The sequence below is a fragment of the Biomphalaria glabrata genome, chromosome 9, assembly GCF_947242115.1.
Source record: "Biomphalaria glabrata chromosome 9, xgBioGlab47.1, whole genome shotgun sequence".
Taxonomy (NCBI): Eukaryota; Metazoa; Mollusca; class Gastropoda; family Planorbidae; genus Biomphalaria; species Biomphalaria glabrata.
Genome location: NC_074719.1, coordinates 4318881 through 4552901, shown reverse-complemented (window position 1 = coordinate 4552901; position 234021 = coordinate 4318881). Strand labels below are relative to the sequence as shown.

At 34.3% G+C, this 234021-nt stretch overlaps 9 protein-coding genes and 3 long non-coding RNA genes across 34 annotated transcripts; 5 read left to right on the top strand and 7 right to left on the bottom strand.

The window, feature by feature from the left end:
* Positions 1-4360: 4360 nt before the first annotated feature.
* LOC106059127 (zinc finger protein 227-like) lies at positions 4361-22593 on the bottom strand. Of its 8 annotated transcripts, none has more exons than XM_056040394.1 (4): positions 18259-18368; positions 14767-15041; positions 12209-12355; positions 4361-6067 (listed from the first exon to the last, which is right to left on the bottom strand). In XM_056040394.1, the coding sequence occupies exons 2-4, from the start codon at positions 15007-15009 to the stop codon at positions 5411-5413; spliced, it is 1047 nt and encodes a 348-aa protein (XP_055896369.1). In that variant the 5' UTR covers positions 15010-15041; positions 18259-18368; the 3' UTR covers positions 4361-5410. The 8 variants fall into 8 exon arrangements, with proteins under 8 accessions (XP_055896369.1, XP_055896368.1, XP_055896367.1 ...); XM_056040393.1 differs by having other exon boundaries at positions 12200-12355; positions 18259-18366; XM_056040392.1 differs by lacking the exon at positions 4361-6067 and adding an exon at positions 6076-9815 and having other exon boundaries at positions 18259-18369.
* Positions 22594-25691: 3098 nt separating this feature from the next.
* Positions 25692-67584, bottom strand: LOC106059128 (zinc finger protein 234-like). Of its 5 annotated transcripts, XM_056040407.1 has the most exons (6): positions 67346-67584; positions 66819-66913; positions 31162-31418; positions 29812-29994; positions 27328-27642; positions 25692-26919 (listed from the first exon to the last, which is right to left on the bottom strand). In XM_056040407.1, the coding sequence occupies exons 3-6, from the start codon at positions 31372-31374 to the stop codon at positions 26053-26055; spliced, it is 1578 nt and encodes a 525-aa protein (XP_055896382.1). In that variant the 5' UTR covers positions 31375-31418; positions 66819-66913; positions 67346-67584; the 3' UTR covers positions 25692-26052. The 5 variants fall into 5 exon arrangements, with proteins under 5 accessions (XP_055896382.1, XP_055896383.1, XP_055896384.1 ...); XM_056040408.1 differs by lacking the exons at positions 66819-66913; positions 67346-67584 and adding an exon at positions 39556-39667; XM_056040409.1 differs by lacking the exons at positions 66819-66913; positions 67346-67584 and adding an exon at positions 34250-34848.
* On the top strand, positions 35061-37805 carry LOC129928070 (piggyBac transposable element-derived protein 3-like). The gene is made up of 3 exons (XM_056040397.1): positions 35061-35255; positions 35682-35890; positions 35993-37805. Coding segments are annotated over exons 1-3 (1797 nt in total). The 5' UTR covers positions 35061-35253; the 3' UTR covers positions 37579-37805.
* LOC106075741 (zinc finger protein 665-like) lies at positions 42767-53606 on the bottom strand. Of its 2 annotated transcripts, none has more exons than XM_056040384.1 (5): positions 53200-53606; positions 51985-52167; positions 47981-48565; positions 46475-46789; positions 42767-45775 (listed from the first exon to the last, which is right to left on the bottom strand). In XM_056040384.1, exons 1-5 carry the CDS (start codon positions 53410-53412, stop codon positions 45047-45049), a joined length of 2025 nt encoding a protein of 674 aa, XP_055896359.1. In that variant the 5' UTR covers positions 53413-53606; the 3' UTR covers positions 42767-45046. The 2 variants fall into 2 exon arrangements, with proteins under 2 accessions (XP_055896359.1, XP_055896358.1); XM_056040383.1 differs by having other exon boundaries at positions 47981-48568; positions 53200-53603.
* Positions 59285-80920, bottom strand: LOC106051252 (zinc finger protein 420-like). The gene is made up of 8 exons (XM_056041118.1): positions 80842-80920; positions 75838-76084; positions 74758-74910; positions 72700-73503; positions 65408-65626; positions 63314-63496; positions 61828-62133; positions 59285-60929 (listed from the first exon to the last, which is right to left on the bottom strand). Exons 2-8 carry the CDS (start codon positions 76042-76044, stop codon positions 60015-60017), a joined length of 2787 nt encoding a protein of 928 aa, XP_055897093.1. The 5' UTR covers positions 76045-76084; positions 80842-80920; the 3' UTR covers positions 59285-60014.
* A 2317-nt stretch (positions 80921-83237) lies between these two features.
* Positions 83238-93323, top strand: LOC106051254 (uncharacterized). Of its 3 annotated transcripts, none has more exons than XR_008779677.1 (4): positions 83238-84045; positions 86978-87077; positions 87700-87934; positions 91120-93323. It is a non-coding gene; the product is annotated as an uncharacterized LOC106051254 (long non-coding RNA). The 3 variants fall into 3 exon arrangements; XR_008779676.1 differs by lacking the exon at positions 83238-84045 and adding an exon at positions 85373-85695; XR_008779675.1 differs by lacking the exon at positions 83238-84045 and adding an exon at positions 85373-85699.
* Positions 93324-96093: 2770 nt separating this feature from the next.
* On the bottom strand, positions 96094-119562 carry LOC129928075 (uncharacterized). 2 transcript variants are annotated; one of them, XR_008779678.1, is made up of 9 exons: positions 119462-119562; positions 119036-119184; positions 118362-118551; positions 117885-117976; positions 113533-113709; positions 100148-100284; positions 99716-100019; positions 97941-98244; positions 96094-97815 (listed from the first exon to the last, which is right to left on the bottom strand). It is a non-coding gene; the product is annotated as an uncharacterized LOC129928075 (long non-coding RNA). The 2 variants fall into 2 exon arrangements; XR_008779679.1 differs by having other exon boundaries at positions 99716-99996.
* Positions 119563-138108: 18546 nt separating this feature from the next.
* On the bottom strand, positions 138109-142274 carry LOC106079562 (microsomal glutathione S-transferase 1-like). The gene is made up of 3 exons (XM_013240742.2): positions 142036-142274; positions 141024-141109; positions 138109-140206 (listed from the first exon to the last, which is right to left on the bottom strand). Exons 1-3 carry the CDS (start codon positions 142168-142170, stop codon positions 139963-139965), a joined length of 465 nt encoding a protein of 154 aa, XP_013096196.2. The 5' UTR covers positions 142171-142274; the 3' UTR covers positions 138109-139962.
* A 2222-nt stretch (positions 142275-144496) lies between these two features.
* LOC106079561 (zinc finger protein OZF-like) lies at positions 144497-152992 on the top strand. 6 transcript variants are annotated; one of them, XR_008779667.1, is made up of 4 exons: positions 144661-144790; positions 147543-147814; positions 150097-151677; positions 151714-152992. XR_008779667.1 is itself a non-coding variant. In XM_056040406.1 (3 exons), the coding sequence occupies exons 1-3, from the start codon at positions 144715-144717 to the stop codon at positions 152607-152609; spliced, it is 354 nt and encodes a 117-aa protein (XP_055896381.1). In that variant the 5' UTR covers positions 144497-144714; the 3' UTR covers positions 152610-152992. The 6 variants fall into 6 exon arrangements, 4 of the variants coding, with proteins under 4 accessions (XP_055896381.1, XP_055896378.1, XP_055896379.1 ...); XR_008779666.1 differs by having other exon boundaries at positions 150097-152441; positions 152604-152992; XM_056040406.1 differs by lacking the exon at positions 150097-151677 and having other exon boundaries at positions 144497-144790; positions 152604-152992.
* A 3087-nt stretch (positions 152993-156079) lies between these two features.
* On the bottom strand, positions 156080-190050 carry LOC106079560 (centrosomal protein of 290 kDa-like). Of its 2 annotated transcripts, none has more exons than XM_056040433.1 (7): positions 189855-190050; positions 163424-163557; positions 162444-162551; positions 162027-162117; positions 160567-160663; positions 159836-159933; positions 156080-159124 (listed from the first exon to the last, which is right to left on the bottom strand). In XM_056040433.1, the coding sequence occupies exons 1-7, from the start codon at positions 189891-189893 to the stop codon at positions 158969-158971; spliced, it is 723 nt and encodes a 240-aa protein (XP_055896408.1). In that variant the 5' UTR covers positions 189894-190050; the 3' UTR covers positions 156080-158968. The 2 variants fall into 2 exon arrangements, with proteins under 2 accessions (XP_055896408.1, XP_055896409.1); XM_056040434.1 differs by lacking the exon at positions 189855-190050 and adding an exon at positions 163796-168093.
* Positions 184212-186500, top strand: LOC129928077 (uncharacterized). Of its 2 annotated transcripts, none has more exons than XR_008779683.1 (3): positions 184212-184542; positions 185114-185712; positions 185819-186500. It is a non-coding gene; the product is annotated as an uncharacterized LOC129928077 (long non-coding RNA). The 2 variants fall into 2 exon arrangements; XR_008779682.1 differs by lacking the exon at positions 184212-184542 and having other exon boundaries at positions 184846-185229; positions 185589-185712; positions 185819-186497.
* Positions 190051-197374: 7324 nt separating the features above from the next.
* On the top strand, positions 197375-212727 carry LOC106050899 (uncharacterized). Its single transcript, XM_056041117.1, has 8 exons — positions 197375-197476; positions 200343-200458; positions 202401-202532; positions 204365-204654; positions 207512-207616; positions 208706-208864; positions 209699-209948; positions 212717-212727. Coding segments are annotated over exons 1-8 (1065 nt in total). The 5' UTR covers positions 197375-197474.
* Positions 212728-234021: the final 21294 nt, after the last annotated feature.

The following is a 234021-nucleotide window of genomic DNA, read 5'->3' as shown; positions in this document are numbered from 1 at the left end:
GATGCAGAATGAAATGGATTTATTATGTAAGGCACTGCATTTCTTTTGCAAGGACTTTCATTTTCATTTAGATGATGATTGATATAGATCTATATGCCTAGCTCTCATCGAGTGTTCAGTGCTGTCAAATAATTGAAATTGAAATATATCTATGGATCTATAATAGAATCTAGATCTACCGTATCCTTAGAATCCTATACTTAGACTAGACCTACTAGTACCGGTATATTTCTATAACTAGATCTATATTCTATATGGATCTGGACAAATGCAACAGTGGGTATAGGATTGTCTATGGGAGAAAATCATACCCTTTCAAATTACACATCTTTTAAGGACTTCTATCATGCTGCCAGCGACGTATGATTTATTATGATACCGGGTAGATCTAGTTCTACATACAGAATTCAGAATGTAGTATGGTATAAATGTGCAGTATGGCGTATCATCAATCAAATCCCACCAACTCATTTGCATGATTTGTCGACTTAAAATTGGTACAACAACAAATGCTTAAATTTTTCATAAGTTTTAAAATATAAATAAGTTGAAATTGTAGCCAGTGGCATAGCTGGGTGGGGGGGGGGGGGGGAGCTTTGAAAATCTCACGGGCTCCAACTTGAGGGGGGCCCCAAATGAATGTTTTTTTAAATTAAATATTAAATACCAGTATTACGCAAAATGCAGGGGCCCCCCAAATGATGGCTAATTCCTAGCTACGCCCCTGATTGTAGCAGACGCATCTCAAGAAAACTTTAATAAAATACTCTGAAAGACACAAAGATAAAGGCACATTCCTCGTCCCATATGCTAGGACAAATTTGTACAAATACTCCTTCTTCCCTAGTGCTATTAGAGCATGGAATGGGTTGCCTGAGCTAGCCAGGAAAACCAGTGACTTGACAGAATTTAAGTCATTGGTTAATATGCATGACTAAATGCATGACGCGTAGGACGTAATCATCTTCTTTTTTGAAGTAACGTCTGTATTATATAAGATATATAAGATAAGAAGATATATATAAACTGGACATTGTTTTAAATGTCCAACTCGGAAGATGAAACACTTCTCTTAGGCCTACTAACTCCTAAACATTTAAATTCTGTTTTGTTGTTCTTTTTCTTTGTAACTACAATGAAATTGTCCCTTGAAGAGTAAATTATTTGGACTCGCAGGTGATTGCGTACCTCATGGAAGGATATCACAAACTCCTGCTTTTTTTTTTTTTGGATATCTCACACCCCTGCAGTTTGAGAAATGCTTCTTTACAGTCAAATTTTATCTATGTCAGGGGTGGGCAACCCTTTTGTATGGAGAGCCGCATAAAAATGAGTTTTTCTTTGTTTTTTTATGACGGTCTGTGTATATATAGGCCTATATAAATAGTATATATGTGTGTGTGTGTGTGTGTGTGTGCGCGCGCCTGCATGTAGATATGTGTGTGTATCTGAAAGTTCAGTTTCCGAATCCGTAAGTAGTCCTCTGAACTGCATGTGGTTTAAACTTAAGACCTAGCCCTAATAAAGTTGATCACTGTGACAATCGGGTCAATGACATGTTTGATATTCAATGCAGTTTTGCACTAACTTTCTTGAAGAATGACACATTGAAAAGAGAAAAGTGTATTGCTCTTTAATTTCATTTTTTGTCAACTACAACTAACCTAGCTCTTCTCTTCAGCATCTTGTAGCCTAGCACCAAATTAACTTCTTTTGGAGCATCTTTTAATGATGATTGTTTAATGTTTCGTCAATTTTTTAAATAAACTCCTATGGCTTTTTTTTTCTTTCTTTATTTGTGAGATTGCATCCAAAAACAAGATATGCTTTGTTTGGTTGTTTGAAATTGTACCTTAAAAACCGCGATTGGTTCACAACTCAGAAAGCGCAAGCTGCTTTACCAAGAAGGCTTGTAAAAATACTTAATGGTGCATTCATCGTTAAAAACACGACATTCATTTTCTTTTTTTTTAAAGCATTCATAATGTTTATTTCCAATCCAACAATACTTAAATATTCAAATATTACTCTTTTTTTGACACAACTTTGAAACAATGCAAAGATAACTACAGAATTTGCAAAAAAAACGCTGTTTGAGTCTAATCCTGAATGCTTCGACATATTGCCAGTGAGAATAATTCCGAAAAAAAATATTTTAGAATTATAAATAATATTTTCTTTAGCTTCTTCTTTCAGATTTAATTATTTTGTAGAAAGAAGTTTAAAAAATTATGAAGATATTTGAAATTATCCATTTAAAAAATATATGCATTTTTATAGATATAATCTGTGGACGCATGGAATTTCTATAGGTGTTCGCGAGCCACATTAAATGCTCTGGTGGGCCGCATGTGGCCCGCGTCTCATAATTTGCCCACCCCTGTACTAAATGATTAGTATTCTAGTAAACTTAAGGCTGACAAGTCTTAGTAAATCATTAGTGTGTTATAACTTTTAATTTAAAAAAAATAATCATCTAAAATTACTCTAACCACTAAAAGCTACCAGAGTTATAGAGGCATATTTATAAGGTATGATTTTTTGATTTGAGGCACATCGGCACAATTTAGGCCATGTCGTGCCTGCAGTCCCTTAAGGACTACTCTCTCTAAACAACAAGGGCCAGATTCTATACAGTCATATCATTAAAATCAAGGTCTATTCACAGTTAAAATAGTAAAGGTAGTAAAAATGTAAATATTTGGTAAAAATCTAATGTAAATAGTGCATGTTCACAAATTCATAAGTCAGATCTTCGTAGATAGCCCCACTTCCCGGATAAAGCCCAGTACCTTCCCAGGGTCGACATTATCAAATAGTGTTTTTAAATTAGTGGCTCTAAAATATTTCTCCCTGACATCCTGGTATCTGGGGCAATCAACGAGGATATGTTCCACGGTGAGGCGAGAGTCACAGTACTCACAAAGTGGGGGCTCATCTCTCTTCAGTACAAAAGAGTGCGTGATGTATAAGGTATGACTAGGTCCCCTCCTTGGACATTCACCTCTTAGTAGAAGAACAATTTTAGAGTTAGGCCTACATAGAACCTCTTAATAGAAGCAGAATCTATAAAGACCAAACTTATCTTAATACCCCCCCCCCTTTTTTTAGTCAATTTAGATCTAAAGCTATTTCTTGTATGAGTTGTGTATGTGAGTTGTGTGTTACAATCCACACACTGTTCCTCAAGGTTTACACCCGCACATCTAATGTGCTACCAGGTACAGAGAAGGATCGTATGCTCAGTTTTTTTCGGATCACCGCTAGCCCAAGTGTGGATATAGGCCATCGGAAAACAGGGATGTGACAAATGCATATCTCTTTCTCCAGGAGCCTACTGGTACAAAAAAAAAAGTGTCCCATTAGCCTAAACAGCGTTGAAGGTTTTGGTTTCATTTCAAGTGTAGACTATTCACTTCTTCAGCGTTTGTACTTTTACAGTTTATCAATAGAAAATGAATTGGAATATGTACATTTCCTCAGTATCAGGGAAAGACTAAGTTAACCCTGAGGACAAATCAGGAGCCGATGACCGTTAGGCAATTAGCAGCTATGCGACTCCGCTGATCCCAAACTGTATCGGCACTTGCTGCTTCTTTGGCTAGGCCTACACCAGTTGCACGGAGAAGGAAGAACTCTTGCCCAGGCATTCACCTCATTTCCATGAGATGATCCATAGTCGCTTAGCAACTGAAGGAGGCCATACTTATTATTGATCTGGAGTTAACCAATCTCCTGGTTTTGCATATATAGGCCCTATGTAATTAGATTTAGTAGACCTTTTCTTTACTTTCTTTTCCTGATACATCTCACTTGACAAGCACTTATCCTAGATCCCTCATATTTAGCATAATTTAACAAATTAAACACGCGACAAGAATATAAACAGTATGTTACTATTTACTATCCAGTGAATGATTTGTTAGTGACCAATTTGTAGCAAAAAACTTTTGTCGGATGAACGAATTATCTTGTTCCCGGTTGATATGTCAGGCACGCCACTGGTTCAATAAAAGGTTGAAGTGTATGTTAACCTGAAGCTTTTAAATCTCACATTGATTGTATTAAAACTATCTTTTAAAGCCTCAATACTCAAAAGTAAAGAAAGTTCCCCTTTCAGACCTTGTGGTCTATAGGGCAGGTGACGTAAAGGTCATCTGTTACTGCCCAGTTAGCGAGGGTGTCATGTGGCCAGCCCAATGAGCAACCGCCTTTACTTTTCCCCAACTAATGTCAGGTACCTATTAGAGCTGAGTCGCCCAAAGATCCTAAATTAAAAATCCCAGTCTTCACCAGGATTTGAATCCAGAATCTCCAGTTCGGACTGCGCCTCCCTTAATACTTATAAAACAGCTTAAAATTTGTAATCATTTTATTCAGAACTTTATTATCAAGATCCTGCTTAATAAAAAACAAATGGCACAAAAAAATCACATGAATCTCATTGTATCTTCTTTAAAATAAGCCAAGTTAAAAAGTCTTTGCATTAGCGTAGGATACAGACTCCTATCTTAAAAGAATTCCACAACAAATTTCCATGACAAAAAACATACTTCTTTTGTCACATTTTTTCACCAAATAGCAAAAGAGTTATTAATTTCTTTTGAGTCTTAAATATTTATAGGAAGAGCTGGTGAGTGGTTAATTGTGTGGGTCACTACAGCACTTGGGCTTATTTAGTGGAAGTCCTTGGTATTTGGAGTTTTGACAAATTTGAACATTATAAATATATCTGATGACATGTTTGAAATTATAATAGATTATCACCAGATTAAATCAGCAGTTGTTTGCTAAATATCAAAATTTGTTTTTCTTAGAAATGGTCTTTTAGGAGCCAAATCTTGAAAAACTTGACATTATTTGAATAGATTTCCCTAATATAGAAAATACTTTGAACACCTTCACATTTAAAAGGCTTATCACTACCGGTTTTGTAGATTAGTTAGTGTCTTTTTTAACATGAAGATTTTTAAAACGTATTTTAAACATACCGGGTATTTAATTAAACATTTAAATGTTTTATCCCCAATATGAATTTCTCAATATGGGATAAATCCATGCTGACAAATGCAGAATTTAAATGTTTTTTTCAAACGCATGACTGAGCTGGTTAAACTCCATGAGAACATGTGACACTGAAACAGTGTTTCAACAGTTGGTTTCATTTATCCGTCTTTAGACAAACATCCATGCTGCCTATTTAACATTTGAATCATTTTTTTCCCAGTGTGAATTTTCAACATCGAGAGAAGCCTTTATAACACATGTAACATTTTAATGTTTTTTCATCAATACAAAATTAGCTGGTGTCTCATTGAATACAAAGATCTAGAAAGCCTTTCAACATTTCTTTGTTTCATCAGAATTAACCAAATGTTGATTTTTTTTAGAATAGAAGTATATTTGATATTTATGAGGTTTCTTCCCTTGTGTGAATCTGTTGGTGAACTTTCAAGTAGGAAGAGCCAGAGAAAGATTTAAGACAAGTTGGACATTTAAAAGGTTTTTCACCTGAATGACTCAGCTGGTGACGTTTCAAATGCGAAGATCGAGTGAAGCTTTTATGACATGTTTGACAAGGAAACGGTTTTTCACCTGTGTGAGTCAGCTGGTGGCGTTTCAAGTGTGAAGAGCAAGTAAAAGCTTCGTGACATGTTGAGCATTCATACGGTTTTTCTCCAGTATGAATTCGCAGATGACGATTCACATGTGAAGGACAGGAAAACGCTTTATGACATATTGAACACTTAAATGGTTTTTCCCCTGTATGAACCAGTTGGTGGTTTTTCAAATATGTACGGTGAGAAAAGCCTTTATGACACGTTGGACAAATAAATGGTTTTTCTCCAGAATGAGCCAACAGGTGTGTTTTTAATATTGAGCTTCTGGAAAATTGTTTAAGACAGAGAGGGCATTGATTATTGATAGTTGGCTGGCAAGAAGCAAATTTAACTTCTTTTCCGAAAACAGTTCCAATAGGATGGTTTTCTTCTATTTTTTCTTGTAGTCTACTAGAAAACACACCCATTTCTATTAGTGTTTCTTTTCCTTGTTTAAAGTTCTGTACCTGTTTGAAAATAATTAAACAAAGTAGATGAATATTAACTTCTCATAAATATAAGGGTAATTAACATAAAAGAATTGAACAATTTGAGTGTGTTATTTATTAAAGCCTTGTAAGCAATGTCAAATGTCAGCATTTTTTTTTAGCATTATGTAATGTGTGTTCATCTGTCATATTAAGTTTTCAAGAACTGTATGAAAAAGATTTCACTATAACTGCTCAAAATAGCTGCAAATTCCTCTGTTCTTCAGAAAGAACACCTTTTGCTTTCAATGTTAATATTGTATACTGTATTTTTTCTTAAACAAAAAAAAACATTTTAAAACCAAGATTTAAAATTCCTACATAGCTTTACTGCTAAACAGTACTCGCAGGTACATATATCAAGAAGACAACAACCTCAACAAGCATCATATTTTGCCCCAGATTTGTCTTTTATACAAGATTTGTTAAAAAGACTTTACGTTTGAAATAATGAAAAAGCCTGTACCTGTATACATACTAAGTGATTAACAAATAAGATAAGGCATATAGTTCACATAGACATATGCATACAACAGCGTGAATATATTCGGATGAATCAATACATTAGCAACCTTTAGATAATGATTCTAAGGACAGGTACAACTGGATTCTCATCAAATATATGTTACACTATTTGTGGGCCAGGTTGTATGGTAATGCCAGGGCCAATTTTGACACCCAGTTCACCCCTGCTCTGAAGTGTACCGGTACATCATGTAATAGAGTCTAGAACAGGGGTTCTCAACCTGTGGGTCACGACCCCCTTGTGGGTCGATTGACGACTGGCCAGGGGTCGCCTAAGACCATCGAAAATGTGGATTGTTATTATCTACTCTTCTATTGCTCTGTGTGTGTGTGTGGGGGGGGGGGGGGTCGCGGCAGAGTGGTGGATTGTAAAAAGGGGTCGCCAAGTTTAAAAGGTTGAGAACCGCTGGTCTAGAGCTTTAAGGACATTTCATAGCCATCATGACTTGTGAGGTTTTTACTACTAGCAACAAAAGAAGCAGAAAACTTAAATGTTATCTTTTAAATTTGTGTGCAATAAAATAGATACAATATCAGATAGTAATATATATGGATATACTGAAAAAAGAAAAAAAAAGAAAAGAAAATTATGGCTTTAATTATTTTATTAATAATCATTACATTTTTTTAAAAAGGGGTGGGGGTGTCAAACTGCAAAGTATTTGATAGAATTATTGTTTAAAATTCATTATCTTTTAAATTTATGTGCAATAAAATAGATACAATATCAGATAGTAATATATATGTATATACTGAAAAAAAAAAAAAAGAAAATTATAGCTTTAATTATTTTATTAATAATCATTACATTTTTTTAAAAAGGGGTGGGGTGTCAAACTGCAAAGTATTTGATAGAATTATTGTTTAAAATTCATTTTTATTTAAAAAAAATAATTTTAGCTATTATATCACACTACTTTCATACTTATGGCATGTTCAGAGTGCTATAGTCCATTCAGAACAGTTTGCAACTCTTTATATATATATATATGTATATGGCTGCCTGGTCATGCGATATGCGAGTTGGACTGTCATTCAGACTTCTTGACATTTTCATAATTAACTATAGGAACCCCAAGAAATTATGGAAGACAAGAAAAAAGTCATATTTATGTACCGAATAACATAAAGCATTAAAAATTCTTTGTAAACAACTACACTTTGTTAAATACTTAAAAAAAATAAAAAAGCTTTATAAATAAATTATCTCTAGAGGTTATAAAAAGAATTAATAGAATACACATTTTAATTTAAATTATTTAACTGAAGATGCCAATGTAGTGCACATACAAAAGCCAATTACAGATAAATATATGGGTGAGCTAAGTGTTACAGAATAGATTTATAAAAAAAAAGAGTTTGGACCAAACTAAGTTTGATATGTTTCCTTATTTTTTTAACCTAAAGATTGAAACAATTATTTTCAACCTATTTTGCATAGAAAAAGGCTACAAGAATTTAATGGTGCTTTCATATGTAAAGATCAAGAAAATCTATTCTGACATAATCAGCATTTGAAGTGATTTTCACAAGAATTAATCTAAAGGTGTATCTTCAAATATGAAGTTGAACATCCCTTTAGCCAGATTAGACATTTGAATTGTTATTTTGACCTATATAAAACAAACTGGTGATTGAATAGCTGAGAAAATCCTATGCAACATGTTTGAATTTTAAATGATTGCTGATAGCTTTTCATAATTGAAGATGCAGAAAATACTTTTAGACAAATTTGACATTACAATAATGTTTCACTAGTATGAATCAAATTGTGTCTTGCCAAATGGTAATTGGATGAAAAACTCTTTAGACATATTTCACATTTGAATAGTTTTTCACTCATATGAATCAAAGTGTGTCTTTTCAGATGTGAAGTTGAAGCGAATCCTTTAAGGCATATATTACATTTAAATGGTTTTTCACCAGTATGGATCAAGCAGTGTCTTTTCAGATGTGAAGAAGAAGCAAATCCTTTGAGACATGTTTCACATTTAAATGGTTTATCTCCAGTATGAATATAACTGTGTGTTTTCAAATGTGAACTCTGAGAAAATTCTTTTGAACAAATTTCACATTTAAACCGTTTACTATTATGAACTCGCTGGTGATATTTCAAATTTGCAGATGTAGAAAATTTATGTTGACAAATTTCACATTTAAATGGTTTTTCATTGATATGAGTTGGCTGAAGATTTTTCAAAACTGAATCTTTAGAATTTTTTTTTAGAGATATTTGACGATTGATTTTTTTTTTATTGGCATGAATTGAGGTGTGTCTTTTCAAATGTGAGGATGAAGCAAATCCTTTGAGACATATTTGACATTTAAAAGGTTTCTCACCAGTATGAATGAACTGATGCCTATTCAAATGTGAAGTCTTAGAAAATCCTTTTAAACATATTTGACATTTGTATGGTTTTTGACTGGTATGAATTTGTTGATGATGTTTCAAAACTAAAGCTGTAGAGCATTCCTTCTGACATACTTGACATTTGAATTTTTTTCTGTCGTGAATCAAATGGTGTCTTTTCAAACGGGAAGCAGAAGAGAATTCTTCATTGCATTTTTTACATTTAAATGTTTTTTTAACATCATGAATTCTTTGATGATGTTTTAAAATTAAGGATGTGGAGAATATCTTCAGACATACTTGACATTTGAATTCTTTTCTGGTGTGAATCAAATGGTGTCTTTTCAAATGGGAAGAAGAATAAAATTCTTTTCGACATATTTGACATTTGAATGGTTTTTCCCCGGTATGAATCAAATGATGTCTTTTTAAATGTGATGAGGAAGAAAATCCTTTAAGGCATATTTGGCATTTAAAAGGTTTTTCACCAGTATGAATGTAAGTATGAGTTTTTAAATGTGAAGTTTGAGAAAATCCTTTTGAACATATTTCACACTGAAATGGCTTTTCACTGCTGCGAATAGGCTTGCGATTTCTCAAAATGAAAGATTTAGAAAATCTTTGTTGACATCTTTTACCACCAGTATGTCTTTTTAAATGTGAAAGTTTAGAAAATTGTTTTAGACATTTTTGACATTGATGATTTTTCTTAGCTGGAGAATAAGTGGAACTTTTAATATTTTGTCCAAATAAATGTCCATTCCGTCGTTTTTCTTCTATCTTATCTTGTAAGCTATTGCAAAAAAAGCTCTTTCCTGATGCCACTTCTTTCTCTTGTTTAATAACCTGCACCTATTTAAAAATAATTAAATGTAGTAGTTGTAAAAATGTATGATAGTAAATAGTGATAACTATAACAAATGGTTAGGTTGTCTAACTTTGCTAATCATAAAGAATGTTAGAGTGTTTAAAATTATTCTTCAGAAATAAAATTGTAGCAGTTTGTTTCTATAATAAGATAAAATACATTTTCAGCAACAATTTGTAACATTATGTAACTATAGTAGGATAGGTTAGAAGAGCCTCAGTATTTAAACACATCTTAAATGTTCAACTTTCCTGGGATAGTCTTCACTGTGAATTGGTAATCCATTAGTTTTAAACTCATTTTCAGTTCTTTGAAAATTTCTTTCATGCTACAGATGTTTTTTTTCCATGATTTATGAAATACTCAAATATTGTCCATGCATGAGATTGTGTGCTTTCAATGTCTGAGCAATCAAGGAATAGCTCTTTTGAAAGTACTAATTGCAATTACTAATCCAAAGGTCATATAGCTGACTGGAAAACTCAAATCGCCTTAGTGAATGCTGTCAATGGATGGTTCCTGCTCTTTTCTCCATATATACCATATACCATACTGTGAGTCAACTGATTTGATTAAACAAAATTGTTGTCAAGTGATTTAGATATTACTGGGTCTGTGACATAAAGTTAGTTTTACCCAACGGAGTTGTATCCCTTTATGAACATGACTAGAGGTTAAATCTTACAGCAGCGTCAATACTTTCATGAAGGTGAGGACCGACACAGAAGACTTGTGCATAGATAGGTGACTACAGGCTTTTGTCTCTTTAGTAATGTCTTGACTTTTCAAAATGTATTTTAACACTCGAGGTCTTACAGCACAGTGTTAATGCCTTCATGAAGATGATGGCTAGTTACATAATGGCTTGCACAAGTAATTCATTTTGATGCTCATAACATTACATGGAAAGAATAAGAAGCTAGAAAGTATTGGCTTAGTGAGGGAGAATAGGGAGCAATAAAATCTGTAAATGGCACAATCAAATTTCTAGATTGTGAAGTAAAATCTCTTTACTTGACCATTATAATTCTTAACTGTTTAAAATTAAAGGTGAAAGCATTTGTCCCATCATTTTTGACAATATTTTAAAAATTTCTTTGCCACAATCCCTCTCCTTTTTCCAAGAGGAAAAAAATGGAAACATGAGATGAAATTAAGAACCTAATTCGCTGATTATCATTTTACCACATTAGAGTGGTTTTATTTAAATTGTCTTAATAGCTTATAAATAAAATTAATGACTCCATGAGAGAATCGGTAAAACAAGAGAGTAGCCAAAGGTAATTGTGGAGAAAACTTAAAGATCAGAAAGCAAAAGTAAGAAAATGTTTGTAAAAGTGACTCCATTACTTAAACAAGCAAATAAAAACAAAGCTTGTCTAAGGGAAAATACTCTGCACTTCCAACTATATCTCTCAATAATATAGAAGTCATTTCCCTTATTTAATATCAAACAAAATAATTGATTACCAGTAATTAACTAGTTGGTTAATTATTTTTTGTATGATTCATGCCTTGTCTATGCCAATGAACTATTGTGCAAGGTTTCAATTTGTTCCAAGAATGGGTGTGGAAGAAATAATGTGCACAGACTGACTTGAATTAAGCTTTGTAAAAATGAAATGAATATTTAGCAGGAAAAAGGAATGGTCTGCTGCCTAAAGAGCTTGGGATATGTGGAAGTAAATAGTCCTATCACTAAAAGAAGTATGTTTTATGGTTTTATTTCAAAAAGACACATGTTCCAATTGCTTTGAAAGATTGTGTAAAAGTAAGATAATCAGTGCTTCTTTGCTAGTTTGTATCAGGGCTGAGTTGTCACAATGGAGCCAATAATAGAATATGCATCCTCTGTTCGGGACTCAACTCAGGAAAACATTAAGAAACTGGAACAGACACAAAATAGAGCAGTGAGATTCATAACAAATGAATATTCACATTTGACCAGAGTAACACCTTTAGTAAAATCACTAAATTTAGATATAGAAGACTCAAAAAGTAAAGTAGCAATTATACATACAACATTGAACTATAATCTTCAAATACAAAATCTAATAAAATACTCAGAATGACACAAGGATAATGGCACATTCCTCGTTCCATATGCTAGGACAAATTTGTAAAAATGCTTCTTCTTCCCTAGTGCTATTAGAGCAGCCAGGAAAACCAGTGACTTAGCAGAATTTAAGTCATTGGTTAACATGTATGACTAGATGTATTGTATAAGAAAAGATAAGAGCAACCTACACTCTACACTAAGAAGCATGAATTCTTGTTTCTAGTCTAGTAACTACTATGTATTTTAGAAGTAGTATTATTTCAAATTCCCAGGACTAGTTTTTCATTTCGGTTGATAATATTTATTTACCTCACTCACAGGCACTCCGAAGACAGGGGAGTGTCCAGCCATAAAGATAGCTACAGGAAAAGGACTGTCATCTGCCTTCGCTGTCCCAGCTAAGGACCATGGATTATTACAGTCAGTAAAATTAGTCATTTGTATCTCTTGCGTAATGGGGCATTCCTGTAAAAAAAATAAAATGTACCGGTACTTAAAAAATATTAACTGAACCTAAATTTGTGTCAATTTAAAATAACTATACTAATGGAGACAGACTATGAGTGCTAGTTTGAACCTCACCGCGAACAAAAGAAACAAAGTGGCCTTAGTCAAGAGAAAGAAAAAGAAAGCTGCCCTATTAGCTAGCCCTAAAAAATTGCTTATATATGCAAGAACTGTGGAAAACTCTGATGCTCCAGAATTGGCTTGATTAGTCACACCAGATTCTGCCCAGTCTCAAGACGAAGCCAAAGCCAGTGACTCATCTGGGCGCATCCATTGTCTTCCGAGACATAAGGTGCCAAATATATATACTTCTAATGTATATTTCACTTACAAGTTTTCTTCACATCCTACAACTGGTATGAACATTTATTTCCTATAATCTCATTCTAATGGTTTGTTATGTGTAATGCACCAATTCTAAGACTGATTTCCAGGAGGATAATAAAATGTTATTATATGCAAAATCTATTTTAAATAGCTCATTATTTTGAAATTAAAGCTATGTTTAAACCTAAGCAAAAAAAAAACCCAAATCTTTTTGCTTCCTTGACCTAGATCTATTGAACTGGTGATCAGTTAGACCACTTGGACCTAAAAGGGACAAAACTTGAGTGGCTCTTTTTTACTACTATTTCACTATCAATGTTTCTTACATTGGATGATCGGCTTAATAGAATTAGAAATAATACTGAAAAAAAAAAGCAAAAAAATTATACACACTCAATACTAACACTCGGCTATTTTACAACAAGGCTTTGTCTTCCAAAGATCAGTGCAGTATTTCAGAAGACTACACAGACCCAGATGGGACCTGCATATTTAGTCACATCTTATATTAACAAAGCTGTTGTGCTCCAAGCATCTATCTAAGTTTTCTTTCTGTCATCTGCACATATCTTCAGCAAGGTCTTTTTTTTAGGTGACCTTTGTTATGCAGCGGTCTCTACATCCGCCATCTGCTGCCAGATACATCCCTTTACACTAGTGAGGGCTAAAATGTTGCCTGAGTTGATCTTTATGGTGCTTCCAGGGCATCTCTGTTACATAGTCCTCTTTAACTGAAGCTCCCTAACAAAGATCAACTTTGCTTGTGATCTTCCAGAATATGAACTAAGTGTTTGACCCAGCGCAACTGTAGTGCCTCTACACCAGTGTTTTCCTAACTTTTTCCTTAACGGAACACTTCGCTAATTCTGAGTATTTACTGGAACACTTTATTAATTTTAAAGAGGGGTTAATTCATGGGTGACCTTCTAGTTAATCATTCCAATAGTCTATATGGCAGATGATGTAAAGGTCATTTACTCCTGTGTCTATTAAAACTTGATATTTTTTTGGGAAGGTTATTAAAAAAGGAATTCATGATATTTCACACACACACACAAAAGTATTGTATCCCATGCAATTCTGGCACAAGATGGATGACCACTGACCAGCAACTGATTGACCCTTTCTCACTAAAGAGTTTTAAATGAAGGTCATGTTCATCTATCTAATGTAATGGTGTTGAATACATTTTTGGGTCGCCATTATCACTCAACAATTGTATCTTTTTTTTGGGGGGTACAAAGTTTGCTATTATGCTCTCCTGGGCCCCTGATAACCCTGGTCAGTCAGAGGTGTTCATATAGCAGATGATAAAGCTGTTCAAGAGAATAAAACAACTATACTAGTCCATTTATTAAACTGACATCAATTCAATGAAATCACGCTATAACTATTTTTATCCAATATACCACAAAATCCTTGTTTCTACAGTTGAACTTTTAGTAAAGTCCATCTTTCTAGATGATATAGATTTTTTGTTTGTTCTAACCACAATGGTATTGTGATGTTCTTAGATATGTTGTGAAGAGAAAATACATCTCTTAAATCGAAAAAAAAATAAAACATTGAAAAAAAAAAACAACAAACAACAACACTGCCCAAGAAAGTTATTGCAAAAAAAAACAACAAAAAATTCATGTCGACACAGTGAAAAAAAAAGGTTAAACACAACTGAAATACCCTCCTGTTGGAGAACTTTTAAACTTTGTTGACTACAATTAAGTTATTGCCCTTGTTAAAATGTTCACTACAACTTTAAACGAAATGGATTCCACTATGTAAATCTCTTACAACTGGAATATCAATGGCACTGTTGCAGAATGTCAGAAAAACTAGATTAGAAAAATTCGATCATATTAACAACAAAGCCAGACAGTCATAACAATTAACATAAGAGAATCGATCATTCAATATGAGTTATACTCATTTTACTGCATGTGTTTCTTCTAAATAAAGTTTTTTTTTTTTTTTTCATAAAACATGTTTACTTTTTAGCTCTATCCATTATAGATTATGTTACATTTTATGCATAAATGGAATACCTGATGTCCAAGATTCACATTAGAAGTTTCTGATTGCTGTGTATCCAAGTCTGATTCATCTTCATCTGTCATCTCAATTTTGATCACTTGAAAGTCTATTTCTTCACTTGGCTCTGTTTCTTCTATTTCTCCACATGGTTCTGTTACTTCTATTTCTTCACTTGGCTCTGTTATTTCTACCTTCACATGTTGTAAAACATGGTTCAGATCAAACGTAAAGTCATGCCCTGTATCAGCCATCATGGACAGGTCTAAATTTTAGAGAAGTTTTACATCTGAAAAAAAAAATTGTTTTTTAAAATTCAAATTTAAGATCTAGATCAACTTCTTTTTATAATGTCAGCACTGGTTTACCTTCTATATTATTATAGTATTAGTTATTTGTATCTATCTAGTCTTTAGATTCTACTTATAGATAAGAGGTTAGATTTTATAGTTTTTAGATAGATCTAGATCGATAATAGATCTAGATCTAAATGTCAAGAGTTTAAATCTAGAAAGAGAGAATAGATAGATCATCAAAGACTCTAGAGATAGTCTAGATCTTCCAGCCAGTGAAGTGAAAAGTGAAGATGATCTTGTATTAGTATAGTATAGTTATATAGATCTAGATCATGGGCGTAGCCAGGAATTTTTTCTCCCCCCTCGCGCAAAAAAAAATTAATATGTGTGTGTATGCGTGTGTGTGTATAATTCATCCATTCATTCTTGCGGAAGACATTTATTGTAACCTAGAATAGGTTCTTTCTGGAGTTAGTGGAAAAATTGTAGACTTCCCGCCAGCAAGGAGGTCTAGAGGAGCGTCGTTAGCTGCCCAGCGCGGGGCAGACCCCCGCCACCAAGCACTATTTCCGGTATTAAAAGCCAACAAAATGCATATTGGGAGGTATCTACAGTGCATTATCCTGCTATTAAAAAGTTTTATTTTTAGCTGTTTTCAACCTCAAAACTCTCTGTATGAGGGTATTTAAACTCAAAACCATCAGGAGGGGGTTTAAACTTTAAAAAAGCCCTCTGGAGGAGGGGGTTTAAACTCAAACCCCCCTTGGCTTGGCTATGCTTATAGTTATAGAATTATAAAAGTGTGTAATTTGCTTTTTTTTTTATTCAAGAGGTATTTTTTTTTAGCTTCAAACCCTGCTGGAGGGGGTTTAAACTCAAAACCCCTTATGGCTACAATCATAGAATTTTGAGAGTGTAATTTGCTTTTTATATTGAAGAGGTGGTTTTAGCTATTAGATAAACCCCACTGAAGTGGGGTTTTAAACACAAACCCCTCTTGGCTACGCTCATAGAATCTGGTGACTGATGTATAAAATAAATAGTCATATATTGAAGAGGGGGTTTTAATGTAAATTTTGGAGGAGGTTTTAAAATCAAAATTTTCCTTGCTATGCTCTTACTCTTAGTTAGTCTTGGAATTTGCTATTTGGGGATTGTCTTTTATTTACAAATACATTCTTTTTGGGGGTTTTGTTTTATAGAAGAGTGGGATTTGACTGCAAAACCCCCTGGTAGGGGGTTTTAAACTCAAAACCCCCTTGGCTGTGCTTGTTCAAGTGACAGTTAGTCCTTCTAATCATAATGTCTCTAGATCTAGAATTCTAGATCTAGGGCTAGTTGAATATTAAAATCTCACCAAAAATACAAAATAAATAATAAATTATTAAATAGAATCAAAGCAAAAATTCAGTCACTAAATTACGATCCCCCCCCCCCTGATCTAGATTATAGATCTATTAAATTGGGGTATTAGTTTAAAGTTTTATTACAAGTAATGATGCAGATTAATCTAGACAGAGAAAAAGTGAAAAGATACCTAGACCGGTCGCCATCTTGTTGACAAGCATATTAATCTCCCTTTACTAGATCTATATTAAACTTTTTTTTTGTGAGAGTTTTTTGTTCTAATGTTGTCGACTATGATGATTTTTACGTTTATTTGCTGAAATGAATGTCTACAGAACACATGCAAATTAAAAAAAAAAAGAAATAAAATGTTAACAGAATATATGGTTTACAATTAGATCTATAATGATCTATTTTGCCACTATATAAAGCGAAATTATGATAAAATAAAAAAAAAGGCACGAATAAAATAAAACACGCATACCTTCAAAAAATTCAAGTTTAATTATTTTTCTTTTGAACAATATGCATTATGTCTTAATGATCTATATAGACTACAGAGCAATGACAATAAATGACAATAGTAAGGGGCATGTATTACTATAATATAGTCCGCATGCCAGACAATCGCCTTCTCAAACGACTTCGGTACCGGAAGCTGTGTGCAGGAAAACGCTCCCTTGGGGGGGGGGGGGGGGGGTCAAAACAAGCGCAATAAAGACACGCTTAAGAGCTCCTTCAAGGAGTGTAATATTGACATTCACGGCAGAGAAGCACTAGCTCTTCTGTCGGCAAGCAGGGCTGGAATTACATAATTTGAGGCCCTAGACGAAGTGAATAGGGAGGCTCTATCGAAGTGAATAGGGTGGCCTCAAATAAAATAGAAAAACAAAAAATATGTAATGATTTAGGGCATTTTTGGCCTATAAACTGTCCTGTATCACCTGTATCTATATAAAAATCAACAAACTCACATAGCGCAAATAGCACTTTATAATGTGCTTTATGGACGATTCTGTCGATTCATGATCACCAGGATAGAAATAAAGTTTCACCATTCGATCACCATAAGGAAGAAACATATGTAGTATAACAAGTAGGCCTACATCAAAACATTCGTGAATAAACTTTGAATTATTGTAGAGAACTAGAGGATATCTGGAAATTTAGGCACTGGAAAGTTAGGCACCAGTAAATTGGGTACTTTTTGACAAGGCGGAAAATTAGGCACTCTTTAATAACGACCTTAATTTTGAACATAATTATACAATTTTAACATACAATTTATCCTTAGGCTTTGGGCTGTTGGTGGCTTATCAAAAATACAAACTAAGACGATTTCTAACTTCATTTTCGTGAGATAAAAGAAAAGCTGACAAAACGGGGAAACGGGGGGAAAGGACAATCATGAGAATATGGGGGGAAAGGGCTCCGGATTAAGAGTCATTTTATAATAAAGACATAAGTAAAAAAAAAAAAAAAAAGGTATAGTTCCCCTTTCTGATCTTGATATGAGATCTATAGGACATGATGTAAATTATGCTGAATTAGTAGATAGTAAATTTATTTTTTCCCCTATTTATTTACTATAACTGCATTTTCTGACCTTCCGAGTAGCAATTTCAGAAATAAGTGTATATATTTCAATACTGTTTTCGCACTCAACGGACAGAACAGCAAGTGAATGCATAATTTAACTTTTTTTTTTTTTTTCCGCAGAACTTCTTTATTATTTTGTTCTCTGTCGCAAATTTGAAAATGAATGCTCCCTTCAAAACAAACTCTTTCTGGTGAAGAAAGAAATAGCATGCATACATTTATCCCCCCCCCCCCTATATATTTACTATAATTGCATTTTCTGACCTTCTCATTCAAATGACAGAACAGCAAGTGAATCCATAATCTAACCTTTGGCGTAGAATTTCATTAGTTTTTGTTTCTTTGGCCAATTTGAAAATAATCGTTGCCTTAAAAAAATATTGCTGGTGAAGAAAGAAATAGCCACAGACATATATGCATATAATATATATGTCTATGGACATAGCATACATGCAGCACGCTATAGATATATAATGTTTGGAAAATCAGTGATATAAAACATTATAAAGTAAAAGTGTATATTTAAAAAAAAAAAAGCTGAATCTTCTACTCAGTCTTAATATTGTGCGTCTATACGAAAGGCTTCTTGGCAGATTGCATTTCTGAACAGTATTTTACGGCAATATCATATGAGTAAGAGGAAATTTGAATTGCTTGAGATGTAGTGCTAATAGAGCATGGAATGGGTTGCCTGAATCAGACATGAAAACCAACGACTTGGCAGAGTTTAAGTCTTTCATTAACATGCATCACTAGATTGACATGTGAGATGCGTAGGACGTAATTATCTTCTCTTTTGAAGTAAACGTCTGCATTTGATAAGATAAGTGGATAGAAGCATAATGGATATTATATAACTCTTTAGCGCTTGCATTTAAAACTGGTCATTCACGAATGAAACATGATAATTTTGTAGGTTAATGAAATCACTTACGTGACTAAGAAACATCGATTTCAGTAGTTTGGTAAAAAATACGTTATCGAGATTTTTTTTCCCATCTTAAGACTAAGACTGCTTTATTGATTCTTATGAAAATTTGTTGTGATTAAAAGGACTCTTTTCTCATATCTTATCTTATCTTATATAATACAGACGTTACTTCAAAAAATAAGATGATTACGTCCTACGCGTCATGCATTTAGTCACGCATATTAACCAATGGCTTAAATTCTGCCAAGTCACTGGTTTTCCTGGCTAGCTCAGGCAACCCATTCCATGCTCTAATAGCACAAGGGAAGAAGGAGCACTTATACAAATGTGTCCTAGCATATGGGACGAGGAATGTGCCTTTATCTTTGTGTCTTTCAGAGTATTTTATTAAATTTTGTTTTTGTATTTGAAGATTATGGTTCAGTGTTTTATGCATAATTGCTACTTTACTTTTGAGTCTTCTGTCCTGAAGGCTTTCTAAATTTAGTGATTTTACTAAAGGTGTTACTTTAGTCAAATGTGAATATTCGTTAGTTATAAATCTCACTGCTCTATTTTGTGTCTGTTCCAGTTTCTTAATGTTATCTTGAGTTGAGGGGTCCCAAACAGCTGGATGCATATTCTATTATTGGCCTAACCAAGGTTAAATAACATTTTAGTTTTATGTTCTTATTTGATTTATAGAAATGTTCTTTTAATAAAAAATATACAGACAACACAACAATTGACACATAAATAGAACAGACACAACATAAAAAGTTCATTCAGCGACTACACACAGGCATCTTGGTACTTTTCATGTTTCTTGATCAACGAGTGGCGTTGATATAGTCTGACCGAGTGAGGTACGAACGAGTTTTTGTACCGCTCTGTTCTTATCTTGATTGACAGAAGTCGCCCACTTCGCGACGACTTGACGCAGTTATGATGGAAGACAACAACCACTGTTGTCTTCCAAGATTTTTGCGATTTTTTCTTAGACGTTTCTGCTCATAAAGTTCCTTTAAATATGGTAATGTTGTGCGTGTGATTTTTTATGCCCTTTTTATAATGTTTTCTAGGCGCAACTGTTTAGATGAAGCGTTGCCTTGCCAACAAGTTATTCTGTATTTTAGCAGATTTTGTATAGTCGCGCCGTAAAAATTATCTAGGATCTGCTTATTTAGTTTAAAGCTGAATTTTTTTCTTCAAAGTGTTTCCTAACTTCTGCACTCGTGTAAAGCACTGCCTACACACCCCAGGATCGAGCCACTACTTCTGTTATCTACATTTTGGCACGTGTAAAGTCATATCTCAAATAATTGACTTCCGTTTTAATCTTTTTCGCAAAAATCGTAAATATTTACACTTGACAAACGATCGTCCCGCGTACATTGTAGCAACAAAATTCAGTCGGCGAGAAAAGGAAAAAGCCTGGGTGTAGTGGAGGGGGGGGACGTTTACAAAGCTTATGTCAACTCACTCTGTCTGTCTGTCTGGTAAAAAGTGTGTACACGTTATTTCCCTCAAACCCATTCTGGGATCAAGTTGAAACTTCGCACAATTTTTCATTGACATAGACATGAATCAATAAAACAAAAAGTAACCAATTAGTCAATTAATTACTGGTAATTAATCATTTTATTTGGGATCAACTAGGGAAACTAATCCTTCAGTTTTCACAGATATGGCTTAATTTGTTGGGTTTAGTCCCCTTAAATAATTGTTAACGCTATTTCTCCCTCACGCATTATCCGATCAAGTTGAACTTAAAAAAATTATTTATTTTACCTAACAAAACATGAATCAATAAACATAATACCCAATCAGTCAATTAATCATTGGTAATTAATTATTTTGTTTGCTATCGAATAAGGGAAATAACTTGTACATTGTATTGATAGATAGGCCTATAGTTTTAAGGGCGGAGTTCGAATATTTCGAATAGACTACTGCATTTGTGAAGATGCGACACTGCACGACAGCGAAGAACTGATGTGGTAGCTTTAGTAGGAAAACGACATAAAAACGTAAGAAGATGATCAGAAGAATATTGAGAACGAATTTAAAATAAATAAATAGACACAATAAACAAAGTCGAGAACCGCCGTATTGAGAGATCGCAGTTGGCAAATCAATACAAATGAATATGTAGGCCTACTACAAGCGAAAGTACTTAGAAATCCGAGTCTACAGAGCTGGAAAGTGCACATAAAGTATTTTTTTTTAATAATGCGCTTTCCTCTTTCTCTACTAATTGACGAAATCGGCGTTGATTTCACTCCAATAAACTAAATTTTTGGATTTATAAACTTTAATTTGTGTTATGTAAAGGGAGCATGCATTCTCCTATAATTCAATACCAACTAAAACATTTTCTGATAACAAACAAAAAAGGTATTGAAGTTTAATCATAACAGGATAGTGGAATACAAATGAGCAAAACGAATAATAGGCCTACTATCGGAACGAGGAAAATAATTACGGAGAGAAGGAGTTAAAATGATCGATACTTACGTACTCTTTGTTCACGGGATAGGCCTACACCAAAAGCTTATTTATAGATAAGCCTCGATCTATGAAAATCGCTAACAGAATAACTTTAAAACACACTGCATATTCAAACAGAACTCTAGCAAAACAATATACTAGTTTTGCTAACTTAAATAAAAAAAAACTAATTACAGCACTAGCTGTGCAATCTCAAAACAATTGTTGGCAAACCTTTCTCTACAATTTCTTGATAGTAAAATGATCTCCGAAGCCTCATTAACTCCCATAACATTTCAACTGAGACTAATGAAAGCCGACTAGTAGTTCTAGAATCTTTCTCTCGAAACTAATGACCCAGATGTAAATTACAGATCTAAATTTAGCTTTTAACTTAACTAGCATTTACTTTTGTACTTCTTGCTTTGTGTATTTTCAATGATTAAAAAACATTTCTAATAGGAAAATTCCAGGTTTTCTTTTTTATTTTCAAGGGAAAATGTGACTTTTCCTATGATTTCGAGGTATATTTTGGCTAAAACAAATTTCCCGTGTTTTTTTTTTTGTTTAGATTTTCGTGTTATGTGGCCACCATGTGTTTCAAGATATAATATATATTAAGCACTTAATACATCGAATTTCCAATCAATTTATTTCATTATGTTATGGTCCCATACTTTAGGTGAAGTGGGTTAGCTTAATAGCCTATATCCGTGCATTTCAACTGTAAACAAGGGCAGGAAAGTGCGTGTAAGTAAGACAATAACGTAACGTCTATTAACTCTTTATCTCCGTTATTATTTTTTCCACGTACATTCTGCACATTACTAATTCACTACCCTGTTATGATAAAGATTTAATAGCGTTTGTTTGTTATCAGAAAATGTTGTATTTGGGATAGAATTAAAGGAAAATGCATGCCCTTTCTATATAACACAGAGACATGTTTATAAAATTAAACATTTTTTTAAATTTTAATGAGGTCAAATCAACGATGGTATCGTCGATTAGGAGAGAAAGAGTTAATAACGTAACACATAGGTCTACCGTGTTTCCCTGTTCAGCTAAAGGGCTATTGTAGCCGAATGTTACAGCTAGTAGGCTACGTTCAAGTCCCCGAATACCTGGCACTAGAATCCACGTGCTTTATATTCCACGGCGCTACTCCATAAAAATCCGAGACACAATTCTGTTATGCTGTGGGGGACAGAGTTTGTCTAAAAATAACAGTAAAAATATCGCGATAATTTCCAGTACCGTAATGAAGAATTCTGCTTCCCTGTCCAGGCACTTATGACTATGACTTAAACAGACTTGCTTAGAGCAGGATGTGATTAAGAAAAAAAAAAAGCCTAACCATACGATAAACTAACCCTAACCTGCTTACTTGTCAGCCGTGAGATTTATGTTAAGCAAATATTCACATTTGACTATAGTAACACCATAAGAAAATATCCTTAAACTTAGTTACACTTGAGGACAGAAGAATAAAAAGGACACACAACTCTGAACCACAACTTACAAATATCAAAACACAACCTGATAAAATACCCAGAAAGATACAAAGATAAAGACAAATTTCTTATTCCCTTTGCAAAGACAAATTCGTACAAGTGCTCATTTTCCCAGGTGCCAATAAAGCATGGAATGAGTTGTCTGGAAAATCAATGACTTATCAAGGTTTAAGTTTTTTAATTATCATGCACATGGACACGAGAAGAACATTATAAATATCTATCTTCTGAAGAATTGTTTGTAATTAATATATATATATATATCTGTGGCATTTTACGTCTCGAGAGACGATCTTTTCCCTTTGCAACTTCTTATATGGCTAAAGAGACCAAACCTTAATACACAGCTGCGGTCACAGGTTGGGCAAATGTAATCACCAGGCGCAGTTGCATTTTAACCCTTCTGCTGCTGTTGTGTATAGCATCTGCAATCCGAAACCCTTCCTTTATGCTCTCTCTCCATGTGGATATATATATATATATATATATATATATATTGTTATAACCTTGCCATGCACACGGCCATCCAAAACAGTGCAGAAGGTGTGCACTATTAGAGACTAGACTGAGAAAGATGTTGACATTAGAAGAAAGAACGAGTTCCGCCCAAGTCTAGAGCTGATGAAGATGCTGTGCTCAAGGCAGACGTTGGTTTATGTACGTGTGATGTCCTCGTGTAAATAAACATTTGTCTCGTTAAGTTCCCTCCCTTCAATTTTTTTCAATATATACATATATACACATACAAACTGTATTAGTCGTTTTAAAAAAAAACAACTAACGAAATTGACATATCTAGGTACTTTGATAAAAATTTCAACTTTAATGAATCTAAATGAAACTAGTATAGTTAGATAGATCTTTTTGAATGGAGTTCATTGATACCTCATTTATGCTTCTAGGTTAATTAGAACATAAGTTATGACCATTTTAGTGTCGGAAAATTAGCCTAAAATACCCAAAAAATTGTGACCGAAAGGAGGAGCTTATACATTTAAATTGCTATAACTTTTTAACGCTTAAAGATAATGTAATAAAATTTTCCATAGAAATGCGCAATTATGTTCTGATAATTATGACAATTTTAAATCTGGGATATCTATTAACACTTTTTTGTGTTACGCCCTTGATGTAGGGGTAGGTGTTGAAAAACGACAGAAACAGAATACATATTCACACATAAATGGTCATAACTTTTAAACCAATAGAGATAATTGAATGAAATGTTCAACAGAAATGCATGATTATGTGTTATTTATTTCACAGAATTGTTTAAAAATTTTTTTTTTTTTAATCTTTAACTGGTGTATTTTTTATAAAACAAGAAAAAAAAAACTACTTTAAAAAACAACAACAAAAAAAAGCTTATAATTAATCGCAGTAGAATCAGTTAGTTTGGATCAGTCTTTGTATTTCGATTTGTAATAGATTTAGACTAACAACAATAAATCTGCGCGATTGCAAGTATTTTTACTAACTGTTTTTGTTTAGCTTAATTTTTTATGCTTTCTCAATGCGCTATGCTCAATGCTTATCTAGACCAGTTGGTAAGGGGGTAGGAAGAGAAAGCAGGGGGTATCTGAGTGATCGCTTTTCAAATGCTTTAAAAAAAAAAAAAAGTGAACGACCTGAATTCAAACTCGAGGGGTAAGGGCACCTCAAGCCAATACACTACCGGTATCTATTCTGCCAGAGAATCCCTTATGAAAATAGGTTTTAAGTTATCTATTGTTAGCTTCAAACTTTAAAGGGTGACCTACAGAGTAAAAAAGGGGTTAATTCAACTTACACTAACACACCAGTCAAGTACAATTTATTTCCCTTGTTCAAGATAATAAACTACATAATATATTACCATTAGTTATTTAACTAATTGGTTAATTTTTTAAAATTGTTATTGATTCTTCTTTTAGTAGGTAAAGAAAAAATAATTGGGCAAAATTTCAGATTGATCCGAGATAGGATGTGTGAGAAATAACGTATAAGGTGTACAGACAGACAAACAGACTGACATATTTGACATTAAAATGTTTTTTCATCAGGGATGTTTTTTCAAATATAAAAGATTCAAAAATATTTTAAAACATATTTGACATTTCAATGCTTCTTTATCAGTATGCAACAACTGGTGTTTTTTTCAAATCTGAAGTATGTGAATATATTTTAAAACATTCCTGACATTTGAAAGCTTCTCTATTAGTAGGTAACAACTAATGTTTTTTATACTCCGGTACATAAAACATTTTTTGACATATCTGACATTTAAATGTTTTTTCATCAGTATGAATATGACGATGCATTTTCAAATGTGCAGATGTAGAATTTTAAAATATTTTTTATTTGCATATTTGACATTTGAATGTTGTTTTTTTTATTAATAACTGGTGAGTTTTCAAATTTGAGGAATCACAAAATTTTTTCAGATATATTTGACACATAAATGTTTTTTCACCAGTATGTATCATCTGGTATTTTTTCCAAAGAAGAGGTATATGAAAACAGTTTAAAGCATGTTTGACATTGTGATGCTTCCGTATGAGTATGCAACAGCTGGTGTTTTTTCATATACAAGGAATCAACAAAACCTTTTTCACATAATTGACATTTGAATGTTTTTTTTTTGGCCAGTGAGTGCTAGATGTGATGACGTCTTGATATGAGATTGTGCTGATCAGACAATGTGTTTGTGAAGTTATACTATACTTTTAAACAATCACTGAACACTCAAACAATGTTGTGATGCTGGAGATTCAAATGTAAACTATCAATTCAAAACAACAACAATAAATACAAAGCTTTAATTCTGGAACTAGGAATCAAATAAAATACACACTGTACAATACAATTTAATGTAACAAATTTACTGTCATCATTCAAGCCCCCAACTGAATATTTCCATCCTTTAAATACTTTTACCATCTACCTCATTCTGCATTTACAAACAATCATTCTCCTTTTCACTGCATTAAATTTCTGCACCAATTTTTTTAGTCTGGAATTAGCTTACCACAGTGATGCAAATATTCAATCAATAAAAGCATTAATAATGGATTTGTAAGCTTCTGTTGAGTGAAACACGTCAACAAAATAACTATGACCTTGTGCTACAGAAATCAAAAAAATAAACTTAATGCAACAGCTGCTTTATGCTACGGGACAGTCAGTATGAATCAGGTGATGAATTTTCAAATATGAAGCGCTAGAAAATTTTTTTGGACATATTCTACATTTGAATGTTTTTTCACCAGTATGAATCATCTGGTGACGCTTTAAATCTGCTTTTCTCCAAAAAGGTTTTTGACATGTTTGACATTTTAATTTTTTTTCATCAGTATGAATCATCTGGTGAGTTTTCAAACTTGAAAATTGAGAAAATTCACTTCGACATATTAGACATTTGAATGTTCCTTCACAAGTACCAGTATGTCTCAGCATGTGACTTTTTAAAGTTCTAGAATATGAAAATTCACATAGACATATTTGACATTCAAATGCTTTTTCACAAGTAGCTGTATGTCTCCTCAGATGAGCTTTCAAATATGTAGAACAAGAAAATTCTCTTTGACATATGTGACATTTAAATGTTTTTTCATCAGTATGAATCATCTTGTGACTTTTTAATTCTGATTTTTGACAATTTTGACATTTGAATTTGTTGTCATCGGTATGAATCATCTGGTGAGATTTTAAACTTGATGATGCAGAATACTCTTTGAGACAAATTTGACATTTGAATGTGTTTTTTTTAAGAGTATGTCTCAACAGGTGATTTTCAAAATTTTTAGGTTGCCATATGTGAAATTTCAATGATTTTTTACTAGTATGAATCCTCTGGTGACATTTTAAATTTGCTTTTCTCCAAAAACGTTTTTGACATGTCTGACATTTGAATTTTTTTTCATCAGTATGAATCATCTGGTGAGTTTTCAAACTTGAAAATTGATCTTGCATGTTATCAGTCATTACAGACTTTCTTAAAGTCATTTCTTTTTCTTCCTCCCTGAACTGCACCTGAGATCAAAACAAAAAAGGAAACATGAACTCAAAAGTCAAATTATTCTTACTTTAATAATAAGTGTCCTCAAAAATTTTTTTTTAATGGGCACATACATTTTTTGTTGTTCCATGACATCTTTCTATCCTAGATGTCACTGTCTCAGGGGAAAGAGTGACTCCATATTGTGATTATTTATCATTAGTGTAAAAAATAATATGACACGAATAAAGTAATGAATTTTTAAAGTAATTCTGATGCTGGAGTCCTGCTTGTTAATAAATGTTGGATGCCCCTTGCGTATGGTTACAAAGAAAGTGTATCAAGTGATGTTTACTGGTTTTAAAACACTCCTTGGGTCTGGTTAACTAGAAATTGTATAAGTGACATGTACTGATTTTAAAACACCCCTTGGATCTGGTTACCTTAGTAAGATTATCATTTTCTTCCCCAATATCACCCAACTTGTGTCTTTTTAATTCTGAAGATGTTGAGAATCCACGCTGGCATATTAACATTTTAATGTTTTGTAAACCAGTATGAGTCAGCTGGTGATTTTTCAAATGTGAAAATTGAGAAAATTCTTTCAGACAGATCTGACATTGAAATGATTTTTGAAAATCAATTTCTTTTCTTAAAACTTGTTCACTATGATGGTATTCTTCTAATTGATCTTGCATGTTTTCAGCCAGTTCATAGTTTTCAGAAGTTATTTCATCATCTTCCTCAATAAACTGCACCTGTTGGGAAGAAAAACAACATTCAACTCATTGTCAAATTATCCATTATTAGATAGCATTTTTAAACATAAATACAAATAGAGATTTAAAAAAATATAAATTTTTGCAAGATAAAAAGTATTCTGTAAGATGTTACTGTCATTCAAAGAAATGATGTTTTATAAATATAAACTATATTTATTTACATTTTATTTTTCCAAGGGTTGTAAAAGACAAAAGATCTCCCTGCAGCTCTGGAAGCATTTCAATAACCTTTTTAAACATTTGTTCAAAGGCATATGGCATTTTAGCTTGGAAAATAATATTGTCTTCTTTCAAACCTTATGATCTGAAGGGCAGATGAAGTTAAGATTTGGCCAATGGTTAACAAGCACATGGCTTGGCCAGCACAATGTCCAACCGCCTTTACTTTCCCCAATTAAAGTCAGCTACTCAATTCAAAATCCCAGTCTTCAATGAGATTTGAATCCAAGACCCCAGGTTCGGAAGCCAAGCACTCAACCTCTCAGCCACAACACCCCTTCTATATTATTTACATATTTTACTTTTATCCACAATGGCAAATTAACATTTTAATACTTTTTAAACCAGTATGAATCTGCTGTTGATTTCTCATGTGTGAAGATTTTGAAATTTTTTTTTAGACAAATCTGACATTAAAATGTTTTTCAATGGTGTAAATTTGCCTTTTTTTCTGAATTGGTGTTTTCTCATTTCTGAAGATGTAGTGAATCTTTTACCACATATTTCACATATGAATTGTTTTTCACCAGTATGAATCATCTAGTGACATTTCAAATTTTCAGAATCAGAGAAACCTTTTGGACATGTTTGACATTTAAATGGTTTTTCACCAGTATGAGTCAGCAGGTGACATTTTAATTGATAAGGTGTTGATAATTGTTTAAGACATATCTGACACCGGTTTTGTTTAGTTTGATGGCAAGTTTCTGTACTCATAACTGTTTCATTAGGTCTATATCAGTGATGCCCAAACTACGGCCCGCGGGCCATATCCGGCCCGCGACGTGGCTCCATCCGGCCCGCCTAAACATCGGTATAAAGTGAAGACAATTTTTAAAAAGGTTGAAAAATGTATTTTTGATACGTTAGGACTTTTTCTTGGATGGATTTCTTTCTAATCTAATGTATTCTAATATTCATATTTTTTTTAATGAACACGACTTTTATTTTGTTCGGTGACAAGTGTTGACAGTTGTTTTAGGTTCTTGGATAATTCCGCTGCCGTCTTGAGCTAGTCGTGCTCTAAACATGTTGTGTGTAACACAGGGCATCAATTCGGTATCAATTTTGGTAACGTTCTTTTGATATCAAAGAGAATAATACGTACCATTTAATATTTGTGCGTTAATGAAATGGTAGAGCCGTAGGAACAAAAACTTGATTATGAATGTAGATTGTTGGTTTGAGCCGCAAAGAAAAAAAATCGCTAACTTACGCCTAGTTGAGTGAGTTGAGCGAGTGACGAGAAAACAGAGATAAGATTTGTGCCCACGGTAAGGACAAACTACAGAGTTGTTTTAACTTATGAGAAATGAAGCGTAAAAAAATGTTTTTAGCAGTGATGAAAGAATTTGTCCTGGGGAGAAAAACAGGTAAAGCATTGCAAACGATCGGACGATATTGGTACAAATTTCCATTCAAAACTAAACGACAGTGCTGCAGATTTTGAAATGTTTTCTGTTGCCACTGAGGACTGCTCCGACAGATCTGCAAATGGAGCTGATTGACTTACACAGCCAGACATTCCTGTTTGAGAAATTTAGAGCGATGCAGACAAGACATTTCTTCACCAATTTGTATGAATTTCCGAAATCAAGTGTTACGGACATTCAGACAATCCCAATGTTTACAAGCACTTCATTGATTAGACAAACTTTTCATTGATAAAACGGATGAAGCCGATCTTACATAATCGCCTAGCACTGCTACGGGTTTGTAATTATAGTTTGTAATAAAACTATTTAAAATGGTTTATTCGCTATTTCATTTTGTTAATGTATTCCATGATGTGGCCCGCGACACGAGTGTCGAAAATTAAAATGGCCCGCCGGCAGAAAAAGGTTGGGCATCACTGGTCTATATGGTTCTAACTGATCTTGTATGTTATTAGCCAATACCGGTACAGCTAGTCAAATGTATTCTTACCTGACTTAAAGACACTTCTGGAACTGGGAGGTCTCTTAGGGTTTCATATTTTGGCATAATGATAGGTACACAATGACTGTTGTTAGCCTTCTCTGACATAGCCAGAAGTCTTGAAGCTAAGGACAGTGATTTATTCATATCTGTAAAATGAGTCATTTCTTCCTCTTGTTTTAAAGTATTTTTCTGTAAACCAAAAAAAAAAAATAAAAAATTCTTCATTAACTCCATATTCATAGAACAAAAGGGTACAGATAAATAAAGTGTCAATACTTCTAATTCTCTCTCTCAACAAGTCATCTTTTTCTTAATAACTTTTTAGTAAAAAAAACAACAACAATAAGCCCCCCTTCCAACTAAACTTGATCTAGTGCATCTGACATTAGCAGAGCCCATAACTCATACATTGCTTTTTTTTTTTTTTTTTAGAATTGTTTCTTCCCCTTCCTCCCCAGCTCCTTAGTATCCCTGCCCCCCCCTCCTAATTTTTTTCCCAGTTGTTATTTGCAGTTTCACACACAGATCTAGCCAATCTCGTGATCATTTAAACTTAGAAGTGATACACCTGATGTGCAATACGTTACATTTTAACTTTTAATTTAGACTGACTTCATTTCAAGAGTCAATTTGAATTATTAATAACAACTTTTAAAAAATGTTTTAAATTGAAACCATGTTTGTTATCAGTAAAATAAAAAAGAAAGAAATGCTCCCCTTTTAGATCAAGCATTCTATAGGGCAGATGATGTAATTTAAGTCACCTGTTTCAGTGGCCTATGGTTAACAGCACAATGACCAACCGCCTTTACTTTTCCCCAACTTAAGTCAGGTCCTCATTAGAGCTGGGTGGACTCAAATGAGCCCTGAAGATACCGAAATTTAAAATCCCAGTTTTCACCAGAAATTCAAACCCAAGAGCCCCGGTTCAGAAGCCAAGCAATTTACCAATCAATGTTTTTGACTTGATTATATGAGAGAGCAAGCACTGAATTTAAGGTGATAAGACTTTGTTGTCTATGCTTCAACAATGATGGAATGCACAGAATTGATTTGATATTTTCTGCAGAGATGCCTGTGCTTCACAAACTCATTTCTTTAGATATTTCTCAGTTTTAAATTAAAAATCTATGGCCCTCTTTGGTTGGAGGGTTTGGAAATCATTCATTATGAAGCTTAGACAAACAATTTTACTTCACCACCCTGATAATTTACTATGAATAGTCAGTAATTATTATTTTGTATTCATTTTCAATTAAGTCAAAATATTTTATGCATGTAAATTAGGTGAATTCTATTTTGGACTGGTTATGTTATTTTAAGGCCATAGGTTTACAGTATATGCTCTATAAATACCAGATCTCTGAAATTTTCAGCAAAGTTTTCTGATTGCTGTGAATGTAATTCTGAATTATCTCCATCTGCCTTCTCAATTTTTATCATTGACACTTTGAAGTCTTGTTCTTCAGATGGTTGTGTTAACAAATCTGTTCCTTCCACTTCCTTTTTCACATACTTTAAGACATGGTTCAGATCAAAAGTAAAGTCATGCTTTGTATCAGACATCATGGACAGTTAATATATCCAAATTTTTGCTACCTTATAAATTATACCTGTTGTAAAAAAAAAAAAAAAGCTATTTTAATTGATTTTTTTTTATTTCACAAAAACATGGCACAAACATTTGAAAGAAAATGTGTGTAAATATCTGGAAACTGGCCTGAACAGTTTGTACAATTGGTGAAAGTGCTGTAGTGTTAATATAAAAAGTCAAAATGTACATTTAAAACATGAAAAGAGATTCTAGAATTGATCTAGCCATTGAGATTTCAAAGTAAAAATAAAATATATTTTAGCATTCATCACCTGCGCAGATTTTTGTTGTTGTCAAGACTTTGGAGCTAGACAAAAGGGTTATTTAAAAGGGGGACATTGCTGATAGATCTACCCACTGCCAATTATTTATGTCATAATTGGATAGAGATATTTCTACAAATCTAGACTTAAGAATCATTATTATTATAGCTTTTATATAGCGCTATTTTCATTATAGGGGTATCTAGGAGTTGGTTTTCCATGCTGCCATGCTTTAGGCGCTCAGTAAACACAACTCTGCCCGAGTCGGGTGTCGACCACGCTTCCCACATTTACACCTTAGATCTAAATCTAAGCCTAAGATATATTGATGATACAGTAACAATACCAGATTTGTCTCCCTTGTCTAATTGAACTGTTATTTATTTTTTTTTACTTTAAGAGAGAAAATTCATATGCCAGTTTATGTGTTTTTATGTTTATTTTGCACTTTCAAGTAAAAACTTTAGACTCGTAACACTAAATCCTAAGTTCTTTTTTTTTTAAAGTTAATAAGAATACAATACCTATTAAAGGAAAAAAAAATATATATTGTCAGAGCTGAGAAGAAATAACATATATGAATTGTATAGAGTTAATCCTGACAATAATCATCTAGATATCAATCATCTAGAAAACCGGTACATACTGAGCTGACTGAAAAGTGCGTCTTCCAATGTGCATAGACTGTAAAGAGACTGATGTAACTGTCGACACTCCTACAGTGATACAGGCCCAGGCAAAAAGTGTTAGAAGGCTCTAAGCACTTCGTCTTGAGAATCTGCAGCAGAGCTATCAGTCCTCACTCAGGACTCTGAGGAATTCCAGTCAACCATGCTGCCACTTAAGGGAGAGAAGAACTAGACTAAACTCACTGTACTCTAGTGTATCAGTCTTCAATAAACACTCAGGACTCTGAGGAATTCCAGTCAACCATGCTGCCACTTAAGGGAGAGTAAGAACTAGACATTGGGCGGCAAGCTGTCTCCATAATGATCTGTCACTGGCAAAGGCTTCAGACATTGCCAGTGACAGATCATTATGGAGACAGCTTGCCGCCCAATGCGCCGAACGGCGCGGGAGGACCTAAGTAAGTAAGTAAGTAAGAACTAGACTAAACTCACTGTACTCTAGTGTATCAGTCTTCAATAAGCACTCAGGACTCTGAGGAATTCCAGTCAACCATGCTGCCACTTAAGGGAGAGTAAGTGTACTTAGTGTAGAAATGTTTATTAGTACTTCAGAGAGCGAGCACGAAGATAGGGTCATTCAAAGAAAAGCTGGCTAGACAATAAAAGCACGGGCTGGCCTCTCTCCTGATATCCTGCTAAGAACAGCTGCTGACCAGGAAAAGTGGAGGGATTCGGTTATGCGAACTGTCACAGCACCCTTATAACTAGATTTAATCATAAGTCAAGTGACCAGTCAAAGATCATAGATTAGAGATGTACAGAGACTCAGACAACTCATTAGACTAGTATGAATGACGAGTTAGCTTGTTGTGTGATTTAATTTCATGTTAGGAGAGGTAATTGTGGCGAAATTATTTATCAATATTTTTGTATGTGCACAAATTGGCTAAAAGGGTAGTACCGAGTACTTGACAGTTGACTCTCTATTCATATTCATAAAAATATATTAATTTGATGTCACTGTGTCACTAGTGACTTAGGGATGTTACAAAATTTTGACAATTTTTTTTTTAAATTAACAAATATTTCATCCAAGCACTTGATAAGAGCTTCTAATGATATATAAATTATTTTTGTAGGACCTACGGTTAAAAAATATGATTTTTTAAAACGAGTTTTGTCATAACATTAAGGTCAATGGAATGTTGTGATAAAAATGATAAGAAAAGCAAAAATGTGCACAATAATGCAAGTTTTCTACTTATAGACAAACATAATATATCAAATTAAAGCATAGAGTGTGCATAAAATTTATATTTATTTATTGTAAGTAAATCCTTCTATGTTTTAATTATTTTTTTAAATAACTCTCTCTTCAATCAAACACTTTTTAGACTTGAATACTATTAAATAGAGCTTGTTTTCCAATTTAAAAAAAAAACAAAAAACAAATTATGTTTTTATTTCAAATAGAAGAGAAGTTATGATTTTTTGTTTAAATTGATATTTTGTTCTTCTTTATCTTTGTATTTTTGGTTCCCGAATTTGACATTCTGTTATTAAAGCATGCAAATCTTTCTTACTATTTAATATTTTAAATTCTAATTTTAAGACATTTTGTCACATTTTAAACATGTTCTTTATAGCATGATATGATGTCAATCTTTCATTTTAAACTATTTTTATTACTGTTAGAATCAGAATTTTAGTGCATGAACAAATTTTTTTTTCTTAGTTTAAATAAGGCAGTCATTACTTTGATGTTTGATAACACCCAATAATTAAAAAAGTGCCAATAATTACATGTAAACATTATTAGTTGGAATGAAGAGGGCAAAATAACGTTTCAAAATTTAAATGTAACCTTGGCACATTTTCATAAATAAAATGATAGTTTTATAAACTTGAAATTGAGATATATGGCACTGGTAATATTTCAGTATTTTTAAAGTACTTACAAGTATTTACATTTAAGACATTATTAGGTCTTTAAAAAGAACATCACATGCTAGTGAGAGTTTTGAAATATAGCATAGTCTTCTGCTAAGTTGTCATCATCTTCCTCCTTCCAATAAGCCACAACATATTTTTCAGGATCATTTTTTTCAAGCGATCTATCCTTCTTAAGTAAATGACAGGTTCATTGTCATACCATGCATGACATATACGTCTGCCAGATGCCAGCAAGTAAATCATATATTTGGTCTACAGACCTATCAATCATCTCAGGAAATGTTGCTTTGATTACGTGTTTATGTTTAAGTTTCTCAACATTTTCTTGACATCCTTCCTTTTTTTGGTTTCTTTTGTTTTGACCTACGTTACATTTCCTGTATATGTTCTGAATTCTTTAAGCTGTTTCCTTTCCTCTTGCTATGTACAGCCCCAATGCCCAGGATATAAAGCTATATCTGTATGGATTAGTGAGTGAATATAAGTAGTGCATTGTTGTTGTTTCTTTTAGCACAAATTTTTGATGAAATAAAGTATAATGTGGCATTAGGAGATTTTGCCTTTGCTGCACTAAACATTACCATCAATTCCTCACTATCCATATTGTTTGATTTTCAATTTGGGATATGAAATAAATTGATGTTTTTCAATAACATCTGCCCCTGCAGGTAGACACAATTTCAACATTTTTTCAAGCTCCTCATCTTTAGGGGAGAACAAAATTAAGGAATTCCAAACAGGATATTCAGCAACTAGATAGTATTGTTAAAAAAGTCTTGCTTCATTAACCCATATCCTACTTTGTACACTGGGAGTGTACGTTTCTAAAAAAAATATATTAAATTAAGGAAGAGAGTTTTTTTAACTTTTTGTTTCGTTTCTGTTCAGGTACATATTTTTATACATTTTTAAACTGCTCTTTACTTCTTGCAGCCATTTATTATTATTTTATCGCTTTTCAAAGTGACCACATTGCAAAAAATTGAAAAAAACAATTACCTTCTTAAAAATGTAAGTATTTACATAATTCTGTGATATAAAACAAATAAAGATACTTTATTTATATACATTTGCTATCCTATTTTCATAAAAAAATAATAGATTTAATATTTGTCGTTTACTTTTTTTTTAATTAATTTTTTTGTTACGTACACTGTGAGTGTACATAGCAGGATATGCCACTGTACGATTCAGACCACCACTTCAATAACAAACATAGTATTACAAATGTAGATGTAGATCTAGATAAAAATAAATGTATACATCTGTATATTTATATATTTATTTGCTCTTTACTTAATGCCTAGAAGGTTTTAATCAATTTATTTTGCAATTTTATAATATTTATTTACAATAATTGATCTAGATCTAGTGGTCTAGATCTAGACTACATACATTATGATTATGATTAATTTTAACTTAAAATATTTTTTTTAGGTCTAAAAGAGCCTTTACAGCTCATGAAGTAATCAGCATGATTGAGGATGAGGACCTTGATTTTATTTCTGCTGATGTATTCATTATGCCTCCCGACGATGGCCAAAATTCAGACGAAGACAGTGGAGATGAGGATGGTGGCCAGCCAGATAACTTGTGCCCTTCTCAACTGAATAGTCAGGCAGAGTTTATCTTGCATGGTTTACAAAGTAAGCTTAATTAAAATATGCACTTCAACTTCATTCTTTTTTTTATTTGATAGTTTAATGTTGATAACTTATTTAATTATTTTTTTAATTATATTTTTTTAGGTACGACATCTGAAGATGGAGCTGCAGATAACATCATTGGTAATGATGAACCAAGTATGCCTCAAACTTCTGCAAGTAGAAAAAGGAAAATCGAAAGAAAGAAGAGGCTATGGATTAAATCGCAGGTGGACGGAATTGAACAAATGCCGTGGTGTGATGGCGTTAGAGCCAACGAAGAACATGAGGTGGATTATCTCACACCCGTGCATTTTTTTGAACAGTTCTTTGACTCAGAAATGTTAGATTTCATAGTTTTGAATACTGAAAAGTATGCCAGAGAGATTAAAGGAAAACACCAGTTTTCAACGAGTGCCTCCGAAATTAAAGCCTGTATAGCTACTCTTTTGTTGTCAGGCTATTCTATTTTTCCCAGACGAGAGATGTACTGGGAACGCAGTGAGGATTGTGGTATTAAGGCAGTTTATAATGCCATGAGCCGAAACAGATTCAATGAACTCTTGAGATACATTCATCTTTCAGACAACAACAATCTGGATTCAACAGACAAGCTAAGCAAAGTGAGGCAATATTTAAATCTTATAAATGAAAGGTGCTTAAGAAATTTCTCATCAGTTCAAAATCTAAGCATCGATGAGACCATGGTACCATATTTCGGCAGACATTCTGCCAAGCAATTTATAAAAAATAAACCTGTAAGGTTTGGCTACAAAGTATGGAGTTTAGCCACCCCATCAGGCTATGTCGCTCAGTTTGATCCTTATGTTGGTGCCTCAGCAACAATCGATAGACATGAACTTGGGCTAGGCCCTGGCGTTGTGCTGAATCTTATAGCCTGCCTTCCTCCAAAACCCTACAGACTATATTTTGATAATTACTTCACAACTCTAGCACTGATGGACAGATTATCAGAAAAGGGAATTGGAGCTACAGGCACTATCAGAGCCAACAGGCTTGAACAATGTCCACTGTTGCCTGGGACTGAAATGAAGAAAAAAGAAAGAGGATTTTATGACTACAGATCTGATAAACATAGCAATTTAATTATTTTACAGTGGAATGACAACAGTGTGGTTTCTATTGCTTCCAACTTTGCTGGTGACATGCCATTGAAAGCAGTTCAGCGATGGTCAAAAAAGGAAAAAAAATTTATTCAGGTTACACAGCCAAACATCATTTCACTTTACAACCAAAATATGGGAGGAGTTGATAGAGCTGACCAAAATGTAGCCAAATACAGGATCTCTATCAGAACCAAAAAGTGGTGGTGGCCCTTTTTTGCCTGGCCAATCGATTTATGTGTACAAAATGCTTGGCTACTTTATCGTCAGTCTGAGTTGTTCACATCACAGCCTCTGGACTTGTTGGCTTTCAGAAGACATGTTGTGAACTCTTGGTTTCTGCAGTGGGACACCCAAAAAAGTAGAAGCACCACTCCTTCAAAGTCTACAATTTGCAAAAGAGTGCCATTGGAAATGAGGTTGTGGGAAGCCAAACATATGAGAATTGACCTCAGCACAACCAGACGATGTGCGATTTGCAAAAAGACATGCAATAAAGGATGCTCAGTGTGCCCTGTTGGGCTACATTTTAAATGTTTTAATCTTTTTCATGGCCATACAATGTAAATAATTCTGGTTTTGGTTTCATTGTTTTCTTTGTACAAAAATGTACTTTCTAAAAAAAAAAAAAAAAATGTTTTTTCTACTGAATCTTCATATAATTTTTGTTAATAAAAATTAAAATTTAACTTTAAATGAACATATTTTTTTATTAATTTTTGTTTTTAAATGTTACAAATAATTTACTTTAAATATAAATAGCAAAAAAAAAAAAAAAAAAAAAAGTTATATAATATTCCTCACGGGGCCACTTCCTGCTATGTACACTGGCAGTGTACGTCTTGTAAAATCTATACTAGGTGGAATTTTTCAAAAATTTTTTTTGCAATGTCTTAGTTAGACCAATAGAGATTGATAAACACTAAAATGAATATGTTTACACCAATAATAAAGTTTTGGCTGTTAATGGGTTAAAAATAAGAACAAGAGGATTTGCAACAGACTTCTTAATACGATCCAGGGCATCTTTGATGATTGCTTTAAAATAAGCCATCCTTTCTATTTTTTGGATGTAAAATAGCTTTAACCATGGGGCTGTTAGAAGTTTACCTACCATCCCTAAGGCACACATTTGTTTGTTTGCTGTCTCATCACAAAAATCTTTCTCTATAACTGATTGTAATCCTCCACAGGTGAGACTATCATTTCTTTAAAAATCTAACAGGATAGTGTCATGGTGTATTATACTGTATACATATTCCAAAAATGTGAAACAAAATGTGCAATCTATTGCCTCTATAGCGAGGTATAAGACCTTTAACTTTAGGTAAAATATTTTTAATTACAAAACAGACAAAATCCTTTTGGGTCACCTTTACTGTTGATGAAACGCAGTTTACTAATTTGTAATAAATTATACTATATTTGCTGCTATACATTCGTTTGCCATATATATAAATATCCTTTCTTGGTCTTGGTCTCCATAGTTTTTAGTTCAGTTTTGCATATACTTGCAATAGTGTCCAGGGGGAGAAGATTACATTTCAGCTGGTTCAAAGGTTTTTGCCATATATCACACACTCTTGTTATTGTTGCATGGTTGACCGCTGCACGATCACTCATTGTGTTAGAGATAGATGTTTTTAATAATTGTCTCTCTACATGATTCATAATGATAATCTAGCTTCTTGTAGTCAGCATAGAGGTGTGCTAAATGATCAATTGAGGAAGTAATATGCTACTCATAATCTTCTGCCAACTCACCACTTAACGAATCCAGTGCAAAAACATAACAATCATTTTTGGTAGTAATTATTAGTAATGTGTATAGCATTGCCATGAACATCTTCTTCTTCCTGATCCTGTGTAGTGCCATCAAATCCAAGAGTTAAATTTTGTGTTGACATTGCTACTTCTGCTACCTGATATTCAATATTGTGCAATCACACCTATTATTAGATTATAGATCTAGTAGAGTCTAGATCTAGATCCAATTCCCTCTCCATTTCCTCCACAGAACACCTCTTGGCTCTAGTCTCTGGCATGATGTAGATCTAGAATCTAGGGTCTAGGATCTATATAATCAAATGATATTGATATGATAATCTAGATAAGAGTAAGTTCAGTAAGAGGACTAGAGTCTTAGTCTAGCCTAGTCTAGGAGTCAAGACTAAAGTGTCACTTAGAAGTTAGAGCCAGCTGTCAGTAAGTTCAGTATGAGTAACTGAGTAAGTTACTTGACTCGAGTAATACAGATCATTATCATTATATGCTAGGACAAATTTGTACAAATACTCCTTCTTCCCTAGTGCTATTAGAGCATGGAATGGGTTGCCTGAGCTAGCCAGGAAAACCAGTGACTTGGCAGAATTTAAGTCATTGGTTAATATGCATGACTAGATCTAAATCATGTAAATGCATGACGCGTAGGACGTAATCATCTTCTTTTTTGAAGTAACGTCTGTATTATATAAGATAAGATAAGAAGATCTAGCCTCAAATCCAGATTTACTCATTGGGTAGGCAATCTAACTATTTACTAACTTCATATAGATCTAGAGTCAGACTCTCCCTTTAGAGTTAAGATCTATGCCGAGGATGGACTCTAGTCTAGTCAGTATCACTCATTCGCTGGGACGCTGGTCATAGAGTCTAGATCTATTCTAGTAGTTACAAATAATGTTATCAGAATATATTTCCGGTTTTGAATTAGATTCACACCACAGACCTATATATATGCTCAGTAGATCTATTTGAGAATGGACAAGGTTTAGATTACGATGCAGGTCTCTTTGGCAACGCCGTTTTGGCGACTGGAAGTCTTGGTGCTGTGAATATTGTAGACATAAAATGTACATTGATTTTCTTCTTCTTCTTCTAGCCAGCTTTATTACTGCTGAGCTGTGAGCTTTTTTGCAGACTGTGCCAAGGAAAAAAAGTTGTTCAATATATATACTGCCGTACAGGGTGTTGGTATACATTGAAAAAACATTTTGTATTGTGTATGTGTATTTCTGTTACAATTATGTGCATAGGTAAAAGAGGTAATTTCCACTTTATTTTTTTCCTTTATATTTAAAACTTTTTCTTATTTGTTAAAAGTGAAAACTTTTTTGTTCTTTTTAAATAGGTCCCTAAAATAGATTTATGTTATTACAAAATGTTGAATGGTTTCTAAAACTCCTGGCGCTTAAACGGCCGTCGTCAAAACGGCGGCGCCAAAAAAGTCTCGTAGCACTTAGATCTAGATCTGGGGCGGACTGGGAGTCTAAATTGTCCTGGTACCAGGATCATAGCCAACATTGCGGAAAGGGGTTCTTTGCACTTAGACCCGTGACCATTAAGGTAGATAGGAGCCCACATGATCCCTTGGAAAAAAATGTTGACTGTAATATTTTAAATGTATCAAATTTATATCTTGTAGCCCAGTGATGGCCAAAATACGGCCCGCGGGCCGGACGTGCTTCCATCCGGCCCGCTGAAACGTCAACACAAAATATAGAAAATCCCCCCCCCCCCCAAAAAAAAAAAAAGTTCAAAATGTATCTTTACCTACGTTAGGGCTCTCAATTTTTTCTTATGGATTACTACCAAGGCATTTAACATTTGTGCGTTAATGAAATAGGACTATAGAATCTATAGTAGGAAAAGTGAACGAATCTTTACTTTTTGTAGAACATGATAGCATTACTGGCCAACATGTTTGTTTTTAAAAAGAAAGTGTGGCTGTTTCTTTAAAAAAAAAAACAAAAAAAAAAAACCAAGAATAAAATATAAACAGAACCTACGCCATTTTAGAACTGTAAAGAGAAAATTCAAATAACTCAATAATTCAATGTACTAGATCCCTGGGTTTGAAATAAAATAGTTTCAGGTCAATTTCATTAAGTTTTTTTTTTTGTATCTTTTCCATCATAATATGTGGCCCGCGACACTAGTGTTAGAAATTAAAATGGCCCTCAGATTGAAATAGGTTGGGCATCACTGTTGTAGCCTATTTCTTGTTAGTAATCGTTAGGCCTATAAAAACATTACTACTTGTAGGACGTCTAATCATACGCATAGTGGGGGGGGGGGCAAGGGTGCATGATGCACTGGGCGCCACTCTCAAAGGAACGCCAAAAGATTTTTAAAACAAATAAATGTATGGAAATTGTAAAAAATATTATTTAAACTAATAAAATTTTTCACATAGCACAAATTACTTACTGCAATACATGATCTGTCTGATAAATTATCGTTATGTTTAGTTTAATTCTACAAGAGAATTCCACTTGGATTATATCTGATGTTTCACCGTGTTGGATACAATGCGCTGTGTTTATGACAATTTGTCAATAAGGCATGCATCTACCTAGTATAAGATTAAGGCACATTCCTCGTTCTATATGCTAGGGCAAATTTGTACAAATGCTCATTCTTCCCTAATGCTATTAGAGCATGAAATGAGTTGCCTGAGCCAGCCAGGACAATCAATGACTTGGCAGAATTTAAGTCATTGGTTAACATACATGACAAGATGCATGACGCGTAGGATGTAATCATCTTTTTTTGAAGGAACGTCTGTATTATAAGATAAGAATTGCGTTTGCAATGAAAAATCTTTTACTTATATCAAATCCAATTATCGATTAATATAGTGTTGTGTTCCTTCATTGTAGGCCTAGCCTACTCTCGTAGTTTGTTCAATAGTTTTATAGGCACTCCCAAATCCCCGTACGTGTCACAAGATCTTTATAACAATACAATGTCTCCAAAACACAATCTTGACAATAACCTATTGTATGATAAATGATTACCAGACGTCTAATAAGAGAATGACATGTTCTGATTTTTTGAGGTCGCGTCCGACGTGCTTGAACCTAAAGCTGGCTATGCTACATTTGCAAGAAATATGACTGTTTAGTTTTTCTTATTTTCGACAAACTCCTTCGTGAAGATTGGAGTTTGTTTATTTGAGGCTGTTCATAGGATTTTTTTTTTTTACTCTGAGCATCTCGGGATATGTGAACTTTCTATTTTTAAAAGCGTTTTTGCAGATCAAAGAAACTCTATTTTTACTATCTTCTTTTGGCGTAATGCTGGGTCAAACGAGGCAGCGATTGCATGAAGGCATCTACGTCAGGTATCGCTCAGACGGTAATGTGTTCAATCTTTGACGTCTAATGTCCCATACAAAAAACAAAAAAACAGAGCCGGTGTTTGCGCCCTGCTAGCTTACAATGAACATGATCTCCAGATCGTGGTCAACGAATTTTCAAACGCTGCCGCCTCTTTCGGTTTATCTATAAACCTCGGGAAAACAGAAATCATGTTCCAGAAGTCACCCAATGAAACCTACTCAGCCCCAAAAATCACCGTAAATGGACAGCCCCTTAACGTTGTAAACCACTTTACATATCTAGGAAGCATAGTATCAAATTACGCATCGCTTTCAAGGAAGTTGATAACCGTCTGGCCAGGGCCTTTAAAGGGTGACCCACAAAGTAAAAAGGGGGCTAATTCACCAGTTACGTAGAATTTCTTTCCCTTGTTCAAGATATCTGGTACCAAACAAAATAATTAATTAGCAATAGTTAATTTACTAATTGGTTAATTTTTTAAAACTGATTCTTGTTTAGTCAGGTAAAAGAAACAATTGTGCTAAATATCAGCTAGATCCGAGATTGAGCCTTTAACTATATAGAAAAAAAAAACACTTCATAATCTCAAAACCAACTCAATAGGGTTGCCTAAATTATGTTTAAAAAAAAAAAAAAAGAACTAACAATTAAAACAAACAGGTTGTTGAGCTTTAAGATCTCAATATATGCAAATCTATTTAGAACTATCAATCTTAAGCACTTTACAAAAAGGAGCAGGATATACACATTATTTGTTAAGAAAGCATCAACAATATTCAACAATATTCAATGAAAAAACAACAACAACAACATTAAAACAGAGACAAACAAGAAAAGATTATACATTTTGATATCCAGTTAATGGTAGTGAAAAAAAAAAGTAACAGTTCATTTCTTGAAATGTGTCATTTGTACTAGAGCTCTGTTGTGGCATTATCATGTTAGAGGATGCTTCAAGGAGGGTGGGTCAGAGTGGATAACTGAGTGGCATTATTATGGTACCTCTGGGACAGCAGGAGTCTCAGGTGGAACATTTAAAGATTACACCTCTGGGACTGCAGGAGTCTCAGGTGGAACATTCAATGAGAATGCTTCTTGCAGGCAGAGGTCTCAAATGCTGCAGGTTTCTGTGTCATATTCAGTGGGCCTCACAATAGAACAATAAAACTCATAAATGGAAGCAGAAGCAAATCTAAGAGTATATCAGTAAAACAGACAAATTTGCTTTATGGAAGAGAGGTTCCCATCAGGCCAAATCTGGTGGTAATTTGTAACTCATCTTAAAGATAATAGTGGAATCTACACACAGTCTAGACCATTTACAATTCTGTTTCAATAGAGCTCATAAACTGTTTCTAAACCATTAGGGTTGAAACTTATCAATTATATATGCTTTTAGAATAAACAAACATTTTTCTAAGAATATCACATTGAAATTGTTTGATCACAGCATTCATAACTTATAATTATAACTTTTATATAGCTCTACTTTCATGCTTATAACATGCTCAGAGCACTATGGTCCACTCTCATTTGTGGACCAGTGGGGGGAGGGGGTATCTATGAGAAGCTTTTACTGCGCTGCCTTTAGGTGCTCAGTAAACACAACTTTGCTCGAGTTGGGTGTCAAGCCCCCTTCATAGGTAGCCAAGTTCAAGTGTACATAGCCTCTCGACCACGCTTCCCGCAGTCTCAAGTGGAATATTCAATGAGAATATGTTTAACAAAATAGTCTGAATTAACAATCACATTCATACTACTCATCTCTCATCTTTGCCTGTGGTCCCGTCTGGGACATATGCCACCAACCAGCTTCCTCCAGGCATCTCTTGCCCATCTGTTTGTCATGTGGTTCCAAATCCGCATGCCTGGGTGGTCCCCTCTTCCTCTTTCCTTGGGGTTCCAGGTGAGGGGTTGCCTAGATATGTTGGATGCAGGCTTGCAAAGGTTGTGACCTATCCCTTCCATCTCCAGCGTCTCTGAAGATATCTACATCACCTTCAATCACTTTTTATTCACAACTTAGGTAATTTGTTTAACAAAATGGTCCTAATGTACAATCATATCCATAGTACAATTAGCATCAATTAATTGTATTTCATCCTGATAGAATAATTTACACATGTTAAAAAGAGATATGAGCCAAAGGGGTGTTTTTTTTTTTCCTTCTATATATCTCAGAAATCTAAGAAATTAGTAGTTTAATCTTTTATAAATCAGTATGAATCAGCTGGTGTCTTTTCAAATCTGAAGACAGGGAAAATTCTTTCAGACATAACTGACATTTGTATTGTTTTTCACGAGTATGTAACAACTGGTGAGTTTTCAAACTTGAAGATTAGGAAAATTCTTTTTGACATACATTTAAATGTTTTTTCACCAGTTTGAACCACGTCATGCTTTTTCAAATATGAAAGCTGGTGTTTTCTCAAATCTGAAGAATGTGAAAATATTTTAAAACATACCTGACATTTGAATGCTTCTTTATTAGTATGTAACAACAGGTGTTTTTTCATATATGAAGGATTAATAAAACCTTTTTGACATATTTGACATTTGAATGTTTTTTCACCAGTATGAATAAGATGGTGAATTTTCAAATATGCAGATGTAGAAAATTTTTTGTGGCACATTTGACATTTGAATGGTTTTTTATTACCATGTAACAACTGGTGAGTTATCAAATTTGAGGAATAACAAAATTCTTTCATTTGACATTTGAACGGTTTTTCACCAGTATGTATTATCTGGTATTTTTTCAAAGAAGAGGTATATGAAAACAGTTTAAAGCATGTTTGATATTGTGATGCTTCCTTATGAGTATGCAACAGCTGGTGCTTTTTCATATACAAGGAATCAACAAAACCTTTTTCACATATTTGACATTTGAATGTTTTTTCGCCAGTATGAATCTATGAATCAGCTGATGAATTTTCAAATATGAAGATCGAAAATTTTTGAAGGCATACTTGACATTTGAATGGCTTTTTATTATCAGTATGCAACAACTGGTGAGTTTTCAAACTTGATGAATAAGAAAATTCTTTTAGACATATTTGACACTGGTATGGTTTTTTTTTATCAATATGTAAAAAATCATGGGTTTTCAAACTTGAAGACCCAGAAAATTGTTTTAGACATATTTTACATTTGAATGGTTTTTCCACAGTATGAATCATCTTGTGGCGTTTTAATTCTGATTTTCTCAAAAAACATTTTTGACATGTTTGACATTTGAAATTTTTTTGTTTATCAGTATGAATCATCTGGTGAGTTTTCAAACTTGATGATGAGGAAAATTCTTTTAGACAAATTTGACATTTGATTGTTTTTTCACAAGTATGTCTCAGCAGGTGATTTTTGAAACTTTTAGAATAAGAAAATTCATGTTGACATATGTGGCATTTAAATGGTTTTTCACCAGTAAGAATTGGCTGGTGAGTTTTTAAATGAAAAGGTCTAGTGAACTCTTTTAGACCTATTTGATGCTGGTTTCTATTAGTTTCATGAGAAGAAACAAAATCCACTTCTTTACTTAAAACTGTTTCATTAGGTCTGTATTGTTCTTGTTGATCTTGCATGTTATCAGTCTGTACACACTTTCCCAAAGTCATTTCTTTTTCTTCCTCACTGAACTGCACCTGAGATCAAAACAAAAAAGGAAACATGAACTCAAAAGTCAAATTATTCTTACTTTGATGATTAGTGTCATGCACCAGGGTATTTTTGTGTTTCTATTTGCTTAAAGAGCCAAAAGTATGTTTGTTAGCAGCGTATATAAATTAAACTGTTATTTAAATTAAATAGAGATCAAACAAGTAAAAAAAGGATTCAGTAAGATGTTACTGTAATTAAGGTAGATGATGTTTCATTAATTTTAAACTATATTTGTTGACATTTTTTTTTTCAAAATATTTGAAGATGGTGGTAAGAGTAAAAAAAACATCAAAATGCAACTTTGACACCATAAAATCAATTTAAAATTTGCACCTAGTTATATATTTTTAACTTAGAAATTTATGCTAGCTGTTTTCCTTTCTTAATAATGAAAGTTTTTATTTCATTACGTACATTAAATTATTTTTTTTTAGGCAACACTGCATGACATCTTTCTTTCCTAGATGTTACTGTCTCAGGGGGAATGAATTACTCTGTATTGTGATTATTTATCATTAGTGTAAAAAAATAATCAGATATAATTAAAGAAATGAATTTTTGGAAGTATTTGTAGTGCTGGAATCCTTCTTGCTAATAATGTTGGGTGTGACCCTTGGGTCTGGTTACCTAGAAAGTATTCCAAGTGACGTACTGGTTTTAAAACACCCCTTGGGTCTGGTTACCTTAGAAAGATTATCATTTTCTTCACCAGTATAAGCCAACTTGTGTCTTTTCATTTCTGAAGATGTTGAAAATCCACGTTGACATATTAACATTTTAATGTTTTTTAAAACAGTATGACTAAGCTGGTGATTTTTCAAATGTGAAGATTGAGAAAATTCTTTCAGGCAGATCTGACATTGAAATGATTTTTGAAAATTAATTTCTTTTCTTAAAACTTGTTCCCTATGATGGTATTCTTCTAATTGATCTTGCATGTTTTCAGCCAGTTCATAGTTTTCAGAAGTCATTACCTCGTCTTTTTCAATAAACTGCACCTGTTGAAAAGATAAACAATGAAAACAACTCAAATATCAACCATTCTTCAATTCTTAGAATTTTTTAAGCACTAAAACCGAGATTATCATTAACCCATTAGCTCCTTCTGCAGTTGGAAATGTTTTCCCGTTTTTGCCTAAACCTTTTCTAAAACCCCCTATTCAATATACTTGATTTAAACTTTTTAAATAGAAGATTTCTTCTAGTCTCGTTGCAAGCGTGATTACAAATCATTTTGGAGATTACTGATTCTATTTTTTATAAAATCGGTAAGGTTTTTATTTTTTAAATAATTTTTCAAACGAACAGGCCCATTGCCCCAGCGTATAAGCCCCCACATGGGAAAATGGGTATTTTTGAAGTTTTTTATATTTTAGTGATATTAAATGTATATATTTTTAAAAACTAGACATATAGTTCTATTTTTAAAGCTGTTTGTTTGTTTATATGTATTAGATATTCAATTTGATTATTTTTTTCAAAATACATATTTTTTAGGATTTTTTAAATACTGAGTTATCCCTCCTTGCTTAGGACTTTGGAAGGGGTTTTTTGAACCGGAAATAGGAGCTATTGGGTTAAAATAAAAGTAAATTTTTACAAGAAAAAAAAAAGTAAAAGTATTCTGTAAGATGTTACTGTCATTTACATTTGTGTCAACATATTTTTGGAAGGCTTGTAAGAGACAAAAAGAGTATCTACCTGTAGCTCTAGAAGTATTCCATAAACTCTTTTCAACATTTGCACCAAGGCATACAGCATTTTAACTTAGAAATAGTATTAGCTGTTTTCCTTTATTGTAAGATAAGATAAGATAATTTTATTGATCCAATCAAATGGAAATTCAGTTTGACTACAATTGACAACCTCATCTAATGAATGGAAGTTTTTTTATTACTAAAAAAAAAAAGTAAAGTTCCCCTTTCAGAACTTGCAATCTATAGGGCAGATGATGTTAAGGTCATCAGTTTCTTTGACTAACAAGTAACGTGCAGGATGTCATGTGGCCAGCACAACGACCAACTGCTTTTACTTTCCTCCAGCTACTCAAATTGAGTGGAGTAAACTCAGGGGTGCCCAAACAATCCCAAAGTACCAGTCTTTACCAAGATTTGAACCCAAGACCCCAGGTTTGGAAGGCAAGCCCTTAACCACTCACTCAATGTTGGAAGACCGTTCGGTCTGGTTACCTCGCTAAGATTCTCGTGGTTTTCAACATTAAGAACAGTCTGGTGTCTTTCTAAATCTGAGGAATCTGAAAATCCACGTTGACAAATTAACATTTTAATGTTTTTTAAACCTGTATGAATCTGCTGATGATTTCTCAAGTGTGAAGATTGAGAAAATTCTTTTAGACAAATCTGACATTTAAATGTTTTTTCAGTGGTATGGATTTGCCTGTGTTTTCTGAATTGGTGTTTTCTCAATTGTGAAGATGTAGCAAATCCTTTAAGGCAAATTTCACATATGAATGGCTTTTCACCAGTATGAGTCATCTGGTGACATTTCAAATTATGAGGATTAGAAAAACCTTTTTGACATGTACGACATTTAAAGGGCTTCTCTCCAGTATGAGTCAGCAGGTGACGTCTTAAATGAAAAGGTGTTGATAATTGTTTAAGACATATCTGACACAGATTTTGTTTAGTTTGATGACAAGTTTCTGTACTTATAACTGTTTCATTAGGTCTACATGGTTCTAATTGATCTCGTATGTTATTAGCCAGAAAACATTTTTCTGAAGTCATATCTTGGTCTTCCTCAATTAGCTTCTCCTGCTGAGAAAAAAAAAATTGAACTCAATCTTAAGTTTTTCTTACTTTGATTCTTAGTATTTTTATTTAATTAAATAAAGATCAATTAAGCAAATTCTTAAACGAGCAAAAAAAAATTATTTTTTTTCAAAATAAAGTTTATATAAGAAAAAGACCTGCACAAATACTGCCATATGTTTCAACATCTGCAACTGACCAAACCTACCCATGCCACGTATGCGGCCGGCTTTTTAAAGCGAGGATTGGACTTTAGTCATCTTCGAGTCCATAGGAAATGAGAAATGTGCTCATCTTCGACAACGAAGGATATATATATATATATTGGAATTTTATTACGCTTTTTCTATATAAAACACAATTGTTTAATTTCAAATGATTGATTAATGAATTGGTTTATTTTTTATTGATTTGTGTGATTTTAGTCTACAATGAATGATTGTGCAAAGTTTCAACTTTATCTGAGAATGGGAAGTAGGAAAAATAATGTGTTAGAGATTTGTACCACACAGAGTGAGTTGATAGAAGCATTGTAAAAAACAAAAATTTCGGAAGATCAATTATGGGAGTCTGTGTTTCAAAAATAAAAACTATACGTCTTTACAGATATTTTTTCAAGACATTCTAATAAGGTTTGTAAGAGACAAAAATAACATCAACCTGCAGCTCTGGAGACATTCTTAATCTTTTAAAATTTGCACCGAGGCATACAGAATATAACTTAGAAAATAGCATTAGATTTTTTCCCCCATTTCTATATGTTGACAAAATAGCTAAGCTGCAACGTATACAGGACAATGACGCACGAATAGTACTTAGAAAAACAAAACAAGATTCTGCTACTACGCTCTTGCGCACGCTCCATTGGCTTCCTGTGGAAGCGAGAATCGATTACAAGGCCGCCACACTTTGTTATCAGTGTATATATAATGAGATGCTCTTGTACCTTAGCAAACTGATTACTCCATATGTCCCCCAGAGAGCCCTGTGCTCAATGGACTCAACACTTTTAGTGGAGCAACGTTTCTCCCTCAAAAGCTACAGTTTGCAGGCTTTTTCAGTGCACGGACCAAAGGTTTGGAACTCACTCCCCATTGATTTCAGACAGACAACATGCTACACCACTTTTAAGAAGAACATTAAGACCTACTTGTTAAAAATTTTTTAGATTAGTTCTTGAATGTTGCTGCCGTGTTTGTGTTTGTAATGTTATTACAGCGCCTTGAGCCTACATTTTGTTTGTTAACAGCGCTTTATAAATAAAATTATTATTATTATTATTATTATGTTTCTTAGTTTGAATGGCTACTTGGAGAACATATAGTAGATGATAACAGCCATTCTAAGAATGTATATTAGAGAGATAACAGTCATTCTGAGAATGTATAGTAGAGAGGTAACAGCCACTCTGAGAACATATAGTAAAGAGATAACAGCCACTATGAGAATGTATAGTAAAGAGATAACAGCCACCCTGAGAAAGTATAGTAAAGAGATAACAGCCACTATGAGAATGTATAGTAAAGAGGTAACAGCCGCTATGAGAATGTATAGTAGAGAGATAACAGCCACTCTGAGAATGTATAGTAGAGAGATAACAGCGACTATGAGAATGTATAGTAAAGAGATAACAGCCACTATGAGAATGTATAGTAAAGAGGTAACAGCCGCTATGAGAATGTATAGTAGAGAGATAACAGCCACTCTGAGAATGTATAGTAGAGAGATAACAGCGACTATGAGAATGTATAGTAAAGAGATAACAGCCACTATGAGAATGTATAGTAAAGAGATAACAGCCACCCTGAGAAAGTATAGTAAAGAGATAACAGCCACTATGAGAATGTATAGTAAAGAGGTAACAGCCGCTATGAGAATGTATAGTAGAGAGATAACAGCCACTCTGAGAATGTATAGTAAAGAGATAACAGCCACTCTGAGAATGTATAGTAAAGAGATAACAACCACTCTGAGAATGTATAGTAAAGAGATAACAGCCACTATGAGAATGTATAGGAGAGAGATTACTTTTTGTCTTAAACATTTTTGTTTTGCAAGAAAATATCCCTAGCTGTTCCTGTGATATTAGAAATTAAAAGTTTATAAACAGCAAGATTATAGAAAGATTTTTCACTGTGATAATTTATCAATTATTATGATGAGTGAAAAAAGAAGTGATTGTGTCATTATCAGATCACATTACTGGAAAGTGGCAAATGTATATATTTGAAGTTAGTCTCTATTAAATATTCAAAGTAGGATTTAGGCCTAAGTATAGAAAGAAGCAAGTGAAGTTTTGTTAAGCGGTACTAAAAAGATACTAATGCATGTTCAATACTAGGTCATATCTATATTTCTTTCTGTATTCTGAATTATGCTGTTCTGATTATCACCACATTTTATTATGTAATAAAGTTATCTCCCTCTGCCTTGATAGACAATGGATGCAAATGAATGAGTTACTGGTGTCACATGCTTCACCATAAGTTCACCATAAGTTGGGGAGAATCTTTTCAACTAAAACATTTTTTTCCTTCTTCAATTGAAAGACCTTTAACCCACTAATTAGGACTCTGCATGCACACTTCTTTGACCCGTTAGATGTAGTTCTGAAGGAAAAAAATTTGCACTCTCAAAGAGCCCACATTGTAATGCTCTCTCTGCACTAAAGACAAATGATTACTTTATTCTTCAATGAAACAACCCTATCTACCCCAGAAACGCTCTTTGATATCTGAAGGTCCTTTACAACACATTAAACAGCAGAGTTTAGGCCTCTAGCATTATAATCATGATTATGAATATAGGTCTCAGCATTATAATCATGATTATGAATATAGGTCTCTAGCATTATAATCATGATTATGAATATAGGTCTCTAGCATTATAATCATGATTATGAATAAGATGTCATTATTTTCTCTTTTGGGGGAACGTCTGTAAATTATAAGATATAGAATGTTCCCTACATTCCTGCTTGTATCAGTTGCTAGTCTTGGTGTTAATCAAGTTTCTTTAACATAATTAACTCTTTCTCTCCTGACAATGCCAATGTTGATTTAACCTCCATTAAACTAAAAGGAGTTTTTGGGCTTATAAACTTTAATTTGTGTTGTGTAAAAAGAGCATGCTTTCTCCTACAATTTAATACCAAATATAACATTTTCTGATAACAAACAAAAAAGTTGAGTATAACAGGATGGTGAAATACAAATGATCAAAATGAATAAAACTATCGAAACGAAAATAATTATGGAGAAAAAGAGTTAATCAATAGGTGGGAAAAAAAAAAGGGGGGGGGGAGTTTAAAGTAGGAAAGTCGACAACTTTTTTAAAAAGAGTCTGGTAACACTTAAACATTTTCAAAAGTGTGCTACAGTGACTTTGTTTTATTTAAAAGATCTAGTCAAATGTATATTTACCTGATTCAAAGGCACTTCTGGAACTGGGGTCTGTCTAAGGGATTCATATTTTGGCATAATGATAGGTACACAATGACTGTTGTTAGCCTTCTCTGACATCACCAGAAGTCTTGAAGCTAAGGACAGTGATTTATTTGTATCAGTAAAATGAGTAATTTCCACCTCTTGTTTAAAAGTACTTTTCTGTAAGAGAAAAAAAGTTACTTTCATTAATTACTTATAATATGAAACTAATATTCAAATACAAAAAAGGACAGATAAATATATAACAATATAGATGCAAACATGAACAACATTCACATACCTTACATACACACACACACTAATTTGTAAACTCTCAAACCTTCACTACAAAGGACACCAAAGGACAAAATTATTAAAATAGAGTAAATTCAGAAAAGTTCTACCCAGCTCACCTCCCTAAACTTTGGTTTTCTGAAAGGGCACAGAATTGATTTGATATTATGTTCTAACACTTCACTGGTTCTCTTGAGAGGGCAAGCACTGAATATAAGGTGACAAGACTTTGTTCTCAATGCTTCAACAATGATGGAATGCACACAATTGATTTGATACTATGTTCTGCAGAGATACATTTACACCACAAACTCATTTCTTCTGTTATTTCTCTGTTTCATATTATAAATCTATGGCCTTCTTAGGTTGAAGCGTTCGGAACTGACTCATTATGAGGCTCAGACAAACAAAATTACTTCCCATCGTGATAATTTATTATGAATAGTCAGTAATTATTATTTTGTATTTTGTTATGACATGATTAGGATTTAGTATTTGTTTCTGGAATAAGGGGAAAGTTTTACTTAGGGACAAGTGACGTGACAGATCTTTAAAAATAAAAATGCTCTAGGATTTGATAGAGACAAGATACTTTTCCTATCACGGCAAGAATAAGAAGTAGTTTACGGACATAGTTGACATCGGACGATTCCCTTCTTGATCATTAAACATATTTGTTGACCAACATCAGCGTCGACTACATATCTTGATTGTTTTGGCCTTTCGCCGGTGTTACTGAATTAGTTTGAAAGTTACCTCCTGATCATTTCATTGATTACATTCAACACCGCAGAAGAGCCACAACAATTTATATTCTATTAAGTCAAAATATTTTATGCATGTAAATTAGGTGAATTCTGTTTTGCACTGGTTATGTTAATTTAAGGCCAAGGGTTCACGGTATGTGCTCTAAAATACCTGATCTCCAAAATTTTCAGCAAAGTTTTCGGATTGTTGTGAATGCAATTCTGAATTATCTTCATCTGCCTTCTCAATTTTTATCATAGACACATTGAAGTCTTGTTCTTCACATGGTTGTGTTAATGAATCTGTTTCTTCCACTTCCTCCTTCATATACTTTAAGACATGGTTCAGGTCAAAAGTAAAGTCATGCTTTGTATCAGACATCATAGACTTTTTTAATTTTTGCTACCTTACAAATTATACCTGTTGTAAAAAAAAAAAAAAGCTTTTTTAATTGATTTTTTTTTATTTAAAAAAAATGGCACAAACATTTAAAAGAAAATGTGTGTAAAATTCTGGAATCTGGCCTCAACAGTTTGTACAATTGGTGAAAGTCCTGCGGCATTAGTTTAAAAAGTCAAAACGTAGTAAATTTAAAACTTGAAAAGAGATTCCTAGAACTGTGCTAAGCCTTGATCTAGCCATTGAGATTTAAAGTATAACTAAAAAATTGTTAGCATTAATCACCTGGACAGATTTTTTTTTCATCTAGGCTTTGGATCTGGACAAAAGGGATTTTCAAAGGGGGACATTGCTGATAGATCTATAAAGTTATATTACCCACTGCCAATTGTTTATGTCATAATTGGATAGAGATATTTCTACAAATCTAAACTAAAGAATAATATTCCTTTTAGATATAAATCTAAGCCTAAGCCTTATACATAGTAATACGTACATGCATATATGTATGTTTGGAAAAGGCAAGTACTGACTTCTTTTTACTCTATTGTCAGTATTGAGTCTATTTAAACAGATAAAAAAATAGAATTAGTAATCTAGAATCTCTATATTTATATTATAGATCTCATATAATTGTAGATCTAGATTATTCTAGATTCTAGATAAAATATATAGATTTAGAATATTGCAGATCATCAGATTAAATCTAGCCTCACATCCAGATTTACTTATTAGTTAGTTAGGTAGGCAATCTAACTAGTTACTAACTTATTAAATTATATATATAACGTCAGACGACTCTCTCTAGGCTAGTCAGTATCACTAGTAGATCAAGACAAGATGATAGATATACATATTACATAGATCTAGGTCAGGATATTGAGGATTGAGTCAACATTGACAATAGAGATCTCCTACTATTGAATTTTGAATCTTATGACTCTATTGACTAAATAGATCTAGATCTAAGTATATTTTATTAATATTAATTCTAGACTAAGATTTGGATCTGTAACACTCTGTGTATATTAATATTTTGTCTTATACTTTATTTACATATAGTATATAACAGACGTTACTTCAAAAAAGAAGATGATTATGTCCTACGCGTCATGCATGTACGACTTAAATTCTACCAAGTCATTGGTTTTCCTGGTTGGCTCAGGCAACCAATTCCATGCTCTGATTCTAATAGCACTAGGCGTGACTAGGGAAGAAAGAGCATTTGTACCCCAGCATTAAATAAGCATATCAGGCCATATTGTCATGTGGAACAAGGAATGTGGTTTTATCTTTGTTTTTTTTTTTGTGTGTCTTTCTAAGTATTTTATTAATCTAGGTTTGGTTTTGTATTTGAAGATTATGATTACTGTTCAGTGTTTTATGTATAATTGCTAGACTTTACTTTTGAGTCTTCTCTCCTGAAGGCTTTCTAAATTTAATGATTTTATTAAAGTAAAGGCAAGGTGAAGGTGTTACTCTACTCTACTCAGTACTGTGACTGTCTTAGTCTTAGTGAACTTTTTTTTTTAGTGTTTAGTCTCTAATAGCTCTAACTTAGTCTAAGTCCTAAGTCTAGTAAAGTCACAAAGTGACTTAAAGTTGAAGTCTAGTTCAAATTCAAATGTAAATTTAATAATCATTATGAAAATGATATTGACATTATTGATGATATGATCATGATGAATGATGTCCCAATGATGATATTCATATTGATATTTATTGATAATCGTTAGTTAAGAATCTCACTCTCACTCACTGACTCAGTGTGACTCAGTTGACTCAGACCGACTCAAGTCCTCACTCAAGACAAGTCACTGACTCTATTATTAAAAATAATAATACGGCTCGAGTCCAGTTATAGCTGCGATCTAGACCTAGATCTACATATTTCGCCCTAAGACGGATGTGAACAAGAGACTCTAGAATCTAGTGTCTCTAAGATCTAGACGTAGATCTAGATCTAGCTTTTATTTCGGAATTTGTATCAGAATTTGTTTACAAATATTGTCATTAGAATCTATTTCCGGTTTTAAATTAGATCCACACCACAGACCTATATATATTATAATATATGCTCGCTAGAAAGACGTTTTGGCGACGCCGTTTTGACGACGTGGTCATTTTGCCGATGCCTAAACGGCCGTCGACAAAACGGCGGTGCCAAAACATCGCGTACCACTTAGATCTGGGGCGGACTGGGAGTCAAAAAATCGTTCTGGCTTCAGTATCGTAGCAAACATTACGCACAGGGGTTCTTTACACTTGGACCCATGAACATTAGGGCCACACGATTCCTTGAAAAAAATGTTGACTGAAAAAGTTTAAATATATCGAATTTATTTCTTGTATTACTTGTAAGCAATCGCTATATAGACCTATAATGATATTATTACTTGTAAGACGTAATAGCAATGCCTGAATTAGAAAATACTTTATAGGCCTATATGTAGCCTATATAGGAGCTTACTGATTTACCGGACGGCATGTGATGAGCCGATTTGGTTTTTTATTCCACTCAACCTAAAGGAATGGAGTCCAATTAATAGGCCTATTCTTGAACCCATGCTCTTTGATACTCATAATTTATGCACAATGTAGACCTAATAAGAAAATCTTAATCGACCACCTGCGGACAATGGTTATGCTTGCCCCAAATGTGGCAAAATATGTAGGTCACAGCTGGGGCTGCGCAGCCAGGGGAAATACTGCATTCCTCACTAATCTTCGAACTCGAAGACAAGCCTTATTAAAAATGCACTGAAAACCAAGCAACATAGCAGACTCTTTCAGATAACTTTGATTGGCACAAACATGATGTAGGGCCAAGGTAGAAAATTGTAGAAGCTACTATCCGTATTCGAGAGAAATCTTTGTACAGTTATATTTAAGTAGCGGACAGCTAACTATTAGAGCCGCTATAGGCCAACTGTTGTTGGTCATTGTTCGCAGTCGTTGTTTACTAATTCTAATAGCCATTGTCACAAGTATTCTGAATGGGATTATTATTGATATTCTGTGATAGACTATTAATGATCTGTACCTGTGTTTTATTTCAACTATAAACTCTATTTAAGTTCTCTTTGCAAATGGATTTATACTTTAAATGATACAGTTTGTTGCGATGAGTTTGAAAGCATTAAAGTTAAGGAAAATGTATTCAGTGCGGCGTCCTTCATTGTAGCAACTCCCCTCAACTCAAGAAAACATTAAGAAACTGGAACAGACACAAAATAGAGCAGTGAGATTCATAACAAACGATTATTCACATTTGACTAGAGTAACACCTTTAGTAAAATCACTAAATTTAGAAAGCCTTCAGGACAGAAGGCTCAAAAGTAAAGTAGCAATCATACATAAAACACTGAACCATAATCTTCAAATACAAAAACAAAATTTAATAAAATATTCTGAAAGACACAAAGATAAAGGCACATTTCTCGTACCATATGCTAGGACAAATTTGTACAAATACTCCTTCTTCCCTAGCGCTATTAGAGCATGGAAGGGGTTGCCTGAGCTAGCCAGGAAAACCAGTGACTTGGCAGAATTTAAGTCATTGGTTAATATGCATGACTAAAAAATGCATGACGCGTAGGACGTAATCATCTTCTTTTTTGAAGTAACGTCTGTATTATATAAGATAAGAAGCCTACTCTCGTAGTTTGTTGAATAGATTCACCGGCACTTCCGAATCCGCGTATGTCATAAGAGATCTTTGTAACAATACAATTTCTCCAAAACACAATCGTGAACTAACGTATTGTATTTCTATATGATAAATGATTACCAGACGTCAGACAAGAGGACATAGTCTGCTCTTTTGAGGCTGCGTCCAACATGCTTCTGCCTATACATTTGCAAGAAAGATGACAGTTGTTTTTTTTTTATTTTCGACTCTTCGTGGAGAGTGGAATTTGTTTATTTGAGGCTGTTCATAGGACATTTTTTTTTACTCAGAGCATCTCGGGATAGACTATGTGAACTTTTTTTTTTTTAAATGCGTTTTCGCAGATCAAAAAAAATATTTCTGCACAGAGAATGCAATAGGAAATGTGTATAATATGCTGCAAAAAAAAAAAAAAAAAAAAAAGTCGCTTTATTCTAGAAATATGATACCGGTAGGCCTGCTTCCTTTAGTTGTCTCACTAACATGAAAGCCTAAGATTTTTAGTGGAACATGATAATTTCGTATGTTAATGAAATCGCCTACGTGACTGAGAAACATCGATTTCGGTAGTTTTGGAACCAAATAGATTATTTTCCCAACATCTTGAATTTTCTCTTCAAAGTGTTTATAACTTCCCCAATCAATAAAACCTTTTTCACATAATTGACATTTGAATGGTTTGTATCGATATTAATATTTGAGTGCTAGATGGGATGCTGTCTTGGTGTTCCGATGAGATTGTGTTGATCAGACAATGCATTTTTCATGCTTTAATTTATGATAGATTTCTTTTAAACAATTACTCAACACTCAAACAACATGGTGATGCTGGAGATTCAAATGAAAACTATCAATTCAAAACAACTGAGATTCCTTCAACAATAAATACAAAGCTTTAATTTTGGAACTAGGAATCACTTTAATAATATACACACTGTACAATACAATTTCATGAAACAAATTTACTGTCATTATTCGAGCCCCCAACTGAATATATCCATCCTTTAAATACTTTTTACCACTTTCTCATTTGCAAAAAATCATTCTTTTCACTGCACTCAATTTCTCCGCAACTTCTTTTATAGTCTGGAATTAACTTATCACCGTAGTGGAATTAATAATAATATAATAATTTTATTTATAAAGCGCTGTTAACAAACAAATGTAGGCTCAAGGTGCTGTAATAGCATTACAAACAAAAACACGACAGCTAAAATGACAAGCTAATCCAAAAAAGTTTTAAACAGGTAGGTCTTGATGTTTTTCTTGAAAAAGGTGTAGCATGTTGTCTGTCTGAGATCAGTGGAGAGTGAGTTCTAAACCTCTATCTGTACACTGAAAAAGCACGCAGACCGTAGCTTTTGAGGGAGAAACGTGGTACCACTAAAAGCGTTGAGTCCATTGAGCGCAGGGCTCTCTGAGGGACATATGGAGTGATCAAATCTCTAAGGTACAAGGGCATTTCTTTGTTGTAGATACACTGATGACAAAGTGTCGCCACCTTGTAGTCAATTCTCGCATTCACAGGAAGCCAATGGAGCATGTGCAGGAGCGTAATAGCAGAATCTCATTTTGTTATACGTACGGCGTTGTTCTGAAAACGTTGCAGCTTGGCTATTTTGTCATTAGGTATACTTACTAGCACGGCGTTGCAGTAGTCGAGGCAGGAGAGTATGAATGCCAAAGCTAGCTTTTCGTTGACTACGTTGTTAAATATGGTTGGATCTGGCCTAATCTGCGCACAACATGGACATAAGGAACCTGGCAATTCGTGATAAAAAGAGAATATGTGCTCTCAATTTTTGAGACATTGTTCAGAGTGCTGATCTTAATTATTTCTGTCTTGTCTTCGTTCATCTTGAGCTTATTCTCAACCATCCAATTGCTCACCCTTGCAACGGTACTACTGATTTTCTCTGCAAGATGCAACACCTCTGAGGGTAACGAGGAATCGTATATAACTGTGAGTCATCTGAGTGGTATAAGATGCTAGTTGGCTGTATGACACCGCTGAGTGGGTATGTATACATAGTGAACAGTACTGGGCCTAGAACTGATCCGTGGTGTACTCCGTACTTCAAGAGTAAGATTGTTGATTCTGTCCAGTAAATAATGACACTTTGGGCGCGTTCAGTCAGGTAGGATTCAAGCCACTTTAGCATGATTCCAGCTAAAGTGGTAGAGAATCTGGCCATCTTAATTTTTAATTTTAGCATATCAAAGGCTGTGGACAAGTCCAGTATGGAAAGTATATGTAGCCTGTGTCGGAATTGTGAAGTAAGTCATTTAGTACCCTGACTACTCTGTTTCTGTGCTACAGCACTTCTTATATGTAGATTGAAATTCTTCCAAGAGACAGTACTGTTCAAGATGAGAAAGAATTTGGGCTGACATGATGCGCTCCAGAATCTTTGACAGGAAGGGAAGATTAGACACCGGGCGATAGTTTTTTTTAGTTTTTTAGACATTCTGGGTCAAGACATGATTTCTTTAATACAAGTGCATGCTGTGGTACAATGCCTGTGCCTGTGAAGAGTTCACAATGTTAGTAATTGTAGGTACAAGCTCATCTAAACATTCAAGAAGCAAGGAAGTTGGAATAGGATCAAGGTCACATGACTTATTTGGCATCTTTAAAATAATACTCTTTACAAATTCTTCAGAGACACGATGAAACTCGTCAAAAGGAGAATTTTGAAAGATTGGAGAGTGGTCAAGCTATGATGAGAGGGATAGCATGTCATTTCTTATCTTGCCAATGAAGAATCTATTGAAGGAATCAGGGAGTTCAGATACTGGGATAGATTATGACAAATGTTCGTTATTTGCTCCCCCTTACATTTCAGTGGTGATCCTAAATAGCTCCTTGGAAGAATCAGAAGGTTTCATTAATTGACAAATATGACTATTATTATTTTTAATCAGTATGTGAAAACTGATGGGTTTTCAAACTTGTAGAGCTAGAAAATTTTTTTGGACATATCTTACACTTGAATGGTTTTTCACCAGTATGAATCATCTGGTGACGTTTTAAATCTGCTTTTCTCCAAAAACGTTTTTGACATGTTTGACATTTGAATTTTTTTTCATCAGTATGAATCATCTGGTGAGTTTTCAAACTTGAAAATCGAGAAAATTCACTTCGACATATTAGACATTTGAATGTTTTTTCACAAGTTCCGGTATGTCTCCTCAGGTGAGTTTTTAAATTTCTTGAATAAGAAAATTCACTAAGACATATTTGACATTTAAATGCTTTTTCACAAGTAGCTGTATGTCTCCTCAGGTGAGCTTTTAAATTTCTAGAATAAGAAAATTCTCTTTGACATATGTGACATTTAAATGTTTTTTCATTACTATGAATCATCTGGTGACTTTTTAATTCTGATTTTCTCCAAAAACTTTTTTGACATTTTTGACATTTAAATTTTTTTTCATCAGTATGAATCATCTGGTGAGATTTCAAACTTGAAGATGCAGAATATTCTTTGAGACAAATTTGACATTTGAATGTTTTTTTGATTTTTTTACGATTATGTCTCAGCAGGTGATTTTTAAAACTTCTAGAATAAGAAAATTCTCGTCGACATATGTGACATTTAAATGGTTTTTCCCCAGTATGAATTGGCTGATGACTTTTTAAATGTAAAGGTCTAGTTAACTCTGTTAGACCTATTTGATGCTGGTTTCTATTAGTTTCATGAGAAGAAACTAAATTTACTTCTTTACTTAAAACTGTTTCATTAGGTCTGTATTGTTCTTGATCTTGCATGTTATCAGTCTGTACATTCTTAACCAAAGTCATTTCTTTTTCTTCCTCACTGAACTGCACCTGAGATAAAAACAAAAAAGGAAACATGAACTCAAAAGTCAAATTATTCTTACTCTGATGATTAGTGTCCTGTGCCAGCAGACATTTTTTGTCTCTTAATTTTGTGCATTTATGTGTTTCTCTTTGCTATAAGCGTTTAAGCCTACATTATGTAATACCGCTATATAAATAAAATTATTATTTAAATTAAATAAAGATCAATCAATTTAAAAAGGATTCAGTAAGATGTTACTGTAATTAAGGTAGATGATGTTTCACAAATTTTAAAGTAAATTTGTTGATATGTTGTTTTTTTTCAAAATATTTGAAAATGGTGGTAAGAGTCAAAAGAACATCCAAATGTAGCTCTGACACCACTCCAAAAAATCCATTTAAAATTTGCAACTAACTATTTAGCATTTTAACTTGGACTTAGAAATTCACACTAGCTGTTTTTTTCTTTCTTAATAACAAAAGTTTTTTTTTATATCAATACATTATTAAAGCTTTAAGGGAACATCTTGTCATGTTTGACATAGATCTAAATGTAATGCACTAGATGAGTGATACACAAACTAAGGCCTGTGGGCTGCAGATCATATCTGGACAGTCACATGTTAACTTTTTTTAGGCATCACTGAAAAAGTTTTTTTTTTAACAAACATTTTTTGTTGTTGTTGCATGACATTTTTCTTTCCTTTATGTCACTGTCTCAGGAGAAAAGAGTGATTTGTGATTCTTCTTTATCATAAGTGTAAAAAACAATACGATACGAATCAAGAAATGAATTTTTAAAAGTATTTGTGATGCTAGAGTCCTGCTTGTTAATAAATGTTGGATGCCCTTTGAGTCTGGTTACCAAAGAAAGAGTATCAAGTGATGTTTACTGGTTTAAAAAAAACTCAATGGGTCTGGTTACCTTCGTAAGATTATCATTTTCTTCACCAATATCACCCAACTTGTGTCTTTTTAATTCTGAAGATGTTGAGAATCCACGTTGGCATATTAACATTTTAATGTTTTGTAAACCAGTATGAGTCAGCTGGTGATTTTTCAAATGTGAAGCTTGAGAAAACTCTTTCAGACAGATCTGACATTGAAATGATTTTTGAAAATCAATTTCTTTTTCACTATGATGGTATTCTTCTAATTGATCTTGCATGTTTTCAGCCAGTTCATAGTTTTCAGAAGTCATTGCTTTGTCTTCCTCAATAAACTGCAACTGCTAAGAAAAAAACAACAAAAAACATTAAACTCTATGTCAAATCTTTTAAGATTTATTTCACATATGAATGGTTTTTCACCAGTATGAATCATCTGGTTACATTTCAAATTATGAGAATTAAAAAACCTTTTTGACATTGAAATGGTTTTTCACCAGTATGAGTCAGCAGGTGACGAAACGATAAGGTGTTGATAATTGTACAACATTTCTGACACAAATTTTGTTTAGTTTAGCAGCATGCATGCGAAATTGCCAAAGAAAGACGCTTTGCATAAAGCAATTTAGCGGAGAAGAAATGAAATGGAAGGAGCTCCTCAACAGCCTGAACATAGGTCAATTTTGACTATTCCATTAGAATACCAGAACTATATAGTTTCACCTGAGCTGAACGAAAAGGACAATAGAGAATCAAATGGCAGTTGGAGCAGTCAAATGAAAAAGCTTTACATGGATGGGACATTCAAAATCTCCCCTTCTATATTTTAACAGATCAACGTTATTATGGTAAATGCAGAAAGAGGTGGTTTTATGCTGCCTGTCCTAAATGCTCTACTGCATTATACCCCCCCCCCCCAAAATGTTTTAATAACTTTGACTATTTCATGCATCCTTACTGTGAAGTATGCATTGCTGCCTGGTCTTGTGTAATGTTAGTGATTTAACAATAATTAAATAACAAACAAATACCAAAAATAACGGACACAAATATTTCTTGTTCTGTACATGAAAAATATGCCTTAACACAAACACTCATAGGAAACATAGATATGAATCAATCTTTTAAAAAAAATAATACAATAAACGTAAATAATGTGACCAAAACAGTTCACGTCAAAACGACCTTCGTTCCAAAATGGCTGCGCCAAAATGTCCTGCTTCGAGATATATTTCACACATGAATCATCTAGTGACATTTCAAATTATGAGAATCAGAGAAACCTTTTAGACATATTTGACATTTAAATAGTTTTTCACCAGTATGAGTCAGCAGGCGACGTCTTAAATGATAATGATCAATAAAGCAGTCTTAGACATATCTGACACTGGTTTTGTTTAATTTGATGACAAGTTTCTGTACTTATAACTGTTTCATTAGGTCTATATGGTTCTAATTGAACATGTATGATATTAGCCAGTACACATTTTCTGAAATCAAAGATCTAGTCAAATGTATTCTTACCTGACTTAAAGACACTTCTGGAACTGGGGTCTGTCTAAGGGATTCATATTTTGGCATAATGATAGGTACACAATGACTGTTGTTAGCCTTCTCTGACATAGCCAGAAGTCTTGAAGCTAAGGACAGGGATTTATTCAAATCTGTACCATGAGTCATTTCTACCTCTTGTTTTAAAGTACTTTTCTGTAAGAGAAAAATAAATTAACTTCACTTATAATATGAACAAAATACTCAAAGAACAAAAGGGACAGATAAATAAAGTGTCAATACTTCTAATTTCTCTCTATGGATTTCTTCTTTTTCATTCTCTCTGGATATGAATGTGAATATATCATTTTAAGCAACAATTCATCTTTTTCTTAATAACGTTTTAGTAAAAAAACAACAACAATAAGCCCCCCTCCCAACTAAACTTGATCTAGTGCATCTGACATTAGCAGAGCCCATAACTCATACATTACTTTTTTTTTTTATAGAATTGTTTCCTCCCAAACTCCTTCTTTTTCCCTATCCCCCTATAAATTATATAAAAAAAAAAGTCAGGTACCCATTGCAGCTGGCTGCACTAAAGATCCCAAAATTTAAACTCCCAGTCTTCACCAGGATTCAAACCAGGGACCCCGGTTGGGAAGCCAAGCACTTTAACACTCAGCCACTGTGCCTCCATGTTTGTTATACTTATGTTTGTTGTTATGCGCACTTACTAGTTTCTCAAAAACAGATCTATCCAAGCTCATGATCATTTAAAAAGTCTTGTTAAAAGTTTTTAAAAAGTTGCCCTTTTAGACCATGCAGTCTATGGGACAGGTGATGTAAAGGTCATATTTTTCTGTGGCCCATGGTTAACAAGGGTGTCATATGGCCAGCACAATGACCAACTGCCTTTACTATTCCCCAACTAATGTCGAGTACTCATTAGAGCTGGATAGACTCAAATTTGCTCTAAAAATCCCTGTCTTCACCAGGATTCAAACCCGGGACCCCAGGTTCAGAAGCCAAGCACTTTACCACTCAGTTACGGCGCCTCCATGTTTGTTACACTTATATTTAAATATGTTTTTGACTTGATATCACATCCAGCAGAATCTATTTGGGTTTTAATGGTTCATGACCACAACTGCCAGGTCTTATTATCCATACAGGGTGACAGTGGGATGTGTAGATGAGTGGTATAAACCACTTGGATACTTATCAAGGGGGGCTTGAATTCAAATCCTGACTCAAGCAGAGCTGTGTTTACAAAGCACCTAAAGGCAAGACAGAAACCTTCTCTAGAACACCCCCCCTCCCAACCGGTCCACAAAAGAGATTGGACCATAGCCCATGAGCATACTATAGCAGGAAACATGTGCAGCGCAAAAGTAATATTTTTAAAAATTTTAAATTATCTTTAGATGCACATACACATCTAAGATAAGATAAGATGAGATATGATTTTATTGGTCCAAGGTAATGGAAATTCATTTTGACTACATTTGTCCACCTCAGCATAACATAACAATATAGATGCAAACATGAACAACATTCACATATGTAACACACACAGTAATTTGTAAACTCTCAAACCTTCACTACAAAGGACACCAAAGGACAAAATTATTAAGTAGAGTAAATTCAGAAATGTTCTGCCCACCTCATCTCCCTACACTTTGGTTTTCTGAAAGGGCACAGAATTTATTTGATATTATGTTCTATCACTTCACTGGTCATATATGACGGCAAGCACTGAATGTAAGGTGACAAGACTATTGTCAGTGCTTCAACAATGATGGAATGCACAGAATAGATTTGATATTATTTTCTGCAGAGATAACTGTGCTTCACAAACTCATTTCTTTAGTTATTTCTCTTTTAAATTAAAAATCTATAATGGCCTTCTTTGGTTGGAGGGTTTGGAACTCATTCATTATGAAGCTTAGACAAACAATTTTACTTCACCACCCTGATAATTTACTATGAATAGTCAGTAATTATCATTTTGTATCCATCTTCAATTAAGTCAAAATATTTTATGCATGTAAATTAGGTGAATTCTGTTTTGCACTGGTTATGTTAATTTAAGGCCAAGGGTTTACAGTATATGCTCTAAAATACCTGATCTCCAAAATTTTCAGCAAAGTTTTCTGATTGCTGTGAATGCAATTCTGAATTATCTCCATCTGCCTTCTCAGTTTTTATCATTGACACTTTGAAGTCTTGTTCTTCACATGGTTGTGTTAATGAATCTGTTTCTTCCATTTCCTTTTTCACAACATACTTTAAGACATGGTTCAGATCAAAAGTAAAGTCATGCTTTGTATCAGCCATCATGGACAGTTAATATATCCAAATTTTTGCTACCGGTACCTTATAAATTATACCTGTTGTAAAAAAAAAAAAAAGCCTTTTTAATTTCACCAAAATATGGCACAAAACATTTAAAAGAAAAATGTGTGTAAAATTCTGGAATCTGGTGTCAACAGTTTGTACAATTGGTGAAAGTGCTGTGGCATTAGTTTAAAAAGTCAAAAACCACGTAAATTTAAAACTTGAAAAGAAATTCCTAGAATTGTGCTAAGCCTTGACCTGCCATTGAGATTTCAAAGTATAACTAACAATTTTTTAGCATTAATCACCTGGACAGATTTTTGGTTTGTCTAGGCTTTGGAATTGGACAATATGATTTTTCAAAGGGGGACATTGCTTATAGATCTATATATTTATATTACCCACTGTTTATGTGAGGTAGTCATAATCAAACAGCTCAGATCTATATTTCTACAAATCTAGAATCAAGAACCATTTATCTAAATCTAAGCCATTTATTTATATATATATATATATATATATATATATATATATATATATATATATATATATATATATATGAAATGAACTTGCTCTTGACAAAGTAACAACAGCGGATTTGTCTCCCTTGTCTAATTGTCCTGTTATTTACTATTTTTTAGAGAGAAAATTCAAAATTCATATGATGCCAGCTTATGTGTTTTTATGTTTATTTTGCCTTTTCAAGTAAAAACGTTAGACTCTTACCCTTTTTTTTTTTTTTACAATACTGACAATACCAACTAAAGTCTCAGTAAAAAAAAACAACCTATTGTCAATGATAAGAAATGACATACGAATTGTAATCTGCATTTATTAAAATAATAATTCTTACATTAGAATGAAAATATAATTTAAGGTATCTTCAATTTCAATGTAAACTAATACTTAAAAAAATAACAAACAGTAGCCTTAGTAAGTAGTGTTAATACTGACAATAATCATTTAGATCTAAGATTTCTAGATTATCATTATTCTAGATCATCTAGATTGACTGTGTCACAAGATTTAGATAGATCTCTAGAATATTCTAGAACTAGATTAGAAGACTCTTGATCAACTAGACTGGGTTGACTGAAAAGTGTGTCCTCCAAAAAAAAACAAAAAACAATACTGACAATAATCATCTTCATCATATGATCATCTAAATCTAGAACAGAGTCTATCTAGTATTACCAACCTACTGATGAGTTGACTGAAAGTGTGTCTTTCAATGAGCAGACACTGAAGTAACTATTGTAACTGTCAACACTCCAATCTCTACAGTAGTCAACACTGATAAAGACAATATTAATTTAGATCTAGATAATTATTCTATCTATTTCTAAGACTAAAGTGTCTGTCACTAAAGTAAAGCCTTTTACTTTTACTAAAACTTACTTGTTTTAGTAAAAAGGCTCAGGGAAAAAAACTGACTGTTGATGAGTGTTAGTGTCACTGTTAGAAGTAGACTCAAAGACTAGTCTGAGTAGTCACTAGATAGGTCTAGATCCTAGTAGATCTACTTGAGGTACTTGTCTAATAAATTATAGTCTAACAGAAGACTCTAATAACTACTCTAAGTAAGCACTTCATCTTGAGAATCTGCAGTGAGAAGACTCAACAAAGAGTCAATCAAGTCAAGAGATTCAAGAGTCATCACTAAACTTACTATTATTAGACTTAGCTAGATCTATTAAATTAGTTATTTAGTATTAGGTAAATTACCCTATTCGGTTCTAGAACTAGATTCTATAGGACTCAATAGGAGTATAGCCTAGTTAGCCTAGTAGAGTCTAGATCTATAGGCAGGAGCCAGGCTAGTCGGTATCACTGTTCATAAAATAGTAACAAATGTTGTCATAGAATCTGTTTCCGGTTTTGAATTAATTCAAACCACAGACCTATGTATATCTATATCTTTATATGCTCAGATCTATTTTGAGATTGTGGACAAGGTTTTACCGTTTAGATTTAGATGCAGGTCGCTTTGGCAACGCCGTTTTTGCGACAGGGCGTTTTTGTGCTAAATATTGTAGACATAGATTGTACATTGATTTAAATAGTCTTTCAAAAAAATATTTTTTGTTGTGTATGTGTAACTCTGTTAAAGTCTTTAGGTAAAAAGATTGCACCATGCGCAAAAATGATGCGCGACGGCACTTCGACTCTCTTTGGCTTTGTAAAAAACTCGAAGCTGGTGTTCCATTAGTATAGTTCCATGGGTAGGCTATAAGTTTCTCTATATTGTATCATTAAATATTAAAACTTTTTCTTATTTGTTCAAGTGAAAATATTTTTGTACTTTTGAAACATTCGTCTTTTTTTTTCGTATATAGGTCCCCTAAAATAAATCTGTTATTAAAAAATGTTGAATGTTTTCTGGCATCGACAAAACGGCGGCGCCAAAACGTCGCGTAGGTAGGTCTACTAGGGCGGATTGGGAGTCAAAATTGTCCAGACATCAGGATCGTAGCAACCATTGCGGAAAGGGGTTCTATACACTTGGACTCGAGATCATGACCATTTGGGCAGTTATGCGCCCACGTGATTCCTAAAAAAAAAATGTTGACTGTAACATTTTAAATGTATCAAATTTATATCTTGTACTTGTTAGCAATCGTTACTACTTGTAGGACCTAATCATAGACGTAGTGGGTGGTGCCAGTCTAAGAGGAGCGCAAAAAACTTTTAAAATCAAATCTGATTTTCTGGTAATTTTAATTCTTTAAAAAATTATTTTAAATAACAAAAATGTTCACATAGAACTAATTACTTATAAATTATCGTTATGTTTAGTTTAATTCTACAAGAGAATTCAACTCGGGTTAAATCTGATGTATTCACCGTGTTGGATACAATACGCTGTTTTTATTACAATTTGTCAATAGGCATCTACAATTATAATTGCGTTTTCAATTAATTTTTTTTTTTACTTATAACAAATATGATTATCGATTAATAAAGTGTTGTGTTCCTTCATTGTAGCCCACTCTCGTAGTTTCTTGAATAGATTTAGACTATAGGCACTTCCAAATCCCCGTATATGTCACAAGATCTTTATAACAATACAATGTCTCCAAAACAATTTCGACAGTAACTTATTGTATTTCTGCATGTTGAACGATTATTAGACGTTCAACAAGAAAAGGACATGTTCTGCTTTTTGGAGGTAACGTCCGACATGCTTCGGCCTAAAGTTGGTTTAGGCTATGTAACATTTGCAAGAAAGATGACAGTTTTTTTTTTTTTCGACAAACACCTTCGTGAAGAGTGGAGTTTGTTTATTTGAGGCTGTTCATATGATATTTTGTTTTTACTCTGAGCATTTCGGGATATGTGAAGCTTTTTTTTTTTTTAAAGTGTTTTCGCACATCAACGAAAAATTCAGCACGCTGGATGCAATAGAAAATGTGACCCAGTGTGATATACTTTTTTTTTCTGGCAAAGTACACTCGAAAATAGTGTTACACTTGTAGGATATGATTTTCTTTTGGTCTCACATGTGTATTTTGTGAATGACATCCAGCTGTCTCTTTCTGAGGCCTCATGCAACCAGGTTCTCTCTTCTAGGTCGGCTAAGGAATGTTAGCGCCTAAGCTGGTCTTTAAAGCGTTTCCGTGTGACACCTCTGTTACGTCGACCACTTTTAGTTCACAAAAAAAAAAAAAAGACTGCCTTTGTCATTGGCCCTACTTTCGTGTCCAATACGAGATACGTGCCCTGCCCAGCGTAATTGTCGGACCATAAGAAGTCCCTCTATGCTGTCCATACCGGCGTTCCTTAGTGTCACGTCCCTAGTGACACCTCATTGTTTACAAATGAGGACATTGTACCTATCTCAAATCAGGTCAGCGTACCCACGCTTAAATGCCAGAAATATTAAAACTTAGCTCAAGACTACAGCAGGGAAACAAAATTAGCATAGCTTAAGTTACAAACACAGTTCCTAGTGACACCTCATTGTTCACAAAATGAGGACATTGTACCTATTTCAAATCAGGTCAGCGCACTCACGCTTTAATGCCAGAAAGACGCCGATTAAAGCTTAGTTCAAGGCTACAGCAGGGAAACATAATTAACGTAATTACAAAAACAATTAAAAGGAAAATTAAATGTAAACGGGTCAAGGAGTCAAGGATGGGTATTGAATTGTCACTGTTCTTTATCCTAAAGAAAGATATAAAAGGCGGACTGTTAGCTTGAGACGGGAGAGAGCGCTAGAAAGTTAGACTGAGTAGTCGCTAGTTTTTAAAGTAAATATTTACTCATTGATTATTTTCACTGAATCCTGTATCTGTTATATATATCTTTGTACATACATTTATTGTTTCAAGTTCAAGTTTTAAATAATTAAAACTAAAGAAAACATATCAGCACTTTGTTACTTCATTACTTGTTAAAGTGTTTGAACTATAATCAAGGCACCTCCGAACCCGCATATGTCACAAGTTTATAGCATCAAGATCTGCCAGTTAAATAAACATAATAAACACGTGACACTTAGGACATCGCAGTTTGTAATGCGGTCTTGCCACCGTATTTCCATGATGGAGCGTTTTTTTTAAAGAAATATTTACTATAATCAAGGCACCTCCGAACCCGCATATGTCACAAGTTTATAGCATCAAGATCTGCCAGTTAAATAAACATAATAAACACGTGACACTTAGGACATCGCAGTTTGTAATGCGGTCTTGCCACCGTATTTCCATGATGGAGCGTTTTTTTTAAAGAAATATTTACTATTTAGACTATTTGAATGGCTGGCTCTCTGTGTTCAATTGTTTACACACTACAATAAGCTCCAAAGGATAAGGTAGGCATAAGAAAAGGAAAAAAAGGGTGGCAGTTTTTATTTTTGCAATCAGGCGACCATAGCCCTCGCAGATCCCTGCTGCCACCCCCAATCATGCAGGATATTTGTAACAAAGTAAAGTTCCCCATTCCGACCTTGCAATCTATACGGCAGATAATGTAAAGGTCATCTGATTCTGTGGCCCAGCACAACAATCAACCGCCATTACTTTCCCCCCAACAAATGTCAGGTACCCTAAAGATCCCAAATTAAAAATCAACCAGGATTAAAACCTGGGAGCCCCAGTTCAGAAGCCAAGCGCTTTACCACTCAGCCACCATGGAAGGAAGTATTGGACCAGGACAAAGTAGTCAAAAAAATAAAATAAAAACTAAAGCAGTTTCTTTGAAGCAGGATACTTATTTGTTCAACAAAGTGATTCTTTTTTTTATTAAAAATCAATATCACTTTAGTATCCTAACTGGCAAACTCTACCACCTGTCAGTAATGAGACACATCCAATCTCATGGACATAATCTATGCTCGTGGTTTAATAAAAAAGCTAGGACAAAGTTGTACAAAAGCTCCTTCTTCCCTAGTGCTCGGAGCATGGAATGGGTTGCCTGGGCTAGCCAGGAAAACCAGTGACTTAGCAGAATTTAGGTCATTGGTTAATATGCATGACTAGATGCACGACAGGTAGGATTTAATCATCTACTTTTTTTGAAGTAACGTCTGTATTATATAAGATATAAGCTGGCATTCAACAATCTATCAAAAATATATGATTAGGACCTTCCAGATTCATCTAATAAGGTATAACACAATCTTATTTCACATTTTTAGTAGTAGAAAATTGTATATATATGAATAAAGACATTTTTTTATGTTTAAGTTTGGTACGATATACAATTAATCAAAGTAAACATACAAAGTGATTGTATAAAAATAAAAATAACTGATATACCGGTACTCCAAGAACAATAACCAACATACTAAGTACTCTCTCTCTCTCTGCATTAAGCATAAAGATAATTATTATAAGGCTCAGATGTCTATCTTGCCTTTATTCTACACTTTTCAAATTTATTAAGCCAATTAATTAATTTCAATGAAATAAATAAGTATGTAACACATGGCTCCTTGATCTCAAGAAACAATGAATGCTCCCTAATAATCTACTACAGTTGATTTCTTCAGCTGAGAAAGGGGAGAATTTATTGTTAAACTTAACAGACTAGTTCTAATACAGTTGAATTTAAAAATAAAGTAAAGTTCTCCTTTCAGACCATGTGGTCTATAGGGCAGATGATGTAAAGGTCATCTGTTTCTGTGGCCCATGGTTATTGAGGATGTCATGTGGCCAGCACAATGACCAACTGCCTTTACTTTTCCCCAACTAATGTCAGGTATCCATTAGAGCTGGGTGGACTACCCTAAGGATTCCTAAATTTTGAATCTGGGACCTCCGGGTTGGAAGCCAAGCGCTTTACCACTAAGCCACTGTGTCTGTATTCAATTTACATACATATTGAATTTACATACATATTGAATTTACATGCATATTGAATTTTCATACTCTTGAATTTAGCATGAAAATATTTATTTTAAAACTATCCAATGGGGAAGCTTTCTTTCTCTTGCTGTCTCAACTCTTAGACACTCTGCTAAGGTCATATTGGCACACACAATCTCTCTCCAAGCAGCACATTTACGGGGTGGATATGTTCTCTAAATTCAGTGACCTCTTTGGTGTTGAGGGCCTTCTTTCAGACATCTCTGTAAGTAAATGCTGGATGCCCTATGGGCCTGGTTATCTTTTTGGCAATATTCTGAATATGAGCCATTTAGAGTATTTTTAATGCTACAGATCCAAATCCACATTGACATATTAGCACTTTAATGTTGTTGTTTTTTAAAACCTTTATGAATCAGTCATTTTTTCTTTAATGTAGTTAAGAAAATATTTCCAGACATATTTGACATTTGAATGTTTTGTCGTCAGAAGTTTTTTTCCCCATCATATACTAAGTATGGCTAAAACCTTTTTGACAAGTTTAACATTTAAATTATCTGGTGAATTTTCAGATCCTCCGACCTCTATGACATTTGAATGGTTTTTCATGTTTTTACTAGGATGAAATGAATCATGTCTTTTCAAATTTGAAGAATGAGTGAAGCTTCTTTTACAAATGTGATTGTGATATTTAAATGGGTTATCACTAGTATGAACTATCTTGTGACGTTTTCATTCCAAATTTCTCCAAAAGCATTTTTAACATTAGATTTTTTTTTCATCAGTATGAATTAGCTGGTGATTTTTTAAAAGAGCAGATTGAGAAAACTCTTTGAAACATATTTGACATCTGAATGGTTTTTCACCAGTATGAACCCGCAGGTGAACTTTCAATTGTGAAGATTTGTAAAATTCCTTTAGACATATTTCACATTTGAATTTTTTTTCACCAGTATGAATCAGCTGGTGAGTTTTTAAATATGAAGAGCGGGAAAATTCTTTAAGACATATTTGACATTTGAATGGTACTTTAACAGTATGAATCAGCTGATGAGTTTTTAAACACGAAGAATGAGAAAATTCTTTTAGACATATTTGGCATTTGAATGATTTTTCACCAGTATGAATCAGCTGATGTTTTTTTAAATGTCCAGATTGGAAAAATTCTTTATGACAAATTTGACATCTAAATGGTTTTTCACCAGTATGAGTCAGCTGGTGATTTTTTAAATGTGTAGACTGAATAAATTCTTTTTGGCATATTTCACATTTAAATGGTCTTTCTTCAGAATGAGCAATCTGGTGTCTTTTTAAATAGGAAGAGCGGGAGAATTCTTTTTGACATGTTTGACACTGAAATGGTTTTTCACTCGTATGAATCAACTGGTGATATTTTAAGCGTGAAGGACTTGTAAATGCTTTTTGACATATTTGACACTGGTTTCTTTTAGTTTGAGAACTAGATACCAAGTCAGTTTCTTTTCTTAAAAGTGTTTCATTTTTTTGAATGCTATCATCTAGTTCATATTTTTCCGAAGTCCTTTCTTTTTCTTCTTTAATGAACTGCACCTGCTAAGAAAAAAAATAAACCTGATGTATGATTTGTTCACATTCACTGGAACTTCATTGTTCAACCCTATCAAAAGCGTTATATTATCATGCTGCATGTATACAAGCTTTGTTTATCAATAGATTTGGAGATATAACTGTTCCTGATTCATTGATTAACAATCAGGGGCTGACTGGGTGCCAAATTTGGCCCTGGTATTAACATTTAATGTGGGCAATAAATTGTAGGTCTTACGATAAGCATTCATTTGTACCTTTCCACATATGTAAATTGTAGGTCTTATGATGAGCATTCATTTGTATCGGTCCACATATGTAAAGTTTGATAACGCATCGAAATTGAACACTTACATCAATGGCCGAAACATTTATATGTCATAGTACAATGCAATTCATTAATAATATTGTAATAAACCTGGTGGTGGCACAGATGGGGGTAGTGGTGTGTGTTTACAGCTGACACAAATTGCCCCAGGCCACTGCTAGATGAGCGGTCAACCGTGACAAGTTGCGACGGTCAGCCATAACGGTTCGGGAAGGATCTGTTGTGTGAATAGTGCTCAGGAGCGTCACGAGTGATGTGGTCATGTGTTTAACCAGAAGGGTTGAGCAATGTTTTGTCCGGTTCTAGAAGGCCAGTTAAAGAGCAAATGTGTCAGTCAAGTCGCTTTACCTCGCAATTTCACAAGCATGAATCAAAGTCGGAGTCAAGAACCGGTGTGTGAAGTCAGTCCTAAACAGTTGAACCTGGTGCAAGCCCGGAACGAGACAGAGAGGTCAGTGCAAGAGTTGATACGGTTGTTCACGAAGAAATATTTGTACAGACTGTGTTACATGTGGCCAATTGTACAGTATTGGCTGTGATTTATTGGACATTAAACCATTACATTATTTTGGAGCCCTGAATTGACAAGTTCTTTAAGTTGGTAGTGTCGTGTTGTGCAGTTTGCATAGAGCCTGGACAGTGAGATTCGTTACAATACTTAGATCTGCACACCTTGCCATTTCATACATTACTCTCTGTAACCTATTGTATTATATGGTAGGTTATTCCATGAACGTGTTAGGTTAGTAATTAACTTTAAATCTATATTTTAAAACACTATTTAAAATTTTAGGTTAGTGTCAAGTGAACTATCCTGACTGATGTGTAACTGCAGTTTATAATACACTGTGTATGCTTGTTGTTGTGTCTGGTGTGAATGATGGATGATTTCCAGGTATATTCTTTCACTTAGATAAATCATAACTGTTTACCTTATTCAAAGACACTTCTGTTTCAGGAATGTGTCCAGCCATAATGGTTGGTGTGTGACAAAGACTGTTGTTTGCCTTCTTTGAAACTAAAGACCATGGTTTATTACTATCTGTAAAATCAATCAATTCTTTCTCTTGCCTAATAGTACACTCCTGCAGGACAAAGAAATGAAATAATATTTAAAGAAAAAAAAATATACATGTCAATCAACTGACTATATTTAATTAATACAATCTAATCAATTTATACAAATATGTCTATTGAGCAATAAATAATTTTATCTGATATTGGCTAAAACACATAACTTAACAGATTTAAAAAAAATTTAAGTGCTTTTTTAAAATATTAAAACACAGAGCTCTTCAAATGGTAATCAGCAGTCCTCGTCAAAGTGTCCAAAAAGGTTTGAGATAAATCCCTTTTATGAATCTTGGACTCAGGAAGGGATTTTATCATGTATCATTTATCATTCATTAGACAATCCTTTAGTGTCATAGGTTCCTCCTCCTATGTGGAGGCCAGAGGCAAAGCCCAAAGAGGGGAACTCTCCTTGTTCCTATAATGTACTGAAGCAAACTGTGGGAGGACCATCACCACGCATATGGCTAGTCTGGTTCAGAAAGCCTTTCTTCCATCCTCAACACATGCATGTACATTCAATGATCATACTGTGGTAGCCCACTGGAGGTGATGTTAGTTCTCTTTCTTAGCCCATCCCCTTCCCCTGAGGCACCATGCTTTAAACCATCTGCCCTATAAGTTGAAAGGTCTGAAAGAGGTGCCTCTGATCTAACTTACGGTCAACTCAGGTTAATCTCAGAACATCTGGAAAAAATAATATTGGTCCTAATAACCGAGTCCGGTTGAACAGATTTAACTGTATAATAGGATTTGTTTCTATACTTTAGGATTTGGTCCAAATACACAGCTAGTTCAATTAACTGTATTTTAAACACTATAGATGTAAAGCATCAACAAAACCATAATAGCTTTGAAAAGAAATTCATACAAAGTGATGTTAAAATTAGTGGATTTTCTACAGAATATGATAATATAATGTTTTGTGAATAACGGAATACCTGATGTCCAATGTGGATACTAGAAGATTGAGCATAGTTTTCTGATTGATGCATATACAGGTCTGATTTATCTTCTTCAATCTTCTCAATTTTTACCCAGGGAACTTCTTTACATGGTGGTGTTAACCCATTTGTTTCCTCCATTTCCTGCTTCACATGTTTACTCAGCTCAAGAGTATAGTCATGCTCCAAATCAGCATCAGCCATAATGAATAGGTGTAAATGTTAGTGAATTTATAAACTATTTCTGTTAAAAAAAAAAAGAGAACTAGATTATAAAAAAAAATTAATATACACAATTTTTTTTCTTGCAAAAAAGTTAATTAATTAATTAAAAAATCCCAATTAATAGTAAAATTATGAAATCTGCTAGATTCTAGATCTATATATAATTGTGCAATGAACATTAGAACATCCGAGATGCCAATATTCCATTGGAAATGTGTATTCCCAGATCTGGAAATGTGTATTTTGATGGGCTAATGTGCATTTTCCTAAATGTACTCCCAATAGACTGAAATCCATAAAATCATTCAAGCATGTAACATACATGAAATGCAGCAATCCAGAAAATGAACACAGCATAAAGTTATAAGACATTCTGTAAACTGTTTTCAAAACATATGTATAGCATATACAAATTTAGAGTGTCATAGATTTTTCTGGAATTAGTCAGAATGATGCCATTCTTTGTCAGTAGCACCCCCATTGAAGAGATGAAAGCTGAGCTGGTTTGGTCATTTTGTAAGACATGACTCACTGTCAAAGTCATCCTTAAAGACACAGTGGTGTATAAACTGTCAAAGCACCCTATGACAAATGTCAAAGGACAGATAACAATGATTCCCAGTCATAGAGACACTATTAGAAACAACTAGTGTTATTATTTTTTGTTTTGTTTTTGAGCAGTAAACTAAATACACAAAATATCATATCTTATAAAATACAGACCTTCCTTCAAAAAAGATTATTACATCTTATGCATGTTCCTAGGTCAATGTAGTTAAGCATGTTTACCAATGAATTAAATTGGTAGTAGTAATAGGCAGTGGCATAGCATCATTAACATATATGTATACATGTTTACAAAAAAAAAAAAAACATCTACATCTACTATGACTAGAAGACTGGAATTTTGAATTTCAGGATTTTTAGAGTGTGTCAGAGTCCACCCAACTCTAAAAGGTACCTGACTTGAGTTGGGGACTCTAAAAGGTACCTGACTTGAGTTGGGGAAAGTAAAGTGATTGGACATTGTTCTGATTCTGGCCACAAGACACCTTGCTTGTTAACGAAACAAATGACCTCAACATCAAAGAAACAGATAACCTTAACATCATTAGCCTTATAGGTCTGAAAGGGGAACTTTACTTATACACTCGATTACTATTACACTATTCTTTAGTAACGTCTGGTTGTACATCTAATCTAGATCTAGTAGAATCTACTTAATCTAGATCTAAACTTTGACAAATTATTTGTCTTAAACTTAAAGATGTGTGAATTCTATCTAGATTCTAGATAGAAGACATCAGAAAACAATTAATGGATGGGCCTGTCAATGTCAATCATTGGAACAGATTTATTAAGGCTAAATGAAAATATTACAAATTCATTCATTGAAAATAGATACTAAGATAGATAATAGATCTAGATATCTACATTATTCTAGATCTAGATGATACTTTTACTTTTGAGAGTAGATCTACTTAGAATTAGATCTACTATCTTATCTTATCTTATATAATACAGAAGTTACTTCAAAAAAGAAGATGATTACGTCCTACGCGTCATGCATTTAGTCATGCATATTAACCAATGACTTAAATTCTGCCAAGTCACTGGTTTTCCTGGCTAGCTCAGGCAACCCATTCCATGCTCTAATAGCACTAGGGAAGAAGGAGTATTTGTACAAATTTGTCCTAGCATATGGGACAAGGAATGTGCCTTTATCTTTGTGTCTTTCAGAGTATTTTATTAAATTTTGTATTTGAAGATTATGATTCAGTGTTTTATGTATGATTGCTACTTTACTTTTGAGCCTTCTGTCCTGAAGGCTTTCTAAATTTAGTGATTTTACTAAAGGTGTTACTCTAGTCAAATGTGAATATTCGTTTGTTATGAATCTCACTGCTCTATTTTGTGTCTGTTCCAGTTTTTTAATGTTTTCTTGAGTTGAGGGGTCCCAAACGGAGGATGCATATTCTATTCTATTATTGGCCTAACCAAGGTTAAATAACATTTTAGTTTTATGTTCTTATTTGATTTATAGAAATTTCTTTTAATGCTTTGTTTGATTTTTTTGTAGTTTCATCAGTATGTGGATTCCATGACAGTTTTTCATTTATTATAACACCTAGGTATTTTGCGTTTTTAGTCTGTGTTACTGGTTTGCCATGAATAAGATAAGTGGAATTAATTTGTTTTAGTTTTTTTGTTACTCTTAACAACTGACATTTTTCTGGGTGGAAAGACATGCTCCAATTTGATTCCCATTTCTGTAATTCATCTAATTCTCTTTGTAAAATATCTTTTTCTTGTGTTGTTTTTATTGTTCTATATATTATGCAATCGTCTGCAAATAATCTGACTTTTGTTCCTGAAGTAATGCAATTTGGTAAATTATTTATGTAAATTAAAAATAGTAGTGGACCCAAGACTGTTCCTTGAGGTACACCTGAGTTTACAGTTATCGGTGTTGATTTAGAGCCATTTATTATTACAGTTTGTTCTCTCTCTATCAGAAAATCTTTAATCCACTGATGCAGTGGACCATTAATGCCGAAATATTTTAATTTTTTAAGCAAACTATGGTAGTGAACTTTGTCAAAAGCCTTAGAAAAATCTAGTAAGATAGCATCTATTTGTTCACTATTATCTAAACCTTTTGAAAAATCATCAATTAGTCCTATTAGTTGTGTTTCACATGATATTTCCTAAAGCCATGTTGGTATGGCGTGAGGACATTATGTTTGTCCAAGTGGTTTATGATGTTGCTACATATTATGTGTTCTAGGATTTTACATATGATGCTGGTAAGTGATACTGGTCTGTAGTTTCCTGGGTCAGATTTTTTTTTTCCTTTTTTAAATAGGGGGGTGACATTAGCTTCTTTCCAGTCCTTTGGTACTCTGCCCTGGTTAAGTGAAGCCTGAAAGAGTATTTTGAACAGTAGCTCATTGCTTAGTTCTTTGAGTAATCTAGCTGGAATACCATCAGGTCCAGAAGCTTTATTTGGTTTGGTGTTGACTAATAGTTTTTGAATTCCATTTTCTTGTACTACTATATCTTCTATGATGTTTACTTGGTTCAAAATCAGTAATATGTCTTTGTCTCCTGGTGCTGAGAATGCTGATGCAAAGTATTTGTTTAGGATGTTTGCTTTAGTTTCATTATCATTATGTATTATGTTATGTTCATCTTTTAATGGCGCTATGCCTGTTGTTTCCATTTTCTTAGACTTAATGTATGACCATAGGTTTTTGTTGTTATCTTTAGATATTACATTGTTAATGTATTTATTCTGCAGCTGTCTGCTTACTTTTTGGGTTAAGTGTTTAATTTTTATATACTTTTTGTAAACTCTTTCTGCATTAGTTTCTTTAAATTTTCTATATAGATTTTCCTTCTGTTTACAAAGCTTCTTTAGTCTATTATTAAACCAGCATTTATTTATTTTGTTTGATGTGTATTTAGTTGGTATATGATTTTCTATAATGCTTTTAAGATGGTTTTTAATGAAATTCCAGAGGTCATCGACTGGTTGGTTAATGTCTTTTTCTAATAAGAATGTTTGTTGAAAGTTTAATGCAGCTTGGTGTAGTTGTGTTAGGTTACATTTATTCCAGAGTAAGATTTTTCTTTTGGGTTTTGTATTGGCTACTGCTTTTATCTGACTGTGTATTTTAATGATCTCATGGTCTGATAGACCAGGGATAATGTCATAATCAACTACTAATCCAGGTCTGTTGGTTAAGATGAGATCTAATGTGTTGTTTAATCTAGTTGGCTTTTTAATGATTTGATCTAAACTTAGGTTGTGTAAAGTTTCTATGAAAAGCTCATTTATGTCCTTAAGGTTTTGGTGTTTATCTATGGTTAGTGTTTTCCAATTTATATCAGGTAGGTTGAAATCACCCATAATCCAAAAAACTGCATTTTTATTTGTCTCTTTAAGTGTAGTAATCTGATTACATAGTTCCTGCATGTATTCTAAACTAGAATTTGGTGGTCTGTAAATGCTGCCTATTATTAGGGATGTTGAGGTGGTATTAATTTTACAAAATGTTGATTCTATATTTTTTGAGTTAGGTAAGGTAATTTCTTCTGCTATAAGAGTGTTTTTTATTGCTAAAAGAACTCCTCCTACTAACTTAATAACTGTACTGTGAATATACTTATGATATAGACTTAAATTTAAAAGACTGTCCAAAAGTGACTCAGAGTGACTGAGACTTACTCTGAGTGTCACTGAGTCTCAGTCAATACTTTATTATTTATAATAACAAATAATATATTTAATAATATACTTTAATATTAAAAATATAGATCTAGAGTCTAGATTTATATAAAATAATAATAATTTAAAAATATAGAGATTAGAGAGTAATAGACTATGACTATAATCGTATAATGTAAAGTAGGCCTATGTAGTTGTAGTTACAGTTTACAGTAGTATGATCTATGATCAATGATGTCACTAGAACTAGACTAGACTATAGTATACTATAGTAATAGTTAATAGTATAGACTATATATCACTATATTAGTATATAATTATGACTAGACTTCTATGTCATGTGAGTCGTATGTCACTCACTTCACTATGTGAATGTGACTGTCTGTGTGAAGTGTGTGAGGAATGGAGAAAGACGGTCGACAGATTTGAGATTAAAATTATCTATGTGGTGTCCTAACGGTTCGGTATAGTTGAAGGTATGTGATCTGTCTAGGTCTAACTAGAATAGAAAACAAAAAAAAAGTATTCATCGAAATTTGACATACTTCTACATACTCAGCACAGAAATTCACAGATGAGATCTACAAGAACCGACGGACATATTGTTGACAAAAGTTACAAATAAAGAAGATTGATCTCCCTTGTTTCTGATACCAAATGCAAACTAGGCAGCAGCTCGGTGGAGGCCTCGTTGTTGTTGAAAAAAAAAACAACATGGATCAAATCTCAAACATAGCAGAGCTCTATGGCTCTGTCTAATAGTCAAGATCTAATTCTCTACTATAATTAAAGGTTTATTCGCGAATGTTTAGACCTATAGCCTACCTGTTAGACCAGCGATGCCCAAAATACGGCCCGCGGGCCAGATCCGGCCCGCGACGTGTTTTTATCCGGCCCGCTGAGATGTCGGCATAAGGTATAGACATCCCCTCCAAAAAAAAAAGGTCAAATAAGGTTGGGCCTCACTTGTGAACAACGTGTGGCTGTTTAAATTTTTAAACACCATTATGTAACAAATATGTGACGGCATTCTTGGTTTGAGCCGCGAATAAAAAGATTGTTAAACTACGTCGCCTACAGAGTGGAGGATCGATGCAAATATTTAGCCAAATAGGCGACAAGACAATTAGTTGGTGGTGAAGCTAGCTACAATGTTGCTTTGATTTTAAGTAGGGGGAGGCGTGGTCGAGAGGATAAGTACCAATGAAGGGGGCTCGAGGTTCGACACCGACCTCGAGCAGAGTTGTGTTTACTGGCAGCACGGAAAACCTACTCCCAGATACCCCCTCCCCCACTGGTCAACAAATGAGATTGGACCAATGCGCTCTGAGCATGCTATAAGCATGAAAGTAGCGCTATATAAAAACCATAATTTTCTGACGCGTGAAAAAATCACTTCAGATATCCAATTTCTTAATGTAAGTACTAGATCTAATCAAATCGTCTCAAATTCAGGTAAATTTCATTTCGTTTGTGTGTGTGTGTGTGTGTGCACCTTGTGCACTGGTGTCAGAAATTAAAATGGCCCGCAGGTCGAATTAGATTGGGCATCACTGAGTTAGACATATAGGCCTAGCGCCGATAGCACAAATGTGCTTCATGGATGATTCGTGATCACCAGACTAGAAACAAAGTTTCGACATTTCACAAAAAGAAAAAAAACAACTTTTAACATATGTAGTCTAACCATGGTCTAACACAGTGATGCCCAACCTATTTCGACCTGCGGGCCATTTTTATTTCCGACACTCGTGTCGCGGGCCACATGAGCAAAGGTTAGGACTACAAAAAACGATATTGACCTGAAACCAGTGCTTCATTAATTAATGGGATATTTGAAATGTATCTATCCCCGCGTCAGAAGATGGCTTCATTTCTCTACTTAAAATATCAGTAAGATTGGGCTTCATTTCTGTGCTTAGAATAGCCTATGAGCAACATTGTAGCTAGCTTTACAACCGAGACATTTTCCTGTCTCTTTATGGTAAATATTCCCATCAATCCTCCAATTTCTAGGCTTAGTTTAACAATTTTTTATTTGCGCCTCAAACCAAGAATGCCGTCATATTTGTTTCATAATGTCGTTTATATGATGTTGTTTTTTTAAAAATATCTACACTTTCCTTATAAAACAAATATTTTGGCTTATTATCATCTTCCACAAAAAATTTAAGAACCGTGTCACTTTTCCTGGTAGAAAACATACATTCTACACTCAGATATCTATTTCATAAACGCACAAATGTGTGTTAAATGTCATGGAACTTATCATCAGGAGAAAAATTGAGGGCCCTAAGACCCTAACGTAAGTAAAGATACATTTTCACATTTTTTTTTTGGAAAAGGTGGGGAATTTCCTACACTTTGTGCCGACATTTCAGCGGGCCGGATGGACTCACGTCGCGGGCCGGATCTGGCCCGCGGGCCGTACTTTGGGAATCACTATATTAGAGGATTTTTCTTCTTGGCTAGTGCCAAGAATGATTCTGATGTTTCCATTGCTTACTAATAGGGACGATTTAGTCACTTAATAGCAAAAGGCTGTTTTCTTTTTTTTTTTTGTAGACTATTTTCAACTTATTGCATTGAAATAAAGTTTGATATTGGAATATTAAAAGACATAATGAAGAATTCATCTAGATTTGAAAAAAAAGTTGAGATCAACGTTATCTCTTAAAATGTCTAGAAAAGGTTGCGCTAGAATGTATACGTGGAGCTTAAAGATATGAAAATGCAGCTTCATTGTCTGGAACCTTGTAGGAGTACAGGAAATTGATTAACATCCATATAGAAGAGCTATTTACTAGATGTGTATAACTTTCACTCAATCTATGTGGTTAACATTCTTTTTAAAGAAATTAGCCTTTTGCCTCATTCTTTTTAAAGAAATTAGCCTTTTGCCTCATTCTTTTTAAAGAAATTAGCCTTTTGCCTCATTCTTTTTAAAGAAATTAGCCTTTTGCCTAGCATTTTTGAATAAGATTGAAATTCTTTTTTTTTCGTTCTGAAATTATTGCTGACCAGACTCTCACAATTAGCGAAAAAGACTGGACTTCTAATCAACAAAAAGAAAACACAAGTTATGAGGATCAACAACAGACAAGAGAACCCAATCATGCTACAGGGAGAGAACATCCTTGATTCGGGCCACGTCACTTATCTGGGAAGTAGAGTTGGTAAAGACGGCGGAGCTGATGATTATATACTAATTCGGATCAATAAAGCTAGGTTTGCCTTTTCAACTCTTCAAACTATCTGGCGCTCTAAGGCATTATCTCTACACAACAAGATACGAATCTATAATACAAACGTTAAGTCTGTCCTTCTATACGGTTCAGAAACTTGGAGAGTCACTAAAACAAATATGGAAAAGCTCCAGACCTTTGTTAACAGATGCCTGCGCCGGATATTAGGAATTAGGTGGCCAGAAAAGATAACTACTATCGATTTGTGGGAGAGAACTAGACAAAAGCCCATAGCCCAAAACATCACAAAACGAAAATGGAGCTGGATAGGACACACCCTGCGAAAACCATCTACCAATGTTGCAAGGCAAGCACTTGACTGGAACCCACAAGGAAAGAGGAAAGTGGGCAGACCCAAGCAAACTTGGAAGAAGTCAGTCATCAGTGAAGCTGAGGGTACTGGAATGACATGGGAGCAGATGAAGAAAGCTGTTCAGAACCGAGTTCGGTGAAGAGGTGTGGTTGCGGCCCTATGCTCCCCTGGGAGTGCACAGGATTAAGTAAGTAAGTAAGTAAGTAAGAGTCGCAGCTTAAGGTCTTTTATTTTACCTATCTTTACTTTTTTTTTTTTTGGGGGGGGGGGGAGATGTACTAGAAGGCCAAAAATACACAGAATATTGTTAAAATGGTGACTAATTAAACCTTTTCTTTGACAAATACCTAACTCTTTAGTGCAAAGTGTTATTAAAAAAAGGCTCTTCTAAAAAAAAAAAAAACGCTGTGATTCAGAAAACAAAAAATTAAACAAGAAGAAAATTCAGGCGAGAGATCACAAGATGCCGGACTCACTATTTAAGAAGAGAAAAAGAGGTTCATTGATCGTTTTTTTAACTCTGAGCTACTTCCTACTGGAAGCAATCATTGATGTAGCAGATATATTTGGAGCAATCCAACCGAAAAATTCTTTAGTTGAACAACCAACGAAGTATTGTAGATGTCAGTTTCAAAATATTGGCGTATATGTTGATTATTCAGAAAGTGACATCCAAACAGAAATACCACGTCTGAGAAGGGTCTAAAGGCAACAAAAGTTGTTATCCTTGAAGAAAAAAAAGTTGACAGTGCATGATTCATATGCCACTAAGACCTTAAAAACTATCTCTAAATCATTTAACAAAGCCCTCAACCGTTTCTTACCATCTGCATATCTATGGCGTCAGGTGAAAAAAAAGATTTTTAAAATTAAAATTAAGAACGTTTTGAGACAAATGAACAAACAAACACTTTCGCAAAGGGGAATTTTATTAAAAATGAGAACGCCAAAGACATTAACTTTGATCAACTTAATGATACGTTTTCAAGTTTGAAATCCAGAAAGAAACCCAGTGTAATTTACTTATGGTTGCGTTGTTGTAAAAACTGAACTATAGACTAATGGCAATGTCTTTGATTCCAAAGATTCAGAATTTAACATGACTACACAAATCCAATAAACTATAGATAAATTGTAATCGACAACTGAATTTTAAAATTTAATAGACACTCATTTTTTAGTTGTTGAACAATCAAATAACGTAGGTAGTTATAAACTATAGGCCTATGTATTACGTCGCAACAAACAAACAAAAAAAACTTTTTTTTAAAGAAGGGGGGGGTGACACCATGAGCTGACCGCACCGGGTGACACCCACCCTATAATAGTGACGCCACTGATGCCTAGGATCCTTCAGTAGCATCCCAATTCCATTGCTAGGATACTCTTCTCTAACTCTGCAATCAGCATCCTAGACTCACAAGCATATAAAAATGTGGCCATTACCAAGTTTTAGTATGTTATATATAGGTTATGCTATTAAGTATATAAGAGTAATGTCCCTTGTTGACTGTTGTTATCAACCAGGATGGCGTAAACTTAAACAGCTGTTAATTTGACCTCATTAAATTAAATTTATGTTTAATTTTCAACATTTTAGTTTGTCAGTTAGAACCTAGCTTAAGAATTATTTGCTTAATCGTTTAATGATATTAACACCAGGGAGCGCATCAGTCTGATTTTGGTGCCAAGCGCTATGCCTTGTCTTTTCATAATATTTTAAAGTTTTGAAACGGATGATCATGCTGTGGTCAGTGGATTTGAGTGGATAGTGCGGGCGTGCGATTCGGGCCAGCAGTTCAGGTTTCGTTACCGCCTCTAAGCAGCTCCACTCAGTCCAAGTAGGTTAGTAGGTATTTGAAACTACTGACACTAGTCAGCTTTTCATCCTCAATACTGATGCCCCTTTTAAAGCCCTATTGGCTATTATATTGGTCATAATTTTTTACTTTACTAAAACTTCTAATAAATGAACAATATTCACTTCTGTGATATTAACCAAAAAGTGGAGGGAAAGAAAGGAAGAATCTTGTTACATGTCAGAGTCTAGTACTAGACTAGTAGCACTGTCTACTACTACTGCAGACCTGCTTTATCATACACATTTCTTAGTGCACACTATTAAGGAACACTGCTTTTGAATTTTCCTTTCTCAAATTTGGATGCTGGCAGCTGCCATGGAATGATTATGATCTCATTTTTTATAATAATATTTTTTTAAATATCCTTAAAGGAAATTTGTTTGACAAATAGTAGTGCATTAGACATAAATGATTACAATGCTGAAAATAAAATATAACGAAATGAAATATAGATTTTTACAATGGTGTTCCTCTATTTTCTAGTACATATAAATGGCTGCGAAAATTTTAGGACATCTTCATAATTGTCTAGAATCTCTTGAAACTTGAGGCTCAAGGAAATTATAATAAGAATTACAATATTAGAGCAAAGGTTCATTTTGGCCTTACATTTCTGTGGCCTATGGTTAGCTAAAGTCATGTGACGCACTTTTCCCCAACTCATGTCAGGTACCCATTAGAGCTGGGTAGACTAAGAGGTGCCTTAAAGTAAAATCCCAGTCTTCTAGGATTCAAACCTGGGACTTGGGTTCAAAAGCCAAGTGCTTTACCACTCCCACTGTACCTCTCATATTATTAGTTTGGCATTAAACATTTTTTTATTGGAACTGAAAACTTGCTGATTCAAAGATATAATTAGACTTGTTGAATTATTTCATTAAATTTTGTAAATTTCACTTTGTTAATCATCATCTGTAGATTATTCATTATTGGGTAGGTCTATTTAGGAAAAAAATCCACTAGATTCAACCATTGAAGTTGGAGATGTACACAATGTAGCCTATCATTACATACACTATAAGCTACTATACAAATCAACTTACTTGCACCTGGTTAGAAACAGAAGTAGTCCACCAAATTTCTTTATATTGCATGAAGGGTTGAGGATTCTTTGCCAAGGCGCAATATTGTAATCATGGTGATATGAAGGATTTAAACTCAAGTCATTATTATAATAACAACTTTAGTGTAAGTAAATCTTACTCTAGCCAACTTTATGAGATAATGCGATAAGTATCTTAACCTAGTTATTATTCCACAGGATGTTGGCAAGTTTATCTTCATCTATTTCACAGTCGTGATTGCCTTTAGATGTGGAATAATAAGCTTCTACAGTATTTCCAAGAATGAGAATTTTGCAGGTAGAGTCATTTTATTTTCACTTACCTTACATGGTGAAGGTATTTTATATTTAATCCATGGATGTTTTTTTGCAAGGCAAAATAATTTCAGGCTGTATAGACATACTCAAAAGAAAAATTAAAATTTAATTTCTTAATTTTAAAGGTTACTTCTATTAAATTTTTACACAAACTTTTCTATTGTATACACCAGGAGTGGGCAACCTTTTTGAATTGAGTGCCACATTAAGAAAAATTTGGGAATGGTGGGCCACATATAAATATATTTATGTATTTAGTTTCGAACTTTGAAAATATGCTAGCTAACTGTGTATAATGTCTTTTAGTTCATATTTATACTGTATTAAAATACACTTATTATTTTTTCACACTCCCATTTGATGAATAACAACAAGAGTTAGCAATTTCTGAAATCAATTATAAGATTTTTTTTTGAAAATTTAAAAATTGCTATAGCTAGTGTTTAAAGTTAATGCTGATCACTAGTGAAGATGTTTAAGTTTAGTAGATGATATATTAAATTTGCTAGATGATATTAAATTGACTAGATTTGACAGGAATTAATTTATTCCCAAATGTTTTAAAGAAAATTTTATTTGCTAACCAAAGACTTTTTATTCAGCCTCTTAGAGACCACTGGGACATTGTTCTGGGCTGCCTTTGGTATCGGGAACTCTCAGGCACCAGCTATTAAAGAAGAAACAAATAGCTGTTAGGATAATGGTGACTCAGAGATAACAGTGTGCTGCTGAAAGTCATTGAGGTGGTTGGCTACATTTTGTATGGATTATCTTTCTTGATGCTGTCGTGGTCTTGATCAACATGTTCATTGCTATGATGAATTTGAAGACATTCAGGTTTGTTTCATGTTATGTTAATCATTAAGTTAAAGTCAGGAATTTTCAAATATTCTTTAGCTATCAATTCATCTGAGAGGACCTTTTGTTAATTTGTTTTACAGGGTGACAGGGGGCAGGGTTTGAACATAACATTACGACAGTATAGAGTGAATGCTACATGGATAGATAATCCAAAGTTGTGGGGTAAAAGTCTCGGGTGATTAAACAGAACATCATCTATCTAATAAAAATAAAGTTTCCCCTTTCAGACCTTGTGGGGCAGATGATGTTAAGGTCATCTGTTTCTTTGGCCAACGGTTAATGAGCAGGGTGTTATGTGGCCAGCACAACAACCAACAGCCTTTACTTTCCCCAACTAAAATCAGGTACCCATTAGTGTTGGGTGGACTCTGGGCTGCCCTAAGAATCCAGAAATTCAAAAATACCAGTCTTCACCAGGATTCAAACCCAGGACCTCAGCTTCAGAAGGCAAGAGCTTAACCATTTGACCACCATGCCCCCTATCATCTATCTAGTTCCTTTGGAATTGTTAAGTGCATTTGTGAAGGAAAAGTGAAGCCAATCTTTATAATCCTTTTCTATTTTCAAATTAAATAGTTAAAGATTTTTTTTAAGAAAAAAAAAATTGATCTCTGAACCTTCGGTAGAAATCTTGGCTAGCTTGAACATGTTTATAGAATGGCAAAGGGTGGCTTCCTCAAGACATTTTGTATGGTGGTCTATTAGAAGCCAGAAGAGCCGCTGGTCACTCACTGTTATGTATACTGATGAATGCAAAAGCCACAGTGAAGCTCTTCAAAATCGGCACAAACAGTTGGGGAAAAAGGTACTGAATAGACCCAAATGGAGATGACCATAGCTGTGACCATAGCTGTTTATCAAGGATTGACTTCTTAAGTCACATGAGAAGCTGCATAGGGAAAAGATTGTTTCTTGAGACATAAAATACCACCGCCTAACTATCTCAACATTTCAGCACTACTTCTCAACATCTCAACATCTCAGCACTACCTCTAACTATTTCAACATCTCAGCACTACTTCTATCTACTATTTCTACATCCCAGCTTGGATGAAGGAATAATTCCTTAACAAGGCTTATTTGTTACAAAGCAATATATAAAAATCCAAACCTATCAAAGTGGTAATCAAAACTATGGCTTATGAAGCAAATAATAATAAAGGCAATGTCATTGCTATATCAGCATAGAAATTCAACACAGGCAAAACAAAGAATGTGATTCCAGAATTGATATGTCATTCTTAGCTTTGTTCTAAGGCTGTTAGCCACTTGATAAACAAAAATAATATTGTGTCCCACTGTTTGACACTTTATCCAATGATTATGGAATATTTGCTGTTGGGACTGTAATGACAAACAGAAAACTCTACTTCAAAGAACTGACAAAGTTGAAGAAAATGCAGAGAAGTCGATCTGAATTGATCTATCATAGCAATAGTGTATGCCTTATTTGGATGGAGCAAAGAACCATTCATTTCATCTGTTCACACCACATACCAGGCAATATAATATTCTTATTACATATGCTAGGCCAAAGTCCTCCTTGTTCCCTAGTTTAAATATAGAATGGAATGGGCTGCCTGAATCAGCCAGGAAAACCAATGACTTAGTGGAGTTTAATTCACTGATTAACATGCATGACTAGATTGACACATGAAATGCATAGAAAATTATTATCTTTTTTTTTTGAAGCAACATCTGTAATAAGAGACCTTGTTAGGATGGACCAAGGAGCCATTCATTGTATTTTTTATCCAACACAAATGGGCACCCTAAAAAAAATTATTAAAAAAATGGAATAAATGTGGATGTGCTAAGACTCTAAGACCACTGCTCTGTATCGACTACACCAAATAGCCTACATGGTTGTGATGTCAACAACCAGGTTTGTCATCTAAGCTAAGCATGGCTCTTTCATCCTTTTCAAAAGTAAAAAGATAGACTGGGAACTTTATTTTTATATAAACAACTCTCTGACAAAAAATTGAATATTTGGAGAATTGGTAAGCCATTGATTTTTTTTTCACTTGGACACATTGCCAAGCCATTGTGGATAGATGATTTTCTATTAAGAACTAGAAAATTGCAACTTGGCAGAGAGGGCACTGGACTGTGAGAATAGTCATAGACAGTTTTTGAGGATTCTCAAAACTTAATGACTTTATTATTGGACCAAAAAAAAAGTTTTATCATGCTGGAAAGGTTCATCGAAGATGTTCTCAGTATTTTGATGAGCGGAGAAAGAATTGTGAACAAGACAAAAGGGGAGTCAAGAGAAAAGGAGTAGAGATGATGCAGTGATGCAACTGAATAATAGATTACATGTCCTCGATTTGGGAACCCTCAACTCAAGAAAACACTAAGAATGTAGAATACACAAAATAGAGCAGTGAGATTCATTAACATTCACTAACAAATATTCACATTTGATTATAGTTAGACCTTTAGTAAAATTATTAAATTTAGAGATCCTTCAGGATAGAAGACTTTAAAGTAGAGTAGCAATTATACATAAAACATTAAACTATAAACTCCAAATACAAAAACAAAAGTTTAAAAAATACTTAGGCACAAAGATAGTGTGTTGAGGAGATGGAGTGTTGAGATAGTGGGTTGAGGAGATGAAGTGTTGAGGAGATGGAGTGTTGAGATAGTGGGTTGAGGAGATGAAGTGTTGAGGAGATGGAGTGTTGAGGAGATGGAGTGTTGAGATAGTGGGTTGAGATGGAGTGTTGAGGAGATGGAGTGTTGAGATAGTGGGTTGAGATGGAGTGTTGAGGAGATGGAGTGTTGAGGAGATGGAGTGTTTAAGGAAAGTTGTTCTATTCTAGAGCCTTTACATTCATTTTGTTTGGTTTTTTAATTATTTTTTTTCTTTTGTTAAAAAAATAATAAATTTTAACAGAATTTTTTTAAAGACTCATTTTACTTTGTTTGGGAATCAAAGATCAAATTTATTAACCAGAATATAGGCTAATTGATTAATACTGTTCGTTATCTATCTTGAAATTCTGCTTTCCTCTGCTATGCTTTTTTTTTTCCATCTTTTCTTTTTATGAGATGATTTTATCTTATTTGAGATATCTCTTAGCTTTTGCAAATAGAATTTCAAGAGATGATGATATTTATATTAAACCCTTCTTGCATTTATTTTCTTCTAGAATGTCCAAAAGATTGGTCAGCTAAGAATCCTAAAATGTTGGCCTGTTTACAAATATAAGATCTTCCTTGACTACACAAGTACCTTACAGAAGAAGGGTACTCACTTGTGTTTGGATATGCCTGCTAGATCAAGGCTTTCTTAGACTGGATATTAATATAGCCTTATATTATGTTAATGATAGTTATCTAAGTATGTCCTGTACAAGCATCAATGACTGTAAGATAATTAAAGATATTCATGATTATAAGAGAAGTAGAATGGAATGAAAAAGTTGGCAGCTGTTTTGGTAATAAATCAAGTGTTGTTTTTCTAATATCTGTAATATTTGTAGATTCTTAAGTTAGAAAATGTTTGTTTTTTTTGCCAGTCAATTCTGTTTAGGTTTTATTCTTTCTTTTTTTGTATATAGTCCCTATGGCCCTAAGTCATGGTCAAGCACAACAGATATTATTCTAAGCAACTTTATTTTACTGGGAAATATTCAACCATATAAGCTGTGAGGGAGATCTGAAAGCCATTGCTTACTTGTCTAGAAGAGTGGTAAAAGATTTAGATTAATTTTATACACCACATAACATATTTTTATGCTCAAGACAATACTGTTCATGAATGGTTTAGTTTTTTTTATGCTGAGAGTGTCCAAGAAAGATAAGGTTAAGGTCAATGGTTAATTAGAGTTGTTGTTTTTTTTAATGCTGTGATGCTGTTAAATTTTCCTTGTGTTTTTGTAAGAGTTTAAAGACATTACCCATTTTATTTGTTTTACAAATGTAGGACAAACAAGTTAATAAGTAAGTCTTACATTGTTGTTGTTTTTTATTTACCAGGTATTCATTTACTTTGACTGTTGACTTTAAGTTAGAAATTAAACAAAGATTTCTTTAAGCTATATTTGTCCATGACCATAGGCATTAAAGAAAGTTGACACAGCTAATTGTACTTTTTAACAAGATATGTCAAGAAATTAAGAGGTTTTGATGGAATTCTGTGGTTGAATAATCACATGTAAAATGAATCACAGGATTCCATCAAAAATGTAAAATGTTAAAGAAATTTTAAAAGAATAAAATATAATCCATGAGAACGGATACCAGTACAGGTGTTGAGACCTAAGAAGCAATGATAACTGGATATGTTTTTATTTGAAACCACTGGCATGTATTTTACTTGTTACTAATAACTTAATTTACTTTTTAATATTTGCATTATCAACTGTAGTTTTCTTTTTAAGAGTTCTTTATGAAAATGTTACCACTGAATACTTCTGTATTACTAGACTTTATTCAACTATGCTTTGTAAATGAAATGGCATATTCTTTGAATTACATAATTAAGTTCTTTATAGATATATGATAATAACATCTTAAATTTAATGTAGTTTCTGCACTGAATAATTTTTTAAAATGTTTTAAAAATTTTGGATTATTTATATTAAGTTTGTTTTGTTTGTATATATATAGAATACATTTATCATATTAAAAGAATGTATTTTCTTTTATTGTAGTTTTTATAGTCATTTTTAGAGTTGAGTGTAGATTCATTTACATTTAACCTTGTTGGTAGTGTCAATGTTATTAAGTTTACATCAAAGTATTTAAGAATAGTCCTGGGTGTTACCCACATTGTTCATGTTGTAAAGATCCGGCAGAGTTTTATGCCACGTGAACCAGTAGATCAGTATGTCGATTAGCTTTTAAAATATAGTTTTGACGGAATGAACATCTGTTGTAAGAGGTTTAGGGTACACAACTCTAGCAATATCGTTAAAAATAAAATATTCTGATCAAGTTTATATTTTTGGGACAGAATATGCTAATGTGTTAAATGTACATCTTTTTTAATTTTAAGAATAACAACTGATATTATGTTTAATTCCTCTGTATATTTCTACATTAGAGGCATTGTTATATTAATTTGTTAAATTTCTATGAAGTGTAACTTCTAATCGAATTGTCTCCATTTTAAAATCAAATGTCTGAATGAAACAAGTTTTTGTGATTCTATCTAAAAGTACTATCAGGACTACCAATGCACCTTTGTTTGGAACTAAACATTTATTTATGCAGCAGAGTTTCAGTTTTATTGTGACATTCCAAAACGTTGTTAACTTTCAATAAGCAGTGCCTCTTATACATTGAATTGTGATTAACTCATTTTGATATTTATGTATACATTGTAATAAAAGTGGCATTCATTTTACAATATCATTTTTTTTTTATCGTAACTGTAAAGTAAAGTAAAGTTCCCCTTTCAGACCTAGAGGTCTATAGGGCAAATGATGTAAAGGTCATCTGTTTCTGTGGCCTACGGTTAACAAGAGTGTCATGTGGCCAGCACAACGACCAACCGCCTTTACTTTTCCCTAACTAATGTCAGATACCCATTAGAGCTGGGTGGACTCAGAGGCGTCCGAAGATCCCAAAATAAAAAATCCCAGTCTTCACAAGGATTCGAACCCCAGTCCCAGGTTCGGAAGCCAAGCGCTTTACCGCTCAGCCACAGCGCCTCTATTGTAACTGGTCTGTGCTAATTTTTTTTTTCAAATTACTTTGGTATTGCCTCTATGGGGAAATGGTATTTCTGGCCTTTCTTTGCTCAGCAAAAACAAATCAGTCAGGATTTGAACTCAAGCTCCCTTGACAGTGGTTTATGTCAGATATCCAGCATTTCATGCATTTTGCAGGCCAAATTTGAAACTCACAGTGCCCCAGTGCATGTAGAAAGAGGAAACCTTGCCTCATTAATGTTTGCTGCTCCAGACTTGCTTCTCTCTATCTCAACCGATCTAAGTAGCACTACAGCTGGGTTTCAGTCGACTGCATTGGCTAGAGAGGATTTCAGTCTCCCCCACTCAAATGAAGTCGATGTGATTTTGTTCTTAAAAAGTTGCATGGATGTCTTTAAGCTATATAACTTATCATAGTCCAATGGGTGGATTGACACAATTAACTGGTACTGGTACTAAAAAAATTGCCACTTTACACTCCCCCACCCCCTTCAGCAACCCTTAGATCTAGTTTTTCTAAAATTCTAGTAGTTTCAATCATCCTTTTCCATATGTCAGTAAAAAGTTCTTACAAACAGGTTCGTTTCGATAATTGCTTCATAACAATATTTGTTTTTGAGCAAGTTTCTGTCTAAAACTATCAGCAAATCTAAAACTTTGATCTAATTCTATGGCCTTCTTCAGGCACAGAGCTGCTATAGATCATCTCATTTCCCAGGCTTTAGCTATGAATTATCTCATTTTCCTGACATTTGCTGTGGTTGCAATATTGTATATTGCAACTTTATGGAACAAGTCTAATTAGATAAAACACATATTGAAATTTGATGAATTGACTATATTGTAGTACTACATGACTGCAGCTTCACAAAGAAAACTTAAATCTTAACTTTGTCCTAATACAATAATAAGCTGCTTATAAAATTAATATTTGAATGAAAAACTGCAAAAACTACTATCATCAAGGTTTGGTCTGCATATATATGTTACTGAATTCATATTTTGAGACAACTATTAATGCATTTGAAAGTGAATGGTAAAGGGAAGTAACTGCAGCAGGTCATTGTGCTGGCCTCACTACACCTTGAAATGTACAGTAATTACTTCAACCAACATAATGAATTTTAATCAGCGATGAAATAGAAAATTACCAAAAAAGATATGATAGGTATGGCTATTAAGATTGAGTCAGTGATTACCCTCTACAAACTCTTAGTCAGCTAGTCTAATTTGACCTCAATATTCAATCATTATCAAAAAGAAAACATTTAAAGACAAAGTGAATGATAAATCAAAAAATGGGAGAAGCTTTTTGATGTTAAAAAATATATTCAAGGGGATTGTTTAAAGTAAAAAAAAATAAAAAAATTTCCCTTTTCAGACTTCGCAATCTGTAGGGCAGATGATATAAAGCTCATCTGTTTCTATGTCCCATGGTCAATGAGTGTGTCAGGTGGCCAGCACAATGACCAACAATCTTTACTTTTCCCAAACAAATATCAGGATCCCATTAGAGTTCAGAGGACTCAAAGGTGCCTACCTTTACCTATCCCTTAGTCTGTTGAACCATTGGGGCACCAAGCAAGACTTTTCAGCTTTCTTTCTCCATTCCTCCCTGTCTTTTGCCTTGTTTAAAACCTCTTTCAAGGGTAGGCCTGTCCATTCTTTTATGATGTCCTCCTTTGCCTCTTCTTTTTCCTGGTACTGTTCCCTGGAGGAAAGTCTTTGCAAGCCCCGTAGATCTTGTAATATGGCAATAGATTTTAAGCTTGCATTTTTTTTTACAATAGTTAGCAGGTCATCATGGGGTCCGATCACTGCAGTAACCATGTCTCTACTCTCCTGGTTAGTGATGCGATCTTTGAATGTGATGCCTAGGATCCTTTTGTAGCTTCTCAGTTCCATTGCTAGGATCCTCTTCTCTAGCTCTGCAGTCAGTGTCCAAGACTCGCAAGCATATAAAAATGTGGCCATGACCAGGGAGTGCATCAGTTTGATTTTGGTGTCGAGGGCTAAGCCCTTGTCTTTCCAAGACCAAATACCACAGCAGCCCTTTCAAAACTTAAAATATGTAAAGGTGCCTAATAGTTCTAAAATTAAAAATCCCAGTCTTCAACCCTGGACCCTTGTTTGGAAGCTAACTACTTTACCGCTCAGCCACCACACCTCCAAGTGATTTCTATAGAAGCTTTTAACTGTTTGCTCAACTTTCTTTCTACAACTAAAGCAAGGTAATTATGTATTGTTAGGGAGAGGGGTGGTCTCTATACTGTCTGGAATGATTCAAGAGAATATTAGTATAATGTTAGCATGGCAGGGCCCAAGGTCATGTCTAGCCTGGGCTAATAAGAAGTTACAGTTGCCAGATGGTAATCCTACTGGGTTAGGCTGTATCTGTGGACCTTAGTCTGTGACCAAGGGGCTGGATAAAAGAAATCAAGAAACAGAGAAGAAATACAAAAAATGAGACTTTAATTTCAATGACTAAAGCAGCAGTTAAAAAACACTGCAGATAAAAATACAAAAACATAAGGACAAGATCTAGTACATAAACATTAGAAGTGGCCATCATTTTAAAACAAACTTTAAAAAACTAACCGCCAATTATTTTGACAATTAGAAAAACAATATATAACTAAAATTGAAGGTAGGTTTACATGTAGAAAAATTATTTTTTTAAATTCTGAAACATACAGGCAGCTCTAAGTAGAGAATAATTAAAACTGACACACAGACCACTGGTCAACAGTACAGGAAACAGCTTCGCCCTAACCCATATAATAATATGCTAAGTATTAGTATACAGCTTAGCATTAGTCTACAAAAATAGTAAAAATAAGCATACATAAAAATAGCTCTGGGAGAGCCAGTTCAATTATAAAAAAATGTTTGTAGGACCTGTTAATAAAGTCTAGGTCTACTGTTTGTTTTGTTGGTTTTACATGTGTTCCATCAGAAATAGAGATTACATCCTAGCCCTAACCTCCACCAGGACAGTGAGTGTTCATACTAGACACTATGGAGATGACAGCCCAAAGTGAATACCCCATGATCACTATTAGATAAGACAAAGTGAATTAGTATTTGAAAGTTTTAAATAGACTAAGGAGATGAACTCAATGCTTTAGTGAAGTCTGACAATACCAAATAGTAAATATTAATCTACTCTTTATTTATGGAACAATTTCTCATCTATGATTTCGGACTAAAACTCAAAAAACACATTCATAGCAACACAGGAAAACATTCATATTAATAACAGTGCAGAAAATGTTAACAGTTTTATTTTAACTACAATGACATAATATAACATACTATAATTGATCTAAATAATGTCAAGTCACTATTTACACTATAAAAAGCATAGAACAAATTGTTCATGGATGTGACACTAATGAACATTAATATGATAGCACACCAAAGCAGGGGAGATAATAAATTGAATTAAAAGCATAATGTAGCAAGGCTTTGGTGTTGTGACTCCAATAATAATAATAATTTTATACCACAGCCACTCCTTCCTCCAAAAACAAAAAAGATAAAAACATTTCACTGAAACAACAAGAAGATTGAGGGGGAAAAAAAGGAATATTAAAAAAATAAATGAACAAATGACTGGACTGATTGTCAAGATATACCTAAATATAGAACAAGATACAAGTCAATTATGGTGATTCCACCAAATTAGTTCTTACAAAGTACATCACTTGAGTACTTGTACCTGTATTAGAAATGATTGTTCTATTCATTGTATCTGTTAGGCTTTCTGACTTCGCAACCACTTCTCGTAATGTAACCATGTTGTGAGGTTGGGTTACAGGGTTCAGGATGTCTAACTGTGGGTGTAGGAGAAATATGTGTCGCCACTCTAGTAGGTGAGCAGGGGTACTCGACATGAGGCTGGGAGGATTCTTCATTGTTTCCTACTGGGTCCTGTATTGCAGCTTGGTCACTAAGATTATCTTGAGAAGTTCTAGTTTCAAAGTAGCATTAGGGAAATGTTAATTTCTTTCACATGCAGTAGGAATGTATAAACATCAACGCCAATTAGCAATCAAAAGATAATGGCAGGTTCCCTTAGAGCACAAAGAAGGCTCTAAATGATGGTAGAAAAGGAAACACTCTCTAATGTATCTACTGTGTCTGTGCCTTCGCCTCTAGGAATTGTTTTCCCTCTCAAGATGTTCACTGTAAAGAGAACAAAAATCAATATCAAAACATTTTCATAGTCAGTGAAACACAAAACTTGGCAAAGCTTTACTTAGGGGTTTAGTATAAAGAAAATATAAATTGATATACACAGCATTGCTTACCGTTTTATTCTCTACATCTCTTTTGATCAATATTTTGGTTTACATTTCATCATCATGTAGGTCTTCATCTTCATCATGTTGGTCTACATCTTCATCATGCTGGTCTACATCTTCATCATGCTGGTCTATATTTTCATCATGCTGGTCTACATCTTCATCATGCTGGTCTACATCTTCATCATGCTGGTCTACATCTTCATTGTGCTTGTCTAAATCTACATCATGCAGGTCTTCATCTTCATCATGTCTGTCTACATCTTCATGCTGGTCTAGATCTTCATGTCTACCTTTTCATCATGTTGGTCTAAAAAGGAAAAAAAAAATCTTCTGTTGCTTTTCTTTTCATGTTAAATACAACTATTATGATGATGCAGCTTTGACTATGTTTTAACTTAGTATGTTATGAATAAACTTTAAAGAAAAAAAAATGTACCCAAGACATCTAATTCAGCAGCAAATAATAACTACCCAAATTAAGTGAAAAAAAAATTGCAAGGTTTATTAAGCCATTAAAGTCTAAGGAACTTATTGGAGATTTTCAATTATGCCAGAAAACTAGAAATAACTAGCTAGTTAGTGGATCTGGTGTACAGAATACAGAAAGCTTGAATATTTAGAGTGAAAATTCTGCTCTAAAGTTTGTGTATTTCTAGAAAAATTGAATCCCAACTTTCTAAGCTCTTCAGCTTGTAGTCCAAACTCATTGGTTTTGAGTTGGCAACAGCAATCTTTCCAAAGAGCTGCAGAGACTTTTGAGATTGTTTCAAAATCTCTCTACACATATTCTTTTTACAACACCTTTATTCAGTTCACTCGTTCATGGAACGACTAACGATTTTCCTATAAATTTAACACTTGAGAAAAGAATTATTAGCTCGTTGGCCACATGGGGAAAAACTGTAAATTTGAATTTAGCAGGAGATCTATATCTAGGATTCTAGATATAACATTGATTTTGAAATAATGGTGTACAGGAATTTCTAATGTAAGGCATTATTGATTCAAGAGTTGAATAAATTAATGTTTTTAATTGAAGATTACTCTAAAATTGAAGCTCCATGGAACATACTATAAAATGTATTAGATCTAAACATTCACTTGACCAGGATTCTTTCTCTGGGAGAAGGAGGGAGAGGCAGGTTCAGAAAATATTCCATTAATTTTTCAATCCAGCATTTATTAATATTAAGCGAAAAAATTAATTGGTCAATAAGCTGCATAATGGAGTTATTGTCTTTTCATAAAGGCTTTTTTATGTTCTTCTTGATACTTTTTTAAAAATTTGATTTCAGTTTCTTTATATGGCTCCAGCCAGTCTCCATATTGTTTGCTCTTCTTTTTCTATTCTTATGTATTGTATTTCTTTAAGAATGTACTTTAAAAAAATGAAAATGTAAGCAATGATCAGATTACCAAGTTTAAAATGCCCACTAGATAAGATTAAAAAATATGGAAATTCAGTTTGATTACCATTCTCCTCAGGATTACTGCTATAGCAATGATAATATAGAAGTAAACAGGAACAACAGTCACACACACAACACACAGTCATACACAACCACTGGTTAATAAACTAAGCTTCTTAGTGATGTGACAAATGACCATAAAACACACTGACAGAAAGTGGAGTAAAAGAGTTATAAACTCTTTCTGTTCTAGCCTTAATGAAGAGGGAGGCGATCACTTTGTCCAGATTTGATGTAACTGATTTAGTGGCTGCAGATTGTCTTCAAGAATGCATAAATGAGATCAGATAATGTTTCAACATTACTTACATGTACACTGCACTTGCTTGATATTCTTGTCCAATGTTTGACATGTTTTGAATGTTCCTTGAGAGTTGAAGAGAAGCTACTTCCTTGACCAAACGTCCAGCAGAGTAAATGGCATCAGGCAAGATATGAGCATCAAGATGACCACACACAGTCCAGCGCACATACCACATGACCAGGCAGCCATCCATTCTTATGAGAAGACAAAGTCTTAGTGTAGTGACCTCTCTCACTTGAATTTGTTCTTGTAACTTGTTGCACAAAATAATTGAGAACTGAAATGACTTCAGGAAAAAATGATGAAAATCTAGGAGAAAAAAATGCAAATTTCAGGAAAAGTTACAATTAGAATACACATTTTGTTAAAGTTTTATGTCAGTTCTCTGCAATTCTATAGAATTTGAGGAGTTTAGCATGATTTAGATAATAACTCACCTCTCCCATTTCAAGTTAGTTGTTAGTAACAACAGGTTAGTAGCAACAAAATGATGTAGAAATTGACATGGCTTTATTTAATTTAGTCATGTTGTTGACTGTCGTTGACTTGTAGCACCAAACTGCTGGTAGACAAACTGTTGAAGGCATAATAGATCTGAGCTAATAAAACTTCACAATAACTTGAACTACTTCCTTGTGAACAAAACTAAATAGAACATTTATAATACTTGTGATCACAGGAAATAACTGTAGTAGACTTAAGTCATACAATTTCTTACAATCTAACTCACTACAATAACACAACCTTTCAGTCTGACATTCTGGAGTTGTCTCCCCTAACTAAGACCAGGTGACGACAATGCCACTTTTGCATCATTCACATCCAATCGCTAACCTTTTTCCACAGTCACCAAAGAAACACACACACTCCATAACACTTCTGCTTGTCCAACATTCTTTCACTGAATCAAACACCAAGCATCCTACTTGTCCCTATGTTAGATTTTGCAATCACCATAAATATATATATATATATATATATATATATACACATGTGTATGTGTGTGTATATATATATATATATATATATATATATATATATATATATATATATGTGTGTGTGTGTGTATATATATATTATATATATATATATGTGTGTGTGTGTGTGTGTGTGTGTATATATATAATATTATATATATATATATGTGTGTGTGTGTATATATATAATATTATATATATATATATATATATATATATATATATATATATATATATATATATATTTTATTATATATATATATATGTGTATATATATTATATATATATATATATGTGTGTATATATATACATATAGATAGATATATGTGTGTGTATATATAATATTACATATATGTGTGTGTATATATATATAATATTATATACATGTGTATGTATATATATAATATAATATACATGTGTGTGTGTGTATATAATATTATATACATGGACGTGTGTATATAATATTATATACATGTGTGTGTATATAATATTATATACATGTGTGTGTATATAATATATACATGTGTATGTATATATAATATTATATACATGTGTGTTATATAATATTATATACATGTGTGTGTGTGTATATATATAATATTATATACATGTGTGTGTGTATATAATATTATATACATGTGTGTGTGTGTATATATAATATATATAAATCTCTCTCTCTCTCTATGTGCCTAACAATTGTCAGAACACTTGGAGTGCCCCAAAAATAAGATTATTGAGGTACCCAACAGTTGTTAGGATAAATGAGATGCCCCAACAAATGATAGGACATTTGAAGTGCTTCAACAATAGATACGATACCTAAGGTGCCTCAACAGTTAAAAGGATATTTGAGGTGCCCAAACAATCGTTAGGACACTTGTGGTGCCCCAATAGCTGACAGGACACACTTGAGGTGCCCAACAGTTGGTATGAGGAATGAAGTATTCCAACAATTGATCACCATATAGATGCCCAACAGTTGGAAGGTATTGATATTTTGGATTTTTGGCACATCAGCACAATTAAGACCATGTTGTGCCCTAAATCCCTCAAGGGTTATTCCCCCTTCAAAGCTCAAGAGCTAAATTTTATAAAGTTGGGTCATTAAAGACAAGATTCATTCACAGCTCAGATGGTGCAAATAGTAAAAATGTACATAAATTAATAAAAATCCATTTTAAATATTATATTTTCACAATTGCTTTGCCCTATCATAAATCAAACACTCATAGACAGTTGAAAGTGCAGCAACAATTAATATGACTATAACAGAAAGATATTATTGTCAAATTATTATAAATTATTGACTTATTATATGTATTTTATCTAATTGTAATAATTTATATTTGAAAAAGATTCTAAGTAGGTAACACGAGTTAATGGTAAGAATAATGTTGGGTCTTGGGTTTTGAGAATACTGTTGGTGTGAACAGTACAAACAATATATGAACTTGTATGTGCTCAAGAATATAGGCATACTCAAGCTATGAAAGTAATGTTTTAACTGTGAGGCTGGTCATTGTAGTTTGTGTAATCAACCAACTCATGTGACACAGGCCTGTATTCTTAAAAAAGACATGTAAACAATCCCCAAGTAGGTCAATGGTGATATGGTTAGCTGACTTTGGACTGTTTTTTAACAAAGTTGGGTCAAGCCAGGCCGACACAGTAGAGGCCAGCAGAGTTAAGGTGAGAACCAGATTGAAGTACAAGTTGTGTAAAGCTGTGATATTCAGATATTGACTGCTGCTAATTGTTACGTTTTTAATTGTTTATTTCTCATCATTGATTACACTCATTAAAATGTTTTGGAGCCCAAGTTTTCAATTTAGCCATATTATTCTGTAACAATAAGAACTGTAATTGTACATTTTCAGACAGGATAATAGTAAATTTGTGTCAATATATATTATATCTCTCATAATGTAAAGTCAGTAATTTTGTGCAGTTGAACTGTAATTGTAAATTTTGACACAGGCAGACAGTAAAATTGTGTATATTATATATCTCATCAAATAATAGTAATTTTGTGCAGTACAAGTATATATATTGTATTAAAGTTGGACAGTTATTAAAAATTTTGACACAGGCAGTAATTTTGTGCTGATGTATATTATATTTCTCAAGTAACAGTCAGTAATTTTGTGCAGTAAAAGTATATATATTTATATATACATTCTATTGAAGTTGGACAGTGAAAAGATTAAGAAGCACTCTTCAAAGTAATGAGCTATATCAGTGCTAGTATTCAATGACATTACAGGAAGATCATCAGTATTGAAATATATTACTGATAATTTTTATTTTCATTTTTAATTTGTATATGTTCTATATTAAGAAAGCTGGTGACAGTAGTGTTCTTGTCAAAATTTGGTATCACTGATATTGTGTCCTTGTTAAATTTTTTTTTTTTCAATGTGTTATATATAAATGATCAGAAATTAAGGTTTTAGAGGTCACAGACTTAACACTAGTAGATTTTTGTGTTTAGACTATTGCTTTGTTTAATGTTTACATTGTATTAACATTGTGCACAATTTCTTGGGGTCTTTAAGTCATTGTTATTGATATTTGTAAGTATATGTAGTATTTCTTGAAAATTTTCTCTGTCTTTTTCCTGCTGTGCTGGTTTGTTTTTATATGTAGACCAAATCTTGCAATTGGAACAGGATGTACTTTAGGGTAAGAGAGTGAGGTCAATGTGTTGCTTGAATCCTCCTCAATTTAATCAAAGTTTTCAGTGCAAGGACACTGAGTCATCATCATATCATCATTTATGTAATTGTAACATTTTGGTATACATTTTGTTACATTTTTTTAAATTATAATATTTTATTAATTTTGTTTTCTCCTTGTTAGGACAATTATATGAAAAAATAATATATTGTAAAAACATAATTGATTGTGACATTGATTATTAGATTGTTGACAATGGAGTGTGTTATGTTAATCACGATAGTATTGGCTTGATAATATTGTCAGTGATTGTAAACTATAAAAGATGATAGATATCATAATTATCTATAAAAGAGTACAGAATGCATTGGGACATTTGATAAGTATTAATAGATACATGGCTGGATATATTGAACTAAAGAAAGTAACTGACTTGTTTGGTCTTAAAGATGAAGAAAACGATGTTTTGAAATAAATGGAAAGAAAAGAAAGCTGATATTGAAAGGAGTTGGCGAGACCACAAAGAGAAGAGAGAAATGCAACTAGATGCTGAAAGAAATTAAAAGGAAGCAAAACCAGACAAAGAATCAGAAGTTAAAAAAAAAAGAAACTGAAAAATAAAAGCTGCAAGTCAAAACAAGGGAGACAAAACAGAAACTACCAAGCGTGAACACAAAGAGACTATCTATAGGGACTTTAAAGAAACTGATGACATACATAGTTATTTTCAGACTATCTGTAAAACTTGCAATTACAATAAAGATACTTGTTCTAATATATTCATCTGTAAACTGAGTGTCAAGACTTTGAGTGTTATAAACTCATTAATAGAAGAACAAAGAAAGAAAAGCAATATTATTGGAATCTAGATCACCAAAGAGAAATTTATTATCAACATCAAAGACAAGAATCTTATTCTCCAAAAATATAATGTACCAAGAAATAGATAAGGAATCGGAAATCAGAATAGGTAACAAAGTAATAATGTTAATACAAATGAAGTTCAAGCTACAGTATATAATAGTGAAGTAGAACTGGAATTTTTTCCAGCATATGTTAATGGTGTATTAGTGAAATAGACCACAGTCATTACAAATGATAAACATGTTACACAAGATACTAAACTAAAAAAAATATGACAGGCTTAACTAATATAATATAACATGTAAAACTAAGAAAATATGTAATGTAATACTATGAAAATATGACAGGTAAAACTAAGAAATTATGACAGGTAAAACTATGAAAATATGACAGGTAAAACTAAGAAATTATGACAGGTAAAACTAAGAAATTATGACAGGTAAAACTATGAAAATATGACAGATAAAACTAAAAGAAATATGACAGGCTTAACTAATATAATAATGTAAAACTAAGAAAATATGTAATGTAATACTATGAAAATATGACAGGTAAAACTAAGAAATTATGACAGGTAAAACTATGAAAATATGACAGGTAAAACTAAGAAATTATGACAGGTAAAACTATGAAAATATGACAGGTAAAACTAATTATGTCACAACTATTATTTAACTAAACTGAAAGAACCGGTTATTTTACAAACTCTTTCTTCTATGAGTTTTTTTAATGCCTTTTAACATTCCAAGTTATGATGATGCTTTGTCCAAGGCATTGTAGCACGTGAAAAAAAGCAAAACAAGAAAAAGGATGTGCACTGCTGGTTTGTCTACAAATGCACAGCCATAACCAACTATTTCGTCTTGGATCAACAATTCAATTGATGACTATATTACTACATCTAGTCCTCAGCTAAAAATCCTCAATTTTTCAAAAATTAATACAATATCCTTTCCTATAATAATGAAGATGGTCATGGAGACCGATCTTCTTTGAAAAAAAGTCCTCAACTACATCCTTTAAACATGAAGATGGCTAAGGAGCCCAGTCTTCACTTTTAAAATTCCTCCGTTAATCATTCCTATAAACACGAAGATGGCTAAGGAGCCCAGTCTTCGCTTTTAAAATTCCTCCATTAATCATTCCTATAAACACGAAGATGGCTAAGGAGCCCAGTCTTCGCTTTTAAAAGTCCTCCTTTAATCATTCCTATAAACACGAAGATGGCTAAAGAGTCCGGTCTTCGCTTTTGGAAAGTCCTAAGCTATACTTAGTAAAGTCATCAATTAAATGTGTTTTCTCCGCAACTATTTGGTTGGTCTGCAAGTGCAAATGTTGAGTAGTGTGAGTTGCATCACGAGCGGCGATATTTCCTTTGATGGACACGTTCATATGTTCATTGAGTGTGACTTAATTATTGTTACAAACGTTCAATCGGAATATAAATAAAGACGTCTAACACAGTTATACATCTGTACGAATTTCTTTTTTAAGCACTCAAAGAATGATTTCACTGGAAATTGCAAATACATTTTGATCACCACATTAAGTGCAGAGGTCAAAGACCTGCTGATTATCACACATTTGTACACAAATGTTTGTAGATTACAATTCAATAAAGTTGTTACAAAACCTCACTAGTTACATCACTTCACAGTGTCTCAATGGATAAGAGATAAGCGTGATACAAACGACAATCCCAACTGTTCCTGCACAATCATCATATATCTGATAGCTTATATTTTCATCCTTTTTTTTAACTTTTGTTTTGCAAACGTGCATCAGTTGAATAGCTGGAGCCCAAAAAAAGTTTCATGCTCGCCTTTTTCACTGACAACCATCGCACTTGTTGACCGACCAATCATCAAGGTATACGGAGCATAACGGGACCACACGAAGGCATCAGGTTCAAACTAGTATTTGAAGGTGGTCTAACAAGTAGCCCGTTTGAGGGCTTTATCAGCCTCACAAACTTCGGCTCCAACTAATGTTGGAGGCTGAATCAGCTGCCGACTGACTCCTGTTTGGCCACTTGTTGACCACTCGTTCATCAAGCTGTGAACTGAGCGTAGCGTGCTTTCAACGAATACGTCGCGCTTTACTGTATTTGAAGGTGGTCTACAAGTGAAATATTTGAGGGCTAAATCAGCCTCAAAAACTTCGGCCTCAACTAATGTTGAGAGGTTGACAGCATCAAAGCTTGCACTCAACTAATTATGTCCCAACTATTATTCAACTGAACCAAAAGAACCGGTTATTTTACAAACTCATTCTTCTATGAGTTTTTTTTTAATGCCTTTTAACATTCCAAGTTATGATGATGCTTTGTCCAAGGCATTGTAGCACGTGAAAAAAAGCAAAACAAGAAAAAGGATGTGCACTGCTGGGTTGTCTACAAATGCACAGCCATAACCAACTATTTCGTCTTGGATCAACAATTCAATTGATGACTATATTACTACATCTAGTCCTCAGCTAAAAATCCTCAATTTTTCAAAAATTAATACAATATCCTTTCCTATAATAATGAAGATGGTCATGGAGACCGATCTTCTTTGAAAAAAAGTCCTCAACTACATCCTTTAAACATGAAGATGGCTAAGGAGCCCAGTCTTCACTTTTAAAATTCCTCCATTAATCATTCCTATAAACACGAAGATGGCTAAGGAGCCCAGTCTTCGCTTTTAAAAGTCCTCCTTTAATCATTCCTATAAACACGAAGATGGCTAAGGAGCCCAGTCTTCGCTTTTAAAAGTCCTCCTTTAATCATTCCTATAAACACGAAGATGGCTAAGGAGCCCAGTCTTCGCTTTTAAAAGTCCTCCTTTAATCATTCCTATAAACACGAAGATGGCTAAAGAGTCCGGTCTTCGCTTTTGGAAAGTCCTAAGCTATACTTAGTAAAGTCATCAATTAAATGTGTTTTCTCCGCAACTATTTGGTTGGTCTGCAAGTGCAAATGTTGAGTAGTGTGAGTTGCATCACGAGCGGCGATATTTCCTTTGATGGACACGTTCATATGTTCATTGAGTGTGACTTAATTATTGTTACAAACGTTCAATCGGAATATAAATAAAGACGTCTAACACAGTTATACATCTGTACGAATTTCTTTTTTAAGCACTCAAAGAATGATTTCACTGGAAATTGCAAATACATTTTGATCACCACATTAAGTGCAGAGGTCAAAGACCTGCTGATTATCACACATTTGTACACAAATGTTTGTAGATTACAATTCAATAAAGTTGTTACAAAACCTCACTAGTTACATCACTTCACAGTGTCTCAATGGATAAGAGATAAGCGTGATACAAACGACAATCCCAACTGTTCCTGCACAATCATCATATATCTGATAGCTTATATTTTCATCCTTTTTTTTAACTTTTGTTTTGCAAACGTGCATCAGTTGAATAGCTGGAGCCCAAAAAAAGTTTCATGCTCGCCTTTTTCACTGACAACCATCGCACTTGTTGACCGACCAATCATCAAGCTACACGGAGCATAACGGGACCACACGAAGGCATCAGGTTCAAACTAGTATTTGAAGGTGGTCTAACAAGTAGCCCGTTTGAGGGCTTTATCAGCCTCACAAACTTCGGCTCCAACTAATGTTGGAGGCTGAATCAGCTGCCGACTGACTCCTGTTTGGCCACTTGTTGACCACTCGTTCATCAAGCTGTGAACTGAGCGTAGCGTGCTTTCAACGAATACGTCGCGCTTTACTGTATTTGAAGGTGGTCTACAAGTGAAATATTTGAGGGCTAAATCAGCCTCAAAAACTTCGGCCTCAACTAATGTTGAGAGGTTGACAGCATCAAAGCTTGCACTCAACTAATTATGTCCCAACTATTATTCAACTGAACCAAAAGAACCGGTTATTTTACAAACTCATTCTTCTATGAGTTTTTTTTTAATGCCTTTTAACATTCCAAGTTATGATGATGCTTTGTCCAAGGCATTGTAGCACGTGAAAAAAAGCAAAACAAGAAAAAGGATGTGCACTGCTGGGTTGTCTACAAATGCACAGCCATAACCAACTATTTCGTCTTGGATCAACAATTCAATTGATGACTATATTACTACATCTAGTCCTCAGCTAAAAATCCTCAATTTTTCAAAAATTAATACAATATCCTTTCCTATAATAATGAAGATGGTCATGGAGACCGATCTTCTTTGAAAAAAAGTCCTCAACTACATCCTTTAAACATGAAGATGGCTAAGGAGCCCAGTCTTCACTTTTAAAATTCCTCCATTAATCATTCCTATAAACACGAAGATGGCTAAGGAGCCCAGTCTTCGCTTTTAAAATTCCTCCATTAATCATTCCTATAAACACGAAGATGGCTAAGGAGCCCAGTCTTCGCTTTTAAAAGTCCTCCTTTAATCATTCCTATAAACACGAAGATGGCTAAGGAGCCCAGTCTTCGCTTTTAAAAGTCCTCCTTTAATCATTCCTATAAACACGAAGATGGCTAAGGAGCCCAGTCTTCGCTTTTAAAAGTCCTCCTTTAATCATTCCTATAAACACGAAGATGGCTAAAGAGTCCGGTCTTCGCTTTTGGAAAGTCCTAAGCTATACTTAGTAAAGTCATCAATTAAATGTGTTTTCTCCGCAACTATTTGGTTGGTCTGCAAGTGCAAATGTTGAGTAGTGTGAGTTGCATCACGAGCGGCGATATTTCCTTTGATGGACACGTTCATATGTTCATTGAGTGTGACTTAATTATTGTTACAAACGTTCAATCGGAATATAAATAAAGACGTCTAACACAGTTATACATCTGTACGAATTTCTTTTTTAAGCACTCAAAGAATGATTTCACTGGAAATTGCAAATACATTTTGATCACCACATTAAGTGCAGAGGTCAAAGACCTGCTGATTATCACACATTTGTACACAAATGTTTGTAGATTACAATTCAATAAAGTTGTTACAAAACCTCACTAGTTACATCACTTCACAGTGTCTCAATGGATAAGAGATAAGCGTGATACAAACGACAATCCCAACTGTTCCTGCACAATCATCATATATCTGATAGCTTATATTTTCATCCTTTTTTTTAACTTTTGTTTTGCAAACGTGCATCAGTTGAATAGCTGGAGCCCAAAAAAAGTTTCATGCTCGCCTTTTTCACTGACAACCATCGCACTTGTTGACCGACCAATCATCAAGCTACACGGAGCATAACGGGACCACACGAAGGCATCAGGTTCAAACTAGTATTTGAAGGTGGTCTAACAAGTAGCCCGTTTGAGGGCTTTATCAGCCTCACAAACTTCGGCTCCAACTAATGTTGGAGGCTGAATCAGCTGCCGACTGACTCCTGTTTGGCCACTTGTTGACCACTCGTTCATCAAGCTGTGAACTGAGCGTAGCGTGCTTTCAACGAATACGTCGCGCTTTACTGTATTTGAAGGTGGTCTACAAGTGAAATATTTGAGGGCTAAATCAGCCTCAAAAACTTCGGCCTCAACTAATGTTGAGAGGTTGACAGCATCAAAGCTTGCACTCAACTAATTATGTCCCAACTATTATTCAACTGAACCAAAAGAACCGGTTATTTTACAAACTCATTCTTCTATGAGTTTTTTTTTAATGCCTTTTAACATTCCAAGTTATGATGATGCTTTGTCCAAGGCATTGTAGCACGTGAAAAAAAGCAAAACAAGAAAAAGGATGTGCACTGCTGGGTTGTCTACAAATGCACAGCCATAACCAACTATTTCGTCTTGGATCAACAATTCAATTGATGACTATATTACTACATCTAGTCCTCAGCTAAAAATCCTCAATTTTTCAAAAATTAATACAATATCCTTTCCTATAATAATGAAGATGGTCATGGAGACCGATCTTCTTTGAAAAAAAGTCCTCAACTACATCCTTTAAACATGAAGATGGCTAAGGAGCCCAGTCTTCACTTTTAAAATTCCTCCGTTAATCATTCCTATAAACACGAAGATGGCTAAGGAGCCCAGTCTTCGCTTTTAAAATTCCTCCATTAATCATTCCTATAAACACGAAGATGGCTAAGGAGCCCAGTCTTCGCTTTTAAAAGTCCTCCTTTAATCATTCCTATAAACACGAAGATGGCTAAGGAGCCCAGTCTTCGCTTTTAAAAGTCCTCCTTTAATCATTCCTATAAACACGAAGATGGCTAAGGAGCCCAGTCTTCGCTTTTAAAAGTCCTCCTTTAATCATTCCTATAAACACGAAGATGGCTAAAGAGTCCGGTCTTCGCTTTTGGAAAGTCCTAAGCTATACTTAGTAAAGTCATCAATTAAATGTGTTTTCTCCGCAACTATTTGGTTGGTCTGCAAGTGCAAATGTTGAGTAGTGTGAGTTGCATCACGAGCGGCGATATTTCCTTTGATGGACACGTTCATATGTTCATTGAGTGTGACTTAATTATTGTTACAAACGTTCAATCGGAATATAAATAAAGACGTCTAACACAGTTATACATCTGTACGAATTTCTTTTTTAAGCACTAAAAGAATGATTTCACTGGGAATTGCAAATACATTTTGATCACCAAACTAAGTGCAGAGTCGCAATGAATGAGATGTGATACAAATGACAATCCCAACTGTACTTGCACATGGATTAAATCTTATTTTTTGGGGGCAAATGTGCATCAGTTGAATATCTGGAGCCCAATAAATAGAAGAAATAAGGAATGCACTCAAACAAATGAAGACAGGTAAAGCGGCTGGAATTGACAACTTATCATCCAAAGTTCTTAAAGAAGGAGGAAGTGAAATAGTTGACCAAATGCACAAACTATTCAACAAAATTTGGTTAACAGAAACACCTCCAGGTGAGTGGAAAAAGGGCTTGCTAATAAAAATACCAAAGAGTGGAGATCTATCACAATGTGAGAAATGGTGAGGCATCACTTTGTTGTCAGTACCAAGCAAGATTTTCAGCAGAATCCTACTAAACAGAAACACCTCCGGGTGAGTGGAAAAAGGGCTTGCAAATAAAAATACCAAAGAGTGGAGATCTATCACAATGTGAGAAATGGCGAGGCATCACTTTGCTGTCAGTACCAAGCAAGATTTTCAGCAGAATCCTACTAAACAGAAAAAAGGGAGCATGCAATGAACACCTAAGCGAAGAACAGGCCGGATACAGAAAAGGGAGATCTTGTGCTGACCAAATAGCAACACTCAGGATAATTGTTGAACAATGTGTCGAATGGCGATCTCCTCTCTATGCAACTTTTGTTGACTTTGAAAAAGCTTTTGACAGTGTCGACAGAGAATATATCTGGACTGTAATGAGACATTATGGGATCCCCAATAAAATAATATCCATAATCAAGAACCTTTATGATGGTTTCACCTGCCAAGTAACCCACTGTGGCAAGCTGTCAAAGGAATTTCCAGTCACAACAGGAGTCAAACAGGGATGTCTTCTTTCACCACTCCTGTTCCTTCTAGCATTGGATTGGGTCACAAAAGAAGCCTTCTCTAACGCAGAAAAAGAAATCCTATAGACTCTCACACAAAAACTGGAAGATCTGGAATTCGCTGATGACATAGCCCCATTATCACACAGGCTACAGGATATGCAAGAAAAGGTCACAGCTTTAAGCAAAGTAGGAAAAAGAGTAGGCGTTAAAATAAACCACAAAAAAACTAAAGTACTTAAAGTAAACAAACAAATTGGAGACAGTACTGGATTCTCAGACAATAGACCAAGTAGAAAATTTTATATACCTTGGGAGTGTAGTCAGTATATCAGGTGGAACAGATGAAGACATTAAACGCCGATAAATCTACGTATAAATCTAGCGCATCAGACATTTACACAGCTAAAACCAACCTGGAAATCTCCTCACATCTCAAACAAGACTAAACTTAGAATCTTTAACTCAAATGTCAAGGCTGTATGGTTCTGAAACATGGAGAACAACTGAAGCCACAACATAAAAAAATACTGACCTTCATCAACAGATGCCTGAGAAATATCCTAAAAATACACTGGTATGACAAAGTAGAAAACACCAAACTGTGAGAGATGAGTGGACAGAAAAATATAGAAGTGTAGAACTTAGAGTGGAAGTGGAGATGGATTGGTCACACACTTAGAAAAGATACCACTCAGCAACAGAGCTAGGCAGGCCTTAGACTGGAACCCCCAGGGAACAAGATGCAGAGGAAGACCAAAAAGAACATGGCGACGCAGTGTACTTGCGCAGTGTACTTGAAGAAGCAGAGAGACCGGGAAGAGCTGGGAAACCATAAAAAAACTAGCAAGAGACCGTGGAGAGTGGCGTGTTTTTGTAGAGGCCCTATGTTCCATGAGGAACTCAAAGAAGTGATGATGAATAAATAGATGCACCTTTGGTGGAATTGTTTATGATTGTTCATTGAGTGTGTTAGGGTTAGGACCTTTTTGCATGTAATTGTATATCCAAACACTTGAAATAGATTTTTTTGGCTCACATTAACTCCCCAACATGAAAATATAATGCGCATTTTAACACACCTTAGAAATGAAACAGTTTATAGAGTATTCAAGTCAATTTAATATGCAATTATATTGCACATAATCACAAGAAATAATTACTTTTTTGTCACACTATCACACACTGAAGAATTGAAACAGTTTATGTAGTTGAAGATCTTAATATATGAATTCAAGTCAACTTGTTTATGTAATAGTACATCATATCAATGCGAATTGTAGATCCTTTTTTTTTTTTTGGTCCAATTAAGTATTGGGATGACAAGACCATATATATTATCACATACTTGCATTTCTAAATAATGTTTAGCTACAATAGTAACTTGAATCATCCCAATCTCCAAGTGGCAAAGAGAAAGTTGATTAACTTTTTCATTTTTGTGTTTAAATTCCATATTTATAAGACATTACTATTGAATTCCAAATGACAAAGAATTCAATTCTATTATTTGTTGAAATATATTTACAATTGTAAAGTTAGAATATTTCAGAGCTATTCAGTTTTTCTGCAAAAATTAATAGTAGCATCCGCATATATTAACTGAAATGAAAATAGTATATCACTTAGTTTAACAAATGAAAATTTAGTTTACTATCATAACTAGAAACTATTAAAACAAATACAATACAAATTTCTTTAACTAGACAGGTGAACTTACAAAGTTGTGTATGAAGTTGTTATGTGTTTGTGAAGTAATTACTGACATCATAATATACTAAACAAATACAGGAACCATGCATATACCACATACAACTAATGCAGGATCATAGCTTTACAAAAAATAAATGCTGTGAAGAGTAAGAATATTTCTTACCTTATTCTGACTAAGGCTCCATTTGAAGAAACGGCAGATGAACTTCAGATAAAACATGTTGACCAGTTGTAGATCGATAGAATCTTTTTACAGAGAGAGAGACGTTTAATGTTCCTCCTGTAGCCTTGAAATGTTCCTCCTTTTTCCTTGACATCAATGTTTAATTGACCATTTCATCTACAAGTGAGTTGAGAAAAATGCACTGTTAAACAAATATATCACATTTAAATGCATTACATATAATGCAGTATTGATAAAATTAGTGCATTTTAATATGTGGCAGTTTCTACATTTTTCATTCAAGAAAAGCTTTTTCTGTCTCAAGACTTAATGTTTAATGAGAATGTGTTTTTTGTGATGGTCATTTTTTTTTCGAATAATAAAGGGTTTCTGCACCAAAGTCAATATGAAATCCAGGAGTTTTCTAGGACTTTTCCAGGAGAAATTTTTAAATTCCAGGACATAAAATTTGCGCCAAAATATTAAGTTGATTAATGTAGGTTTCATAATTAAATTAAATTACCATACATGCCATCACTGACCAGAGTTTAGAAAATTCAGTGTTCACAATCTGGCTAAAGAAAGTATTCAGTCTATCAGAGGTGACACTGAAGAACTGGGAGGCAGCAGAACTTGTGTTTAAAATGGAAATGTGCAATTGCGTAAATTCAGATTTAATACTATCACGGTCATCTGCACTGATACGGCCAAGCAGAACCAAGATGCTCAAAGTGGCATATAAATCATTTAAGGAGCTACCAAAATCTTGCAATGGGTATTTGGGCAAATAGCATTCTTCAATGGAGATTTTTCAACAAGCTTGAGAGCTGTTGTCAGCAGAAACTTTCTGCTTTCCATCTAGAAATTTAAAACATCACGAGTTTTTGTTTTTTTTTAATTTAGAAGATTGTTGGTGCATGTAAAATCTACAATAAACAGTGTTGCAACAGAAGTACATTCTTTGAAAACAGCTGGTGTTTTTAAGTCTTTGCTAAAATGACTGAAGCATGCTCAAGAGGTCTTGGGCCATAAAGCCTTAAAGGGCAACCAACAATAGTGCATCTGATTGATATTTTTTTAGAAAAGGTTGCAAAACATTTGTAATTGAGATGAAGCTTTCAATTTTGGCAAACAGCCTTTGAAGTGCTCAAAAGACTTTGTGTTGATTGCCTTCTTAGCAGTAATATAAAACTATGAATGGATTAGCTGTCGGTGTAGGACAAGGGACAGTCACTGAGACTGACAGTCCTTATGACAAATAAGGCAGCCAACTGAGTTACCAGACTCGCTTGTGTTTATCGGATTTCAGATGCGATTTAAGTGCTGCTTAACCAATGATTGAAATGATAATTTTGTTTGTTTTTATAATGTCAACAAAAAAGCTTTAGTGTCACTGACGGACGATTTCTGAAGCCAAGATTTGTAGATCTAGAAATCTAGATAGATCTAGATCTACATCTTTTTCAAGCCACAGTCTGGCACAGTGACCCACTGTGCATTAAACGATGTTTCGCATTTAAGCATTTTAATACAAACTAGGCTATAGAATAGTGATCAATAGTGAATAGATGGCATTTTAATACAAACTAGGCTATAGATAGAATAGTGATCAATAGTGAATAGATGGCATTTTAATACAAACTAGGCTATAGATAGAATAGTGATCAATAGTGAATAGATGGCATTTTAATACAAACTAGGCTATAGAATAGTGATCAATAGTGAATAGATGGCATTTTAATACAAACTAGGCTATAGAATAGTGATCAATAGTGAATAGATTGGTAGATCTAATACGTTTTTTCTTCTGCATATTCTTAAAAATATAAGAAATTTGAACTAATACCCTAGATTAGATATACAATTCTTGTATAAGACTAGATACTAGATCTAGATCTAGCTTAAAATTATACTTAGATTGAACACAGTGCCACACACAATAAGAAACTACGATTATATCTAGACTACATTGACTAGATCTAGATCTAAATCTAGGACACAGGTCACACAGATCTAGGTCACTGGACAAAACCTATTTATTAAATTGCCAGGACAAGACCTATTTATTAAATTGCCAGTGCACAGAAGTAATATGATCTAATAATGTAGCCTGATGAAAATATAAGCAGTGATGGGAACAGTCTTTGAAAAAATTTTTTGAACTGGTCTGTCGCGGCGACTTAAAAAAGATGTTGCTGAATTTTTTTAATCGTGTAAAATCAATTAATATTTTCTTTAAATAATGTATTACATAATAATTACACTGCATTGGCTTTACTGCACACAAAAATGCATGCAAGGCACTATTGTTTGTTCATATTGATGAGAGGAGAAAGCTATTAGCAGATGCCTATTATATCTTGGTCCAGGCAGTCTGAGCATTCTGCTATAATAGATAAATGCTTTACTGGTATTGTAAAAACTTCTCTCTCAAACAACTAGTGTATAAAGAATTAACGTGTTTGAAAATCAAAACATGCTTCAGTTTTGGAAATACTAAAAAGTAGGAGCTACACTTCTGATGAATCTCTGCTGAGTTCTTAAGCAAGACAAGCAAGAACAACCAGATGAGCAATGCTTAGAGGAAGAGAATGTTTAAAACTTCATATTGAGACTTCCTAATGTGACTCATTTTCATGCTGATACAAATTGTTTACAAAAAGTATGCTTTTAAAGCATTAATAATGATTGGTTATTAGTTTAATAGAAAAAACTTTAATATATATTTCTCACTATAGATCTAGAAATCTAGATCTATTTATAGTATTATAATCTAGATCTACTTAAATCTAATAACCTGGATCTAAATCTCTAGACACTCTAGATCCAATATATTACTATTATTATCTATTTTTTATCAACATGTATTATATTCTATCAGACTTAGACTCAGTAACTCATTATGTTACCTATGTATACATAATACATCCATATCACCTTATGGCTTATCATATAAGGCCTTATGACTTATGTCTATAACTATAATACTAGATCTAGATCTTATAATAGATCTAGATGTCTAAATCTAATTCCATTTGAACTCATGGAAGCCGGCAGGCAGGGTTCAAATTTTAAAAAATCTAGGGGCCATCGTAACAACAGCGCAAAAGGCGGCCGGGCATTATGATCAATAATGATGCTCTCAACTCTTGATACTTTCCAAAAGCTGGCAAGCAGCCATTGAGCCCATTGAAGTTTAGATGCTCTAGATTTAGATAATCTAGCTCAAAAGTATTCAAATTAAAGAAACTAATCTAGAATACATCTATCTAGACTGATTCAAACCACTCTAGACCTAAATAATTGATCTAGATCTAAGACAATACAATAACACGAGAATTTTTAAAAATAGAACTTTAACTTGTGTCAAAAGACCGGATGTGGGCATGCCCAAAACAAGTCAAATCTTATTTCACATTCTTCCAAAAATGGGAAAATGAAAAATTCCGATTTTTTTTCATAAAAAAAAAAATGAAAAAAAAATGTCGGGCAAATTTCAGAATTTTTTGTTAGAAAATCGGATCAGAAGAAATTTTCGGAATTCCCATCACTGTATAAGAACACAAAATGAAACAATAAAAATTAGGTCTAAAAAGATACGTAATGTAGTTCCTATTTGGATGAAAATCAACGTGTTCAGGGAAAAATGGATCCGATAACAATACTAATCATTAAGTAGATTAGATTTATCTATTGTCAAGGAGCAGTTAACATATTCTGCGCTAATTTTGAATTTATTTCCGCCCCACGGCCCATCCGCTGGTGCCGAATTTTTATTTTTTTTTTCGATCGTCGAAATTCCAGGACATATAAGGAAATATTTTAAAATTCCAGGAGATTTCCAGGACTTTTTGAGTTTTTTTTTTAATGAAATTCCAGGAGATTCCAGGACATCCTGGAATTTCAGGAGGCCGCCGACACCCTGATAATATCTCACTGTGTGATGGAAAAATAGAAAGATTTATGAGACTCCATGGTATTTTAAAGTCATTTTTTTCCCATTATCTCTCTTTCATTATCTCTCTTTGTCTTTGCTAGGAGGTATAGTGGCTGAGCGGTAAAGCATTTAGCTTCCGGTGTGGAAGTCCCAGGTTCAAATCATGGTATTTTAAATTTTGGGACCTTTAGACTCCTCTTAGTCCAACCAGCTCTAATGGGTACCTGACATTAGTTGGGGAAAGTAAAGGCAGTTGGTCATTGTGCTGGCCACAGGACACCCTTGTTAACTGTAGGCCACAAAAACAGATGACCTTTACATGAAGAGCATTTTTTTAAATAAGAATCACTTTCAACTTTTCATTTGGCTATATATAAAAATGTACCATGAAGAATGGAGAAAATTGCTTACTTACTTTAATTTTCTAGGAAGTAATGCAGCCTAATGTGAGTTCATTTATTTGTTTTCAACCCAACAGCTCCAACTTTTAGGTTTTGAAATGCTATCCTATTAAAGAAAAGGAGATTAACTAATTTAAAAAAAAAATAATAACCAATTTAAAAAAATGTAAATCTAACACAAACAAATAGATTTTTTAAAAAAGTTAAATAGAAAAACATAAGTACAAGTTTAAATTTCCTAATTTCCCAAATAGACTTTATAAGCTACCTATCTGGACTTATGTTTACAAAAAGTTTTAGAGAGAAAAAGAAGAGACTACAGATCTGGCTTCAGTTTTGTGTTTTCATTCTAAACTAGCTCTTATTGTCTGAAAGTTTAAGAAACTATTACTAGGGTCCTGAAGCATACAATAGAATTAGGCACCTAGTGTAAAAACAATGTATCCTAAAGCAGAAGCTCTTGGGTTATAGAGTGAAAAAATATTTATTACCTTGATTTGTAGATCAGTAGATAAACTTATGGCAATCAAGTCGTCAGTGGAGAATCAAGTCGTCAGTGGAGAACCAAGGCATCAGTGGAGTATCAAGCCATCAGTGGAGTATCAAGCCATCAGTGGAGTATCAAGCCATCAGTGGAGTATCAAGGCACCAGTGGAAAATCAGTGCTCAATGATTGAGCCGCTAACCCGCAGATCAGTAACAAAAAAAAAACAGAAATGTTGAAACAAATTTACAAATTGAAAGAAAAATGTCAATAATCTAAAAAAAAAAAGGAAACAAAGTAGTAACAATAAAATGTGAACCTTACAAGCCAGAGGGAAAGTTATGAAAATGTATGCACTATTCAAACCTTCTTACAGTAAATGTGAAGCAGCTGTTGTGATTAAGTACACCACCTTATAAAAAGTTAACATCTTAGTACTAATTGATTAACCTTAGAAGAAAACATATCTTATAAACCTAAAACTAGAGCAGTATCTAAAAAAATTGCTGGCCAAACAACCCATGGTTAACCTTTGGCCATAGAAATAGTTGAGCTTGACACTATCTGACATGGAAACAGGTACTCTAAAACTAACATTTTATGTTTTTATAACAGATTTGTTTTGCTTTTTTTTTCACTTTGCTATAAGATATTTGACTGGTACACTAGAATTCAACTCACCTATTGTTCTTAGAGAATTACCAAAGTAACCTTGGACACAAACTTGATCTCCTTGGGCTGACATTTCCAGACTCTTGACATTGAAGAACAGTAAAGCGGGTCACTTTTTGGCAATGAAGCTCTTGGGTTCACTGCTTATAGCTGATACCCTGAAAACAGTTTGGTTTCACATAATCTTATTTGATTGACCTAAATTTTAAACTAATAAATGCCTTTTAACATTATATTAGTTATGAGGATGTCCAAGGCTTAGTAATGCATCAAATAAACTTGATATGTAGTACAGAATTATGCTAAGCAAATCTGAAGATAGACCAAAACACAGAAAAATGGTAGAGAGAAAAGTATGAAAAGTTATTATTTTTAAAATGCAATGGTAAATTGTTTTAGAATTAGCAGTTAAAGAAATAAAAAATGAAGTCTCACTTTGGCCTTGAAAGCTTTAACTCATAAAAATGCCAAAGAGAAAACTGTCATCATCTGATAGAAGATTACCAAAGAATATTTGTTGCTTGGATGACAATTCATACTGTTGGCAGAAGAGAATGTGCACTTGTTAAGCTGATGAAATATGGAAACTTGAACAAGAATATCTCTTAAATACACCATCTCATGATATTTAAAATAACATTGTTTCTATGAAAACAATAGTTAAGCCTATAAGTATTGCATAGTTTGACTATGTTAAACAAGATATGAAGGAAAAATACTTGCCCTATAATAAGACTTCCCATGATGTTTACTTCTAGTTTCAATTTCTTCATTCATATTTACCTGGCCTGTCTGTTTACAGGTTTGGCTTTTATCTTCCAGGCTAGTAGTTGATTAGTAATTAATACTCTACATCTTGAACTGATAAAAAAACAAAAAACTACAAGCTAAATAAATAATTTTATAATTACACATTAAGAGGCAATTATTATCATTTGAATTCAACCAGATATCAAGTAGCTGAGCATTTAAAAAAATAAATTGCATCTAAAAAAATTGCTTAAAAGTAACCACTATACTTGTAAGGCAATATATGTTGTTTCATAGTTTTGAAATATTTGTGCTTTAATTAGGATGTTTTATTGAGAATAAACTTTGCCTTGACCTCAGAAAAAAAAAAGCCTTTAACATTTAGATGAACTACTTGCCTTATAAGCTCAATAGATAGATGAATGGAAAAGTAGGTTGAAACTGGTCCAGAATTCTTAATGGCTAGAGAACCACAGGAATGGAATAGGCTTGACTAAAAAACTTTTGGATAAGCTTGCTACACTGCTTTTTCCTGTTCCTCATAACTTGTCGTTCTTTTCATTGTCTACATCTGAGGAGAACTAAGCTCTACTCAGCATCTTAACCTGAAAGTTGTAATAAAATGTGTACAGGCTGATAAATCAAATACAAGTCTTAGTGAAGATTGTGGGTTTTGACTAACTTCATAATGGGATAATCCCCAATTGGATCTAGTTCTCTAAATTTTAAAGTGAAGAAAATAAGTTTAATTGTTATGTATACATTTGAAACTAATTACCATAAGGCTAAGAGATAACAGAAAACATGTATTCTTAAATTGTTAGGAAAATATTTAAAACATTTTCAATTAGCATGCAATAAAAAAAAAGCAATTAAAATATACAAATACATAGAAAAAAATATACTTGCTTCGATAGATCTGTAGTAAGAAACTGGTTCTTATTTAACATAAATGAAAAGAAACAAATTAAATTTAAAGAAGTTAAATGTAACATTAGAAAGGACCACTTGCCTTAAGAAAAATTTGGTACAAGCTTGCTACAGTTCTGATTATATGCGCATTTGATTTCTTAGATGTCTCTTAGTCATAGTTCTCATAATCTGTATACATGCTACATTACTTGATCACTCGGCTGTAAACTGTATTTGGAACTGAAAAGGTTATAAAATATAAGAATATGGATAGAATGTTATCCCTGCAAAAAAGAGTTTATTTTGAAAATATTGTCTTTATTATTAAATTAATAAGGCTAAACCTGAGTTTACCTATCTCAATAAATAATACATCAATCATAATGAGGCTTTTTAATATGCATATATTTAAAACTAGTTTCCAAAAACGAAGATAACAGAAAAGTATATACGAAGTGTTATGTTAATATTAAAAACAGGTTTAATTAGCATGCAGTTACAATACAAAGTAAAAAGAAAACTATACTATTGAAAGCTTACTTGCTGTGCTGCTCTATATCGATATATACCAATTGCCTGCCTATTCTTTATTAAACAAGCATCAAAGGAAACTTAAGTCTAAATTATAAAAATCATAGCATTTGAAGTGATACTTGTCTTTGAAAAAAAAAAAATGATCATCTAATCTTGACTACTTTCCATCACATAAATATAAACATTGAAAATATATTCTCAAATTGCATGCAAAAAAAAAAACACAAAAAAAAACAAAAAAACTGAATCTTAAAAAAAAAAAAAAACTACATGCCTTGCTAGATCAGTAGTTCCACAGCTTTGCTGTTCTTAATTAGCATACATCAAAAGAAACAATAAAATTAAATTTAAAATGCCTAAATCCTATTGAATAGATTACTTGCCTTAAATAACACTTTGTGGCATAGCACTTTACACATGTTTCAACTTCTGACCAGTTCCTCATCACAAGTGATGACTCTAATCATCTGATAACTAGACGATCTGAAAATGTTGTTCCAAAATATAATTATGATAATGAGTACATAAAACATTTGTCTATGAAATCATCAGAGTTGTTGAGTTTAAGTCTTTTGAGGATAAAATTTCAACTCACATACTAAAACATTTTTTTTAACTAGACCTATAAACACTTTATGAAGCAAAATGAGTAATTATTCTTAAATAATTTTATTAAAAACATGCTTAATTTGCATGCAATAACACAAAAAAAGAATGAAACTTGTAAAGATACTTGCTTAGCTAGATCAGTGGTTTCATTGCTTGCCCTTACTTATTTAAGAAAATTGTTAAGACACAATGACATTAAATTCAAAATAGTTAAATTCTAGATTTATGAATGACTACTTGCCTTAAAGAATGCTGGCATCCTTGATACACCAATTTTATTTCTTGTCTGTTTCTCAAAGGTAATTTCTAGTGATCTGTATGATGTTCCCTTTTTATATTACAAAGAAGAGATCTGTGTTTTGATCTGTAAAAAAATAAAAAATCTGCAAGTTAAAAACTAATTATTAAAACACTCCTGTTTAAAATATAATTGGTTGTTAAATTTTGTTTAAGAACTAGATTGAAGTTATATTTCTAGCTTAACAAGGCACCATCTTTATACAAAGGACTGTGAAGATTATGGATAAGTAGACAGTCTTTAATACAAAGGTTATGGATGAGTAGGCACCATCTTTAATACAAAGATTATGGATGAGTGACACCATCTTTAATACTAGGTTATGGGTGAGTGACACCATCTTTAATATGAAGGTTATGGATGAGTGACACCATCTTTAATATGAATGTTATGGATGAGTGACACCATCTTTAATATGAATGTTATGGATGAGTGACACCATCTTTAATATGAAGGTTATGGATGAGTGACACCATCTTTAATATGAATGTTATGGATGAGTGACACCATCTTTAATATGAATGTTATGGGTGAGTGACACCATCTTTAATATGAATGTTATGGGTGAGTGACACCATCTTTAATATGAAGGTTATGGATGAGTGACACCATTTTTAATATGAAGGTTATGGATGAGTAACACCATCTTTAATATGAATGTTATGGGTGAGTGACACCATCTTTAATATGAATGTTATGGGTGAGTGACACCATCTTTAATATGAAGGTTATGGATGAGTGACACCATCTTTAATATGAAGGTTATGGATGAGTGACACCATTTTTAATACAAAGATTATGGATGAGTGACACCATCTTTAATACTAGGTTATGGGTGAGTGACACCATCTTTAATATGAAGGTTATGGATGAGTGACACCATCTTTAATATGAATGTTATGGATGAGTGACACCATCTTTAATATAAAGGTTATGGATGAGTGACACCATCTTTAATATGAATGTTATGGATGAGTGACACCATCTTTAATATAAAGGTTATGGGTGAGTGACACCATCTTTAATATGTAGGTTATGGGTGAGTGACACCATCTTTAATACTGGGTTATGGGTGAGTGACACCATCTTTAATACTAGGTTATGGGTGAGTGACACCATCTTTAATATGAAGGTTATGGGTGAGTGACACCATCTTTAATACTAGGTTATGGGTGAGTGACACCATCTTTAATACTGGGTTATGGGCGAGTGACACCATCTTTAATATGAAGGTTATGGGTGAGTGACACCATCTTTAATATGAAGGTTATGGGTGAGTGACACCATCTTTAATACTGGGTTATGGGCGATTGACACCATCTTTAATACTGGGTTATGGGCGAGTGACACCATCTTTAATACTAGGTTATGGGCAAGTGACACCATCTTTAATACTAGGTTATGGGTGAGTGACACCATCTTTAATACTGGGTTATGGGCGAGTGACACCATCTTTAATATGAAGGTTATGGATGAGTGACACCATCTTTAATATGAAGGTTATGGGCGAGTGACACCATCTTTAATATGAAGGTTATGGATGAGTGACACCATCTTTAATATGAAGGTTATGGGCGAGTGACACCATCTTTAATATAAAGGTTATGGATGAGTGACACCATCTTTAATATGAATGTTATGGATGAGTGACACCATTTTTAATATAAAGGTTATGGATGAGTGACACCATCTTTAATACTAGGTTATGGGTGAGTGACACCATCTTCAATATGAAGGTTATGGATGAGTGACACCATTTTTAATATAAAGGTTATGGATGAGTGACACCATCTTTAATACCAGGTTATGGGTGAGTGACACCATCTTTAATACTGGGTTATGGGCGAGTGACACCATCTTTAATATGAAGGTTATGGGTGAGTGACACCATCTTTAATATGAAGGTTATGGGTGAGTGACACCATCTTTAATACTGGGTTATGGGCGAGTGACACCATCTTTAATACTAGGTTATGGGTGGGTGACACCATCTTTAATACAAAGGTTATGGGCAAGTGACACCATCTTTAATACTAGGTTATGGGTGAGTGACACCATCTTTAATACTGGGTTATGGGCGAGTGACACCATCTTTAATATGAAGGTTATGGATGAGTGACACCATCTTTAATATGAAGGTTATGGGTGAGTGACACCATCTTTAATATGTAGGTTATGGATGAGTGACACCATCTTTAATATGAAGGTTATGGATGAGTGACACCATCTTTAATATGAAGATTATGGGTGAGTGACACCATCTTTAATATGAAGGTTATAGATGAGTGACACCATCTTTAATATGAAGGTTATGGATGAGTGACACCATCTTTAATATGAAGGTTATGGATGAGTGACACCATCTTTAATATGAAGGTTATGGGCGAGTGACACCATCTTTAATACTAGGTTATGGGTGAGTGACACCATCTTTAATACTGGGTTATGGGCGAGTGACACCATCTTTAATATGAAGGTTATGGATGAGTGACACCATCTTTAATATGAAGGTTTTGGATGAGTGACACCATCTTTAATATGAAGGTTATGGATGAGTGACACCATCTTTAATATGAAGGTTATGGATGAGTGACACCATCTTTAATATGAAGGTTATGGGTGAGAGACACCATCTTTAATATGAAGATTATGGGTGAGTGACACCATCTTTAATACTAGGTTATGGGTGAGTGACACCATCTTTAATATGAAGGTTATGGGTGAGAGACACCATCTTTAATATGAAGATTATGGGTGAGTGACACCATCTTTAATACTAGGTTATGGGTTGAGTGACACCATCTTTAATATGAAGGTTATGGATGAGTGACACCATCTTTAATATGAAGGTTATGGGTGAGAGACACCATCTTTAATATGAAGATTATGGGTGAGTGACACCATCTTTAATACATATGTTATGGGTGAGTGACACCATCTTTAAGGCGTAGGTTATGGGTGAGTGACACCATCTTTAATACATATGTTATGGGTGAGTGACACCATCTTTAAGGCGTAGGTTATGGGTGAGTGACACCATCTTTAATACATATGTTTTGGGTGAGTGACACCATCTTTAATACTGGGTTATGGATGAGTGACACCATCTTTAATACATAGGTTTTGGGTGAGTGACACCATCTTTAATTCTAGGTTATGGATGAGTGACACCATCTTTAAGGCGTAGGTTATGGGTGATTGACACCATCTTTAATACTAGGTTATGGATAAGTGACACCATCTTTTATACAAATGTTATGGATGTGTAGGCCTACAGTATTTCACACGACTATGTAGACTATGTAGACCAAGTTGCGTAATGCATATTTCGACACAAATGAACAACTTAGGACCTAAAATCTAAACTAAGTAACTTTCTAGTTGTGCTATTAATGCAGCATTTTTCTTTTCACAAATAGTCACAAATAAGCTTTATAATAATTTACAGTATCTTTTTTTTTTGTTTACACATTTATCATTAAGATCTAGATGTTGCAAGCCATATAGGATCTCAAGATCTCGATAGACTAGATCTAATAGAAATAAAAAAAAAATCTACAAGTCAACAAGCCTAACAGTAACAAGGAATAATAAATAATTTCAAGTTTTGCATTATCTCTGAGCTGGTTTAAGCACAAAAGCTGATTAGTAACAAAGCCTTCAAAGGATAACATTTTTGATGAGTTGTTAATTTGTGCAGACAGCTATTTTTAGATCTAAAAATCTAAGCCATTCTGATTCTCATCTAGTCTTAAATCTTGATGATTAATATAATAGAATTATAGATCTAGATAGATGATTAGATCTAAACAAGATTCTAATGCAGAGACGTCCTATGTAGTCAGATAAATCTATAGTCTAGAGTTAGACTAGATCCAGGATCTAGATCTAGATCTTATATTAAATTAATTTAAATTACCATAAAGTAAAGAGTTAGTTGCCAAAGCAAATAAATTATTAAATATTGACTAGATAGTAAGATGGTGTGAGATCTAGATCTAGCTGGAAGACGATGCAATAGCAAACAGACCTGCACTGGCTGCAGCCAAAAGATGACACTATGACTAGATCTAGATGACGCGCAAGGGACACAGCGAGATAGATATTTGAAGCGTGGTAGTAACACACTGAGCTCTGTTCACTTTCACCGCCAGTGACCAATAGGCTTCTGTGCCAAAACTCGATCTAGATTGGTCCTGATTGGATCTTGATCTAGTCGATAAGATTGGTCCGTTTATCTGAGACATGTAAATTGCTTGTGTTACATCCGGGACTAGATAGACCTACGCCTAGTTGAACACACTTTGACGTTTAGTTGCAATGAAACAATGGATCGCTTAAATTACTCTGACCCGTGACCCCGCAATACACATACACACAATCTACTAACCAGTGGTCAGCGAACTCTTCATCCAAAAGAGACAAATATGTATAAACAATACGAAATTGAAGTTTGATCAGAGTTAGTAGCCCTGAAGACATTTTTATTGAAATAGTTATGATTTTAAAGTACAATATCGCGACTACCGGTACCTGTGTTTTGGGTTGGGGGCCTACATCAAATTAAACTTAGTAATTATACTAGGGCCGGATTTACCTATAGGCAACACATGTTATAACTCCCTCAAAAGCTACGGTCTGCGGCTTTTTTTCTGTGCACGGTCCAAAACTCACTCCCCATTGATCTCAGACAGACAACCTGCTACACTACATTCAAGAAGAATATTAAGAGCCATCTGTTAAAAATTTTTAAAATTAGTTTGTCATTTTAGCTTTCGTGCTTATGTTTGTAATGTTATCCCAGCGCTTTGTTAACAGCGCTTTATAAATACAATTATTGTTATTATTATCATTATTATAGGCCCTATAGAACCCCCAAAACATATTTAGCAACGACATAATCAGGACTTGGCCGGCTATGGGTTTTTTTGTATTGTTTTATTCTCTGCGCACTACGCGGCACATCCGAGCAACCGAGTGTCTTTGCCTCTGTGCTGTTGTCAAAGACTGTGTTTACGTCATCTCTTAGCGTCCTTGGCTACGATAGACGATTGTTCAGCATGTCACAGAGGCTGTTTGTGGTTTTGTACCTTTGTTGCCCCTTTCAACTAGGAACGAGATCTACCTTTAAGGTGTGAGCTAGAGATTCAACCAGGGCTAGGTCCAATATTTTGCTTAGTGATTCGCTATGGTGAATAAGGAGTGTTGAATTTATATTGGCCGTGTGGAATGGAAGCTGTGTGAAGTGATTATAATAACAAAGTTAGCTTTTATATAGCGCTACTTTTACGCTACTTTAATGTTTGTAGGCGCTCAGTAAACACATCTCTGCTCAAGTCGGGTGTCGAACCTCGAGCCTTCTTCATAGGTAGCCAAGATAAGTTCAAGCGTACTTGGCCCCTCGGCCACGCTTCCCAGATGTGCCGACATATAAACTTATAAACATGTCGAACACAAAGTATTGCGTAATAACATGTCTTTGTCACTCAATAATTGTAAAACATTTGTTTTACATATTTCGGATGTTCCTTCAGAGTTTGAGTTTATGCACATCGGCACAATTTTGGCCATGTCGTGCCCGTAATCCTTTAAGGATCACTCTCCCTTTACATAACAAGGATAATTTACTTCCTAGTCCAAACCTCCAGCAGGACGACGGGAGTGGACAGGGTTTGAACCTGGGACCATCGAGAAGTGCGAACGACAGTCCAACGCGCATACCGCACGACCAGGCAGCCATCCTCGTAAATAATCCACCATCGTAAATAATCATTCCATCAAATGTTGACTATGTTTATGACGTTGTTAATCTTTTTTAATTAGCATTACATGTTCGTAATAAAAAAAAAAAAAGATGAGCTGTCATCTACAGATCGTTCTTTATCTCTGCACATTGAATAGTGAATACTTATGAAGATTTTTTTTTAATTCGGTAAACATTGAAGCTTAAAATGTTTCTCTCTATAACCAACGAACTTTGTCATAGGGCAGAATATCTGAATCATAGACATTATCTCTCTCTCTCTCTCTCTGTCTCTCTCTCTCTACTTCAATTAAAAATTCTTAAAATGTGCGAAGATAAAGATTACTAGATAAAATCCAAGTGCTTTGCGAATTTCAGGAATAGTTTGCGCACTTAGTGATTCCTAATAAATAATCTCGAGATAGATTTATTCGTTCAAAATCGAGACAAAACACAGACTCATATGGGCCACTATATAAACACCTACTTCTTTCACCGGTCCTGCTGTTGAAATCTAAACATTCTTTTAATGGAATTTGATTATTATTTCTAAGCACTCAGTTATAACAACAAGCATTTGTCATTTAATTGGAAATAATCCCAAAATTAGTATATTACAAGTGAGTTATGAGTATTGGAATGACTGCATGCCAAATGCGATCTTTAATCCAAGCGCGATGGAGGATGGCGTAACAGAGACCCCCCCCCCTCCCTCCCAGGCGCTATAAAGATCAAATGAGGCGCCATTTTGATCGAGCGGACAGAGTAAAACAACTGCCAAAAAAGAACACATTTGATTGGAGTAGCACAAAGATCAATATCACCCAGAAGGCTAAAAAATAAAGTAGCAATAATACACAACACTAGCTGTACCATAATTTACAACCACGAAAGGTCATCTGTCGTCATCGAGAAGCACATAGAAGTCAAACTTACAAAGCGCTAGTTGTTAGTGTGTATGTGTTCCGTGTGTGAATGGTGTTCGTATTTGCATGTATATTGTTATACTATATTTATCTTGTCGGAAAATAAAACATAATAAAATACTCAGAAAGACAGTAGGGTAAAGCACATTACTCGTTCCATATGCTGGGACAAATGTGTTCAAGTACTCCTTCTTCCCTAGTGCTATTAGAGCATGGATTGGGTTGCCTGAATCAGCCAGGAAAAGCAATGACTTGGCAATAATAAATCACTAATTAACTAGCATAACTGAATTCTCACAGGCCGTAATTATATTTTCTTTTGAAGTAACGTCTGTAATTCATCAGATAAGACAGGCGCAGTCGACAAAAACAAAACAACTTAGACCCTAAAGTGGCCTAAAGAATCTGCTTTTTATGCATAATTGTGGCAAAATATGCAGGTCGCAACTGGGTCTGCTTAGCCACGTTAAATGCGGCATTCATCCTTAGTCACACAATCTTCGGCGGAATCAAAGGCAAAGAGATGAGTATGTATGAAGCAAGCAGCTCGTGATCTCGTATGACGTAACCTTGTCTCACTGCTCGCTGCTACAACACATCTGACCAGTGATTGACGTGCTGTTAATGAACAGAAGACCACAGTTGCAATCGTGACCTCCGTGACCCGTGTATGTCGAAGGCGCCGTTGCAATAGGCCTACTTATCCATACTCGCCCCATCTTTTCAGTTGCGTGTGGGAAAAAAAAAAAGAGGGTGCGGGTCAACACCTACGAAATAGAGACGGAGGTCGGTCTGCACGACTGGTTAGTCCCCTAGATAGTGGGCGCCTACCTGGATCTCAGAGAGTTCAAGGTCAGGTCTAAACTTGGTTTATGTTACAATGGGGGAAAAAAAAGAACAAAACATTGAAAGAACTCGTTAGGAAGCATAATTAGACTGGAAAAAAACAACTGACTTTGTGGAACTACTCATTGGTAGTATTTAAAAAGAAACTGACTTTGTGGAACTACTCATTGGTAGTATTTAAAAAGAAACGTTCACTTTTCCGGGCCGGATGGACTCACGTCGCGGGCCAGATCCAGCCCCTCGACGTGAGTCCACCCGGCCAGGGAAAGTGAACGGTTCTTTACTTTTTGTGGAACATGATAATAAGCTAACATATTTTGTTTATACAGAAAGTGTGCCTATTTAAAAAACAACAACATATAGACAACATTATGAAACAAATAATACGGCATTCCTGGTTTGAGCCGCGAATAAAAGATTGTTATTAAACTACGCCTAGAGATTGGAGAATTGATGGGAACATTTACCAAAAAGAGACGGGAAAATGACTCGGTTGTAAAGCTAGCTACAATCTTGCTCATATTTGAAGTAGAGAAATGAAGCCATCTTCTGACGCGAGGAAAAAAGATAAATTTCAAGTATCCCATTAATGAATGAAGCACAGGATCTACGGGTTTCAGGTCGATATAGTTTTTGTAGGCCTACGTTTTTGTTCATATGGTCCGCCATACGAGTGTCGGAAATAAAAATGGCCCGCAGGTTGAATTAGGTTGGGCATCACTGATGTAAGGGCTGTTTTCAGGGCCGGGTTTAAGGGAGATCAGGCCGAGCTTTAATCACACTGAATTAGAGAACAACTAATGGTTGCAAACATTTTTACTTTATGGTGGATATAACAGAGAAATTAAATGAGCTGAATTTAAAACTGCAAGGAAAGGTAAACCCATCCTATGTTTTTGTAGAAGAATTGGTAGCCTATGTTTAAAACACAAACCAATCATTTTGCAGAAGATATTCAGACTGGTAAGTTACTTCTTTTTCAATATCTAAAGCAGTATTGCAATAAAACCAGTGCAACTTTTGACAGGAATTACTTCATCTCAGTTGTAAACAAAAATGAAAGATACATTTCTTGACAGATTTGAACTATTTAAAATCAACAAAACCATTGTAGCATTCATAGTAAATGCTCTAAAGACAAATAGTAAGGAAATCCACATTGATCCATTTGAAATTGATATTAGATCTCTAGAAATGCAATTCAATTTAAAAAGTAAAGCTCTGTGGAGTGGAAAATTTCAAGAGTTGAAAAGCAAGTTGGAAGAGTTGGAGGTCCAGAAAAATTATATGTACGTAAGGCAACAAAAACAGATATGAATAAATTAAAATTACTATTTATTGTTGGCAAGAAAAAAAAAGTGTGTGGCTCTTTAAAAACTTAAAAATTTTGTAAATTGTAATTTTTGGCTCTTATTCGACTCAAAACTGACAAAAGGTGTGCCGACCTCTGCACTGCCACTACTAGTGATGGGCGAAAAAGTTAGAAACTTTTAGTTTAACTAAAAAAATAATTAATTAAGGCCAAAGTTTAACTAGAAAAAATAGCGTTTAGTTAAAATCGTAGTTTAATTTAACTTTTTTAAAGTAACAAACTAAAAAATTTAATTAAAATTTGTAAAACTTTTCAACTTCAACATGTGGTAGCGTTTGATCTGCCAGCATAACTTATCATGACTTATGCCTGCCATAAGAGTTCATAAGTCATAATAAGACTATCAGACTATGATAAGACATAAGAACTTATCTTCATAAATACGGACACGACATGGCCAAAAACTTAAACTCTGTTTCTACATTTTAAAATGATTTTTTAAGAAGATAAGTTCTTATGCCGGCAGATCAAACTTATTAGAATTAGATCTAGATTTACTTACTAACTTCTGCGTCTTAGGCCTTGGCCTTACACGGATTTGTTTCTAATTTTTTGTTGACGTTTTGGAAACAAATCGAAAGTCCGGAAATTCGCGCATGCGCCGTAACTTACTAATATAACTTCCTGTCTTTTTTTAAATTCGACTTATGAATTTTTTACAGGGTTTTAGGAGAGTGGACAAACTTTTAGAATTCTAAAATCCTAAAATCTCCTAAAAAATGAAAAGTCTCCAAAAATCCAAAAATTCTTCTAAAAATTGCCAGAATTCTCCTAAAAGTTTGTCCACTCTCCTAAAATTTTCACCCAATATTTAAAAAAATACTTTTTTTGCTTATTTCTTTCCAAAAATGAGGGGGGGGGGGGGGCAACAACTAACTAGGCATTCTGATCGCATGACGTTACGGGCTGGCTGTGTTAATGAGCTGACCTGTGACGCGTCTACACCGCCTTTCACCCACTTGTGAAGCGCGACCTCGTGATTGAAGATGACCTTGGCTCAAGCTAGCATCTCACCTGGCATCATTTTTGTGGTTTTACTAAATGTGTTACTCTGGTCATATGTGAATATTCGTTTGTTATGAATCTCACTGAGACATAGACACTATACAGAAAACAACTGAGACTTCTTGAGCGCTTTCACCAAAGATGCTTGCGCTCCATCATTGACATACGATGGCAAAATCGCACTACAAAACAGCGATTTCCCTGCGAACGCCGGTATGGACAGTATAAAGGGACTTCAAATTGTCCGTCAGTTGCGATGGGTAGGGCACATATCCAGTATGGGAGACGAACTTATGCCAACGGCATTTTTTTTGTGAGCTAAAAGGTGGTCGACGTAACAGAGGCGCCCCACAGAAACGCTTCAAAGACCAGCTTAGGCGTCAACTTTCCTTGGCTGACATTGAAGAGAGCACCTGGTTGCATGCGGTCTCAGAACGAGACAGCTGGGGGTCACTCACGAAGGCCGCGGGATACACATTTGAGACCAAAAGAAAATCCGCTGCCGAGGACAAACGCAGACGGCGAAAAGAAAACCTAAATTAACCACCTGCGGACAATGGTTATGCTTGTCCTGTATGTGGCAAAATATGTAGGTCACAGCTGGGGCTGCGCAGCCACGGGAAACGCTGCATTCCTCACTAATCTTTGGACTCGAAGACTAGCCTTATTAGTATTATTATTATTATTATTATTATTTTTATTATTATTATTATTATTATTATTATTATTAGTATTATTATTATTATGAATCTCATTGCTCTATTTTGTGTCTGTTTCAGTTTCCTTATGTTTTCTTAAGTTGAAGGGTCTCAAACAGAGGATGCATATTCTATTATAAGCGTAACCAAGGTTAAATAAAACGAGACATTTTATATAAATGAAAAATACTTAAACAATGAATCTTTACAGTTGGCAGTTCGAAATGTCTGTAATGGCTGTACTGAACCTGTATTGGAATATCTGTCTCGTCATTAACTCTGCTGCCCATAACTGACCCGAACTGACTTGACCCTGACACAGTCTTTCTTTTCTTTCTATTCCGTTCACCAAGCTGTCTCCAACAGTCAGTCCGCTTGAAGTCCACAGGCCTGTGTAACCTGTGTCACACATGGATAGCCCGACCCGCGTCTCTAGTTCAGTTACAACAATGTTTTACAACAATTCAAAGCATGTCGTAATTCATCTTATACTTAATAGTCCTATTTGAGTAAAAACAAACAAGAAAAACGTTATTAAAAAAACATTACCTCCTTCATACAAGTTTTTCTCTAAATAACTAATGTTTGTGTATGTTAGATTAAAAAACAATGGAACATTCTTACCCCGGTATCTCCCCCCTCCTCCTAAGTCAGCGGTTCTCAACCTTTTATGCTCGCCGACCCCTTTTTATAACCCCCCACTCTGCCGCGACCCCCCTCCCCACACACACACATACAGCAATAGAAGAGTAGACAATAACAATCCACATTTTCGGTGGTCTTAGGCGACCCCTGGCAAATCGTCAATCGACCCCCAAGGGGATCGCGACCCATAGGTTGAGAACCCCTGTCCTGTCCTAAGTGAATGTATAGCTCTACTACACTTTAGAATATTCCAAAGACAGGACTTTAGATCTAGACTAAGACGATGCGCCAAATATCCCTGAACATAAAATGACTCAACTCTTGAACCAATAATGCCTTACAATTGGACATTCCAGAACGAGATAGTCCATCAAACACCGATGTTGGATCTAGGGCTAGATTTAGTTTTTTTTATCAATTTAAATGTATTTAATTTTTTAACTTGAAAAATGATTACGGTTAGAGTTTTTCCCCCTGGTGGCCAACGAGCTAGTAGGTCTAATTCTTTTCTCAGCGGTATACATATCAACAGGTAAATTTCTAGAAAAATTGTTAGAGCCGTTTTTTTTTTTAGATCAGTGTCCAGGTTCCACCCTCCTTCTATGAATAGAGGTATTGTAAGAAAGTAATAATTTTAACTGTGGAAGCCCTGGGGCAGCTTCACATTTATGAGCTGTCGTTAATCCGGCCTTGGTAGTATCTATCTTGGTAGTATCTATCTTGGTAGTATCTATCTTGGCAGTATCTTTCTTGGTAGTATCTTTCTTGGCAGTATCTTTCTTGGTAGTATCTATCTTGGTAGTATCTATCTTGGTAGTATCTATCTTGGTAGTAGGCTATCTATCTTGGTAGTATCTATCTTGGTAGTATCTATCTTGGCAGTATCTTTCTTGGTAGTATCTTTCTTGGCAGTATCTATCTTGGTAGTATCTATGTCTAGAATACGATCTGCGTAGTTGATATGTTGAGAGAAAGGGCGCTTAGCTGTCAAGATCGAATCCTTGAGGATGACATTTCCGTTCTAGAACTACAGGGCCGGATTTAACTATGCTGAAACCCCGGGGATGTAGCCCCACTTTCCGTGCCTTAATACGAATTATCTGAATTAAACGTTAGCAAAAATATAAGCATATAAGCTTGGATTCTAAACTTTCTTATCAAAAGCCCACAATAAGTAAAAGTGAACTTGTATGTGTCAGGCACGAGAGAGCTTAACTGAGTCCTGTCACCAGTATTGTATACCATATACACAAATGACATTCAGAGCCTATCAGATGACACTCTCATCATAAAATTTGCTGACGACACACCAATCATTGGCCTTATCGCAGGTGACGAAAATCTGTACCATTCAACAATTAACATTTTTTACCAATGGTGTATAGATAACTTTCTAATTTTAAATTTTCAGAAAACTAAAGAAATGGTAATAGATTTTAGAAACCTACAAAAGCCGGAGACGAAAGTTTCAGGTTAATGCCATTCTAGATCAGAATCACCGAGAAGTCAGAAGACTCTCAAGTCAACGATTCATTTGGGAACTTGTAAGTTGAAAAAACTTTATCATTATTATTTAGTGTGTCTTCGCCTGTAACATTTATGTTCATGTATCATTACCATGTTAGCACTTAGTTGAATCTAAACATTACAATTGTGAAAACCTATAAATATGTGTTCCTCATTTACTCGTCAGTGTTGACTGTCCCCCAACGGGGGACATCCACCCTACAACTTAGTTAATCCTAATGTCTATTTATGCATTTGTTATTCACTCATATCCATATTCATCTGGACCTACTCACGTCTAGGTTATTTCCTTACCTGTGTATATGTGCCTGTGTATGTGCACATTTATATACATATAATTATGCTTGTTTTTGCTATGCACGTACTGTGCTGTTAACATGCATCCTTAGGCCCGAGAATCAGTCTCGCGTGTCTACCCCATTATTTTCGACCGGTCGGCCTGTATAGTTATGTGCCCTTTACCCCCTCCCTTCTTCTTGTCACGGTCATCTGGTCACGAGCGACCGTGGACTTGTTTACCTGTGGGTCAATAAGGTCACAGGGGCTACAACCATGTAATATGGTCCCCCTGTCTCCCTCCTCATTTATGCCCCTGACTTGTACATTTATATGTGTATTCGCAATATTATTATTATATTATTTGTACAGCAATTATTATTAGACCTAGTGAAATGCCGTTAACATGTATCTTAGTTAGTCTGAGGGAGACGCTCCTACCAAGGATGCGCCCCTCGCCAATCAGCCTGTATGGTTTAATAATCCAGGCTCCTCTCATGTCTCATCTCATAGCCTCCTACATCAGGGCTGGCGTGTTTTGTTGCCTGAAGGTAGACCCCAGCAGCTCTCTACACATTCCCGTTGAGGGTGAGTCACTCATCACCCTCGACCAGAACTGGCGGCATTCCAGGCTGAAGTCCCAGGACCGGTCTGCACCTACTACGGGAGTAAGCCCACCGCGTGGCATCCCCATATTAGTAACACTAGTGTCTGCCTACCTGCAGGGCATCAGCAACTGGCTGCCAGCACAACGGAGCCTCAACTCACCCCACCCCGATGGAGAATCTTGGATACAGATAAGTGAGAGACAGACGAATAAGCAAACCATACACGAGTTCTATGAGCAACATCCCAGTGATGATATTGGCTTATAATTAGTTATAAATCACCTTGTACCCCTCCCCCCCCATACTCATCGATTGTATTTCTTCTTAATTATTCTCTATTAAATATTTGTTCTCCCACGAAATTATTAAGCTTTGCGTTTTGCTTGTGCCTGTCTATGTGCCTATACAATACCAACAAAATATTTACCACATTGTGGCTCTAAGACTTTACCCCTAGAAGTCGCAGGCCATCATCTCCATCGGAAAGTGCAAACGGACCGATCGGCGGACTTATTCCACCACAGTTGAATATTTAAATAGCCCCCCCACCCCTGGCGAAATATTTGTTGGACATGATGCACGGACATCGCGAAATATAAAGATATTGTCCGAATACCTCATCCCCTCCCCACGTTTGTGCCAAAACAGTTAGTAGGAATCGGACATACATGTTTGTGTCAGTGAAATGGTCAAATAATCCTAAATCGTAGCTCCCTTACAAAAAACAAGTAACTTAGGCCTCTGTTAGGTCTACAACATACGTCCGTGGAAAGGTTTTGGCCTCAGATAGGAAAATGTTTCTTTTTTTTTAGTATTTATTTTGTTGTTTACAGCAATCGGATATTATACATTCCTTCACAACGTCTGAATCAAATGCATAGACACCAGAAAGATGACACTTTTGTGCAGCCTCCTTCAGCAAGCAGTTGTTCCGACAACATACCAGACACAGAAATCTTAAAGCTGTCCAACATATACAGTATCAATGCGACAGTAAAAAGGTCCCAACTTCGATGGGCGGGACATGTAGTCCTCATGCCAGACAAACTAGCTTGACACACCGGCTAGGCTAAAACCTAAATGTTCCTAACTCTTCCCCAAAATATGTATTTAAAATAAAAAATCACTACCAATAAAACGGCACGCCAATTTATACTCTCCCCTTCTACATGCCCATGTATTGTAGCGTCTGTAAGGTTGAATTAATTATGGTTTTTAATTACGATTTTTTATATAGGGCTACTTTCATGCTAATATATTGAGTTGAAGCTAGGTGCTGAAACAAATGTGATACATACGTATATTAGACATAAATGAATACCAGCACCAGGGACCAAGTTTTTAAGAGAGAAAGTAGTGAATTAAAAGGCTACGAAAATAAGGGCATGCGCCGATCGAGGCTCGAACCTGTGACTCCGGATTCGACACCACAGCCTAGCTTATAGCATGTTCAGATAGCGCTTTGGTCAATGGGGAGGGGCGCTCAGTCGGGTGTTGAACCTCGAGCCCCTTTCATAGGAAGCCAAGCTAAGTTCAAGCGTACTCAGCCTCTCGACCTCGCTTCCCACTAATTGGAATGACCTTTTCTTTCTCTCTTTACCACTTTCTCTCTCACTCTCCTTTTCTGTTTTCCTGTTCTTCCCTTTTCTCCTTCTTGTACACCTTCTCTCTTTTCTTTTTCTTCTTCTTCTCTCTCTCTCTCTCTCTTTGTTAACCCCCACATTTTTCGTTGCTTTTTTTTTGCACTATACGCGTCGTAATGTTCTTCCATTTAGACTTATATCTTCTATTGGAACGGCACACTCTCCCTTTCTCTCTCCTTCTCTCTCACTCCTTTTTCTATCATTCTCTCTCTCTGTAATGCTCGCCCACATAGACTTTTGACTTGAATTGGAATGTCTTGCTTTTTAATATTCTCGCACTCTCCAAACGTAAACATAATAATGGCCCTTGAAGACTAGTAGCACTTTTCTCTCCCCTTCCCTTCAACAAAAAAAATGTCATTCATACATTCAAAATATGAATTTTTTTTTTGGCTTGTCAATTTGACCAATCAAGTAAATTTGATATCAAATAAGAGAAATAACTTGTACATTATTTATAAATGTGTTTTAAGTGTGGATTACTTCCCCTATAGTTACGCTTTGTCCTTTTTTTTATTTAATTTTTTTGTTTTTGTTTTCATATTTTGCTTGTTTGAATTGTATATGTACTAGTGTGACGATTGCCGAGCCGAAGGATTGTATTAATAAGTTGATGAATTCATATGAAATGAAGAAAGAAACATCTCTCTGTATTTTCTTAAAACTTCTTTAATAATACTTCTTCAACTTTCAGATAAAATGACTTCTTAATTCAATAACAACTTGACTTGATACTTCATAAATAAAACTTAAAGATACATGAAACTTCACTTAGTATAATTTCAACTTCAACTTATAAAACTTTAACTAATGGACCCGCTAATATCACAAAACTTATAACCATTACTAATCGAGGACTGAGCGAGGACCATCGCTCTACAAGAACTACTACTATGCGAGGACTCCGTCTATTGACTTTCCCCTAATTTATACTTTCTTTGATCGTACGTTCCAGAATCATGAAACTTTCTCAGATAATTATTTTAGTAACTTTGACCTTCTAGAAGCTGACGTGTGCTATTTTTTTCCCTTAACCTCTTTCTTCGATTGGATATCTAAAATTAACTTGTTTACGCTGGACACTTGCACTGGTTTGAACTCGCTTCTAGAAATTGGTCGAAATAGGTCACAGACTCACAAGTGACAACTAGACAGCGCGGCTGCCTCAGCAAATTCGTGACGACAACGTACAAAAACTCCAGTTCTCATTCTTAATCTTCGGAATCGAAGACATTGTCATTATCAATAATGGTTGAAATAATAGGCACTCGGTTTTACATCTAAAATTTGCCAATAGTCGATTGTTCTATTTACGTCAGACCTTGTCTGAGTAAACAAGCATCCGTTCGATGTTAGTAAAATATATCCATGGTTCAAAATATGAATGTTCGCCAAAGTTGTTACGACTTTGGTTTTGTTTTCTCCACTTTATATCGAACAGAAACATTTTCAGTTATACACAAAATCGTAACCCGTCAAAATAGCGCGGACAAAATAGGGCCGAAAAAATATATATTAATCATTTTGAAGGAAATACTTTAAATATCGTAAAAAATGAATAGAGCCAATATTTTTTGTTTGTTTTAATGTTATCATAATTTTTCAGTCATTTTGCAGGAAACACTTTAGATATCTTAAAACATAAATATGCAAACAGTAAGCAAAAATCATAATAAGTGTACTTCGAAAACACACAGATACTTTTTCAATCATATATTACACACTTACATTATAAGTCTGTTGCTTTTTTTGTGCTATCACCGCTGCTATGCAAACATCACATGCTTAATGAAACTCACATCTGTTACCAGAGTAGTATTTATTTATAATCACTTGCAGCCTGGATAGTGCCACTCTACACAAAGATAGAGGCACATTTCTAATTCCATACGCTAGAACAAAATCTTCAAAAGCGCTTCTTCTTCCATTGTTCCATTAGAGAATGGAATGGGTTGCCTGAATCAGCCAGGAAAACCAACCAGTTAGCAGAGTTTTAGTCATTGATTAACATGCATGACAAGATTGTCACATGAAATGCATAGGGCGAATTTATCGTTTGTAAAACATAAGAAATACCACTAAGTCATCAAGAAATCTCATCCACTGTAGTACGGATTGAATGGCTGAATATATCTAATCCTATCCAGAAAATTTTTTCTTTATCTTTTGAAAATATGTAAAAAATCATGGTATGCAATTTTATTGAAACAAGATGCACATTTTGTCTGAAATAAAAATGCAAAGACATAGCCTTGACCAGTGCATTTGCCTGAGCCAGCCAGGAAAATAAGTCACTTGGCGGAATTGAAGTCATTGGTTAACATGCATGACTAAATGCATGACTTGTAAGACATAATCATCTTTTTTAAGTAGCATCTGTATTAGATAAGAAGATAATGATCTTAGCCAAAGTGCTAAATTGCTGGCCCTTTTAGTCTAATGCTGAAACATGTATGAAAACCATTTTTAAAAAAAGTTGCTTATACATATTATCACCTCATAAATTATTATTTTTTGGCAAATCTTAATTTTTAAATCTTCAATCTAAAATAAAGCAGCAGTAATTATATACCATGTCATGTATATGTTGATTAAAAATCCTACGACAAATGCTATTGCTCTTAAAGGCTGCGGTAATGTCAATAGATATACAAATGTGTGTATAAATCGGCTGATTGTAAAAGTACGGAAGATGAAAGCTGCAGTTGTTAAGCCTGGATTGGTTGCCACATACATCAGACCAAGCAAGACAAATGGTAGAACATTCTCCAAGTCATTACGATGACACCTGTGAATAAAACATAACATTCAAATTTAAATAAAAATAATCCATATTTTTTTTTTAATCAAATAAGATTTTTTGCCTACATTTTTGAATGTGTAAACTAATTATCATTGAAACATTTTATAACTCTACTGATAATAATGACGATGTCTTCAATTCTGATTTCTAGGTTTAATTACATTAATGTTTATTTACAGTAATTTATTTTTACGTCAACATCTGTCACAAAAAGTAAATAGAGCCTAAAATTATTTATCAATTAATATAAAACAAAATATATTTGCAACCATGCATTGCTATGAATAGCAAAATCTGAAATATATAGGCCTACATATATTTATTCAATATTGTTATTCCTTCATATTCAAAGAAATTGAGAGGGCCAAATCTGAAGGATCCAATGAGAGTGTCACATTTTCACAAATATTTTAAAAACTTTTTTGGACACTAATAATGAAATAAAAAACACCCTAAGATGGGAATGAATTTAATAATATATATATAAAAATATGACTATATTATATAAATGTCAAATATCTTTTTAACAAGGCCTATAGGAACCAGGAAAAAGAAGAAGAGGCAGACAGAGAAAGCGATGAGAGGACAACATAAAAGAATGGACTGCCATTCAAAGAGGTTCTAACTAAGGCAAAAGACAAAGAGTAATGGAGAAAGATGGTCGCAAATCTTGCTTGGTGCCCCAATGGTCCAATAGACTAAGGCAAAGGTAAAGGTAAAAGGAACTAGACAACAATGATAACATTAAAAATGACTCCTGCAACAAAACATCAATACTCTAATATATTTTTTATCAGCTTACCTGCGCACTCTTTCCACCTGTGAGTATTCAGTTATTGTTTGGCTCTTCTCTTCATGGTCCTTATCTGACTTAATTTTCAGCACTTTCTGTGGAGATGTGTAAATTAGTTTAATTTCAAGTTGTGTGCAGTTAATCTCTAAATATCAAGCAGACACAGCATTCATACAAAATCTGTATTTACCATAATCTTCAAATACAAAATTTGATAAAATAGGTACTCAGAAGGTCACAAAGATAAAGATATATCTTATATAATACAGACGTTACTTCAAAAAAGAAGATGATTATGTCCTACGCATCATGCATTCAGTCATGCTTATGACTTAAATTGTACAAATTTGTCCTAGCATAAAGGAAGAGGAATGTGCCTTTATCTTTGTGTTTTTCTGAGTATTTTTATTAAATTTTGTTTTTGTATTTGAAGATTATGGTTCAGAGTCTTATATCTTCCCTATAATAGTGCTATTAGAGCATGGAAACTTGGTGAAACTTAGGCCTGACTTGTTTTAGTGGTATAGATTGTGTATAAATCAAATCTAAATAAAACGTTCTTTATTTCATCATCTTTAGGCCTATGTTCTCAGTGTAAAAAAAAAATAGTGCTCAAAAGATGAGGAACAGAAGTTGAATATTTTTTTTTCTTTTGTTTCTTATATAAGTCACCTGTTAATCAATATTATATTTCTGTTAATGTTATACGTGCTTTTTTCCTATCTTACTAGAATATATAGATTATAGATTATTCTAGATCTAGATAGATCTATAAACTGTCAATTTATATACATTAAAGTACCTAGACGTCCTAGGGCTAGAGATGCCTGTTACTGTTAGATTGACTCATGAGTCAATTGAGACTATAATATAGACTTTAGTTATTATACTTTAAAAGTATTTATACTACCGATTATAGATCTCAAAATGGATTTAAATCTGATAAAACAAGATCTAGATCGCTACTTTCTATATTAAAACATTTTATATTTAATATGAACTATGAATCACACTATGATACCTTTTGAGGCGTGGATGCATAAAAGACTAAAACTGTAACAATGCTTATTAAACTTGTTTTAAGTAAAACAAGGGCACAGTGACCTAAAAATATTTGAAACACTGGATTAGTTAAGTTGAAATGTTTCAATGCCATTTTGATTTTGTAACTTTTGATAAGCTTAAACAACAAATTGATTAGATCTAGATATACCGAGATAGAAAATCTAAAGCTATTAATATAATTAAGTTTAATTATTGTTTGTGAACTTTGACCTAGATCAAGATGATGCCAACTAGGAAATAATATGTTTGTTTGTAAAATGTTTTACATGTTTCGGATGTTCCTTCAGAGTTGAAGATAGTTAACTTCGTGGTCCATTCCTCTCGCAGGACGACGGGGGATGGGAGAGGGCAAGGTTTGTATATGAAGTAGAAAGAATCCTTGTCACAGCAAAATGTAAGAATACGATCCAACCAGATTTATTATTTAATAAAATGGTCAAACAAACAACCAAAAACAACAACAACAAAAAAAAACACGTTTGGCTTGTCACAATTATAACTATTTATACAGCATGATATTATGGACTATGTGTGATCAAGCCTCTTAATTAAGTCACCAAGCACACAGTGACTTTAATAGGTGTCAATAGGCCTATAGTTTACAATTTCACATTTATTTATTTATTGCATCTATCTTATATATATATATATATAAGATACATGCAATAACTATATATATATAGTTCGCCCATCATGGTTCGACTTTTGTGACTATAGTGACTTGCGCTGGAACGTCAACCTCACTCTCTCGCCCTATATATATGCGGAGCCAGGCGGGGGGGGGGGGGGCTTCGCAGACGCATGACGCGTAGGACTTAATCATCTTTTTTGAAATAACGTCTGTATTTTATACACATGTAAGATAATCGCACCAAATTATTGTAGTGGTCTGAAACTTCTTAGTATATATATATAATTTAAACGCAAAATGCTTTTCTGCATGACACCCTCTATAATAATACATAATTTGATTCTGAACAAAAAATACTTCGAAAAACGCGGGTAATTATGAAGATTAAGACAGGCCGGTTCCACTGTACTGTAAATGATTCACAAAAGCAATAGCTTAATGATAAGCCGAATTTAGTGCGATTTTGTGTCTTGCTAAATAGCAATCTAAAATTCTTTTAATAGGCCTAAACCTTTATTTAGATTTTAATATGAGAACGATAACTTTACAATGCTAGCCGATAATATATTGTTATAAACCTGGTGGTGGCACAGATGGGGGTAGTGGTGTGTGTGTAGTCAGCCGACGCAAATCGCCCCAGGCCAGCGCTAGACGAGCGGTCAACCGTGACGAGTTACGACGATCGGCCGAGACGAGTGTCAACAAGAGAGTTCGGGAAGGATCGCTGACGTGAACAGAGCTCAGGGGCGTCACGAGAGTTGTAGTCATCTGACCACCCAGAATGGCCGAGCGACGTTCTGTCCGGTTCTAGAAGGCCAGCAGGGACCCTATATAAAGAGCGAAGGTATCAGAGACCAACCAGTCACAACTTCCCGATCTACAGTTCGTTACAACGGCTCAGTGCAAGTCCGAGGCGAGACAGAGAGAGACCAGTGCAAGAGTTGATACGGCGGAGAGATATTTGTACAGTCTTGTGTTACGTGCTGCCAATTGTACAGTATTGGCTCTTATTTATTGACATTAAACTATTACGTTATTTTGAAGCCCAGAGTTGTCAAGTTCTTTAAGTCGGTGGTGTCTGGTGCCGTTTGCAGAGAGCCTGGATAGAGAGATTCGTAACAATATAGTGCCCAGCAAAGTCGAGTTTAGTGAACCTTTTGTCTTGAACGAGTTTTCTGGTGAACCTAATTTTTGTCTCGAGTTTTCTGGTGAACCATTTGTATTGTCCTGTGGCATGTGCTCTAGATTCGAGCTTATCTTATGAAATACAAACTTTACTTAAAAAAAAAATGATGATTACATCCTATGCGTGTTCCTAGGTCAATCTAGCCATGCATGTTAATCAGTGACTTGAATTCTGGCTAGTCATTAGTTTTCCTGGCTAACTCGGGCAACCCCATACAGCATATGGAGCAATGAATGTGCGCTCTGGTCGGCTCTGGGCTTCATTTCGTTCGGTGTTCTCGATGGTCCCTACATGTAAGGCTAGAACCTTGCCCGCTGCCATTCTCCTACCTCCCGTGGGAGATTTTTGGGCTAGAATGTAATTATCTTCATCTGAAGGCACATCCGCAAAATAAAAAACAAAAAATTGGTTAAATGAGTTGTCCGGTGAACCATCTTTTTTTTTTGTTTTGTTTTTTTTTTTGTTTTAGATGTTTCGGATGTTCTGATATTTTGAAACTAACGGTTTAGAGATTTATCGATGTTTATTATAATTCTTAAAAAAAAAATATACAGAAATCGAAATTGATAATAGACCTATGAGCTGGGTGAGTTTTATGGGGCGAGTAGTGAAATCTAAAAGACGGAATAGATCGAGTTCTGTATGTATTTGAATAATTTAGAAAAGTGAAAAGTAAAATTAAATTATTTTTTTTTTTTAGGTTTGTACAACAGAAGCAGGGATCTTAGAATCGCATTCAGAAGCAGGGTGTAAAATATTCGCATATATTCAATTAATGCGAATAAAGAATTTACCGATGCAATGGGAAGATAAATCTCATGGTAGCAGTATTATTTCCGTATCTGTTAGTAAATATAGACTATATTATAGTCTATAGTGACTCTATAGTCTATGGTAAATATTGTCATCTTCTAGATCTAGACCTAGATCTAGATCTAAGTCCTAAGTCGACCTATTATGATAGACTCAGATAGACCTAGACTAGATTTATCTTCTTTTTTACAAAGCTTATATATAGATAGGTATAGGCCAGTGATGCCCAAACTACGGCCCGCGGGCCAGATCCGGCCCGCGAAGTGGTTCAGACCGGCCCTCCAAAACATTGGCACAGAAGATAGGAAATAGAAAAAAAATTAAAAAGGTTGAAAAATTTATTTTCTATGTTAGCATTCACTTTTTCTTTGATGGATTTCATTCTTATTTTTCTTCTTGTAGAATCAACAGTTGTTTTAGAGTCTTGGATAGTTTCCCGGCTGTCTTGAACTAGCCGTGTCCTTGACATCTCATGTGTATAACACAGCGCATCTTTTCTGCATCATTTTGATTCGAGTTCTTCTAACACCAACATGATTGGTGACGTTCCATGTAACATTTGTTCGTTATTGAAATGGGATGGTCGAAGAAACGAAAATTGGAAGTTGAACTTTCAGGAAAAGTGGACAGATCTTTTTTTGTGTGGAACATAATAAATCAATATGTTTGATTTGTACAGTAATGTTTTTAAGTAACATAACATAAAATGCATTCTAAAACAAACCATTACAAAAATATTGAGGCATTGTTGTCTTGAGCCGCAAAGAAAAGATCGGAAAGTTACGTCAAAAGTTGAGTAGAGTTTTGCGATTGGCGAAAATATTGACCAAGAAGTCAAGGAATGAGTCGGCTGTAACAGAGGCTACAGAGTTGCTCACATTTTAAGAAGAGAATTGAAGCATACAAAAGTGATTTCTGGCAGAGATGGAATAAAATCGTCCATAAAAAAAAAACAGTTGAAGCTTTCAGCTTTTCGGCCATGAAAATTACAAAATGGGTGAAAGATGTTAGTGAAAATCCAAATTCAAAACTAAATGACAGAGCAGCAGATTTCGAAATCATTTCTATTGCCGCTGAGGAGTGACACCAACTGGAACTGATTGACTTACAAAGCCAGACTTCCCTGCTTGAGAAATTTCGTCAATGCAGACAATAGATTTCTACGCCTTGTTGTCCTCATGAACCTTGCACATTTCTGAAATTCTGGGTATGATCACAATGTTTACAAGAACTTAATTTAGTGGAAAACTTTCAGTTACAAGACGCCTGAAAACATTGTTACATATAATGACTTATGGGTGTAAGTAGATCTACAAGCATACATGGGATTGTGATAAAACTATTTAAAATGTTTTAGTCTCTATTTCTTTTTTTATATCTTTCGTTAATGTGGCCCGCGACACGAGTGTCGGAAATTAAAATGGCCCGCAGGCCGTATAAGGTTGGGCACCACTGGTATAGGCCATAGGTCAATTTTGACTCACTCTGTCAAGTCTGTCTGGTAAAGTCTGGTAAAAAGTAAAAAAGTTTTTAATTCGTTATTTCTCTCACACTCTTTGTCGTCTTAGACTCTTAGACTCTAGTCTATCTCAATTCAATTGCTTGAATTACTAATTTTACTTACTATTTTCAATTACAGTAATTACACACTTGACTATTGTCTCAATAATAAGTTAAACAGAAAATAGATCTAGATTCTAGATCTATAAGTTTAAGCTTTTTTTTTTTTTGTTTTTCTTGTTTAAATCTAATCTAAGTAGATGTCTTAGTCTTAGTTAGATCTAGACATCTGGATTATTATAGATCTATTAAATCTATATATTATATAGTAGATTCTAGATAGATTAATTATAGATTTTTTATTACATTATAATTATATTTATGGAAAATCAATGACTTAGCCTTAGCAAGAATTTAAATTTAAGTCACTGTCGACACTGATTAATTAACATATGTATGACTTAATCATACTTAATGACTAGATTAACAGTAACACATGATGGTTATAGACTGTAACATTAAATTCTTAGGATTTGGATTTGTAATTATCTTCTTTTTTGAAGTGTTGTCTGTAATCTGTAAGATAAGATACTCTAATATTGTCTCTACATAGAATCTGTAGTTTTAGTTTAGATCTAAGTGTAAGATCCATCTAAGATCTAACACTCATTATCATCTCTCCAGTCACATATGACATTATATTTAAATATGATAAAGAATGACTAACTAAAATAAATATACCTATATTATACTATAGTCTGTTTTATATAGTCTTTAGGGAGAAAAGTCTGCTGCAAGACTAGTCCAGAACTAAGACTAAGAAATACTGGAAAGAGAAATGATTAGAAATGGATTTTAATCTCTAAACTCTTGCCTAGTAAGACCTCAGCTGACCTAGTCACTAGTCAGTGACTAGTCATGCTAGTTCTAGAGAAAAAGAAACTTATACATTTTATATTCTCCTGTAAGTTGACTAAGACTAAATCATCAAAGTTTAATCATATTAATCTCATCTAAGCCTTTTTAAGGTTTTAAATTTCTAAAAATGTATATTAATTAGATATGTAGAATCTATACTAATGATAAGAATGATAATTTCATTCATCTACTGAATAAACTTAGAATCCATTAGAAAAAAAAAGTGAGACTAATTAAAAGGATTCTGAAGATTAAAGATCAGTGCAGTATTTCATATGATCACGCACTCCCAGAGTTCCGAGAGCATGCACGTTTTGCAGTCAAAGCTGTTTTCCATGGTGGGTAGGGGGTGTTAGATCTGTATTTTAGATTACATTGTTGCTGTAGTTAACATTCATATTTATGTTTGTTACAGAAACTTTGTGTATATCAGATGAATACTTTCTTACTGGCCGTGATGGGTCGCACCTAAGGAAGTTGATTAGACCTTCTAAAAACATGGACAATGTATGGAAAATGCAAACATTGTCTTCATTTGCCAAAGTAAAACAAAACTTGACAATCGATCAAAGTCATGCAGTTAAAAGTGAGGGGCTAGAAGTGGAGGGTGCAGATTTGTCTCCTCACACAACTTTAAACAACTCTAACAGTCAGACTTCAGATGTAGTCACTGGAAATAAATATCAGGTAAGATGTACAAGTAATACCCAACTGTAACGTTTTCTTGTTAAAACAAGAGTAAGACAAGGATGTATGCTTTCACCCTTGATATTTTTGTCAGTGAGTGGTTGAGTCATGAGACAGACAGTCTCAGACATTAAAAACAGCATACAATGGGCCCTAACATAACATCTGGAAGACCCGTATTTCATAGAAGGCATCTGCCTTCTCTCCCATATGCAACAAAGTGCTGAAGCTAAATGGAACAGACTCTTGGAAGTACGGAAGAAGACCGAACTTATAATCAACAAAGGAAAACAGAATTTATGAGAATCAATAACAGACAAGAGAACCCAATCGTACTACAGGGGAAGAACATCCTTGATAAGGACCACTTCAATTATCTGTGAAGTAGGGATTGCAAACCTTCACAAAAAAGAGGATTTAGGGAAATAAATCTTAGAATGGTATTCTTTGAAAGATCATAATGGTATTCTTTGAAAGATCCATAAGTCGAGGACACAGTGCACTCTTGAATTTTTGTCAACACGCATGAACGATCCACCTCCTATTTCTGAAATATGTTACCAGTCTGCTATGCATACCCTTGGCCTTGTAACTAAGAAAGTGGCAGAAGAAAGTATGGAAAAAGCTGCAAGAGGAGTGAAAGAAGTGGTTGGATTTAGCTATGAAGAAGGCATCACTGATTGCAATGTGAGCGTTGACGGGACATGGCAGCATCCAGGGCACTCCAGCCATCATGGTGTCGCTACAGCCATATCAATAGAAACAGGTAAATGTCTAGACACAGAAATTTTTACAAATAGCTGTAGCCTAGTAAGAAAGGAACAGCTGATTATGATAAGTGGATTACCAAACACAAATGTAAAGTAAATCATGTTGGTAGTTCAGGCGCAATGGAAGCAGTGGGAAGTTTACGTCTATTTTCAAGGTCTGTTTTACCTCCTAGAAAGCTGCGCTATAGAAAATATTTAGGAGATGAAGACTGAGCATCATTTTAAAAGTTTTGTGACTTTGATCCTTATGATGGCAAAACAATTGAAAAATTAGAATGTTGGCCATGTTCAAAAGCGATATGGAACACATTTAGTTGACTTAAGTTACAAAACAAAACCATAATACTTTCAGATGCAAAATGATTTACTGGAAAATGAAGGTTGATACTCTACAAAACTTTTATGGGCTGGCCATCAGACAAAATACTAATAATTTAGACATGATCAAGTCTGTAAAATCTGTTTTGGAGCATGTTGCCTCTACTGATGACAACCCACAGCACAAACATTGTAGCATTGAATGGTGTGGGTATCTCCAGAATCCCATGCAATACAAGCATAAACATGGGGTAGAATCAGTTTTAGAACTTCGTTGAAAATTGGGACTAAGCCAAGGATGCTTTTCAAGACAAATGTGTGCAAAAAAGGATTTAAAACAAAAAAGAAAACAATGGTACCATACAATGCAATTGAAATGGCCAAAAAGAGACAAAAGACCCTTAGAGCACAAAAAAGGGCTTTGTAGATAAGGCAAGTGAGATAGAAGGTGATATTTGTTCCCCTTGAGGTCACTAGAAGTTATTATTAACTATTGGTAAGCATTTTTTTTTGTGCTTATTTTTCAATTTTCTCAAAACTTGTTTTTCACATTATTTATTTCACGAAAAAGTTGATAACTAAAAAAAAAATTTTGGTATCTCTAAAACTTTGTACAATTAAACCTTATTTTGTCACCTATTGGCTCAACTAAAGAGCTTAACATCATTTAATATTAACTTTTTTTTAAATGGGAGTATGTTTGGAGCCATCGGAGACAAAAAAAAAGGAAAATTTTAAGGTCCTATTTCACATCATCACCAAATCATTAAAAATTGTCACAAATAGTTTATTTTACTTCAGCCAATGCAGTAGCCATAGTTCTGACTGCCATATATCTTTTAAAAAAAGTAATTTTAAAAAAGTTATGAACATTTTTGCAAGTACTATATTTTAGCCTTGCGGCAGCCATATTGGATGCCTTATTTGCTTATTTTAATTTTTTTCCCCTTATTATCATCTCGAAGCAAAAATATATTCAAAAATAGCTAAATGAGATTTGAAATTAGAATTTAAAAGTATAAACAAAATTAAGCCAACTAAAATATCTAATGAGATGTTAAGAAACCAAAATTATTAATCTATCATAGCTTTTTCATACTTTTGTTTGTTTTGATTTATTTTTTTTATAATACTGAATAAAAACAAAATTAATTATGACAATTAATTTAGCTTCTGTACTTTTTCTTTCCACAGGGGAATTTTGTGAAAAAGAAAAATGTACATAAAAGCAAATTAAAAGCTAAAAAAGTTCAAGGTCATTTGATACAAAGGGATGTAAAAGACAAGATCAAAAACTCTTCGGAAGAAATTCAAAATTTATTTCTAACGAGAAAGTTGTTGCCTAACAAAAGTTTCGGAAAAGTTCAGACTTGTAAAAAACCTTTCCAAATTCAAATTTGTTTGAAAGAATTTTCACTGTCCTCAAAGTTGAAAACTTGCACGAAAAAAACATACAAATGTCCATTATGCCTTAAAGAATACACACACTCTTCAAGTTTGAAAAATCACCAATGGGTTCATACAGGCGAAAAACCGTTCAAATGTCGCCTTTGTTCCAAAGAATATACTCAAGCATCATATTTAAAAAGACACCAACTCGTTCATAGTAATGAAAAACTGTTTAAATGTCAAATTTGTCAGAAAGAATTCTATCAGTCTGCTTATTTGAAGAAACACCTTTTGATTCATACGGGTGATAAACCATTGAAATGTAAATTATGTCCTAAACAATTCTCAAATTCTGGCAATTTGACAAGACACCAACTAGTTCACACTGGGGAAAAAAAATTTAAATGCCAACATTGTGCAAAAGAGTTCTCCCAAGCTATAAATTTAAAAATTCATAAGTTCATTCACACAGGGGAGAAGCCATACAAATGTCATGTGTGTTCAAAAGCTTTTTCTCAATCATCATATTTGAAACATCACCAGTTGGTTCATAGAGATAAAGAGGAGATTGAAAGACTGCGCAAAAATGAACTAGCCACCCAATCAAGTCAAGCCGATGATAAACTATTGAAATGTCCATTGTGTCCCAAAATTTTTTTGTATCCTTCAACACTGAAAACTCACCAGATGATTCATTCTGGTGATAAAAAATTTAAATGCCAGCAATGCCCTAAAGCGTTCTTCCTCTCTTCAAGTTTAAAAATACACCAGGTTGTTCATAGTGGTGAAAAAGCATTCAAATGTCAAACATGCTCAAAAGAATTCTCCCAATCTCAGCGTTTGAAGAGACATGAATTGGTTCACACAGGTGTAAAGCCATATAAATGTCACAAATGTCCAAAAGAGTTCTCACAGTCTGCGCATTTGAAGACCCACCTGTTAGTTCATGCTGGTGTGAAATCCTATTTGTGTCATTTGTGCCCTAAAGTATTCTCACAGTCTGTAAGTCTGAGAATCCATCTGCTAGCCCATGCTGGGGAAAAACCATACAAATGTCAACTATGCCCGAAAGAATTTCTGTATTCCAAATCTTTGAAATCCCACCACTTAGTTCATGTTGGTAAAAAAGGCATTTAAATTATTTGCTGCTTTCCTGGGAGCAGGACAATGTGATGCAGTGGTCATTTTGATCCCTACTTCTTAGCACTAAATATTGCAATAAATCTGCCCTGCACACTACAATCTTCATTTAGAATAAGACAAGAACACACTGTTGATCCAGAGGAGCTTTCTTCCGCAAAAAGCAAACAAGAAATAATTACAGTCAAGTGATATACAAGAAGAGAACCAGATAATTAATATGTGGACCTGGAGCAACACTGGAAAGTGTGTTGTTTACAGACTCCCAATCTACTCTGCAAGCACTTAACAGCAGCACCTCAAACAGCCCAAGAGAGTTGACAACACTCATTGTGATAATCCATCAGATGATATCAAAATTAAATATCAATATCACACTACAGTGGATCCCTGGACACATTGGCATCATGGGAAATGAAAAGGCAGATAAGCTATCAAAGACAGGTTCATCTATGGAACAACCAGATAGACCTGTTAACTACCTCACCCTAAGGTCAATGTTAGTCAACAATTACAAGGAGGAGTGGCTCAACCAATAGGCATCAGGAAACACAGGCAGAGCCATGTACAAAGAAATGACTATGCCTAACAAACTGGACAGTATTAACTTCCTCCCCCGCAATCTACAATTTTCCAACTAAGAACAGGACACACACCTCTATTAAATTACCACCTGAACAAAATAAACTCCACACAACTCCCCCTTTGCAGACACTGCGCCGACCCCTTTGAAACCATAAACCATATCCTCTTTGAATGCCTCTCCCTAATCCACCTTAGGCAGACCCTACTTCCACTACAGCCCAACATAACCAACCCCCTGTATGGCAGTGCTGAACAACTGAAGAAAACAGCACACTTTTTTTTTCCTTGGCACAGTCTGCAAAAGAGCTCACAGCTCAGCAGCAATAAAGCTGGCTAGAAGAAGAAGAAGAAAGTGTTGTTTGGAAAAGTAAGACAGGAGAAAGGACCGGGGAACCAAAGAACCAGACTCCATGTGTGAACCTAAGGTTGGACTGTGTTTGTTATCATTTATAATCTTTTCCTGTTTACCTTCATTGAGTTGCCTCCCTTAAAGTTTTGACACTATTTTGACATGAATTATATATTCATTTAATTATGTCTTTTAAAAGCTTGTTTATGAATCTGGACTGTATTTCTGTTCTAATTAGGTATAGGTTATGTGTAGAACATGGCTCAAAGTTGACATCTCTTTTCCTGGACAATGGAGTTAGTTGAGTAGACACTGTGCCAAGTCAAACTTGTGAATAGGCTAGTTGCAAGGAGAAAACTTTACTCTTGTATTATTGATAACATGGAAATGAGTAAATATTTTACATTTAAAATTGTAGTTTCTGAACTATATTGCTGTGATATTTATTGTTTCTGCATGGGTCACCTATTCAATAACTGTGAACAAATGTATAGAATTTTTGTTTAATCCTTATATTTATTCCTTTTCCTTAAAGTTTTTATGTATTTTCAATTGACTTTTCTGGTAAAGGATAAAATACAATATGTTTTATTTTCTCAAATAAGCATAAACATTCTTACATTGATACTTTCTGTCTTGACTTGTTTTGAGAGTAGTATTGTCTCCCCAAATTACATGATGAATGCAAGCTCGTAGGTGTTGCTTAGCTTCTATTAAACACACCGAAGAAACACATTGTGGTATATATTTTCCTCAAGAAAAAAAAACAAGAACAATCCACTGTTGAACAAAATCACATATAACTTGTACAAATAGAATAACTTGACTCACATATAATACTATTGTTGTATAAAAAAAGCACAATGAAGATACCGTCCATTAATAACTATCCATCATAGAATAATGACTCTGAACCAAGACCTGGATCTTTCTAAATACCTAATTGTTTACTTTAATATCTCTCCCAATGTCTTCAAGACTTTCAATCTAACAATAAACACATTTTTTTCTTACACTAACGCAATATGATCTAATAACCTGGTCAGTTCTTGTATGCTTGGTTAGCAGCAAGGTGAGAGGTCAGAATGGACAATAATAATAATAATAATAATTTTATTTATAAAGCGCTGTTAACAAACAAAATGTAGGCTCAAGGCGCTGTAATAACATTACAAACACAAACAGGACAATAGAAATACAAAACTAATCTAAAAAAGTTTTAAACAAGTAGGTCTTAATGTTCTTCTTAAAAGTGGTATAGCATGTTGTCTGTCTGAGATCAATGGGGAGTGAGTTCCAAACCTTTGTTCCGTGCACTGAAAAAGCCCGCAGACTGTAGCTTTTGAGGGAGAAACGTGGCACCACTAAAAGCGTTGAGTCCATTGAGCGTAGGGCTCTCTGGGGGACATATGGAGTAATCAGTTCTCTAAGGTACAGGGGCATCTCATTGTTATATATACACTGATGACAAAGTGTGGCGACCTTGTAATCGATTCTCGCTTTCACGGGAAGCCAATGGAGCATGCGCAAGAGCGTAGTAGCAGAATCTTGTCTTGTTTTTCTAAGTACTATTCATGCGGCGTTGTTCTGCATACGTTGCAGTTTGGCTATTTTGTCATCAGGTATACCTGCTAGCACGGCGTTACAGTAGTCAAGGCGAGAGAGTATGAATGCCACAGCTAGCGTTTTTGTTGACTCCGTTGTTAAATATGGTCGGATCTGGCCTAATCTACGCAGCTGCAGATAAAGACCCTTGCAGAGCTGACTTATGTGTGGGTCGAAAGTGTTGAGTCAAAGAAAACTCCAAGATTCCGCACTACATGGACATAAGGAAGAACTGCATCTGATGAAAATTAATATCTATCACTAAAAAGGCCCCAAATCAATGGTAACTTTGTCATTTGAATGAGCAATTTTAATTGCATTTTATTTTCAAAGTTCCGCATGTCCAATTAAAAATGTAATTTCAGTTAGAATATTCTACTTGCGATATAGAATTTTGTACACTTTTATTCTGTAGGATTTTACCCAAATAAGTGTCTGCACAATACAGAAACATCAATTTTTGTTTTGTTTTACTTATTTCGGATGTTCCTTCAGAGTTGAAGATAATTACTTCCTAGTCCAAACCTCCCGCAGGACGATGGGGGATGGGAGCGGGCAGGGTTTGAACCCGGGACCATCGATAAGTCAGAACGACAGTCCAGCGTGCAAACCGCACGACCAGGCAGCCATCCTTGAATCAGTACATTTATTATTTTTCTTCTTCAATTGCAATCATAGACCATGTATTATTAATTATAAATGTCATCAAAAATTCATGTGATGCTTCCTGGTTAAGTCAGAACACATTTTGCTGTGTTTGAAATGCTCTTGTTTATATATGTGTGGTACTGGCTTATTTCAAGAGATATGTAGCTTAACTTTGTTTATAAACTAATTCTAATGTTGATACTGTAGCATTCAGTTTGTGTGATTGAAGGCAACTACCTAAAGGTTGTTATTCTGCATGTCCAGTGCCCCAATAGTCCAAAAGATATGGTCAATTAGCTGCTCAATATCTTTAGTATAAGTATATTAGTGCTTGTTATAAAAAGTAAAGAACCCCTTTCAGACCTTGCAATCTTTAGGGCAAATGTAAAGATTATCTGTTTCTATGGCTGACAGTTGATGACTGCGTCATGTGGCCAGCGCAACGACCAAACACCTTTACTTTCCTCAATTAATGTCAGGTACCATTAGAGTTAGGTGAACCCAGGGTCGTCTTAAAAATCCAGAAATATCAAATCAGTCTTTGGTGAGATTTGACCCAGAGACCCCTTGATTCAGAAGCAAAGTGCTTTACCACTCAGCCATCCCGCCACCCAATGCTTGTTATGCACTACCTTTAAGTAAAGTGACACTACGAGTCAGAGATTATCTTGTGTTCTCAAAGAATGAGATTTTGAAAATGTTTTACTGTGTGAATGTGCTAGAATTGTGGTTTCACTTAGTGATAAAGCAATTGTGAAATTGAACTTTTTGATTTGTTGTGAAGGTGTTTATTCATGTACAACATTTGATTTGAATTGCTGATTGGAGAAAAAAATGGTTGATCAAAGCTGAGTTTCAATCCCTAGTATGGAATTAATAAATCACAATTTGAAGCATATTGGGTCCCTAAAGAGAAGGTACAAGTTTCTTACAGTAACCACAAGGGTGTGGAAAAAACTGATAATTATTTGACTTTTGGATCTAGATTACACTCTTATAGAGACATTGATTGTAACATTAGCTGACCATAACTTTTCATATAACTTAAATGGCTGACATTTTTTTTTTTTTAAAGTTGGCTAGTTATAATATTGTGATAGCTACAGCAATGGTAATCATCCACCCCATCTAGAAGGAGCTTGAAGTGTACAGTATATAAATATTGATATAATATATAATATATTGATACAAAGATTGATTTTCCCCCCCTTTAGTTTTTAAGTGAAAGTTGAAGTCGAATGAATTTTTAATAATGTTGACCCCCTTGAGAATGCTTTCCAATGCAGTTTCCTAAAATATAGTCACTTAGGTAGACAACTCTTATCTAATTAGTCACTTTGGAAGAGTGTTTTATGTAATTAGTCACTTAAGAAGATTATAAGCAGAAATAGAATAATAAAAAACCACAACAAACTGATCTGCACACACATATAATGAAGTATAAAAAACTACACTCTAGAATCTATTTTCAAGTTTACTGAAGAAATCAATTTAGACATAAAAAGTAACAAGTCTGACACTCAACACAGAAGAGAAAACACAAAATTGAGTCAAACTTAATATTGCTATCAGACATTTGTTTTCAATATCCTGTTTTATTTATTACATTGCAAGCAAGCCAAAATCTCTGGCAGTGGCAGAAGAAACACATTTTAAATATTAGAGACTTTACCACAAGAAATGAATATCTTTATGTAAATTATGTTACAGTAAATAATGATCAGATAATATTCATTAATAATAATGACAAATAATGATTAACAAATCATATGTCGCAATGCAAATTAGACCAATAACTCCAAAATTTAAAAAACTTGAATGTCAGGTTCTTGTATTTATCAAACTAGTATTAGGTATTTCAAATGTAAATATTTATTAATATTAAATATTAATTCAATTTGTGTTATTGGTATTATTTTCTGAACTTATAATATTTTGGCTCAAGTTCAGCCTGACAAGCACACCATACACATATAGTTGTAGATAAACTAATAAACTACGTGTATGATGTTAAATAACAATAAAATTTATTCTTGTGATATATTTACAAATGACTGATCCATGATGAATGATAATAATAGTATGAAATATCAATATGTAATAATATGTAATCTAAAATGATCCAGTTAGTCTCTTTAGATAAATAACATTCAAATAATTATGAAATACATAATATATTACCTTAACTATAATAGCTAGTTCAATGGATCACATAGACCTTCAATCTCAAAAACAACAACTGGTAATATATGTAGATCTAGCCTCTAGATCAGGCACTATCCACTGACGACAATTCCAAAAATAGAAGTTCATAGTTGATACTACACCATCAGGTCTGACCAATGCAACCCGCAGTCCGGAATCTTGAACCTCAGACTCATGTAAAAACCAAATTGCACACCAGATGACCAACTGAGAGAAAGACCTCAGTCCTGTAGACTTAAAGTTGTACTCTCAATATATAACTGAAACTGGATAAACAAGTCTTGACACTGAGACTTGACACAGTCTAACACATAGACTTGACACCAAGCTAAGATCACTACTTAGACTTGACGTTAATACTTGAAATAGAGTCCTGGATTGAGACTACGACTAAAACTTAGTCTTGACGCTAAAACCCTATAGAAGATAAAAGAAAGGATTCTTCTAATCATCTATATCTAGTCTAATTATAGACTTACAAATACGAACGAATTCAAATAGAAAAACTATACAATGAAAAATAAAACTCCCCCTAAACAGGGGTCAAGATAATCCAACAAGAAAATGTCCAAGGCAAATGCTAAGGCTATCCAGTAACAAAAACCAAGGAGAAATTCAAGAGCTCTCAAAACACGTCTATCTGTACCAACGTACAAAACAATGGAGAGACTGTACTAGACGATAAATGGCGCAAATCACACACACACTAAATTTACGACACTAGAAGTTGTGACAAGCAACAAAAGCTCAGTCCTCTAGTCTACACAGAAAATATTAATAGCGTAATGGCGTCATCAATATAGTGATCAACGCCGCACTATCAATTAGAGAAATAATTCTACTATACAGTTACATAGATAACTGCGATATTGAATCTTTTTGTTAACTTTTTACACATATCCTAACACCAGTTCAAGCTCTCTGTTGATGTCAGTGTATTGTAATACCTCTCTCAAACATAATAATGACATCCTGGTGCTAATATGTAGATAAGTGATTGCTACAGGGGATTCGTGGGCATGATATAGAATGGAGTTTTTGGCACATCGGCACAATTAAGGCCATGCCGTGCCCATAATCCTTCAAGGATTACTCTCCTTTACAAGAGCTAAATTCCATACAGTTAAATCATTAAAAACAAGGTCTATTCACAGTTAAAATAGTAAAGGTAGTAAAAATTTAATAATTAGTAAAAATCTTATGTAAATGGGACATTAGAAATAAAATGGAATAAAAGATATCATTATAAACATTATCTTTAGTTCATTTATTATGGTTGTGATCTTGACATGGTGGCAGCCTAACAATATGGAAAGAGTGCTTTCTTCTGCTCTATAGAGGGTGGAAGATTTCAGCAAAGATTTACCTTGTATATGACCGCAAGAGGTAAATGATATTGAACAAGATATGAGAACAATTTGAAGGCATAGAAAAGTGTTACAGATAAAAGGTACAAGTTTCTTACAGTTACAGAATCCTTTAGTCTACATAAAAACACAGTTTTTTAAATTTAGCAATGTTCTATAATAAAGACATTAATTTAAAAATATCACAGTTTTTATGAAAGCTGCATCTTTGATTGTATAAAAGAAAAAACAAAAACATTTTAATTAGGCAATGCTTTATAATGACATTTGAAAAAAAAATTAAATGGCAAAAGAATTTTTTGACATTTATGATAAATGTCATGATTTAGGTGTGTGCTGTAAACTTTTTAATCTTAAAGTAAATGGATCTTTCTGGATGTTGATCAATAGTACAATCAAGTACACTGAATTTTATGGTTCTGTACAGCAAATGTTCAGTTTGTTTTGAAAATATACCAACTGACCCAGCTAGTTTGAGATAATTCTTTTGTTACATGCTCTGGTTGACGAGTTCATTTAAAGACTTCAAGTGCCATAAAAAGTTGTATTCATTGCAACAAAGAAATCTTGTTAGCTTTAAAAATACAATCATTGTATAGAATGAGAAACAGCTTTTAAGATTTTCTAGTTGAAGTTTCTTTTCAAGCTTACTTCTAGACTTGAGAGAATTACACAAACAATTTTACTTTTTGGTTGACAAATAATAAATTCAAAGATGTTAACTCCCAAGTCTTTTTTATATGTAGCTATCAGTGTCCAAAAGAAATTTCAAAAATGTTTATTTCAAAGTTTTCTGGAACAGAATTTTCTCTGGAGCTGGAACAGGCAGGCCAAGCTGTGAACACAGTTTGTTGAGCTCTTTCTCATAACCATTGTTTAGTTTGGCTGACTGTAAAAGTGCAAACTTGAGATCTTCAATTTCATCAAAGAAATTCTGCGTGGAAAATAAAAATGCATCTTATAAGAAGAAAGTACAAATGAATATAAATAAATGGTAATGACAGTTGATGTGAAAATGAAAGGTATAGCACAATTGCCACTATCTTAGTAACTGTTGTAAGAGCTGAGTCAAAGTCTCTTGGGGCCCATGGAAGCTTCTCTCCATCAGCATGTCTGAAAAAACTTATGTCCAAGCAAATGTTAATTTGTTATTTCCCGATTACTAATGGCTTGTATCCCATGATGAGTTCAAAGGCAAGGCCAAGCACACTGGGGAAACTCCCCACTTACTACTTCTGTCTGTCATGAAATGGAACTTGGAGGAACTGTACATGGATAGTGACATGTTGGATTTCTCTTCCCTCCCTGTCTTACAGGTGTTCTGTTTTGATTTCCTATTGGCCTAATGGTCCCCACTAATGACCATTTTCTCGCATTGTCAATACCAGCTGATTGGTATTTTCAATTCTCCTTGTCTCTCTATATCACACTAATGGAACTTTGTTAGGAACCAAAATTGTGAGGAAGGAAATTTGTGGAGAGGTGTGCAAGACATTTCTGTCACGTAGTATGTGCTCAAGGTACACAAGAAACTCATAAATTTGCAGAGTAATCTGTCATAATCTGCCAGTCATCAACAGTTAACTCCAAGACAGACAGGCATCCATCACAGTCTATAACAGGAGCAACTAGCTGCCCTACTTACATGATCAAGTCCTTTCAATTCCTCTTTAAGTCGTCTGTTTTCTTTGGCCAGTTTATTTCTCTCCCCTACAACGTCTCTAAGCACAGGATCCTCACAGACTGTGAACAAAAACAGGGAAAAAACAATGAGAGATGTAGAGAGATGTACTTGTACATATTAACTAAAAGCTAAATAATGCAATTTCATCCCAAGCAATTTTAGTCGCCAAATCAATATTTTAACTTTGACATACAGGTATATATATATACAAAAATTTGATAAAAACAAAGAACAAAGAAACGATATGAAAATCCCAAAGTTCAAAAACCCAGCTTTTGCCAGGATTTGAATTCATGACCACTAAGTTTGTGTTGCCACTTAATATTCTCAAAAAAAATTTTTTTTTTTTTGGTTCATAGCAATGATGAGAAAAGATTATTTGGTTAAAATATTTAGTGATAACATTTTCAATATTCAATTCATAAAAATGTGAAAGAGATACACATTTGTTTTTGGTATATAAGTACTTTCCAAGAGATGTCTAGTGTACCTTGCCCCAACAAGGACCAATCTGTACATGATCTGTACAGTAATATCTTATTTAGGTAAGTACAGATGTAATACTTTTGATAAGTATGGAAATTAATTTGATTATTCATTTATAAACTATTTTTAGGTACAATCAATATGAAAATTTAACTTGATAATTTTTTTTACCACAGAAAAATTCAAAGTGTAAGAAACAAACCCACCCATTTGTTTCCCTTTAACTGCAATCAATTCTCTTTCCAACCTGATACATTTTTCTTTCTCTTCTCTTAGTCTTTGTTCTGTTTCTCCCAATTTAACCTGATAAGAGAAAATGTTTCAGCATGAAATGAAATTCAAGGCATCTCTGTTTGGTGTGTAATTTATTTGTATTCATATTTTACGATACTGTAGCCATAGTTTGGGCATTATTCGTATTATAAGCAAATGAAGACATGTCCCAGAAAAAAAAATATTTAGAAGACTCATGGGTAGAGAACAGAAAGAAAAAAAAGTGACCCTTTTCTTGTGTATTAATCAAAATGGAATAAAAATTGAATGAAAGAATATTTAGAAAAATTAAACAGCCATTGGACAGACACTCTTTACAATACATTTTACATTAAAATATCTAGACATTCAAGAGATTCAAAATAAGTGATGAAAACTTTACGAAGCATTGGAGCTTTTAAATGAGACCAAAGACTAGACAGCTGAAGAGAGCAATGCACTGCTTGAAAAGCCAACTAATAGAATACTGATACTTGGGTGAAAAAGTAAAAAATCTAGTTTAAAAAATAACAATATTAAATAGGACATACAATGTCTTCCACCTCCGATGCCTAAGGCGGATCTTTAAAATAAGGTGGCAAGATAAGATAACCAATGAGGAAGTGCTACATAGAGCAGGATGCCAGGACATCCGCTCTGTTATCAGCAGGAGACGCCTTGGCTGGCTTGGCCACGTTCGTAGAATGCCAGTAGGTCGACTTCCACAGGACATCCTGTATGGCGATCTAATAGAAGGCAGGAGAGCCGCTGGTCGCCCACTTTTACGTTATACGGATGTATGCAAACGCGACATGAAGCTCTTCAAAATCGACACTGGCAACTGGGAAGAGGTGGCACTGGACAGATCCACATGGAGAGAGAGCATAAAGGAAGGGTCACAGATTGCAGATGTCATACACAACAGAAGCAGAAAGAAACGTGAAAATGCAACGGCGCCTGGTGATTATATATGCCCAACCTGCGATCGCAGCTGTGTATCAAGGATTGGCCTCTTTAGTCACACAAGAAGTTGCAAAGGGAAAAGATAGTCTCTCGAGACGTAAAATGCCACAGACAACATATGCACATTAATAAAATATTGTTGACTCAAAATCTAACAATAGAGGAAATAATAAAGAACAATAAAAATGTCCTATTATAATATGAATATCTGAAATAAGTATGGAAGTGAGTCAGTGAGTTCCATAAAGAGAGAGTCTTGTGCTTTAGATCAGAGTATAGCAAAATCTCTGGTGAAAAACAGAAAAGTTTACATTAGTTTACAAAGCACTTTACAAAGCATACAGATTAAGGGTATATAATTTTTACTGAATCACTAAGTCTAGGACACCCAATACTCAGATTTATAAATATAATCTTTCTCTAGTAAGACATGTTGGCTGATGACACTTACATTAAGCTCTGATATAGTGTCTGCATAACTCATGTTCAGCTTCACTTCTTTGTCATAGCGCTGGAGTAGACTGGAATGCATTTCCAGGACTCTAGGATTAGAAAAAAAAACAATTAATGAACAAACTAGGAAGAAACTACTAGAATTATTGTGTATTTGTTTTGTTTTAAATGTTACATTAGTACATCCTAACCCAAACTGCAGGACAGCAATGGGTTGGAACCAGTGGCCCCTTAAGATAGAAGTATTCTGCAAAGACTTAACCAGGCAGCTATTCAATACATATATTTTTCTAAATTCAATATTACAAGATGAATCTAATAGCACAACACTCTGATTTATTCTTCTTGGAGTATTAATTATTTTTTTGTTGGAATAGTCTAGTGTGTTTCTGGTCTAGTTTGTAATAAAACTTACTTTTTTGTTTTCAAAACATCTGTCTCAGACAGAACAACAGGTTCAGGCTTCCTTGGTTGTGAGACATAGTGAGACTTCCAATTCTTGACTTCAGTCTGACTGGCAGCACTAAGAAAACCAAAGAAATTGGAAAGCATTAAACCACTAGCCTACACACACAAAAAAGCTTTTAGAGTAATCAGTGTAAATTAATGTATTAAATCAGCCCATTAGAAATATGGCAAAATAAATATAATTTCAACCATCTTTCAGTTCACTCATAAAATATGAGTTCGAAGGTCTTTCCCAATGATTCATTCACCACAACACAAACCCAACTCATCCTTCAAGGTACAGAGAAGGGAGCACAAAGAAACGGTTGTTCAGAGAAAAGCTGGCTGGACAATGGAAAATAATGGAAAAACCTGCTATGAACAGCTAAGATGGAGGGAACTGTCATAGCAGAAGTTAAGGGACGGATAATGAGATGAGTTTGATAGGGAATAATAGTAATAAAAAAGACTTTATTTAGGATGCAGAGCTAAATGGATGACTTTTTTTCCCTGACATAAATTTTTAAAAAAGAAAAGATAAAGCTTATGTAATTGTTATTAAACACTTATAAGCAAGCTATTTCTAGCATTAAGTATATCACATTAGTCTGCTTAATATTCAGTAGTAAACATTAGTAGATGTAATGAAGCAACCATATCACACTCCTTGCAAGAGATTACAGTCTCTAACTTAAGATTTCTAGTGCTAATGCAGACTTCAAACTAAATGAAGTCTCAGAGGTAACTATTGATGGTGCTCTAAGGAGACTATCAGTGACAAATCACTTGAGAAAAAGCCAGAAGTGATTTAGGTTGAAATAACATCTCCCTGATAAAATGCATGAACATTGTTTTTTCCAAAAAAAAGAAGATATTATAGTTATTATTATTAATATTATTGTTATTACTATGTACAAAATCCCATAAAAAAAAAAAGGATACACTTACTGCTTCATTAACACTTTCAATGGTTTCCCTTGACCTTCTTCCTTTGTCAGCTCATCCAATTGTCTCATTAGGTCAGAAGTCTTTCTTTTTAAATACAAATACTTTTGTTTCAGATGAATGTTTTGTGCTGAAATCTGTAAGTTTAGAGATAAAAACATGATTTTCTGTCTAAGGCTACTAACTGGTAAGTAAGTATGAGGCAGCAGTAATTATAACAAAGTGAAAGATACCAGTGGCACATTTACAAGGATATAAGGTCCTATCTCAAGAGTGATTAAAAATGTTGTTAGAATCATATTAAGACAATGGTAAAACAGGGCAGGGAAATGGAATTTAGTTTATAAAAAAAATTGATTTAACACTTATACTTACCTAAAGAACTTTGCAAAAAGGCAGCCTTTGGGAAGCATCTTGTTGATCCCAAGCCTAGGCAAAGGAGGAGGGTTGGGCATTAGGCTAGAAACCTAGCCCTTTGAAAATATACAATGCTACAGAAAGCATAACAGCACAAAGCCAAAAAGATCTTGAATCTCTCAAGAAGAGTTCATGACTAACACCAGTGAAAGCCCATGGAAAGACAAATTGATCACTAAAGCAAAAACCCAGAATAGATACCTGGAATATCAGAACCCTACTAGAATGTAGAAAGCTCATAAAGCCATAAAGGAGATATAGAGATATACTATTAAGGTGCTTGGACTAGCTGAGAGACAAGATTGAATGGTAGCATACTAGACTTGCAACAGGAGAGAAAAATCTTTGGGAACTCGAACAAGGAGTTGCCCCAATGATGGAGTCAGAAGCAACAAAAGCACAGCTTGAGTGGGAAACAGTCTTGCCATACCTCAATGAAAGTGATACTTAATGGAAAAGGTAAGGAAATTACTATCATTAAATGCTAAGCACCAACAAAAGAGCACAAAATGAATTTTACGATCTTCTACACCCATTACTAGATCATGCACCAAGATAAGACTTAAAACTTGTGGCGTCTAAGTATGTCAGGATAACAGGAACAGAAAATTTGTTATGGGAAAAGAAGGAGTAGGCACCTGCAATGAAAATGTGGACTTCGTCGTTGGTGATAAAGCCTATTCACAAAACATCCTGGACTTAACCCAGTGGACTAACAAATAACCAAATATACCACATCAATGTTGCAAGATATAGAGAATTAAAAAAAAACAACAGTTATAGCAAGATGTGGTGCACATGTTGCTTCAGATCACTAGCTACTATTAGCAACCTTTCAGAATTAATTCAAGGCATAAAAGAATAAAGAAAAATGTTTAACTGTGAAGTAAAAAAAGATTCAGTGCCCTCTCAGGGCTAATAGAGAAACAGCGGAAGAACACTGGACTGCAATCCAACAAAAGCTGGAAACTATCATACACAGAAGTTTTAAAAAAAGAAAATTAAGAATGGAAAACTCCAGAAACCTGGGCAGTCCAGAAGTAAAACAGAAAAAAAAAACCCAGTCATAACCAATTGGAAAAAAAAGAACACACTACTTGGAAATGAACAGAGAAGTCAGAGTGCTGGAGAAGTCAAGTGATGCTTTATACAAACACTGACAGAAGATGCAGAGGTAGCAGCAAGATATGGAAATACTCTTTCAGAAGTCCTAACTAGGTCTAAAAAAAAAAAAAAAAAAAAAAAAAAAAAAAAGATCTGTAAAAGTGGCAAATCTGAGAGAACAAAGAGAATGCTGGATGGAACATTTTAAAGAAGTCCTAAATCAGCCAACATCACCAATTATTCCAGGTATTCCTCCAGCAGTTGAATGTCAATGAAGGCACAATGAATAGCAGACAGGATTTAGATAGCATAACTCATGTACAAATAACTTAGCTTCACTTGGCATTAAAATAGTGCAACACATAGAATGTCAGCTCTCCATCTATTAAAGTAAATTGTGAATTGCCAAGCCAGTGAATTTTTTGGTAGTCTGTAAAGAACTGTGTGGCAGAGGCATCAGCACATGTAGAAAACTAGGGGTCTATCAGGCCTTCATACTCCCAACATTTGCTTATGCCTCTGAGTATAAAGAAGGCATGCAAAGAAGCTGAACTACTACACATGATCTGCCTCTGAATGGTAAGTGCCAATAAAAAGTACCCATCAGTGAGGTCCTCAAAAGAGTAGGCCTTCATAGCATCCACAAAACCCTGATGCAGTCACAACTACATTCATCAGTATTATGCACCATCCTCCACCATGGACAGCTGACAAACTACTTTGAAATGAGATGAGAGTGAGACAAGGCTGCATGCTTTCCCCACAAATTTTCATACTGGTAATAGACTGGAGAAATAAGAAGGTCAACAGCTGGCAATACTGGCATTTAATGGACTCTGGCAAAACAGTTGCCATATTCATGGCATGAAAACTTTATTGGTTGTGGGCAGGCTCTATTTTTGAAAATACTTCCCACGTTGTCTCCATTTTCTTCAAATGATAGAGTGCAACTTTGGTGAAAAGTAACTCTTTTTTTTTTTTTTTTTTAAGACTTGTCACAGCTGAGCTCATATACAATGTCTTCAAGGAAAGCTAAACGTGCTAAGACTAGACTCATCATGCCATGGTAGACATTAAAATGAATAAAATGTCAATGAGAAATGCAGCTAAATTGTACAGCATACCCCACTATCCATGGCCAGTTACATGAATAGCCGTCTCTAGTTCCCAAATGGTCTTTGTTAACTATAGGTGAAGTAGACAGTTTAGTGAAAAAACTGAAATGGAATTAGGGAGATTGCGAGGTCCATCATTGCTGTACAAAACAAAAAAGGTCGAGATCTTGAAGAGATTGCTTGACCAAGCACACAGTAGCTGAGTGGATTGCTCTCCAGGCATTCTGAAATCTCTCCACCAATGTCACGTGGTAAAAAAAGAGCACTTAAAGACGGCAGTAAAAGAATGGCTAACAAATTTCAAACAAGCTATTGAGTTACAAAGATCCAGCAATATTTGCGAGCCCCAACCATAAGTTATAAAATCTCTGGACCATAAAGGGTACATTAATTCCATAAGGAAGCTAAAAATATCAAACAGTACCGGTATGTTAAGAATGCAGTTGAACAGCATTATAATAATTAAAAAAAAACCCAGCTGAAACAAAAGCATTAAAAACATTGAACTTGAGTTCAAAATGGAGTTGGTGAAAGTAAAAAAGGAATGTCAGCTGATAGAACATAATCACTATCTTTTAAGTTTTATCTTAGAGCCAGAAGTAAAAAAAAATGTGGTTGAAACCATGAAAGGGTAAACATATAGCACAGCATTGAGAAAATATGTGTACCTGTCACAAATGTAAAGTCAGATTTTGACTGAGACAGAACTGTCTTCAGTTCAGCACAAATCGAATGTTGCCAGAATGGCTTCTGAGCTAGGAGTGCTAGCTCTCATTCAGGCAGGTGAGGCTCTACATACTTGTGATGTTGGGACTTAGATGCCACTTCAGTGGTAGACAAACATCTCAACCAATTTCATATACTGTTTAAGTGTTTACCCACAAAAGAAGTCTTTTACCAATTCTACTATGAGACTGACACAGGGTAGAGCATTTGATTGTGCCACGAACGCTGATTATACACAGATGATTAGAGTAACAGTTAAAGAAATCTGTCTAAAAATAAAAATATTGTCTTTCAGATAGGGTACCTGTGAATCATTGCGTTACAGAACTGCTAAAACAAGATATTAATGATGAACCTCCGGAGACTCACTGCAATGTGCATTCATTGGACAGAATAGCTAGAGCGTCTAAAAAAAGCTCTCATTGATGTAGATAAAAGAGCTGAAAATTAAAATTGTCATTCTTAACAAAGTAGCATCAATATTGAGTCTGTCAGAGACAAAAGCAATATTATCTAGGCCTCTGTCTAAACCAGCTACTGAGAAAATATTACAGGACACAGTTTCAGCACCAGCTAACAGCATGCATGCAGAACATGCTCTTGGCACGACAGACTGTTTAATTAGAAAAGCCCCCAATACCACTAATGGCTATCTGGATTCAAAGGTTTGCTTGAATCCAAACCAGAAGATTTTCAAAGAAACCGTATACAATTTTCCTTACCTAGAGGATCACAGATCCCAAAAGCAGGAGTGCTTAAAAATAAGAGATAGATGACAATAGTAAAACATGATGGATTTAAGCATATCAGTAGGCTAACAATGCATCAAGGAAGAGACTGGAACAAGACATAAAGTCGTAATAAACAATGCCACTGAAGATAATGAATTGTTTACAAAAGTTGTCCCAAACCAGAAGCCTTTCTTAGAAAAAATGTAAGGTGGTCAAACTATGACAAACATTTATTTAACCATAAATGGGAACTGGACAATGACAAAATATTTTATGGACAAGTACTGACAGAAAGATTAGGGTTTTGAGGACATTTTTATTGAGTCACTTATTGCTAAACATGATATATTTTTTTTAAGTTTAGTTGATTATTACTGTTTATGAATTTACTATGCATTATTTTTTTTTCATGCTCCTTTGATACTTATAAATTCAAACTCTTCTTTTGAAACTGTTCATTATGATATATACTTTTCTATATGTATTCTTAAAAACTAAAATATTCTTATTTATAAAAAATCATCAGACACTTTTGCTTATTTGCATATCTTATTTCCTTTCATTTTGATTTATATACTTTTCTATGTGTATTCTAGAAAACTTATATTCCAATTTATAAAAAAAACATCATTAGATTTTTTTTTTCTAATTTGCATAACATGCATAATAATATTTTTAAAAAAATTTCATCTCATTTTTAATTGCAACAAGCACAAATAAATTCCTATTTTGAAACTGTTCATTTTGTTCATGTATTCAGGTTTTCTGAAATATTCACATTTGAGAACAAATTACTTCACTTTTATTCAAGTCAGAACTTCATGGAACCTACAGGAACCCGGAACCAGAAATTTTATGTAACAAATTTCCTAGTTTCTTTTTTAAATCCAGGCCAAGCAGATGACGAGAAAGTTATTTTTTTTTTTAGTAATTGGACATAATGAATTTCTTAGTATTCGTTGTGGCTATACATAAAATGGGGTGCTAAATATAAGTTTTATTTTCTTTTTTTCATCATATTAAAGTCTATATTATATAACAATAATTTTGACTCTACTATTTTAAATAAAACTTAATGTTAATTTAAAGTTCTTTTTTAAAAAATGTGCAACATAATGCATGATAAATTACATAAATTCCAGAGTCTCCTGAATGAGTATGTTTGTGATGGTCAACAATGTAACACCTTTAAAAAATGGAAATGTTACATACTTTTTTCATTCAAAGAATTGTCAGAAGCCTTATGTAACAAATTTCCTAGTTTCTTTTTTAAATCCAGGCCCAGCAGTTGACGAGAAAAAGTTATTGTAATATTAACATGCAATCAAGGCATTTGCACCAGAAAGTGCAAAATCTAAAGATAAGGAAGTCAACCATCAAATTCTACTGGAGTATATCTAGCAATCAAAAAACACCCTGGTATCCCCAGGCCAGGTCATGATTAAAGATAGGTTTGAGCTCATCCTGAAATTTTGTTCACATGGTGGATTGTACACACTTGCCTAGACCAGGAGAAGACGGCTACAACCCATGTGCACAGTTTGACCCTCTCATTGAGCATGCAAGCCAAGTTTCAAGGCATTACTACAAACCACATAGAGAGATATGTATTGATGAAAGCCTGATAGGCACTAAAGGCGAAACCCAGTTGATCCAGTATCTCCCAAATAAACATCACCATAAATGGGGAATAAAACTTGCTTTGTGATTCAGTGACAGCCTATCTCCTTGGATTTTTTGTCTATAAGGGAAAGCGAGATACCAGTACCATCAATGACGAGGCAGACAATGAAAGAGGACTAGCCCATAAAGTTGTTATGAGATTGATGAGGGTGGGCTCATATTTGAGGAGTGGATACCCCCTTTTTATGGACAATTTTTAAACTATAGTATTCCCCTTATCGTGAGCTGGCTGATCAACGTACCCACTTAATGTGAACTGTTTGGGGCAACAGAAAAGAAGAATAAAAGGTCTAAAAGCTAAAACGCAACCTGGTGAGATCATCACATACAGGCAACAGCATTTAGAGAAAAAAAAAATCCCAGAAAAACTCAGTGCAGCTATAGTCTACTAAAAACAAAGGCTGACAAGAGATGTTCTTATTTGGAGAAGAGGCTTACCACAAGGAGGAGATGGACCACAGACAGCAAAAAAACAAAAACAGTCACAGTTGTAGACTATAATAAGCACATGGATGGTGTGGATCAGACAGACATGATGCTTTATTTTTATTTAGATGAGCGTAGGACTATCAAATACTGGAAAAAAGTAACATTTAACATTTTGTCCTGTATGCTCCTCAATGCCTACATTTTGTACAAGGAATATGCTACTGGCAAGTAATGAAATTTAACACATCTGTCATTGAAGCACTTGTCCAAGAGCATTTAATTTAAGCAACAAAGACGGCCCTGAAGCTGGAAAAGAAGTTTCCCTAAACACAAGTGTTAGGACTTATTCAGCCCTAAAACATGTTTAAAAATAATGAATCTTGTCAGCATGCTAATGAAAAAAAAAATATAAAAAAATGAACTTAAAGGGTTAAACAAAGAGCACATTGTCAGAACTCCAAAAATTCATCAAATACAAATATTCAACACTTAGTTTTATTGAATTTCAAAAAATATTCCAGAGCACTCTTACAGACAGGACATTTGTCTATAATTGTGTCAGAAATGAGTTTAGTCAAGGGTTCTGCAAATCTTTAGTTAGGCTGCATTGTGGCTTGCACTCTCTTGATGGTATGGCTTCTGAAGCTAAAAGAATTCTATAAAAATTGGATAGTGAGTCGAAGGCGATGTAGGTAAGTTTCATATCTCTTTCTGGTTTTTATAAAGTTAAGTTTGTAAATAGGATGAAAAATGAGTTGTGAACCAAATGGTGGCTAAGTTAAAAACATTAGAAGAACAAAGAAAAGAGTTTGAGTTGGATACCACAAGACTAGAGCATGCACAAAAAGATGTTGAGTGCCTAAAAAAAAACTAAAATGTTTCACCCTTCCACTAGGAAATGTATATATAATTGTATCTTACATCAGGTTCCTATTGAGAAAACTTGTTCATTAATTAAATTTATTGTCAATGAATTTACAGGAATCACTGTCACAGCTGCCACTACATCTAGTATGGCATTAGAATTAGGAAATAAATTTCACGTTTTATTTCTGCTTGCTAGGATAATCTACAAGATAAAAGATTCTTTGGCAGTCTATTGAGAAAAGTTCTGCAAATCAAACTAAGAGAGGCAATAGAGAAATAATTGACCAACCTAGATGTAATGATACCGATAAAGAGTCTTAGGTAGAATATTACACTTTTGTTTATTATTCTTTGAAGCTTGTCAAAGTAATGATAAAATTAAATATATAATGAAATTTAAAGAAATACACTGATTTACATATACCCATAATATACGTTTATATCATACATAGAGATACATTAAATATTGTCTAGAATGTTGGCTAAGTATGCCTATTGCCAGGCTGTCCCCATGCCAGACCTTTGTGTCATGGCAACCTTTTAAGGCAACAAAGGTATTAAAATGCAAGAAAGACCAGCAGCCAGCTGACAATACTTGGCCGACCTATCATGTTAGGATCCTGAGACGCTATGATAATTATTTAAACATGTTTCAACAAAGTAAAGCATTTTATAACAATAAAAGTAAACCTATAGTTTTGAATTACTAGATATTTTGGAATTAATGTTTGTTAAATCTTAAAGGTGAATTTTTTACAGAAAACTTTGAGGAAGCCAAAGAAGGATCCATTTTGGCACAAGAGACCTCTGATTTAAACAAGGACATTTCAAATCCCTTAAGTAAAGGAGGTGTGCAATTTTTTTTTTTTCAAGTCGCATGACATCTTAATTTTTAACAAATAAAAATTTTATGAAGTAATTTTGCTTCATATGGCCAATATATTTTATATATTGGTGTGTGTAAATGTATGAACTTATTTTGTTCCAGAGTGAAAAATAGGACTTTCTGAAGCTCAGATGAGGAAACTCAGCCATTAAAAAAATGGCTGAGAAAGCCATCACACAATTACCACCAAAGGTTCCTAAAGATTTAATATCTTCAGGCGAATCAAGACTTGAAAATGTTTTTTCTTTTAAAAAATTTGATGAGCCTGCCCCTTTCTAGCCTGGTAGAATTCGTTAGCCATGAAGAGAAGTTCTCTGATCAAATAAACAGAAAGTTTTTGGTAGGTCATTTGATTGTCTATTTATAAATGATAATTGACTAAAAGTAAACTGATAGCCTTTTTTATAACTTAAAAATTTTTTTTAGTTGGTTTTATCCAAAAAAACATAATTTTCCTGATTCTTTTCATGATAACAAATTTGAAAAAATTTACTGCTTTGATTTGAGCTGTTGCACATGCCTGAAAAGTACATGACAATCTGCCAACCAATGATGTTCAAACTAAAGTCACGCCGCCCAAAGCCTTAATATCACATGATGATATATTCAAACTAGATTCTTTTATTAAAGGAAGTCAGAAAACGTCTAAGACCACTCCAACATTACCATGTGTGTAATCTCATTTATTAAAGGAAGTCAGAAAAAGTCTAAGACCACTCCAACATTACCAAGTGTAAAATCAGAAGGGAGGAATTCTGAAATGCCCTAAAAAGGAAAACTGGATGAGAAAGATTAAATGGGAAAAAAGAAAACAGAAAACAAGTTAAAAAGAGAGGAAAAGAAGAGAAGAAGAACAAATAAAATATGAACAAAAGAAAGAGAAAAGAAACTTGTTGACTCAGCAAAACAATATCCTACAGAAAAAAAAGCAAAGCAGCCAAGAAAAAGATAAGTGTAACAACCAAAGCAGGTCACATAAACAACTCAAGGCAAAGGCTGCGACATTTTTAGTAATTTGAAGCATCCATTGCTATATAATCCATTAAAGATAATATGCATTTTTTAGTGTCACTCTTGTGGTATGAATGCCAAAATCGCTATTAAATCGCAAGTAGCCATTACTATTCTCATTCGATCTTTTGTTTTAAATAACATTCTCAGACATCTTGATAATTAAACACAACAATTAATTAATTCTGAACAATATATCTTTATCTATTTTAAATCATTTAAATAGAATTACTGTTACTTTTGGCTATTTTAATGTCTACTTCTTGACCACTCGGGCCTAGATTTGTTCTTTTTCTACTCCTTAAACTTAAAATCTTGTCTTCTCAGACGTCTCATTCAGACATTCTCAGATTGACTGTTCTATTAGTATTTTCCTTCTAATTGGCTTCTCCTTTTTAATCTACTGTGTCTAGTCTTAGATCTAAAAAAAAATTAAAAAAAAAAAATCTAATCACTGACCTGTTCAACCTAAAGCTAAAGAGAGTAAAGTTTTTATTAGTGATTAGACCAAGAGTTTAGCTAGGAGTCTAGAATCTAGATAGTTCATTTTATTAAATATATGTTTTGTGATAATACAATTTATTTAATAGTCTAGTTCATACTAAGCGGCTTACTAAACCAAGCATTTTTTTTTTAATTTATATCCCTTGTTAAGCTCTTTGCCTTTGGAAATGACCACTAAAACTTCATCACCTGATTTAGATAGCTTCATATCTTCTTTTGCCAATGATGCTGAAAAGGGAACTATAAGGAATGGGAATTGTCACAAACCGCTGTGTGCCCACACCCATTTGTGTGTGCGTAGCAGAACAACAACAGTCCATTATGGGCCTGGCTATGGAATGTTGACCCAACTGACCCCTTACCCGCCATCGAGACGAATCAACTGCAGTTCAGTCTACACCGCCAGAGTCTGATAAATCTTCTCTAAGTATAAGTCTACACCGTAACGTCTAGGACTTTACTTAAGATCTCGAGACAAAGAATGGATAGATAAGTGTGAAGTATTGGCTAGTAAGTTTAAGAAAGATGAAGGTAAGTTTCAAATCTCTTTCTGGTTTTTATAAAGTTAAGTTAGCAAAAAGGATGAAAAAGAGGAAATATGAGGTGATACAGAAATTGAGAGAAGAAAATCAAAGATTGAAAGTAGAAACTAAAAAAGTTTTTAAAAACCAAACACATCTCTTGTAAATAAATCTCATTACAAAGAAATAAGTATATTTAATGTGTCTTATATTTTTATATATTGATATGTTAATTAAACAAAGAAACTTCTTCTCTACCCTGTGAACATTCCATCAAGCAAAACCTGAGGTATCAGAGAACTAGCCAATGTTCACGGGTCCCAGAGTATCTTAATGAACTAATTAGAGATGGTCCATGGGCTATGACTTTGGGGCCTGAACCTAAACAGTTTTTGATTTTCAATAATAGGCCATATACAGATAATCGGATTATTGTTTTTGGTTCTGACGAGTCGTTAAGATTACTTGTATCAAGTGAGACTTGGCTGATGGATAGCAACTATAAAATGGCTCTGAATGGCTTCCTACAGCTATATGTCATATGTGTGCCTCTAGGCAATACAGTGGTTTCAACTGTGTTTGCCTGTCTACAATCCAAAACAAAAGAAACGTATGAAACTATGTTTCAAGCAATTGTTAATCGTTGCCATGAACTAGATTTAAATCCAGACCCATTGACAGTTAAAATAGATTTTGAAAAGGCTGTTATTAACTCCATCCAAAGTGTATTTGGGCATCCTGTTCACATACAGGCCTGTTTTTATAAACTTGCCCAAAATATGTGGCGGAAAATTCAAGAACTTGTTGCCAAGTATAAGGAAAGTGAAGAATTCAGACAATTTTGTGGCCAGATCGATTCCTTAGCTTTTCTGCCAGTAAATGATGTTCCAGTAGGAATGGCTTGGATCCCGAGCCTTTGTTTTGAAGAAGCACTTCTACTTTTGAATTATTTTAATGAAACATATGTTTCTGGTTCAATGGTGCGAAGAAACCCGCACATACAAACAAATATTCTGTCTCTTCATTTTTGACACGTACCTCCTATCTTCCCTCCAGAAGTTTGGAACATCCATTTGGCTACATTAAACAGTCCACCCAGAACTAACAACATTTGTGAAGGATAGAAGAATAAATTTTTCCATTTAGTGGGCTATCATCACCCTTCAATTTGGTAATTAATTAAAACTTTGCAAAAAGAAGAGGCAGCAGTCATTGCATTAATTGCAAAGGACGCTATTGGCAACCCGCCATTAAAGAAATACAAAAAGGTTTTTATTGACCAACAAAAAAGAATACATTTCTGTACTCCTTATATGGAAAAAACAACATTAGAATCATTTTTAGAAGGAATAGGTCACAACATAAGATTTCACTAGACTGTATATGACGTAAATCAACTTTTATTTTCAAAATAATTGACTTTGTTTTGTAAAAAGTTAGATCTAAGTATTACACAATCTCACCTAAGCAAAAACATTTTTCTTTGGTTTTATTGCTTTTTTCTTTGTAAGTTCTGTAAATAAATTTGCTTAAAAATTTTGGCATCAATTTATGATTAGTATATGTCAGACGAGGCCTTTTTTTACAATAACAGAAAAACAACAACATTACAACGATGTAAAACACTATTGCCAGGTGTTCTCAATACAAAAACACAATTCATAGAACAAAGATAGAAAACATAATAAAAATTATTTGAACAGCTGTATATATATATATATAAGTTGTAAGCTTTAGCAATACAAACAGTACAAAGGCAAATTAAATTTTGTAGACTTATCATTTGCAAAGGAAGATGCAAATGTGTCCATATTATTATTATTATTTTAAAAAAATGCTAACTTAGCTATAAAGAGAAGAATGGCCATTATTTCTGATGCAAAGGGGCTATTTCTTTGGGCAGAAGAAAATATTTAAAAGGCAGAGCCAACAAGCAAGAGAACATTTTTCCTCGTGGAAAAGGGGGAAATAAATAGAGACAGGCCTGAAAGGTCCAATGAAAAATTCAAACTCTTCAGGTCAATCCATACAGTTATAGGTATTTAACCTTACACTGTTGCTTTCAAATAAAGAAAGACAATTATATGCTAAAAGACAATGAATTTAATAATTAGTATTTGTTAAATTATCAAGTGGTGTCCCGGTGATGCAACTGTGATGCAAAAGGCGAGAACAATAAATGTGTTCATTCTATTCCTAGCAAATTTTGTTGCTGATAAATCCTGATTAATTCCTTGCTTCTATAGATCTACATTTTGCTGCTTTTTATTAATCATCAGTGTGTTCCTGTATAGCTGCAGGTAAAGAATTTTGCTTTACTAGATCTATTTGTATTTAGAAATCTCTAGAGACTCTTTTTACTAGATCTAGATTTTTAGTCTCTTAGATCTAGAGCAATGATAAATGTTTAAAATATATTTATTGGTTTATGTGTATTAGAGGTGAAAGGTTACTTAGGCAAGTCAGATTCAGTCAGCAGTCTTAAAGCTTTTCCAACAAAAGCAAAAAAAGTAACTCAACATTGCCCAGTTCTGCTGCTGTAGAGAATGTTTAGTGCGGCCTCACAAGTACTCACTAACTGCAGATGCAGAATGGCTGATGAAATGCTTGACCAATTGCTATCTTTACGCTGAAGATTCAAATCCCATAAAGACATTGCATACAATGACACTTAAATCTTTTTCATGTGCATAGAATTATATGTCTCATTGTCTTCATGAAGTTTTGCACAAATAAATGTTTATTACATTTTGCTAAAGACATTGGTTGTGCTTTATATTTTTCATGTTTCGCCCTTAAAAAAAACCAGAATAATTATATAAAAAACCCAGAATAGTTTGTAAAAGTTTAACTAAGATTTCTGAGTTTAGTTTATTTTTTCAATTTGTGATAAATTAAAAGTTTAATTACCTTTTTTTTTAGTTCAAACTTAGTTTTAGTTTAACTAAAAAAAATTAGTTTAGTACCCATCACTAGTAGCAGCCCTAAAAATGCCATCGTTGTCCAAAAAGCGAAAGATTGCAGATGAAAAAAGGCTGTTCCAGGAGAAATGGGAAAAATATTTTTTTCACACAAGTGGGCGAAAAACTCAGCTGTATAATTTGCTTGCAGTGTATCTCTGTTCTCAAGGAATACAACAAACGTAGACATTTTGAAACATTGCATGGGTGGATGAGGATTTCAATTCCATCGTCGTAGAAATTAATGAAACAAAATACTTCCACAGAAAGTATCACCGTGGGAAGAGGCGAGAAGGACATTGGGTCATTGGAGGTATTGAAAGAGGCAGTGGATGCTGTTTTATGGTGGAAGTGCCTGACAGAAGTGCACAAACATTGGAAAATTTAATTACACAATATATTCTGCACGGTAGCCATATAATTTCAGATGGCTGGGCAGCATATGGCAATATAATAAGCCGAATCCAAAATGGAATATACTCGCATTCAGTGATAATCCACAAACAAAACTTTGTGGATCCTTATAACTCTGATATTCACAGACAGAATATTGAAAACTTATGGATGAGGGTCAAAAGAAAACTGAAGAGACAGTTTGGCACTAGCAATGACTTGTTTGCCTCATATTTACAAGGGTTTACATACAGAAATAGCATACGCAAAGGAGATATTTTTTCTAATTTTCTTATTACTATTGCTGAAAATTATTATCATTTTTTACTCTTTTGAACTACGAGACTTTCCTCTATCTAATGTTTAACTTACTTCTGCTTTTATTTCGTTGATTTATTCAAATTAAATGTCAAATGCATAGTTCACATGTGTATTCATTTTAAAAATAGTTCTTTTATAATCAAATTTAAAAAAGTAACACCTGGGAGTTTATTATTATAAAACTCTATATCTAATATAATCTATAACAAGCACTAGCTGAATTTTGAAAATAGATTTAATTGCCAATTTTACAAACAATAAAAAAATATACAATGAGGTTGTTCCGGATTTCTGACCTACTTTAACCAAAGTCACGTGACTGTTGGACAACAAAGAGGAGAATGGCATTGTCTTCCTATATTTCCATTGCTGTTGCTCCTCTATTTTTACAAAATTTTACATTCACAAAAATGTTAAACTATACAGAGTACATTAACGAACTTCATGAATGTTCAAATAACTTTATGAATGTTTTCATAAAGGGCCAAGAACTGTTAAAGGATGGGTTTAAATGGGTTGGTAGACATAGTCACGTGATCAGGGCACGTCAGACATATTGTTGGTAAAAATCTGGTTTCTATGCACAATCAACACACGCTTTTAGGCACTTACCATGGATGAGTCGAGCAAAGAAAGATATATAGTGAGAAAATTTCAGAAATAAACATTGATCCTTACACTTTGAAAGCAAGCCAGTGTAATAAAGAAAAAGATTTTCTGCACTCCTTGTGTTATCCAGATCTCTTCACTTATAATACAATAATCTTGTTCTACTGAACTGTGCTTGGCTTACACAATCACTTGAATCACCAACCAAAGGATGAATTCAAGGTAGGAGTGGATTTATTCAATTTACTGTTAGACCTAGATTAGATCTAGGATTTCAGAGATACCATTAGGCGCTCATTAAACGCAACTCTGCACAAGTCGGGTGTCGAACCTCGAGTCCCCTTCATAGTCATAGTTAGCCAAGCCAAACTTTACTATCAAGTTTAGATCTAAGTCTAGGGCTGAAGACTTTTTAAATTTTTTTAGTTATTCTAGGACTAGTTGAAAAATCTAACGGTCCTTTATCTGATACTAGTTCTGTGTTTCTTTTACAACTCTCAGATGCTCCTAAAGATTTGAAGCTAATTACATCTTAGCCCAAAACCTTTTGGCAGTTGTGGCTGAAGCGCTTGACTAGTCTTGATTGAATTTTTGGTGTAGACTAGAGTTTTGAATTTCTATATTTTTAGGACGCTTCGAAATTCAACCAATTTTTTTATATTGCAAGAGCTCTACATCTATTATTAAAATGTTAAAGCTATTTTTACTTAATGTCTACAGGCTTACAAGAGTTTAGCAGCTTACAACAAGTTCCTAGATGGCTGGGTTCAACATGTTATGGCTTATAACCCACACAACTGCCCAAATACTGTTGTACTAGCAAAGTAAGTAATTATTGTTATATCATACTAAATATCTTGATATTCAAAAGTATTTACATGTATATGAGACCAATGTCTTGATATGTACAGGTATTTTTATTTATTTTTTTCTTTTAAATAGGTTCTTCACTCTCAGCGGTTAGCAGAAAAGGTATTGCAACCCTGGATAGTAATAAGTCAAGATGGCATTATTCTATCAGCCCACTGTTCTTGTATAGCTGGACTTGGCGAGTCCTGCACTCATGTGGCAGCCACTTTATTTATGCTGGAAGCCAACACCAGAGTAAAAGAGAGTAATAAAGACAGTTACAGGCGTGTCATCTTACTGGATGAATCCATCCGAGCTTAAAAAAGTTTTGCCAACTAAGGTTTCTGAGATTGACTTCGCCTCATCAAAAACAAAAAAAAAAAGTAAAATTTGATTCTATTGTGGACAACATCGCTTCTAAAAATAAAAATTCAAAGGCTATTAAATCCAAAGAAACTATAAAGCTTAGTATACATTCTTTTAATTCATTTAATTTATTGAAAGCAGGAGGCAACAGGGCATTTTATAGCACCCACCTTTTACTTAAGAGCAAAACAATTTCAAGGAAAACCAAGAAAATAATATATATATACAAAACCATAATAAGACCAGCAGCAATGTATGGGGGTGAGATCTGGACACTGACTAAGACATCTGAAAATTCACTTAATACTTGGGAAAGAAAAATTCTTAGGAAAATCTAAGGTGCCATACAGGATGAAACAGGGTGGTGGATACGCACTAACCATGAGATATATATCAATTGTATGAAGACCCACAGGGTTAGTAGCACTTTTCCATGACAAAATTTTAGGAGATTTTAGGAGTTTTTTAAGGGATGAAATGTATCATATGTGTGTGTGTTTCTGATCCGTTTGTGTGATACATAGTAAAACATACACAAAACTAAGCATTTATCAAATCAATTATTGTTATTTGATTTTAAAAATAATAAATATCTTGCCAATATGCCACAGAAACAATGTTATCAGCTGTGGTATGTCCACAGAAAATGTAATGAAAGTTATCTTTTAATCAAGTAACTTGACTTTCATCCCAAAACCTCAAACAACCATTTTTTTTTCAAAGATTTATTTAAAAACATTACAAATGGTTACTTTTCCATTTTTAAAATAAGAAACATTCTTAGAGATGCCTTCATAATGTGTATTCTCTGTGATGGAAATGTACATCATTAGTTCCTATGTGTATTCTCTGTGATGGAAATGAACATTATTAGTTCCTATGTGTATTTTCTGTGATGGAAATGCACATTATTAGTTCCTATGTGTATTCTCTGTGATGGAAATGTACATTATTAGTTCCTATGTGTATCTTATAGATACTAGAGTGCATCTGAGGCAATGACTGTAATTCTTCGCCAATATGAACGCTATATTGATAGAGATTTGTCATCCCTAACCAATGAATCAATGCAAGCCGCTTCAAGTGCACCTGCACACAATATCTGGGCGGAAAGAACACTTGGTCTTTTCGATGCAATGGCTAGAAGAGCTCCCAATGCTAAAATTACTTATTTGGATGGAAAGGCCAAGGCTAAAGTAAACAAGTCCTTAAACTGGCTTTACAGCAAAAGTATTACAGAGCAAGACAACATTGTAAAATTTAGTATCGCTAGGGCAAATACATTGAGAAGTTTGGCTAAAAACAGAAGATTGAGAGCAGAAGAGATAATTACTTTGAGGCTTCGGGAAAATGGACAGAGGAGAGACATGGCTGACAGAAATAAATTGGGGAAGGAAATGAAACCATTGATAGAGACAAGTATTCCAGAGTTAGTGATGACTAATCCTATTTTTCTTCATTGTCCGAGGACACAAAGGAGAAAGTCTGTCTTCTCCTAAATGCTTCTCCATTGATGGAATTCTGTTTGAACATATTTGGCATGAAATGGGTAAAGATGTACTCTACATTGGTAGAATCTTATCATTTTCTGTTAAAAAGCAAGGGACTTTAAAAGTTGCATACTGGAAATATGAAGAAGAAGATGATGCAGAAGACTCGAATGTTACTTTAATAGAATTATTAACAGATTTAGTTCTAGGAGATTTAACTTTTTGTTCAAACCACTTTACCACTTTTGTAACATTATTATAATTACAGTACCAAGATGATGCAGCATTGTATCAGATATTCTTATTTTGGTGGTGTGCAGATTTCTTCTGCTAAAATTGACACTCTCTAGACTCAGGTGGTGTATAAAATAATTCAATTTAGGTACCAATGTTCCAGATTTGCTGTGAAAAAATTATTAAATTGAAAAATACACCCAGTAATTTGCTGACTACAGATGTAGATATTTTTGGTGAAAAAATTGTTATTGATGAAGTACACAAGTCTTTGCTGATGTTGAGAACCAGTGACATGATACTTTTTAACAAAATCATATCAGCTCTTCTGAGTTCCATCGAATCTGTAATTCAGAGACAAATGCTAAATTATATATCTGGGCCACTATCAAACCCTACTGAAAAAATATTGAAGGACACACTATCAGCACCTGCCAACAACATGCATGCTGAACGTGCTCTTGGCATGACAGACATCTTAATTCGCAAAGCCCCCAATGCGACTATTGGTTATCTAGACTCAAAAGTAAAAGCTAAGCTAAACCACACTCTTGAGTGGATTGAATCCAAACCAGAGGATATTCAAAGAAAGTTAATTCAATTTTCCATCACTAGAGGTGCACAGATCCGAAAAGCAGGAGTGGTTGAAAATAAAGAAATTGACGACAACATAAAGTTAAGACGAATTGAAGCATCTCAGAAGGCTAACAATGCATCCAGGAAGAAATTAGAACAAGACATTAAAAAAGTCATATTGAATAATGCCTCTGCAGACAATGAATTATTTACAAAAGTTGTACCAAGCCAGAAAGCTTTCCTAGAAAAAATGCTAAGTGGTCAAAGTATGACAGATCACCTATTTAACCATAAATGGGAACTAGACAATGGACAGGACAAAATATTTTATGGACGGATACTAACAGAAAGACAAAAAGACAAGAGAACTGTGTATGTAACATCTTACTGGGGCTTTGAGGAGGACTCATCAGAGGATTTCGACATTTTTATTGAGTCGATTATTGCTGACATGCTACTTGGGGATCTATTTTTTGAAGTTTAGTTGATAATTATGGTTTATGCTTATTATTTTTTTAAATTGTTGTTCTTGTTCCTTTGCTTCTTATAAATTCAAACTGTTCATTTTAATATATACTTTTGCATGTGTATTCTTAAAAACTACTGAAATGTTATTCACTTTTTAAAAAATCATAAGACGTTTTTTTTTTCTCATTTGTATAATTTATGTATAATAATTTTTTATATTTCATTTAATTTTTTTTTGTTGCAACTTGTACAGATAAATTCCTATTTTGAAACTGTTCATTTTGATATATACTTTTCTATGTGTATTCTTAAAAACTTCTGAAATGTTATTTAATTTTAAAAAATCGTAAGACTTTTTTTTCTCATTTACATAATTTATGTAAATATTTTTTTTTTATTTCATATCATTTATCATTGCAACTTGTACAGATTAATTCCTCTTTTGAAACTGTTCATTTTGATATATACTTTTCTATGTGTATTCTTAAAAAGTTCTGAAATGTTATGTAATTAAAAAAATAATCATAAGACTTTTTTCTCATGTGCATAAATTATGTAACATAAATTTTTTATTTCATATCCTTTATCATACTTTTCTATGTGTATTCTTAAAAACTTCTGAAATACTGTTATTTATTTTTAAAAAATCATAAGGCGTTTTTTTTCTCATGTGCATAATTTATGTATAATAATTTTTTTTATTTCATTTTTTTTTCTTTGCATATACTACAATAAAATTCCTCTTTTGAAACTGTTCATTTTGATATAGAATGCAACACAGAATACAAGTGGATACTTATACAGCCTGTATTTCCTCACCAGGAAATGTTAATTGGTGAAGCCAAAAGTACACAATTATGTTCTTATGTTACTTTATGCAACACAAATGGGAATCATTTTGATATCATTTGGCCAATAGATGGGTGTAACTGCTCTTTTCGTCGACCACAACTAGATGGCACAGTAACAAGAATAGATCTATTCTAGATTTTGCTGAGTAAAATAAAATAATTTTAGTAGTTTATCCATAAATAGGCCGACTAAATTGTTTAATGTTTGTGAGTGAAATATGCTGTACATGTTTCTGGTGTACCTTATCCCATAATCTACTTCTGTATTTGGAGTCCAAATAATATGTATTCATTGTCTATATAACTAGATATAGAATAATTATAAGTGTGCAACACATCTTCTTAAAAAAAAGCTATACTGGTAATGAACACGTTTACAAATCTGACTCTGTACATTTTTTTTATTTTTTCATGCACTAGACAAATTTTTAAATTTTCATTTTTACTTTGAAATGTATAAATAATTTAGGTACTAGGACACAATAATCTAGGCTTCCTTTCTTAAGGAATATCTGAAACTTGTTAAACAAAAAAAAAGTAAAATTTATTCTCACTATATTTGTGCAATGTACCTGAACATAAGTATATGAACTTTTTTTTTTATCCAAAAAAAGATTTGTTTTCATCGCCATTATTGTAAGCATTCAAGTTTAATATTATAGTAACACTTACTTAAATATAATAGAAGTATCTGTCTATTATAATAATGTGTTAGTTTAAATTGTTTAAAATTATGTTTTCAAAATAAAATGATTTTCCATTATATTTAAATACCATCGATATGTATATATTTATTTATTTGTGTTTAATTATTTCTTATTTGTGGAGTTTGTAATTTATTTATTTATGGTGTAAGCCTACAATCTTATTAGCATAAGGCGAAATTCCAATAAGAACCAATAGGCATAGATTTAACATTTAAAACAATTTAAGTTTAATAGAAAAATGAATTTTTAAAAAATACAAACATTTGTTTAAAACAACAAAGCTAACAACATTTAGATCTATACATTTCAAAGGGTTAAATATACGATTACAAGTATAATACATATATTTATATTATATGAATATATGGATCTAGATCTAAAGTTATAGATAAACAAAAGAAGATAAAAACACAAAGAAATAACACATAAATCGTATTTAAAAAAAAAAAAAGAAAATAGTGGTAAGAACTCAGAACGGACAATATTTAAAAGTTAAAAAGAATACAGAACAACATCAACAAAAATCGTATGGTAAAGACACCGAGTAAAAATCACGGAAATAATGTCAATTCTTGGTATTTTTTAAGACACTATCTTGGGATTTCTTTGGAACATAAACAATAACAGAATAGTAGCAAAGATGGCTGCCCCTTGAACTCCTGCAGAACTACCGAAGATTTAATAATAATACATCGAGGTGTCCGATATGCGAGACCAAAGCCGGGTGTCCGACAACCATCTTTAGTTTACTGTCTCTAGTTCATTTTTTGACACATAAAACCTCATAACTTCACTTGTATTTAACCTTGAAGGATAAACTTGGTGTCTTTTTAATCCTTACATCAAGCTTTATTTAACTAGTATGTTTTTAATGTATGTTCATTTTGATTTTTTTTTCCAAAGTACCTACTCTAGGCACTTCAATCAATGTCTTCAACAAAAAAAATTCGAAGTGCCTATCCCCAACCAGTTGGGAATAGGCTTCAACCCTATTCCCAACCGGATGGATGGGTCAAATAAGGTCAAACACTATTTACAGTCAGTTGACTTCCGGTCTATCCCCAGTATAGACTTCCTGCCAATCCCCCCTGTTGACCAGAAGTGTTGCTATATAAAAGGCCAGCGTAAACGTGACCATGGCATTTTATATAATAATCAATTATCCTCTGGTCACTTTCACTATCATTTATTTAAAAAAAAACATGGAAGGAAAATCATTCACAAATTTTACTGAATTCAAGGAATTTATCAAGAAGCATGAAGAGGAACAGCATGTTTTGTTTGTTACTAGTGGTTCTAAAAAGGTATGTTGTTGATTTTACTTTTACAATTCAATATAGTTTATATAGTATAATATCTTATCTTATCTTATCTTATATAATACAGACGTTACTTCAAAAAAGAAGATGATTACGTCCTACGCGAGAATATAGACTGTAATACTATAATAGATCGTTAGATTCTTATTTATTTCATTTAAGCTTAGCTTTTTATTTCTTTTCATTTATTTTATTTTGTGCTGGTTAGTGTTACTAGTGTAGTACGTTTTTGTTTCTTTTTTTAAAGTAATGTCTGTTCTGTATTAGTATAAGATATAGATAAAATAATAAATAATAATTACATGTAAAGTAGCTTGTAATTTTGAATGAAAATAACGTAGTCCTAGTTGGAAATAAATATAGAGAGATTTATTTTAAACTTTCTCCATTTATTAAAAAGAAACTTTTATTAATTTTTTTATACACAAAGAAGTTAAGTTTAGAATGTTATATATTTTTTTCCGTTTACAGCTGTTAAATTTAATTACACTTAAAAAAAGAGAATGAATTTTCCCTACACACAATTTATAAGTGCTAAATTTTATTATTTTTTTAGCTTATCAATGGACATCCAGCAAAAGAATCCATACAGTATGAGTGGCTAAAATTAGTATGCAAACAAGGGAGAGCCACAAAACCAACATCGAGTAAAGGCATCCGGCCGAATCAAAGGTATTTATTTCAATATTTCTTAACAATGGAAAAAATATTGTGGTATTACAGAAGATGTGTAGTTGGGGTATAGTGGCCAAGTGTTGTCCACCCTAGTTAACCATCGGCCATAGAAATAGATGCCCTTTACAACATCTGCCTTATTAGATCCCAAAGTCTGAAAGGGGTAATTTACTTTTATTTACAATGCAATAGTTGATACTAAAGATACAGTAGCCAGTTTTATAATAGTATTCAGTGCAATTGTATTATTGAAACACCCCTCCCCCCTTTCTCCCATCTCTCAAATCAAAATAATAACAGAGTAGAGTGATGAAAAAAAAATATGTATAATATTGTTATTATATTTTTTTTTGTAGGTCATGGAAACATGATTGTGGTGCAGTGATACGTGCTGTGATAAGGCATTCAGATGTTACTGGCTACCAGTTTGTCATCACAAAGGCAATATTGTCACATGAGAATCACCCCACAGATCATTTGGTAAGTTATTAAAAAGCATATTTACTCCTAACAATTATCTCTTATGAATTTTCAACTGTCAATATCAATTTCCAATAGCTATATATATACAATTTATTATTTTCAGACTGCACTTGTGTATCCTGAAAATAGAAGAATAAAGCCAGATGAAACCGTGGATCTGATGGTTGGCACCAAAATACCGCAGTCAGAATTGCGACAAATCATCTCGCAGAAACAGAACAAATGTGTTCTTGGAAAGGATGTGGAAAACTACAGGAGAAAACTGAAAGACCCCTGCACTGACAGTGAAGGAGTAGAGAAAATTCTAAATAGTATAAAGGTTGGTGGTGGAATGGTGAAGTATGGTGTGACACCAGAAAATGAATTTTTGTATTTGGCATACATGACCAAGGAAATGATAGGTTCACTTAAAGCCAACAAAACCATATTGATAATAGATTGCACTTATAAAGTCAATGAGTATTTATTTCCATTGTTGAATGTTATGTGTATTGATGCCAATGGTAATGGTGTACCTGTGTTGCATGCTTTTGTAAGGAATGAGAGTGTTGAAATTTTGGCTGAATGTTTGAGTGTATTACATGATGTGTGTGTGGAGCCTCAAATTTTTTTTGTAGATAAAGATTTTAGTGAAATAGGTGCTATCAAACAATGTTTTCCTCAATCTTTAATTCGCCTATGTTCATTTCACACAATGACAGCAGTAAAAAAGTATTTAAATACAAATGTCTCAAAGGAATTATCCAATAAAAATTTTGATCTATTTAAAGAACAATCTTATACATTAAGTGAAGAAGCATTTGAGTTGTTAAAAGTTGACATCATTTCAGCATGTCCAAGTGTTGAAAGCTACTTTCAAAATAATTGGTGGTCAATTTCTGACATGTGGGCAGCATGTAGAAATACAGATGTTGCATTTCTACATATCACAACTACAAATCATGTAGAATCCTATCATTCAAGGATAAAAAAGCACCTAGATAGCCACACAACACTCTCAGTATGTGTAACTAAGCTACTTTTGTTTGCTTCAGATCTATCTAAAATAAAATCAGCACAACACCACATTCACAAAATAACTAAACATTATTCTACACTACCAGACACACATTTGCTTACTTTGTACAAGAATATATTAACACCATTTGGAGCAGAGTTAGTGGGCCATCAGATTTCTTTATTTAAAAGATGTAACTACAACATAGTTCAAAATGATACTGACACATCATTTTTTTCTATTTCTAATACTTGTAATTCTAATGATACCAATTCATATGTGGTTAGCATGGATTCTTGCAATTGTATTTTCTTCACTAAATTTTTATTGCCTTGCAGACATATTCTTTCTTTGAGACATAAACTTTCTTTAGAAATGGTTTTTCTTCCTGATGGGTGCCATTTCCAAAATAAATCATTTAGGGATGAAGAATTTGAGGACATATCATCTATCTCAACTAATGTAATTTATCCAACCATTAGTGCAAAGACAGCAGAAGGGCGATTTAAAATTGTTAAGGACCTGACAAATGAACTAAACTGTCTGTATCAGAATATGGGGGAACAACATTTTTTAGTAAAGCTTGAACAGTTAAAGACATTTATTTATCATATCAGGGCCAATAAGGAATTTGTTATTACTAATGTGTCTGAGGCCTTAGCTGAAACAAACATTAGTTTGAATGGTGGGTGTGTTGATGCAGAGTTTCTTCCAATTGCCTCAACTTCTCAGGCCTTGGCTGAAACAAATGTTAGTTTGAATGGTGAGTGTGTTGGTGAAGAGTTTGTTCCTATTAATCGTGCTCAACCCTTTATGGTTCATAATAGTGAAAACAATCTGTCTGGTAGTGATATTGTTGACTCATCTAAAGTTACAACTGATACATTTAGTAATGTAATGTTGAAAAAAGTAAAAACTAAAGGAAGACCTAATAATAAACAACACTTCACAAAGAAAAAAAGACTAGGTTTCCCTTACAGCTCGGTTAGTAAAAAACTTAAAATTGTTAGCAGTACTGAAAAAGAAGTGGTAGGTAATGTTAAATGTTCCAGTGCAAATGATGTGAATGTTTTTGTTGATAACCATGTTGAATGTTTAGAAAACAAACGTAATGGTGATGAATGTGCTGAATGTGGACTGGAAGAGGTTTCAAAAGAGAATTGTATAGATGGGAAGTTGATGAACTGGATTGGTTGTATGGTGTGTGATAGGTGGTTTCATGAGTTCTGTTTATCAAGTAATATTTCTGTAGATTCATTTATTTGTAAATTTTGCAATTAAAATGTTAGAAGTGTTTTAATACATATTAACATTTAAGCCTATTTGTTAATTTAACTTTCACTTCATAAGACCTATCTTGAGCATTAAAAGTGTAACATAATTCTACCTTTAATATATAAATGTACTATTGTATCAGTAATACTGCCATTCAATAATATGCTATTTACTCACCATATATTTGTTATAATGCACTTTTTTTTATCAAATACATATTAAATTGCTTACATAAGTTTATATATTAAATATTGACTTTGATATTGTTTAGCTGAGTATATGTGTAATATATTTTTAGCTGTAACAATTAAATGTAATTTTCTACTGGCATCTTAATTGTGTAGATTACTTATTATCATATTTTTTCTATTATTTTACCAGTTTTATTTATCAATTCATTTTGATGCATATTACATTGTTTACATGTCTACTTATATACTGACTGAAAATGTTATGTATTATTATATGTTATATATTTCTAGCAGTGATAGTCGAACATAAAATTTCTTCTATTACTTGCTTTAATAAATTATGTCATACATATGACCAAAAAAACAAAAAAGTCTTTGTTGATTTTGTTGTGCTATTCATGTAGGAGAATAAGGGATGCACTTTTTAAGTGACTTAAATTCTCTACTTTATTACAGAATGATACTATTATTAGGCTTAACCACAGATGATGCTTGATTTTGCTTGTAGGATGGTTACTAAAACTGAACATGTCTTTTTTTTTTTTTTGGTGGGTGGAGGGGCTGTAAGAGAAAATTTTAAGCATTATAATTTATTGATATAAAAAAAACACATAAATGACATAGAAAAATGTAAATTAACAAAGTAATGTGTATGTTTTCTATTTTATAATATTTCAAACCAAGAAATCATACAAGTATATTACTGACATCAAATGAGAGAGAAATATTTATTTATTGAAATGGTGCTAAGATGGGTGGATAATGATCATAGGTATAGAACATGATCCATTGATTCTTATTGTGGTACTATCTCTCAAAGATATCCACTACTTCCGCCACAACTTGGCCTTAGATTATAACATCCTGTGTAGGTATATCTATGTGTTTACACATATGGTTACATTTCTCCTCACAGCTACACATGTTATTGCTTTGCAACAAATTTTAAACCCACCCTCACCCCAATTATATTTTTTTCTCTGCCTTGTTTTGATAGCTCCTCTTTTTTTATTATAGCCATCCTCAAAGCACTAAACTTTATAATGAAGATGGGAGAGAAAACATTGAAAACACATGTCAAAAATATCAAGAAGCAGTATATAGGCCTATAAAAAAATATGTTGAATTGAGTGCTTAAAGTCAAAGCCAAGTCAAAAAATATATTTAATTGGAGATAATGTGACCAGGAATGAAATAAAAACAAAAAACAGTGAATTAATATATTTTATTTATTTTATAGCTATTGCAAATATTCAGCTCAAAGATTTAACAACAATGTGACCTAACAATTCTATAATAAAATAACCTATAAAGTATACATTGTTCCTTTAATTACATTAGGGAAAAAATAATAGTTTAATAAATTGTAAAGATTTATCAATATCAAACCAATTTTATAGCTATTTTCGATTATCTTATTTAAAATCAATCACTTAAAAAAAAAAAAATTCAACTGAATAGGATTTGACCTAAACACTGTCGACTGGGAATAAGGTTTTGACCTAATTTGACCCTGTTGACTGTGAATATGGTTTTGACCTTATTTGACCCATCCATCCGGTTGGGAATAGGGTTGAAGCCTATTCACAACTGGTTGGGAATAGGGTCCGCCAAAAAAATTTGTTTTGAAAATTACTCATCTTCTTTATCTAGTCTAGATCTACTACTTAACCTACCTTTGAGCAATCATGAATATTTAAATTTAATGCATCCATTCTTATTTCTCTTTATCTCTATTTCATCTATCTAATCCATAAAGGTAACTAAAAGCTGAGTGGAGCATAAACTATCATAATGATAAAGATTGGCATGGCTGAGACTGAGAGCACTTGTATTGTACGAGACGACCAAAAGTTCCGGTTTAATAGAAATCAAAAGTATAGATCAAGGCTAACGGGAAATGAGAAAAACGAAACAAGCATTTTTAATGAAACAATCAATATAATGCACGAGAAAATATGACTACACTAACAGCTCACACCGACTACGCCCGTTGATTTTTTCTCTGATTTTATATAGTTTATTATGGCCGGAACAACAACGTAATATACGGGTCACATTTTAACGATTGACCTACTTTTTTAGCCTCCTGGAACCCCCGTTTTGTTGGTTTTTTTTTTTTTTTACGGACGCATTGTTATTTCTCCCACATAAACTTTGACTTGTTTTGGAAAGACCCGTTTCTTCATACGCCCCCGAAACATACACACACTCATATTTTGGGCCCGTAAATTGAGTAGCATTTTCAGTTATCCTCTCACTCGGCCAAAAACAAAAAGTCCTTCAAACACTCTTTGGCTTCTCAATTCCACCTATATTTTATTCCGACCGTGAACCCCATCCCTTTTTGGTCAGTTTTACTTTTTTGTTTCTTTAAACCTATCTAATGCAAGCAGTGTACGGTATTAGATCTAGACATCGTAGGGCCTATATATATGCCTATATTTCTTCATACCATCAATTTTAGGCCTAGAGAAAAAAAATCATTTTTCGAAGGTCCCGATTTAATGCCACATTCCCGTTCCCTTTTCTAAATTTATTTTGGTACTTCGTTCACTAAACAAAAAAAAAAAAAAATATCAGTTTGGTTTTATTTATTGTAGGTAATCTCACTTCTTTTGAATGTAGCGAAATGACATTAGATCTAGATTTTTCTTAATAATGTTAGTTAGATTTTTTTTTTTTTTTTTTTACAATTTCTTGCTCCCCCCTCCTTTTGAAAAACAAAAAAGACTCTAGATCACCTTATTATTTTAGGAAAAACAAAGACCATATTGCAGAAATTCAGATAAAAAACCAAACCATAGAACAAGTACAAGAATATAAATATCTAGGCACAACTATCAACAACAAATTTGATTAGAGTAAAAGCTGTCAAAATCTATACACGAAAATTCAACAGCGACTCTTCTATCCCAGAAAGCTAAGAAAATTCAACATAGACAAAACAATAATCAAACTTTTCTACACAGCAACCATCAGCAGTCTTATTAACTTTTCCATCACCTGCTGGTATGGTAATACTTCACTGGCACAAAGACTTAGAATAAATAGACTAATTTAAAAAGCATCGTATATCACTAAGTACAGCTACCATCTCTTGAAGAGCTTTTCCAAGATAGATGCCTTTCCAAATCACTCACGATTCTTAAAGACAACATGCACCCATTAAACCACTGTTAGATAAGATCTGAAAGAAGTGGTCGTCTCCTTTCCATTAGGACTAAAACAGAAAGATTTAAAAACTCCTTTATCCCACTTTCGGTCAGAGTGTTACAAGATCAGCTGTCGTCATCGAGAAGTACATAGAAGCCAATTTCATAAAGCGCTGGTTGTGAATGTGTATTTGTTTCGTGTGTGAATGTTGTTCGAATTTTTAATTAATATTGTTTTTGTACAGTAGTTTCGCTGAGCTTGTCAATTGTAGTCAAACTGAATTTCCATTAGATTGGATCAATAAAAATTATCTTATCTTATCTTATTAATTCTTGGCTATTACGATTTTTTAAAAATGTATTTAGTCCGCATCATAAAGGCCTATATGTCTATATGGTCTGCGTTCACCACCATAGTTTGCTTAAAAAATTATAATATTTCGGCATTAATGGTCCACTGCATCAGTGGATTAAAGACTTTCTGATAGGGAGAGAACAAACTGTAATAATAAATGGCTCTAAATCAACACCGATAACAGTAAACTCAGGTGTACCTCAAGGAACAGTCTTGGGTCCACTACTATTTTTAATTTACATAAATGATTTACCAAATTGCATTAGTTCAGGAACAAAAGTCAGATTATTTGCAGACGATTGCATAATATATAGAACAATAAAAACAACACAAGACACAGATATTTTACAAAGAGAATTAGATGAATTACAGAAATGGGAATCAAATTGGAGCATGTCTTTCCACCCAGAAAAATGTCAGTTGTTAAGAGTAACAAAAAAACTAAAACAAATTAATTCCACTTATCTTATTCATGGCAAACCAGTAACACAGACTAAAAACGCAAAATACCTAGGTGTTATAATAAATGAAAAACTATCATGGAATCCACATATTGATGAAACTACAAAAAAAAAAAAAATCAAACAAAGCATTAGGATTTATTAAAAGAAATTTCTATAAATCAAATAAGAACATAAAACTAAAATGTTATTTTACCTTGGTTAGGCCAATAATAGAATATGCATCCTCCGTTTGGGACCCCTCAACTCAAGAAAACATTAAGAAACTGGAACAGACACAAAATAGAGCAGTGAGATTCATAACAAACGAATATTCACATTTGACTAGAGTAACACCTTTAGTAAAATCACTAAATTTAGAAAGCCTTCAGGACAGAAGGCTCAAAAGTAAAGTAGCAATCATACATAAAACACTGAACCATAATCTTCAAATACAAAAACAAAATTTAATAAAATACTCTGAAAGACACAAAGATAAAGGCACATTCCTCGTCCCATATGCTAGGACAAATTTGTACAAATACTCCTTCTTCCCTAGTGCTATAAGAGCATGGAATGGGTTGCCTGAGCTAGCCAGGAAAACCAGTGACTTGGCAGAATTTAAGTCATTGGTTAATATGCATGACTAAATGCATGACGCGTAGGACGTAATCATCTTCTTTTTTGAAGTAACGTCTGTATTATATAAGATAAGATAAGATAAAAGAGGCGGAAATGACGTAAGGCATATAAATAGCCTAATAAGTAGACTAAGGGAAAAAATCTTTATAAATACGAAATTTTGTGATATATATATATATTAATCCACACCCTTTCTGCCCATAAATTAAATAGAATGTGTCCGACTGATTTTAACAACATGGTCAGATTGACCTCCACATGTAGGCCTAGAGTATTGAACACGTGTAGTCAATGATACTACAAGACCACCCATTGTGTTTTTTTTTTAATTGCGCGTTATGCAATAGTGTTTGCTCAATGTTGAGTGGTCAGCCAAGAAAATAACACTCTGGCATAGCTAGTTAAGCATGTACACTAAAATAGTCACACACCCTCCCTGCCCAAAAAGTAAATCGACTGTGTGTCCGACTGATTATGACAACCTGTTCAGTTAGACGTACACATGTAAGCCTAGCGTACTGTGCTTGTAGTGTGTATATGTCTATAATGACAAGACCGCCCCAAATTTTTCCTAGCGCGTTTAACGGTTATGCAATATAATGGTTTGTATCTTATCTTATCTTATATAATACAGACGTTACTTCAAAAAAGAAGATGATTACCTCCTACGCGTCATGCATTTAGTCATGCATATTAACCAATGAGTTTTGGAAGAGTGATGATGGGTGCATGATTGGGTCCAGAGTTTTGGAAGAGTGATGATAGGTGCATGATTGGGTCCAGAGTTTTGGAAGAGTGATGATAGGTGCATGATTGGGTCCAGAGTTTTGGAAGAGTGATGATGGGTGCATGATTGGGTCCAGAGTTTTGGAAGAGTGATGATGGGTGCATGATTGGGTCCAGAGTTTTGGAAGAGTGATGATGGGTGCATGATTGGGTCCAGAGTTTTGGAAGAGTGATGATGGGTGCATGATTGGGTCCAGAGTTTTGGCTACTCTTCTGATTCCCCTATAATATTATTATAGGTAATCGTGTTTTTTTGTTGCAAGGATTGTGCTTTTAAGTATTTTCTTCGAGTTTCTAGGAAATAAAAACTATTTCTGAGAAAACATTCATATCATCCAGTCCACGTACGTTGGATGGCTTAATGGTAAAACGCTTGGCTTCCGAACCGGTGGTCCCGGGTTCGAATCTTGGTGAAGACTGGGATTTTTTTTTCGACCACCGAGTCCACCCAGCTCTAAAAGCTGGGAGGAAAGGTAAAGGTCGTTGTGCTGGCCACATGACACCTTCATTGACCGTGGGTCGTAGAGACCCATGACCCTCTAGATAGCAAGGTCTGAAGTTGGAACTCTAACTAGTGAATTTTCATAGTTTTTTTTCTTTTGTTAACATTATATCCGAAAACAAAATGCAGAAGACATATTGGTTGCTTTGGGTTAAAGGTTATATTATCTTATCTTCTAAATTACTGAAGAAAACCCCTGAATTTAAAAACTCATTTTTAATTTTATTTAGTCTTTTGAATACAAAAAAGTTTTCTTTTTTTGCATCTATATTGCTATTGCTATAGTAATACTGCTGAGGTGGACTGAGTTTCCAGTTGTTTGGACCAATAAAATAATATTATCTTATCCCATATTCATCTTATCTTATAAAATACACACGTTACTTCAAAAAAAAATGATTACGCCCTTAGCGCCCTGATAGCAAAGATTTTGGGCCCAGTAAGGGCCCCAACTGGGCAAGCCGATGCTAACTATAGGGGCCCCAAGTATTGTTAAACCCTTGTGGGGCCAGTAAGGGGAAGGACTTGTGGGCCCCAACAGGGCAAGAGATACTTGGCCCTTTGGGGACAATTAATGAAAGCTCAATTAGGATCCTTAAGGGTCAAGTCTGGGCTCAATTAAGGGGCCCAGATGAAACCCTGACGGAACCCTCATGGGGCCGGTATGGGTCAAACATTGAGGGGCCAGAAAGGGCTAAACACATGGGCCCCATTTGGGGGATGAACGTTGGCCCAAACGGGGGCCCTTATAAAATACACACGTTACTTCAAAAAAAAATGATTACGCCCAACGCGTCATGCATCTAGTCAAGTCATTGGTTTTCCATTGGTATATATAAAAACATGTTTCGAAAAAGCTAACCTAGATTATAGATTCTGTTTTCAAATTATAATTTGAAAACAGAAAATTGAAAACTACAATTCTTTATGAAACAACGTACTAAAATTGTCAAAAAGAGAATTTGTCTGCATTAACTATGGCAAAATATGCAGGTCACAACTGGGTCTGCGTAGTTATGCGAAATACTGCACTCTCTCCTAATCTTCAAACTCTTAGATAATGTGTTATTTATTCAAACATGCATAAAGGCTAGCAATGCCAGCAGATACTTTTACTATTTTAACTCAAACATTTATTGTTATGCTATGAATGTCATTGGAAAGAAAACAAAATTAACCAAATTAATTATTAGGACATAGATCAATTAGATTTACATGCAGATATTCTTAGTCTTTAGATCAGTAATTAAACAACAACAACACACACACTACACTTTGTATTACATTTGTCTTTCCAATGTATGGCAGATGTAAAAGCAATACAAAAGCAGACGATAGGATTATCGTTCCTTAATCACAAAATGGCTGCCAGGCTGCCACGATTGTCAATGAGTTTCTTGTCACCCATTCAGTCTTGCGGGGGGTTCAAGATAAGACTTTAACGATTTTAACTTCTGAACGAAAGTATGAAACTTCTGAATCAAACAATCTAAACGGTTTAATTCAGTGATTCCCAAAGTGGTCTATATAGACCCCCAGGGGTCTATGAGGACTTCCAAGGGGGTCTACGATATTAAAAAAATAAATTGGGGGTCTATGAGATGTCCACGGGGGTCTACGATAATGGATAGCAGGTCGTTACATTAATTTTTACATCTCATTACTGTAATTCTTTCATACACTAATGTGTGGTTTGGACCTTAGTTAACTCTTTCAATATTCACCCTGCTATTTAAACGAAAAATTGTTGTATTCAATTTCAATACTTATTTAAATAGTTTAATTTTGTCTGCATGTAACTAATGTTTAACAAAAAGAAATGTAGATTTTATTTAAAATTGGGATTTACTCCTTTCTTGACAAACTAGCGGTTGTCAATTGCCCTTTTTTTTTACAACGATAGGAAACCAATTACGCTGGAGGATCATCTGAGATAATGCCACCCTGATGAAATAGATAAAGAGTTGAACACCTTTCGAACACTCGAAGATAAAGTGCTGAATAGATCCACAAAATCTCTTTTCGACATTTTGTAGAGAAGATGATGGTTTGTGAGCGTCTTATAATATCTCTTTACTTATAGTAAAATACGGAAAAACACTATAGATAAAACAGCGATTTTACCAGCCATTGTGGTTTTAAAAACTGTTTTACACAAATCTACACCTATTATGAAAAGAATTTCTTTATGCAACAATACAGTTCAAGGGCACATCGGTGGTATGAGTTATAAAATTAAAAGCTTCTTATGTATTTCTTTACAAACGACATATGCAGTTTGGGATCAGCGGCGTCACAGGCTCTGACAAGGTGTAGCGCTGTGTGGTGCAGACTGCCGGCTCCATATTTTCTCTCAGGCATGACCCCGAAACCTTTCCCATGTTTGGGTTTAGCTGCAAAGCAGCAGAGTTTCGAGTTCAGTTTTCCTTCTGCTAGGTGGGTGGCAAACTAAGGCTAATCATCCCTTCCTGCTCGAAGCTTGCTGGTTTAGGCGACAATTTTATCGCTTTCGCTTCTTCTTCTGTTAGTGACGATAGTCCCGGCGGAGCCACGCGTGAACGATCAAGAAATACTCGAGAAACCGCACTTTGCGAAAACTTTTACAATGAGAAATTTTAAAAATTTAAAATTAAAATTTAAAAAAATATTTTGGGAACCACTGGTTTAATTAAATATGATTGGTTAGGATCTATCACCCTTGTTATTCTTGCTGACATTGACACACAACACAAAACGAACACACACACCCTCATGGAGTTAAAACAGACCTTAATAGAAAGTTAACCACCAAAAAAAAGGTCTCTGGATAAACAAGCCTAGATTCTACGATCTTAGTAGATAAGTTAGGGTGCTACTGATATGAGAAGGAAAGAGAGAGAGAGAGAGAGAGAGAAAGAGAGAGAGAGAGGTTGTAATTAAGATATGAAGGGAGAACGATATCGTGAAATTCTTTCAGAGAGAAAAAAATTAGAGACCTGGGAAAAAGAGAGTGTTAGAGAGACACATAGACTGTGTGTGTGTGTATGAGAGAGAGAGGGAGAGAGAGAGAGGGAGAGAGAGAGAGAGGAGAGAGAGAGAGAGAGAGAGAGAGAGAGAGAGAGAGAGAGAGAGGTTGTAATTAAGATATCAAGGGAGAAATATCGTGAAATTCTCTCAGAGAGAAAAAAAAATTAAAGAGCCCTGGGAAAAAGAGAGTGTTATAGAGACACATAGACTGTGTGTGTGTGTAAGAGAGAGAGAGAGAGAGAGAGAGGGGGGGGGGGAGACCAAAAAAAAGGGGGGGGGAAGATATCTTAACATCTCTCAAACATAATGCTATTAGTCTTAATGTTGTCCTTATTTTGGATTTGTGTGTCATTTTGAAAGGGATTACGTAGGCCTACATTTCTGGATGGGATTGGTTCAAAACTAAAAACATGTAAGATGAGACATTTTATTTAAGGTTTTAGTTTGTACGTCAAAGTACTTTGCTAATTAAATGAAACTTTCTTTTTTTACAAGATCTGCTACTTAAAGATCTTATAGTTCTTTTGCTTATTAATGGTGTAGGCCTAAATGAAAGAGTCAATAATCTAGTCCACTTCTAGACCTAAATGCAAGAGTCAATAATCTAGTCAACTTCTAGACCTAAATGCAAGAGTCAATAATCTAGTCAACTTCTAGACCTAAATGCAAGAGTCAATAATCTAGTCAACTTCTAGACCTAAATGCAAGAATCAATAATCTAGTCAACTTCTAGACCTAAATGCAAGAGTCAATAATCTAGTCAACTTCTAGACCTAAATGCAAGAGTCAATAATCTAGTCAACTTCTAGACCTAAATGCAAGAGTCAATAATCTAGTCAACTTCTAGACCTAAATGCAAGAGTCAATAATCTTATCAACTTCTACCTCTGAACACAGGAGTCTATATTCAACAGAACAAAAACACATAAAATAAATTTGACCGCTCTGGCGTAAAAAAGAGACTAGTAGGTTCCACAACCCATTGGTGAAAACAAATAAAAGAACATTTTGAACGTTGTGGCTTAATTTATTAATTTTTACATATTTTTTTTTTTTAAAATGTCGTTTTTTTACTTCAAAATGAATTTGTAAATTAAAAAAAAAATCTCCATAAAAAAAAAGTATCCAAGTGAACCCTAAATTGAAATGGTGCAGTAAATCAAAACCATTTCTGTCTCAGGCCTGGATAAAAAAAAATCTGATTATACATCTAATTTTTTTGGTCGCTTTCAATTTTGTACTGGTATTCCTGGCTAATTTGTGTTTAGGAGTCCTAATTCAAGCACTACACTAGTTACGTTATGCTATGATTATAATAAAATAATAACATATAAGATAAAAATATATGTTTTATTGGCAATAGTGTGTACAATATTATCATATTGTCTTTCTGTATATATTGTAGTACGATTTTGTTTTAGTATCATGGTTTTCAGTTCCATGCATATTTTCTTTTAAATCTTTGTCTGTCTTTGTGTACAGGAATAGGTTATATCTTTTACTACTTTCTTCATAATTGTAAACCACCAAACGAGGTCAAAGTCTTTGGGTGCGATAAGCATTTTAAGAGCAAATTTCATTAACTTACTATATATATATATATATATATATATATATATATATATATATATATATATATATATATATATATATATATATATATATATATATACACACACACACACACACACACACACACACACACACACACACACACACACACACAGAGACAGACAGAGAGAGAGAGAGAGAGAGAGAGAGAGAGAGACAGACAGACAGACAGACAGAGAGAGACAGACAGACAGACAGACAGACAGAGAGAGAGAGAGAGAGAGAGAGAGAGAGGGAGATATGTCCAACGTTGAAGACAAGAGATATTTCAATAAATAACACTGTTAAAAGTTAACACAAGTGTTTTAGAGATAGAGTTAATGCCCTTGCATTGCTGTTTAACAAAAAAAAAAAGTTTTGAATTTATTTTATTTATCTATGGCCTTCTTCAGTTTTAAAGCGACTATTGATCATCTCATAGAAACGTGAAGAGTGCCAGGGCATTAGCTATGGTCGAAACAAAGCCGCCTTAAGAACACCCCCCCCCTCTCTACACAGCGGATGTATCCGAAAGAATTGGCAGAGCGATACAGTTTGGGGTCAGCGGCGTCGCAGCTGGTTGTAGCACTGTGTGTTGCAAACTGCCTAAGGGTCGCTAGCTCCTGATTTGTCCTTAGGGTTGACTCCCGAAGCCTTTGCCAATGTTTGGGCAGGGCCGACCTTAGATAATCGGAGGTCCTAGGGGAAGTGAATTTGGTGGCCCCCCAAATAAAATAGAAAAATATATTTACTTAATTTATTTAAAATCTAGTGCACTCCAACAATGGGCACACATTTCGTCTCTAAAAAAATTGTTTCCAGTCCTGTGCGAGGTCCCTACCATTCCTAGGCCCTACGGCTGCCTAGTTTGCCTATGCCTAATGCTGGTCATGGTTTAAATTAAAGAGCTACTTCAAAAGAAAAATAATTACATCCCTCGCATTTCATGTGTCAATCCAGTCATGTATGTTAAGACAAAGTAACTAAGATATAAAAGTAATAGTTCCAATATCATTTCACTTTTTATCTTTATCATTCACACCCTGTAGTATAATAATGGCAATGTTTTCTATTCCCTAGATTAAGGATGAGTGCAGCATATGACTACTCTAATCCAGTTGCGACCTGCATATTTTGCCAAATGTCGTGCTGACAAAGCCGTTGTCTGCTGGCGGTCTATTTAAGATTTCTATCCGTCTTCTGCGCCTGCCTTCAATAATGGTTTTCCTTTGAGTCTCAAACGTTTGTTCCGCAGCTTTGGTAAGAGCTCTCCAACTGTATCTCCTACTGAGGGCGAAATGGCGCCTGAGTTGATCTTTATAACGCTTACGGTGTATCACCTTTAGGGATAAGATCATGATAAATGAACAAAAACTGTGCATATTAAAAAAAGTATAACCCTTTCAATTATAAAGCAGTAAACGTATAGCTAATCGTATGTTGGTAGAATAATTTTCTTCATAATTTCAGCAATGCTCTGTTCCCCTTTATGTTAACACTAATTTAATGTCTAGGTAGATGAAATACTGACGGAACTATTTTATGTTTTAAGAAATGACTGTTTATTTATTGTGTGTGAATGCGCACGCAAATATAGTCCAGAACTCTAAATTTAACGACGACTGAACTTCATTAGGAGTGAATATTTTTTCTTTTTTTTTTAATCTATTATTTTTTTTCAAATTTAGGATCAAATGGGAAAACAGAATCAGCAGATATTTATTCCTGATGATATTACTACTCTGTGTGGTCATCTACATTGAATACACAAGGACATTCACACTCATGACATGGAAGAAGCAGTGTAGGTATTAAGGTGTGTTGTTGCACCATACGCGCTGGCTGAGAGATATATTGTTAAAATGTGCAAAGCTCGATAAGTATCTTCTTATTGCAATATGTGAAGGCCTCAGAATCCTTCTGGTTATTCAGGAGAATGGTGGAGTGTGCGCTAATCATAAGCTCTACGGGGGAAATAGATCTAATATTTAACTCTTTCTCTCCGTAATTATTTACCACATTCTGGTGGAATCAACGCTGGTATCGTCAGTTAGGAGAAAAAGAGTTAACTTTAGATATACAAGATAGATAGATAGATAGATAGATAGATAGATAGATAGATAGATAGATAGATAGATAGATAGATCTAGATAGCTGGCTCGCAAGATGAAAGGAGCTCAAATCGTCTCGCGCTAGTGATTAGGTCAACAAGGTTGATAGACTTGACGCAACAATAGAATAACGGAGGCTTGCCCGGATGGGCCAACTGGTGAGTAGTAAATGTGGTTTGACATTCGTACTAGTACAAGAGAAGGGGAGATAAGCCAAGGAACATGACAACCTGGTCGCCAATGTGGTAGACTCAGTCGAGCAAGAGGAGGAAAACGTGAGGTTTGGTGGTGACATTGGACCTAAGAATAAGAAATCATTGAGATAAATAGATAAATAATAATTAATGCTGTGATAAAATTGATAGATTGATTGATAGAGTACACGGATCAAAATTTAAGAACTTTTATTTTATATATTTTGGTTCACATTGTGTTCTGCTAAGCCCACATGCTTCACTACATGCTTGAATAACACAAAGACCTATTTACCCTATGTAAGCTTTCTTACAAATATGTAGGTATGTAGGAGGTGCGGTGGCTGAGCGGTAAAGCGCTTAGCTTCCCAGCGTCTCGGGTTCGATTCCTGGTGAAGACTGGGATTTTAATTTACTGAATCCTCCCAGCTCTAATGGATACCTGACATTAGTTAGAGAAAAGTAAAGGTTGGTCGCAGTGCTGGCCACATGACATCCTTGTTAACCGTAGGCCTCAGAAAAAAATGCTCTTTTTACGTCATCTGCCATTTAGATCACAAGGTCTGAATATACTTTACGTATGTTATGATTTTTTAGAGCTCTGAACCTAAATTATGATCTATATAAATAACACTATACTATAAATTTAGAGAAAATGTTGGTGAAACAAAATCTCTTGGCTTAACAAAGTGGCTCGTACATCATCTGACACTTAGATATATATTTATAGCTTTTATATATGCTTAAAGCATGCTCAGAGCGCTTTGGTCCAATCTCATATGTGGACCAGTGGGGGGGAGGGGGAATCTAGGAATTGGTTTTCCGTGCTGCCTTTAGGCACTCAGTAAACACAACTCTGCCCGAGTCGGGTGTCGAACATCGAGCCCCCTTCTAGGTAGCCAAGCCAAGTTAAGTTCTAGCGCACTTAGTCTCTCGACCACGCTTCCCACTAGATCTACATACTGCAGTCTAGAGTAGAATCTTTTACTTCTTTAGAGATTGCACTTCTCTTGTGACAAATGAATCGTTTTCAGCCTAGTGTGTGTTTGGGGCGCGGTGGCTGAGCGGTAAAGCGCTTGACTTCCGAACCGAGGTCCGGGGTTCGAATCCTGGTGAAGACTGGAATTTTTAATTTCGGGATCTTCGGTCGCCTCTGAGTCCACCCAGCTCTAATGGGTACCTGACATTAGTTGGTGAAAAGTAAAGGCGGTTGGTCGTTGTGCTGGCCACATGACACCCTCGTTAACCGTAGGCCTCAGAAACAGATGACCTTTACATCATCTGCCCTATAGACCACTAGGTCTGAAAGGGGAGCTTTACTTACTACTTTACATGAATACAATATGTTGTCATACGTGTGCTGTCCTGTTATGACACATGCAGTCATGTATCCCTTTTTAAACTGAGAGTAACTTCTACCTGTTGTCTTGTTTCTCATCAGATAAATTACAGACTCTAGGCCGACCTCCTGACTTTGTGAGTGACATGACAGACAGACTGACGGAGATGTTGAATGCATCAACGGATATGCAGTCGTACAAGGTCACTAATAAGTGCAACAATTTGTGGTGGGGTAAGATGAATGATACTTAACTCAATTAGGTCAATTTACAATTGAATTCAAATATTTTTGTGTGTACATTAAACTTAAGTTTACAATAAAAACCTGCACATCCCGAGGGAGAAATAGAGGAAAACTAAAGCCATACATAGAAGGCGAAATAAAAACACGACTACTAGGTTTTCTGTAACATGTCAATAATCATAAACAAACGATAGTATTGTTGTAACTCTAGGGTAGGCACTCAATGTAAAGGCAGACAACTCAACACAGTTTAACAGGAAATAAATACAGGTGTTTATTCACTAGGACAAACACATAACATCCTTCAGCTTCCTCAGAGTCTTTGCTACTAATTTACTAGTCCTTTAGACAGCAACCTGAATGTGGACCAACGACAGCCTTCCCCGCTTCGCTCCAGGTCCCTTCTACAACCTTCAGGCAACACAAAAGTTGGCTTCTTAGTTTCCCAAACATTCAGACTCTTCACGATCCCTGATGCACTGTTTTTCTCTCTATCCTAGTGTCTTCCTGTTTACGTTCACTAGTGCGCTAGTGCGCACCTCAAGCACTGGTGCAAGGCAGGTTTACAACAGTATTAAGTATCCTACAGAATGAAAAATTGCGAAAATTATCATTTCCTTTCTATATACATAACATAATAGGCCTAAAGGCGATGGACAAACTGTTTAGGGAGGTGGTGGAGACAAAAGAAAGATGGACTTAAAACTGAGATGAAATAGTTATGAAATTGAGATATAAGTGATATAGACATATTAATATATAAATCAGTGGAATAATAATTAAAAATAACTGATAGAAAAAGAGAGAGCGAGAAAAAAGATGGATAGAACGAAAGTTAATATAGAAAAATAAACAGAGAGAAAAAGGAATAAAGAAAGAGAGAAAGAGAGATAAAGAGCGATAGAGAGTAACAGATGAAGAAACAAGGAGAAACAGGGATATTGAGAAAAGAGACAGAAAGGAATAAATAAATAATTAAATTATGGCTTTTATATAGCGCTACTTCCATGCTTAGAGCATGCCCAATCTTATTTGTTGACCGGTGGGTGGAAGAGGTATCAGGGAGGTTTTTTCGTGTTAAGCATTTAGAGTACAAAGTAGTAGATTTCTATTTGAGTTTGTTTTAATTTTTTTTTCTAATATTTATTGTTTTCGTTCTTTGAAAAGTTTATTCTCAAATGGAAGACTTATTATCTTATGTTTAAAACCATTATTTTTTTTAACAAAGCTTATATCAATTTATTGTTGTCTGTCTGGTAAAAAGATTGTACACGTTATTTCTCCCACACCCAATCTCGGATCAAGTTGAAATTTCGCACTATTATTTCTTGTACCTGACAAAACAAGAATCAATTAACAAATTGTAACCAAATAGAAATTAACTATTGGTAATTAATTATTTTGTTTAGTATCGAACAAAAGAATTAAATCGTAATTGACAGATTTGGTGTTACTAGTTGAATTAGTCCCCTTGAGGTGGTTTCTTGAGCTCTAAGTGAACACGTATCTTTTGCATTTGAAAAGCGATCACTGCAACATTCACCCAGATACCGCCTTCTTCCACCCTTCCTTTCCCAACTGGTCCAAACAAGTGATAAGATCATAGCGCATTGAGAAAGCTAAAAGCATGAAAATGCACTAAACAAAAACAATTGGTAAAAAATATTTCTAATTGCACAGATTTATTATTGTTAGTCTAGATCTTTTTACAAATTTACACATTTAATCACATGATTGATTCATACTAATTAATACAACTCAGTATGAACTTTGTTTTGTTTCAAAAAAGTTTTTTTTTTTTAAATGTTTTTCTTGTGTAGCTTGTCGGTCTGAAAGTTGCTCTAGACATTTAAGTCAGAACCCTAAAGAAAGACTCTGGGACATACTGTCACCAAAACTGACACTGGCAGACCAGGAGCGTGAAAAGATCGTCAGTTTGTCATCCCAGATCCCTGCCAGCAACATCATCTTCGCCACTGCCACGTCTGCTAATCATTACTATGAAAGTCAGGCCATGATTCACAGGTTACACACAGTTGTCTTCCCTTATGTTCCGAACAAGACTTTTGTTTTGCTAGATCTAGGACTCACAAAGGAGCAAAGAAATAAAGTAGGCTTTCATACAACACAGTGTAATTATAGTTCATTACAGGACATTGTACTTAGGTACTTATATTTCATACATCACAGTGTACTTATGTACTTACAGTTCACACAGCACATTGTACCTACGTACTTATAGTTCATACAGCACATTGTACCTACGTACTTATAGTTCACACAGCACATTGTACCTACGTACTTAAAGTTCATACAGCACATTGTACCTACGAACTTAAAGCTCAAACAGCACAGTGTATATACGTACTTATAGTTCATATATCACATTGTACTTACGTACTTATAATAATAATAATAATAATAATAATAATCTTAATTGTCCGTAAGGAAATTTGTCTTACAATTTGTGTATTACACCAAACAAAAAACATTATAACTATAAGAAACCAAAGTGTACATTCATTGTACTTATGTACTTGTAGTTCAGACATCACATTGTTCTTACTTACTTATAGTTCATACATCAGAATGTACTTATGTACTTATAGTTCATACAGCACATTGTACTTAGGTACTTATAGCTCATACAGCACATTGTACTTAGGTACTTATAGTTCATACAGCACTTTGTACTTAGGTACTTATAGTTCATACAGCACATTGTACTTAGGTACTTATAGTTCATACAGCACATTGTACTTAGGTACTTATAGCTCATACAGCACATTGTACTTACATACTTTTAGCTCATACAGCACATTGTACTTAAGTACTTATAGCTCATACAGCACATTGTACTCAGGTACTTATAGTTCATACAGCACATTGTACTTAGGTACTTATAGCTCATACAGCACATTGTACTTACATACTTTTAGCTCATACAGCACATTGTACTTAAGTACTTATAGCTCATACAGCACATTGTACTTAGGTATTTATAGTTCATACAGCACATTGTACTTATGTACTTATAACTCATACAGCACATTGTACTTACGTACTTATAGCTCATACATCACATTGTATTTACGTACTTATAGCTCATAAATCACATTGTACTTACATACTTTTAGCTCATACAGCACATTGTACTTAGGTACTTATAGTTCATACAGCACATTGTACTCAGGTACTTATAGTTCATACAGCACATTGTACTTAGGTACTTATAGCTCATACAGCACATTGTACTTACATACTTTTAGCTCATACAGCACATTGTACTTAAGTACTTATAGCTCATACAGCACATTGTACTTAGGTACTTATAGTTCATACAGCACATTGTACTTATGTACTTATAACTCATACAGCACATTGTACTTACGTACTTATAGCTCATACATCACATTGTATTTACGTACTTATAGCTCATAAATCACATTGTACTTACATAATTTTAGCTCATACAGCACATTGTACTTAGGTACTTATAGTTCATACAGCACATTGTACTCAGGTACTTATAGTTCATACAGCACATTGTACTTAGGTACTTATAGCTCATACAGCACATTGTACTTACATACTTTTAGCTCATACAGCACATTGTACTTAAGTACTTATAGCTCATACAGCACATTGTACTTAGGTACTTATAGTTCATACAGCACATTGTACTTATGTACTTATAACTCATACAGCACATTGTACTTACGTACTTATAGCTCATACATCACATTGTATTTACGTACTTATAGCTCATAAATCACATTGTACTTACATACTTTTAGCTCATACAGCACATTGTACTTAGGTACTTATAGTTCATACAGCACATTGTACTCAGGTACTTATAGTTCATACAGCACATTGTACTTAGGTACTTATAGCTCATACAGCACATTGTACTTACATACTTTTAGCTCATACAGCACATTGTACTTAAGTACTTATAGCTCATACAGCACATTGTACTTAGGTACTTATAGTTCATACAGCACATTGTACTTATGTACTTATAACTCATACAGCACATTGTACTTACGTACTTATAGCTCATACATCACATTGTATTTACGTACTTATAGCTCATACATCACATTGTACTTATCTACTTATAGCTCATACAGCACATTGTACTTACGTATTTATAGCTCATACAGCACATTGTACTTAAGTACTTATAGCTCATACAGCACATTGTACTTACTTACTTACTTACTTACTTACAGTCCATCTCCCCTAGTGCAGTATAGGCCGGCAACAATAGATCTCCATAGTCACCTGTTTGTTTGTTTTTTTGTTTAGAGTAAAGTCAGCTGGTCTTTTTGTGGATGCTTAACATTTCAGTTAATCATAAATCAGAAAAAATAGTCAACATTAGCCTCCCCTGGCATTGGTTCTGAATATCGTTTATGGATTGGTTGTCAATGTCATATAAGAAGAACTGAGATGAGTAGCCTACATGTCTAATTAGGCTCGTTTTACACTTTGAATGAAAGTTACGTCATTAAATATTACATTTAGCCTTGCCTTAATTTTCGCAGGTGACGTCCATGTCTCGAATGCATACGTCGCCTTTGGGATAACGCTTGGGGGATTTTTATCTTAAGACCAATAGCTTGACTTGTCCAAATAGGTCGTAACGCTTGGACGATCTAGACCAGGGGTTCTCAACCTGTGGGTCGCGACCCATTTGGGGGTCGATTGACGATTTGCCAGGGGTCGCCTAAGACGATCCAAAATATGGATTGTTATTGACTACTCATCTATTGCTGTATGTGTGTGTGCGGGGAGGTGGGTCGCGGCAGAGTGGGGGATTGTAAAAAGGGGTCGCCGAGCATAAAAGGTTGAGAACCGCTGATCTAGACAGTCTAAACTTTCAACATATTTTGTTTAGTTTTTTTATGATACTGATAGCGTATGTAAGTCATAGCACATCTGATTCTGTTTGTTTTCAGACTGAGAAAGCGTGCCAATGTCACGTGATATCATTTCCGTTTGAATTGTTTCCCACACATTTTCGAGAGCTGCATTCATGTGCTTGGAAACCCGTTTTTATCATGGTAACGATTGTGATCCACATAGGATTACATTTTTTAAACATACATTATTAGGACTACCGTACCGATTATTACGTTAAAGATTCTTGTATCATAGTAAAAAAAAAAAACTACCCCAGGGCCGGATTTTCAATCGATTGGTCAGAAATGTTTAGTTTTTTTTACTCACTTTTAACACTAACAATATCGTGATTCAAAACTGTCCGCTTGTAGTTGTAGCATGCTCAGAATATGTAAATAAAAGTTCCCCTATTATCTATAGGGCAGATGATGTTAAGGTCATCTGTGTCTTTGGCCAAGGGTTAAGAAGCAGGGTGTCATGTGGCCAGCACAACGACCAACCGCCTTTACTTTCCCTTACCTAAGTCAGATACCCATTAGCCAGGGCATGCTACCCTGCCTCATAGTGGCGCCAGGGTGGAAACGATCGTAAGAGGAAACGATTAGGCTAAAGGGTAGCAAAACAAGACTCCCGTGGGGGATGCCTTAGGGGGTGCGAGAGCATCCTCATTGCACTGTGCGGAGTTGTAAAAAAGCTCCTACAACCTTGTCACAATCCAGGCGCTGTTCCTCAAGGGGCCGTTACATAAATGGCGTGTCCCGCACAGTTAGCCTGGTATAGAAAAGGAAAGTGGCGGGGGTCTTAGTGTACGCGGCCTCTTGCCGCGAGTCTGACCCACCCGTCAGACAGAACAGTGTACACTGTTCTCATTCAGGCCGGTGAGAGGGAGCTCTTGTTCACTTTTGCTGGCCTAGAGTTCCAAGAGCCGAGGGCTCAACTCTACCTGACAGTTGAAGAAGAAGAAGAAGATACCCATTAGATTAGAGTGAGTAGGAGAGTAGGCACTATTTCGTCCTTCTAAAATAAAAGCAAGTATTTTTTTTTATTTATCTGTGGATCTTTATTAGAGCTTTCGAAAGACTGTAGGGACGGACCTCCACAAAATCTTGACCCAGGGGGCTCCATATACCTAAATCCGGCCCTGCACTACCCTATAACTCTTTGTACAATTTTATAAATATTTGTAGTAATGTAAGATGGTTTCAAGTAAGTGTTGTATGTTTATTCTTTTTTTTTTTTTTTAATGAAAGGCTTGCATGATGAAAACAAAGAAACTGGTCGTTTATCAAGACGCCTCAATCTACTGGAAAGAGCATATTGTGGAGTTGTTAGATAGGGGAGATAAGCTTGGCCTACAGGTGTGGGGGGGAAGAGGCATGCATAACATCCCTGGAGCTACTTTGAAAGGGGTAATCCAAGTACTATAATACTTGCAGCGTATTCAATTATTTATATTTAAAATAAAATTCTACACATTTTAAATAACATACAATAGTGTAAATAAAAAAAGGTTTAATATAATATAGACTAATTTACTATTTAATTTATTTAAATACTTGTACTCGTAATATCATTTGAATATTACCCTATAACAAATAAAATAACTATGTTGCATCTTTTGGAGTAGTATAAAGTCTTAAATCTATCATTTCTTATCAAGTTACATCTAAAAACAGTTTACTGTGATAGGCAATATCTCTTAAAATGTGTATTTCATGTTTTCTTTATTTCTATTTTTTTACAACGATTACTCCCGTTTTCGGGGTGTCGTTTTTGTACTCCTTTTATCATCCAGTTTCTTCCAGTTATGGTTCTTTTTAAGCTTATTTACTTTCATGTATAGAAGTCCCTTTGCCAGATAATGGCACAAAATTATTTCACTTTCAGATATTCATGTAAAGTAGTCTTTTCGTTGTCTATTTTAATCTTATATTTAAAAAATTGTAAAAAATAAATGAGTTTAATGTTATATGTTCCTCGTTCTATATGCTAGGACAAATTTGTACAAATACTCCTTCTTCCAATTGCAATTAGAGCATGGACTGGGTTGCCTAAGCCAGCCAGGATAACCAGTGACTTGTCACAATTTAAGTCGTTGGTTAACATGCATGATTAGATGCATGACGCGTAGGACATAATCATCTTTTTTTTTTTTAAGTAACGTCAGTATTTTATAAGATAAGATGTTTCTTAGCCAGTACTAAAAAGATTTATACTTATGATAATCAATTATATATTTCCAGATGTTTGATTTCTTTGGGGACCAGCCTTGTGCTTACATAAACTATACCCAGCTTCAAGCTGGTGTCAGTGTATTTAAACAAACTCCATTTGTAGTTCGGGCCATACTCGAACCTTGGGCGAAGTGCGTGATGGAGCTAGACTGCTTCTGTCCGAACTGCACTCGGGGATACAGAGACTGTTCCAGCAGAAACAACACGCTACACAGGTGTCACAGGCAAGTGCAATGCGGAACTAAACACAACAACACAAGTACTTGTACAATACAGATTGTTTTCTTCATTCCCAATAGACCAGGGGTTCTCAACCTGTGGCTCGCGACCCCCTTGGGGGTCGATTGACCATTTGCCAGGGGTCGCCTAAGACCATCGATAAATATGGATTGTTAGTGTCTACTCTTCTATTGCTGTATGTGTGTGTGTGTGTGGGGGGGTCGCGGCAGAGTGGGGGATTGTAAAAAGGAGTCGCGGAACTTAAAAGGTTGAGAACCGCTTCAATAGACCGACATGTCGAATGACGCTTATGATTAGCTTTTCAATATTACATATTACCAAGTGGACATGACATGAAAACATATTTAGTTACTGACACAGAGTAGCATAAACCATGTTATATGTATCATCTGTCAGAGGTTCAATTATATATATATATACGCTTCTGCTTGTCTCTTGTCTTGTGTTTCTTGACTTGGTTCCTGTGGCTCACTAGGGGTTTCTTGTGTATTAAATAATACTTGATTGATACTTTCTTTGTTACTCAATTGTAATTCATCAATACTTGCTTAACTCAAATACGAACACTTAATATACATCAACTCTAACTCCTTATATTCATGAATATCCATAATACTTTAACACTTAATAAAGCACACAATTATATCACTCTTATGAAATAGTAATACACAAAACACCAAGCCATCAACTTATAAATATATAAATACCTAAATACCAGTCCAGGAAGTAAACGTCCAACCTTCCTGGACCGGGAGCAAGACCTTACTGACTTAACACACTCACTCGCACATTCAACGAAGACTTAACCATTCAGTTCACAACACGTGCAACACTTCGCATTCATAACAAGGGGATATAACAAAATATCAAAGTAACATTCATTCTCGCCATACCTCTCCCTGACATCATCAATGGAATACGTTGCTTTTCATTACACAAGTTCATTACATTTTGTTTTCAAAGATAAGTAGATCTATCAGAAAGTTTCACGATAAATGAATAGATATATAGCTCCTCCTTCGTGGTCAAAGATGAGCATATTTCACATTTCCTATGGACTCGAAGATGGCTGGGAAGTCCAATCCTCGCTTTAAAAAGCTGGCCGCATATGTCGTGGCATGGGTAGGTTTGGTCAGTTGCAGATAGACCTGCTTCTTCTCTCAGCTTCTTGTTTGCTCGGCGCTCTTTCACGATAAATGAAACTTAGGCTAAGGATAGAAAAAGAGATTAAAATCTGCGTGTGGAACAAAAACCCGGCAATTTACATTAAAAAACAATGGGATGAAATAGCAGATAAGTTAAAGACAATAATAAAAATATTTCAATACATGGGTACAACAGTTTTTGGAAGGGCCATTATAGCAAACAACCTGATAGTGCCCAAAAGTTTGTATCTGGCCAACAGTGTAGAACCACCTCCTAACTTCATAAAAAACATATACAAAATCATTAGAAAATTTATTTTCAGAAACCCATACACTAGTATCAAACACAACACACTAATACACGATAAAAAAGAAGGGGGAATAAGTCTACAATACATCAAAACAAAAATTAAAGCACTTCGTTTAAAATTTATTTATTTATAGGGTAGTTAGGTGCCCTGAAAACTTCCCCTTAACCTTATACTATTTCGGTTTAAGGCTCAACAAAATTCTCCCCATCCAAAACAACACACCTCACTTTTTCTCGGCACCCACATCCACCCTTTTTACAGATCACTAACCAGACACCTACAAAACCACGATATTCAAATACACCACAAAACTAAGAACATTTACACAGCACCTCGAGATAAACTTATAGAAGATTTAGAGCTTAGAATAAAATGGGGGAGGGAATTGGGAATAGTGGTTAATACACACACACACATTCACGCAATTACACAATAAAAACATAACTCCGAAAGCACGGGAGGTGACCTACAGGCTAATTTATGGGATGACCCCAGACACCGGACAGGGCAGGCTACACATGTAAATTTTGCGGGGTGGAAAATAACAAACTAGAAAAACATTTGTTTGGGGAGTGTCCAAACTTCACTATTGTGAGAGGAACTCTGTCAAATATTTTAAATGCCAACAGCCATAGCAATATTTTTAAATAAAATACCCAAAGCAAAAAGTAAAAAACTTAAGGATACTTATATGGAACATTTATTTAAAAGCTAGTCACGACAACAAAATCCTAAATAGAATTCAAGTAGATCATATATACAGATTATACAATGTAGGATATACAAGTTTTAAAATAAAATATATATTTAAAAAAAAATAAAATGTACATTAAAGTAAATGAATTATTGAAATGTAAAAAAAAAAAAAGAAAGAAAAAAAATAATGTTAAAATTACAGAGAAAATGATCCCCTTATACATTTAAAGACCCTTTTGTTCCAAGGGGGAAGGGAAAAAAAGGGGGAAGGAAGAGAAAAGTGAAGAAAAAATAAAGAGAGGGGGAAAACCCAGTTACTGTTGTGTGCTCATTTAAAATTGAAACACTATGAACAACTAAGTGACTTAGAGGAGTGCCCCCACCGCTAGTGCACAAACTCACAAGTGCTTACGGTCCTTCTCTACAAGAAGTCGGAGTCTTACAACACCGACAAGAAATGATGGTACTCGAAGGAACTCACACTACTACAAACTTCAAAAAATGAAGGAGGAATTCAGACAACGCTAGCGCTCCGTCCCAGGGAAGATTACAAGAATATACAAATTAACGAAAGAGTTTCGATCCACCAATTGCCTCATAAACTATGAACTCCAATGATATTCTCAACATTAAAGATCAGAAGTAGACCGAAAAACGACTTGAGGATATCTTCATGCCTGTCATCCTTGGTTAAATGGAACTGCTGGCGGTGCGTCCTGCTCAGTACTACCAAGTCCGTTAACTTATTGACAATTATTGCAGTATTATCCCAAAATTTTATTGTTTTTATAATTATGTTTTGCAAGAAAAAAGTTTCTTGTATCTCGTCCCTAGCTTCTTGTTGGTTCAGAACTAAATTTGATAGCAATGTGATCTTAACAATAGAAATTGCTATACAATAGTTGGGTAGTAATTATTATTATAGCTTTTATATAGCTACTTTCATGCTTATAGCATGCTCAGAGCGCTTTGGTCCATTCTCATTTGTGGACCAGTTGGGGGGGGGGGATGGGGTATCTAGGAGTTGGTTTTCCTTGCTGCCTTTAGGCGCTCAGTAAACGCAACTCTGCGCGAGTCGGGTGTCGAACCTCGAGCCCCCTTTCTAGGTAGCCAAGACAAGCCAAGTTCAAGCGCACATAGCGTCTCGACCACGCTTCCCACCAATGACCAAATTTGAAACAAACATTTGTACATACTTAAAGTCCAAAAACCTAATCCCTTTATGAGATCATACTTTTAAAAAATCATTTCTAGAGTTTGTTATGCCTTCCCTAGCTGCTTGTTGTTACTCAATCCCTGTATTTATATTTAATGCAACTGTGATATTGCCACCTAACATTTCATATGTCAAATTGAGAAATTCTCATTAAAAAAAATATTATGAGTACGACTCTAAACAGACCCCTGTGACTTAAAGTCAATCAAGAGAAATTGTCGGAAGCAGAACTCCCCAAATTCTGACTCTACCAGACATGATTGTCACCTTGGCGATAAGGACATAGCGTGCCCGGTCTGAAGAGAGACAATCAAAAATTGTCAAGAAAGGGAGAGTTTATAATTTTATGACATTAACCTTCTTTCTTTTCTAAGAACGATTGTTGCAGTTGTAATCCACAAACATACCAAAACCATTGGAATATATGTCATTGGTGTGTCACTTGTTATTCAATGTTTTCTAGATACATTTATCTATATTTTCATTTGTAAAAAAAACAGATAGCCTTGACGAGAATATTTGACTTTAGTAAAAACTTTCAACATGCATGTAAATTGACTTTAGCATCAATTTCTGGCTCTTTCTGTCATCATTTTCTAGACCTTTGCTGCAGTCTACCCGATGTCCATGATGGAAACTATTCCTTCACAAAATGTTGTTTTTATTAAATATTCTTTGTATAATAATTGATATAAAATAATATGTTATGTCTTTTCTTTTGAATAAATTTTATTAAAAAAAAAGTTTGTATCTATTTCTCTTACTTCAACAGATATGATCAATCCGCATTCTCATTGGTCGTGACCAAATTATTTACGGGTGAACGTTACAGATTTCATATGCCAAAGACAGATGGAGGTAATGGTTACTTTTTACTGGTCAACAGATCTCAGAAAGAAACAAATTATTTTGATCAATTCCAATAAACTTATATTAAAAAAATAATTTTGTTTTTTTATTTTAAGAGCTACTAGCTCATTTTTGTTTTAATAGAATTTATTTCCCCTTTTGTATATTAGTAAACTTAGGTTTTATTATAAACAAATTTATTCAAATTGTAAAAATATAATAATTATATAGGTGAGCAAAGTATTAAATTTTAAAAAGGGGGGGGGGGAGGACAACTCAACGAGGGTTAACAGAAAAAGATAATGGCTGTCTATTTAAAGGTAATATGATATGCTGTGTTATCAGTAGCAGACTCCTTTTCTGGCTTGGCCAAGTTCATAGAATGCCAGTAGGTGGACTTCCACAAGACATTTTGTAGGGCGATCTAATAGAAGGCAGGAGAGCCGCTGGTCGCCCACTTTTACGGTATACGGATGTATGCAATTGCGACATGGAGCTCTTCAAAATCGACACTAGCAGCTGGGAAGAGGTGGCACATGGAGAGAGAGAGAGCATAAAGGAAGGGTCCCGGATTGCAGATGTCATACACAACAGAAGCAGAAAGAAGGGTGAAAATGCAACGTAGCCTGGTGATTACATACGTCCCACCTGTGACCGCAGCTGTGTATCAAGGATTGGCCTCTTTAGTCACACAAGATTTTTCAAAGGGAAAACACCGTCTCTCGAGACGTAAAATGCCACATTGACATTGATTGAGGACACCAGAAAACAGATAACAATTTAGCTCTTCAGATCTCGCCTACAAGTTTCTCTGCCTCCGTTTCTGTCTTATCTTGCCAAGGTCGCCTCTATCGCCATTACATCTCGGTCACAGTCTGTGTCTCTCTCTCTGTCCCAATAACAGTTGCCTTCCTGAACCACCGGGAGTATCGCCCACTCACAAGAACGACCACAGTCACCACAGAACGCGTCAACTATTTCTAACCTAGCTGACCCCTCCATTGGCGAAATTCCTTTTTAAGGCGGAGCGAGCTAGGCCCTAGCCTAAAACATTTCTCCTTTCACTTGAGTGTAAAACAGCTGTCTCACCTTCCTCCTCCAAAATAGTCCGTTCATATCCAATGTTGAATAAGGCGCTGGTGCAGGGAAGAATTACAGTACTATGAAGAATAGACCTGTTGAATATTTTCTACGTCTGATAACTATAAATAGTCAGCTATTTGGTGTATTCTGTGAACATAAAATATGAAGTGTTAGTTTATTATGTTATTTAGAATGTACACCACAAAATTTCTGCACTTTTTAGAATTTCTTTTTTACTATTAGCACAAACGGATTTTCTTAGTTTGTTTTACTATATATATATATATATTATATATATATATATATATATATATATACGATCTTTTCCCTTTGCAACTTCTTGCGTGACTAAAGAGGCCAATCCTTGATCTGTATCATATATATTATTTGCAGGTACAAGTAAGTTTCATTAACTGAACTTCTGTGTTACCCGGGCCTGTAATCGTGCTAGTAGTTGTAATCGTGTTTGTATAATCGTAGTCTGAAAATCGTGACCAGTCTGTACTGTATTATTGTGTTTTAGTCTATCACGATTATTGCTAACGTTCACGCGTCAGTTTATAGTTGACTTACAATTTATATATATATATATATATATATATATATATATATATATATATATATATATATATATATATATATATATATGTTGTAAAGGATACACTAGGTTGTCACGTGAAATTTACCCCCCCCCCCAAAAAAAAAAATATATTTATATATGATATGAACCATAATGTGGTTTATGGTCATTTTATTTTTGGTCATTTCATCCCCGATCATTTCGTCTTTTGATCCAACAAATAATGGTTGCAAAAACTATCAAATCGGGCGACCTTTCCTATATTTATTCTTATTTACATGTCAAAAAGTGTGACACATTAAATAAGAATAAAATTTAATGTCATTAAAAAATATAGATCAATATAAATTTAGCATCTATAAATATAAAGCTAATGTAAAAATTCTTTTTGTATGGTAATGTAAATCACAAAGATAGGCTATTGATCGCAAGTGCAGAAGACGATCAATTGATTCAAGATTTAAAAAAAATAGTAATAATGGCAATATCAACAACCATCCATAACAACACACAGTTCTCTCATGTCTTTCCTCATCCTAGTGCTCATGGCCACATCACTAACTTAACTAACTGACTGACTTTTCACAAGTTCACATCACTAACTTCACTGACTGACTGACTGACTTTTCGCAAGTTCACATCACTAACTTCACTGACTGACTGACTGACTTTTCACAAGTTCACATCACTAACTTCACTGACTGACTGACTGACTTTTCACAAGTTCACATCACTAACTTCACTGACGGACTGACTTTTCACAAGTTCATATCAGTAACTTCACTGACTGACTTTTCACAAGTTCACATCACTAACTTAACTGACTGACTGACTTTTCACAAGCTCACATCACTAACTTCAAGAAGATTCAAGAAGAGTACCAAGCCTGCGTCCCCAAACAAGAAAAAATATACATTCCTTGTGACCGCCATTCAGAAGATTACAATACCAACAACTCTAGAGCTACGAAATGAAGAAAAGAATTATAACAACCTAACTTACCCAATTCTGGGGAAGAAAAAAAACATACAGAGAACTCCAGCCAAAGATCTGCTACCCAAGCAAAACAAAAAGAAGCAATGACGCCAACATAGCGCGTCCTTAGAAATGGTGCACAAAAGAAATACACCAAGCAAAGAAGCAACTCCTTATGCGCACGACAGTCACATCATTAGCTTCGATGGCTGACGTCTAACATGGTCATATCACTAACGTCACTGACTTACTCCTGCTTCACGAACTGACTGAATTCTCAACACTATTGGCTTAGCTGAAATTTAAAGAAATGTAAAATCTCGTCAGAAAAATCTAGCCTTCTTTCAAGGAGCTAATTAGGATCAACTCCCTGCCTCAAAGATTGTAAGAGGAAACTATAATGCCAAATGGGTAGCAAAACAAGACTACCGTGGGAGTGCCTTAGGGGTGCGAGAACATTCCAGTTAAACTAAACAGGGTAGTAAAAAAGCTCCCACAACCATATCAACAATCCACACGCCGTTCCTTAAGTGGCCGTTTCAAAATTGCGAGTCCAGCAGGGTTTGTCTTATAAAGAAAAGGAAAATGGTGAGGGTCCCCGGTGTGCTCGGCTTTCGGCCACGTTCTAGCCCATGAGCCCGGAGCATCCGAATGAGACCAATAGTTAAATAAGGCCTCAACATTGACCTGCCGCCTGCGACGTCGCAGCCTGTAGGCAGTTTACTCCAGTAGCTTGTTGCCACATCACAGGCCCGATGTCACGACCTGGTCTAAACTGCCCACAAGTTGCGACGTCACAGATCAGGTGTTCAGGCCTTCTTTAACGGTTGGCCTTGGTCCGAACCACTTGAAATGGTAGTGTACATAGACCACTAACTTGGATCTCTTTTAGACAGAACAGTTCTGATCAATCAGGCCAGTGGAAGGGAGCTCTTTGTTGGTTTTTGCTCGCCTAGACTTTCGAAAGAGTTTTCGACTCAACCATACCTGACAGTTTCAAATTTGGTGGAGCGAATTGAGAAATATTTCCGTCATATATTCCAATCTCCGATTTACTTTTTAAAAAAATAACCTCTTCATTGGCAAGATAGAGAATATAAAGAAATGGCATGTCACGTGAGCGTAGCCAGGATTTTTTTTCAAGGGGGGTGTTTGGGAGGTCCCTTCCTCTGGAGGGGTGTTTAAACCCTCTGGAGTTGTTTTTTTTTTTAAACCCCTTTTGGTGACGTTTTTGCTTTAGTGTTTTATTGAAGGGAAGGTTTTAACGTAAAAAATAAATTGGAAGGTGGGGAGGGGAGGTAAACTCCAGCATGGAATGGGTTCCTTGAGTCAGCCAGGAAGATCTTTGACTTAGCAGAATTCAGGTTAATATGCATGACTTAATGTCCCAACAAATACTAAGATTATGAAATCGTCTCCAACTAGGTATTACACCACGGCAAATCAAGCGGGCACTTGTCAGGCTTATACAAAAGAAATCCAATCTTGACACAAAGTGTCTATAGAACTATCGGCCTTTGTCTAATGATTTTTAGCATTTTTAAACTTGTTGATATAATTATTAGATCTAATAAAATACATCCACATTACTTGTTAGTTAGTAACGTAGCATTCATGATTATATGGTTGTGCCTTTTCTCACAAATTAAACATTAAAGTGAATACATTGGCTCTGTATTTAAATAATCGATCAGTGAGTATAACTTTTTAAAATTAGTTATTAGTTAATAGTTAAATACAACCCTTTGTTTAAATCGTAGAGATCCTGAAATTTTGCGATGCGTTTTTTTTTAAAACCCTAAAAGTAATCCTAGGCTAAAGACTGCTGGCACAGGTTGGGCATCTGTAATAACCAGGTGCTGTGTGCCATCTGGAATGCTGGACATTTCCTTTATGAATGCTCTCCATGTGGATCCCTCCAGTGCCTCATTTTTACAACTTAGTGTCAATTTTGCATACATCAGTACAGCTTCAAAGTGGGTGACAAAATGTCAGGTAGAAGTCTACCTGGTGGCATTTTGTGAACATGACCAAGCCACCAATGCGTCTGAGCTGATAACATTGGGGATGTCTTGGCGCCACACTCTTCGTAAAAGTATAAGCAAAGCTTATCAATAAACTAAAAGCGACATTAATTAAAAGTAGTATATAATAGTTTATAACATAGATATAGAAATCTGCTAGAATGTCTAGATTCTAGACCTAGATGTATAATAACTATATAAATCTAGATCTATTCCAAGTCTAAAAGATCTAAATCTAGAAGAAGAAGATTAATTGATAAATAGGTTTATAGGTGTAACTGGTTTAAACTATTTGTTTACTTAGATCTAAATCTTGATCTGCGTTCTATTTAGTCCTAATTTAGATTGTCGTCAGGCGTATTATGAGGATATATCGAGACTGCGCGTTATGAAAATAGTCCGTTTTTCTTATGTAGTCTACTTTCTGCGATTAAACGGGACGGACGGACACTTTTGGAGCTGCAAAACATTTACACATGATATGTTCGCGTTTATATAATTTATAGTAGCATTTATTATTAATCATATTCCAAGATATTTCGCTTCAGTTAAATAAAAATATATTTTTAATTTAACGCTCAAAGGTCAGATTTGTCTTGAAGAAAAATGTTGCCTCTACCACCGAGCAATCAGTTTATTGTCTTTTCTTTGTAGTCGACATACACTTGGCTTCTGTGTGACATAATAATATATCTGGTCTAGTGTGTATTGCCTGACTTGCCCCCCTTTTTTCTTCGTGTTAGCTGTAGAAGGGGAAGGCTGTCGTTGGTCCGAATTCAGGTTTGGTGGAGAAAGGACTCTTGGAATGTAGAAGGCTGTTATGTGTTTGTCCTGGTGAATAAACACATTTACTTAATTACTGTAGAACTTTGTTGAGTTGCCTGCCTTAGATTTACTACAATACAAAGCTTATATCAAGTCACTCTGTATATTTGTCCGTCTGTTTGTTTGTCTGTCTAGTAAAACGTTTGTATACGTTAATTCTCCCACACCTATTCTCGCTTCAAGTTGAAACTTAGTACAAGTATTTATTGCCGTAGGCAATACATGAATCAATAAAAAAGCAACAACAATTAGTCAGTTCATTAGCATACTGGCAATTAATTATTTTGCTTGTTACCAACAAGGGAAATTAATACTTTAAGTATTCACAGATATGGCTAAATATGTTGGGTTTTTTGTCCCATTAGATAATGTAAGTTATTTCTCCCACAACTATTCTAGGATCATGTTAAAAGTTTAAACAATGATTTATTGTAGGCCTACTAAAAAACATGAATTAATAACAAAAATTAACCAATTAGTCAATTGATTATTGGTAATTACCTTTTTTAGAATATCAAATGAGGGAAATAAATGCTACATTATTTTAGAGTTATAGTTGTAGTTGCAGAGTTATTCCCATTTTTTTTTTCATTTTGTTTTTTTTCAAACTTATATCTATATAATCATGTTTTGAATAGGGGCTAATATTATTATCTCCATATACTAGCTGATAACCGTGCTAATAACCGTTGCTAGGATACTCTTCTTGGTCAGCGTCCAAGATTTGCATGCATATAAGAATGTGGTCATGACCAGGGAGCACATCAGTCATATTTTAGTGCCGAGGCTATGCCTTTGTCGGTCCAGATTGTTTTGAGTTTTACAAGTGCAACTTATGCGACCGCAATGGGCCCCGCACTTTCATAGGACCCGCGCTAATTCACGGTGTATAAATGTGTAAATTAAACCATGTTATAACTTAAAACAGATTTCCCGCGCCCTCCTGTCGATTTACCAAGAGCTTCTGGAAATCTCCCGAAATTGCAAAAATATACGAAAAAGTCCTTAAAATGTACGGAAATATATAGACAAAAGTTGTCATTTTGGGGTGTAACTCAATATGGAAAACACCAATCCAACGAGCGATAAATGAAAACGGCATTATGCATAGCCGTAACTGTGTAATCTGGCGAAAGAAGCTTCTCGCGCCTCAAACTAATGAAGAATTTCTTGAGGTCAACAATTCTCAAAGATAGATTGAAACATTTGGTAATTCATGCTATTGAGCGTGATCTATGTAGGAAACAGAAGATCAGGTGGATCTCAGAACTAAGGAGTATACTATATTTTATAGTGGTGGAAGCACTAACAACTTACAGGTTTTGCTGTTAAAAAGGAAATGGTAGGTAATGCCATTGGATTTAAACCTGTAAGTGATAGACTCTGCTCACTACGTTTGAAAGGAAAATTCTTCAACATATCATTTATCAATGTTCATGCCCCTACTGAAGATGCAGATGATAACACAAAAGAAGCCTTCTATGATGAACTGGAAAGAATTTATGATGAAGCACCAAAGCATGACATCAAAATAGTCCTAGGAGATTTCAATGCAAAAATCGGAAAGGAATCAGCATTCAGACCAACAATTGGCAAAGAAAGCTTACACGAAGAGACCAACAATAATGGCATAAGATTAGTGGATTTTGCATCAGGAAAAGGAATGTCTATCAGCAGCACAAAATTCCAACATAAGAATATTCACAAGGTAACCTGGATCTCGCCTGATGGCAACACCCAGAATCAAATAGATCATATAATCATAGATAAGAGATATGGATCAGATATACTAGATGTAAGAAGTTTCAAAGAAGCAAGTGCAGACTCAGACCACCAACTTCTATGTCAGCTAAGGAAAGTTGACGCCTAAGCTGGTCTTTTGGGCGCCTCTGTTACATCGACCACCTTTTAGCTCACCAATAAAAGACTGCCTTTGGCATACGTTCGTCTCCCATACACAAAATGGTTAAAATAAACAGACATAAATTATTTCGATCTAACAATAGCTCAATGGATAGTAACAGGAAATTGCTTTGTTTCATATATTTGCGTGAATATATAGTTCTGCGATTAATAGTCTATTCTAAAGAAAATTCGAGAAATGATTTTGCATTATTTCTAAACTTTAAAACCTAAAGATCATTACTTTTCTAAGACAGAAAATATTGACTTCCCTTATAGCTTGAAACAGAGTTGCGTACATAAAAATCTCTCTATATAGGTCTATGAATGGATCAATCGCGGATAAGAATTTGTTTCCTATTTTCAGTCTAGATATAATATATGAGTCTAAGCAATAATGCCTAACATTCGGAAATTCTAAAACTCGATTGTCCTTTCAAAACTAATTTGGCTCTAGATCTAAGTGTAGGCTAATTCTCATGCCAAATTTACACTTGTGTATTTTTTACTTTGAAAAATTATAACGGTTGAACTAGAGTTTTCACCATGTAGCCAACGAGCTAGTAATTCTTTCGTCAGCAAGATATATCATTATCAACTCTTAAATTTTTTAAAAGAAATCGTTAGAGCCGTTTTTGACAACAGCGTCCATGCAGGTTCCCAAGGGTTCCATGAGGCTCTGACTTAAATAGAGGTATATATCTCAATATGTTTACTCATTAAATATTTACAATTGATTTGCAAACCATGCTTTTTAGGCAAAGGACCGATACAGAGATCTATTTTACGATCTTGCAGTTCGAAGTCACAGGGCAGCTAAAATGATGTATGATGATGCTGCTGCTACAGAAAAGCGTCTTCGGGGATGGATATTTTATGGACCTAAAGGTAGTTGAATGCATTTTTTTTTACATTAATTCTAGCTAAGTACAGATAATTACATTTCGGAGTGAATGAAAACACTCTTTTGTATACCGTATCACGTTTAATCACAGCATTAAGTTTATTTCTTTTAAATGTCAACTTAAATATTTCCCATTTTTCTACATTTAAGTCGAACACTCGAATCTTCCAATCCTTCTTCCCCCCGTTGTAACTGGTTGTTGACTTGTAGCACCAAACTGCTGAAAGACACAAAGATAAAGGCACATCCCTCGTCCCATATGCTAGGACAAATTTGTACAAATACTCCTTCTTCCCTAGTGCTATTAGAGCATGGACGTAATTATTTTCTTCTTTGAAGGAACGTTTATAATATTTGAGTCAATGAGATACGATAAGAGTTAGTTTAAAATGTATTTGTTTTGAGAGTCTACTAAAAATCTAGGCAAGTTTCAATTAAAAATTTAATGGAATGGGTTGCCTGAGCTAGCCAGGAAAACCAGTGACTTGGCAGAATTTAAGTCATTGGTTAATATGCATGACTAAATGCATGACGCGTAGGACGTAATCATCTTCTTTTTTGAAGTAACGTCTGTATTATATAAGATAAGATAAGATAGACAACTAAACCGTTGTAGGCGTATTGTAACTTAACTAATAAATCTTCAAATAACTTGAATAACTTCCTTTTTATGAATAAAACTATATAACACTTTATTTATCATATAGACAAAATTAAGTTAATATGAGATCAAATAAATGTAGTAATCTTTGGTCATAATATTTCTTAACAGAATCTAACTCACTACAATAACACAACCTATCAGTTTCACGTTCTGGAGTCCTATCCCTTAACTAAAATCAAGTGATGACTAAGCCACCTAGGTTGCATCATTTACAACTAATCGCTAAACTCCTCCCATCGTCACCATTAAACACATTACACATATCCCCCTCTTCATTTAGATCGATTTAACCACGTTATCATGTGCTAAAAATTATCCCCCCCCACCCCCACTCTCTAAACTCTCCTTGACGCAGATAAAAGAAAAACAACGGAAGACAAGACCTACAACAGGGGTTCTCAACCTGTGGATCGCGACCCTCTTGGGGGTCGATTGACGATTAGTCAGGGGTCGCCTAAGACCATCGAAAATATGGATTGTTTTTCTTTTTCCTTCTATTGCTGTATGTGCGTGTGTGTGTGTGTGGGGGGGGGTCGCGGCAGAGTGGGGAATTGTAAAAAGGGGTCGCCGAGCATAAAAGGTTGAGAGACGCTGACCTACAACGAGCGCTAGCCATTGGCGCCAAGCGCCTGGTGACCGCTTAGATTTTCTGACTGGTCTTCAGGACAAGGGGCGTGAGCTTTATCGGGCAATGAGGAGACCAGACAGAAGGGATGCATGGTGGCAATTGAATCGTGCGGAACAGGCAGTCCTAGCCCAGTTCTGGGTCGGACACTGTCCAATTGGTGCTTACCTCGGACGGTGGAAAGAGAATTACGACACACGGTGTCGCCATTGCATGGAGGACGACGAAACAATAGAACACATTCTTTACGAATGCAGAGTTCTGCACGAAGGACGATTGGGACAAGCTATAGATAGAGAGAATACTGGTTCATGTACGACACAGAGGCTGTCCTTGTACGGGGATAAGGCAACCTTAAGACTCACTGCTCGCTTCCTGTCACGTGCTCTAAGGGAGTAATTCTCAGCATGTTTTTCGTTGTCAATGGGGTTTCTGACTCATCAGGTACATCTATTCCGCCCCAATTTCTTTTGGAACCGTTTTCCTCCACGTTGTTACTCTTTTTTCGGCCTTTCCCGCCCTCTCTCTCTCTCTCTCTCTCTCTCTCTCTCTCTCTCTTGGGCAAGGCAATAATCTGTTTCTTGCACACACCTGATATCTCTATGTACGATTCACTATCGATGCATCGAAAAATAATTTCTTTTCAATGTCAGTTACACAATTCTGGATCAAATATTTTCTGTTTTATTTCGTTCTGTCTGAGATAGTGCCACGCTTTCTTCCATTTTAACAAAATACCTTTTGCAGAACAGGGTTTGCCAGCCTGTTATAGCTATAAGGATTAATTACAGAAGTAGACCTCTACAGCACGTGACATCCGTTGTGCTCATGCAAAGACTACCTAGAGATTTCCAGATCTGGTGAAATAATCAAAAAAGCTTAAGCTTAACGCTGACGTTGGCTTGTCTGCACAGACTGTCGCAACAATTTCGTAGCTATGTAATTTACTAGGATTAAAACCTTAAACCATGTTCCTCCACAATGTATATCCACTAACCGTCAAAATGTCGCCACCCCGTCATTGTCATAAATTTCATTAAGCTCGCAACAAGATTTAATAGGAACTGGCCTGATTTATTAAAATTTAGTATACACTATCTTTTTAAAGTTGCTTCTTTGTAATAGTGTTTTTACTTTAATGAAAAACAACGACCATAAATAAACCGACGAATAAACAGATTATTTCCACAAAAACATTTTGAGACTTATAATGTTTTACTAACGGTTAATTAAAATTTGGAATATTATATGACATATGAATAATTTATTTTTTATTTCAATTCATTTTTAATACAATTATTTTGAAGCTGCGTTAATAATTGGGATTTGTGCTGTGAGTTTAAGCAATAAAATCAGTGTAGTACCAAGATATTCAACCATTACAAAAGCATTTGGATTGGCAAGCGGTGCAAGTGGAATGGGCTTTGAGATTGCACATTTTCAATTTGAACCTCTTAAAAATTATCTCGAGTAAGTCTTTTTTTGTTTACGTATTACATTAAATTAAACAAAAACAAACTGGAGCTTTTTTTTTTATCAAGAAAACAAGAAATATATATTTAACATTTAAAATACTATCTTTTCACTTTATAGGAGACAGTCTCAAGTTTATATTACTGCCGCTTCTAAATGGCAAAAGCTGGAACAAATATCTGTTTCTTATCTGATTAAGATGGAAGAGCCAAGCACTTCAGTAACTGAGTAAGCTAATTGGTATTTTTCTTTTCGTGAATATTGTAATAACTGGAGGGAGGCAACTCAACGAGACATAGATGTTTATTTACACGGAGACATGACAAACACAAAGGACATCTGCCTTGAGCACAGCCTCTTCACCTCAATTCTAGACTTGGGCGGAAATCGTTCTCTCTCCTAATGTCAACACTCTTCCTGTCTAGTCACAGATAGTGCGCACCTTCTTTCTGCACTATCTTGGATGGCGGTGTGCATGGCAAGGTTATAACAATATTTTAGAAAAAAAAATACTTGCCAATAATTTTGGTAGAATCTCATAACAAAAAAATGTTAAACCAACTCTTATCGTATCTCATTGTCTCACATATTACAAGCGTTCCTTCAAAGAAGAAAATAATTACGTCCTACGAGTATTCGTGTGTTAATATTATGTAATACTTGTAAATAAGAGACTTAGACTCTTGCTATGTCATTGTTTGTTTTTTCTGAATGATTCAGGCCCTTGTTCCATGCTCAAACTTTGTCCTAGCATATGGAATAAGAAATGTGCCTCTATCTTTGTGTCATAATATTTTAATAGGCTGTATTTTTGTTTTTATAAGCTATCTATTATTATATATTAATGCTACTTTACTTTTTCGCCTTCTATATATACTGAGGTTTAGTGATTTTAGTAATGGCGTTATTCTAGTTAATGTGAATATTCCTTTGCCATAAATCCCACTGCTCTATTTTGCATCTGTTCTAGTTTCTATTTATCGCCCTAGTCGTGGGATCCCAAACAGAGGATGTATATTCTATTATTTTGTCTAACAAAGGTTAAAAACAACAGGTTTTCTTCTTGTTAAATTTATTTTGTGTAAATAACTCAAATGCTTTGTCTGATTTAAAAAACAAAAAAAAAAAACATCAATATCGGAATGATTATTTTTAGTTTTTAGTCTATGTAACTGGATTGCCATAATATTGATTTATAAGTAACTTTTATTTGTACACAAAGCTTATATCAACTCAGTCTATTTGTCGGGTAAAATATTTGTACACATTATATCTCCCAAGCCCAATCTCTTGCAATTTCTTGTACCTAACAAAGCAAAATCAATAGAAAAAAAATTAACCAATTAGTTAATTAACTGTTGGTAATTAATAATTTTGTTTGGTATCTTTAACAAAGGGAAAGAAATTGTACTTGACAGATGTGAAGGTATAAGTTGAATTAGTCCCCTCGAGGAGGCTTGAGCCCTGAGTTCGAATTCAAGACGTACACTTTTTTTAAAAGTAATCGCGATAACAGATATCCTTCTTTTTCTCCTTTGTGTGTTCTAGTATTGTACATGTGAAACTTAACAGTAGTTTCCTGAATCATATTCTTATCCGAATTTCAAATAGGAAAGTCAATTACCATTCACATAGTCCTTCGCTACTCTACATTAATGAAGTGAAGGCTGAAAATATAATTTAACTGCTGGCTCGTTGCTTTAAATTTGGATTAAACTACGTTTAATAAAGATGGAAATGTAGTGATAAAGGTTTACCGCGGTAATAAATTACAGAATTATTCTAAGATGAGATTTTCAATTGGTGTGCAGATTAATATTTCAAAGAATTTTATTAATGTTTTTTTCCACAGCATAGAAACCAAATATTTAGAGCTAGTGGAGTCTAGAGCTAAAATCACCGAAAGTGTCATTGTTTCCAAGAAAACCTACAAAAAAGCTGCCGAAAAGAAAATTATTAGACGAATTAAGGACAGAGATGATTTTGTACAGAAGGCCAAAGAAGTTGATGTGTATAATTTAGAAAAAGATTTGAAACAAAATAAATTAGAGAATTTTGATAATTAGAAACGCAACACTTAATAACCATAAACAAGCCAACGCTCCAACGCCAGATTCATGAGTGAATTTATTTACACACCTCGTTAAATCATGTCATATGACATTCCAACTTTCACTCCCTTAGTCGAGGGAACTCATTCCAGATAATCATATAAATTTACCGTAACCAGCGGATTTCGTTAACTTTGAATCTTCATTTTGAGATAATTGACTATTCTCTAATCTATCATTACTTTACATAAATGAGTGTAATTGTGTACATTAACACTGAATGTATTATTTGTTTTGGTTATGATTTTATTGATTTATTTTTTATCTTTGTGGCGTTAGTGGTTCTAATTAAAAATAAAAGTAATTTAAAAAAAGTTGTTTTCAATAATTTTTTTTTAACCTTATCTTATCTTGTCTTATAAAATACAGCTGTTTTGTCTAATAATTATAAATAATAATAAGGCTTGTTTTTTAGTGAAAAGATTAATGAGGAATGCAGTATTTCCCGTGGCAACGCAGCCCCGTCTGCGAACTACATATTATGCCACACACAATATCTATATCTATATCTATATCTATATCTATATCTATCTATCTATCTATCTATCTATCTATCTATCTATCTATCTATCTATCTATCTATCTATCTATCTATCTATCTATCTATCTATCTATCTATCTATCTATCTATCTATCTATCTATCTATCTATCTATCTATCTATCTATCTATCTATCTATCTATCTATCTATCTATCTATCTATCTATCTATCTATCTATCTATCTATCTATCTATCTATCTATCTATCTATCTATCTATCTATCTATCTATCTATCTATCTATCTATCTATCTATCTATCTATCTATCTATCTATCTATCTATCTATCTATCTATCTATCTATCTATCTATCTATCTATCTATCTATCTATCTATCTATCTATCTATCTATCTATCTATCTATCTATGGTAAACTTGTTGATGAAGACAGGCATGGCGGGATGGGACGGGGCTGGGCGGAGGATGAAACAGTTGACCTTTGAACAGTGGCGTCATTAGGGGGGTGCGGGGATTGCGGTCCGCACCGGGATGACACCTAAGTAAAAAAAAAACGCACGTTTGGAATAACTGACAATTAAAAAAGGTAAGTGTCAGTGGCTAAATATTGATACATGTTATTCACAATTGATAAATAGATCTATATATATTTTAAACAAATATTTCGGCTAAACATATTTAATTTTTTAATATGAAATTCTACAAAATGTCTAAAACGTTACATCATACTTTATATCAAAAACAGATGTGAAACCTTACTTTCAGCTGTGTATTAGCTGCATGTATATAAACACTGCTTTGATTTAACTATGTTTTTATCGAATCTGTTGAAATAGTAGCTAGCGCCGTAATATCAGGGTGCCAACTAATAGTCGCTGTTCAACAAATGACATTCTTCAGGCATATAATATTATCGAAATCTCACATATAATTTGTGTACATTTTGTAGAGTTGGCAAGTAAATAAGTGGCAATTTAGATTTCTGAAGATGATGATGTAATTTCAGAATTTGAATGTAAAAGAAACTCTAGCCAAGATAAAGGAAACGTTACACGGAATCAGTCTAATGATATAGATCTAGACTTTTTAGGTGATAGTTTCTTTTTATCGTGGGCCAAATTTACAAAAGGAAAAGTACGCCAGTTGTTAAAAAAATTTAAAAAAAAATTATCTGATGCTTCCTATTGGGGATGATTTAATCACTTAACAGCAGGAGAAAAAAAAATGGATTGTCTCTATAAAATCAGAATATTTGACCATATTAACGAAAAGTGTCTTTATTTTCTTTTTCTTCATCGTTTTCATTTTACATGTCGGATAGTTCGGATCAGTAATCCTATATCTGAGATGAACCGCGCATTGATTTCCAGATCAGGCAGTTCTCCGTATAGCTTTTGTTCTATAGAAGAATTTTGAGGTCAGGGTCTTGTTTGGGCCTATTGACAGAGTATGCAGCTTTGAAGGGCATGGTCAGCGTTCTCTGGTGATACTCCACAAGGGCAGTTTTCGCTCGTCCCAACTTTTAGTTGTGTTGTGTCTGGTTGTAAGTCGAAAACGTATGCGTTGGTCATGTCAAGATAGATTATAATAGGCGTCCTTTTTTCTTGTTATTGGGATGTGAGCTGGTCCAATTCTCATTTATTTAGTCTTTATTGAATATAGAATTTCAATAAGATAATGGAAATGTTGTGTGAATAAAACCCATAATTGAAAGTGTATCTATCATGTTGAAAAAGTTTATCTAAATGTTTTAGAAAACCACGTAAAAGATATATTTACAAGAGTTAAAATTACCGTAAACACATTTGTATTTCGCTTGACATAGTACACACTGATCAGATTCATAAGTTATAAGATTTTAAGGGAGAAAAAAGCTGATGAGATTTACTTAGTTACATTAATTAAAATGTCTAGAGAGGGGGTTAGCTTGAATTTCTGATATGTCGAGCTCAGAGATATAAACAATGCAGCTTCGGTGTATGGAGCCATAAAGGAGTACAGGAAATGTTAAGAACTAACAGAAAAGCTATTTAATACATGTGTATAACATTCACTTTATCTATATGATCAACCAAAAGCATAACACGTTCAACAATGAACAGACAACACTTTCACAACGGCCACATTAATTAAAAATGAAATCGTTAAAGAAATTAGAATTAAGTGATCGATACGTTTTCAAGTGCGAAATCCAGAGAAGAAGAAAAAACTGTGTAATTTACTTCAGGCTACATTGTTGCACAATTGAACTATAATTACCCTGTCATGTCTAGTTGTTTAACAATCAATGAATGGAGTTCATTATAAATTATGGCACAATAGACAAAAAAAGTACGAAATATTTTTCGGGGTGACACCCTGAACAGACCGCACCGGCTGACACCCACCCTAGTGACGCCACTGCACACTAGTGGAATCCCAGTAAGTAACCAATCAGTGCTCAGCATTTATGAAAACCTTACCAAATAGAGTACGTAAGTTTCCAAATTTAGCTTAAAAACTTCTTAAAATAGATTAGAAAGTGTTGCCAAATTTTAAAAGTGCGTTTGAAGACCGAACAATTGGATACCAAATATAACCACTGTACTTGCGATGTAAAAAAAAAAAGTGATTTTTGGGGACTCTTTACGTTCTTCAATCAAATCTTGATTTAATATGCAGCCTAAAAATGTAAAAAAAAATATATATTTTAAAGCATTATTTCAGAAAATGGAATATTCTATTCTAGTACATAAATTGCTTAACTATCTAAATACGTTTAAATCTAAAAATCCCATTTTTGGGTCCAAAATGACTATTTTCATAGGTAATCCTCCCCTTGATAGCGTTGTATCTTCTGTAAATTGACTATCTTATTTTATTTGAGCTAGCCAGGAAAACCAGTGACTTGGCAGAATTTAAGTCATTGGTTAATATGCATGACTGAATGCATGACGCGTAGGACGTAATCATCTTCTTTTTTTTTTTTTGAAGTAACGTCTGTATTATACAAGATAAGATAAGATTTGTTACAGACGTCTCTTCACAAAAAGAAGTGCTAAAGAGCACACACACAAATAGTGTGTATATTTAGTAAACACATAAAGTCTAGATCTAGTAGGCCTAGTTGTTGTACTTTAATACCAAGTCTGTTTATAGTCACGAGGACAACAACTGCACGTTGGTTGTGTTACAGTTTTCGCCTAAGCACTATTGCTAACACGCAGCCGCTGGTTACGCACAGGAACAATGGTCGGTGACGTCACGAACCTGTTGGACGGCTTGGGGTCACGGAGGTCACGTTTGGGTAGATTTGGTAAACATGTTTTCGAAAGGAACGAATGTGGATATTTGTATTACAAACGTTATGCACCTTTATAGATATGTTAGTAATGGTTTCATACTAACCCTTTCACATTTGACTAGAGTAACACCTTTAGTAAAATCACTAAATTTAGAAAGCCTTCAGGACAGAAGGCTCAAAAGTAAAGTAGCAATCATACATAAAACACTGAACCATAATCTTCAAATACAAAAACAAAATTTAATAAAATACTCTGAAAGACACAAAGATAAAGGCACATTCCTCGTCCCATATGCTAGGACAAATTTGTACAAATACTCCTTCTTCCCTAGTGCTATTAGAGCATGGAATGGGTTGCCTGAGCTAGCCAGGAAAACCAGTGACTTGGCAGAATTTAAGTCATTGGTTAATATGCATGACTAAATGCATGACGCGTAGGACGTAATCATCTTCTTTTTTGAAGTAACGTCTGTATTATATAAGATAAGATAAGATTTTATGCATGAAATTTACAAATGTTATGTAGAAAAATATAAGAAGCAAGAATCCGAAGAGAAAAAAAAAAGTATTACATACCAATGTTGAGTTACGCGGTCTGGAACACTAGGCAAATCCAGTACTAGAAATTAAAAGTATCACATACCACGAAGTGTGATGTGCACTGAGCATTTCACAAGTAGGGTAATATCAAAGTTTTTTTTGTTTTATAACGAAACGTTATGTTCTTATAACATTGAGCATACTGAGTTTACTTTTCCTGTTTTGACTATCACACTGTAGGCCTAATCCGTAAATCAATGTTGCTCTGTTATGAAGGTCTTCCTTTTCGGCAACGGTCAGCGGGATGGCTGTGGCTCTTCAAAGACGAATATGTGATACATCTTCGAAACTCCAGAAAATCGGCATCGCTTATCGAGCTTTGAATGATTATTTGGGGGACTGCAATTCAAAATTCAAGCAAAGCACGTAAAAAGAAGTAGATAAAGACATGAAAAAAATACTCAGAACAAAGTGTGATGTTGCTTGTTCAGGCTGTCTTGAGGTCAACTATGGATGACTGTTGAATTTCAACCAATTACTCTGCAAGCGTTTGGGTGTTATTGTTCGGGTGTATTCCGTGTAGTTGATCAACAATCCAGACAAAACAAACACATCGGTTTTAACTAGTAAAGAGATGTAGTCAACGCTGAAGAACAATGTAGCATGTATTTATTCTAAGAAAAGGCCACAGTAAACGTCTCTGTCACTAAACACGTGTTACCCTAGAGGATTATATCGCTAACTGATTTTCCGGTCTCTAACCCAACATATCCCAAACGTCACTAGTCCCGTTCAATATGCGTCTTCTATGGTGCGTCGCTAAATAACTAATCTATATAAATAAGGTGTCTAACAAAAGTCAAATCCTTTTCCTTTCATTGTGCTATTAAACTCAGAGTTTATAAGCGTAAGTAACTGTGCTTCACTCCGATGTAGCTTCAGCATTAAAAGACCAGAAAAAGGGGAAATCGGCTGGAGTAGACAACATTCCTGGTGAGCTTCTACGGGCGGGAGGAGAAACCATGATAAAGGCACTTTGTACGATTTGCAACAAGATCTGGAAATCAGAAGGATTGGCCCAAACCCTGGAACTAATCACTCATCATCATCCTTCCAAAGAAAGACAACTCTGTCAAAATTACCGCACCATCAGCCTCATAAGCCATCCCAGCAAAGTAGGCCTACTGTTGAAAATTATATTAAATCGACTAAAACGGATAGCAGACAAAATTATATAAGAAGAAAAAGCGGGTCTTAGACGAGGTCGCAGTACAACAGAACAAATCCTAAACCTCAGAATACTCTGTGAAAATATCTCCAACACCAAGAGAATCTTTTCCATGTCTTTATTGGTTTCAAGAAAGCTTTCGATCGAGTATGGCACGGAGCACTCTGGGCGACAATGAAAAAGTACAACATAAATAAAAACATAATTAAAATAATCCAGAACCTCTGCATGGATGCCACCAGTGCGGTGTACTTCAACAATAATATTGGGGACTGGTTCAAAACCACAGTTGGAGTAAGACAAGGCTGCCTACTGTCACCAACACCCTTCAATATCTTCCTTGAAAGAGTAATGGAAGATGCTCTCGAGGGCTATGAAGGTACTGTAAGCATTGGAGGAAGAAGAATTACTAACTTGCGCTTCGTAGATGACATTGATGGCCTTGCAGGGACAGAAGAAGAACTAGCTGACTTGGTGAGGCGCATTGAAAGACTGCCGCAGCATATAGCATGGAAATAAATGCCGAAAAAAAAACAAACTATGACCAATAGCCAACAGGGCTTTATAAGAGGCATCAGTATTGGGGGCAAAAAGCTGACTAGTGTTAGCAGCTTCTAATACCTCGGAGCTATTGTCTCAGATGAGGGAACGAAACCTAAACCTGAATAGCACAGTCCACAGCAGCCCTTTCAAAACTTAAAATAATATGGAAAAACAAAGGCTTAGCCCTCTGCACCAAAATCAGACTGATGTGCTCCCTGGTCAGGGCCACATTTTTATATGCTTGTGAGTCTTGGAAGCTGACAGCAGAGCTAGAGAGGAGGATCCTAGCAATGGAACTGAGATGCTACAGAAGGATCCTAGGTATCACATTGAAAGACCGCATCACAGACCAAGAGATCAGAGACAGGGTTGCTGCAGCAATTGAACGCCATGATGACCTGCTAACTATCGTAAAAAACGCATAAAATTTATGGCCATATTATAATATCTTCGGAGCTCGCAAAAACCTTCTTTCAGGGAACAGTACCAGGAAAAAGAAGAAGAGGCAGACAGAGAAAGTGATGGGAGGACAACATACAAGAATGGACCAATGAAAGAGGTTCTAACTAATGCAAAAGACTGAGAGGAATGGAGAAAGACCATCAACGAGTCTTGCAT

Excerpts from the sequence above, each read along its gene's own strand:
- LOC106059127 (XM_056040390.1), bottom strand. The coding sequence starts at position 15,009 with ATGATGGCTGATACAGGGCATGACTTTACGTTTGATCTGAACCATGTT. Across the intron at positions 12,356-14,766 it reads ATGTGAATCTTGGACATCAG|GAATGCCCCATTACGCAAGA; the intron begins GTATTCCATTTA and ends TTTTTTTTACAG. Across the intron at positions 9,816-12,199 it reads TCGGAGTGCCTGTGAGTGAG|GTGCAGGTTATTAAACAAGA; the intron begins GTAAATAAATAT and ends ATTTTTAAATAG.
- LOC106059128 (XM_056040407.1), bottom strand. The coding sequence starts at position 31,374 with ATGATGTCTGATACAAAGCATGACTTTACTTTTGATCTGAACCATGTC. Across the intron at positions 29,995-31,161 it reads CTGAAAATTTCAGAGATCTG|AAAAATACTTTAAAACAAGA; the intron begins GTATTTATAGAG and ends TTTGGTTTACAG. Across the intron at positions 27,643-29,811 it reads CAGAAGTGTCTTTAAGTCAG|GTGCAGTTTATTGAGGAAGA; the intron begins GTAAGAATACAT and ends TCTTCCCAACAG.
- LOC129928070 (XM_056040397.1), top strand. Across the intron at positions 35,891-35,992 it reads TATCTTGCATGGTTTACAAA|GTACGACATCTGAAGATGGA; the intron begins GTAAGCTTAATT and ends ATATTTTTTTAG.
- LOC106075741 (XM_056040383.1), bottom strand. The coding sequence starts at position 53,412 with ATGATGTCTGATACAAAGCATGACTTTACTTTTGACCTGAACCATGTC. Across the intron at positions 52,168-53,199 it reads CTGAAAATTTTGGAGATCAG|AAAAGTACTTTTAAACAAGA; the intron begins GTATTTTAGAGC and ends TTTCTCTTACAG. Across the intron at positions 48,569-51,984 it reads CAGAAGTGCCTTTGAATCAG|CAGGAGAAGCTAATTGAGGA; the intron begins GTAAATATACAT and ends TTTTTTTCTCAG.
- LOC106051252 (XM_056041118.1), bottom strand. The coding sequence starts at position 76,044 with ATGGCTGATGCTGATTTGGAGCATGACTATACTCTTGAGCTGAGTAAA. Across the intron at positions 73,504-74,757 it reads CAGAAGTGTCTTTGAATAAG|CAGGTGCAGTTCATTAAAGA; the intron begins GTAAACAGTTAT and ends TTTTTTTCTTAG. Across the intron at positions 62,134-63,313 it reads CAGAAGTGTCTTTAAGTCAG|CAGTTGCAGTTTATTGAGGA; the intron begins GTAAGAATACAT and ends TTTTTTTCTTAG.
- LOC106079562 (XM_013240742.2), bottom strand. The coding sequence starts at position 142,170 with ATGGCATTGAAACATTTCAACTTAACTAATCCAGTGTTTCAAATATTT. Across the intron at positions 141,110-142,035 it reads ATGCATCCACGCCTCAAAAG|AAAGTGCTGAAAATTAAGTC; the intron begins GTATCATAGTGT and ends ACATCTCCACAG. Across the intron at positions 140,207-141,023 it reads CAGGTGGAAAGAGTGCGCAG|GTGTCATCGTAATGACTTGG; the intron begins GTAAGCTGATAA and ends TTTTATTCACAG.
- LOC106079561 (XM_056040403.1), top strand. The coding sequence starts at position 144,715 with ATGGTAGCAGTATTATTTCCGTATCTGTTAGTAAATATAGACTATATT. Across the intron at positions 144,791-147,542 it reads TAGTGACTCTATAGTCTATG|AAACTTTGTGTATATCAGAT; the intron begins GTAAATATTGTC and ends TGTTTGTTACAG. Across the intron at positions 147,815-150,096 it reads TCACTGGAAATAAATATCAG|GGGAATTTTGTGAAAAAGAA; the intron begins GTAAGATGTACA and ends TTCTTTCCACAG.
- LOC106079560 (XM_056040433.1), bottom strand. The coding sequence starts at position 189,893 with ATGGATGCATTAAATTTAAATATTCATGATTGCTCAAAG. Across the intron at positions 162,552-163,423 it reads TTGAAAGTGTTAATGAAGCA|TGCTGCCAGTCAGACTGAAG; the intron begins GTAAGTGTATCC and ends TGGTTTTCTTAG. Across the intron at positions 159,125-159,835 it reads AATTGAAAGGACTTGATCAT|AATTTCTTTGATGAAATTGA; the intron begins GTAAGTAGGGCA and ends TTTTCCACGCAG.
- LOC106050899 (XM_056041117.1), top strand. Across the intron at positions 202,533-204,364 it reads GTGCAACAATTTGTGGTGGG|CTTGTCGGTCTGAAAGTTGC; the intron begins GTAAGATGAATG and ends TTTCTTGTGTAG. Across the intron at positions 204,655-207,511 it reads CAAAGGAGCAAAGAAATAAA|ACTGAGAAAGCGTGCCAATG; the intron begins GTAGGCTTTCAT and ends GTTTGTTTTCAG.